The sequence below is a fragment of the Cydia strobilella genome, chromosome 24, assembly GCF_947568885.1.
Source record: "Cydia strobilella chromosome 24, ilCydStro3.1, whole genome shotgun sequence".
Lineage (NCBI taxonomy): Eukaryota > Metazoa > Arthropoda > Insecta > Lepidoptera > Tortricidae > Cydia > Cydia strobilella.
The window spans coordinates 9,005,197-9,291,348 of NC_086064.1; the positions used below are offsets into that span (position 1 = coordinate 9,005,197).

At 38.1% G+C, this 286,152-nt stretch overlaps 17 protein-coding genes and 1 non-coding gene across 27 annotated transcripts; 7 read left to right on the forward strand and 11 right to left on the reverse strand.

Annotated features, from left to right (window-relative positions):
• Positions 1-370: 370 nt before the first annotated feature.
• LOC134751995 (T-complex protein 1 subunit eta) lies at positions 371-27,729 on the reverse strand. 2 transcript variants are annotated; one of them, XM_063687542.1, is made up of 14 exons: positions 27,592-27,729; positions 26,110-26,208; positions 23,920-24,015; positions 21,453-21,518; positions 20,739-20,814; positions 12,755-12,866; positions 11,608-11,741; positions 10,319-10,494; positions 9,496-9,650; positions 7,966-8,135; positions 5,327-5,461; positions 4,511-4,699; positions 3,881-4,005; positions 371-1,936 (listed from the first exon to the last, which is right to left on the reverse strand). In XM_063687542.1, exons 1-14 carry the CDS (start codon positions 27,592-27,594, stop codon positions 1,823-1,825), a joined length of 1,650 nt encoding a protein of 549 aa, XP_063543612.1. In that variant the 5' UTR covers positions 27,595-27,729; the 3' UTR covers positions 371-1,822. The 2 variants fall into 2 exon arrangements, with proteins under 2 accessions (XP_063543612.1, XP_063543613.1); XM_063687543.1 differs by lacking the exon at positions 4,511-4,699.
• Positions 27,730-28,127: 398 nt separating this feature from the next.
• Positions 28,128-36,865, forward strand: LOC134752267 (zinc finger protein 616-like). Of its 4 annotated transcripts, XM_063687901.1 has the most exons (3): positions 28,128-28,456; positions 32,931-34,181; positions 35,486-35,625. In XM_063687901.1, the coding sequence occupies exons 1-2, from the start codon at positions 28,271-28,273 to the stop codon at positions 34,179-34,181; spliced, it is 1,437 nt and encodes a 478-aa protein (XP_063543971.1). In that variant the 5' UTR covers positions 28,128-28,270; the 3' UTR covers positions 35,486-35,625. The 4 variants fall into 4 exon arrangements, with proteins under 4 accessions (XP_063543971.1, XP_063543973.1, XP_063543969.1 ...); XM_063687903.1 differs by lacking the exons at positions 32,931-34,181; positions 35,486-35,625 and adding an exon at positions 31,089-32,386 and having other exon boundaries at positions 28,134-28,456; XM_063687899.1 differs by lacking the exons at positions 32,931-34,181; positions 35,486-35,625 and adding an exon at positions 28,984-30,422 and having other exon boundaries at positions 28,137-28,456.
• Positions 36,866-39,122: 2,257 nt separating this feature from the next.
• On the reverse strand, positions 39,123-45,454 carry LOC134752399 (transcriptional repressor CTCFL-like). Its single transcript, XM_063688108.1, has 4 exons — positions 45,033-45,454; positions 42,300-42,382; positions 41,337-41,514; positions 39,123-39,176 (listed from the first exon to the last, which is right to left on the reverse strand). The coding sequence occupies exons 1-4, from the start codon at positions 45,099-45,101 to the stop codon at positions 39,123-39,125; spliced, it is 384 nt and encodes a 127-aa protein (XP_063544178.1). The 5' UTR covers positions 45,102-45,454.
• A 596-nt stretch (positions 45,455-46,050) lies between these two features.
• Positions 46,051-55,236, reverse strand: LOC134752221 (zinc finger protein 551-like). Of its 2 annotated transcripts, none has more exons than XM_063687843.1 (6): positions 54,870-55,236; positions 53,685-54,017; positions 52,585-52,866; positions 51,997-52,122; positions 49,408-49,530; positions 46,051-46,853 (listed from the first exon to the last, which is right to left on the reverse strand). In XM_063687843.1, exons 1-6 carry the CDS (start codon positions 55,077-55,079, stop codon positions 46,656-46,658), a joined length of 1,272 nt encoding a protein of 423 aa, XP_063543913.1. In that variant the 5' UTR covers positions 55,080-55,236; the 3' UTR covers positions 46,051-46,655. The 2 variants fall into 2 exon arrangements, with proteins under 2 accessions (XP_063543913.1, XP_063543912.1); XM_063687842.1 differs by having other exon boundaries at positions 46,052-46,853; positions 52,447-52,866.
• A 956-nt stretch (positions 55,237-56,192) lies between these two features.
• LOC134752400 (uncharacterized) lies at positions 56,193-63,492 on the reverse strand. The gene is made up of 5 exons (XM_063688111.1): positions 63,423-63,492; positions 58,744-58,920; positions 58,028-58,243; positions 57,380-57,844; positions 56,193-56,697 (listed from the first exon to the last, which is right to left on the reverse strand). Exons 1-5 carry the CDS (start codon positions 63,490-63,492, stop codon positions 56,318-56,320), a joined length of 1,308 nt encoding a protein of 435 aa, XP_063544181.1. The 3' UTR covers positions 56,193-56,317.
• Positions 63,493-69,592: 6,100 nt separating this feature from the next.
• LOC134752219 (transmembrane emp24 domain-containing protein 5-like) lies at positions 69,593-80,105 on the reverse strand. The gene is made up of 6 exons (XM_063687840.1): positions 79,793-80,105; positions 77,596-77,772; positions 76,683-76,758; positions 74,905-75,058; positions 71,635-71,692; positions 69,593-70,325 (listed from the first exon to the last, which is right to left on the reverse strand). The coding sequence occupies exons 1-6, from the start codon at positions 79,931-79,933 to the stop codon at positions 70,248-70,250; spliced, it is 684 nt and encodes a 227-aa protein (XP_063543910.1). The 5' UTR covers positions 79,934-80,105; the 3' UTR covers positions 69,593-70,247.
• A 402-nt stretch (positions 80,106-80,507) lies between these two features.
• On the forward strand, positions 80,508-99,858 carry LOC134751997 (suppressor of fused homolog). The gene is made up of 12 exons (XM_063687546.1): positions 80,508-80,817; positions 81,162-81,264; positions 84,429-84,521; positions 85,121-85,302; positions 87,762-87,904; positions 88,892-88,977; positions 89,970-90,105; positions 91,191-91,293; positions 92,974-93,053; positions 94,522-94,616; positions 97,059-97,191; positions 97,828-99,858. The coding sequence occupies exons 1-12, from the start codon at positions 80,679-80,681 to the stop codon at positions 98,008-98,010; spliced, it is 1,476 nt and encodes a 491-aa protein (XP_063543616.1). The 5' UTR covers positions 80,508-80,678; the 3' UTR covers positions 98,011-99,858.
• A 1,567-nt stretch (positions 99,859-101,425) lies between these two features.
• On the forward strand, positions 101,426-111,034 carry LOC134752385 (uncharacterized). Its single transcript, XM_063688093.1, has 5 exons — positions 101,426-101,558; positions 102,427-102,548; positions 104,256-104,379; positions 107,099-107,280; positions 108,190-111,034. The coding sequence occupies exons 2-5, from the start codon at positions 102,488-102,490 to the stop codon at positions 111,018-111,020; spliced, it is 3,198 nt and encodes a 1,065-aa protein (XP_063544163.1). The 5' UTR covers positions 101,426-101,558; positions 102,427-102,487; the 3' UTR covers positions 111,021-111,034.
• Positions 111,035-111,711: 677 nt separating this feature from the next.
• On the forward strand, positions 111,712-174,243 carry LOC134752009 (uncharacterized). Its single transcript, XM_063687563.1, has 4 exons — positions 111,712-112,124; positions 113,475-113,649; positions 172,791-172,936; positions 173,628-174,243. Exons 1-4 carry the CDS (start codon positions 111,876-111,878, stop codon positions 174,147-174,149), a joined length of 1,092 nt encoding a protein of 363 aa, XP_063543633.1. The 5' UTR covers positions 111,712-111,875; the 3' UTR covers positions 174,150-174,243.
• On the reverse strand, positions 117,433-123,748 carry LOC134751974 (uncharacterized). Its single transcript, XM_063687498.1, has 5 exons — positions 123,608-123,748; positions 123,047-123,128; positions 121,763-121,874; positions 120,142-120,284; positions 117,433-120,021 (listed from the first exon to the last, which is right to left on the reverse strand). The coding sequence occupies exons 2-5, from the start codon at positions 123,117-123,119 to the stop codon at positions 117,455-117,457; spliced, it is 2,895 nt and encodes a 964-aa protein (XP_063543568.1). The 5' UTR covers positions 123,120-123,128; positions 123,608-123,748; the 3' UTR covers positions 117,433-117,454.
• LOC134751976 (uncharacterized) lies at positions 125,524-148,364 on the reverse strand. Of its 4 annotated transcripts, XM_063687503.1 has the most exons (5): positions 148,182-148,364; positions 144,841-144,984; positions 143,636-143,677; positions 143,264-143,440; positions 136,853-137,822 (listed from the first exon to the last, which is right to left on the reverse strand). In XM_063687503.1, the coding sequence occupies exons 1-5, from the start codon at positions 148,227-148,229 to the stop codon at positions 137,370-137,372; spliced, it is 864 nt and encodes a 287-aa protein (XP_063543573.1). In that variant the 5' UTR covers positions 148,230-148,364; the 3' UTR covers positions 136,853-137,369. The 4 variants fall into 4 exon arrangements, with proteins under 4 accessions (XP_063543570.1, XP_063543572.1, XP_063543571.1 ...); XM_063687500.1 differs by lacking the exons at positions 136,853-137,822; positions 143,264-143,440; positions 143,636-143,677 and adding exons at positions 125,524-126,837; positions 127,131-128,367 and having other exon boundaries at positions 148,182-148,349; XM_063687502.1 differs by lacking the exons at positions 136,853-137,822; positions 143,264-143,440; positions 143,636-143,677; positions 144,841-144,984 and adding exons at positions 125,524-126,837; positions 127,131-128,367 and having other exon boundaries at positions 148,182-148,348.
• Positions 159,102-162,628, forward strand: LOC134752010 (uncharacterized). The gene is made up of 5 exons (XM_063687564.1): positions 159,102-159,386; positions 160,410-160,613; positions 160,780-160,969; positions 161,556-161,657; positions 162,200-162,628. Exons 1-5 carry the CDS (start codon positions 159,253-159,255, stop codon positions 162,623-162,625), a joined length of 1,056 nt encoding a protein of 351 aa, XP_063543634.1. The 5' UTR covers positions 159,102-159,252; the 3' UTR covers positions 162,626-162,628.
• Positions 164,266-166,658, reverse strand: LOC134752017 (uncharacterized). The gene is made up of 2 exons (XM_063687574.1): positions 166,282-166,658; positions 164,266-164,906 (listed from the first exon to the last, which is right to left on the reverse strand). The coding sequence occupies exons 1-2, from the start codon at positions 166,502-166,504 to the stop codon at positions 164,464-164,466; spliced, it is 666 nt and encodes a 221-aa protein (XP_063543644.1). The 5' UTR covers positions 166,505-166,658; the 3' UTR covers positions 164,266-164,463.
• A 994-nt stretch (positions 174,244-175,237) lies between the features above and the next one.
• On the reverse strand, positions 175,238-178,636 carry LOC134752386 (uncharacterized). The gene is made up of 2 exons (XM_063688094.1): positions 178,194-178,636; positions 175,238-177,260 (listed from the first exon to the last, which is right to left on the reverse strand). The coding sequence occupies exons 1-2, from the start codon at positions 178,381-178,383 to the stop codon at positions 176,755-176,757; spliced, it is 696 nt and encodes a 231-aa protein (XP_063544164.1). The 5' UTR covers positions 178,384-178,636; the 3' UTR covers positions 175,238-176,754.
• Positions 178,637-210,356: 31,720 nt separating this feature from the next.
• On the forward strand, positions 210,357-214,602 carry LOC134752104 (UPF0669 protein C6orf120 homolog). The gene is made up of 4 exons (XM_063687667.1): positions 210,357-210,678; positions 211,177-211,268; positions 211,522-211,644; positions 212,888-214,602. Exons 1-4 carry the CDS (start codon positions 210,446-210,448, stop codon positions 212,992-212,994), a joined length of 555 nt encoding a protein of 184 aa, XP_063543737.1. The 5' UTR covers positions 210,357-210,445; the 3' UTR covers positions 212,995-214,602.
• A 4,103-nt stretch (positions 214,603-218,705) lies between these two features.
• On the reverse strand, positions 218,706-267,496 carry LOC134751987 (uncharacterized). The gene is made up of 15 exons (XM_063687528.1): positions 267,313-267,496; positions 257,765-257,901; positions 252,462-252,476; positions 251,737-251,890; positions 249,006-249,199; positions 247,668-247,862; positions 245,910-246,062; positions 245,130-245,349; positions 243,639-243,808; positions 242,430-242,682; positions 228,842-228,993; positions 227,453-227,612; positions 225,946-226,049; positions 221,815-223,993; positions 218,706-221,521 (listed from the first exon to the last, which is right to left on the reverse strand). The coding sequence occupies exons 2-14, from the start codon at positions 257,899-257,901 to the stop codon at positions 223,924-223,926; spliced, it is 1,977 nt and encodes a 658-aa protein (XP_063543598.1). The 5' UTR covers positions 267,313-267,496; the 3' UTR covers positions 218,706-221,521; positions 221,815-223,923.
• Positions 224,920-224,992, reverse strand: Trnas-cga (transfer RNA serine (anticodon CGA)). Its single transcript has one exon. It is a non-coding gene; the product is annotated as a tRNA-Ser (tRNA).
• A 539-nt stretch (positions 267,497-268,035) lies between the features above and the next one.
• LOC134752057 (ommochrome-binding protein-like) lies at positions 268,036-281,972 on the forward strand. Of its 2 annotated transcripts, none has more exons than XM_063687618.1 (2): positions 268,036-268,093; positions 280,759-281,972. In XM_063687618.1, exon 2 carries the CDS (start codon positions 280,767-280,769, stop codon positions 281,565-281,567), a length of 801 nt encoding a protein of 266 aa, XP_063543688.1. In that variant the 5' UTR covers positions 268,036-268,093; positions 280,759-280,766; the 3' UTR covers positions 281,568-281,972. The 2 variants fall into 2 exon arrangements, with proteins under 2 accessions (XP_063543688.1, XP_063543689.1); XM_063687619.1 differs by lacking the exon at positions 268,036-268,093 and adding an exon at positions 273,296-273,346.
• Positions 281,973-286,152: the final 4,180 nt, after the last annotated feature.

A 286,152-nucleotide genomic window follows, 5' to 3' on the forward strand; every position in this document is an offset into this window, starting at 1 on the left:
CTGCTGAGGTGAAAATAATATTTAAGAATAAATTAAGTTAGTGCCAACGGAACCAAGAAATTATTAAAATAGACATTATAGCTTCGGCGGGAAATTTCGCTCAATGAGGGCTAACGCGTATGAATTCGCCGCTAGGGGCGCTAGTGTAGATGGTGGTCTTTTCCATAGTTCGAAATGTCAAATGTCACTTGTCACTTCAATGACTGACAGCTGTTCTATAGTCTTTTGGACCACCATCAACAGAGGCGCCAACTGGTGGGCAAAAAACGATAGCCCTCATTCTGGAAAGATTTCGTCTTAGGTTCAAATATTAAGTAACGCAATTTTCTAAGATTTCCGAAATTGTGTTTTGTCAAATAAAACCATAAAATAGTAGTGTAATACATTTTATTAACTAACTTACATCCTAAACATTTGTGAAAGCTAAAGTTATTATCATTAATAAAATAATTCAAACAAAATTAAATGCTTCGAACAGAATAATATCTGTTTATAATGAGTCTGACATTGCTAATATAAATAAAACATTTTACATTTCAGTAAACATAAGCACATTGAAATAAACATAAGCAGATATTGAACCAGCAATCGTAATACTTTAAAAACATTGTGTAATTCTTAGTTAAGAAATTATAACTTTTTACGTATGTTTCCAGAAACTCACAAAAATTCCAGTGGATTTTTTTCGTTCTGGATTTAAAGTTACAAAAGTCTTTGCGGTGTATTAAAATAAGATTTTCGATACTGGAATTAACCCTTTACAAGGCTGACATTTCAAAAATGATAATCGAATCAATCAATCAATTGTAATCAATCGAATGTCTGTCTTACTCATCGAAAAATAGAACACATGTTTGAATTGAAGTGCCGTATGTGGGAAATATGTCATTCTCAACCAAAAGGGTACTTATTGTCGGTTGTCAATAAGGCGCTATTTCCATATAGCTTCAATTTGAAATCAACCTTGTCGACTAGCGACAATGTGGTACCTTTTGGTTGAAAACGTCACATATATATCCCTTAGGGTTAACTTGACAAATAGAAAATACTCTATTTATTAAAATCAGATTAATTAAGCACTTATCATTCCAGCGCCATAAGCCTTCGCCCGTGACAAAAAGCCGGGTCGATGTTAGGAAAATTATCATTACAGTACATATGGTGCTACTTTCTCGCACTAGTGCGTAAAAGAGCACTTTTCGTGCATATGTCGAAAGTTTAAAGGGCCATATATGTACTGTAAAACGTTGTACGATACACGTGCCGATTTAAAACACTCCCTGCGGTCGTGTTTTAATTTATCGCCACTCGTTTCGAATATCCTCTTTTCCGCACTTGTATCGTAAATAACTATTCCCGTACCAAAAACACCAAGTATCAGTAAGAAAATATGTGGTATTTTCTATAAAAAGGGACCTTATTGTCGATGGCGCTTACGCCATTATAAACGATGCTCCGATATAAATACAATGCAGGCGACGCTGTGCGGCGTAAGCGCCATCGACAATAAGGTCCCTATAAAACTCCCGTGAGACTCAAACATATTAGATTATTTTAAACCGGGTCACTCACGTATTATTAAGTCGAATAGCTCGACATGTATGTCGTAAGTGACCCGGTTTAAAATAATCTAATAAGGTCCCTTTTCATAGAAAATGCCCCATATGGTGTTTAGCTATCTATCGACCTAACTAGATTTGCTTTTTTATTATCTTAGATACTAAAATGACAGTTGAAGCTTCGTGCCGATAAACATGGTATTGAGCTGTCATCTCAGTATTATGTGATATAAAGTAGATAATGCCAACACATTATCTATAGTTTATCCCATGCGCGGGCGCCCCATGCCGCGCCCCATGCCGCCCGGCATGCCCCCGGCTTGGGGCATGGCGTCTCCGCCCTTCACGTTCTTGATCGTCTCGTCTACCGACAGGATCTGAAACAACAAATACAATTAGCATCATGCATGAATTTATTGTTATTTTTGGATTCATAATTTATATCGTTGGAACACCGGAAATGATAAAAATACTTTTGTAAACCTTAACATTATTTTATTAAAAAATATTTAAAATGTTGAAAATTTTTGAGCGGTTGAAACGCTCATAATTTTTGGCGCGAATTCGACAGAGCGTGATGACGTCACACGTTGGGCGGCCCAACTGACGTTTGCTACTAATGACACTAATCTGTCGAACGCGTGACGTCACGTGGCGTTTCGAGCGTTTCGCTCACTAGCTTTTCGCGGGCAAATTTTTGTACTTTTTATTTATAATTTTAAGTAATTAAATGGTAATTTAAAAACGGAAATGCATTTGTAACATGATATAACGGTAACAAACATCCGAATAAAACATTTCGTTCAAATATAAACTTCATGCATGAGGCTAATTTTTCTACTCGTCGACTATAATCTGTGTATTACAACTTCATATGCAACACTACAACGTTACTCTTTTCAACGTTCCGACTCAAGCATAATAGTATTTTATACAATCGTGATATAATAGAGAGCTTTTCAGTCCAGTACCGTGTAAGCAACGAAGCTTGCCGAGTTGCTTAAGTATAAGGTACGAAATTGAAAAGCTTGATTATATCACTATTCGAATCGATACGGTTTTCATTCATTCATAATTTAAGAGCATGGCTCTTGTCGGTGGAGTATGCGCCAGTTTTCTCGGTCCTCGGCCAGGTTCTTTAGGTCCCTGTAAGACACGACATTTGCTTTCGCTTTCAGTTGTTGTGTGTAGCTTGCTCGTGGTTTTCCGCGGCCTCTTCTCGCTTCTATCTTGCCTTCTAATATAGTGTTAAAGAAAGTGTCGTGTCTTATCAAGTGACCTATCATTCTGCCTCGTCTATTTTCTATAGTTCTCAGCAGGTTTCTCTTCTCTCCCACAATTCGAAGCACTTCCTCGTTCGTTTTTTTCTCCGTCCAACTTATTCTTTCCATTCTTCTCCACAACCACATCTCAAAAGCCTCTAATCGCTTCCTATCTTTCTGCCGCATTGTCCACGTCTCACACCCATACAAAGCGATACGGTTTAGTCAATTATAAAAATTTTGAAAATAGAACTATAAATTTCGATAAAATATTTCTTGTTTAAGGAGACTCGATTCAATGCAAATTAGCCTACTTAAACACGCTGCTGCGTCGCATCTGCTTTGTGATTGGTTGGGCAACAAAAACATTTTATTTTATGTTGGAGTAGAAACAATTGCTTCATAAGTCAGAAACGCGCACGTGACACCCTTCATATAGCAACATCCATACCCTACGAAAATTGCTTAGCGTTGCTTGTTAGTCTCCATAGGCTACGGTGGCCAAAACCGAGAAAAAAACTGTCTTAAAAGTGAATTTAGCTTGATCAGGTACCAGGGCCTCATGAGTTACGAGGAGGTGTCGTTGACCAACCCGCCGGAAGGTATCGCGGGCCGCGGCAGCTCGCGTATAACTGTTTACTTTTGGTTTGTTTACCTATATGATTCTACTGGTTGAAAGTATTATTTTTTTGTCTCGTAGAAAAAGTATTGTATACAATAGTGATATAATCAAGCTTTTCAATCTCTTACCTTAATTAAGCAACTCAGCAAGCTTCGTTGCTTAAACACGGTACTCGACTGAAAAGCTCTATTATATCACTATTGTATAAAATACCATTAGCCTCATTTAACTAGAATCCTCACAAACTTCAGTAATTGGATCCGTTGTTATAATCATCAGCTAGATCTGAAATTTCTAAATACCTAGTATCACAGTATAATAGTTTAGCCAATAGACGCTTGTTACTGTGCTCCAGGTAGTATTTTTACTTAGTATTCCAAAGTATTTATACTCAGTATGTATAAGTATTTTTACCTAGTATTAGCGAGTATTTTTACCTGCGCGGCGGCCTCGCAGGCAGCAGTAACAGCATTGATCTTCACAACAGCCGGCTCCCACACGCAGCTAGCGAAGTTATCCGCGATATCCTCCTTCTGAATGTCCACGCCGTACCATTTCTCGCCTGGAACAAGTATTTAGGTGCTACAAATACTGTAAGTGTGGAAGTGTTATTTTTTGTAATGTGTGCGGCCTCATTGTGGTTATATCCTCAAAAATATCAGTAATTGGATCCGTTGTTATAATCATTGGTGAAATACGCAAGTGGTAATACTAAGTATATTTACCTAACAAAGAATTTGAATATTTACTTTGTATTTTGACCAAGTAATTTAAGCTCAAAGGCGCGGGCGATTACGGCAAATAATACTTGTTCCTTGCCGACCACGCCTTTTGAGTACTCGCGATACTCTCGAAAGTACTTTGACATCAAGTCGGACTGCCATTTATTTATTTTATCCAATATCTTACCTAGTATTAAGACCTTACTTAGTAGTTTTACCAAGTATTACTTAGTATTTCGACCAAGTATTTTACCTAGTAGATTGACCAAGTATTTTACCTAGTATTTCGACCAAGTATTTTACCTAGTATTTCGACCAAGTATTTTCCCTAGTATTTTCACATACCCTGATGATGTTTCTGACGCAGCTTATTCAGCAAGTTAGTAGCGTCGAAGCCGGCGTTGTCGCACAGTTGTCTCGGGATAGCCTCGAAGGCGCGAGCGATGGCGGCCAATAATAGCTGTTCCTTGCCGGCCACCCCCTTAGAGTATTCGCGAAGGTGCTTGGAGATCTCCATGTCGATGGCGCCGCCACCTGTTAGAAATATTTTACTTAATAACGTTTTTAATGGCTAACTTAACGTACGAGCCAATCTCTTTGGCAATGTACATATTTTAGTTTCCGATTCAGGCCACAAGATGGCAAACCCTACAACCAGTGTTGGACGAACGTTAATTGCAATTAACCAGTACAAATTGAACCGTAAACCGTCACGGACGGTTACAGACGGTTCAATTTGTACTGGTTAATGGTTAATTGCATTCACGTTTCGGCCAACACTGCCTACAACACGCACGGTCCCTGTATTTAAGTTCAAATAAGATATGTGACATTTTCAACTAAAAGGTACCACATTGTCGCTTGTCAATAAGGTTGATTTCAAATTGAAGATGTATGGAAATAGCGCCTTATTGACAACCAACCGACAATAAGTACCCTTTTGATTGAAAATGGCACATCTGTTTTAGCCTCATTAACTAGAATCCTCACATACATCAGTAATTGGATCCGTTGTTATAATCATCGGCTATTCAATTTCAATAAATTATAACGACCATCTTAATTTTTTAACCTAGCATCTACACTACACTCAAGAAGTATTTTACTTGGTATCTCATAAGTGTTTCACCTAGTATTTTTACAAGTATTTCAAGTACGTACCAGCCACAAGCGCGTCGTTTTTGATGCTGCGGCGCACGATCATGATGGCGTCATGGAGCGAGCGCTCAGTCTCCTCAAGAAATTGTTCGGCGCCACCTCGCAATATCAACGTGCAGGTCTTCGCCGCCGGGCAACCTTGAGCAAAAAACAGTATTTGTTATTTATTTATCCATATCCATAAAACTTTACGGGCCTGATTTAGTTATATTTTATCCCTTTCTTACAAATAAGTCAAAATGACGGATAAAGACAAACGATGTATAGCTAATTCAGGCCAATAACGCGTTTCTGAATAACGCCATTAGGGAATGCAAACCGGTTTTACGTGTATGAAACTTCAGTTAATAACCGTTTACCGGTTTTTCCTTACAATTAAAATCCGGTTTGCATTCCCTCATCTGTACTAATATTGCGTAATGCAATGTAGTTATTTCAATTATGCAATAATTTCTTCATAACTACTAATGGCTTGCGAATAGGGAATATTACGCGAAACTCTGCGTAGGTGGCGCCACTACCACAATTCGAGGGTCTATCGCAAACCAGAAAATCGAAATTTCGTTATCTAACATCTCTGTCACTCTTGCATATCGAGCGATAAAGATAAAGCGATAAGAAATTTCGGATTCGCGTTTCCCGGTAGGTCCTCTGTAAACAAACCGCCTTAATTCACAATGTCATATTTTATTATGTCAGAAAACTTGTCAAAAACCTGTTAAAGGTACACTATGTATAAGTTACTCTATGGTTTACTAAAAAGGCTAGTGCTGCACTCTGGTGGCAGAACATTGCAGTAATATCCCCTATTCAGCGACAAAAAACGGTGTCTCCGGTGTTACACCATAAATCGTCTGCAATAGAGTTCATTAGACGCAAAGGCCAATGATGATGATTTTAGGTACAATGAAGTTTGAGCCTCATTCAACAAATATCCTCAGAAACGTCAGTAATTGGATCCGTTGTTATAATCATTGGCTCGACTTAAAATAATGATTTACTTGTAATATTACTGTACGTGTACATACACTATCGATTCTTAGATGGATTTATACTATATCAAGGTTCGGAAACCGGTAAAATTTCCAAACCGTTATCATGTACTTGGCGCAAAACCTTTTAATTTCGGTTTCGTTATTTTTAAACCGGTTTTCAAAAAGACATTTCCATAAAGTTCTCTGTTTAACCGGTTCGGTGCGGATGGCACGACAGGCGTGTCATCAATGTTTTTAACGTATGGCGTATGACACGAGAGGCGTGCCATCATATTCTATGGCGTAAGGCACTTTTGGCTGTGGCGGGCGAACAATTGGTTTACTAATGTATTGCCAAAAATCGTTTCCCAAAGTATTACTTCCCAAACTATTTTACGCAAATTATCATTTGGCAAAATTTCATTTCGCAAATTTTCATAATCCAACCTAACCTAACCCAACCCAGTACGTCATTTTCATTTCGCAAGTATGGGGTTGGGAAATGAAATGGATGCGAAGTAAAAAACTTGCTAAAATTTCATTTGGGAAATGAAACTGATGCCATAAGTTTGTTGGGAAGTGAAATTTGGCGAAAAATATTTTGGCTAAACGGCGGTATCCCCGAACAATTGTTTCATGAGTTTCATGGAACAATTGTTCGCCCGCCACAGCCAAGTTTTTGAAAATGGAACACGCAACGAACCGGTTAACCGGTTTAGAACACTACAACCGGTTTCTTCCTACGTCATCTTTGTTTACGCGGCACACAGCCGCGCCGGCCGGCCGTCTCGTCACTCGTATAATAAACCGGTTTATTTAGGTTACAATAATGATCTTAAAACCTGTGGCCCTAGTGAAAAAGCCCTTTCACAACTGCGCTGCCCGAGACTTGTACCCTTATTCACTAGGGCCACAGATTAACATTAGCGTTCTTATGAAAGTTCGCGGAGTACAACAGAAATAAACCGGTATCTACCCGCTATTTTTTAAACCGGTTCCGAGCCTTGTTTACTATTACTAGCTAATGTTAGAGATACCGTAGATATGGCTACCATACTAAAATACTGAAAGATATACATTAAAATACAGCATAGATAACTTTAATTTACCATCAGGGCGTCCGCGGTTTACGTAACCTAAGAAAAGAAAGTGTTTAGGATAGGAGAGGATTAAGGTATATCTATGGTTGGGGCACAGAATAAGTAATAGTACAAAACCTACAAAATAAACTACAAAACCGAAGTTTGACAGCGATTCAGGGACGAATCATGCTGTCCCTTTCTTATGTATGGTACTTTCCCTTTCGGTTATTTAGGGTTGTCAAAATTCAGGTCATTATCTTCGTACACGCAAACTCGCAAACGTTAGGTAAGTTGTGCCAACCCTAATAATTGCTCGAAGCAATGCTGAGCCGAATGGATCCGAGAATGCCCGAAGCCCTCCTTTCGCACCCTTGCTCTCGGTGAAACGTGAAGACGGAGCTTAATAAATATCGTTGTATTTATAATCGAGTATTTTACCTAGTATTTTGACCAAACATTTTACCTAGTATTTCTACCAAGTATTTCACCTAGTATTTCTACCAAGTATTTTACCTAGTATCTTAATCAAGTATTTTACCTAGTATTTTTACATCGAACCATTAAGCTTCTGTAGCTTTACACTTACCAGTGAAGATGTTATAACGCTCGCCGCCGATCTGCTTCTCGGTGAAGTGCGCGCAGTGGCCCAGGGCCTCTACGGGGATGGACCTGGTGGAGCTGAGCACGGCGCCGCCGCACGCGCGCTGCGTGCGGCGCAGGTCCTCGTCGGGCACGCGCCCGGCGCAGAACATGTCTCTGTAATACAAACAAATATGTGGTATTTTCTATAAAAAGGGACCTTCTTGTCGATAGGCGCTTACGCCATTATAAACGATGCTCCGATATAAATACAATGCCGCGCGACGCTGTGCGGCGTAAGCGCCATCGACAATAAGGTCCCTTTTCATAGAAAATGCCCCATATTAGTTTTGAATGATTCACGGTTAGTTTCACTAGACTTATATTGACCGGAATATAGACCGTGATTACCTTTTGTATTGTTTTTGTGCTCCCGATATTTCGACGCAGTTACATGCATCTTGTTCACGGGTGACCGTCACCCATGAGCTCAAAAACAATACAAAAGGTAATCCCGGTCAATATAAGTCTAGTGAAACAAATTTTTGTGTGTGTTTGTCATTGTGTGTGATGAATATCACACAAGAACATTTCAATAGTGTCGGTCCATTGAAACGAGAGCAATAGTAGATTTTACAACAAGGGCATAAAGCAGTCCATCTTTATCCGAGGCAATTTATTGGTCCGAGTGCAGCGAGCAGTGCATTTTATAAATACGAAAGTAACCGTCTGTCTGTCTGTTACTTCTTCACGCTTAACCCTTAAATGCATAATGATGTATATATGCATCGTATATTTGATGGTCCGTGGCTCAATATGCAGCTATCCAAAATCACATTTATTACTTTTATACAGCATGACACATCTATTTCAATTTATTAAAAAGTTATACAAAAAATCATGCATTTAAGGGTTAAAGATTACATATAAAATCTAGTATTTCCATATTCCCAAGTATTTTTACGCGACGCGAATATTTCACTTAAATATTTCCCTCCAAGTATTTTATCTAAGTATCCCCAAGAATGTGTTTTTTTTTTGTTTCCGAACCGTTATTTTTTTTTGTTTAGTATCACTCCAACATTTACTTTTTTGGGACCATTCTCCACGTGTTTTTGTTGTGTATATTTTAACCTGATATCCTATGTATTTAAACCTAGGTACCAAGTGTTTTGAGCTAGTATTTACAAGTATTTTAACCTAGTATTTGCGAGTATTTAAGCTAAACTTTTCCCTGTTATCGGCATATTCACGCAAATATTTCCTTACCGGTCAGCGAAGTACTGCGTAGCAACGTCTCCAATAGGCAGCTTGCTCAGCACCACGTTGGCTCTGCTCTTGTAAAGCGCTTCAAGCTTCTCGTAAAGGATCTACCATTCAGCGTCGACTACCTTTTGAGATCTAAGAAGCCCGAGAATTAGCTAGTATCCTCAAGTATTTTTAACCTAGTATGTCCAAGTATTTATACCTAGTATTTGCGAGTATTTTAGCTAAACTTTTCCCTGTTATCGGCATATTCACGCAAATATTTCCTTACCGGTCAGCGAAGTACTGCGTAGCAACGTCTCCAATAGGCAGCTTGCTCAGCACCACGTTGGCTCCGCTCTTGTGCAGGGCTTCAAGCTTCTCGTAAAGGATCTGCCATTCAGCGTCCACCACCTTCTGGTATTCCTTCACGTTGTCCACACGCACCTGTAATCAATGTTTGTGGTAAATAAAGATTTAAAAAAATGTTTTTAGTAATACACACGTTTGTTTCGTGAGAATGCCTCATTACACTTTGAATCCTCAAGAGTGAATTCAGAAATTGGATCCGTTGTTTTAATCATAGGCGAATAAGAACAATTGTTACGTTCTCAATAAAAAAGTACCACTTTGTCGCTTACCATACAGCCAAATTCAAATTCGAAAAATGTTGGACTCCCCTTTTCCAAAACTGTAAGCTTCTAAAGAAAGCCTTGTAAAGAAAGATTGGCCTCAATTATACTTCTTAAAGGCCGGCAACGGACTTACAACCCCTCTGGTGTCGCGGGTGTCCGTGGGCGGCGGTAATCGCTTATCATCAGGCGATCCGTCTGCTCGTTTACCTCATGTCATAAAAGAAGGCTAGATGTTTACCCATTGTCCCAAGTATTTTTACCTAATATCCCCAAGCATTTTTACCTAGTCTCCCCAAAGTACTTTACCTAGTATTCCTAACTCCTCGGCATTACCTAGTATCCCCAAGTATGTTTCCGGAGACTAAGGGAAGGAGGAAGAAGGAAGAGATCCCCAAGTATTTTACCTAGTATTCTCAAGTATTTTTACCTAGTATCCCCAAGTATTTTTACCTAGTATTCTCAAGTATTTTTGTAACTTACCTCAGCATTGTCCCTTTCAGCCTTCAGCTCGAGCTCGATGTTGAGCAGCGCAATCTTGCACGGGTCATAACTCTTGGGTTGCATCTCGAAGCCGGCGTACGAGAACGTCTTCTTGAAGGCAACTCCGGCTACCAGAAATGAGTCTTCTAAGGCACCGCCGGAGACTTTCTTGATGCCTTGAAAATAAAAACATTTTAAAAAATAACACCGATTTTTATATTTTCAGGAAAGTTAGTTGTAGTTTACTTCAATATGATTATTTGTGATATTTTCTATAAAAAGGGACCTTATTGTCGATGGCGCTTACGCCATTATAACCGATGCTCCGATATAAATACAATGCCGCGCGACGCTGTGCGGCGTAAGCGCCATCGACAATAAGGTCCCTTTTCATAGAAAATGCCCCATTTTTAGAAATTAGTTGACATGCCTCATTTCTACTATCAAGACCCACACAATACTGTTCAGGTACAATCCTCAGTTTAATCATTGGCTGTCAACTAAACTAATATACAATCTATTTAAAAAAAAACCGGAGAAGTGCGAGTCGGACTCGCCCACCGATGGTTCCGTACAAATTAAATTTTTAGTATTTGTTATAGCGGCAACAGAAATACATCATCTGTAAAAATTTCACGACCTAATGCTCATTTACTTCGGACACCTCTCACGTCGCTCCTCGGATAGCTTGGAGAATGTTATAATGATGGGTAAAGTTGAAGGCACCAGACCTCAGGGCCCTCCTCCTACTAGATGGTGTGCTCAAATCACTGCACTTATGCAATTAAAACTGCATGAGGCCATGCGCTTGGCGAAGAATAGAAGCCTATGGAGGAACCTGATCTACAACAGAAGGACATGATGTCACGATCCTCAGCATTGAGGGACCGACTGAAGAAGAAGCTATCACGGTTCATGAAATACAGCCTGGTGACAGACAGACAGTGGAGTCTTAGTAACAGGGTTCCGTTTCAACCATTTGGGTACGGAACCCTAAAAACAGACATAGGTCGCGTCAGTCGCGCGAAACGGTTCTTCAGCTGGTGGCTTCTAGTATTGTACGTCACCAACTTTTCATCATAGTATCCTTAAGCATTTTCACCTAGTATCCCCAAGTATTTTTTACCTAGTATCCCCAAGTATTTTTACCTAGTATCCCCAAGTATTATTACCTAGTCTCCCCAAGTATTTTTACCTAGTATCCCCAAGAATTTTCACACGAGTAGCAAGTATTTTACCTAGTATCCGAGTATTTTTATGTGTTATCCAAATATTTTTACGTATCTTACCTATCATGTCCAGAGGCAACAGAGGAGCGTCCAGAGACAAGACAGCGTCAACCACCATGGCAGAGAAATGGTCCTTCTGTCTGTGAATCAGCTTTGAGGCCATGGCGGTGGCGGCGCACTTGCGGAGCAGGTCGCTGCAACAATTGTATTTTAAACTGAGTAGGGTAGGCTAGGAAACAGTGGCTCCGCTCGAACAGTGGCTCGGTCGCCCCAATATGGCCTTTATCATGTTGGAATTTGGTTAAGTGAGCCACTGTACCCGGCAATTTTTTTCCGAGCCACTGTTTCCTACCTTACCCTACACATATAAGTTTCATCATTTTTGGTACAAGCTTTTATTGCTGACTGTACATACTTTTCTTTCCACAGCCAACTAATGCCCATCGACACAATGAGGGCTAACGCGTATGAATTCGCCGCTAGGGGCGCTAGTGTAGATGGTGGTCTTTTCCATAGTTCGAAATGTCAAATGTCACTTGTCACTTCAATAACTGACAGCTTTTCTATAGTCTTTTGGACCACCATCAACAGAGGCGCCAACTGGTGAGCAAAAAAACGATAGCCCTCATTCTAACAACCCCAAACACATTTAGCGTTGTTTTATCACAGAGTTCCTATGGCCACCTCCTGTCTCCGTCATCAGATCAGCTCTACGTCATCAAAATATTTATTGTCATCCGATTTACATATGTATGCAAAATTTCAGCTCAATCGGAAATCGGGTCAAATTTACCTTCCAAGATTTGACCCATACAGAATATTAGGTACATTTATTGAGTAAGATGTATTATTAATCTAAGACAATTTGGTGCTTCGAATTTGGCAGGTAAACGAGATTGCGCTGTACAGCTCCTTACATTTTGCGTATGGATAGTATAGAAAGGATGTCAATCTCTATATATGAAAAGTGTCCATCAAAAAACAGTAAATAGGTGGCGCCACTATACACTGAAGTACCTAGACCATACACCTAGTATTTTATATAGATGTGCACCCGTGCGACCGTGAGGGACAGAACATACGCAATGCGACAAAATTAAAAACACGTTTACGTAACTCTGATTGTCAAAAGTTGACGTTTAACAATTCAGTGACCGTAAAAACAGATGGCGCAGTGCAGCGCCATCTGTTTTGGATGTCAACTTACCGTTGTTCCTGTGGCGACTTGTTGTCCATCTTGACGGCGAGCTCGCGAATTCGGTCGACAGCGAGCTTGGCGGCCGAGCGCACAGCGCGTACTAAGATGCGAGGATGCACGCCTGAAAATTTATAAACAAAAATTAAAGTCAAAGTGTTTATTTGTAAAACATAGGTAAAGCACGTAAAACCACGCTGCGCTCTAAGACTCAAATAATAAACGTAGCTCGAAAAGCGGCCAAGTTGAAATGGGACTGGGCTGGTCATGTCTGCCGAATGCCGGACGACTTGTGGGCCAAGTTAACCACGGAGTGGGAGCCCCACGAGTCTAACCGGGGATCCGGCAGACCTCGTCGGCGATGGCGGGATAACTTGGACTCCTTCTTGTCAGGCTGGCCAGATATAGCATTAAACAGAGACGAGTGGAAAAAGAGGGGGGAGGCCTTTGCCCAGCAGTGGGACACAATGGGCTCTGAATAATAATAATAATAAGGTAAAACTGTTACAGTGGTGTACAAAATTATAAATTGGTCTCACTATGTTTTGCCTTTTGGCGTACAAAAACATGTTCTTGAAATAACTTATACTTAGCGAATATGTCAGGGTCAAAATCGTTGTAAGGCTACAGGGTTTGAAGTTTGAATGTTTGGCGCGTGGCCATTGTGTCTCAGCGCGTGGCACTCGCTCAGGCACAATATCACGTGCTCACACAAAAGAAACAATGGCTTTTGTTTAACAGATCAGGGTGTTTGCAGTAATATTCAGGTTTATTCCCTGATCCCTATAAGACAGGTTTACCTAGTTTAGGGCTCAGGACACTATTCCTAGGCTGTCTAACAATAGAATAGAATACTCCTAAAAATGTTATTCTACTTTGTAATAAGCTGCATTTTTGATACACAAATAAATCATTTTTCATTTTCATTTTCATTTTCAATAATCATTTGAGAAGATTCAAACTACATATATGCAACATCAAAAAGGACGTGCGCTAAAAAAACTTATAAACCATACTGATGGTTTATGGCAAGCTTTATTAATTAAACTAAACTAAATTCTCTGGAAAAAGGGCGTAAACACAATTAGACGTTACGACGACGTGCCGTGGCACGTTGCGGCGTCGTGTAACGTTGCGACGTCGTGACGTGTAAATCTACGGAGTGTAACGTAAAAAATCACGTCACGGCGTCGTACCGTCGCACGTTGCCGCAATGTGCGACGTCACGATGTCGTGATGTTAAAACTAACGTTATAATACTTATGGTTAATCGTATCGTATCGTAATTGTTTATTGCAGACAAATAATCCATATTATGTACCTACACACTATTGACAAGTAGAATTAAAAATAATTAAAAATAATCAATCACAAAATTCATAAACCAAGTCAAAAAATATAAATAAAAGAACAATTAAATCATAAAAAAAAATTACATTAAAAATTAAAATTGAAATAAAAATTTAAAGGATTAAAATTCAAAAATTCAAAATTACAAATCAAAATTTATAAGTATATACTAATTCTTCCGATAATTTTGAAATTTTGAAAATTAAAACAGTTTAATCCCAGCATCTCCAGAGGTTCAATAGGCATCCTGCCTACTGTTTTCGTATATATGGTGTTATCCGTGCCAGCAATTCTTCAAAACTTGGTATACTCATTCTAAAGAATTCATAAAACTTTTTGTCATCCCTTTTTAGGGCACTATAATTTCTCTTAAAGTGATTTCCATAATTCATGATAGAAAGAAATGGATGGACCCAGTATTTTCTGTGTTTCTGCCTCTTCTTTAGGAGACTTCTTAATAGCAGCAGGATGAAGACAAGTCTGGTGCGGTCCATGGCTCTTGATCAACTGCGGCATATTTTTCAAATTTCGACGGCAACGTATCGACGGCCTGCGACACGACGTCGTGACGTGATTTTATACGTTACACGCCGTAGATTTGCACGTCACGACGTCGCAACGTTACACGACGCCGCAACGTGCCACGGCACGTCGTCGTAACGTCAAAACTACATGCGCCGCGACGACTAATCGTTACTCAGTTTGCGCTAGGCATAGCGACATCTACCGGACGATTGGAATAACTTTCCACTACCGTTGTATTTGGGGTAAAGAGATTAGAGTGAGTAAATTTACTGTGAATACAAAATTTACTTTGACAATAAGCCTCTATACCATATACACTCAATCTTCTTTGGTATGAGAAAAGAGATTGTAATAGAGGAAAAGTCTAAGAAAAAAACGTGGCCCTTAGCTTGACATCCCAAACAGATGGCGCTCGTTTACCTATCAAATTCGAAGCACACAATTGTCTTATATTTTACGCATCTTACTCAATCAATGTATGTTTGGTATGAGCAAAGATAGATATAACTCCGTAATAGATGGATACAGTCTAAGGAAAAAACGTGCCTCGAACATCACGAAAATTTGATTTTCGATCAGATGGCGCCACTAGTTTTGGCCTACACTCGTATAGAGGGCGTTGACTATTTCGTTTGTTATTTATAATTTTAACGCATGTCAGTGAAAGAACATGGGTCAAAATCATATAAAAATAATTAATGCAAATAAAAAAAAAAACATTTATCCATATTTAAATACATTTTAACGTATTTTTATAAATCTTCATTTTTAGTTTTAAAGTATGTCGATTGATGGCAGTGAATTTACAGTCGTTACAAAATTTACTGTGACAGTACCGCTCTATCTTATCTTATCTTATTATATCCTCTTTGATTTTACGCATTTTTAGTTTTAAAGTATGTCGATTGATGACAGTGAATTTACAGTCGTTATAAAATTTACTATGACAGTAGTACCGCTCTATCTTATCGTATCTTATTATATCCTCTTTGATTTTACGCATTTTTAGTTTTAAAGTATGTCGATTGATGGCAGTGAATTTACAGTCGTTACAAAATTTACTATGACAGTAGTACCGCTCTATCTTATCTTATTATATCCTCTTTGATTTTACGCATTTTTAGTTTTAAAGTATGTCGATTGATGGCAGTGAATTTACAGTCGTTACAAAATTTACTATGACAGTAGTACCGCTCTATCTTATCTTATCTTATTATATCCTCTTTGATTTTACGCATTTTTAGTTTTAAAGTATGTCGATTGATGGCAGTGAATTTACAGTCGTTACAAAATTTACTATGACAGTAGTACCGCTCTATCTTATCGTATCTTATTATATCCTCTTTGATTTTACGCATTTTTAGTTTTAAAGTATGTCGATTGATGGCAGTGAATTTACAGTCGTTACAAAATTTACTATGACAGTAGTACCGCTCTATCTTATCTTATCTTATTATATCCTCTTTGATTTTACGCATTTTTAGTTTTAAAGTATGTCGATTGATGGCAGTGAATTTACAGTCATTATAAAATTTACTATGACAGTAGTACCGCTCTATCTTATCTTATTTTATTATATCCTCTTTGATTTTACGCATCTTACTTAATCAATGTATCTTTGGTATGGTATGAGCAAGTATGAGTCAACGTTATGATAATGATATAAAGTTGTCCCAATCTCCCGATAGATGTCGTTGTCACTAACGCGAACTGGCTAACGAAAGGTCCACTCGAATCGGTAGGGCGCAGACTAGTACTGCATAATAGTAGATTGTGTCACAAGGGAGCAAAATGACATATTTACGGCGAGGGCGTACAATTGAATCCTAAACGGAGCGAAGGATTCTATAATAGAATCCTGAGCGTAGCGAGGGATTCTAACATAGAATCCTGAGCGTAGTGAGGGATTCAAGTGTTAACGCCCAAGGTGAAAATAATTTTGCTACCATGTGACACATACTGCTTTTCACATCACCTATGAGGAAATTACATACTAACATATATTAGGTTTCAAAACATTATTATTTTAAGCAAAGATCGATACGGACAAAGTGCCAAAAATATGTGTACACGACCTTAGTATAGGTACATACTTCTGGCACTTTGTCCGTATCGATATTTTCAGACGTGACTGTAGTGACAAATTAAAAGTACCTACAGCTCATAATTATGTACCTAATATCTTTTCAAAAACAGCAGCAAACAACTAAAATGACACAATGAAAATCAAGTACATTATTTTTGTAGATTTTTCTGATAACAAATTAGCTCTTACCCCTTTGAACCAAATCTTCGAAAGAACACTATGAAGACTGATATCACTTATATTTATTATTATTAGTGTCGTTACCGGGATGCTGCTTAAAACATCTGACACAGATGAAAAGGCCTATTATTATTGATTTAAACTAAGTATTTACAAATTTATACAGAATACAGAACAGCATAATGCTTTGTGAAATATTTGTACAATTTTTTTTAAATATAAACTTTTTAAATTGCATAGACAAGTATGGCTGCGTTTAAGGAGACCTAAAATGTCAAAATAAAAATTAAATTATTAAACAAGTTTTTTTTACGTTTCTTTATAAATATTACGCTAATTAATTAATTTACTTAATTTAAATATGATATTAATTAATTTAAAATACGTTAATTACATTTATTGTTTACAATTACAACAAAATATTATTTAAGTTAGAAAAATTGTATGCACGTAATCGATTATAAAGAAATTGTAATCGATTATCTGCATACTAATTTCATATGTCTTTGTGTCAATATTTCATACTGGCAACAAAATGTCCTTGAACAGAAAAGTGCCACTTTGATCCCTCCTAGCAGGGAAGAAAAGTTCCCTTTTCGAATAGGTGATGTGAAAAGGTATTTTTATCAAGTTAAGGCTTAACCTATCTTTGTATTTTTGAAACGCACATCCGAATGGTGCCGCGTTAATCTCGATAAGTATGAGTATGTCACATTGAAGTTATTTTTATTCGGAATAAGTTTTTGGCAAACATTTTTTTTTGTACAAGCTTTTATTTTATTGACTGTACTTTTTTAGGGTTCCGTACCCAAAGGGTAAAAACGGGACCCTATTACTAAGACTCCGCTGTCCGTCTGTCACCAGGCTGTATCTCATGAACCGTGATAGCTAGACAGTTGAAATTTTCACAGATGATGTATTTCTGTTGTTTTTGGCAGAGGGGAAACGACGTGAAGGCATATACAAAAAAATACAAAATACAAAAATTTTATTTCGTTACCTGGCATAGATGAAATATAGGATAAAACAATTGGTTTCACTTACAAATATGACAATTTGGTTAGCAGTAGCCCTCACACTAGGTCAAGCCTGTGTCGTGAGAACTAACTATCCTTTACTAAATCCTCAAAGATATATATATGTATATATTTTTTTTTTTTTATACATTTTCATTTTTAGTATTAATAATACTGTCGAAGGATAAGAGTAAATTTACTGTGACTACAAAATTTCCACTGACAGTAACTCTCTACACAAATTAACTCTATGGTTTCATTTTCAATTTTCAATGATTTATAACGGTGTCCAACACGTAGATGCAGACAACCGTCAGCAAAAATAAGAAAATTTTGACTTTGACTTTGACTACGCAGCACAACATTCGACAACCAACGTTTCGAATCGACACGCCGTTAGCCAGTTCACGGTGGGCACAGCGCCATCTAACGGAGGATCGGGACAACTCTACAAAGTCCGTCTATGGCGTCTATACTTTACTTGAGTTCCTCCATAGAGTAACTTATACTAGAGCGGTACTGTCATAGTAAATTTTGTAACCCCAGTAAATTCACTGCCATCTGTCGACACACTTTAAAACTAAAAATGAAGATTTATAAAAATACGATAAAATATATTTAAATATGAATAAATTATTTTTTTTATTTGCATTAATTATTTTTATGATTTTGACCAAGTTCTTTCACTGATATGCGTTAAAATTGTTAAATAACAAACGAAACCGTCAACGCCATCTATACGACAGTAGGCCAAAGCTAGTAGCGCCCTCTGAACAAGAATCAAATTTTCTTGATTTTCGAGGCACGTTTTTTCCTTAGACTGTATCCATCTATTACGGAGTTATATCTATCTTTGGTTCCTCCAATAATTGTTGAAAGTCCTCAGCAAGCTCGGTCGAATTTCACCTTCCCATACAAACGGAGTTTCGTTCTCATTCTTCAACTACGTGTTGGATTGTTATGAAACTTTGCACATACAATGACATGAGGTATCTAGTCCTGTAATTAGTTTATATATCTCCAGTTTAAAAGCAAACGAAATAACGTTAAATTTGTTAAATGTCAAAAAGTGTCGCCATCTACACGAGCACGAGTCGGAAACCCTGCAACCTGAAACTGGTACCATAAAAAAATTAAAAAACATTTTTTTACCTACTAACTATTTTAAGTGTGATAAGGGAAAAGTGTGGACTGAGCGAAGATGTAGTGACAAAAATTGAGAAAGGTATGTTGAGATGGTTTGGACACGTGGAAAGAATGAGTGAAAGAAGGCTAACAAAGAGTGTATAAGGGAGAGGTAGAAACGGGAGTTAAAAGGGGGAGACCTCGGCGGACTTTCTCTGATCAGATCGGGGAAATCCTGAAGAAAGGCCAGGTCAAGAGCACCCTAAACCGGCGAGCGTGTATGAAGAATGTTATGAAAGTGAAGGAAGCGAAAGAGGTATGTCAGGATCGTAGCAAGTGGAAATCCGTGGTCTCTGCCTACCCCTCCGGGAAATAGGCGTGATTATATGTAACTTTTTTAAATCACATTTTCAAACTAACTTAATTTACAGTTTACAGTGGTAAAGGGTAGAATAAGTTTTCTGCCAACAAACTGCTATGCAGTTTGGCAGATCAGTAGCAACAATTAGTGTACCTCTTTTTAATAATAAATAAATTAAAAAAAATAGGTAATGTGAAAACTAAAAACTTAACTAAATCCAATCCTTTCCTTTCCAAATTTTCGTCTTATCCGTATTTCCTAATTCCTAGTTTCCCTAACTTTTAATTCCTCCACAACCTGACATTGGCTAACCTAACAAAAGCCATAACAAGAAAAAAAAAAAAATCTTCAGTGTTTGAGCACCCCCTCCCCCTTGTAGTTGAGATAAGTTTACAAACAAAACGGCGTAATATCATAATACCACGCGCCATCAAAGCATATGTACGCGCGTACAAAAATAATATATAAGATTTAAAAGGTATTTGTATAAGCTAATGCCATAACAGAGCAGTTTTCTCATCTTATAATGATTATGACAAGTCGTTAGTCAGTTTACGATAGTGCCAGCGACATCTAGCGGCAAATTGTGACAACTTTTCGACAACAGCCTAGAGTTGGCACGAACAAAGTGTAAACTAGCGACCAGCCCCTAATTCCGCTACTTGACGTTAGATGTAGACTACGAATATAATAGTCGTTTAGGTAACAAAACTGATGTATGGAGTGAGCACAAAGATAGATATAACTCCGTAATAGATGGATACAGTCTTAGGAAAAAACGTGCCTCGAAAATCACGAAAATTTAGTCGCCACTAGTTTTGGCCTACTCTCGTATAGAGGGCGTTGACGGCTTCGTTTGTTATTTGTAATTTTAACGCATATCAGTGAAAGAACATGGGTCAAAATCATATAAAAATAATTAATGCAAATAAAAAAATCATTTATCCATATTTAAATACATTTTAACGTATTTTTATAAATCTTCATTTTTAGTTTTAAAGTGTGTCGATAGATGGCAGTGAATTTATAGCGGTTACAAAATTTACTATGACAGTACCACTCTATCTTATTATATCCTCTTTGAGTGAGCACTATATGCTTACTTATTTCTCTACGATTTCACCATAAATTTAAAATGATTAAATTGATAATAGTGACATACCTTAAATAATTTCACGGTTTAGACTCACTTGTTTTAGTCACTCGCGCAACATGTTTCGGAGAGCCTAGGTCTCCTTTCTCAAGCACTAATAGTGCGAGCAGCGTTCACGACGACCGTGTATTGCGTACTGCCGCGCGCCGCGCGTTTAATGTTAGTATGTCTCAACAGTTTAAATTCGATTAGTGACATACCTTCTTCGACAAACGGCTTGAGCCGCTTCAGCAGCTCCCCGGCCAGGATCACTACAGACGTGGTCCCATCTCCCACCTGAAATACATCATTTGTCTGTCATAATATAATAATAATTTAGTTAATGTAATGTAAAGTATTCTGTGGGACATCAGTTAGTATTACCAAAGATAGATATAACTCCGTAATAGATGGATACAGTCTAAGGAAAAAACGTGCCTCGAAAATGACGAAAATTTGATTCTCGATCTCCCATACAACAAACGTGTTTTTTTTGCCGTTTTTATAGATAATGGTACGGAACCCTTCGTGCGCGAGTCCGACTCGCACTAGGCCGGTTTTTCTCCTTTCTTGAGGTATGGATCCCGTTTAGGTAAAGGCCTCCTCCCATTTCTTCCATAAATATCTGTGTTTGCCATTGTACATCCAGTCTTTTCCTGCAACCTCTACTATGTCATCGGTCCACCGTTTGACAGGTTTACCAGCTTTCCTCTTAGCCGGCTGGTTCAACAAATAATAAAAATTAAATTTGTACGGAACCCTCGGTGGGCGAGTCCGAATCGCACTTATCCGGTTTTTTTTAAATCCTTACTGTGATGTTTGAAAGAAACTCGATTAAAAATTTATTATTTATTAAAAGCTATATCAGACGCGAACCAGAGCGAGACGTCTAGGTGAGAGCGAGACCGCATATTAGGTTGCGTTCTCACACTTACCTCAGCATCTTGAGACTTGGCGATGTCGACGAGAGTCTTAGCGGCGGGGTGCACGATGTCCAAAAGCTGAAATACAATTAATTAATAAATTATTATTATTTCTAGGTCCATGGGGTCCCAGCCAGCGCGCACAAGTTGTTTGCAAAAATCGCGAAGCGTCTGGTTGACGTAACTGGTGACCAAAGAGCTGGCGGCTTCCTCGCAAAACGTATCAGCATTGCGATACAGCGAGGAAATGCCGCCAGCATCCTTGGTGCAATGCCTCAAGGGCCTATTTTAGATTTAAGCTAGTTATTAATTTTGTTTACGTAGTACCACTGTATATATCTTGTATGTGATTAATTAATTAATTAATACACAAAGCGCATTTAGGCCATTTAGCTTTCATCGCACAGAATTTTCGCACTTATACCACAGGGCGGACACGCTATACATCAAAAATCACTTGAGTTTCTATGTGTGAACGGCACGTCTGTACACGCGTCATGCGTCATAGCAAAGATAGATATAACTCCGTAATAGGATCTAAGGAAAAAACGTGCCTCGAAAATCACGAAAATTTGATTCTCGATCAGAGGGCGCCACTAGTTTTGGCCTACTCTCGTATAGAGGGCGTTGACGGTTTCGTTTGTTATTTATAATTTTAACGCATATCAGTTAAAGAACATGGGTCAAAAACATATATAAATAATTAATGCAAATAAAAAATCATTTATCCATATTTAAATACATTTTAACGTATTTTTATGAATCTTTATTTTTAGTTTTAAAGTATGTCGATAGATGGCAGTGAATTTACAGTGGTTACAAAATTTACTATGACAGTACCGCTCTATCTTATTATATAATCTTTGGTCATAGTAGCAAGTTGCTTAAAAATAGTACTGAGCGGCCGGCAAACGGCCGTCAATCTGGTGTCGCGGGGCGAGGTCACTCGAGTCGGGGCGGGGCGGTGCGTGGCCGTTCTGTATGATAATACTATTACTTATTCTGTGCTGATACATAATCATAAGCCTTTGAGTCTAACATTGTACAAGTCTGTTGTTGTGGAAACCAATAGGGTATTACTACTAGTCAAATCAGTTTCTTTTTTCGAGCTGTCAATAGTACATTATTGTCGAGGCTCGGAAGTAGCTACTTGCTGGCTGAGGATTCGTTTTAAACGGACGACCTTGGGAGTCCGTTTAATTGAATCCGAAGCCAGCAAGTAGCCTTCCAGCCGAGTCATATATAGTGCTTTTCTCAAAAATGGCGCAATAAATACAAATATAATAGAAATATTTTACAGAAGCAACGTTCTTATGTATATATTCTCTCCGCCGTTTTATTTTTTTAATAAAAATTGAAGTGTATTTTTCTGCTAAAAACACGCCAACCTATTTGAGACACCTAAATAGTCGCGGTACCAACATTATAATTATAAGTACTGATCATCTGTTTGGCTGTTTAATGGACCTATGCCTGCATTTGATATGGCCACTTCAACTTTTAAAAAGTTTGGAACTCGACAAATAATGGAATTTGTATGCAACATTGCAGTCCCGAAATCGAGACTGCAATGTTTTTAACTTTTTAATTTTTTGACTGACCATAAACAACGCACTTCGCGACCTACTTTTTAACCGGCAACGTCGACTTTGCCGTCCATTTTTGAGAAAAATGATTTTGCTACTATGGAATTTATATGAAACAATATTATAGGACATTCTTACACAGATTGACTAAGTCCCACGAGGCTTGTGTTATAGGTACTCAGACAACGATATATATAATATATAAATACTTAAATACATAGAAAACACCATGACTCCGGAACAAATATGTGTGTTCATCACACAAATAAATGCCCTTACCGGGAACCCGGGACCATCGGTTTCACAGGCAGGGTCACTACCCACTAGGCCAGACCGGTCGTAAAACCATTTGGTCATCATTTAGACAATACTAATACAAATAGTTTATTGCCAGAAACATAAGAGCATTTACAATTCATACTGACCCCCCACACTAGGCAAAGCCTGTCCCGTGAGGGAAATCATACGATTTACTTAAAGATATACATAAGCGGCTATTGCAACCATGTCACAGAATAAGTAATAGTATTATCATACAGAACGGCTACGCACCGCCCCGCCGCGACTCGAGTGACCTCGCCCCGCGACACCAGATTGACGGCCGTTTGCCGGCCGCTCAGTACTATTTTTAAGCAACTCACTCACACTATGACGCATGACGCGTGTACAGACGTGCCGTTCACACATAGAAACTCAAGTGATTTTTGATGTATAGCGTGTCCGCCCTGTGAGCTGTGACCATGTAGAACAGAAAAAGTAAAATAAGGTAATTCAAATTAGTAAAGCTTAGTAATAAATAATACAACTAGCTAACATAAAAGAGAAACATATACTTAAAGCCTAATTCTGATTGAGTGTCAATACGTTGTGTGTGTGTGTGATAGATTACATACTTTCATAATGGTGGCTCCGTCATTGGAGATGACCGCTTTGCCGCTGTGGTCGACGATAAGCTTGTCCATGCCGCGAGGACCCAATGTTGTGCGTACCTGAAGTGTTTATTCGATAATAAATGGAAATTATACACTAAGTAGAAGCTAACTTTTTCAGCGAATTACTTTTTAAACTATTTTACAGAGAATTAGTCTTTAAATTTGATTTTGTCTTAACATTAATGTCTCATGTCCGAGACCGGCAAACTTTTTAGTAAAAGAGTCAAACACAGCATAAATCAGCAATAATATATATCTCAAAGAGCCACATCGTGTTGTTTTAAGGGGTCTAAGAACTCAAGTGTTCATTTTTTGTGTGGCTTAAAGAGCCGCAACTGTACAGTCGCCATCAGATATATCGGAGCGGCCAAGGTGCTCACAAATATCTAAACACGCCTCTATTGTCAAGGCATTAGAGTGCGTGTTCAGATATTTTTGAGCACCTCGGCCGCTCCGATGTATCTGATGGCGACTGTACCTCCAGAGAGCCGTATGTGGCTCGCGAGCTGTGGTTTGCCGACCCATGTCCCAGACACTATAATTAGTCTTAAAAATCAACAGGGTGGCCAAAAAATATGCTGACAAATCATTTTGATCGGCGTGGGGCCCTTTGTTTGACATAATTATTGAAAGTCATAATGTAATGATGGTCATATTATCATTAGTCATAATTCTGAAACCGTTAACTTTTAAGGATTTTCCTCAGGTTATCCTATAGATAGGTTAGGTTAGGTTTGTTTTATGGCAATCCTGAAAAGTTACGCGTTTCTGTGAAAAACCAAATTATGACTAATGATAATATGGCAATCATTCAATATCAAATTGATTACCATACGCAATAAATAAATACAAAATCATTACATTATGACTTTCAATAATTATGTCAAACAATAGAGACCCGACCGGCGTATATTGCTGATAACTTTCACAAATATGTGTATTCGGAAAACATCGTGAGTCACCCGTTGACCACGAACGCTGTAAACAGTTCGAAACGTCGCGATGTATTATAAATTCAATATACGCGATTTGGAGAACAAGCTTTATCAAGGGGTGTTGGAATCTGGTACAGAACAATTCAAGATAGACCCTTGTGGATACCCTGGTTTGATTCTGCCAACCTCTCTAGAAAAGTGTTAGTCTCAGCTTTCCGAGTCCGGGTGTTAAATCGTCACCACTGTGTGCAAACTGTCAGAAGACTGATGACTTGTCTCACGTGTTGTTCGAATGCGTCCGGAATTCGGACTTGAGAAAAAGAATTTTTGGTAGTCTGGGCTCCATGCACAATGGACAGATCAATTGTTGGTTGGCAGAGCCTATATCGGACAAAGCAATCAGTGTTTACCACTTTATTGACCTCTCCCTTGAGTAGGGAACTATGATAGCACCCATGAGGCTGACATGTTCACCTAGAGTGTCCAAAGCCTCCATAAAAACCAGATTAAAAAAAAAAAAAAAAAAAAATACGCGATATAATCCGTTTTCATAGTTTTATTTCATGAGTAACTATCGCGGTAACCGAAGACAATATTACTGTTTTACAAGTCAAAGCTACTATTAATATGTTCATGATTCAATAAATGATATAGGTAATTTTTGTTGTCTATCTTAAAATTCATCCTTTTATTTTGGTTGCTAAAATAAAGGTTGGCAGTTACCTTAATTATATTTACGAGTTATTAAAGTTACGAGAATGATACTGTATTTCGATTTCCACCAGAAGTGTAAAGATGTATAAAGAGGTATGTGTTTGTTGAGAACCAATAGAATCTCTTCATTTACATATCCTCACTCAGTGCAGTTCTAATGGACAATATTCTCGAATTTAAACTGTTGTGAGACATACTAATATTAAATCATTTTACGGTTTAGACTCACTTGTTTTAGTCACTCGCGCGACATGTTTCGGAATATTCTAGTGCTTAAAGCCCGGTTCACATTTGTCTGATGTGTCGTGTTGTGTGACGCATATCGGTTTCATACATTTAATATGGTTGCATTCACATTTCTCTGATGCATCAGGCATCAGACAAATGTGAACACAACCATATTAAATGTATGAAACTGACAGACAAATGTGAACCGGGCTTAACAAACATCCCTGGCTATGCATCGTTGCATATCTCTGGTGGAAACACCCTGAAACCTTACCGCATCAACGACAAGCTGGCATGCGTTGATGTTGGATATGAGCTGCGGACGTCCTTGCGACTGGTCCGTTCCCTCCTTCAGAACTAGGATTTGCGGTTGCTGTGGATCAAACATTTAGATTTTTTAAATAAATTCATACAGAATTAATTTTGTATCAAGCAGAAACATCTGCGAACAATGCTATTAAGCTTAGAAACAAATTAAAAGTAGAAAAATGTACTGTTATGGCTCTGCCAATTGAGCTACCAAGACCTTACACAATACATCCGGTGGTTGTGGGTTCAAGCCCCACCCATGACAGTTTCTAAATTAATACAGAAATAAATAACACCCCAGCCGGAAAAGAAAGATGATGAAGATACAGAAATAGACAAAGAAAGACTTAAAAACCAATGAAACATGGGGTATCGAAACATTGTTGCCATAGTAATAGCAACTCCTTTATTGGTCCATGGTAATAGTAACTGTAGTCTGGCAAATAAATTGGGTCAGTAACAGTAAAATAAAAAGCTATACTGATCTCTCTTATTTGAGTTACAATACTAGCATAAGAAAAAGACAATAAATGCTCCACTAAAAATCTACTCGCTCTGAAAGTCCAGCTGAGGTAGTTTGTTTTTATTTTTATTTTTTTATAGCCTATATAATTATACTATGTCTCACTGCTGGGCAAAGGCCCCCCTGTCTTGCTATTAATATTATTACACTTTTTTGTTCTAAGTGAATAAACAATTGTTAATATTGTTTTTTTTTTATTCGATATCTTCATTCTGGGACACCTATCTACAACTTTCTGAAAATATGAGCAATGCAGAGGAATTTTATCAGAATGAATACTGAATAGTCGGAAATGTAAACAGTCCCTAAAACCTCTGGCGTCTACAATAATAATGCACCTTATCTTTTTTAAGACAAAATTATTTAACACAGTATATCTTACTAATTATTACCACTGTTCTGATGAATAAAACCTAAAATATCTATTATATATAGGTTATAATCAATAAATTTGTAAGAAATAAGATTAATTTAAGGTTCGAGTATTATTTAAATTATGTATTACGACTGATAGTAATCTGTTGTAGTAAAATATATGCAATTTTAGTTACATTTCTCTAAAAAACTATAAATCACATGAACACCTGTGAAGATGAATCATAGACAAACCTTTATTGTGCGGTATTTATAACCAAAAACTTTAAGTAATATAAATTTTATGTATGGAGATTACCGACCATGGTTTCGATTAAGTTGATATGCTTTATCACACGAAATTATCACTAATTACGCATAAAAAACACAGAAATACGAATTCTTCTGGAGTATCACTAAAATGGTTTTAAGACACTTTTCTAAGATAAATACACCAAGGGCACTTAAAATAATTGTTGAAATAAACAATTTACATATTAAATAATTCTTAGATAGCATTCAAGTCACGGAATAACTTAAGATTAAAGTAATAAAATCAAATTTAAATACCATTTTGGATTTCTAGCAATCAACAATCCAATTTCAAAACTGACAATGCAATGCCTTGACACTGACAGTCAGTTCGGCTGACTGATCATAGCCAAGATAGACTGTCTTTCCATATGACTCTCTACCTCTCTACTTGCTCTCTAAACATTGCAAAACCAAACTAATTTTTTTAGATTAGGTTGTTGTGAGAAATATAGTTTGTCAAAGGACCGTCTCATTTCAAACATAGACAGAGACCAGAGAGAATCATACTGTCTGTGTCTTACACTAGTACTAGCACTCAAAAGAAAAGGATGAGTATAGTTTTTTTGGCCTTATTTACTAACATTTTGGTTTGCACATTATGTCTAATTATTTTAAAAATACTTTTTTTTTTTTAATCTTCTTCCCATATGTAATGACTGGTGGAAAATTATATACTATTTAAAACGAGAAACAAAGAAAACACAAATGAATTAATTAATCGAATGAATTAACGTTATAACGAAACGTTATCCGTTAATAACTATGTACGTCACTATAACTCTATAGTCTATGATTCGGCGTTTGGTTGACGCCTTTCATTTCCTGACATTCTTGTCTGTGATTGCCTTGCTGTCTTTTGAAGACATGAAATTTGCGTTTTATAATTAGACAAAAAGAATTTTCTCGTTATCGTTAAAGTGAAAAACCTAAGAAGATGAACCGTCAAGTGGATGTAAAAGCGCTAGTGTCCCACATAGTAAGAGGTGATGGCTTGGACAAATGTCGAATTTGTATGGGAGACACCACCGAAGGCCAGGTTTACCTCGGCGACACGGTCATGATGGATGGAGAACGACCGGTCACGCTTGCTGAATTATTGGAAATAATCACAGGCATCGAGGTACGTTTGTTATTCTTTATTTTTTCGTAAACTTCCATTTCAATCGAGATCGCTTCTGCGACGAACGGAACGGCGTCATTCCCTCCATTTTGGAACAAAATGGCCGCCGGTTTCATCATCTTTCATATTTTATATATAAATCTAATTTCATACAAATCCCTTTATATTATGATTGAAATAGAAGCTTTACGAACTTAATTTAATTATATTCTTAACATAAATAGCATTTAACTGAATTACATGCCATTTATTACTCAGAATGTTTATACGCGTTGATTAGGATAGCCGGCGCCATGACGCAAGCTCACACTTAATTTTTATTATTATCAAATCAGACAAAGACCATCATAGCATGATAATGATAAAAATCACGATTCTACAACACTGTAGTTTAGTAAAATGAATACTTGCATACTTTACATTCGATATTAGGTCAGATTTTTTTTAAATACCAATATTAACAAGCAAAATCTAAAGGATGAACATGGGTGAACATTGTGGCCATTTGACTAGACCGGTGGTTGCAGGTTCCGCTGGAGGAGGACCTACCTGCAGGCCTGTGCACCGAATGTGCTCAGAGAGCTATGGATGCTGCCAGCTTCCGAACGCTGTGCAGGCAAGCCGCTAGCCAATGGGACTCCACTCTGCAGCTCCTCACTAACTGCTTACCGATCAAGTACAAAGATACAACCATGTACATAATTATGAAGAATGATGAAATCTCTATAGCTAACAATCCAAAAGGTAAACCAGATAAATATGAAAAAATTTCTTCACAAAAAGAGGTGCAGGTTAAAGATGTAAAGCACAAATGTCAATGTCCGGACTGTGGGAAGAAATTTGCGTATGCACAACATCTGTATTTACATTTAAAGGAGTCTATGGACTTTAAGCGGGCCTGCTATGTTTGTGCTAAGATCATGACTAGAGATGAACTGATTCTGCATTTAATAACTGCTCATCACCTTGATACTTATGATTGTAAGAAGTGTCCAGCTTTGTTTAAGTCCCGTAAGTTTCTAATTCGGCATACGGAGGAGGCGCACAGTCCTGGAGCGTGCACATGTGGTGATTGTGGACGTAGCTTTAAATCCAGGCCAGCTTTCAACGCTCACCTATCAGTCCATGCTGTCAAAACATGTCCAGGTTGTGATAAAGTATTCAGAAATCAAACATGCTACTTACATCATGTGAAGAAATGCTGCGATTTGGACATTAGTCGGAAGACTCATCAAACAAAGCATAAAGTTACTATAGAAGTTAAGAATAAGAAAAGTGAGAGGAGAACTAGAGTGGGCCTTCGGGGGGCAGCGGATAAAGAATGCATTTGTGATTATTGCGGGAAGAAACTAGCGGGGAAGAAGTTTATAACGGCACATATACAGATAGTACATCTTAAAAACACGCACAGACCTTGCTCATATTGCGGTAAATTCCTTGCCTCTGCCCATATGGGTGAACACATTAAGAAACATGAGGTTGAAACTATATTCACTTGTGAACACTGCGGTATAGTTTTAAAAACCAAGCTAGGTTATGTTCAGCACATACGTCTGCATACTGGCGAGAAGCCTTACGCTTGTAAATATTGTGGTGAAACTTTCTCAGCATCTTCAAGAAGATCAGAGCATATACGTAAAGCTCACAAAATGCCTAATACTGTACTGAAATATGCTTGCGAGTACTGCCCGGCGCGCTTCCAACTCCCATACAAACTTAGAAATCATGTGTCCACTGTTCATAATAAGGAGGACAAAGCGGCAGTCCCATTTTCTTGTAAGATTTGCATGGAAAAGTTCAGCAGTTGTAGAGGGCTGACGCACCATAGTAGAAAGCATCAGAAGGAGAGTATGGTTGATTTTAAAGTCTATAGCCAACCTAAAAGTCATAGCAAACCTAGAATACTAAAATAATATATCATGTTTACATAGGTTCTAAGTTATATATTAGTTTTAAATGGAGCTGTAAAATTGTTTTTTTTTTTTTAGTTTTCAATTAATCAATTATGTATCTAAGTGGACCTTACTGATATAAATTACTGTGTTAATTTTGAATATAAGAATGAATTTACTTTTGCATTATTATTTATTTTGACTATATTATTATTAAGATAAATCGACAGTTATAAAACTGACTTCGGTTCGGAAAACGATAACTCATAAAAATTTAAATATAAATCCGAATTTTCCACCAGATCTTCGTGGCCTTGCTCTATTAAAGGCTTATTTTGTATGGTATTCATAGAGAAATAAGCCCTTTTGAAAAGACACTCCTCATATTTAATACAATACAATACAATTTACGTGGTTAATTTTCGTAACACAATGGAATCAATTGACTTACAACTAATTACAGAACCTTAACTACGTACAATTTCTGTGCAATTCACCCACAAGTCTTCATAATCATTCCACCCTATACCCTAACTTATAATATCTCATTCTCTTTCGGCTCCGAAGATTAGAGTTTGCGCATCATACGCTTCACCCATCTATGTTAAGTATTACTAGTGCCAATCGCTACATCTCAAAACGGACACGCTCCGATCAAGACCCTGGTTTAATGTGGAAGACTAATCATTTGTGTGACAATGTGCAGAACAGTTAAGCGCTGACAGAGCCTATTGTTCTAGGTGGAGACTTCGCCCCTCCTGCCCAACAGGATCTGCGGAGCCTGCGCCAACACTGTCACCCCAACCATCGCGCTCATTGAATACCTCAGAGACTCTCACAGAAAGTGGACAGAAGCTTCCCACTACCTAGACCAGATAGAGTTTAAAGAAAATGTCCAAACTGCTTACATAGTGGTCGATGATGCTGTCAAAGATATAACTATTTATACAGAGACTGTAAAGAGAGGTCAGCCGGAGGACATTTTGAAGTATTTTAAGAAACGAAAGCAGCAACATAATGCTGTTAAAAGGAGAAATGAATTGGAGAGACGATTGAGGGATTCTGAAATTAATACTGGTCTTAAATGCCCTGAATGTGAAAAGAGCTTTCTTTGCGTATCCAAGTATAACATGCATATGCGTTATTATGATAAACGTGCGTGCGTACATTGCAAAAAACTTATTAAAATCGAAGATTTAAAAAATCATTATAAAGAACATGGTGTAGATACTATGCAATGTGATATCTGCTATGAAACTTTTATGAAACAGGATGCGTTCTTGAAACACAAAGTTACTTATCATAGTAAGGGGCCGAATTTCTGCTATATATGCAAGCTGTCGTATAGAGATCCACACCATTTGGCGTCTCACATGACAAGCAAACATGAACCTAGAATCTGTTTAGCGTGTGATAAGAAATTCTCAAATGTGTACTGTTTTAGAACACACTCGAGAAGATGTAAGAATTCACAAAGAAAAGGCGGCGTATTCATTTGCGATATCTGCGCTAAAGTGTACAGCTCGAAATACGCTCTTAAAGTCCATTTAGAGTATATCCACATGAATAAAGAGCATTCCCACCAATGTGAGCATTGTGGGAAAGTCTTCAACAGCGCGATTCATCTCTTAGAGCATAGCAATAAACATAACAAGGTCCCAGACAGATTCGTTTGTAATATTTGTGGAGTGCCGATGAGCACTCGACGCGGATACCAGAGGCATTATAAGCGTCATCTTAAAAACCCTAACTATGTACCTAGGGGTGTTAAAAACACGGTGAAAACTAAGGAGAAGTATAAATGCGAGTTTTGTGATGAGAAGTTTGTTTTGTTCACTCGTTTGAGAGAGCATGTGATGAACGACCATGCCATGTATACCGAGTCTAGCTGGGACTTGTAAATGTCGTATTTATTATCTTTATGTGAACAAGTTGGCATGTACCATGGCAGCCAAATAGATCGCCTAGGTTTTTGTTATTTTGTTTTTAGTCTATAAGTTTTAATTTGCAATAAACACTTTCATGGTCCTGAATATTTTTTGTAGATTTTTTTCGTAGTTTATTTACCCCCTAGGTAGCTAGCACAATCTTAACTGACCAATATTTTTAAACCGGATGAGTTATGCCATGTAGTGCAATAGAATATATAGATACGAGGGAGGGGAGGGATAGAACTAATTTCTAGAAACAAATTATTTGGATTTTTAACATGATTACTAAAAATCTATTCAGGTACAGGTACGTCTTTTTAGACCCCAAAAAACTAAAACTTGTATCTCTTGAAATTAGTCCTACCCTATAACTTATTTTGACTAAAGAATAGAAAAAAAACAATCACAATGGTTGATATGCTTAATAAAACAAGAATTGTAGTGGTTGCCTTACATAGAAAACTTATCACAAGTACATCTAGAAAACAAATTTTAAGAACGGTGAGGAATTCTAGAATCTATTTGCTCCGCAACCACAGCCTACCATACCACAATATGAAAGCGCTAGCGCCGAAAACTAGATACCTTTAACAGAGATAAGAATAGGAAGTTAATACCGAAGGAACGGACTGATTGAAGACGTTATTCCAGATCGCGGAGGACTCGGGCCTGCCTCCAGGCCTCTGCAGACCGTGCTCAGAGGACGCCATAGCAGCCGCACACTTCCGCCAACTCGCCACCTTCTCTCACCAGCACTGGACGAAAGCTGTCGACTCCCTCACCCAAATACACGACCCGGAAGACGATCACAGGACTTACTACGTCTTCTATAACAACGGAGAGATGCTGATCCGAGAGGAATTCAGAAAAATCTCTATAGAAGAAGCCGTGCTAAGACTTAACGAAAAACCGGCGAAGGCCGCGAAGAACATGAGATTGAAGAGATCTTACAAATACACGAGATCCGTAGGGAAATGTCAATGTCCGGATTGTGGAAAAGATTTCACTGTAGCTTATAACTTGAATGTACATTTGAAGAATACTATGAAACGCGCGTGTGTTAGATGCGGATTGGTTATGGAGAGGGAAAAACTGGCTGACCATTTGGCTAAAGTACACTTATGTTTATATGCTGATTGTGATATCTGCTTCAAACTGTTTAGCGATGAAAAACTACTCCAGCAGCATTATATGTCGCACCATAACAGATACTCCTTCAATTGTCAGATCTGCGGTCGAGGCTACACTAGCGACAGAGCTCTAAGAGCTCACATGTACGCTCATACTCTATTCCACTGCTTTCCCTGTAACGTAAGCTTCGAAAATCGTCGTTGCTACAAACACCATCAGAAGAAATGCAAATCTGCGCGACCAGTCGCATCCAGCTTCACTTGCGATGATTATGCGCGAACACCGGTCGCAACCAGCTTCATTTGCGATCATTGCGGACACGTTTACAACAAAAAACCTTCGTTACGCATTCATATAATACAGAAACACCTACACGTGCTACCTTACGTATGTGAAACGTGTGGTAAAAGGACATCTACATTAGCACACTTGAGGTCTCACGAGGCTGTACATACTACGGAAAGGAAGCTTTATAAATGTGCTTGCGGTGCTGAAATGCGAACAGAGCTAGGATACCTTTTACACCAGAGAATACACACAGGTGAAAAGCCATACGAGTGTGAAGAGTGCGGCGATCGATTTTTATCAGCTTCAAGACGCTTGGACCATATTAAAAGAAGGCATAGGAGCACTAAAGACATGCCGCACGGCTGCGACATATGCCAGGCTAGGTTCATAAGGCCGTTTGAGCTGAAGAAACACTATTCATCGGTCCACGACTCTGTGGTGCAGGTTATGCCGGCGAAGAAAAGGCTTCGACGCCAGGTTTAGGTAATACTTTTTGCAGTATTTCTATGACTAAGTTGGTATTTATACTTGTCCCGTTACCTAAGCTAGATTATATTTTGGCTTCCTTATTTATCATGTAGAAGTTAAGAATACCTAACGTCGTCTGAAAACAGCTTTAGTAGGTACAGTCAAGGGCATAAATATATATACATTCCCAGTTTCAAAAATATGTGTACGCTCTTAAACCTTAGACAATAAAGTCGTGTTTACATATTTTTGAGCCATTTGTCTGGATCGATATTTTTGCCTTCGACTGTACTTGCGTAATTAGTAGTCTAATAGTAGGCTACAAGGGGTACTCGAGTGAAATTGCATTGCATAATTTATATTTTTTAGGTCACTGCAAATCAGTGTAAGTATATTATATATTGTGAGTGTATTATTATTATCTTGCGTCTAGAGTAACAAAAATTTCAAAATTGTAGCCGGCCTGTTTTAGGGTTTCGTACCCAAAGGGTAAAAACGGGACCCTATTACTAAGACTCCGCTGTCTGTCTGTCCGTCTGTCACCAGGCTGTATCTCGTGAACCGTGATAGCTAATAGTAGCAGTTGAAATTTTCACAGATGTATTTCTGTTGCCGCTATAACAACAAATACTAAAAACAGGATAAAATAAATATTTAAGTGGGGCTCCCATACAACAGACATGATTTTTTTGCCGTTTTTTGAGTAATGGCACGGAACCCTTGGTGCGCAAGTCTGACTCACACTTGGCCGGTCTTTATGCTACACCTGAATTCACCTATCATAAACCCTATGTATAAGTTCTCTATAGTAACTTAACTTATACATACTGTGCCTTAAACTGGTTTTTGACAAATTTTCGAAGATAATAAAATATGACATCGATGCATCAAGACGGTTTGTTTACAAAGGGTATACCGGGAAACGCGAAATTCGAAATTTAGAGAGGTTAGATAACGAAATTTCGATTTTCTTGTTTCGCGGTAGCCCCTTAGACTGTGATGGATTGTGGCAGTGGCGTTCCCTACGCAAAGTTTCGCGTAATATTCCCTATAGGGTATTTAATATTTGACTGTATTTAAAATGAATTATTTTACACCATGCATGGAATAAAGCAGAAGATTAATAGAGAAACGTAGACAGCAGTTATGTTTAGACAGAATTTCTATTTTAAAACTCGTATAAAACTATAAAGAGTAGTTAATTTGATTGTGACGTCACATGCTAGTGTTTCATATAAATCGTTTTGACAGTTCGAAAAAAGAAACTGACTTGACTAGTAGTCAAATACCCTATTATACATGTTTTTCTCCTTTTCCAGATAACAGAGGAATCCCTGTGCCCCAGCGGCGTATGCGCCGCCTGCACCGCCCACGCCATCGCAGCGCAAGAGTTCCGCACCCTCGTCGCCGACTCCCTCAAAATATGGTCCATCGCCGTCAAGCAACTCGAAATCATCCCTCTCAACCACACCCCCACCGTAAAATCCCTCTGCGCCTTCATCAGATCAGACAATCTAAACATACAAATAGCCAGAGACTACTCCATAAATGAAAAAACTACTCCCCTAAACAGACTTAAAACTAGAATGAATAGAAAGAAAAGTGATGAGCGAAAACCAAGAGTTCACCGCTCAGGGCCGCCATGTAAATGCACAGATTGTGGGAAGGAATTCATAAGTCCTTATTATTTAAACGTGCACTTTAAAAATAGCGGTCAGAAAGACGCTTGCATAACCTGTGGGACCATTGTTCTTAGAGGTAAACAGATGAGAGATCATTTAGTGAAAGTACATAGAGAAACAGCGTTCGTGTGTAAGGAGTGTCCTGCGATATTCAACAATGAAATTGAAGCTAAGAAACACGAGAAAAAAGCGCATAAAAGTGGATTAACGTGTGGTGATTGCGGACGAACGTTCCAAAGGAATGCGTCTTTCGAAACTCACGCGCAAATGCACGCTGTACGTACTTGTAGGACGTGCGGTGTACAGTTTACGAATAGAGCTTGCTACAGGGAACATAGATCTAAATGCGAGCCGGATGCGAAACCTGACAGAGACACCGTACCGAGAAACAGGCGATCAAACATTCGCGATCCAGCTCAATTTACCTGTGACTATTGCAAGAAAACCTACACATCCCGTCCACAATTGAAGAACCATATACTATGGATACATATGGATGTGCGTCCACACCAATGTCAATGGTGTGGAAAGCGTTTTTACACTCCAGCAAGGTTAGCAGAGCATAGTGTTGTACACACTAGGGAGCGGAACTTCGCCTGTGACATCTGCGGAGCGAAATTAGTATCCAAAATGGCCGCCGTGTACCACAGACGCCGTCATACTGGTGAAAAACCTTATCGCTGCGAAGACTGCGGTGATTGTTTTATTTCTGCCTCAAGGCGTTCGGAACACGCTAAAAGAAAGCACGGGAAAGGTCCAAGATTGCATTGTACTAGATGTCCTTCTAGCTTCGTTCGGATTCATGAATTACGGAGGCATATTGAGAAAGCACATAGTCACGTTCCTGTATACGAGTTTCCGAAAAAAGAAGTTTTAGAGAGCTAATAGAAAAGTATCATGACTTGGTTTAGTACTGTGATATTTAAAAACTCAACTCTCACGCCTATAGGGACCGTGCGCGTTGGAGGGTCTGCCATCTTGTGGCCTGAATCGGAACCATAAACATGTACATTGACACTTCACGCCAAAGCAAAAGCTGCCATCTTGTGGGCTACTTTAGAAGCATAAACCACATTTACGCCTCGCGAAAAAAAACTGACGTCTCCTGTGCTGCCCCCTACAGTTTATGCACGCTCCCTATAAACGTAATGACATCTATAGTGTATATTGTTTTCTAGTAAGGCTAGAGTCGACAGCACCATTCCTATGGTATAAAAGGTTTATATTCACTCTTTAATTAATTTTTTACCTTGTAATATAGCTCCATCGCACTTCTATACAACTTAAAGGGTTATTTTATTAAGGACATCAGACTAAATTATATTTCGAGAACTGCCAAGTTTAGTGTAAAAGTCCTTTTATAAAGGACATTTGTTTTGCCATAATAAACTACGTTTTCATTAAATTATATTTTTATTTCAACCTTACCTACTAAATAGTCTTTTTAGGGTTCCGTACCCAAAGGGTAAAAACGGGACCCTATTACTAAGACTCCGCTGTCCGTCCGTCTGTCTGTCTGTCACCAGGCTGTATCTCATGAACCGTGATAGCTAGACAGTTGAAATTTTCACAGATGATGTATTTCTGTTGCCGCTATAACAACAAATACTAAAAACAGAATGATATAAATATAAATGGGGCTCCCATACAACAAACGTGACTTTTTTGCTGTTTTTTTCCGTAATGGTACGGAACCCTTCGTCACGAAGGCTTCGTGCGCGAGTCCGACTCGCACTTGGCCGGTTTTTTTATACTATGTCGGTGACAAACAAGCATACAGCCCGTCTAAATCGTTAAAGTCCCCGGCAAGCTCGGCCGCATTGCACCTTCCCATACAAACGTAGTTCCGCTCTCATTTTAAAACTACGTGTTGGATTATAATGAAACTTTGCACATACAATGACATGAGGTATATCTAGGTCTGAAATTAGTTTATATAGCTCCAGCTTATAAAGGAAAAGAAATAGAGCAAAAACAAGTTTTGTATGTAAAACTTAAATTCGTTTTTTTTAACTATGGTATCTGAAGCTCCATAAACTAATTACAGGTATAGATTATCCTATTGTAAGTACGAAGTTACAGATCAATCTAGCGTTTTAAAATGAGAGCGTAAGTTACGCGTGCGTAATTGTTTGTATAGAAAACCGAGCTTGCTGCGGTTAAGACTGTTCAGCAATAAAACAAACCAGGTAAGAATAAAAACAGCGTTTAGAATTAATCTTATATATTTTGTTACATGGCTTCTTGATGCGACTTTAATATGTATATTTAGAATACATATTTCAGCTTTCAGTACGTACATAAATACTCCAACTAATCATTTTGCTATTAATTAAACTTAAAATATCTTCCCCATCTTTGTCCATATATTGCAACTTTGCCCAAAAATTAAATACTGGTTACATGTTAACGAATTTTTGTTTGAATCGATGCAATTATTTTACATAAAACCTTAATGTGAAATAAAATAACCCTACGTATTTTTGAGATCTGGATATATCACGAACGTACACTTAATACTTTGAAGGACACAACGCCTATAGGCGTCCAATATTCCTATAGCCAAAGTATAATATGAAAAATCACTAAAATTTGATTCTCGAACAGATGGCGCCACTACCTTTGACCTACTCTCGTATAGATATATATGTATATCGTTATTAAACAATTTTAACGCATATCAGTGAGAGAACATGGGTCAAAATCATAAAAATAATTAATGCATATAAAAAAAATCATTTATCCATATTTATATACATTTTATCGTATTTTTATAAATCTCCATTTTTAGTTTGAAAGTGTGTCGATAGATGGCAGTGAATTTACTGTGGTTACAACATTTACTATGACAGTACCGCTCTATCCTATTATATCCTCTTTGATGTCTACTTAATTCTCTTTGATTGTCCCAAATCGTATCTAGTGTCTTGTGATCATCTGTCTGTCTGTCATGGATGAATTTTGATCGTCAAGAAAGTAACTCTTTCATTCATTCATTTATTCCTTTATAAAACATAGTTTTACATGTCAAATACAGTATTTCATATATACAATATACAACTATTTCATATATATAACTAACTAACTAAATTTCGGTGTACGTCCGTTAATTTGTATTATAAATTTAATATAGTGTCATTGCACATGAAAAAATACCCTATTGTTATTGCTCAAATTATCTTAACATTTCCATGAATCCAAAAGGTACCTTTCATATTTACATTTTTGACAAAATACGACACTTTTCTACATGAATTACAAAATTTTTGTATATCTATAAATAAGTGAGCACCCGCGTTGAGATATCTTCTGTTGCGCTGCTGTGTACCTGTTGAAATGAATAACATACAACGACCTACTTTCAAAGCATAAAAAATAAAAACAAATTAGTGTTATTAACTAAGTCCCCGGCAAGCTCGGCCGAATTGCACCTTCCCATACAAACGTAGTTCCGCTCTCATTTTAAAACTACGTGTTGGTTTGTAATGAAACTTTGCACATACAATGACATGAGGTATATCTAGGTCTGAATTTAGTTTATATAGCTCCAGTTTATAAAACAAACGAAATAGTACAAAAACAAGTTTTGTGTGAAAAACTTAAATTCGCTGTATTTTTTTAACTATGGTAGCTGAAGCTACATAAACTAATTACAGATATAGATATACCTTATCCTATTGTAAGTATAAAGTTTCAGAGCAATCTAGCTAGTCGTTTTAAAATGAGAGCGGAACTACGTTTGTATGGAGAACCGAGCTTGCCGGAGACCCTTAAACAAAGTTATATTTCTTATAACAATACTGATTGCCAGGTATGCCGGTTTATTACATTTATCCATTTTCGGGACACTTTCTGCTTAGAAGGGCAGATAAAGGTATGTATTATTTCCTTGTCCCTCGCAGCAGAAAAATGACACAGTGTTCGGCAAAATGGTAGATAATTAATGTCATTACCGGGTCTGACGTGATTAAATTTCATTATTTTACCTTGCTTGCATGCTTGTGCCGTGGACAATAAACATTAAACAGAAACGGGTAGATAAAATTTATTTGTCTACCCCGGAACATTTATATAAACTAACGGCGGGTAGTTTAGTCTTCTTCTTCTTTTAAAATTATGGCTTCAGCCCAGTGGGACTATTTCGCCAGTATCAAGGTTTTAAGAGGTTTAAAAACGACAAAAAATGTACGGTTGTACAAGACAGTGTACGGTGATTTGTTAGCTCTTGTAAATCGATAGCTAGACTTTACAAGAAGCACGTGGACTACCGGCCGTTGACTCCAAGATGGTGGTTAAACGCGCTTCAAAATTAATTCTCCATTCACTGCACACTACCACATTAGTTTACTGTATAATAAGCTATCGATATTACACTTTAAACAATATTAATGAGCAAAAAACAAAGTAATTAATCACGATGCTAACTATCAAAATGGCGCTCGAACCGGAAGTCCGGCTAGTTTAGTGTTGTTTACCAATATTTCAATTGACATTTGCTGGGACGTCAGTGTTCCGTGACCACAGCAAGTGCAACCTAGAAGTTGCTTGACGACCGCCATCTTGGCGACATCGAGTCGGGATAAATTTTTTGTTTTTGCTCATTAACGTTGTTTGAAGTGTAATACTGATAGCTTATTGTGCAGTAAACTAATGAAGACGTGTGCGGATAATGAAGAATTAATTTAGATACGAGTTTATCCACCGTTTTGGCGTCAACGCTAAGTAGCTCCACGTGGCCCTTGTATAGTCGCTATCGCTATACAAGAGCTCATAATATCACAACTACCGAACAACGTCGTGCTCTAAGAGCATTTGGTATTTCTACCTCTAACCGTATCTGGATAGAGCCCTAGAGGCCATAATTGTATTATTTATACTTTTACCGTACACTGGCTGATTTACATCAAGATTGAAGAAATATAACTCGATCCCACGTGGATCCCACTTTGACGTTGGCGAAATCATCGACAGTATCGATGGAGCCATTCTGCATAAAGATTGATTGAAGTGCAACCTAGTTGAAACGTCGGAAAAAAGGTAGAATAATGAAATTTAATCGCGCTAGACCCGGTAATGAGATTAATTATGTGTACAAAACGCGAGAGCTTAAAGTGTTAAAAAGGTAAATATAATGAGATCACTCCTCAATATGATTCGATATTCTCGTGGGACTTCCGGTTCGAACGCCATCTTGATAGTAGCCTCGTGATTAATTCCTTTGTTTTTTGCTCATTAATATTGTTTAAAGTGTAATATCGATAGCTTTATTATACAATAATCTAATGTGGTAGTGTGCAGTGAATGGAGAATTAATCTCAAAGCGTGTTTAACCACCATTTTGGAGTCAACGGCCGGTAGTCCACGTGCTTCTCGTAAAATCCAGCTATCGGTTTTACGAGACAACTACAACAACCACCGAACAGCGTCGTGCTCTAAGAGCATTTATTTTGTTCCTACCCTTTTACGTGACATTGACTACGGGCAACACCGCCCTCAAGTCCATTAAGAAAAGAAGATATTCTCGTGGAATGCAGGTGTAAGGTAAAGGTACCTGGAAGCGGTCGATGGGCGGCTGGTCGGCGCGCGACACGCCGTGCGAGCGCGCGAGGTGCTGGCGCACGTTGCCGGGCCGAGTGAACGTGTCTCTGCACACCGGGCAGATGTACCTAAACAAAAAAACTACTCAGTGGCGTAACTAGGGGGGGGCAGAGGGGGCAAGTGCCCCGGGCGCCATCCAAGGGGGGGCGCCAAAATGGACAAAAGGCAGCAGCAGGGAAACTTTTGTTAGTCGTCAGGGGGCGCAATATCCTCTAGCTACGCCCCTGAATCTACTTCAAATAAAAATCAAGACAAATTACGATTTATTGCGGGCGTGAGAGTGAAAACTGGTGGGGATCACATTGAGATACCGTAAAACGAATGAGTGGCTGAGACAACAGAGCAAGGTCACTGATGTTGGTAAAACGCGTAGCCAGTTTGAAGTGGAAATGGGCTGGTCATAGCACGAAACACCGATTCGTGGAGTAAACGAGTACTCGAGTGGCGACAATGGGGGGAAGAGCGTCCTCAAAGTAGACCCCAGATGCGTTGGGACGACGACATCAAAAGGACTGCGGGGAAGAAGTGGCTCCAGGTCGCACAGAACCGTGACGAATGGCGCAAAATTTTTACTTTTCACTTCTTGTCGCTGTCCGTCATAGGCTAAGTGCTCAAACAACGAATCACAAAAACGAAACGAGTTTCCTATTGGCTAATGACGAAATTACCTAGCACTTACGCCGCCGCTAAGACGTTCCTTCACCTACCTGTTCCACATCCGCATCCGCATTAAGATCCGCATCGATTTTATGCATATAGATTTATGTTGAAAATAATGCGGATGTTCCGCGTTTGCGGATGCGAATATTGGCAACATCCCTGGACTAGAAATCGTGAGTTTTAATCAATATACCTGTATCTCTTCTCCCGGTGTGCTTTAAACACGTGCACTTGCAGAAGTTTTTTCGATTTCTCGCGTTTCATGCACAGCGTACACTGAAACACGAAACACTTGTCAATAAGAAAATAGCTGGACATCTGATTATCTAGGGACAAAGAGAATTGATTGTAATAGAGAGGTAAAGTCTAAGAAAAAACCGGCCAAGTGCGAGACGGACTCGCGCACGAAGGGTTCCATACCATTACGCAAAAAAACGGCAAAATCACGTTTGTTGTATGGGACCCCCACATAAATATTTATTTTATTCTGTTTTTAGTATTTGTTGTTATAGCGGCAACATAAATACATCATCTGTGAAAATTTCAACTGTCTAGCTATCACGGTTCATGCGATACAGCCTGGTGACAGACAGACAGCAAAGTCTTAGTAATAGGGTCCCGTTTTTACCCTTTGGGTACGGAACCCTAAAAATGTGCCCCTCAGTTTAATATACAAGACACGCTGTACTGCGCCATATTTTTTGCGGTCACTGAATTGTCAAACGTCAACTTTTGACAATCGGCGCCATCTCGTTTACCTGTCAAATTCGAAACACGAAATTGTCTTAGATTTTACACATCTTAGTCAATCAATGTATCTTTGCTAGGGATATACACTGTGGCTAAAAGATAAGTGGATTCCCGTTGCTAGGGAGTTTTTGGGATTATACTGAGCAACTTTTATTATGGGACCAACACCGAAATCGCGAAAAAAAATTTGGCTGTTTCATACATTTTGGCTGGTCCATTTTCTATGGGAGGGTACATTTTTTTTTTCGCGACTTTGTGGTTGGTCCCATAGTAAAAGTTGCTCAGTATAATCCCAAAATAGGGTTGCCACCCATACTATAATATATAGTATCGTACTATATTTTAGTCACTTGTACATAAACAATATAGTACGAAAAATACAATATTTTCATCACTTAAGAATAGGGTATACAAATGTCACCGATATCGCATCGTATGCGACTTGGATTTTTAATTCGCCTCAAATCGGCGGCCCATTTTTTTTTCTTTTTTTCAAATTTCCCAGTAAATACTATATTTTTTCAATATTTTGACAAAAATACTATATATGTATAGAAAAAAGGTGGCAACCCTATCCCAAAACCTCCCTGGCAACGGGAATGCACTTATTTTTTAACCATCATGTATATGTATAATATTATCCCTTTGAATTTCCTCACTGGAGTAGAAATCACATGGTATTTTCATGCTTTAAATAAGACAAAAAAGATAAGGTAAAGGCACTAGTGTTTGTCATAGGACCAGTAGTTGACAATAAACTACAAATAACATGAAACTTATTTGCCATGGGTAATTATCATAAAAGTCTTATTGAGTATTTTTGCATCGGTTGAAAAGATAAATGCAAGTTGTAAATAGTCCTTAATGTCAACCACTAGTGCTCTATACACAAGATATATTTCATTTCAAAACAATAAAAGATGCAAATATTTTTTTTAACCTTCTTACCTAATATACAAACACTCTGGGGCAACAAAATACTGGAATAAAGCTATCAGATAATTATAATTCTGTTTTAGTTACATACAGGGTGATATTGTTATCTCTAAATGGGTCCACTGACTATCAGTCCGCCGGACGATATCGGCCTGTCAGTTGTTCGGAACTGACAAATTTTTGTTCTAACTGACAGGCCGATATCGTCCGGCGGACTGATAGTCAGTGGGCCCCTTAACCAAACTTTGAGGGGTGAATATGTAGGTAATACGTACGCGGTCATGCGCGAAAAAAAAATCTGGCGTCTCAAAATATTTATCAGTACGGTTTTTACTCACTATTATTTTTAGTCGCTTTTGGCGACATGTTTCGGATTCTTTGGGAATCCATCCTCAGGCACGAGTGTCCGCGGCGGTTGTTCGTCGTGCACTGATAAATATTTTGAAATATGTCTCACGATAGTTTAAGTGCGATCTGGCGTCTCATACATTTCGGTGAATGGTCAATGTTTTCTATAGAACAGCTGAATTTTATAAGCGATTTCGGGGTTGGCCCCATAGTAAAAGTGTTTCAGTATGAATATGACCTACAGTCGAAGGCAAAAATATCGATCCAGACAAATGGCTCAAAAATATGTGAACTTAATTTTATAAGGTGTAAGAGCGTACACCTATTTTTGAAACTGCGAATGTATATATATTTATGTCCTTGACTGTACATATTCACCCCTCAGAGTTTGGTCAGTGAAAATAAAATCATCCTATATAACATGAGACATTGTAGGGATGTAGGCCAACTTCATCCGTGTAAATATATTATTATTCATTAAAACACTAAAAATATGTATAAAATACACCATCTGATTATGGCTAGAACAGATGATTGCAGATTTAAGTAGAGAGAAAAAAAAAATTAAAACAACAATAGAGCAAAACAAACATTTGAGTACATATAGCATTTATAGCGGGCAGTGGTTTTTTTTATGTCTTATTACGAGCCGCCTGATGGGAAGCAGTCATCGCCAACACCAAGCAACTTCAGAGGAGCCACTTATGCGTTGCCAACCTTTGAGAACCCTAAATACCTGCTTGAAGAACCCCATGTCATAGCGCAAGGGAAACACCTCAGAAGCTCATTCCACATCTTGAACGTAAAAGCAAAGTGGGCAAAGTTAAGTATTAATGGCAAAGTTAGATAAATATTTGCATCTTTGTGATATGAACTAGTGCCGTTACCTTACCTTATAAATGCCGAGCGAGCGCAGCGCAACTCTAGCGAGTGTCATGTCAATGTTTATTTTAATTGTCATTTTGTATAATATGTGTCATTCCATGCCTAAAGGGTCCATGTGCTACCCTTCCCTGATAAAAAGCCTACACAACTAATTTAATAGTCATGTGGTTTGTCGATAGTCTTAAAAACGATAGGGTTTTTTTTTAATGAATTTTAAAAGGTCAATCATGCTCATGAGAATTGAATTGGTCATTTCTACCTACTATTTCCAGTAATATGTAAGTAATAAAATTTTACTGGTTGCAATAAATTATTAAATGACGGAGAGTAATGATTTGGAAATAAAAATTAAAGTTTAAATTTCATATTGAATAAATACGTAAAATAAAACCGTATAAAATACAAATTGTATGACTAATTTAATTAGAAATACTGATTATTTAGCGATTTAATATCATGTCAATTTATTATTAAAGATCATAAAAAATAAATACTAAGTACATATATACACTATACACATTTTTTTTTAAAAGTAAATATTTATCAAAAAACCAGTCATTTACCAGTCGCTTTTCGGTGAAGGAAAACATCGTGAGGAAACCGGACTAATCCCGACAAGGCCTAGTTTCCCCTCTGGGTTGGACGGTCAGATGGCAGTCGCTTTCGTAAAAACTAGTGCCTACGCCAATTCTTGGGATTAGTTGCCAAGCGGACCCCAGGCTCCCATGGAGCCGTGGCAAAATGCCGGGACAACGCGAGGAAGATGATGATATTTATCAAAAAAAAACATGGATCACCGGTGACTCGTGGGTGGATCGTCATAGCGATGCAAAGGCCACGCAGGTAACCTTATGGGTACTCTTCCGCAGGGATCGGACCTGGGTGATCTAGCCTAATATAAATTTTCTATGAAAAGGGACCTTATTGTCGATGGCGCTTACGCCGCACAGCGTCGCGCGGCATTGTATTTATATCGGAGCATCGTTTATAATGGCGTAAGCGCCATCAACAATAAGGTCCCTTTTTATAGAAAATACCACATATATGCATATTGGGCTAGGTCACCTACATTATGTTTTATTTATTTTTTAGGTATTAATTTTAGTTTTGTAGGTAATTTTAATTTTAGTTTACATTTTATTGTAAGTTTGTTATTGATTGAATAATAATTGTATATTTGTAAAAAATAAAAAGAGACAAATTTGAAGCATTTATCTTTGTAGGTAATTTAAATTTTAGGTTACATTTTTTTTATGCCACGTCGGTGGCAATCAAGCATACGGCCCGCCTGATGGTAAGCAGTTACCGTAGCCTACGGACGCCTGCAACACCGGAGATATTACAGATATTATTATTGTAAGTTTGTTATAAATTAAATAAATAATTGTATATTTGTAAAAAATAAAAAGGGACGAATTTAAAGCATTCATCGATTTCATAAAATCGTCGATTTCAAGACAGCTCTCTTTAGATAAATATAAGAGAAAACGAGGGGAGGCCTTTGCCCAGCAGTGGGACACCAAAATAGGCGAAAAAATTTTTTTTTCATAAAAAACAAATATTATAACTTGGTGACATCATATAACTAAAAAATTAGTTATCTAATCGTAAAGTCAGTCATTGGTCATAGCTAGAGCTGCACGCGCACGATGGGCGCGCGCGCATCGTGTCCGTGCACCCGGCGCGCGTGCGCGCGCACCTTGTTGGGTTTCTCGAAGCGATGCGCGCACACCGGGCACAGGTAGCCGTAGCGCTTGCCCGTGTGCGCGTTGTGCTTGTGGATCTGAAGGAACTTGCGCGATTTCAGCCGCTTCGGGCACATGTCGCACTGCGCACCAAAATGATACCTATACTTATATATTTTATTGCGTTTCATGTGTACAGAGGATCTTATGATTAAATACAGTCTCAACATTAACGCTGCAAGGGTGTGGCAACATAAACTAACTTAAACCCTTTATTCCGTAGCGGCAACATATAGACCGCGGGCCAGGAACAGATTTCCATGACCAATCGCCTCCCGGGCGAAAACACGGATAGTGGTTAACGGCTAAGTATGATGAACCCTCGTGAACGTCAGCTGCCGCTCCGTTGGTGGGTTGAGGAATGGCAGCAAATAAAGTCTATAAAAAAAGTTTAATCATCGCCTCCCGCTTGATACTTTGTCAGATGATAGTTTAGATGCTATTTGTGAATGAACAAAATCGTCAGCCGATTTTATCGCTGTGGAAAGACCGTCAGCTGGTCACATGAACATGTAAAAAAGAAAATTCTTTTCAGTCATCGGCGTCATCGCCTCCCGTTTGATACTTTGTCAGATGATAGTTTCGTCAGCCGGTTGTATCGCGGTGGAAAAACCGTGTTACGCGTTTCGGTGGCTACCATTCCTCAACCCACCAACGGAGCGGCAGCTGACGTTCACGAGGGTTCATCATACATAGCCGTTAACCGCTATACAAGTTTTCGCCCGAGGCGATGACTGACAAAATTTGCGCCTGGCTCGCGGTCTAATACTTGCCATCATACTTATAACAAAAACGAATCTCTAATAAGAATTACGGTTCAAAATCGAATGACTAGAAGGGAATGTCAAATCCAAAAATATCAGAAACAATGATAATTATCACGATTATTTTTAGATTGTGGTAGATTTAGAGGGCCAATAGAGAGTACTCTCTCCAGGCGGTGGTTATGAGAGTTAGACAGAAGGAGTATATATAGTTAGTGACATTTGAAACTTCGTAAGCGCGATGTAGGTTTCTAGCTAATTGCGTTCTAGCTCCCTAACGCCATCTGTTAGATGACGTCGACAGTGGCAGCTAGTGGGGACGCCACAAGATAATAATTGTGACAATTACTGATAATAAAGTTTGGCAATAATGCCAATTTCTGTAGAGAAATCCACCATTGATAAATTCATTATCATCAAACAAATATCTGGATAGTTATTGGGAAGGGTATTTTTTTTTTAAATTATAAACTGATCGGCGATTGGCCCTAGTCACACCTGATGGAAAGTGAAGACAGGGCCTAAGATGGAGCTCACCGGTTCAGTAACAGCCTATTCACTCTTGTTTTAAAAAGACCGAATTTGTGTTTTTGTTAAAACTACTCATGATTATTCTGTATAAAACGCCTATTTGAATGTGTTTAAATTTCCTGGTAGATGTCACTGTTTCGAATAGCAAAAATCCTACATCTCGCTAACGGTAGTTCTTCGTAGGTAGGATACGTAAACTTGCCTTCAGAATTTGGCGAACTAAATGAGGGCTACCGTTTTTGTGCTCACCAGTTGGCGCCACTGTAGACGTAGGTCCAGAAAAGCAGATCTCAAAATTCTTCTATGCTTATTTTTATAAAATCAATACGTTCTAATATACACAAAAGTATTTTAACGTCTAAATGTGCCATTTTTTCAATCTGTTTAATTTCGCATATTATTAGTTGTCAGTTTTTAAACCACTAACATTTATTGAGCTATATCTATTGTTTACCGTGATTATTCAAAGATGGACAATTATGAATAAGGGGTGAAAATTCCCGATAAAAAAGCTTGAAACCCCCCAAACTTCTATGCATTTGACATTTTGAAAGACCTCCATTTACACTAGCGCCCCTAGCGGCGAAATTAAACGCGGCAGCCCTCGTTGTCAAGAGATTGACAGATAAAATTATAGACCTCGTTTACAAAATCTCGCTTAACCCCCCTCGTTGCACAATCTAATGTTGAAATGTTCTTGTTGCGACTGTAAGTATGTACTACAGTCGAAGGCAAAAATATCGATCCAGACAAATGGTTCAAAAATATGTGAACACGACTATACTGTCTAAGTTGTAAGAGCGTACACATATTTTTGAAACTTTGGGAATGTATATTGAAATTGAAATATTTATTGCAGACCGTGGTCCAGTGTGTTAGTATATAAGGTGCTATTTCCATACAGATTGAATTTGAAACCAACCTTATCGACAGCCGACAATGTGGTACCTTTTAGTTGAAAACGTCACATTTATGCCCTTGACTGTACTATTTTTTTTTAATTATGAAATAGGAGGCAAACGAGCAGACGGATCACCTGATGGTAAGCGATTACCGCCGCCCATGGACACCCGCAACACCAGAGGGGTTGTAAGTGCGTTGCCGGCCTTTAAGATAGGAATACGCTCTTTTCTTGAAGGTTTGAAGGTCATATCGGTCCGGTACCGCAGGCGACAGTTCATTCCACAGTTTAGCTGTGCGAGGCAGGAAGTTTCTAGAGAAACGCACAGTTGAGGACTGCCAACCATCTAAGTGGTGAGGATGGTAATGTTGTCGCGTAGGGCGATGGCGAAAAGAAGCTGCAGGGATTAATCCGAACAATTCCTCGGAGCACTAAACGTACCTGGAAGTTTTTCTCGGGCAGATGTATGGCGATGTGCTGGACTAGATTGGACCGGCGGTGGAAGGAGGCGCCGCAGTGATCGCAGATGTATGGGCGCTCGCCTGTGTGCCGCCGCTCGTGAATCTGTCAATAACACACTGACACTATTGTATACCCTAAACCGGTTGATTGTGACACTTACTATTATAAGATACTATTGTAACATCTGTATACTGACATGCACAATCTGACAATAAATGATTACTTACTTACTTACTTACTATATAACCACTGTAAATTCACTGCCATCTATCGACATACTTTAAAACTAAAAATGAAGATTTATAAAAATAGGTTAAAATGTATTTAAATATGGATAAATATTTTTTTTTATTTGCATTAATTATTTTTATATGATTATGACCCATGTTCTTTCACTGATATGCGTTAAAATTGTTAAATAACAAACGAAACCGTCAACGCCATCTATACGACTGTAGGCCAAAACTAGTAGCGCCCTCTGAACGAGAATCAAATTTTCTTGATTTTCGAGGCACGTTTTTTCCTTAGACTGTATCCATCTATTACGGAGTTATATCTATCTTTAGTAACCACTGTAAATTCACTGCCATCTATCGACATACTTTAAAACTAAAATTGAAGATTTATAAAAATAGGTTAAAATGTATTTAAATATGGATAAATGATTTTTTTATTTGCATTAATTATTTTTATATGATTTTGACCCATGTCCTTTCACTGGTATGCGTTAAAGTTATAAATAACAAACGAAACAGTCAACGCCCTCTATACGAGAGTAGGCCAAAACTAGTGGCGCCATCTGATCGAGAATCAAATTTTCGTGATTTTCGAGGTACGTTTTTCCTTAGACTGTATCCATCTATTACGGAGTTATATTTATCTTTGCTGATATTGTTTAGGTATTTCAGGAGAAAAATGGAAACTAGCGTAGGTAATTTACATTTTAGATATACATTGTGGAAAAAATGTATGGGCCCTGGAGGGAAAGTACCTTAGAACCTTAAGTTAGCTCATTTTACTTAACCTCGTAAGGCCCAATGTGCATTAAAATGTACACTCTTCAATCTAATTTGAACCTTACACTAACTGAATTAAGTAGTATTTCTTTTGTTTCATTGTTTTCTAAAACAAACTAAATTCACCCTAATCTTCTATACAATAAGGTTCAAATTAAAAATAGGGAAACTTAATTTGTATGGTGGACCTTACGAGGTTAAAGGAAACATTATTTTATTTAAAAAAAGAAACAAAACTGCATTCGAAGATTTTTTTTAACTTTGCTAGCCTTGCCTTCGGAATCGAACCTACTACTAAAAATTTAAAAATACTAAATATTCGATTTTATGGATATTTTGTACGATAGGCGAGTGTAAGACGTAAGACCTACTAATGTTTCGTGAAGAAATTTCAAGATTAACATGAACTTTTATTTTTAGTCGGTTCGATTCTCGGACGAGACTAAGCAAATAAAAAATCTTTAAATGCAGTTTTGTTTCTTTAAAAAAATTAAAGAATGTTTCCTTCAAGTAAAGCGAGCTAACTTAAGGTTTAAAGGCACTTTCCCTCCAAGGCCCATTCATTTTTTCCACACTGTATAAGTATATACATAATAATACGTTATGAGCAAAGATAGATATAACTCCGTAATAGATGGATACAGTCTAAGGAAAAAACGTGCCTCGAAAATCACGAAAATTTGATTCTCGATCAGATGGCGCCACTAGTTTTGGCCTACTCTCGTATAGAGGGCGTTGATGGTTTCGTATGTTATTTATAATTTTAACGCATATCAGTGAAAGAACATGGGTCAAAATCATATAAAAATAATTAATGCAAATAAAAAAATCATTTATCCATATTTAAATACATTTTAACGTATTTTTATAAATCTTAATTTTTAGTTTTAAAGTATGTCGATAGATGGCAGTGAATTTTCAGTGGTTACAAAATTTACTATGACAGTACCGCTTTGGTTATGAGTAAGCTATTGATATGCTGTTCCCTTACAGGGTCCATGTGAGACATTTTATATTATAATTTACATCTATACTGTACCATGGTTGCAATAAAGAATTATGAATTGAAGGCATGTTTACAAAAACAACAACTACACTAGACATGAATTTACAGGAAACGAAAAAAACTAAATGTCTTCTTATATATTAGTTATTGGACATAAACATTGTATAGGTGATTTTAGTAAGTGGCCAATAGTTCCCAAATATACGATTACACATTTCTAAAACCAGTATTTTTGGAAAAAAATAAAAAAATAAGTCCGTCACTTATGCTGTTTTTGTAAAAAAAAATTAGTTATGTTCTTTTTGTAAGAAAATAAGTTTCTATAGAAATTATGTTTTGTATTATATCAGAAAGGTACAGATTTATCTTACTTAACTAGTGGATTGCGACTAATTTTGGACAATTAGGGTCATTTTTGGACACTATCTTTTGCTCTACGTGTAGATCCTGCTTAGACGAATGCTATGATACCAAAAACTCAAATCCGCAAAAAATGTTAGTTATGTTGTTTTTGTAAACATGCCTTCAATTATATGTGGCACTTACCGTGAGCGCCTCCTTGGTGGCGGAGCTGTACTCGCAGTAGGCACACTTGTGTATCCGTCCTAATCCATGACGCGCGCGTTTGTGCTCTTGCAGCTGGTTGTTGTTGCGGCAACGTTTGCCACACGCCTGCAACATTGGCAGAAACATAATAATTTTAATTAGTTATATGTTTTCAATTGTACACAACACTCTTATTATGAATTGTTTACTTTATTTCAACTCAGAATCCTAAATTCAATAATATTTTGCTTAAGAAAAAGTGTATAAATGAATTAATTAATATAAAACTATTAAGAAGTATATAATTATATTTAAGTAGTTGGTGACAGTTTATTAATTCGTGACTCGTACCTTATACGTGGCCTTCATACGGAACTCCTTGTTGCAAGTGGGACACTTGTAGGACGCCGCGTTCTGGATGGATACCCGTTTACATATGCTAGTGCTTACCTCACACACACAGTAGTTGGTGTGGAATCTCATGTGTGCCTTATACGTGGCCTTCATACGGAACTCCTTGCTGCAAGTAGGACACTTGTAGGACGCCGCGTTCCGGATGGATACCCGTTTACATATGCTAGTGCTTACCTCACACACACAGTAGTTGGTGTGGAACCTCATGTGTGCCTTATACGTGGCCTTCATACGGAACTCCTTGCTGCAAGTGGGACACTTGTAGGACGCCGCGTTCCGGATGGATACCCGTTTACATATGCTAGTGCTTACCTCACACACACAGTAGTTGGTGTGGAATCTCATGTGTGCCTTATACGTGGCCTTCATACGGAACTCCTTGCTGCAAGTGGGACACTTGTAGGACGCCGCATTCGGGATGGACACCCGCTTTCGGACGCCTGGCTTCTTTAGAAGCTGGGGAAAGATAAGTTAAAATTTAGAGATTGTTATTGAAATTAAATATCTTTATTTTCAGGCAACTATTGGGCACTATTGGCCCATAAATAAATACCTTAATCTAAATTACACTCTTACATATGATTATAAATATCCTAAAACAAAAAACACACAATTATAGGTATGGCTGCGTTGCAGTTCGCAACCACAGAACTTCGGCCAAAACTCCTCCTTGGTGAAGGTTGCTAGATGTTTAGTCGAAACTACAAAAGAATTTAAATTCACACTGTGTGTGTGTGTGTGTTTAAATTCCAGTATGAATCCGGACTTGATTTGTACATACTTTACGATAATATTAGGTGCGTGAGCTGTACACCTCGCAGACATACAGGCTGTGCCATTTTGGAAAATAATAATACGTAAAAACTGAATCATGGAAACTGCTAACACTAAACAATGAAAGCATTACAATAATAATATTGTATAAGGCAGGGGTAGGCAAACTATGGCTCGCGGCTCTTTAAAGGTACAATTGTGGCTCTTCAACAACTAAAAATTCGCAATTAGCCAAGTCCACACAGAGCGAGCACACACGCGAGGCAATTTCCTCACGCACAAAACGGCCAGTGTAGACATGCCTCGGCTGAGGCGGTGCGCGCGAGGCATGTCTACACTGGTTGTTGTGTGCGCGAGGAAATTGCCTCTATGTGGACCCGGCTATTACTGCTTTAACTTTAGAGAAAACCATTATTGGTAGCTATTTGAAATTCCTAAAAATGATGATTTCTATTCTGACTGGTTTAACTTTTCAAAAGGTTGCCAAATTTGTTAGTTACCTGCTTTATTTTAGGTTTCCCCTCCACATCCGGATACTCAAGCACCGGAACCTCCGGATAATCATCATCGTTCTGAAAATCATCATATGAACAATCATAGTCCAATTCCTCTTTTTCCACTTTTTGCTTTATCTTTTGCAGCTTTGGGCTTTTCAGTTTTACTGTTTTCCGTGTTGCTTTTGATATTGATTTTTTCTTTGGTTTGAGTCCAAGGGACATATTTAATAGGGATTTTTCAGCTTTCTTGCTCTGTTTTCTAAATTGTAAGGCGCTGTTCATTTTCTCTATGCAGCTGGTGCACATTTTTTGTGAGAGGCCGTCATTTTCCATTATCTGAAAGAGAAGTATTACGCAAGAGTTTAAAGGGACAAAAGAGCTTGGACGGTTATTGGCCTTCACATTAACCTTACAAGGAAGGGTAGTAATTACGGTAGTACTATTAATTATTGTGTGGTATTAGTAAAGATCTCACATCTCAAGGTATACAGATAACAGATGGACAACACTAACAACAAGATGGAAAGGACCATTACCAGCGAAGAGGAAAACTGGAAAACCTGTCAAACGGTGGACCAATGACATAGTAGAGGTTGCCGGGAAAGACTGGATGTACAATGCCAAACATAGATATTTATGGAAGAAATGGGAGGAGGCCTTTACCCAAACGGGATCCATACCCCAAGAAAGAAAAATCAACAGAAACAACAACACCTTAAAAACCTATTTTAAACAAATTTAAAAACTGAAATAGAAACCAAATAATTGAATAGAGTATGGAAACAAAGAGGCTATAATAATAATAATAATTAGAGACTCTCGCTAGGTGGTTGGATCAAGGGTCAGATGCAGAAGGCGGTGATCTTGGACACGGCGCGGATAGTCCGCCGGTTCCTCTCTCTGCGGCCCTGACCACCGGCAGCTTGGGCCCTGCCCTGCTGCTGGCGGCACCCTAGGTTAGGTTTTTTATAATTTGTTTATATGTATTTTGTATTGTTTTGTAAGTGTTTTTATATTTTACTTTTATATGCATATTATAAAAAACCTAACATAAGAAAAATAATAAATAAAGAGAATAATAATTAGTAAAGATAGAAGTATTTGATATTTGCAATTAATTAGAGGAATGATATGTCTTTTATATACACGGCAGACCACCTTTAAGCAATAATATCAGTAAAACAGTACCTCTAAACCGGTGACGAGTCTCAATTCCTCACTTCGTTTCTTTTCCATCCCAGGGCTGTAAAAGATAGCCACGAGCTCCTCGGCGCTGAGGCAGGTCCGGCAGTACATGGACTGCGTGTCCGGCTTCTTTTCGGCCTTAAATGCAGCCTCTTTAGCACGTAAACTACGTCGCTTCATGCTCATTCTGTTTAACATCAATAAGGCCAACATTTTTTAAGTTTCGCGACTTACAACGGAAGCCGCTTGCTAAACAGGACGATACATCGAATTTATTCATAGAGAAGCTTATGCGAAAGAAATTCCTGATATTTTATTTTATATTCAAGTTTTTAGTTCATAAGCCGCAATATAAACAACTGGCGGCCATTATTTTATTGACGTTTTGTTTTTATTTTAAATTATGGATGGTATAGAAAGGATCGCAATCTCTTATGGCAGAATTGTTACAAAAGTGACCGCTTTCAGCTTTAAATAATAGTTCCTAATCTCTCCGGTGGCGCTAGTTAGGCTCTGGGACATGAGTATAACATGAACCATATAAGGCAACAAATAACCCGACCAAATTACGTAGGTTGTTTTTGGTAGTATTTCGGTGTATGGTGGCGCCGCCTAATTACTGTTTTTTGATGGACACTTTTCATACATAGAGATTTGGCTCCTTTATACAGTCTCCATGTTTTAAATATTTTAATCAATGAAAACAGCGACCGCTGTTCGAGCTACGTTTAAAATCGTTAGCGTTTCGCTCGTTTCAGAGTAATAGCGCCATCTAGTGGTGAGTAGCAAGTTTCAAGCTTGAATGAGCTAAGGTTTTGTTCTCTTGGTAACTCAACAGACTTCACCTTAGCTTTGCACCTTTTGCATGCAAAATATGTCCAGGGTCCGTTTGGCAGCCTAATCACAGATGTGAGACAATATTGTCAAGCTTTTGTAAGGCAGAGGCAATTTAGAACTCTACTACTAAGTGATATGGTTCAATTTTGCGTTATTTTTGACACCTTTATGCGCGATAAAGGGAGCTTGGGTTGCACGCCCTGCCTGTCTGTCAATTCATGACCAAAAGTGACTTATTAAATGCTACAGAGTACTTGGGCAAACAAGAAAAAGAAAAAACATTTTACAAAACAATTTTATTTATCTACTTCGTATGCATGTTAAGGGTAAAGAAATATAACACTGCATAATTGGTAATACCTATATTTAATAAAAAAATAATTATAACGATTAATAACAAAAATAACAACTCATTTAAAAAAACAACAAAAATATTCAGTAAACTGATTTAAAAATAAAATAAAAATATTCAGTACCTATCTACGAGCTTCTGGGTACATAATTAAGACAAGAACTTAATATGAATAAATAAAATCAATCAAAATCTAAATCAGTGTTATTATGTGCTTTGTAGGCTGCATACATCACTATGCATAGGGTTAATAGAAAAAGAATCACGAACAAACATGTTCCGGAGTCCGACGACACCTACACAATTTGAAGACGAGCGGATTTATTAGATATAGCCCGTTTCTAACATTCTTGAAATGTTGTTTATCCTCTTTAGTCATGTGGGTGGCTGCATCTTTCATCTTTTTCTTTTTTCTCGACGGTGCCTCATCTGTTGAATCTGATCTTCTTTTATTCAAGTTCGAATTATCTTTTGGCAAATCTTCAATATTTACCTCACTCGGCGACACGGACCAAAACTCATCTAAAATTCTAGCACGACGTAGATTTTGAATGTTATGTTCTACGCTCGTTCCGTTTTCTCCTTCAATGGAAGCGTTGATTTCAGTGGAGTCAGAGGAAACATTTTCAAGTCTATCTGCACCTGGAAATATACAACTTAATATGAAGTCAGTTTAGAAGATAAGCCGAGCTCCACGTAGGGCCGAAGGCCAGAAGCGTCCAGAAGGTTAGTGCTCAGACACAGAACATTTTCTAGTACACTGTGTATTAGTATAGTGTGAAGGGCGCCATATATATGTATATGTATGACAGAGCGCGCAAAGCTTAGATTAGATTCATTTATTTCTCATTGAAAATGTACATTATATTAAGCCCGCTCAGACTACGCGGCGCGAAGCCGCGAACGCGAGTGTGGAGTCGATTTCGCTGATTAGCGCACGAGTGTGGAGGGCCCTATACATGTCAAAATAAAATGCATTTACAAAAAGATCGTCGCAACACAATATCAATAACAATAATTGAGGATCAAATTTAATAAAGAATAATAATCTAAAAAATAAAATAATGTCCGTTAATAAATAATCAAAAGAAAATAAAACAGTAAAAATTCATTGTGTATAAAACCACTTACTATAAATAGGAAGGTAAACAGTAAAAATCAGTCAAAATAATTAAGAATATAAACAATATAAATGTCCAAAATAATTGTAAAAATATACGACTCAGGCGCCCCCATATGTACGTCTGAATTACAATGTGTGTAATATGATTACTTTACTAAAACTAATTTTCTTAACTTAAGGATATATCATGATTTAACTTACTTTTCCTTGTTTCAAATGCTAGCACAGGACTTGTTTGCTCCGTTTCTCCATGCCCGGACACATTAACTCCAGACCCCCGAGCTTCTCTCATCTCCTCAACAGGCTCCAAATCTTCATTGATGGACTTCTCTGAACTATGAGCTAGAGGTTCGAACAACTCTTCATCGGGACTAAGGAAGAGAAATTTACGTTCTTTGCTTGCAACGCCCATACCCTCTTTATTACAATCACTAGATACTTTTTGTATGTCAGTTATTTTAGTTTCGCCTTCTTCAACAGCATCTTCTTGATGGCCAGTTCCGCTAGTGTTTACTAACTCTGTGTTAGATGTTTCATTGATTCTAATTACTGTAAGTTCACTGGCTGTTAGTAGTCTTTGCCCGTCTGTATCTGGTTCTACGATGGAGTTATCTTGGTTATTTGACTGTTCAGCTATGTGTGTCGGGACTTGATTTATACGTTCACCTGGAAAGTAAAATAAATGTTACAAAATAATAAATAAAAATAAAATAAATTGATTTTATTTCAGGCATTTCATACAGTTAAATTTAAAATGGAATTTTCCTATATACTGTTACAAGACCCAACGTACGTTAATTCCTGGTAACAGCCTAAATTCAGAATAAAAATGTGCTGTGTTCTATTTACCAGAAGTTTCTAAAACGTTCATGGCCCGACCAGATAACCGACCGAATCGTCGCACTGGCACACGTGGTATCAACACAGGGCTCCTATTATCAAACTGTACCGGACGTCTTCTTGGCGAGTCGTGTATTTCTGCAATTGTAATCGATTCTTCTTCAGCATCTTTCCTTGTGTCAATTCCTTCAAAGTCGGAGTTGTCATCTTCACTGTCATGCATATCTGAAACATGTAAAATACTAAGTTAAATAATCAACAAATAACACATCTTCTTTTCGTGTCTAGGTTCGTGTTTAGGGTTCCTTACCCAAAGGGTAAAAATGGGACCCTATTACTAAGACTCCGCTGTCTGTCTGTCTGTCACCAGGCTGTATCTCATGAACCGTGATAGCTAGATTAGGTAGACAATTGAAATTTTCACAAATGATGTATCCGGGTCGAGCGAGGGCCGGCCGGCAGTACGAGTATGACAGATGAAACACACAATACTAACTGTAAAAACTATTACATTTGATTAATATGAGTTTATTTTTTTATCTCGCAAGTGTGTTGAAAAACGTCGTATGAAACGCGTGTGCATTGGTCATTACACACATACATCGTGTGTAATGACCAACTTAGCGCACTTGTATCATATTGTACTATTATGTCGTGTAGCCAATTTACAGCTCACAGGAAAGTGTTACGTTAGTAATGTAATTACACTTTTTATCATGACTTACCTGGATGAAAGAGCTGGCGATAGTACCGCTTCATGCGTCGTTCTAGACCGACGTAGAAGGACGGCGGGTGGTCGTGCCGGTCCGGCTCCGGCTCCACGATCAGGTCCGGCAAGCTGCTGTCCGTGTCCGTGTCCGGCGACGCGGGGTCCGCTTCAGGTATAGGTGATAGTTCGAACCCTAGCGAAAACTAATTATCAGTAAAACATAAAAAAAACAGGCCAAGTGCGAGTCGGACTGGCGCACCGAGGGTTCCGTACTTTTTTAGTATTTGTTATAATACTATCACTTAAAAAAAATTAAATCATTAGGCCTACAATTTAACCTCGAAATGTTTAAATATTACAGGTCTCAAGTAAAGGAGCTAATTAACAAATATTATAAAAAATATCTTCACGATATTGAATGTAATATAAGTAAAAACCCTCAAGAATTTTGGAAATACGTCAAAAGTAAACAACAGAATAGAAATCAAATATCTGAATACATATATAAAGGTAAAACAGTCGTTGATCAAGAAGCAGTCGATGCTTTTGCGTCCTTCTTCAGCTCAGTATTCCAACCTGAAGCTCCACAACTAGATCCCAAAAAGGCGGAACGGGAGGCTGGTAATAACAATGAATCTATAATTGCTATCCCAACGATCAGTATTTCAGAAATTAGAGCCGCTATTCGGAAACTCAAACCTAAGTCGTCAGCTGGGCCTGATGGTATACCCCCGTTTCTAGTCAAGGACTGTGTATATGTGTTAGAACACTCGCTACTTCACATATACAACCTATCGCTTAAGCTGGGCGTATACCCATCCCAATGGAAGGTCTCAAGAGTGACCCCAATTCCTAAGATAAGCAAGTCTTCTGATATCACAAACTTCAGGCCCATTGCTGTATTGTCCGTGTTTGGTAAAGTGTTTGAGACCATTCTAAACCACTGTTTACTCAATCAGATAAATCGTAAATTAGTAGATTGTCAACATGGATTTCGCGCTTCCCGATCAACTACCACCAACCACATCTGCTTCTTCGATAGCGTTTTACGCGAAATGGATACTGCACGACAAGTTGATGTTGTTTATTTTGACTTTAAGAAAGCCTTCGACTTAGTTGACAATGATACTCTCCTATGCAAACTATCAGCTTTAGGTTTCACCCCTCAACTTCTTATTTTCTTCTCTGACTACCTCAGGAACCGCAAACAATATGTCCAATTAAACTGTTACCAATCTGAAAGGTATTACACACGTTCCGGGGTTAGTCAAGGTAGCACTCTGGGGCCTACTCTTTTCTTAATAATGGTTAATGATCTACCAAGTAATATATCAGGTGTGGAATCACTATTCTATGCGGATGATCTTAAAATAATTCAACCGGTCGTAAATGCATCCGACTGTACGGTACTACAGCAAACAATCAACGAGGTCGACAGCTGGAGTAAAACAAACCGCTTGTACCTAAATGAATCTAAGTGCAAAGTAATAAGTTTTAGCCGGTCTCTAGATCCTATCCTCCAGACATATACTCTTACAAACATTCCCCTTGACCGAGTAACAGAAATAAAAGATCTAGGGTTAACACTCGACACTAAGCTAAACATGCACTCTCACATTATAAATATCTGCAAAAGCAAAAGTGCCTACAAAATTTTAGGGTTCATTGTTCTTATAATGAACCCTAAAATTTTCAGAGTTTCGTGACCCAAAAATTGCAATAATTCTATATAATGCCTATGTCCGTAGCAAGCTTGAGTACAGTTCCATCGCATGGGACCCTCGGGAAGCAAAGTATAACATCATGGTCGAGCGCGTCCAACGTAAATTTACTAGACATCTTTACAAAAGGTATTATGGATACTACCCGTACTTATTTCCGTCATCCTTTGTACTGGGAATGGTAGGGTTGGAGTCTCTCGAGCTAAGGCGTAAGCAAACGCTTGCCTTACACTACTGTCTACTTCTAAGAAATCAAATTGACAACCCATCTGTTCTGGAGCGTATGCGTATTTTTACCCCAGACAACTACATAGCTGCAGTAGGGCGTAGCGCACGTAGAGCCAGAAACCTTTTCGCATATCCAAATGTCCGCACCTATCACGGTTCAAACGCACCCACGTACCGAGCAATAGAATTACTAAATAACTTCTTAGCTTCAATCCAAAACGCAGACATATTCGCAGACAAGTGGCCGTCCTTACAAAGTAGTGTCAGGATTTTTTTAAACTCTACCTATGTAACTTTGTAGTATGTATGTTTAATTTAAGTTCCTAGAGATACTCGTAGTTCGAAAAATGTATACATGTTTATGATACTGACTATGTATTAACAGTATAAGTGTCTTGGCGTAGATCGCTGTAAACTTATACTTGTGTTTGTTTGAATAAAGAATAAAGAATAGCGGCAACAGAAATACATCATCTGTAAAAAATTCAACTGTCTAGCTATCACGGTTCATGAGATACAGCCTGGTGACAGACAGACAGACGGACAGCGGAGTCTTAGTAATAGGGTCCCGTTTTTACCCTTTGAGTACGGAACCCTAAAAACCGGACAAGTGAGAGGTGCGAGTCGGCCTCGTTCCGTACAAATATAAGTTCTTTTTTTCCAAATTTATAGTTTTGAGATTTTTCCCTGTACCAAAGACTATATGTTACTCCGTATTATATGGATGACTCGGAAATCAAGAAAATTTGATTCTCGAACAGACGGCGCCACTACGTTTTACCACCACTGGCCTACTCTCGAATAGATGGCGTTGACGGTTTCGTTTGTTATTTAACAATTTTAACGCATATCATGATATCAGTGAAAGAGCATGCGTCAAAATCATATAAAAATAATTAATACAAATAAAAAGAATCATTTAAATAAAAATAAAATATTTTTTGTTTTAATCGTGTGTCGATAGATGGGAGTGAATTTACCGTATTATATCCTCTTTGCCTGTACTTTTGTGTCTTTTTTAAGTTAACTTAGAAGTTTGATTTTTTCACAGCTTCAATGGACTGTTGACCTAAGTACATATAATTATGGTTATAGCGTGATTAGCGTGACAGAGACGGAATGCCTAAGCGTGCGTTAGTACGAGATAGCACGCCTAGTGGGCATCTTCCCAATAGAGCTAATCTAAGTAGACCCCGGCTCGCGTATTAACAGACTAAGCCGCGGGTCAATTTATAGTAGTCGCGTGCGCGGCCATGTTTGAGTATCGCGCGGAAGGCAACAGCGCTGCGCGCGAGTTCAGTTCGGTAGCCGGTACCTTTGTGTATAGACGTGTGCGCGTATCCGACCCTACGACCGATCACGAGTATCATAACATTGAATTGTAATCGTTTTTTAGTAATTTTAAAGTATAGTGGACTGTGTTGTATCATAAACCGTGTTCTTTAAGTTTAATAAACTGTTTTAACTTCAGTGCCGGTTATTATTATACCTACACCCGCTATATTCTGGCGCCCAACGTGGGGCCCCAGAATATAGTGGACTGTGTTGTATCATAAACCGTGTTCTTTAAGTTTAATAAACTGTTTTAACTTCAGTGCCGGTTATTATTATACCTACACCCGCTATATTCTGGCGCCCAACGTGGGGCCCCAAAATATAGTGGACTGTGTTGTATCATAAACCGTGTTCTTTAAGTTTAATAAACTGTTTTAACTTCAGTGACGGTTATTATTATACCTACACCCGCTATATTCTGGCGCCCAACGTGGGGCCCCAGAATATAGTGGACTGTGTTGTATCACAAACCGTGTTCTTTAAGTTTAATAAACTGTTTTAACTTCAGTGCCGGTTATTATTATACCTACACCCGCTATATGGTTTTAATTTCAACTCGATACCTCCACGCGTTCCCTAGATAAAAGGTTTTGACAGACAGACGGACGGACAACAAAGTAAATATATCACTTTAAAGTAGGCATTCATCACATACATTTTTTTCGTAGAAGAATTTTTTTTATAGCGCGTGGCGGTGACGATTTCCATACAAATGGAACTATGGCCAAAGTCAAAGATTAAAAATGTTTACAAAAACACTGAATTGGCATTTTAAAAGTAAAAATATAATGTATTAATGATTCTCCCATGCGTTTTTACCCTTTAAAGGTACTGCAAATAGGGGGTAGGCACGGTACGATCTCGTGACTACCGGGCCAAATCAGCTTTGTTATCTAGATTAGTTCCTCATCATCCGCAAACTTCCACATTAATTTACTGCATAATAAGCTATCAGTATTACACTTTAAACAACGTTAATGATTTAGATTTATTTATTTCATAATAGCGTGGTTACGAAAAAGATGTCAATATGGCTACTTATACCTAGGTATCTCGTAATGGTCGTCAAATTAAAGTACAAGGCGTTACAATATAAGAATAAGTAAACAATATCATATCATGTAATTAATTAACTCTATTGATAATATTAGATGTCATTTCCATATATTCTTTTACAGAATATCTATTTATCCAATAAATAATGAGCAAAAACAAAGAGTTTTGAATGATTCACGGTTAGTTTCACTAGACTTATATTGACCGGGATATAGACGGTCTATATCCCGGTCAATATAAGTCTAGCAAAAACAAAGATTAATCACAACCCGAATCAACGTCGTCAAGCTAACCCCCAAAAGTGTAAGTTTTATAGAATTAAAATTAAAATAAAAAGTCGAGTGGGTTCACTCACGAGGGTTCTCCAGGAAGTCCCAGAATATGCGCCGCCGCGTCTTCTCCCATCCATTGTCAGGAGCCTGCATGTTTCCTTAAAATAATTGCAGCTGAAAATCACAAAGTTAAACTCGTCTCTTCTCGACCTTCGATGGTAATGGTATATATGAATATGATTGTAATTGTTTGTGGGTATGTGGGTATCAAGTTTTTTTTTTTATTCGTCCTTCTGGACAGGCTAAGGCCATATGCCATACTGCATGAATCTAGTATAATGGCCGTAACACATCATCGCACCGCACCAAGGTCATTGTGCGACGCACCCATAAGTAAGAGCGAGAAAGAGATATCGCTTTATGGGTGCGGTGCGACGGTGTGTTATGTTCTTAACTGGATCGTACGTGAGGGTTGGGGGAAAATGATCGAACGGGATAGTCTTATGTATTTTACAGTAGGAGTAGCAGAGAAAGCGCTGTTATTGTTTGTCCTTGTCACAGTCTCACATTTTTTTTAATTCCCCACCGTAAATTTAGTATGGTTTATGGTGGGCTACAAATCTACTCGACCAATCATATTGTCGCATTGCGTATGTTTTGTCCCTCACGAACGCACGTGTATAGCTGATCTATGTAATGCTAGGTCTATAGGGCCCTCCACATTCGCGCATGAGTGTGGAGGGACATGCCTCGTCTTCGGTGATTAAATTTCATATAGTTGGTCAAGCAAATCTTGTCAGTAGAAAAAGGCGCGAAATTCAAATTTTGTATGGGACGATAGTCCTGCGCGCCTACATTTTTTAAATTTGCCGCCTTTTCCTATTGACAAGATTTGCTTGACCAACTTTAAGTCAGTTACATAGTTGGTCAAGCAAATCTTTTCAGTAGAAAAAGGCGCGAAATTCAAATTTTCTATGGGCCGATAACTCTCCGCGCCTACATTTTTTAAATTTTCAAGCAAATCTTATGTCCCTCCTGACTATGTGCGTGAATCGCGGCGCGACTTCGCGGAGAGAACATGTCGCGACGTTGACGTAAGCGCGCTCCAGACTACGCGGCGCGAAGCCGTGAACGCGAGTGTGGAGTCGATTTCGCTGATTAGCGAACTAGACTACACACTTGCGTTCGCGGCCTCGCGCCGCGATTCGCGTACGAGTGTGGAGGGCCCTAGACTCCACACTCGCAAACTTCACGGCGATTTCTTTAATTATTCTGAGTTTCGCAGTTGGGTTCTCGCCAAGATGGCGGAAAAGCATCAGCTGATCGAGCTTAACTGGTCTGATAACTATCTATGGCATCATACGTGATTTAGCTATTTTTCCATTTTGTTTTGTTGTTATAGTCGCTTTATATAACATAATTATTATTTATCTTGCCACATCTGAGTCAAAATAGTGTGTGAGGTGGAGTCTTGCCAGTTCGCGCCTCCTTTGACGCGGGCTAGTAGACCGACAAAAAACGGGGAACTAGGCGCGAAGGCGTGAACAATCTGCGAAAATGATTCGCGCATGAGTGTGGAGGGGCCTTTAACCAACTAGTCTTCCTTTTGTTTATGGCGATATACACTACACTCCATACAGACTGGCAAAAAAAAGAGTAGAAACTAAAAAGTGGTAACACTAGTGTCGTCCCGTTTTTCTTAGATTGATTTGTAAGGGACGACACTACAGTGTTGCCACTTTTTAATTTCTACTCTTTTTGCCAGACCGTACTCCATAAGTCAAATCCAAAGGGCCTCCTACACACTCGGCCTCGCGTAATATCTATCTATCTATATATATATATTACACGACGCCGATTTTTGTACATCCCATCAGATCTACAGTTATGGTCCGATTTTGATAAATGATACGTCATTAGATTCGTCTCATGCTGGAGAGTTGCATAAAACTCCTGGATTTTTAATTTTTTTCTGAAAAAGTACTAAAAAATTAATTTGAAAAAGTTAAGTTAAGATGACCAAAAGTTCCGTCCACACTCATGCGCGAATCACGGCCCGAAGCCGCGAACGCGAGTGTGGAGCCTAGTTCGCATCTAATTCGCTAATCAGCGAACTAGGCTTCACACTCGCGTTCGCGGCTTCGCGCATGAGTGTGGAGGGACCTAAATAATAATAATAAACATGAATTGCACTCAAACCTGTGGTAAGTTGTTCAGCATGATGAAATATTATTTTTGAGGGCAACATAATATCCGCAACCCTCCACACTCATGCGCGAATCGCGGCGCGAAGCCGCGAACGCGAGTGTGGAGACTAGTTTGCTGGTTCGTGATTCGGTGGTCATCTATACCATCCATGTTCGTATGGATACATAGGCAAATCTTGTCAGAGTTGGAATAACCTTTCTTATTTCAACTTGGACATATTAAAGCTGACTTCACAAACCCTTCTGGCTTCAATAGACGTTGCAACTATTATTATATATCATGCGATTTTAGATAATTGCCGGCTAACAATAAGTAGGAGCAACAAATGCAATTTATCGATCAAATGCCGCAATCCCTATGCCCGCTCCAGACTACGCGGCGCGAAGGCGAGTGTGGAGTCGATTTCGCTGATTAGCGAACTAGACACCACACTCGCGTTCGCGCCTTCGCGTCGCGATTCGCGCACGAATGCGGAGGGCCCTTGTTTAATGGTATTTCATGTCCTGGATGCCAGCCCTTTAAGCCAAATCTGTGATGGCGCCCTCTATGCAAACCTTTGACAGTTGCCAACTTTGTATACATGGAGACTGTATAAAGGAGCCAAATCTCTATGTATGAAAAGTGTCCATCAAAAAACAGTAATTAGGCGGCGCCACCATACACCGAAATACTACCAAAAACAACCTACGTAATTTGGTCGGGTTATTTGTTGCCTTATATGGTTCATGTTATACTCATGTCCCAGAGCCTAACTAGCGCCACCGGAGAGATTAGGAACTATTATTTAAAGCTTAACGCGGTCACTTTTACAACAATTCTGCCATAAGAGATTGCGATCCTTTCTATACCATCCATACTTGTATAGGCCATTTCTGTCCTGTCTGTACATGTGACCAAAGTGGCCTCGGCCACTGATGGACTTGGTCACTTTTTTCTTTAGTGTATATATATATTTTTGCCAGGTTAAAAAATATCAAAAAATAGTGCTTATTTTAGATTTAATTTGGTATATTTTTGGCCAAGTTTTTAAATAATTTATTGTTAGTGTTGAGTAATCGATTAACGATTATTTGTGTTGATCGATTCTGATCGATTCGTACGTAATCGAACATCCATAATATGTAAGTATACATTTTTATCATATTGTTAGCGAAATATGATAATATGTAGAATCATCCTAATATTTTTACATGCCTCTTGATGATTTTATCATCTCATATAAACAATGAAATTGTGTAAATCATACAAATCATAATGATCAAGTTACTTCATACAATCTTGAAAGAAATACAAATTTAAATACATAGATACATTGGTTGATGCATCTGTGTGGCTACCACCAGTTTGGCACTAACATAAATGCTATCGAGAACGTAACTTACTTTCTATGCATCTCGCTCGTACTCGCATATTTGCATTTATTATTTTTATATGATTTTGACCCATGTTCTTTCACTAATATCCGTTAAAATTGTTAAATAACAAACGAAACCGTCAACGCCCTCTATACGAGAGTAGGCCAAAGGTAGTGGCGCCATCTGATCAAAAAACAAATTTTCGTGATTTTCGAGGCACGTTTTTTTCCTTAGGCTGTATCCATCTATTACGGAGTTATGATGGTAAGCGATTACCGCCGCCCATGGACACCCGCAACACCAGAGGGGTTGTAAGTGCGTTGCCGGCCTTTAAGCTGGGAGTACGCTCTTTCAATCATATCATCAATATGTAGCTATAGAAAGTAAATTACGTTGAAATTGCTATTGTTACAAAAAATTACATGATATGTTGTTGTGTATTGTTGTGGCTTCAACTCTGGTGTCGATACATAGGTACATACATGTTTGTTTGACATACAATATCATTATTTATGACAACATCTTACTTTACATATTAAAGGGTGTCCCAAAAAGGACGCAAGATTTGAAATTGAAGAAAAACACTTTTTTTTTCGTTATACATTTGTATATAAAATCTTGAAATACATAAAATAGGGTTATTTGTGGAATAATACGTCAGGCAAATGTCCTCCTAGGCTTTGCTGGCACATACGCACTCTTTTGTCAAAATTTTCTATGACCATTTTGCATAGATGCGGCTGAATTTCTCCGATGCAGCGTCGAATTTCCTCTTTTAAAGCATGAGTGGTTGTGGGCTTATTGGCATAGACTTTAGACTTTAAATAACCCTAAAAAGAAGTCTAAAGGCTTAAATCGCAAGAGGGGGCCAATTCTGATCACCGAATCGAGAGATCACAAGACTAGGAATTTTAAAACCGTACCCGCCAAACTTTCATTACTTTTGAAATATTGTTCAATAATAAAAACGTGTTGATCTTTCGTATAACCCGCCATTTTTACAAACCCTAAACATTCAGCTGTCAAATCGTTTTTTTTTTTAGGGTTGCCAGCACTAAAATACAAAAATGGCGGCAAATTGAAATCTTGCGTCCTTTTTGGGACATCCGTTATAATAGTTTGTGCATTTTTGGTTTTCTATCACCTCGTTTATTTAATTAATATGAAACTAACAAAGATGTAGAAACATATTTTACTAAAATAATATAAAAATTTACTATAAGTACTAAATACAATAAATCAACCTACTTATACTTACATTTGTGACAATTACTAGGTCATCTTGACAGATAACTTAAAAAACAGACCACAATTGAATCCTTCGGTACGCTCAAGATTTATGTTATTTGGTTAATTTCAACCAGAGACCAGTAGCGGAAGAGGTGCAATATATGTCTAACAAAAAATTGTGTCTCAAATTTGACCGCTGATGTAGATGTCGCTGTACGGCTTATCAAGAATTGACTATTCAGTTATCACAAAACATTTGCGTCGTATAACGCCATCTAGTTCACCTCTCAAACAACATTTAAAAAAAATATTGACAAAAGCAAGTACAAAATAGGTTTTGAAGTCCCTGACTTACAGTTGGGGTTCAATTTATTATTCGATTATATGTATATGTCGCAGGCAAATTGTAAGAATCCGCCGTCGGCGTCGTCATTTTACAAACGTTTTCAAGTTTGTAATAAAATGACGACGCCGTTTGTAAAATTGCCAAAGGCATGATGTAAAAAGTCGGCATTTTGTAAAATACCTTATGAAATTAACAGCGCGCGGCATTTTGGTCGAATTAGTTCTTTAATTTACCACGCGTCCGCGCTGTACATTAAAACTATAAAAAACGCCGGGGTGTCCATCAAATCTAGAGTTTGTCGGACCTATTAGGGTCACGTGGGACGGGGGAGGCTTTTGGATCTGGGTGGCTCCGGCGCTGAATAGACGAGATTTCGCAATTGCTCTCTAGAGGTAGGACAGACAAGACCACGTGGATAGTGGTTCTGATTCGGTTTTGGGTGACCTTGAGATTTTGGTGGCCGTAAAGGGGCCCAACTATCAGTCCGCCGGACGATATCGGCCTGTCAGCTTTGTTCGGAACTGTCAAATTATCGTCCGGCGGACTGATAGTCAGTGGGCCCCTTTAGGATGCTGGTGTGGTATAAAAGTTAATATAAATTGATAAAACAGCAAACCATGGTCACCCTCAGACAACATCACGTTTACGTTGACTCTATTGAGCGCACTAACAATTTGCCTTCGGCAATTTGCAAACGTGAAAACGTGCAAACGTGAAAACGTGCAAACGTGAAAACGTTTGTAAAATGACGACGCCGTTTGTAAAATGCCGAATCTTACAATTTGCCTGCGACATATAGGTGCATTCGGGTAATTCCGACTACTTCAAAATTTCGGCTTATTCCGAAAGTCACCTATTGCAATAGAATTATGGGTGATTTTCGGAATTAGCCGACATTTCGAAGTAGTCGGAATTACCCTAATACACTACACCTCTTCTAGAATAAATAACTTTGATTTCAAAAACGAAGTATATGTGTGCTAAATGGAATCCCGTTGCTTGACATAATTGTAGTATTTTCTAAAAAAAGGGACCTTATTGTCGATGGCGCTTACGCCATTATTAACGATGCTCCGATATAAATACAATGCCGCGCGACGCTGTGCGTCGTAAGCGCCATCGACAATAAGGTCCCTTTTCATAGAAAATGCCCCAATTATTGAAAGTCTTAATGTACTGATTGTCAGATTTTCATCAGTCATAATTCTGAAACCGTTAACATTTCAGGATTCTCGTAAGGTTATCCTGTAGACAGGTTAGGTTTGTTTTATGGCAATCCTGAAGTTACGCGTTACTGAGAAAAACCTAATTATGACTAACAAAAATTCGGACAAACAATACATTATGACTTAAAACTTTATGGGAAACAACAGACCCGTGCTAAATTTGTTAATTGTAAACCATTTTTGTGCGCATTCTTTAAAATTTGTTGTTTATCACAATGTTTGCTATGGCAACCAAAAAATCATAATGATTTTCACTGGAGTATACATATTACGACGAGTATGCATAGTATAATAGAACAAAACAAGGTTTTAAACTAAATTAATTCACTTGAAAAAAAAAATGTATTTTTCGGATGAATTTTCACTAATGTTGTTATTATGCCATGTGTTGTGACGCAGTGCACGGAGTATGTTGTGACGCACCGGGGCGAGTTATTACGTACGGGGCGAGTTGTGACGCACTGGGGCGAGTTGTGACGCACCGGGGCGAGTTGTGACGCACCGGGGCTAGTTGTGACGCACTGGGGCGAGTTGTGACTAGTGTCATTGCGAGCTGAAGCTGGGGATGAACTTCCTGAAGCTACTTTGTTTGTCTTCGAATAAACTCCGCACGAAAATTACCTGGAAAGTTATATTCACAAATAAAATATGCCAGAAAAAAACCGAACAAGTGCGAGTTCCGACTCGCCCACCGTGGGTTCCGTACTTTTTAGTATTTGTTGTTATAACAGAAATACATCATCTGAATAAATTTCAATTGTCTAGATTTAGGATATCACGATTCATGAGATACAGCCTGGTGACAGACAGACGGACAGTGGAGTCTTAGTAATAGGGTCCCGTTTTTACACTTCGGTACGGAACCCTAAAAAGAGTTTATTTAATTCGTATTTGTAACCAGATTACAAACAATGATTAGTGGCGCCCTAAATAAATTTCTTCAATTTCTTGCCTCACTAGTACCTATTAGGAGCATACAAAGAACAAACATTGAAAAGTGAAAACCTAGGGGAATATTACGCAAAACTCTGGGTAGGGGGCGCCACTAGCACATCCTGAGGGCCTATCGCGAAATACGATAATCGAAATCTCGTTATCTGCCTCTCTATCACTTGCATATTCGAGCGATAGAGAGGCAGATAACGAAATTTGAATTTTTGCGTTTCGCGTTAGGCCACCTGTTAACAAACCGCCTTGATGCATCAATGTCATAGTGAAAACTTGTCAAAAAACTGTTAAGTGCATAGGGCATAGTATGTATAAGTTACTTTATGGGTTACAATATGTGCTAGTGCTGCACTCTGGCGGCAGAACATCGCAGTAATACCCCCTAAAGGGATGATGACACATGTTGAATATTATAACAAAATCTAGTAAAATAGATAGCAAATGAGCAATTTATCACAATAATGTGGATATTAAACAATATATGGAAATAATACAAAATTACAGGACCTTAAAGTTTTTTATTTTATTTCCAAAAAGTAAAAAAGTAAGGGGTAATATATATACATTGCCAAAGTTTCAAAAATATGCGTACGCTCTTACACCTTAGACAATAAAGTCGTGTTCACATATTTTTGAGCCATTTGTCTGGATCGATATTTTTGCCTTCGACTGTACCATTCGATTTCGACATTTTATCCAAAAAAAGTATGTGTAGCAACAATATACATAAACGCAATATTTCACCGACAAAAACGCAATTTTCTTATTTTGTCCATACTTCAAGATGGGCTCTCAGTGACAGTGATTTGTTAGGAGCGTTTCGCGAGTGAAGTACGACTGTCGGAGTTCATTTCTGACTTTTGTATTGCTTTAATGCAATGGGTCCCGTATACACATTTGATCCTAAAAACAAGCCTGATCGATTGATACCATTAAAGAAAATTTGTCTTCTAGCCTATTGTATGTAAAACTTGTAACTCACTTGCGTGATGCCCACTCCGATCATGAGCACGATTTGCCACATTGACCACGCCATTACTCTGCAATAAAACAAAATAAGTAGGTAAATAATGTTAAAATATGTATCATAATAATCTAAGTTTATTTAGTAACTACTAGCGCCATCTGTTATATATTTAGTGTAAACTATTATATGTCATTGTCTGTGACACATTAGACAAATAAACCAGTCTCATTGCAACCATGGAGGCTATATAAAGGAGCCAAATCTCTATGTATGAAAAGTGTCCATCAAAAAACAGTAATTAGGCGGCGCCACCATACACCGAAATACTACCTACGTAATTTGGTCGGGTTATTTGTTGCCTTATATGGTTCATGTTATACTCATGTCCCAGAGCCTAACTAGCGCCACCGGAGAGATTAGGAACTATTATTTAAAGCTGAAAGCGGTCACTTTTGCAACAATTCTACCATAAGAGATTGGCATCCTTTCTATACCATCCATAATTGCAACGGCTATCCTACTTGTTTCATTTTAGGTTATGGTTTATTAATTTCCGCTAAAAGGTTAAAAGGGGATAGCTATTTAACGATAAGACCTGCTGTTCATCTCTACTTGAATTGTTGTTTTCTGTATTGAGGTGTGCAAGTAATATTGTATTGCAAGTTATTTATTGTTTTCAAAAATTCCAAAAAAATAAACACTTGGTTTTTAGGGTTCCGTACCCAAAGGGTAAAATAAAAACGGGACCCTATTACTAAGACTCCACTGTCGGTCTGTCTGTCTGTCCGTCTGTCACCAGGCTGTATCTCATGAACCGTGATAGCTAGACAATTGAAATTAACAATAAACAGAATAAAATAAATATTTATGTGGGGCTCCCATACAAAAAACGTCATTTTTTGCCGTTTTTTTTGCGTAATGGTACGGAACCCTTCGTGCGCGAGTCCGACACGCACTTGGCCGGTTTTTTATTCTACTAGTCGATACAGTTAATGTTAATGATAACATTTCTCCAAGAAACATAAGGTCTTACACTCATATTGAGTTGATTTCTTTATTGTTCAATATTAAAATTAGGGCACGAAATTAATGACATATTTTGCACTTACATTTTGGTGTGATGATAAAATAGTGAATCCGAATTCGCTGTGGATTTTGTAAATGGTCGAACAGTGCTGACATTTGGCATGCGACTGACTTGTGACTAGATTTTATCTAGATTATTCTATCCTCGTAAGACCCACCATAGAAAGTTTTTCAATTTTTAATTTGAACCTTCGAATAAGTAAATTCGAACGAATTTCGTTTGTTTTATAACACAGTGAAACAAAAGAAATGCTACTTTATTCGTTTCATGAAAGGTTCAAATTAGATTGCAATGAATATGTTAAATATGTACATTTTAATGCACATTTAGACTCACGAGGCCTAAGCGGTGATGGCCGAGTGGATCTGACGTCCGACTTTCAATCCGGAGGTCGCTGGTTCAAATCCCGGCTCCCACCAATGAGTTTTCGGAACTTATGTACGAAATATCATTTGATATTTACCACTAGCTTTTCGGTGAAGGAAAACATCGTGAGGAAACCTTCATACATTCGCGAAGGAGTACAAAGGTGTACGTGAAGTCCCCAACCCGCATTGGGCTAGCGTGGGGACTATAGCCCAATCCCTCTCGTGCATGAGAGGAGGCCTGTGCCCAGCAGTGGGGCGTATATAGGCTGAAATAATATTATTATTTCGTTTTAGACAGGCAGCTGATGCTGGTACGACTAAATCATAGGTCACTCTTAGCACGATTTCACAGTTTAGATAGTTTGTCTAGTCTATTTTTAAATGAGGGCTAACGCGTATTAATTCGCCGCTAGGGGCGCTAGTGTAGATGGTGGTCTTTTCCATAGTTCGAAATGTCAAATGTCACTTGTCACTTCAATGACTGACAGCTGTTCTTTAGTCTTTTGTATGGATGGTATAGAAAGGATGCCAATCTTTTATGGCAGAATTGTTGCAAAAGTGACCGCTTTCAGCTTTAAATAATAGTTTCTAATCTCTCCGGTGGAGCTAGTTAGGCTCTGGGACATGAGTACAACATGAACCATATAAGGCAACAAATAACCCGACCAAATTACGTAGGTTGTTTTTGGTAGTATTTCGGTGTATGGTGGCGCCGCCTAATTACTGTTTTTTGATGGACATTTTCATACATAGAGATTTGGCTCCTTTATATAGTCTCCATGGTCTTTTCCATAGTTCGAAATGTCAAATGTCACTTGTCACTTCAATGACTGACAGCTGTTCTTTAGTCTTTTGTATGGATGGTATAGAAAGGATGCCAATCTCTTATGGTAGGATTGTTGCAAAAGTGACCGCTTTCAGCTTTAAATAATAGTTCCTAATCTCTCCGGTGGCGCTAGTTAGGCTCTGGGACATGAGTATAACATGAATCATATAAGGCAACAAAGAATCCGACCAAATTACGTAGGTTGTTTTTGGTAGTATTTCGGTGTATGGTGGCGCCGCCTAATTACTGTTTTTTGATGGACACTTTTCATACATAGAGATTTGACTCCTTTATATAGTCTCCATGTTTTCCATAGTTCGAAATGTCAAATGTCACTTGTCACTTCAATGACTGACAGCTGTTCTTTAGTCTTTTGTATGGATGGTATAGAAAGGATGCCAATCTCTTATGGTAGGATTGTTGCAAAAGTGACCGCTTTCAGCTTTAAATAATAGTTCCTAATCTCTCCGGTGGCGCTAGTTAGGCTCTGGGACATGAGTATAACATGAACCATATAAGGCAACAAATAACCCGACCAAATTACGTAGGTTGTTTTTGATAGTATTTCGGTGTATGGTGGCGCCGCCTAATTACTGTTTTTTGATGGACACTTTTCATACACAGAGATTTGGCTCCTTTATAAAGTCTCCATGGTCTTTTGGACCACCATCAACAGAGGCGCCAACTGGTGAGCAAAAAAACGATTGCCCTCATTGATTCACACTTGTAGAGTTCACAAGTTGAGAGGGTAATTTGTTCCAAGCCTTTACTATTCGGTTTGCAATAAAGTTTTTGCCGATATTTGTTTTGTGCTTTGTTTAATGTTTGTTTGTTGTTTGTTTGTTGTTTGTATGTATGTATAAACTCTTTATTGTACAAAGACATAGAACACAAATATGGCACAGAAATAGGCAGTACAAAGGCGAACTTATCCCTTTAAGGGATTTCTTCCAGTTAATCTTTGAGTAGATGAGATCCAGTTTGTTTTGTGTAATTGTATATACCTGGCGTTCATTTCTTCAGCTAGATTTCTATCCCTCGCTTCCCGCGCCGAATGTGCTTCCTGTAACCTCCGCGCCGCGCCCACGTTGTCTTTGACGCGCGTTATGGACTCAGAGATGTCGCGAACTTTCATTATGTACGACTCCAGAGAGTTTCCTGAAAGCGGGATTAGATTATAATAGAATATAATAGAATACTTTATTCGTAAACACACACAGACAATAGACATACATTAAAAGAACATGAAAATAAAGTGTCACGAAATGGCCCCATCTCAGCATGCTGCTGGCGACTTCCAGCGCTGATCTTCCGATGAGACCATCAGGTGAGATATAAATACCATTGACTAATTTAATTTTGTATCAAGCAGAAATAATGTTATTAAGCTTAGTAATAAATTAAAAGTGGAAAAATTCACTGTCTTGGGTGGTACTTGAACCCACGACCACTGGATTACTAGTGCAGTGCTCTGCCATCTGAGCTACCAAGACCGTTTCCAATACAGCGAATATTTACGACCGGTCTGGCCTAGTGGGTAGCGACCCTGCCTTTGAAACCGATGGTCCTGGGTTCGAATCCCGATAAGGGCATTTATATGTGTGATGAGCAAAGACATTTTATCCTGAGTTATGGGTGTTTTCTCGAAAGTCCAAGACATTGCCACAAAAATTAAAAGACTCAAATGGAAGTGGGCTGGCCATATCATCCGAGGCACAGACAAATGGAGCAAGCGAGTCACCCAATGGTACCCAAGAGAAGGTAAAAGAAAGGCGAAGAAACCTATAATGAGATGGGGCGACGGACTGGAGAGAGTGGAGAAGGTTGGAGGAGGCCTTTGCCGAAGGGCAAGCAGGCAGGGAATTCAAAAGATGGGAGATAATAGAGAGATAATGTGCAACTATTCCTTGTTTATTTATTTACCTTACTTATAAATTAATAATAGTTTTTTCTTATTCTTGTTTTATGTAATTTTATTTTATTTTCTTTTGTACTTTTATTTCATTTTCTTTTGTACTTGATAATGTGGCAATAAACAATTCTTATTCTTATTCTTCAGCAAATAAAGGCTATTTTATTTTATTTTTATTATTATGGGTGTTTTCTATGTATTTAAGTATTTATATATTATATATATCGTTGTCTGAATACCCATAACACAAGCCTCCTTGGGCTTACCGTGGGACTTAGTCAATCTGTGTAAGAATGTCCTATAATAACATATGGAATGCAATAAATAAATGAAATGAAATAATATTTATTTCCACCATATTTAAGTCCAAGACAGTGAATTTTTCAATTTTTAGGGTTCCGTACCCAAAGGGTAAAAACGGGACCCTATTACTAAGACTCCACTGTCTGTCTGTCCGTCTGTCTGTCAGCAGGCTGTATCTCATGAACCGTGAGAGCTAGACAGTTGAAATTGATGATGTATTTCTGTTGCCGCTATAACAACAAATACTATAAGTACGGAACCCTCGGTGGGCGAGTCTGACTCGCACTTGGCCGGTTTTTTCTTTATTTCCAAATTGACTAAGCCCAACAGTAAGTTCAAAAAGGCTTCTCTTGTGGGTATTCGGACAACGATATATATAATATAATATACAAATATTTAAATACATAGAAAACGCCCATGACCGAGGAACAAATATCTGTGTTCATTACACCAATAAATGCCCTTCCGCACCTTGCTTACCGGGATTCGAACCCAGGACCGTCGGCTTCACAGGCAGGGTCACTACCCACTAGGCGAGACAGGACGTCAAACGTTGGTATAACTCACCGAGTTCCATCTCCTTATCCTCGTCATAGTCAGGCTCGGGCGCATCGTCGCTCGTCGTCATCAGATCGAAAAACACCTGGGAAGAATCACTTCTATTATTTATTATTATTATATAGTTATCATCATCATCATCAGGCGAGCAGATATTTAGCTGATGAGCCTATGTCAGTGTCCAGTGTAGTATAATATAGCTCAAAGTTTGTATAGTCATATATCACATCACTAAGTAACATATGTTACTAAGCACTAAGTTAGACTGATATCAGCTGAAAAGCCACTTGTCCAATCTGTTTTTAAACACATTGACCGAAGGAGCAGTCACAACACTATCCGGGAAACGGTTCCAAGCCGCCACGACACGGTTGGACAAGGAATGATATGCAGCTTTTGTAGTAGTGAGAGTGCGAACAATTCTTAGGCTGTGACCTCGGGTCTCGCGGCTGATAGTTCCATATTAATTATTTTGTGAATGTCAGGGAGGTTGTAAAAGTAGGTAACAATCTCCTTCTTCTCAGTCGGATACTCTTGTCAGAGCAGTCGCAGTCATTGAGGTTGTGGTACGGCCTTTCTTCGTTGTTTCCCGCTATGCTTATCTATTTATTACATTTATCGATTTAAAGGTGACCCGGTGAGAGCTTTGACTTGGTCGGTCCACCGCATTGAGGGCCGCAATCTGGGTCTTGTGCCATCCACTCTGCCCTGGACAACAAGCCTGTCCATAGCGTCGTCTTCCCTGTGCGTAACGTGACCGAAGTATGTAAGGATACGAGTGTGAAGCCGAAGGTCTTTGTGTAACCTTTAGTTCCTGGAGAATAGTTATACTAGTGCGAAGCTGAGCATATTACAATGCGCTTATGAACGTCAAATAAAACTACGTCGCTCTAACCCTAATAAGGGCTGTAAGTATACTCACAGTCTTTGTACTAAACGTGCTGAAACTGTTATCGAAGCAGAATCTATAGTCTCCCTCCATAGTGGCGGTGTGTCGGTGACTATTCTCGGGTTTCTTATAGTCCGCCACCAGCACCCGACCGACCGCGTCGGCCAGTTGGAACGAGATGTCCAGCTCGCCATGTGTCGCATCTATCACCTGATAAAACAAGGAAAATTACATGTATGTTAGCGGCTTTCCAAAACTAGAGTGATAAAACATCGCATTTTTATTTACTTGTGTTTATTCATAAAAAGTAATGTGATTGAACTTGCGGATTTAACTTTAGTTAAAATGATTAAATAATTGTGACGTCACTACCGGTACTACTACCTCACCTGACAACAGGTAGAAGTAGTCAGGCTTGGAGGGGTGATGATTTAATAAAAGGCCTTGCACCTCATTGAAGCGACAATGGGGTTGGGTCGAAATAATTAGCAGATGGCGCCAGCATAGCTTGCCCTGTCAATCCCTAGAATTGTGTCAAATTTTTGTTTTTTTTTAATTCCCTGGATGCCAGCCCTTTAAGCCAAATCTCATAGAAAAACTGGCCAAGTGCGAGTCGGACTCGCGCACTGAGGGTTCCGCTTTTTAGTATTTGTTGTTATAGCGGCAACAGAAATACATCATCTGTGAAAATTTCAACTGTCTAGCTATCACGGTTCATGAGATACAGCCCGGTGACAGACGGACAGACGGACAGCGGAGTCTTGGTAATAGGGTCCCGTTTTTACCCTTTGGGTACGGAACCCTGAAAAGGGGCAACCTATGATGGCGCCATCTCAGCAAACCTTTGACAGTTGCCAACCCCATTGCTATCTGAGTAGCCTTAGAAGTAAGAAGTCTGTGCTAACAAAAGTGTTTTAAAAAGTGTATTATTCTTATTTGTTGTGCGATTTAAATGTGGCTATATAGGCGTATGTTAAAAATCTCCTGGACCGATAGAGTTACGAATGTGGAAGTACTTAATAGAATGGATAAAAAGTTAGAAGTCTCGATCACGGTAAAAAGAAGGAAAATATCATATTTTGGACACATATACAGAAATGACAAATATAATATACTACAACTAATATTAGAAGGAAAAATTGATGGCAAGAGGGGAAGGGGAAGAAGGAGGGTCACCTGGCTTGACAACATAAAAAAATGGACGAACGTCGATAACGCAGCCATGCTGGCAGAAATGGCTAAGAACAGGATAGAGATGGCAAAGGTGGTCGCCGACGTCCGTTAGGGCATGGCAAACAAAGAAGAACAAGTTGTGCGATGGTGGTACTAATATTACCAAAATAACTAGTGTTGATGGATTAAAAAGTGTGTTGTATAAAGTTGCAAATAAACGATAAATATTAGTGTCTTACAACGAAGTTTCTTTTTTACACCGAAGACCTCAGCCCTCCTGTTACAAATTACTATGAATAGCACTCTTAAGGAAGCTAAGCGCTAACATGTATGTACAGTTTACGCAGTGTGCCGTGAGCCTTACTGAACTCTTAATAATCAGTCACACAGGTCATTACAGCTAAGCCAGTTGACAATCTAACCAATCCCTATCATACGCATTTAATTATCTATAACTTACTGATAAGAGTAATTACAAACACGTGGCTACGGCAGCTGATAAGGGCAACGTAGGCCATTTTAATGGGGGCTATAAAAAATATTGCTAATTTTATATTTAGACTTCAAAAATACCAAAAATTTTGGAACGAATTCTTTTCGTAATTAAAGAAATCCAATGTAGCGGCATTGGGTCTACAATCCGACACCACTTTCAACATGTTTAAAATTCAGCCTAATATAAGTAAATATACAAACATACAGTCAGGCAAAATGACATTACAATGATTACTGATGATATGTGGTATTTTCTATAAAAAGGGACCTTATTGTCGATGTCGCTTACGCCATTATTAACGATGCTCCGATATAAATACAATGCCGCGCGACGCTGTGCGGCGTAAGCGCCATCGACAATAAGGTCCCCTTTTCATAGAAAATGCCCCATATTATATTTCAATCACAAAAATAATTACAGCGCAAATGTAAACAGTTTAATTAATAATCAAGTTACACTTCCCTGAAGCCCATTCTTTCCCTTCTAAAGGTTATTTTTTGGGAAACCAAAACGAAAGGTTTAGGTTAGGTTTTGTAAGATTTTTTCACAATCATAGTTTACCTGATATTCGATGTCGATAACTTCATTGGGCATAACTTTCTGAAAGAAACAGTCCGTGTGGCCAGGCTGAACTGTGAATGTAACATCTTTTTCAAACGCAAGCACAGAACTGAAGACTATCGTTAATAAAAAATATCGCATTTCGCCGGTTACTACACGAAGTTGAGTTATATACTGATACTAGGCTGAACGCACAATTACTCGAGTTATTTATAGGACTATTCGAAGTGTTTAATGTTTATTTATAGAGTAAAAAACAGAAAGAAAACGAGCAAAATATGTAGCAAATAATATAGGGGTGAGATGCGTTCCGAACACTGTGATATTTTTAAACATCATTTAAACATTGATTTGACAGCTGACATTTCAATTAAAACTGAATTAAAGCGTTACTACACGTTTTCACTCGTTACTTAACTACGTTAACGCGTTATAACGTTATATTTTCGGTATTTATTATATAGTTTGTCAAAGGACTGTCTCATTTCAAACATAGACAGAGATAATGGTACTATCTTTGTCTTATACTAGTACCCAAAAAAAAGGATGAATATAGTTTTTTTGGTTCTTATTTACTGCCAATTTGGTTTGACCAACTATAGTTTTTTGCCCATTATTTTAAATTAAGTAATATATTTTTCTAGTCTTAATTATAACTCCTATTTAAATATTTTTCCAAATTAAAACTTCGATTTTATTTTTATTCTAATAACTACTAAAATTGCAAACATCATCATTTCCGAACGGACACAGGCGATTTGACGTGACATTTCATGGCTTTTGTTTCTTTACTTTCTTTTGTCAACGACAAACTTGCGTTTATCAATTATTACGTTCCCTACGCGTTAATATTAGTTAGTAATTAAGTAATTCGGTATATTGTGCGATGGCAGCGAGCGGGCCCGGCCCGCCGGGGGACGGGGTGGTGCGGAGCAGCGCGCTGAGCTTCCTTGCGCAGGCGCAGGGCCTGGGCACGGGCGAGTCCTCCAACAGCCAGGAGGCTGAACAGGCTGCTGCTCAAGCTGGTAGGTTTCCATTGCAGAATTACTATTAATCTATAGTGTGATAAATGAATCGTTCTTTTGTTATGACTAACACCTTAACTTATAGGAGAGGGTGTAATTCTAAATCACCATGAAGGTGTAATTCTAAATCACTTGTTGGTAAACAGTATCTGCATATAAGTTATATTTTTATACTTGACAGGCAGGGCTATTCAAAATACTTAAAACCTGGATTTTACTTAGCAGTATGTCTGAACCTATAATGGTCAATTATGAAATGGGGTCAATTTAGTCTTCAGAAATATCTCCGTACGTTTTGAGCTAAACAATGCTTTAAGTAATATTAAGTGGATTTACTGTTACAGATAGACTGGTCCCAGCCGGACTTAAAGCGCTGTGTGATGCATGCTCGGAGCTATACCCTGACCAGCCTAATCCACTACAGGTCACCACACGCTTAAAATATTGGTGAGTTATGTGTAACTTAAAAAGTGATTTGTATCTCTTGGTACCTGATACGACACAACAAATTTATCAAAAACATCACAGAAGGGAAAGTTGAAGCAAAGAGGAAGGAGGGAAGACCGAGGAGAGCATACATGCATCAAATAAAATAATAATAAAATAAAATAAAATTCATTTATTTCGGACAATTCGGAATCCATATACAATTTAACATATCAAATATTAAAATTAAAATTAGAATTAAAATTAAAATACAATTACACATCATTAAATTAAATTAAATTCAATTATATTAAATTAAATTTATTAATGAGGCTAACGTGCATGGCGGACCAGTGCTTCAGAAGGCCACTGTCCCACCTGCTAGCCACGACGGCCAGGAGGCTGTGGCGGCTGTCACGCACCCTACCGAGCATCGCGGCGCAACGCTTGCGGAGCGTGGCGTGGAAACCGTCAACGCTCGCGTCCGCAAAAATCCCGGACGCGCTGCAGTATCGCGGCAGCCGCAACAGCACCCTGAAAGCGTCGTTGTACTGGACCCGCAGAGCATTAAGCGATCGTTGTGTATATCTGGTCCATAGGCTGCAGGTATACAGCGATGTACAGTACGCTCTGAACAGAGTTATTTTTACTTGGGCTGTACAACGGTGAAACCTGCGCGCTATCATATTAGCTCTCATCGCTAATGCTCTGCGTTCCCTTTCTATGTCTGCGTCGTCGCGCAGATCTTCGGTTACCAAATGCCCTAGGTATTTGAAGGTCGTCACCCTCTTCAGTACCTGACCATTCAAGTGAATGGGAGGTACATACTCTGGGCACTTGTTTCCCGCTTTAAACACCATGTACTCACTTTTGAGTGCGTTATATTTTAAATTGTGATGGCGAGCGTACGATTCGCAAATGTCCAAAAGGATCCTCAATCCGCCCACCGATGGGCTCAGCAACACCATATCATCAGCGTAACTTATATTATTAAAACAGACCCTGTCAATATGGCATCCGACATGCGTGTTGCTGAGCTCACCGATTAAGTCGTTTACATAAAGATTAAATAATTTTGGAGAGGTAAGCCCCCCCTGCCTCACACCGCACTGCAGTCCATATTCGTCCGAGAATACATCGCCCCAGCGGACGCTATTTCTCTGGCCCCCATACCAGTACCTAAATATGCGTGAAAGTTCCTTTGGAAACTCTATCCTGTCCAGCTTTTTCCATAATAAGTCATAATTTACGAGGTCAAAAGCCGTTCGAGAGATCCAAAAAGCACGCATAAATAGGAGTTTTTCTGCGGGTATAGTACTCGACAGCCTGCTTTAGACAAGTTATTGCGCTCTCGGTTGACAGACCAGCACGGAAGCCGAACTGCGCGTCATGTATTTGCAAGCACTTGTCCAGTTGCAAATTGAGCATGCTGTCAAGCACCCTAGCCACAATGGTTGCCAGAGAAATAGGTCTGTAGTTCGTCTTGTCAGATATATCACCTGTTTTATTTTTAACGATCGGAACCACTAGTGTTTTGATCATACTCTCGGGCAAATACGAATGACTAATGCAGAGGTTAAAGAGCATTGCCAATAATCTAGGCAAGTGAGGACCAGCAAACTGCAAATGCTCGACGCTTAAGCGGTCATGACCGGGAGATTTACCTCTCTTCATACTCCTTAGTACTTTAGCAACATCTTTGGCACTAAAACGAACTTGAAGATCACTTCCGCTTTGATAAAGGAAATAAAGGAAAAACTCAACATTGTGTCGTATCAGGCTGTCAAAGAGAAGGCAGAGGACCGCGAAACATGGAAATTGCTCCACCGACAAGATACTTACTCTTAAATATATGATGATGATCTCTTGGTAAACAAAGTAAACTAATAGGTTCAAAAAATCTATACCTATTAGTTACATACGCTTTGTGCACGTACATTTTCTGTTTACTTTATTATGTGCAACATTTATATAAATTCATGAAGATAAGCTTCCTATGCAATTTGTGCTGAGTCAGTGATACAGCATGTTATACACGGCCAACCCCAAGCAAGTTCTATCTTCGTGACGACTCTAGGCCGCCCCAGGTATAGTCATTTTCACATGTGCTAGCTAGACCATCTGTTCTTATTTAGTTTATATAAATAATGTTTTTAGCATAGTTTCATCTAGGTGGCTGGAGTTAGAGATTTTGCTTTACATTTGTTGTTTTACAGCTTTCTTAGTATGCTTAAGGCATAAGTATGCTTATACCTCATTTTTTTAGGGTTCCGTAGCCAAATGGCAAAAAACGGAACCCTTATGGATTCGTCATGTCTGTCTGTGTGTCTGTCCATCTGTATGTCACAGCCACTTTTTTCCGAAACTATAAGAACTATACTCTTGAAACTTAGTACGTAGATGTATTCTGTGAACCGCATTAAGATTTTCACACAAAAATAGAAAAAAAAATTTTTGGGGGTTCCCCATACTTAAAACTGAAACTCAAATAATTTTTTTATCAAACCCATACCATACGTGTGGGATCTATGGATAGGTCTTCAAAAATGATATTGAGGTTTCTAATATCATTTTTTTCTAAACTGAATAGTTTGCGCGAGAGACACTTCCAAAGTGGTAAAATGTGTGTAACTTCTCCCCCCCTTACTTACATCTTACACAAATCCATCTAGCCCCAAACTAAGCAAAGCTTGTACCTATGGATGCTAGGCGACGATATAAATACTTATATAGATAAATACATACTTATATACATAGAAAACACCCATGACTCAGGAACAAATATTTGTGTGATGAACACCCTTACCGGGATTCGAACCTAGGACCATCGGCTTCACAGGCAGGGTCACTACCCACTAGGCCAGACCGGTCGTCTTAGTCGCTGCAACTATCATCTGTAAAGATGTTGTGGCCAATGATGATGATGTGTCTCACAACAATGAAAATGTTTATATTTATAAATAAAAAAAATAAAAATAGTTTATTTACCAAAATAAAATAAAATTATACATTGATTTATTAACCTATGATCTCCACACTAGGCTAGGCCTGTCTTGTGGAGTCAGTTGAGACAATTCCAATTTTTAATTAACATTTTCCTACGCTGAAGTTTTGACATTGTGCTAATACTAGGTTATATATAACTTAACTATATTATATATAAATATGACTAAACATGGTTGCAGGCTGGGTGGTGAGGACCCATTGGACTACATCAGCATGTACTGGCACCCTGGAGTACCTGAGGAGCAAGTGCCTCCGCACTGGCACTATGTCAGGTATTCAAGTATTCAAGATTAGTCAAGCTGGGCCTGACAACACTGCAAAAAAGGCGTGAACGCGGCGACTTGATCGAAACGTTCAAAATAATTAACGGATATTACGACTGTCCAGAACTAAGCGATCTGTTCGCTCGAAACTCAAACACGCGCACAAGAGGACACAACCTTAAACTAATAACAACAAAGCACAAAACAAATATCGGCAAACACTTTATTGCAAACCGAGTAGTAAAGGCTTGGAACAAATTACCCTCAGAAGTTGTGAACTCTGCAAGTGTTAATCAATTTAAAAATAGACTAGACAAACTATGCTAACTGTGCTAAGTGAACTATGATTTAGACGTACCAGCATCAGCTGCCTGTCTAAAATGAAATAATAATAATAATAATAGTTTATTTGCTTTCATGTTGTACATAAGTTCTTATGAAATAAAAGTATCAAACATGAGCCCCGTTACGGCATGGCAATTCTTAAAAAGTAACTATTATATAATCTGTGCTAATGGTAAGGAAACTTTCGTGCGCGAGTCCGACTCGCACATGGCCGGTTTTTAATATTGATTAATGATTAGTAACACAGTTAACCCTATTTCTAGCTTTGGCCTCTCAGACCTGCACGGAGACGGACGCGTCCACCCGGTCCCCGGGACAGATCGCTCGCAGCCGTCAGGGTACGGACTAGAGCTGACCTTCCGTCTGGCCTTGCCAGCCGCTGGTGCTCCACCGCTGTGGCCTGCTGCACTGTTGCAGGCGCTGGCTAGATACATCTTCAGCACAGGTTAGTTGTCTTCAGCCTTCAGTCTACTAAAACTAACCTTCCGTCTGGCCTTGCTGGCTGGTGGTCCACCGCTGTGGCCTGCTGCATTGCTGCAGGCGCTGGCTAGATTTTGTAATTTATTTATTGGAAACAATGTAAGTTTAAAGTTTAAAACCAATTCACATGCTAGGAATACAGAATAGATACATCTTCAGCACAGGTTAGTTGTCTTCAGCCTTCAGTCTACTAGTGCTGACCTTCCGTCTGGCCTTGCCGGCTGGTGGTCCTTCTTCTTCTTCTTTTTCTAGGGGCTATGTAAGGCTCCAGAGCCTATGTATCACTGCGACCATCTCTGATCTATTGTGATCGCCACCTACTACAACTCTCGATCCAAACCTGCAACGTCAAACAGCTGCAGGATCTTTTTGGTTTCGAGAGACTTTAACTCCTCCGGGCGCAATATATGTCCACCCAGGATCAAGTCACGGCTGGTGGTCCACCGCTGTGGCCAGCGGCGCTGCTGCAGGCGTTGGCTAGATGCATCTTCAGCACAGGTTAGTTGTCTTCAGCCTTCGGTCTACTAGTGCTGACCTTCCGTCTGGCCTTGCCGGCTGCTGGTGGTACACCACTGTGACCAGCGGCGCTGCTGCAGGCGCTGACTAGATACATCTTCAGCACAGTTTAGTTGTCTTCAGCCTTCAGTCTACTAGAGCTGACCTTCTGTCTGGCCTTGCGCGCTGGTGGTCACCCGCTGTGGCCAGCGGCGCTGCTGCAGGCGCTCGCTAGTTACATCTACACACTGCACTCACGCTGCTCAACTCTGCTTAATGTGGCACCGCACATTGACGTGTTCGCATCCAAGTAGGGTTGCCATACGTCCGGATTTGTCCGGACATGTCAGGATTTTTGAACCTGTGTCCGGATTGCGGCCGGACTAGGCAAGTGTCCGGATTTTTAGGAAAGCCCTCACGATACATTACACCGCAGAGCGCAGCGCGTCGCCGGGGCGTCGTTCAAGCTACGCCAAATCTCTGTTACAAGAAATGTCCGGATTGTTAGGGTGATGTCAGGATTTTTATCAGGACTTTTAATTCTTCCATATGGCAACCCTACATCCAAGTGGATGTGTGGTGAATGTAAACTAATATTTGAATCGCTGTATTAATTTACGCATTAGGTTGGTTAGTGTTAAGATTGTAATGTATTGGCGAACGCTGTAATTACAATGTTTTTGAATAATATACAATAATAAACAATCAGCACAAGTAAATTCACTTAGCGCCACTTGCACCATCCCACTTACCTGGGTCATAGAGTAACTTATACTAGAGCGGTACTGTCATAGTAAATTTTGTAACCCCAGTAAATTCACTGCCATCTCTTGACACACTTTAAAACTAAAAATGAAGATTTATAAAAATACGATAGAATGTATTTAAATATAGATAAATGATTTTTTTTATTTGCATTAATTATTTTTATGATTTTGACCCATGTTCTTTCACTATATGCGTTAAAATTGTTAAATAACAAACGAAACCGTCAACGCCATCTATACGACTGTAGGCCCAAACTAGTAGCGCCCTCTGAACGAGAATCAAATTTTCTTGATTTTCTAGGCACGTTTTTTCCTTAGACTGTATCCATCTATTACGTAGTTATATCTATCTTTGTCTGGGTTTAACCGATTAAACCTGGAGTTAACATGGTTACCAGTACAATTTAACACTTTGTTAATGGTTTTACCGGTTAACCCCGGATTAGTGGGAAGGTGCTTAGAGTATTTTTATACATGGATGGATCAACTTTTTGTGCTGTTAAGCTGTTATTCTATCCCGTTGTCAAATTGATAATAGTCGTAGTTTGTATCATGTTGTTAGTAACATGCTTATAAAATAAGTTGTGATTTGTAAATAAAAGTTTTGATTGTATGAAATCGAACGAAACCTCTTGCGCGACATTACAATTTTTTATGTTGTCAGACTGCGCGCAGTATACTTGATCGCTGGCGGCGCCATGGTCATGTTTAGGGTTCCGTACCCAAAGGGTAAAAACGGGACCCTATTACTAAGACTCCGCTGTCTGTCTGTCCGTCTGTCACCAGGATAGCTAGACAGTTGAAATGTTCACAGATGATGTATTTTTGTTGCCGCTGTTATACAAATACTAAAAAGTACGGAACCCTCGGTGGGCGAGTCCGACTCGCTCTTTTCCGGTTTTTGAGCTCTAAGTTAGACTTCTATAATTATGTTAGTTCGTTGGCTGATTCCTGTTATAGAATCAACATAATCTTAAAGGCTTGGCCAAACACACGACGCGACGCAGCGCCGCGGTCGCGCGGCGCGACCGCCGCCCATGCTTGTATAGCAGGTTAGCGACGTCAAACAGACTGCGTCCCGCCGGCCCCTTGAGTCCACGCGCGGACGCGGCGATGCGTCTCGCCGTGTGTTTGGCCAAGCCTTTAAAGATGACTTTTGCAGGCAACAAATTCGTATCAGGCGACCACGTGTCATGGCACGCGCCGCTGGACGCGAGCGCGTCGCGCGTGCGCCATCTACTGGTGGCCGACGACGCTCGCCTGCGCCCCACCGACACGCCTTACGGACGGGTCTCATTCTTACAGGTGAGTACAGTACATACGCTAGAGAGAGACAGATGCGTTCTGCTTCGGTATGACCATAGACATAGTATATACAAGTAATTATAGACGCGCCACCGACCGACCGGGGGTAAGACAAAGAATATTCATATAAAACTTGGGCAGCATAGGATTTTTTTCTTTCACTCTTATAAATTTCGGTATTTCGCCATCGCCTCCTACATATAATGCCACCCGGTCGGTGATAAGGACAAAGCATGGCACTATTTCCTCTTTCCTCTTATACGAATCGCAATAAGACTATCATTCTTTATCAAAGAAGTGTCAGGCCCTTGTACTGTGCCTTAAACTGTTTTTTGACAATTTTCACAGATAATAAAATATGACATTGATGCATCTAGGCGGTTTGTTTACAAAGGGCCTACCGGGAAACGCGAAAATCCAAATTTAGTTATCTGCCTCTTTATCGCTTGAATATGCAAGAGTGATAGAGAGGTTAGATAACGAAATTTCGATTTTCTTGTTTCGCGGTAGACCTTCAGAATGTGATGGATTTCTGTGGAAAGAAAAGTACAGTCAGCGATAGATTAGTAGCAGAGCGCCACAGACTAGCGTAGTCGGCGAAATCGGTCTATTGTCTCGGATCATCAGTATTTAACCGCCTCCCGGAATGCGTCAGAAATGCATCTTCCACCGCCGGTTTTAAATCTAGGCTAAACAAGTGGCTCCTTACTAATATGTTCTATGACTACAATGAATTTTTTGACATGCCACTTACCTTATAATAATTTCTAAATATAATATAGTTAGATGAATGTAGCAAATAAACATATATGTAATGAATTGTAAATATAATTGTCATTAAGACTGTCTGCCTAAAAAACCTCAACTTTACCACGTGTATGTAGATTGTAGATTTAATATGTATAAAACATAAACAGACCTGTAACGATTGTTATTAATAAACATTCATTTTCATTTTAAAAGCTTGTAAACTTATTTATTTTTCAGTTGGTAGGATGCACGGGGCGCGAGCTCCGCGCGGCGCAGCGGAGCTCCGGCTTCGAGGTGCTCAAGCTGCTACAAGAGGATCCCAGGTCCGTTTCATTTTAGTACAGTCAAGTGTAAAAATATGGGATGGGTGCAATCATCATACTCAAAAATATGTCAGCAAATTAAGAACTTAGGGACATATTTTAAGTTTTTTTTTTTTTTTATCTGGTTTTTATGGAGGCTTTGGACACTCTAGGTGAACATGTCAGCCTCATGGGTGCTATCATAGTTCCCTACTCAAGGGAGAGGTCAATAAAGTGGTAAACACTGATTGCTTTGTCCGATATAGGCTCTGCCAACCAACAATTGATCTGTCCATTGTGCATGGAGCCCAGACTACCAAAAATTCTTTTTCTCAAGTTCGAATTCCGGACGCATTCCAACAACACGTGAGACAAGTCATCAGTCTTCTGACAGTTTGCACACAGTGGTGACGATTTAACACCCATCATGCACAGAAATTTGTTGCACCCATATTTTTCCACTTGACTGTACATTTAAGTTCAAAGATAAGATTTCAAATTTGCCGCCTTTTTCTACTGATAAAATTGTTCTGCCAGACTATATATAGAAATTCTCCCCTGATACGGCAAAACCGGGTATCTATATAGGAAATATGTAAAGATTTGCAGTAACAGGATAGAATTGCTTACTTTATTGTTTTTACCTAAATTAAGTCATCAACAAATTAAGTTTGAGTCATCTACTCAAAGGTTAACTTGAAGAAATCCCTTAAAGGGATAAGTTCGTCTTTGTACTGCCTATTTCTGTGCCATATTTGTGTTCTGTGTTTTGTACAATAAAGAGTTTATACATACATACGTACATAAGTACTTATTGAGGATCCTGAGCGGTATTAAGAGTCCTGAGCGGCAAACATGTGGTATTTTCTATAAAAAGGGACCTTATTGTCGATGGCGCTTACGCCGCACAGCGTCGCGCGGCATTGTATTTATATCGGAGCATCGTTTATAATGGAGTCATCGACAATAAAGTCCCTTTTTATAGAAAATACCACAAATGTGTTTGATTTCAGTTGCGGCGGCAGTTGGCTAGTGACGCAAGTATCTCGCCGCACGTCCGCGCGGAAAGTGCGCGTCGCGCGGCAAATAAGGAGTCCGGCGCACCTGGCCGGTGTGTCGGCGAGGGTCACAGCGCTGCCGTGGACTCCGGTATGTTTATTCCTTACTAGCTTTTGCCCGCGACTTCGTCTGCGTGGACTTAGTAACCCCAGCTAGAGTAATAATAGCGCCTGGAGAAAGTCTAATAGCAATCATTCACACAAATTATTAGGCAACTCTTTAATTCTCTCAATTCCACCATGATTCCACCCCGCTTTTCATCCTCTTAAGGGATGATTTTCGGGATAAAAACTATCCTATGTCCTTCCCCGGGACTCAAACTATCTCTACGCTAAATTTAAACTAAATCGGTTCAGCGGTTTAAGCGTGAAGAGAAACACACAGACAGACAGAGACAGACTTTCGCATTTATGATATTAATATGGATAATTTCTTTATTTTAGTCACATGCACAAACTTACTGCTAAGATACTAAAACGGTTATGCGGTACAGATAATAGATGCAATACAATCAGAATTAAACTTATTCTATAAAATAAAACATTAAAATAAAAAACAAAATAAATAGCATGACAAATACGAACGTTTCCGAGAAAATACGATGGAAAACAATTATTCACTACATCTGTACTCATGTGTTTAATACTTTTCATCACACTCGCTCAGTAAATGTGGAATAGCACGCAGGCTTAGCAGGAACTATAGAAAAAGCGTTATCCCTAGGGAGTTATGAAATTTCTTGTATTATAATTAACAGTTTTTTAGGGTTCCGTACCCAAAGGGTAAAAACGGGACCCTATTACTAAGACTCCGCTGTCCGTCTGTCTGTCACCAGGCTGTATCTCATGAACCGTGATAGCTAGACGGCTGAAATTTTCACAGATGATGTATTTCTGTTGCCGCTATAACAACAAATACTTAAAACAGTATAATATAAATATTTAAATGGGGCTCCCATACAACAAACGTGATTTTTTTGCTGTTTTTTTCCGTAATGGTACGGAACCCTTCGTGCGCGAGTCCGACTCGCACTTGGCCGGTTTTTGTCTTTATATTTTTTTGTATCGCAAGTGTGATGAAAAACATTGTGTGTAACTCGGGGCGTAATAATATTGCAATATTTAACTTACGCCCCGTGTTGCACAATGTAACTATTGACATATTTGTTTTTTCAGAGCAAAGAGCAAGATACGGGGTCCCTGTCGCCGCGGGTGGAGCAACAAATCAAAGACACCCTCAAGAGAGGGCTCAGCTCCATGTCCGACCGACCCACTGAAGGTATACTTATGTCTTGTAGTCAAATTAATTTATCACTAATAGTACATTACTACAGAGGCCGGGAAGGAAGGGGTTGCCGGCCGAATAGAATATACGGCCGAACGTAGTGAGGCCGGATAGTTATGAGGCCGACAACCCGTTTTCACGCCGATGTATGTATAGTGCTTTTCTCAAACGTTTAATATAGGTATATAGTTTGTCAAAGGACTGTCTTATTTCAAACATAGACAGAGAGAATCATACTATCTTTGTCTTACACTAGTACTAACACCCAAAAAAAAAGGATGAGTATAGTTTTTTTTGTTCTTATTTACTAACAAGTTTTGCTTGACCAACTATATATATCAATCAAATATCGTTTTTTTTTAAACTAGGAGTATTTCAGCTTCCAGCGTAGCAAAACCGTCTCGTGTGATGCGGAAGGGTCCTGGATTTTCCCCCCAGGCTACCATCCCCCCACACAGTCCTACCGCTCGAATGGCCATAGTGCCATAGAGCCCGTCAGGTTCAATAAAAAACGGATGAATGCCATGATGCTGTGCCACAATTATATGTGAAATAGAAATTTAAAAAAAGCCACTTCCCGGCCTAGGCCTTCAACTTTGTAAGAAATTTCATTACAGACCTCTCGTCTAGCCGCGCCTGAAATGTGATACTTCCCAGCCTAATATAAAGAACGTAATATCAATATTACATAGCATGTTTGAGAAAAAACTCTTATTAGGTTCCCAGTATCCCTCCACAAAATCCAAAATTTAACCGAACATTCTCGTCTCACAAGTCAAAAGTTACACAACTAGTCATTATTGAAACACTAGCTTTTGCCCGCGACTTCGTCTGCGTGGACTTAGTAACAGCAGCTAAAGTAAGTATAGCGCCTGGAAAAATTCTCATAGCAATCATTCAATTTGAGCATATTATGCACACAAATTAGCAGGCACTCCATTAATAATCTCAATTCCACCCCGCTTTTTACTTTCTTAAGGGATAATTTTCGAGATAAAAACTATCCTATGTCCTTCTCAGGGACTCAGCCTATCTCTATGCCAAATTTCATCTAAATCGATTCAGCGGTTTAAGCTTGAAGAGGGAACACACAGACAGACAGGCAGACAGACTTTCGCATTTATAATATTAGTATGGATTTATTTCTGTGCTAGCGTAAATAGTTGTTGGTGAACCAAATGAATAAAATAAAACATTAACTCAAAATTTGTATGGAAGATCAATCCTTATTATTGTATTGTATCATTTATTTCAGACAACTAGTCCATATTATATACATAACTTAATTATAAACATCATTAAAAATAGATAAATTAATCACAAATTAATTAGAACAACACACAGTAGACACGCAGTTAATAGTGCTTACAGTATTCAAATTTGCTGTCATTTTTCTACTGGCAGAATTTGGTTTGACAGCAAGGGCCTGACACTCTTTGATAGAGATAGTCTTATTGCGATTCCTATAAGAGGAAAGAGAAAATAGTGCCATGCTTTGTCCTTATCACCGACCGGGTTTTTTTTCATGGTCGGGTTATGGCAGCATAGGTAGTAGGCGATGGCGAAATACCGATGAATATGTCTTTCTCTTACCCCTGGTCGCTCAGTTTCATGTCTATAACTATTATGCTATGTCTATGATATAAAACCAGTGATTTTAAAACCTTTTTGCAGTATCGGGACACATGTCGACGGATAGTTTTGAGATGTCGAGCATCGAGAAGGCGCTACCGGAGATACCCGAACTTATGCAGGTAAACTAAAATCGACAAATAGCAAATTAGCATCAAGTCCGCCTTTTTTGCGTAATCGTTTTTAGTAATAACAAAGAAGATATAATAAGATAGAGCGTTACTGTCATAGTAAATTTTGTAACTACTGTAAATTCACTGCCATCTATCGATATACTTTAAAACTAAAAATGAAGATAAAAATACGTTAAAATGTATTTAAATATGGATAAATGATTTTTTCATTTGCATTAATTATTTTTGTATGATTTTGACCCATGTTCTTTCACTGATATGCGTTAAAATTATAAATAACAAACGAAACCGTTAACGCCCTCTATACGAGAGTAGGCCAAAGCTACTGGCACCATCTGATCGAGAATCAAATTTTCGTGATTTTCGAGGCACGTTTTTTCCTTAGACTGTATCCATCTATTACGGAGTTATATCTATCTTTGGTAATAATGAATAAATAAATACAGAAAAATACATATGTCTTACATTTTACTTCCATCCGACATCCGATATCGGATTGGGCAGTGTGAAAATCTCTTACAGTGTGCTACCTATTGGTGAAACAAAATTGTCATTAAATAAGAACAAAAAACTGCCTGTAACTCCTCTGAAGTTGCAGGCGTACATAGGCTACGGAGACTGCTTAACATCAGGCGGGCCGTATGCTTGTTTGCCACCGACGTAGTGTTTAAAAAAAACTATACTCATCCTTTTCTTTTGGGTGCTAGTACTAGTGTAAGACAGAGGTAGTATGATTCTCTCTGTCTATGTTTTGAAATGAGACAGTCCTTTGACAAACTATATTTTACAAGCTTTTTATTAACTTGCAATGTACCTATGTAAGTATGTATGTAATATGTATGTAACATGTTTGTAAGGGTCAAATCTTGCAAGTTAAATTTGACCCACTTCCCGGTTTCCGTTGAAGCTGAAAATTTGCATACATATGTAAATTGGGTGACCATCGAGCTGATGGAGCCAGGAGGTGGTCATAGGAACTCTGTGATAAAACAACGCAACCTAATTGTGTTTGGGGTTTTTAGTATTGTCTCGCTGAGTATTAGTTGCCTGTGGAAAGAAAAGTACAGTCAGCGATAAAAGCTTGTACCAAAAATGTAATTTTTGCCAAAAACTAATTCGTGTTTAGTTTATTGTCATAATTATTAAAGTTTTATGGATGGTATAGAAAGGGTGCCAATCTCTTATGGCAGAATTGTTACAAAAGTGACCGCTTTCAGCTTTAAATAATAGTTCCTAATCTCTCCGGTGGCGCTAGTTAGGCTCTGGGACATGAGTATAATATGAACCATATAAGGCAACAAATATCCCGACCAAATTACGTAGGTTGTTTTTGGTAGTATTTCGGTGTATGGTGGCGCCGCCTAATTACTGTTTTTTGATGGACACTTTTCATATATAGAGATTTGGCTCCTTTATACAGTCTCCATGTAAAGTTTGGTGTCTAATTTTTTTTCAGGGTTCGTGGCGCGGCGAGGAGCGCGTGGAGTACCTGGAGGGAGTACATCTCATTATGAACCCTGAAGCAGCTAGCTTGCTACCTCTCGCCATAGAGTAAGTTTTCGACAATTTAATGTGCCATTTTCATTTTATTTAATTTTTTGTGATCGCTTAATGCTCTGCGGGTCCAGTACAACGACGCTTTCAGGGTGCTGTTGCGGCTGCCGCGATACTGCAGCGCGTCCGGGATGTTTGCGGACGCGAGCGTTGACGGTTTCCACGCCACGCTCCGCAAGCGTTGCGCCGCGATGCTCGGTAGGGTGCGTGACAGCCGCCACAGCCTCCTGGCCGTCGTGGCTAGCAGGTGGGACAGTGGCCTTCTGAAGCACTGGTCCGCCATGCACGTTAGCCTCATTAATAAATTTAATTTAATTGGTTCATTTTATCCAATCAATTAAAAAAAAAAAATTAATTATTGATTTTAATTCTATTTTAATTGTAATTTTATAATTTAGAATAGAATAGAATAGAATAGAATAGAATTCTATTCTATTCTATTCTATTCTAATTGTAATTTTATAATTTAAACAATGCTATATTTTTAATTCTAATTTAAAGTTGATTGTATTTTAATTTTAATTTTTAATTTTAATATTTTATATTGGATATGTAAATTGTGATATATGGATTCCGAATTGTCCGAAATATTTTTTTTTTTTTCCACCAAAAGGGTACTTATTGTCGCTTGTCAGTAAGGCGCTATTTCCAGCGTCAATTAGAAATCAACCTTATCAACAAGCGACAATGTGGTACCTTTTGGTTGAATACGTCACTAATATTGTACTTATACCACAGAATATATAATAGTACTACCGTACAGAAAGGATACTTCCTACAAACCCGAAGTTTGACAGAGATTCAGGGAAAAATCACGCTGTCCTTTTTTAATGTATGGCACTATCCCTTTCGGCTATTTAGGATTGTCAAAATTTAAGTCATTATCTTATCTGTGGTCGTGCACGCGAAGGGACGTCAAGTTGTGCCAACCCTAATAATTGCTCGGAGCAATGCTGAGCCGAACGGAGCCGAGTTTGACCGAAAAGATGAGTGTGGGACACTGCTTATACTCTGGCAAACCTACTGTGTCAGTAGTAAAGGGCGCGAAATTCAATTTCGTATGGATTTTTTCAAATTTGCTGCCAGTGTATACGTCGGTTCGAATTTGGGTTTACCTTTCAACCATCTTAAATTTTAAATGAGTAAGGAAAAAACTGTTGCTAGTTTAACGAAAATGAATGTACAATAGATAAAATTATTGCTAAGGGTGGTATTCCACCTGTCAAACTTCGGGTCTCCTTCTGAATCCCTAACAACGTTTGTCCTAATGGGCACTAGCCCTAATGATCAATTGTCATGAATATTAGGGCAAAAAAAATCATCTATACAATGTTAGGGAAACCAAAATTAGGGCATATTATGAATGTCAGGACAAATGATCATTATGACAAACAATATTGGGGAATGCAAAATAGGATTAAAATAAAGCGGCCAAGTGCGAGTCGGACTCGCGCACCGAGGGTTCCGTACTTTTTAGTATTTGTTGTTATAGCGGCAACAGAAATACATCATCTGTGAAAATTTCAACTGTCTAGCTATCACGGTTCACGAGATACAGCCTGGTGACAGACGGACAGCGGAGTCTTAGTAATAGGGTCCCGTTTTTACCCTTTGGGTACGGAACCCTAAAAATTAGGGATTCCGATATAGATCCTCAAACTTCTTGGTCCAATGTGTATTTGCGTCTCACATTTTGCTTAATGCTGGCTTATAACGAAGTGGGTCGTATGCTTATTTGCCTCCATCCTTATATAAAAAAATAACTTACTACGACGCACTTTTTACAAGCTTTTTATTAACTTGCAATGTACCTATGTAAGTTATAATTATGTTTACCTCCAATGAAGCTGAAAATTTGCATACACATGGAAGTCGGGTGACAATGCAATATTATGATACCATCGATCTGATCTGATGATGGAGACAGGAGGTGGCCATAGCAACTCTGTGATAAAACAACGCAACCTAATGAGGGCTATCGTTTTTTTGCTCACCAGTTGGCGCCTCTGTTGATGGTGGTCCAAAAGACTATAGAACAGCTGTCAGTCATTGAAGTGACAAGTGACATTTGACATCTCGAACTATGGAAAAGACCACCATCTACACTAGCGCCCCTAGCGGCGAATTCGTATGCGTTAGCCCTCATTGTGTTTGGGGTTTTTATAATTGTCTCGATGAGTATTAGTTGCCTGTGGAAAGAAAAGTACAGTCAGCGATAAAAGCTTGCACCAGAAATGAAATTTTTGCCAAAAATTGATCTATTAAATAATTTCACGGTTTAGACTCACTTGTTTTAGTCACTCGCGCGACATGTTTCGGAGAGCCTAGGTCTCCTTTCTCAAGCACTAATAGTGCGAGCAGCGTTCACGACGACGACGGTATAATGTTAGTATGTCTCACAACAGTTTAAATTCGATAATAGATTGATTATTGTTACAGCGGCCGCGTGCTCCACGACCGGCACTTCACGTGGCGCGACGGCGCGCGCGCGGTCACCGTGCTGTCGCCGCGCGTCGCCGGCGCCTTCGCCAACGACAGGAAGCCCTACGGCTCCAAGGGGGACTGGCTACAGGTATACTTATAGAACCAATAGATCAAAGAGGATATAATAAGATATAGCGGTACTGGCATAGTAAATTTTGTAACCACAGTAAATTCACTGCCATCTATCGACACACTTTAAAACTAAAAATTAAGATTTATAAAAATAGGTTAAAATTTATTTAAATATGGATAAATGATTTTTTTATTTGCATTAATTATTTTTGTATGATTTTGACCCATGTTCTTTCACTATGCGTTAAAATTATAAATAAGAAACGAAACCGTCAACGCCCTCTATACGAGAGTAGGCTAAAACTAGTGGCGCCATCTGATCGAGAATCAAATTTTCGTGATATTTGAGGCACGTTTTTTCCTTAGACTGTAATATCCATCTATTACGGAGTTTATCTTTGGTTAGATCAAGCTCACTGCAGCGATCGATAAAAAATAGTTTTTGAAAATCAGTATGTGACAACTCCACAGACAAAAGTATTAAACAGACAAAAGTATTAACCTTTGGGACGCCAAAGACGGATTAATCCGTCACAGACCACAGAGCAACATAGACCTACGTGCATGTGCATAAAGTTCAATTTCAGTTTTGACACTTCGGTGACGTGGCGTCCGTGAAATGAACTCTAAAGCCACTTTTTTCCATTTACAGATTCTGCTCTCGCCCGAGCTCGCCAAACTCGTATCTTCCTCAGTCGCCCCGCTGTCCCGATTGGCTGATGACTCGGAGTCAGACGAGGACGACACAGCACCAGCGCCATCGTTGCCTCTCACTCTCGCCTGGCCCGAACACGGACTAAAGATATCAGTGTTGTATGATCAGCAGTTATTATAGCATCTTAACTACTGACACGGTTTATATTATGGATGGTATAGAAAGGATGCCAATCTCTTATGGCAAAAATGTTGCAAAAGTGACCGCTTTCAGCTTTAAATAATAGTTTCTAATCTCTCCGGTGGCGCTAGTTAGGTTCTGGAACATGAGTATAACATGAACCATATAAGGCAACAAATAACCCGACCAAATTACGTACGTTGTTTTTGGTAGTATTTCGGTGTATGGTGGCGCCGCCTAATTACTGTTTTTTGATGGACACTTTTCATACATAGAGATTTGGCTCCTTTATACAGTCTCCATGCATATAAGGCAACAAATAACTCGACCAAATTACGTAGGTTGTTTTTGGTAGTATTTCGGTGTATGGTGGCGCCGTCTAATTACTGTTTTTTGATGGACATTTTTCATACATAGAGATTTGGCTCCTTTATATAGTCTCCATGGTCTATATGATAATTTTAATAATTAGGAGATTATTGCAAAAACGAATACATACAATTTTCATTTTTAACTCTGAACGCTTTACGTCATAAACTTAACTCACACGTCAAGGTCACGGGCGCAAGTGAGCTAATGTAAAGGCCCGGCGGCCATAGGTTGGAGCGAGACACAGCGATCGGACCTTTCGTACCCACCTATTGCTGCCGCTCGCCGCTGCCGTCGCCGCGCGATGTGGCCGGGCCGTAAACCACAGAATAAATATAGTTGGTCGTGCAAATCTTGTCAGTAGAAAAAGGCGCGAAATTCAAATTTTCTATGGGACGATATCCCTTCCCGCCTACATTTTTTTAAATATGCCGCCTTTTTCTACGACAAGATTTGCTTGAACAACTATAACATTTGCCGCTATAACAACAAATACTAAAAAGTACGGAACCCTCGGTGTGCAAGTCCGACTCGCAGTTGGCCGGTTTTTTTATTCTTGGCGTTCAAAAGGTTAAATCTCGGAAATAAACTATTATTTTAAACCATTACAATTAATAGCCATGTTAGCTCAAGATTTATAGTTGGTCAAACCAAATTGTCAGTAAATAAGAACAAAAAAAACTCCTTATATTCTTTTGAGTGCTAGTACTAGTGTAAGACAAAGATTCTATGATTCTCTCTGTCTATGTTTGAAATGACAGTCCTTTGACAAACTATGAACTTGTTACTTTGTTTAAGTTAGATATTTTTACTTTCTTTCATTGTAAATTTTTTTATACATAATTTACAAAACGTAGCTAGAGTTAAACCAAGAAAAGTCTGCAGCGATTTTGATAGGATACGCAGTGCAAGTGTTATTTTAAACGTCAAAAAAATAATTTGATTTGTTCCCAAACTTGTTCATAGATGGCAGCACCAGTCTCTCTCGCTACAACGTAAATCCGTAAGGAGTTCGTGTAGGAGGTGCAAGCGTGCACTACTTGCCCTTAGAGCTGGTCAAAGACGCCTAGTCTTACTAAGATGGCATATAGTCGAGAAAATCGGACGGGCACCGCCGTGGCGGGGTGGCCTAGGGGTTCATGGCGTTAGCCGCGATAGCTAAAGACGCCGGTTCGAATCCGGCCTTCACCACTGGAGGGCTTCGTCACTTTTTCTTTAATATATGACATCTATTACAGTTTTTAATTTATATAGGTATATAGTAGTGTGACTACTTAAAAAACACAAATCAAAATATTTAATAAAATAATTTGATTTGTTCCCAAACTTGTTAAACGTCAAACTTCTATGAAATTATGACGTATAAATAACACTTGCACTGTGTGTGCTGTCAAAATCGCTGCAGACTTTTCTTGGTCTAACTCTATTTTAAAATGTGTATGTAATGTACTGTACTCTAGGTAAATGATACTAACAATTATGAATTTATAAATAAAGACTGTAATTTTTGTAAACAGTGTTTTAATGTGATGCACTGATGCATAATACCATTATACCACTCCCAAGTATTTTATTTCAGCCCTAATACATAGCAAGGTAAATATTTACATCAACACCTCTTTTGGATTAACCTTTATGCCACATTTTACATTGTATTGTTACAATAGGGTCAAGGAGGGGACAGTGGCTCGGTAGAAAAAGTGAAGCGAAAAATTTCAACATGAGAGGCGATATTTGGGCAACTGAGCCATGTTCAAGCTGAGCCACTGTTTCCGCCTTGACCCTACATACACAGTATGACTTGAATTGTGCTGGAAAATTCTTTGTGTCTCAAAATGTTTCATGCAGGGAAATTGTATGGGGGGGGGGGGGATCTTGATTCCCTTAGCCCCTTAAAGACCAAACCAAACTTAACATATCCATCCAAAATTAACATAATTTTAATTGAGTTTATCAATATCAAGAGAAAACCTTCTGTATTCTAGTGCTATTTATTACTAATTCTGTGCTATGACCCTGATACAGTTCATGGCATTTGCATGACTCTGAATTAGATGTAGCTTTCCGACACCTTTCCGGGCTTTTATTTATCCTTCCCAATTCCTTTGTTATTGCATTATCAACATTATACTGTGTTTCGTCACATTGTGAATGTAACGTACCATGGTCACTTGACTGGATCCTCTCATCGGTGATTAAGTTTGATGTCCGACCATTGTGTGCAAAATCTTCCAGAGTTTTGTGACTATCTGTATCTACTCTCTGAACTTTCATAGAATGAAGATGCCTTCTGATCGTTCTAGGATTGACATCAAATCGTTCCGCGTATCGCCGAGTAGGTACAGATCCATTAGCTACGAAATCGACAAGTATTTCTTTTCGCTGAATTTCGTTTAAAGCGGAAGGCCGATGATTGTTTTTCCGATGATCACAAATATTTCCTTCTTTCGCATATCGCTTTACCCATAGCGTAACTGTGTTTCGCTGAAAAAAATACTTTCATAATGGTCCTGTTTACTTTTTTATTTATTTTGGAAACGAAGGCTTACCGTCAAGACGAGAGCCCTAGAAATTGCACGGATACTATGACCCTGTTGATGCATTGTCACTATTCTTTGACGAATATCTTCTGCGATTGCGGGGGGCATTTTCAACTAAATAATAGTTATAAATTATAAACACTAATCTTGGGAAATAAATGGGATAGGGATTATCAAAATAAACACCATCGAATAAATTGACAGCTCGTGGAAGTATTCGGATATCTCATCAAAATTTGAACAAATTAGATAGAGTGAGATAGAGATCTTTATTTACATACCAGTATGTTTACATAATTATCATGCTTTTACAAATGTTATCGCGTGGAAATGCAAATAACTGATATTGTAGTATAATAAACACAGTGCAATCAGCAGTAAAATAATGCAGGAATCATAGTTATATATCAACAGTTGTGATTCTTAGGGAAATATCTGAACGCTCCGACGTCAATTTGCTTGACATTGACATGTAAGTTGTGCGTACTATTGCATTCTGTGGTTTTGCCGATTGTTGTAGACGAGTACAGTACGCATTTATTTTGTTTCGGTGTAAATAAAATCAGTGATTTAGTTTAAACACAATTAGATAATCAACTCAAAATACACGTTAGAAGTAGGGTTGTTCTTGTTTCAAAGGTAAGTTCAGTTGAGTTTTTTGATTAATTTTAACTATAGGTATTTGCATAATTTCTATAAACGGTTCCAATTTATGCGCGGTGTTCGAACGCGGTTTACGCGGTAAATCTATGAACTTAACAGACTTTTGAAAATGTATTGTAATACAGGCAGGTTTCTGTATCTTGAAAACTAGCTCCTATTTTGCACAAAAACGGTAGCCCTCATTTGATCTCTCATTTGATGAAGTTGTGGGTAGCCAATGCAACTGATTTTTTGTAGGTAAACATAGCTAGAATACTTTTTTAATTCACACATTAATAAACACCACCACGCAACTATCTCTTAATGACTTAAGGGGCCATAATTATTGGTAACTTAATTCTTAAATAGTTATTATGGAGTACTATCAACTATACTGAAATCAACCATATTATTATCATAGTATAAACAGGGCAAAGTATGTTATCTTCATACAAATGCACTGCGCGCGACTTGTATCTACGATCGCCGCACACTCAAACAAAATCGTGACCTGCGCACTGAGAAACGCGGGTCGAGATTTTGTTTGAGTTTGACCGTAGATACAAGTCGCGCGCGGTGCGTTGTATAAAGATAACACTTTGCTTGCTTTTGACGACCGGTCTGGCCTAGTGGGTAGTGACCCTGCCTGTGAAGCCGATGGTCTTGGGTTTGAATCCCGGTAAGGGCATTTATTTGTGTGATGAGCACACATTTATTCCTTTATTCCCTCTGTGTAAGAATGTCCTATAATATTTATTTATTTATTTATTTATATTTATTTGCCCTGTTTATACTATGTTATTATCTTCTAATAAACCTTATTTTAAGTGGTTTACTTATTAAACTTTTTTTTTCTTTTTTCCAGCACCCCAGTTACTTGTGTTATAATCTCACGAAACTGAAATAAGGCATGAGTGGATCAGTGTATGCGCTCAGCTGTAACTATCATGGATAAAAAAAAGATAAATAGAAGAGGAAAGCGACTAGGTAATTTATTCATTTTATTTTTTAGGGTTCCGTACCCAAAGGGTAAAAACGGGACCCTTTTACTAAGACTTCGCTGTCAGTCTGTCACCAGGCTGTATCTCATGAACCGTGATAGCTAGACGTTTGAAATTTTCGCAGATGATGTATTTCTGTTGCCGCTATAACAAATACTAAACAGAATAAAATGAATATTTAAGGGTTTATCCCATACAACAAACGTGATTTTTTTGCCGTTTTTTGCGTAATGGTACGGAACCCTTCGTGCTCGAGTCCGACTTGCACTTGGCCGGTTTTTTTTATATAGTTAACTCCTCCCTGGTATAGGCATAGACATACATATAGGACTCTCTTTATTTTTAAAAACTAATGACAAAGTTGCATTTTATCCACAAGAGTGGTAAAGTGACTTGACTGTAGTTTTGAGGTACCTCATGTGAAATGGGGTCATCCATTAATTACATCATGTTGTGACAAGGGGGAGGGGGAGTTATTCAAATTAATCAGTTTTGGGTTATAAAATTACTAATATTTCTTTTGTCAAATATATTTTGCCGATTTCATTGAAAAAGTGTGACGTCACACCAGGGGGGAGGGGTTTGCCAAATGTGACCAAGTGTGACAAGGAGGGGGGGAGAGGACAAAAAACCTCGAAATTCATGTGACGTAATTAATGGATGCACCCAATGTAGTGGTTCAATATTAGAATGTTTTGCTTGCTCGGCTATAGGTGTTAAACTATAGCTTTGCCCCCGTGTAAAACAATAATTATTTTTGCAACAAGAGAGGAAAGTTGGTTTTTCTTGCGAGTGTTTATTTTGAGTCCCGAGAAAGCGAAAGATTCTGTAATTGAATGACGAGCGAAGCAAGTGATTCTAAGTTAGAATCATGAGCGTAGCGAGGGACTCAAAAACACGAGATGTAAAATAACTTTGCTCTCGTGTTGCACACATAATTTTTCACCTCAGTAGTGAGAACATATTAAAGGTTAAAATGTATTTCAAATTACACAGAATTATACAGAAACAAAAAAAAATGTAATAAAAGTATGAAGTGGCAGTTCATGGCCTTCACTAAATTAAAAAGCTACTTTGTTTCACTCCCTGGAGTGAGGAAAGTCGCACTTTCCTCACAGGGAGTGACGACAGTAGGTTTGTTCGAGCTGCTGAGGTGATAATAACTATTTTTTTTTTTTTTTTATTTATCCAAAAACAATCTTAAAATACTATGTATAAATATTGGAAACAGCGAACGAAAACCGCGTACGGTTTATCTGCCGCCATTGTCGCTCGTTTACATTCCGGTTAGGTATCTATCTAAAATCTAAATTTAATATTAAGGAAATACTGGTAAGTTAAGCAATCAGCATTTACGAGTAGTTTGCCCGAGATGTTGATAAACAACTCGGGCGCGCACCTGTACTTGATAACAACATGTTTTTTAAAATTATTTTAGTCTTATGTGTGTTATTAAGTATATTTTGGTTAACATCATTAGGCCATGAATTTAGAGTATCGGGTAACAGAAATTGCCAGGTTCTTTTCCCATAGGTATTCTTGTAAGGCGGTAATACATACTTTGGTATATTGATATTTCTTAATTTTTGTGACCTAGATCTATTTTTAAGGTTAGGTAAGTTAGCGATTTCATCACATACTAGCATCATTTTAAACTTGTTTGTTTTCTATATTTCACAAACCATCTTTCCAGAATGCCCCATCCTGACAGCAGCGGCGACGCCCCTAGCCCCTCGCGTGGAGTGCTCCGCCTTCGGCTGCCGCAACTCTGAACGCGACCATCTCAGCTTCCATCCGCTGCCACAAGATCCTGACACGTAAGCTGTCAAAACTGTGTATTTAGTTATACTAATCACTTTATTGAAAACTAGTGCCTACGCCAATTCTTGGGATTAGTTGCCAAGCGGACCCCAGGCTCCCATGATATATATTCCTCGACCGTTATTCCCATTTACTTGGGGTCGGCCCTCCTTGTCCATCTTCTCCATTGCACGCGATTTTGTGCGGTGTCTTTATTGACGTTTGTTTCTTTGAGGTCTTTCTCGACCGTCGTCAACCAGGTGGAAGGGCGTCTTCCCCGTCCTCTTTGTATCGTCGGCAAGTTTAAAGCCAGCTTGACTATGTGGTCTTCAGGGCGTCTCTGTACGTGCCCATACCATCGGAGGCGTTTTTCTACCACTTTGTCAGCTATAGGTGCGACCTTAAAGCTTCCCCTTATGTAGCCATTGCGGACCCTATCCATTAGTGTGACACCTCCCGACCAACGCAACATACGCATCCCCAGGCCCAGGCTCCCATGAGCCGTGGCAAAATGCCGGGACAACGCGAGGAAGATGATGAATCACTTTATTGATGAGCTGGCTTACATAAAGTTTACAGTAATTGAAAGTACAAAGGCAAACTTGTTCTATAATTCTCTATCATTTTTGGAACATAAAAAAAAATCCGGCCAAGTGCGAGTCGGACTCGCGCACAAAGGGTTTCGAACCATTACGCTAAAAACGGCAAAAAGCGTTTGTAGTATTTGTTGTAGCGTCAACAGAAATACATCATCTGTAAAAATTTCAACTGTCTACGGACGGACGGACAGCGGAGTCTTAGTAATAGGGTCCCGTTTTTACCCTTTGGGTACAGAACCCTAAAAACATCTTTACAACAATAAAGTTAACTGACCGAAGCGTTAGCAAAGGTCTCTGTTTTGACTCGGTCAAATTGCTTTTGTTTGTCCGGATGTTCTCCTCTGCAGGTCGCAGTTCAACCGATTCTCGTAATATTTTTGTGAGAACAGGTTCAGTAGTATATTTACATTATTTAAGCTTGTTAAATTAAATCTTCTCAAGGCAAAGGTGGATTAGAGCCACAGAAATAAATATACAAGACGCAAATGCATCTACTTCGCGTGTCCGAAGTTCGGACCCCGACCAAGCGTCGAGGTTGACCGTCGCTCTTTACAGTCCACGCGCGTCAGTTGTTGAAGTTAATGTATTCCTTGCATTTTAATAAATTGATGATACAGAATATCATCACGAGGGAAGCCAGTGCTGTCAAGTTAAACCAGTTTGACAGCACTGGCTTCCCTCGAATGCGGCTGACCCTGTTGCAGCCGGACGCAGGGACCGGACAACCCTTTCCGCGATAAAACCCTTTCAATGGGTGACACTTAAACACGGCTAACACATTGAAAGACTTTCCCTTTTGAACTGCAAGCCCATTCATACCCTTACCTTTGACTAACCCTTACCGAAAAGCTAACCAAAAATAAGGCTAGCTCTTAATAAGGGTTACCCTTATCTTTAAGCGCTTTTTATAAAGGTTTCCCTTTGCGTGAAAGAGACAGGATTAGTATATATCTAAGGTAGTGTATGAAAAGGAAAGAAAATACGTGCCTAGTCAAAGAACGTCGCCGTCGCCGCCGACGATCGCTCGGATTCGAAGTAATGTGTGCTTTATGAACAAGGTAGACGACTTAAATTAGCACGCTTATATGCTAAAAGGGAAGCCCTTTATAAGGCTAACCCTTATAAGCAATATGCAAGGTGTTGGTGAGCGGATGATAAGGGTTTTGTAAGGGTATTTGGGCTACCGATTACTCAAATGTGGTAGCTTTATATAAGGGTTTTTAAAACCAAAACAAAGGGTTTTGTCTGGCAAAGGGTATGGTGAGTTAAGCCTTATGCAATACCCTTATAAAACCCCGGTAAGGGATAGCGGGCAGGTCCCTGGCCGGACGTCCGTGAAAACTTAAAAAATGCTTCGTTGCATGATAATTCACTGCAACGGCCCAAAAATTGCGAGCACCCAAAGGCAAGAACATATTTCCTATAACATCCAGCGTATATATTAAATCTGTGGTTAGAGTAGGCGTAGCTTTATTTGACGTTTATAAGCGCATTGTAATGTGCGTACTTGAATAATAAACTGTCTTTTATCTTGTGAAGCTTATTGCGATTTCTACAGCTCAGAAATCGTAAATCGTGGCGAGAAATCGTAAGGCAAGCAACTTCTTTGCCTGATGTCAGCAGTTGACCACGACAATCTGCAAATAGTACAACGACAAAGAAGAAGACAGCTCACAGAGCCACTATTAGTAATTTTTGTCTTCTTCTTCGTTGTTCCCTCATGACTGAGGATCGTGACCAACAACTATATCCCTCCATTTAACGCGATCAAGGGCTATGTGGGTTGCCCTCTGCATGCTTGTCTAATGGAATCCGACCATCTCGCAGGGGCTCTTCCTCTAGCGCGCTTGCCTTCAACTTGCCCCAGTAAGATGTTACGTTCGAGGCTGTGGTGTGGCGATCGCATTATGTGCCCAAAGAATCTGAGAGCCCTCTCCTGGCAGATTGTTGATAGTCGTTTGGTGATTTTTAGTTCTCTCAGAATGGACTCACTTGTTCTCATTGCGGTCCATGGGATTCTTAGCATCTTTCTCCAACGCCACATCTCGAAAGCATCGATTTTGCTCTTGTCTAAGCTTTGTAAGTAATTTTTGTAGCCACATTTAAATTTTTTCATCGTTTACTCCTTTAATTTAAGGTGCAGTCAATGGCTCAAGCTTATCAACAGACAAGACCTCACCGACAAGCCTGGCTCCGGACAAGATGCCATGGTGTGCTCCATACATTTCCTACCTGAACAAATTGTCAACGGAGTATTGGTTCCTAACGCTCTACCGTCGTTGCAACTGCCTAAAACGAAACATCAGTTTGTACTAGACGGTATGTATTAACAACAAAATTACATACAATACATTACTCTTTATTGCACACCTCACATAGTTTACAATAAACGCACAGAAACATAAACAAACATAATTGGATAGAGGTAACAACAGGCGGTCTTATTAAAAGCCGATCTCGTCCAGACAACCTTTGGGTGTCGGAGACAATAGAATATAATATACGGTAGTTGGCAAAGAAACAAAAAATAATAATATGAAAAGTCGACCTAAATATAACCAAACAACACAAAACTTTAATATAGATAAGAATACTTAGATACGTATAACCACAAACATACATAGACATACATACATAAAAAATAAAAATTATATATTAAATAAAGAAACAACAGTGTCAATAATAAAAACTAAGGAAGGGAAAGATAGTATTCCTTAAGGGAAGGGTGTTTTCATACTTATACGCTGGAACCTAAATAAATAAAAAATAAAATAAATAAATATTATAGGACATTCTTACACAGATTGACTAAGACCCACGGTAAGCCCAAGGAGGCTTGTGTTATGGGTACTCAGACAACGATATATATAATATATAAATACTTAAATACATAGAAAACACCCATGACTCATGAAATGGTTGCTCGGATCGTCTAAAACACTGAGCAGATTCAGAGCAATTTTAACTCCAGCTGTGGAATGAGCTCCCTGCTCTTGGAGCACAAAAAATACAAAAATACAAAACAAAAACCGTACAGGTTTACAAAGAGTATTTTTAATATTCCTGGATTTACTAGCGTCCATGGCTCCTTTTTAGGTTCTTTCGGTACTTCGGAGTATTGATCTATTTTCTCTAAGTACCTAAGTTTCTTCTCCAGTATTTTTATATTGTCACCATTTTTTTTTTTACTTTGATTTATTTATTGACGACATTTTATTCGCATTACAGGTTCTGCAGACTTGTCGTCAGTACCACTGAAAACTGAAGATGATATCGAGATCGAAATCAAATTTGAACCAGAGGCTCCTCCAGTCTGCACCTTTGTCGAGAAAACACAACCATCACCGGACCAGGCTGAAATTAAAAGTAAACCAAACATACAAGTGTTTCATCATACAACACAAACAGGAAACAGTACAGGCCAAATGTCAGTTCAACCACAAGTCAACACAGCACCAATTCTATTTTCAAAATTAACTAATCAGACTCCAGGATTTATCATACTACCTCAACATACTCCAATACTTGTACCAATTAACGTAACACAAGTACCATTTAACGTAAAACAAGCATTATTAAACGCAACACAAACATCAGTTAACGCAACACAAAAATCATTGAACGCAACACAAACATCAGTGAACGCAACACAAACATCAGGGAACGCAACACAAACATCAGGGAACGCAACACAAACATCAGTGAACGCAACACAAATACTATTCAACGCAGCACAGATACCATCCAACCCATTACAAATATTAAACCCAACGCAAATATCATTTAATCCAACACAAATATCACTGAATGCAAAAAAAGTACCAATCAAAACACAAGTGCCATATCAAGAAAATAGACTAAAAATTATTAAAATACACAACAAACCAGAGTTGCCAGAACCAACTTATTTAGACCACCAAGTCAATATTGGAACTCAGACTGATATCAGAGAAGCATTCTACAGAAAAGCAACGTATTCCGCTGTAGAACATATTGATATGCCACCTACTAAAGATAATCAACTAGCAGATATAAATAACAGATCAATCGCTTCTCAAACTACTCCAGAATTAGTAGAAGTATTTATTGAAGATGTTAAACAGAAGCTTGGAAAAGAATTAGATGAAGCCAATAAGAAGTTACATGGAGCTGAAAACCCAACTATGGAGAAGACACAGTTTCTAAAAGGATGCGATAAGTACTTAGATGAGAAGATAGCTAATTTCGTTAAATCTCATGCTTATCTGTCAAATAAGTTTGTTGGAAATAAGTACCCAATGGATTTTAAGATGTTTGCACTCAAATTGTATTTATGGAATCCTAAATCTTATAAATTCGTTGAGAATTTCTTCGATTTGCCGTCTAAAGATGTTATAAAACGGTTCAGAATGCCGGTGAGAAGTGGAGTCAACCACAGCCTAATGGAGGCTCTGAAAGTTAAAATAGATCAAATGCCGATATTGGGTAGACAGTGTGTTGTGTGTTTTGATGTTGTCCAGCTAAAAAAGAATCTATATTATGATGTGGGACTTGATTATTTGTGTGGACTGGAAGAAATAGATGGCGTTGTTGGAGAGAAGCAAGCGGAGCATGCTGTTTTAATTGCAGTTCGAGGACTTTACACTAGATGGAAACAACCTGTTTCCTTCGCTTTGGTGGCTGAGAAACGAAGTCATCCAGAGATACAAGCATGGCTGCATAAAACCATAGAGTATCTATTCGATATGGGTTTAAATGTAAAGGCACTAATAACGAGCTTAGATGAGGAATTTCTAGAATTTCCCAAAGAGCCTTATTTTAAACTAAAAGAAAGAAAAATTTATAACATAATTGACTTTCCAGATCTTTTAAAAACTGCTAGAGATGAATTAATAGAAAATGATTTCCATAAAGATAGCTCTGTCGTTAAATGGGAGCATGTTCTAAATGTCTACGATTCTGATAAGACACAGGAATTGAAAGTACTGTCAAATTTGACAGAAAAACACGTGAGACATGACGAAGCGTCAAAAGATGATGTTAAATTGGCGACGCAACTTTTTAGTAGCGATTTAGCTGCTGCTATGCATTTTTATGTAGTCGCTCGCTTGCAAAATAAAGAAACTAAAGCTACAGTTCAATTTATGAACAATATGAAGGAATTATACGAAATCTTGTATTCAAAAAGTTTATCAAACGCTTATAGAGCAACGACTGCACAAAATAAATTCTTAAAGGAAATTGTAGAGTATTTCAACACAATACAAATAGTAGACAAGCATGGAAATGTTATTGAAAGTAAATTTGTCACTGGACTGAAATTTACAGTCAAATCTATCAAGTCTTTGGCAGCAGATTTAAAGAAATCTAATGTAAATTATTTACTAACAAAAAATCTTAGTAAGGATTTTATGCAAGACTATTTCAAAGATGTCAAACGTGTATCTGAGCTACCAACTCCTATTGCATTTACTAGAGGATTCAGGAAACTATTTTTGAGTAATATTTTGAATAACACAAAAAAAACTGCGACTGGAGATGATATGATGGGAACTTTAGTAAAAATATCTGAATATGTAAAATCAGATATGGATAAAAAAGAGGAAACAGATGAAGCTACATGTTTAAGTATAGGTATCAATGACTATAAGATTCGCTGGCCTTCAAATGAGTACATAGCTGGATATATTCTACGCAAATGTCTTGAAAATCATACATGTGAGAAAGCTGTTAAAAATATATGTGATTATTACAATTTTGAGAAACAAAGCTATGATGTATTGTTAAAAACATTTCAGTTTTATAATAATAAAAATGTTGATAAATTATGTAATATTCGGCCTCCGGTACAATTGCTTGAATTCGTTAATTTAATGGAAAAGAGATTTAACGAATATTACTATAGTGTGGATAAAAATAATATGAATTTTGGTTGGAATTTGTATTCTATTATAGAGAAAGATTCCTTTAAAATGCCATGTGAATGTTTTCCTAATAAGTTTTTGAGAATATTGTATATTCGACTTAAGATATTCAGTAGTGTTAAGGAGTATAAAAGGATTAACAAAACTAAATTATGAATGCTTTGTTTAAATAAAATGATTTTGTATCATACATAGTTTTATTTAACTTGGAAGTTCTGATAGAAATCGAATAAAGTAGGTAGGTCCCCACTCGGACTAAATTCGTTTGGGTAGTTCAATGATTCAAAATTACCCGAATACAGGTTACTGTATTTATCTAGGTAAATGAAAATATGATGATGATTGATAAAAACTGCCCTATGTCCTTCCTCAGACCTCAAACTATCTCCATACCTCAAACTCACCTAAATTGGTTGAACAGACACAGACAGACAAAATACATTCGCATTTATATAAGTAGTAGTAAGGATTATGAAACGAAGTGATTAATAACTAATAAGTGAAAATAAGTAATAACTATAATTATTAATTCATTATTATCACTAAGGCCCTATTAACACGAGAGCTTAAAAAGCGTCGCGTGTGTGACGCACACATAAGTAAGAACGAGAAAGAGATATCGCTTTCTCGCTCTTACTAATGAGTGCGTCGCACACGCAACGCTTTTTAAGCTCTCGTGCGAATGGGGCCTAAATACTTATTGCATTCAAACTTTATTAACCCTATCACGGAACTTTTTACAACGTTGCCGTGCAAAACAAAATCCTGCAAAATCCGTTTATTAAATAACTTTGATCACAAAACGTCCTATAACTTAAAAAAATTGCATCAATTCTAAACCTTATTATGTATGATTTAAAGTAGTTTTGTCCTCATTCTCAATCAGTACTTAAGCCTTTTTAGAATCATGCGTTACGAATCCCAGCCGCGCGCCGTCAGTGCCCGGCCCGCCATCTTGGCGTCAACGCGTTTCTCGTTATTCTCGTTAATATAACCAGTTATTTAACGAAAATGAGTGACTCCGGTAGACGCGGGAAGAATATGATTTGGGAATACTTTGATAAAGTGGACGATGAAAATAAGGATGCAGAGTGTAAACTGTGCCATAACATATTTAATTATAAGTCAACTTCGCATAACCTCAAAAATCATTTGAGGCATAAGCATAACGATATATATATGAGTATTCCGGTGCCTGAGACACCGGGGAAGATTATAAAAATGAGGAAGAACAGGTCCTCTGTATGGGAATATTTTGAGGTAAGGTATTTTCCATATTAAGTACATTTTCTAACAAGTTCACGTTTTAAAGTTAATTGAGGAAATAAAGAAACTATATGAAGCCGGTTGTCGTTGGTCGTTGCGTTCCGTTTTCAAACACACGCATACTGATAAGGACGCAACCGCAACAGGTTTTCGCCCGAGTTGTTTTCAATTATCTCGTCTTGACACGATGGAGGTAAACAACACATAATATGCGCTTCTGTTGGAAAGTACCTAAACCGGAAACTACCGCGTAAAACGAAAATCGTAATTACTTTATCTGCCGCTTCTGTATGATCTATGTCGCTCGAATAGGCAAGAGCGATAGAGAGGTATATAACGAAATGTATATTTTTGTTTCTCGCAAATCGCGATAGGTCCTCAGGTGATTTAGGTATACTTCTTGTGGCTCCTCTATACGATGGGCCATCATACTGGCCCACTAAGATGGGCCAGCGTGTAGAGAGAGTAGTGGTGTTGGGTGGCTTATGGCGCGGCGGGATGGCCGCAGTGTCGGTGGTGCGAACGCATCTACACGCTGCCCATTCCATAGTGCGTGCTCTCAACCATCGCATGTCTATCTCACTCGTCCAGCGTATCCATAACTTCGCATGGCCATCTCGCTGGTCCAGCGCTGGGCCATCGTGTAGAGGACGTGTAGAGGAGCCATTGGGATATGATATGACATAGGTAATATTGCAGAATGTAGTAAGTATTCCTATTTTATGTATTGTTTAATTAATTTTTATTTTGCCTGATTATACATCACTATTAATATCAAAGAGATAGATAATCTTGAAACGTTGATCAGTTTCTCATTGTATTTTCATCATGTATTTTTTATTCATGGTCACATTTTTTATTTTTTCTACGAAATGACCATAATAATGTAGTCTACCTAATGGTGAGCTGCTACCGTAGCCTATTGAGGACTGCTGCAATGCCCTCATTGGTACAGGGGTACCCTTCTCTAATAGGTATACTGTACGTACTGGCTTTCCGTCACAGAATGGTCAAACTTCAAGTGCAATAAGGCCCTTTTTCTGAAATTCCAACTGAAATTCTGATAGAAAGGTTCTTATTGTCCATGAAGCGTGGACCCTTTTCTCTGTGGAAATCCGCATATATTCCGTTCCGTCACTGGTCTGTTTACGTTATATTATACTATAATCGGACTACGATAACTCTGCATAGCATTTGCAATGAAAAGTGTGGCTGTGTCACCATATTTCAAATGTCTATGAAAATATTACGTTTATAGTGCCACTGCCTCACTTTGTTAATTGTTCTGTTCAAGTTGGTGCAAAGTAAGCTTAGTTAGAGACTACTACTAGATGAAATCCACAGGTGTTTGACAGTGAGAAGAAAGTCGCGAGCTGCAACGAGTGCCAGAGGACCATCTCGTACAAGACCACCACGGCCAACCTCAAGACGCATCTCCGGCGGGTCCATGAGCAGCTGTACGCTGAGATGGAGGGATTGGAGGGGGAGGAGAAAGAAGTGTTCCTTGACGAAGATGGGGGTGAGTAGCTAGCCTATACCAGCACATCTCGTACAAGACCACCACGGCGAAACTCAAGACGCATCTCCGACGGGTGCACGAGCAGCTGTACGCTGAAATGGAGGGGGAGGAGAAAGTAGAGTTCCTTGACGAAGATGGGGGTGAGTAGCTAGCCTATACCAGCACATCTCGTACAAGACCACCACGGCCAACCTCAAGACGCACCTCCGTCGCGTACACGAGCAGCTCCATGCTGAGATGGAGGGGGAGGAGAAAGAAGTGTTTCTTGAGAAAGATGGGGTAAGAAGTTCATACATGGACGTTTCATAAACCTATAAGTTTGCAGGTGTAAAACGTTTTTTATCTACACAGTACCTATTGGCGGAATTGGCGGCCCTACATAAAATAGCTAACCTTATAAGTTACATTTTGTCAACATAAACAAGAGAAAAGTAGGGTTTTTAAAAAGCTGAAGAGTGACTTACGTTACCACTTACCTTCAACAACTGAAAAACGCACGGAAAATATACGTTGAAATGTAACACAACACCACTATTTTGATTTTTAACAAGCAGAAACGTGTGCGAACGATGCTATTAAGCTTAGAATAAATTTAAAAGTGGCTAAATTACTGCCTTGGGTGAGACTTGAACTCACCCCCTAGACCCATGGGTCAGCCGCATTCGAGGGAAGCCAGTGCTGTCAAACTGGTTTAACTTGGCAGATATAATTAATACAAATTTATTTGTTATAAACTCTTAAAATGCAAGCGAAGCAATACCCATATAGCGGGAAGATTAGATTTGCTGACTATATTCTGTGCTATGGATGAGGTTTTGGTGGCTCAGTTGGCAGAGCGCTGGAGTATCGATCCAGAGGCCGTGAGTTCAAGTCTCACCCAAGGCAGTCATTTATCCACTTATAAATTTACCACTATTTTGATTAAGTAATAATAGCTGTCATTTTAAATCTATTATGTAAATGTAAATACAAAAATATAACAAAACTTAGTAACGCATCTAAACATTCACTTGATCTATGCTACATGTATTGAAATCAGTGCCCTCTATACAAATCTTGCGGAACTGTTAAGCAAAATTACTAAATTACTGCTAAGCTGCTAGTAATTAGAAAATTTTATATTATTGTTTACTTGTCTTTATTTATACCCTTAAATGATATCGAAATCATAAAACATAGTAATTTAACGTAACGTGCATGCATTCGGTTTATAACCTTAAAAATGGGGTTTCAAAACGTTTTACTTGAATAACGGTAAAAACGGTGGTTATATTATTAACTTTATTATAGTTGATATTCGTTGATTAATAATAACGACAAAACTTATATAGTTTGTCAAAGGACTGTCTCAGTTCAAACATAGACAGATATAATGATTCTATCTTTGTCTTACACTAGTACTATCACCCAAAAAAAGGATGAGTATATATAGTTTTTTTGGTTCTTATTTACTGCCAATTTGGTTTGACCATGAAAAAAGGAAAAAACTAGGTCCCGTACCTCAAAAGGAAAAAGCGGAACCCTTATAGGATGACTTTGTTGTCCGTCCGTCTGCCTTTCTGTCAAGACTCTTTATCTCGGGAACGCGTGGACGTACAGAGTTGAAATTAAAACAATATCAACTCACCGACACGGAACCCTCGGTGGGCGAGTCCGAATCGCATTTGTCCGGTTTTTTTTCTACAAATTTATGTTTACGTTCTACAGGATGGGTAACCTGTAGGTACAATCACTTATTACAGTTATTACAAAATGTTCATTCACTGTAATGCATTGGATAACTGCATCGGAAGATTTGGAAGACAAACATTGCTACGTGAGTGTTTTCACGATTCCCACTTACGATCAGTCACGCCATATTTAAAATTCGAATCTAAACCACTCTTATTTCATATCTTATTTCTTGAACAATAAAGTTACAAATCGAATGGCTAATTAACTTGTTTACATCGTACCAATATTCTAGAAAAGATTATGCAATGCCAGCGAGCATTCGAATTTGAACTTTATTAGTTTGTAATACGGTTATGTTTTAATATTTTCCTTTTATGTAAATACGTTGTGTCGTGTAAATAGTTGTAAGTAGAGAGCTGTTTTGAAAGGCGAGCTGGCAACGTCGCTGTTTATATTGATCATTCTAAATTTGGACTGAACTGAACCAGTCGCTGTCGCTTAGATAAATTCACTACCAAAAGGTTTCATGTGTTTTATATTCTGTAGCGCTTATAGGTCTTTATTCTTAATAAAAAACCGGCCAAGTGCGAGTCGGACTCACGCACGAAGGGTTCCGTACCATTACGGAAAAAAACAGCAAAAAAATCACGTTTGTTGTATGGGAGCCCCATTTAAATATTTATATTATTCTGTTTTTAGTATTTGATGTTAAGTATAGCGGCAACAGAAATACATCATCTGTGAAATTTTCAACTGTCTAGCTGTCACGGTTCATGGGATACAGCCATTTACCTACATCTATGGATACCTACAGCCTGGTGACAGACAGACGGACAGCGGAGTCTTAGTAATAGGGTCCCGTTTTTACCCTTTGGGTACGGAACCCTAAAAACGAGTTTCAGGTCTTGAAACTAATAACCTTAGGCAATTTAGCGCCATTTTATATCTAGTGACCACAACTACCACAAGTGTACCTACTATCTACTAAATGTGAATTATTTAATGGTTGACCTAAGTCAATTTTATTGTGCGTACGATTTGACTCATCAGCAAGATACAAAATGGCTACTTTGGCCAGCATGCTCTCCTCTGACCATGATATGGAAGAACTGAAGGCACTTTTTTTCTTTCTGAGAACTCAAAATCTCGAGTTTTTCGATCTCTCTACGAATATGGCCCTAGTCTGGCGTCAGGCCAAGCTAACTCTGCAGCGATTTTGATAGCACATACTGTGCAAGTGTTGTTTTAAACGTCAAACTTATGAAATTATGACGTAGTATTTGACTATAAGTGGTTGGGTAGTTTAATGGTTTATTTACTGTAGAAAAACTCGTGATTCTGAGTAGAAAAAAAAAACAATCAGCAAAATAGGTATGTACCTACTTAAACTTGCGACTTCTCGAGAAGAAAAGTCGGAACAATTGCTATCCGAGCTGAAACGAAGGCTTTCGCTCGGTCAATTTGACATAATTTAGGGAAAAGGATCAAACTCACAAAAACTTGTCATTAATTCTTTTAAAGTTATGGCTTCAGTCCACTGGAACCATTTCGCCAGTATAAAAAAATGAGTGGACGGTGATTTCATTAGCTCTTGTAAAGCGAATAGCTGGACTTTAATACAATTAGCACGTGGACTACCGGCCGTTGACTCCAAAATGGTTGTTAAACACGTTTCAAGATTAATTATCCATTCACTGCACACTACCACATTAGTTTACTGTATAATAAGCTATCGATATTACACTTAACAATATTAATGAGCAAAAAACAAAGGAATTAATCACGAGGCGCAACTCGAATCCAATCCAAAAACTTGTCAACGAAGTTCTATCTGTCAAAAAAATACGTCATTTCATTTATTTCAATGCCAGATATTTATAGTTGGTCAAGCAAAGCTTGTCAGTAAATAAGAACAAAAAAACTACACTCGTCCCCTTCTTCTGGGCGCTAGCACCAGTGCAAGACAAGGACAGTATGACTCTGCGTCTACGCCCGAAATGAGACAAGACAAGACAAACTATAGTTAATGGATCCTTTTTGCTAAACTGGTATTGTGTCCAATCAATTAGGATCCTTAGGAAGTTAGGAATATAAAAAAAAAACAGTAAATAAGTGCATTACGTAGTTTAATTTATTTACTCTTCTTAGTAATTTGTTTCCTCTGCAAATGTCTTGGTTTGCGGGGATTCTTACTATACTTATTATGTTCTCGAATAGAATGTTCAATCTTTATCCTTATGAACAAAATCTTCATAAACTTCAAAGGAAAACATTCACACGGAAATTCGAAAGTATCTTCTTCCATAAATTGATATGTATTCCAAGCGAAGTTCATCGGATCTTTGTCCTCTTTGGTGAAATATTCGCAGTATTTCTGATCCATTAAGTCTACAAAATCTACCAGATAACCAGGAGGTTTGAGAAGATGGATACTATTTACGTTTTCTGCATTATACTTTCGAAAATTTTCAAGTAGCGTCTCTGCATTTTCTTCAACAGGGATATCATAATGTGTGCTCAGTTTTTCTATAAATTTCTCACAAGGATGCTTCTCTAGACACTTCCAAATTAAAAATCCTGTTATATATTCAGTTGACGGCCATTGTATTTTAATATCACTGACTCCAGCACCTAATATTCGTTTCAATCGATCACCTTCGAGTTCATTATCTTTCTTTTCAGTGTCTGTTTTCATGTATTCGCTTATTTTGTATAACGTTGATTTCAAGTCTTCGCTGTCACCATCTTTGTGTACTAAATTTACTAGAAATAGGCGACGGAAGGAACGAGCAAACATAATGGCTGTTGGTTTCTCACAACAGTTCCCTCCTAGGCGGCGACATTCATCGAAATACAATTCCAAGCAGTCCTTGCTTAAAACCTTCGTGTGAAGGTACTGAAGGTTTTCCTTCTTTAACTCTTCTAATAGAGAAAATGCTGATTTTATATTTACTTTAAGTCCATTAACGAATTGAGCTTCAATTGCATTCCCACGCTTATCTTTCACATTTAAGTCTTGAAGATATTCTAAAGCATCAGACAATATTTTATTCTGATGATCCGTTCCTTTATAAGCATTTGCCAGAGACTTTGAAGCTAATATGTCGAAAATACTGCTCATTTTGGCTATAAATTCCACTGTATCTTTTATGTTCTGGTTAGCCATGTTAGAAATAACATGCAAATTCATCGCAGCGGCGACACTATTGCTAAATATTTGAATTGCCAAATTGATATCATTTATTGCATCTCCAGAGGGTCTTACATGTTCATCCGTGATTTTAGGCATTAGACTTAAGTCATGATCGCTGTCTTTGTCATAAACCTTTAGTATATGACTCCATTTAGCAACTTTTGAACCTATGTGGAAGTTATTTTTCATGAGCGCGTCTCTAGCACTCTTAAAGAGGTACCTCACGTCATAAAAGTGGTAGATTTTTCTCTCATCCATTTCGAAGTAGTGTTTACCGCCTGGTAAAGAAACATCCATGAAGTCATTCTCGTAATCGACTACTAGAACTTTGATGTCCAGTCCTATATCAAACATTATTCCCATGACTTTGTGCATCCATTCCTTCAGCTCCGGATACCGACGCTTCTCCGTCATGAATGAGAATGAAACAGGCTGCGTCCACTTCGAATATAAACCTCTAATCATCAGCACAGCGGCATATTCAGCCGGCTCAGGCCCTAAAACTTGATCGATCTCTTGCATCCCACATAAATAGTCATTGTTCACTTCGTACCAAAGATTCTTGCTAACTCTCATCACATCAAAGCATAAAGCACACAACTTCTCTTTCTCTGACATCTTGCTCACTTTTACTTTCAAGTATTCTATCAGATTTGGATTAGTTCCAGTTCTGGCCGGCATTTGTAATCGTTTCAGCGTGGTCTTGGATGGTAAATTGAAGATCTTCTCAACAAATTTGTAAGATTCTGTATTGCTTAGACACAAATTCAGAGCAAACACTTTAAAATCATTTGCGTATCGGTTCCCTTTACATTTTTCTTGTATATGTGAGTGAGTCTTTACAATATGAGCGATCTTCTCGTTTAGATAGCTGTCGCAACATTGCATGAATCTACTCTTGTCCATTGCAGCGTTGGTCAACAGTTTAGTCTTTCTGTTCGCTTCTCTGATTTCTGCCTTCATCTTCTTCTTTATTGGGTCTGTGAAGTACGCTAGAAGAGGTGTCGTGGTTTGCGTTTGAGCTACTTTGGTTGTCTTTTGTTCATTGATTCCTTGCGCTAGATTTATCCGTTCGGCACCAGTAATACAAGCAACGCTTAGGTACATTTTTTTACGAGAAAGTGTTTGAGTTGCTGTAGTGCATACGCCGGGCTCCGATTTTATAGCTTTTACATCGATAGGATCTTTGTTTCTACATTGGGTTTCTATGTGTAAAGGTTCTATGATTAGCTCTTCTTTTATCTTGATTAAGTTTTCGTTTTTTGGTTCCGCGCAAGCTAGAGGATCATTGTCTCGCCATTGGGTTTCTATGTCTAAAGGTCCTTCTATATATGGTTCATCTTTGATTATTACGTCTGTAGTTGGTTCTTCTGGTTCTATTTTGATGTGTATTGTTGTTTCAATTGTTTGTTCTGTGTTGGGTTGTGTGTCTAAGCGGGGTTGTTTGCTGGTTTGTATGTTTGTATCTTCTTGTTTCCTTTTTAGTTGAGACGTTGCCGTTGGGTCTGTGAGTACGGATTGTGATTAATATGAATGGAAAATATTAAAAACAGTAAAATAAGAACTACATCTTTTCTTCTCTGTCGGTTTATCTAAGTCAGACAGAGATATGGAGATATACTTACGCTTGTCGATCGTGGGCAGTGCGTCCCTCCTCAACGCTCTCTTGGCGGTGTACTGATTAGGGGAGAAGTGGTCTGAACAGACCCGGTCGACAGATGTCGGTTCCATGTCGGGACGGTTGATCAGACGTAGCCATTTGGAGCGCCTGCGACAGTCACCAATTTTAAAATATGTTATCACTACATAAAACAAAGTCGCTTCCTGCGGTCTGTCTGTCCCTATGTATGCTTAGATCTTTAAAACTACGCAACGGATTTTGATGCGGTCTTCACCTATCAATAGAGTAATTCTTGAGGAAGGTATTAGTATAATTTGTAAATGTTTTGTGTAACCCGTGCGAAGCCGGGGCGGGTCGCTAGTGGTCTATAATAAAAGGTAATTCAAGGATTTACTGTTTAGATAGAGTGATTTAAGAGGAAGGTTTATATGTATAATACATCAGCATTCCTGAAGAAAGGCCAGGTCAAGAGCACCCTAAACCGGCGAGCGTATATGAGGAATGTTATGAAGGTGAAGGAAGCGAAAGAGGTATGTCAGGATCATAGCAAGTGGAAATCCGTGGTCTCTGCCTAACCCCTCCGGGAAATAGGCGTGATTATATGTATGTACAGCATTGCACCCGTTCGAAGCCGGGGCGGGTCGTAAAGAACTGAAATAAAGTGACAAAGGCAGCTTGTGCTAGCCAGTAACTTAGATTACATTACCAAAAGCCTCCCAAACTCCTTTAGACTGACCAGAGGAGCAATTATAGGTATAAATAAATAAAAAATCCAAAAAAAAAAGAAGGAAAGAAAACGAAGGAAGGAAAGGAGGAAAGGAAAGGAAAAGGAAGGAAAGGGAGGATATACAGGGTGGCTAAGAAATAAGTGCATTCCCGTTGCCAGGGAGGTTTTTGAATTATACTGAGCAACTTTTACTATGGGACCAACCACGAAATCTCAAAATAAAATTTACCCTCCCATAGAAAATGGACCAGCCAAAATGTATGAAACAACTAAATCTTTTTTCGCGATTTCGGGGTTGGTCCCATAGTAAAATTTGCTCAGTATAATTCCCAAAACCTCCCTGGCAACGGGAATGCACTTATTTTTTAGCAACCATGTATAATTGATATAAGTCGGCAAAACATTGAGAGCGACTCCCGTAACTCCCGTTATCCGTATCCCGCAGGGCGCGTCAAGGTCAGGCTCCGGCTCAAGGTCATCATGTACCTTCAGCCTCCGTCGATATTTGCGAACTGCGCAATATGTATGACAATGACACACATGAGCCAATTCCAGTTTTAGCTATTCGATCTGAAACTGATATCATATCGGAAACAGATCGAATAACTAAAACTCTTTTGGGCTAGGCACAACACAAACTATTCTATAGATACATTAAGGTAGTATACATATTTCGGGCACCTTGTCCGTGTCGATATTTAATACCTTGACTGTACCTACTTGTGATAGTTGTGATTGTGATATCTAGATATAAAACCAACTCAATTCCTACCGCGAACATCCGATTCCGAAATTGTGAGATTGACATTTGACGCCAATTTTTTTTCTGATCAACTTGTCAATTTGATCATCCCGTCTGGGCTGGCCTTTATTTTGTAGATGAAAGTCAATTACCCACCATAATGGCGCCTTGGGGAACTCGTAATACACCTTCCCGGGCTGCCCTTGTTCGGTGTTGCCACATTCAGGCACACAGCATTGGATTTTTGGCGGCCCGCTCCAGTACGCATCTGTTAGGGACAAATGGACAATACAATAGTCATATTTACGTTTTGAATTTTAACACTTATTGCGAGCAAAGGAAAAACCTACTATAATCCTTTGTTTTTTATATCCTGGTTACTACAGTCTGGCAAAAAAGAGTAGAAATTAAAAAGTGGCAACACTGTAGTGTCGGCCCGTTTTTTTAGATTGATTTGAAAGGGACGACAGTACAGTGTTGCCACTTTTTAATTTCTACTTTTTTTGCCAGACTAAATTGACAATGTAATTGCCAGGATTGCCCCAATTTATTGACCGATCTATCATTTGAGTACGAAATTGGCACAAAAGCAGAATGTTTGAGTAGTAAATTACCCAATCGAACCGGGAGGGTTCCGCAACTCGACGACTGCGGCGTCTATTCTGCGGGACAGGGGTGGGGGGTAAGGCTAGACTAGACCTGCCAGCCCAATGGGGTTGGCCGGTCGAAATAATTAGCAGATGGCGCCAGCATAGCTTGCCCTGTCAATCCCTAGAATTGTGTCAAATTTTTGTTTTTTTAACGCCCTGGATGCCAGCCCTTTAAGCCAAATCTCATAGAAAAAGGGGCAAGCTATGATGGCATCATCTCTGCAAACCTTTGACAGTTGCTAACCCCATTCCCAAAGAAATCCTATCAGACATTTCATGTTGATGTCAGAAATTTTGGTTGGCCATTTGTCAGGAATGCAGCCACGTCAGAAAATCTTAGGAATTTCAGAAAACCAGAAAATGTCAGAAATTTTAATGAATCACTAGATTTTTTTATAATGTACTTTTTTATTCGCCTTCGCGCCGCTTGCCGCGACGTCGCTCTAGGGGAAATTTTACAATTAACCAATTTTTAAATTAAAAAAAAAATCCCTGCTGTAACCCTAGTTTTGTAGGACCTCGGATAGATCTCCCGGAGGACCACCAGTTGAAATTTGAAGTTTACAATTACATTAGAAACTGCGTGAACTCGATATAACGTAAGTAAATATCCAAAGGGCCCTCCACACTCGTGCGCGAATCGCGGCGCAAAGCCGCGTAGTCTGGAGCGGGCTCAATGTAACCCGTGGAGGCTACTGAGATGTTTTGCCCAATTTGCCCTGTATGTAATCGAACCTTTAAAAACACAAACAGTATAATAAAGCTTAATACATATATAACTATAACTCACCGGCTGTAGAAGTGTTTCTATTGGTCTTTTTTACAGAGCTGGAACCGCTGGTACCGGCTTCAGGTTGAAACATCTTCTAATCCTGTTTACAATAATACCTAATAAGTTTTTTGTTACGCCTAGAAAATGTCAACAAAATGAACAAAATGAGAAATTATTACAAGATGGTCAGAAGATAAGATAATTTAGCTGTGTGGCCTGTGCGTTTTGTTTGACATAAATACCCATGTCAACTGCCCAACTTTGCCTTCAGACTTATAAAAAGCGTATAAAATTTGGCCTCGGATCAGATGTAGTCCATAATTGTTTGCCATCGTATTTTCACGGAAACGCACGAACACGAACATGTTATGCTATTTCAGTCTGTCTCAGTACAAAAAGCAAATACGAGCGTTTTCGAGATAATACATGCCAAACAATTATGTACTACATCGGTAATTCTGTACCTATAAGTAAGCTATAAGTAGATTTTCTCAGTGACAACCCTCACTTTTGAAAATGGTACAAAAACTAGCACAATTTAATAAAACACTTAAATGCATTAAACACAACTATACATACCTTTCCGAATATCTCTTTAATTAAACCAAACTACTATAAATTGACTAAAATATCCTTTAAAATCTTTTAAAAACATAATGACGCCACAGAACGCTCACTTTTTACCACGCGGAGGGTAAAACTGAACGAAGAACGACCTTCGTCTATGTGTGAGAACGACAGACATCACAACACTGAAACAAAATGTCACTTTATTTATAAAACTAGTATTGAAATACGCCGTTTTATCATTAAACAACTGGCTACCGAGCTAAGGGTGAAGTAACACAATTAAAAGAAGACCTTATGACGCAGGCACAAGGTTTATATTTGATTGCTGTACGGTCCACACACATGGAAGGAATTCAAAATGGCTGCCGCTCCCGGCGCAGAGCAACGTCACTTCATAGCAGTGGCGATGCCGCGTCGCGTTTTCAATACGTTCAGCCACGCCTTTACCCACGGTCATAAACATGTAAACAGCTTTGTGTCTTATGTCAATGGGATAAGGTGGAAGTATGTATACATTTTTATGATTATTATGATTGAGAAAGAAGGCGCGATAGAGATCCGTGTAGATTTTTCGCGTTATTGCGATGTAGTGTAAAATAAAATGTACTCGCTGCTGGCGGTAATGGTAAAAAACCGGCCAAGTGTTTTAGAAAATATATGGACGGATCCGTTAAAAATACCGGTATATTCTATTAGATTAGATAATAAAGTATAGTTTTTAAATTATAGTAAATGGCTATAAAATATTCAACAATAGCATTTTTTATTCGAAAGGTTATAAGTCGTAAATACGAAGAAATGAATTTAGACCTAAACACAGTTCTATTAAAGCTTAAAATGATATTTAGCGTTCCGTCCGCACCCAAAGGGTAAAAACGGGACCCTATTACTAAGACTTCTCTGTCCGTCTGTCTGTCTGTCTGTCACCAGGTTGTATTTCATGAACCGTGATAGCTAGAGAGCTGAAATTTTTACAGATGATGTATTTCTGTGTTGTTGCAACTACCCTTCAATATTTTTGATTTTATTTGCAATTTTAAGTGATGTCATTTGACATTGAACCTTACTACGTATTATTGAGTTAGCTTTTTATATATGTATAAGCAATTAAGCACATGTATAAGAAACCACTTACGCTCTTTTTACAATAGATAACTAATTAGCAGGGGGGTGTCACTGCGCAGTTTAGGTATATTTGGCCGGCGCACCGCCCGGGAAGATGTATGGCAGTGGGCTGCTGCTCGGCTCGCTCGCAAATCTGGCTTTTGTGAAGGAGTGAATTTTCTGTACGGTAGTACTATTAGTTATTCAGTGTAATTAGCTCGTCTTTACGGCTCTATTATTAAACCGCCGGACAAACTATACCTACCTAGTTAAAATTAATTCCAATTATTTTTTTGTTTGTGTTTTGCATGTATTTGCGTTCTTGGTACTATTATACTATTATTTGCACGAGCACGGTACGGGAAGATTTAAAAAAAAACCGGCCAAGTGCGAGTCGGACTCGCGCACCGAGGGTTCCGTACTTTTTAGTATTTGTTGTTATAGCGGCAACAGAAATACATCATTTGTGAAATTTTCAACTGTCTAGCTATCACGGTTCATGAGATACAGCCTGGTGATGGTGACAGACGGACAGCGGAGTCTTAGTAATAGGGTCCCGTTTTTACCCTTTGGGTACGGAACCCTAATATGTATAGGTAGGTACTTTTATTTTTCAGAATTGAGAAATTAGGTTTGTCTTTGTGCAAAATAACGAATAACCAAGTTAACCTATGTTACTTACTTTGACTTACAAAAATAGTCTCTTATTTTTTTTTTCGCTCTGACTTCTTACATTTTGTACCTACTCATACATTAAATATGACAAAGGGAATTAAAAAAAAATAGGTAATGTGCTGTTGGATAAAAAAAAATACACCAAGAATAGTACAAAAAAAACTGATTATTTATTTTTAAATCAACATATTCGAAACATTGCAACCCGGAGCACTATCGTTCACGTCTTCTAAACAGACCTCCACAAACACTTTTCCCGTGCCTTCTGCCTCTCTTCTATCTTCTTTGTTTTCATCGCGGACATTCTTCCAGAACAAAAAAAGACTGACATGTCGAGGATCTCCTTGCCATACATCTCCAGTTTTTTTGAATTCTTCTAAGAGTTCGCTTGAAATTCTTTTTTCTACTTCTCCTAGAAGATTAACTTGGTATTCGTTTACTTTTTTTCCCTCTTTATGATTTTCTTTAACGGATGTTTCGGTTTGAATATCATTCGTATTGTATTTAACATTTGTATTGAAAGGATATATGCCACATGCTTTAAAACTCTTCGTAATTTCCTTGCTCAAGTCCTGTTTAACATAATTTTCCAACACCTTTGCTAGTTCTTCTTTTTTGAACGTTTTAATATCATTATTCTCATTCCAATATTCTCTTAATGGCAGAAAAACTTCTTTCAGAGGTTGTATTTCGACATGTGGTAAAGCTAAAAGTACAATTTGCTTTTCTTTGCAGAATTCAAACAAAGCCAGGTTGATGTGAGTCATTTGGTGTACAAATAAGACAACAGGGAGTTGAATATCGTGTTCAGTCAACCAGTCATAAAATACATCAGTTATTTGATCGGTAAGGATTTCTGCTTTCGACCAGGGACAGCTTATTGATTGCTTAATTGGGAATAAAACAGAAGGAGCTTGTACATCGCCATCTGCTGATGCTGTTACGAAAACTGTTATATCATCATTCGTAATATCGGTTTCATGATCTTGGTCTTTAGCTTTAGTATTGAGATTTAGAGCTATCTCTCCGAAGTTGAAAATTCGTCTTGGCTGACGTAGGACTTCTTCTAGATTGTGTTTTTTGAGATACACCCGTACACGATAAAGCCAGACGTTAATAGATTCTTGTGTAATTTTGTCTGATACATCTCGTGATAATTTCTCTTTCAGTCTAGGGTGGCTTTTTAAGAAACACTCGTACGTGTAACGATGTTGGTCCCTAGTCTTAAACGGGTTTCCTTGTATATTGTCCACGGCTTCAATTAATTGGTCTTCAGTTATTATAAATCCAGCGTTAGTTAAATCCGTGACATATTGAACTAGATGGTCCTCCTCAGCTTTGGTTAATTCCCTATCATTGTTACGGATCTGTTCATGTTGCATTAGTTCCTTTTTGACAGAAATCAAGGCTCTTCTTAATATCTCGCCGCTGGATTTGTTTGGTGTTTGTACTTCTTCAGTCTGTAACAATAGAAAGTGAAGTAGTAGTATTTGCAATAAGCTTGGCCGATAATTAATTACAGTAATAATATTATGTACTTAAGTAAAAAAATGAGATACTAAAATCCTAATGCCTGATCAAAAACTCAGATTAGCTGTTCAGATATTTATTTTATAACTTACTCTCTCTACTTTATACTAAAACAACACGAATAAGTGAAGTGAGACGTAAATAATTATAAATATAAACGAACCAATTTTATTCCTTGCGGTACACCTATTTTATAAGAAAATACAAATAGGTAGATACAAACCATCGACATCGATGTCGAACTGTCAAATTCCGCCTCAAAATTCATTTGAAATTCCATATCTTCATTCACCATCACTTGTTCTGTATCCTTGTTCATCTGCATGCTATTCTGATGCCTATCCTTAAACCATACAAATTCTTCGTAGATTTTCAAACGATCGCTTCCCAATTTACTGTCACAAATCGTGGCAAATGGATGGACGCCGGCGTTTTTGAAGTCCTCGCTTATTTCAATCTCTAGTAGATCGTCGAAACGCTGAGATGCGGCTGTTGCAAACTCTTTAGTAGATTCCCCGAATATTTGGTCCCACTTAAGCTTCAAAGTTCTAGCGATCGATATATTTATGTTTTCCAAATAAGTAGGGGCATGAATTAATGTCACTTGACCTTTTCTTGCCGCCTCAATGATATCGAGATCAATTAGAGAGCTCTGTCCTTGGAATATTACCAAATTTGGTTTACTATCGTCAATATAATTCAGGAATGCCGTCGTAAAATAGCTTTTAAATACTTCTCTACACATACCACTGTTATGGCTGACATTTACATGCTTTCCTAGCATCCACTCGTGGCTTTCCTTGCCTTTGAAGACAGTTAAAAGTGGAGCTTTCCTGCCTTCAGCACTACAAATTGTCACAATAGTTAGATCCTTTTCTTTATCATAACTATTCACTCTCTTCCCTCTATAAAAGCTATGCTCTTCAATATGCCAAATCTGTCCCGGTTTATCCGCTAATTCTAGCTTATCTATCCTCATTTCTAGTATACAATAATATTCCTTAACCATAATTACTCCTTTGTCTTGATTCCCAAATTCTTTATACAGCGGTTTGCAAGTTACATTCGTTCTTTTACAGAACGAGGTTAGCCAGCATTCTCCAGGTTTCCCAGACTTAAACGGATGTCTTATCTTGTTCTCTTTCAAATATAGTCCCACAAGATCTAATGTGTCTTTTCTTCCGAAATAGAATCCGTTCTCCTGTAGCGCTAGGAGATTATCAGCTATAACTTTTTCGAGTTCTGATGAAAGGGCTGGTGGTTTCCCGAGGGTTAGTGACCTGAAAGTCTTGCCTTTGGCGTAGTCGTACAAGGTTGTCCGAGGTATGTTGTATCTGTTGGCGGCTTCGTACCCGTTCAGCTCTCCTGATCGGATCTTCGCGACCGCCTCCTTTAGTTTCTCTTTGCTGTACGTCATGCCTCTGTCAGTTTTGCGGATGTAGTTTCGAACCATTGTGTGTCTGAAGCAAAACGTTTTATTAGGTTACGTACTTTTATTCATAACTACTAGCATTAGCTTTAGCTACTAACTATGTATGCATTTGGATAGACAAAGTATGGCGATGCTATCATTCTTGTCAAATTTATATGAAATGACACCGCCTCACATTGTTCGGTACAAGTTGGGGCAACACGCGAACGCGAAGCGAAGCGATGCGGCGCGGGGTGAATTAATCCTTTGATGTATAAAGTGTCCTACGCGGGCGATCTCGTTGCGAACGCGAACGCCGTGGGCCCGCCGCGCCGCGCCGCTTCGCTTTGCGTTCGCGAGTTGTCGCTTACGTAAGACCGGACCCTGCTAAACAAGTAATGAAGGAAAGATTGAGATTTTTTTTTTCTTTCAGTTCACGCTGAACCGAAACCGCAAAACCGAATTCTTGGTGAAAATTAAGAATGTCCGAAACATTTATTATATGATTTATATGCTTAACATTTTACAACACCCTGAATGGCTTCAAGAAAAGTAAGGGTACGTACAGCTGGGTCTTTTTTTTTTTTTAATCTTTATTAGAAAAAGGGTTTTTTCACGAATGAAAATGTCACCCTTATTGTGACATAGCAAGACAAATCAACTCTTATTATCTACGCTTAATACCTAAGTTAACAATTTCATATATTTTCATCGCCTTTTTTGATTGCGGGTTGGCCAAAATGAAGTTAACTTCACCTATGTTATATAAATTACTTTACTTTATTTTTTGACCCGACTTGGCGGAGGCACTTCCGGCCAAATCAAAACATTTTTAGGGTTCCGTAGTCCGTACCCAAGGGTAAAAAAAATCATGGTATGTACTTAATGTACTCTACTTAACCCTAGCAAAGAAACAAAGGAAATTCTACTTTATTTGGTTTGTGAAAGGTTCTAATCTAATTGTAACGGTGTCTACAGTCGAAGGCAAAAATATCGATCCAGACTAATGGCTCAAAAATATGTGAACACGATTTTATTGTCTAAGGTTAAGTATAGTATAGCGTATACATACATATTTTTTAAACTATGTATATATATATATATATACATTGACCCCTTGACTGTACTTACATTGTAATTGTACAGTCAAGGGGTCTTTCTTTGAAATCACTTACTATAATACCTACGACGGTAACATGGCAAAACACGACCCTCATTTTTGAAAGTTGTTTAAAATAAAAAGCATAACACCTACCTAAAAAGCAGTTTGGAACCAGTTTTTTTGCAAAAACTTCGAAATAGCCATATTCCGTACCCAAAGTGTAAAAACGGGACCCTATTACTAAGACTCTGCAGTCCGTCTGTATGTCACCAGGCTGTATCTCATGAACCGTGATAGCTAGACAGTAGAAATTTTCACAGATGATGTATTTCTGTTGCCGCTATAACAACAAATACTAAAAAGTACGGAACCCTCAGTGGGCGAGTCCGACTCGCACTTGTCCGGTTTTTTAAACTATTTTATACTCCAAATGTAGGACTGATGAGATGTGTTTTTAGGTAACGACTTCGATTATTAGATTGCCCAATTAGAAATGAAATAATTAACAAAGAACGAAAAAATACCGTTTTCCCCTCACTAGCTCGGAAAGCAGTCTTTTATCCTTTAAAACAAGCGGGGAAAAACGCATTTTATCCACTAGTGGGGAAAGTAATTTGACCTTGGATGGAGCGTGTTTAAGTAGCTTTTGACAGATAACAAAACGTAAAACGCTCATAATAATGGTTCGTTCGATATTAATTATCATTAAATAAATGGTTTGAAAATTTAATAAAAAATACCAAATTTGGCTTTATTTAATGATTTTAAGTCATAAACCTTAAATTCCATAAGAAACATTTGTTTTTTTAAATGATGTTGAATGTAATTCTGAACGCACAAGTTGAGTCGATGCAATTTCAAAACGCATCGTCAGAAATGTCAACATTGTCAACAAAAACGTGTGAAACATAAATAAGTAAATGTATAAATGTAACTTTCCGGCTTTCCGGTAGGACAACCGTAGGCTCATGTTTTTCTTTTATCTCCTTTTTATCTTTGCTGTTTAGTGTGTATGTTAACATTATGTACTTACTAATGAACCTCCAGGTCTGTTTTCTTAAGTATGTTAAGTACATTTGTACTTCAAACCCATTTGTATATGTGACTGTTTGTGTTCTAAATAAAGTAAAAAAAAAAAAAAAAATTCTCACCGGCTCCGACACGTAAAAATGCACAACTTCCAAAGTTTCTGTTATAATATCGTATTATCGTAAAAAAATTAGTGATTCCAGTGATGAAGATGATCTAACGCCTGTGGATGTTGCACTTTCCTCGCTATAGTGAGGGGAAAAGTTTTGTGTTACACACGGGTGCAAATGTATTTTACTTCTCGTGTGTTGAAACACTCGCTACGCTCAGGATTCTATTTTAGAACCACTCGCTACGCTCGTGGTTCAACTATAGAATCCTTTCGCTTGCTCGTGTATCAATTCCACACTCGCGGGTAAAATACAACTTTGCACCCTTGTATAACAAATAACTATTTCGTTCCCATACAAAAAATAACGGTATCCGATCCCTGCTAAAAAGTATAGGTAGAAAGTTTTATTCCACTAAAATGTATTCGGATAAAAGGATCAAAAACTTTTAGTGCGACCTTTCTGTAACACTTTTAGCCGAACGTTTTTGATCCAAAACCTTATTTCTTCGTGAAAAAAAAATTCAAACAAATACACGAGGTAAATATCGTCACAGTATTCTCTAAACAAGAACAAATAACAAAATCTTACCTTTAATCTCCTTTGTTTTGATATAATTTATACGAAATAGCCCCAACGCGACCTTACCCAAGCCGCTCGCTTGACAACTGACGGGTGAAATCTAAAATGGCCGCCAGCCCAGCCGGCGGCGTTCGAAAATCGAAATACGAAACCACACAGTGTAACAGAAAATATGAAAAAAATACGTGGAATAATGAATAAACATTGGGAATAAAAAAATTCTTCTTTATTCTATTTAAAACCAAATCATTTCAATATGTACCTATCTTTATTTTACTTATTTTTATACGAATTTATGAAAGAGACGTCAGTTGTAGTGCAAAGATCGATAGTGACTGTTTGATTTTAGTCCATTTTGAACTCTACATCCATTACTTAAAGTACCTTGTGACATGTTTAAAACGAGCTACTATTCAAAGTAAAAACGTAACCACATTATACTATCTATCAATGTATTTTGTACTTTATTTTAACGCGTTTTAGTCGTTATTCGTATGGCAATGCCGTGTGAGTTTCAATGCAATCCATTATCGAACTCGGATAATATACCAATTTTATTTTGGACCTTAACACGACGAAGTAAGGTTCCTATTGGTTTAGCGTAATAGTAGGACGGCCGTTGAGCTGAATTGAACGTTGGCTATATTCCGAACACTCAGTGCACGAGTGAATTGAGGGCGTAGAAATGCCAGTATAACTGTGCGATGTAATTGTTCGTATCTCGAGGTCTCGTTACGTTAGTGTTTTTGAGACCTTGACTCGCGTCCGCAGCGGTCAATGGGAATAGACAGTTAGTTCTACCACACACGGGTAGTTTTAGCTTTGTGTGTGTGAGGCTAAACTGTAAATACTAGGTGGAAATGGTGGAATTAATTGGGAAAGAAGGTTGAGCTTTTTTCGTCACATTAGCGGTCACTACGATACAGGCCTAGCCTAGTGCGGGACCACTGAGCCTGTTGTGTAATTTTAAATTCTTTCTTTTAATAAACAACTTTTTATTTTATTATTTGATTTTATTTTTTTACATTACGATAAAATTTGGTGGATAGGTAGAGTTCCATGTACATACATAATACATATAAGCGCAATTTCACAGTATGTACTCAAAAATCCTTCACAAAGTTTTGAAAACTTGTCATATTATCGTAATTCAATGGAAAATTATATTCATTTTTTAACTAACTTCGAAAAACGAGATTGAGATTTCGTATTTAATTCCATCTGACAAAATGTGGAGCTCTTTCAAACTAGCCAAATTGTATTCAAAAACCAAATCTAACGTAAATTAAATCGTCAACAAAATAAAAATCGCCTCAAGTAAGGATTTTATGAAATTCAACATAAACGACGTCAATATGCGGTTGTAAGTTGTTTATCTACTTATATGCGGTTGAAGTTGCGGGCGGGAGGCTTATTCTTTGATTTTATAGAAACTTTATTTAAAAATAATTGGTCAAACATGATGAAAAATCCATAATCCTCCTTTCCTCCGTGTAGGGAGAAACTAGTTGTCTGACTCTAGCCACCCGGTTTATTTATGGTTATTAGGCTGCCCGACATCGAGCGGCCGGCACGCTTTTTTAGGGTTCCGTACTTCCGTACCCAAAGGTTAAAAACGGGACCCTATTACTAAGACTCCGCTGTCCGTCTGTCCGTCTGTCTGTCACCAGGCTGTATCTCATGAACCGTGACAGCTAGACAGTTGAAATTTTCACAGATGATGTATTTCTGTTGCCGCTATAACAACAAAGACTAAAAAGTAGAACCCTCGGTGCGCGAATCCGACTCGCACTTGGCCGGTTTTTTTTACTTTTTCACCGGTGTTCTTTAATTATTTTTCATATATTTTCAAAACACAATCCAGAACACTGACTAGCCGGGACCCCAGAAATCAGAAATTATTTATTTGCATTGATACAGGATGTTACAATCTTACAATACATTAGGTTTACAGTACATGTATCTAGCTTGCATGCAAGCGGGCAAATTTATTGAGCGTCATAGGTACCGTCAACATCTCCAGCGTCTTCTAATGATGCCTCGCAGAGAGGCGAAATACGTGTTGAGTTTTGTACTATTGATGGTACACATTCACCAATTGGTATCATCAATTGGTATTGGTCGTTGATGGTGGTTTGTTATATGTATTAATTTTCGCGGTAGAAGGGTGGTAACATTAATTGCATGAAAAAAACGGGTTATCATTGATCCACTAGCATGTTATTATTTCACAAAGCAATGTTTTTGTTTTAATTTATTTACACATCGGTCTTTGAGTCACCGACTTACCTGCATAGGCTGCATAAATTATGCGTTACACTAAATTTCAACTCAATGACTCCAGTAGTTTCGGTTGTGTTACTTGTGTTAGACAAGCAACCCTATGAGTGAAAACTGACATAATCGAAATTTAAGAAGGGTACATATATTTTCGTATATTCTCATTTAAAATTATAATTCAAAAAAATCGTCGGCTTAAAAACCGCGCGGCTCAACCGGCTAGTATGTCACCTGCCTAAGCAAATGCGACGTTGCCAGTTCGCCAGTAAACAAGTGACGCAAGCGAGTTGACGGCTGGTCACACAAACACTTCCACACTTTCACCAATAACCTTATACCATTTTTTAAACTGTAATAGACTCTATTCTGATGTGATAAGAGTGATAAAAGCAGTAAAATATATCTTTGCCGTTATACAAGTAGCTGCCATTCAAGATTACGAACAACTCAAGCCATACTAGACTCTATGTTCCTATAAATAAGTTTGTAATCAAATGCAGTTTCAATGATAGGCCTATAAGTAGCAACAAATTTATGTTTTATTTGGTTTTAACAATAATGGACTGTATTGTAACGAGATAGGGTGTTATTAGTCGCAGATAGTACGTAGGTGGCCATGTTTTGACGGTTGGCCTGTATCGCTAGGATTGTGAAGAAATTCGAAGCTAGAAATTATTATATCGTATGGCTTTATTCCTGATAAAGATTTACAATTTTAGTCATACAAAAAAAGAAAAAAAATATATATATATGTACATGATTATAATTTTATATCTAAATTGAGTAGCCAGTCCCTTGCTTCCGGTGTGAGTGCTAACAGGTCCTGCATGCCTCCGGCAAATCGCCTCATGGGACATTTTTCTACAATGTGAGTGATCGTTTGAATAGGCTCCCCACAGTCACAGGCTGCTGTCGGTGAAATTCCCCATCTGTGAAGGTTGTGATTACAGCGTCCTACTCCCGTTCGGATACGGTTCAGAGTGACCCAGATCTTCCGTTGGTCTTTAAACCCAGTCGGCAGTTTAGTGGGGTCTGTGTTGGAGTCACCATTTTGTTCATGCCACTGCTTTCTCCACTCCGCGGAGACATTAAATGGCTCTTGGCCCTGTAGCTGGTAGTCGGACCAGATAGGTTTGCGAGATGGAAGGCGCGCTCGAGGAAGGTGGTCCAGCGTCTCTCTTATCGGTAGTGTCTGTGTGGATGCTTTATCCCATTCTCGTGCAGCAGCCCTAGTTCTTCTGATGTCCGGAGGAGCAATGTGCGATAACACGGGGAGCCAGCTGGTGGGGGTAGGCAGCAAGCTGCCAGATATCGTTCGCATCACTCGGTTCAGTTGAACGTCTACCTTACTGGTATGAGCGCTTTTGTACCACACTGGTGCACAGTATTCCGCCGGGGAGTATACAAGGGCCATAGAAGATGTTCGCAGCACGTCAGTTCGAGCACCCCACGAAGTCCCGGCCAGCTTGTTTATGAGGTTCACCCGTGTCTTTACCTTCTGGCTTAGGTTTTCCATATGCGCCTTGTATGTAAGTGACCGATCCAACGTGATCCCTAGATATTTCGGGTTAGGGTTGTGGCGGATTTTTTGACCGCAGAAAGTAACATCCACCTCTCTGTTTGCCAGGCTGTTTGTTAGATGGAAAGCGGTAACCTCTGTTTTTGAAGGATTTGGGTGGAGTCCCCATTTGGTGTAGTACTGATGTAAGGTATCCAGGTCTCGCGCGAGCACGGCTTCGCCGGCCTCAAAACTCTTAGTCTGAATTGTGAGCGCAATGTCATCGGCGTACAGAAATTTGTGACTTTGAGTGGGGGGCATGTCGCTGGTGTATATGTTAAACAGGAGCGGGGCCAGGACTGAACCTTGCGGAAGTCCGTTCTTCAGCATCTTGTATTTACTGGCTGTGTCGCCTAAGAGCACGGTAATCTTTCGTGGTCCCATCATGTTCCCTAGGAGACGGAGGATTTTCGGAGACGGAATGATCTTGCCTACCTTGTGGATCAGCCCGCTGACCCATACAGTGTCGTACGCTGCACTTAGAAGCTAGAAATGTATTATGGTTTATGGTATTATTTGGTATTATCAATGGTTTAGGCTTATAGCAGGTATATTGTGCACAAAAAGGTACCTGTATTTGTATCAAGCAGGTATCAAGTGATAGATAGATAGACATCATGGGATGGCAAGTAATTCAATAAAAAAACGGAACAATTTTTTTGAAAAAGTTTGTAAACCACGTTCTCGTAGGGACTTGGTTTCCACATGGAACTGATGGAACTGAATGTATTAGGAATTAGGATATTTAGGACATTACTATTACACTGTTTTGCTCCCTCGATCTCAATGCCAGGGGTTCGCAACCTTTGTTTTTAATCGAGCCTACCTTGATTTGAAAAAAGTTTTTAGCAGGTGACTGTACCCACCGGATGTGGAGGCCCCGGAGCAACAAAGGAGTGGAGGCCCTTGGCCACAAATTATTTTTCCTATCCTTTCCTAACTCTCTATTGCGGGGGCCCCTCTTTTGTGGAGGCCTGGGCTATAGCCCCGGTTGCTCTCCCCTAAATCCGGCCCCGACTGTACCTATAAGACCAACAATGCCAACATGAAAGCAATAAAGGTTGTATTTCTAGCTATTTCTACTTTACTTTATGGCTGGTATTTCAGTCGTGCTTATTGACTTTCAATTCTATTCAGAAATCGATTTTATATCTCCTTTTGCTCTAAAATTTCATATTGCTCTATGTTTTTGTCCAACAATGCATGTTATGTAGCCCGAGTCCGGGAATAGAACCCGGAACGCCCGGCCACCAATTGGGTCGGCGCGGCAATGTAAAACATGAAGCCACACATGAATTTTAAACTGAAATTTAATAAAACCGGCCAAGTGCCAGTCGGACTCGCGCACGAAGGATTCCGTACCATTACGTAAAAAAACTGCAAAAAAATCACGTGTGTTGTATGGGAGCCCCACGGAAATATTTATTTTATTATGTTTTTAGTATTTGTTGTTATAGCGGCAACAGAAATATACTATCTGTGAGAATTTCAACTCTCTAACTATCACGGTTCATGAGATACAGCCTGGTGACAGACATCAGACAGCGGAGTCTTAAGTAATAGGGTTCCGTTTTTACCCTTTGGGTACGGAACCCTAAAAAGTGACCAAGGCCTCCAGTGCCCAAGGATGGAATCGAACCAGCGTAATTAGAAGTTATTTACGGTCTCAATTTAAATAAAACGACAAGCTATATACTTATTGGCGACTGAGTGGAAAGTATTTGTCGAATTTTGTATTAAAAAAACATGTGGGCTTCTCAACATATTTAATTTTAATATTAATTAACATCAATTCACTTCAATTACCTATTAATCATAATCTTAATACTCATCACATTTAAAGCTTGAGCTTTGTACTTTATGCTCAAGATTTAAAGATTGGATTTGAACTTTTAAGAGCTAGAAAAATTAAGGCTTGACGGCCTTAACCAGAAAGGATATTGAGCCTTTGAGCCTTAAACTTTTTGCATTGCCAATTCCGCTAGCAGTCCTGCAGTAGGAAGTAGGAGGTATTGGAAGCTTGTAAAGCTTTTGTTATCTCACTCTAACCTTCATTATTTGCAGAAGTACACGCGAGACCTTGAATTAGTCTTAGTTTTTAGTACTTTTTAGCCTTCAAATCAAACCTTTGATCTCATTTAAGACTTGTTACAATCTTAATCAGTCTTTATTTTAAAATATTTAGATCATTACGTTTTCACTTATATTTTTAGTCGCTTTCGGTCGCTTTATATTTTTAGGCGACATGTTTCGGATTCGTCGGGAATCCTTCCTCAGGCACGAGTGTCCGCGGCGGTTGTACTCCGTGCACTATTACTGCTACGTGCATACTGCGTGCGTACTGATCTAAATATTTTGAGATATGTCTCACGATAGTTTAATTTCAGTCTTTATTTCCTATTTCTTCCTTCAGTTAGCAATTCCTTTAACAGAGTCGACTCGCAGGGGTCCTTCTCCTCCTCCTCCTCCTCCACCATTGGAGGAGACGAGATCATGATATACTCCGGTTCCAGACCGTCAGATGAGTCCCTCTTCGAAGGTGTTTCTATCTTCGAGTCGTAGCTCAGATTCTTCGTTTTCGCCAGAAATAGGACTTCGGATATCAATTTTTCCGCTACCGTCCTTTGGAATGAAGATACTTGTTCTAATTGCTCACCTACGTATACCCCAAAGTAATTTGGCTGCTTTGCTTTTTGTTCTACGTTTTCTACTTGTTCTTGGTACTTTGGTTCGCAATACTTTAAAGGTTCTACTAGAGTCTGTGTTTTAGTTATTGCTCTTCTTTTTTTCCGAGAGCTGCCTTGAGAGCTGGGTTTTCTTCTTGGTGGAGTTTCTATTAATTCCTGGAAAATATTTAGGGATTAAAGGATTTGCCACACTGGATGCGTTCTGCGGGCAGCGGTCAGGTCAAACCCGCATTATGTATGAACAAGCAACCTTTAAAGTTAAAGTTAAAGTTAAAGTTGAAGTTTGACCTGATCGCTGCCCGCAGAAGTCGCAGAACGCATCCAGTGTGGCAAATCCTTTAGACAAATTCGATAAAAATGAAAACCAAATTAGCTTGAGTCTATCCCCACCGGTAAAAACTACCTTAGGTCCGAAAGGCCCCTACGGAAGACCAGGGGCCCGCTTCTCAAAAGCTTGTTAGCTTGTAATAAAAGTGGAAGTCCCTTTCGTTCTGTCAATAAGTGACATCCGCTTGTATTACAAGTTACAAGCTTTTGAGAAACGGGCCCAGCGCTAGTTTCATACCTAACATGATGTTGATCTTACTATTATGCTGTAACTATGCCCTGAATTATAGTTTCGATTACATATTATTGTATCGCAGTATTATAGGAACCCTAGCATTTCGGAAGAAGAAGTTAATGCACTACTTTTGAGGTTAGAAAAATTCTAATCTTTTAAAACACAGGGTATAAAAGAGGAGGAGAGGAGGAAGGAAGAGGAGGAGGAACTTCAATAAGAAAGTAAAGTGAAAAAACTGATATAATACATGATCAAACGAACTTCAAAGTGAAGTTCGATCAGTATTATATGAGTAAGCTTCATTCGAAGATATAAAAACCAGGTAGTCCTTTAACCTACTAGGCAACTCATCGCATGTTTAAAGTAGGTAGCAAAAACTTTAACTCAAACAGGTCTATCCCTACTTTTCCTTGATGGGGCGCGCGGCTTGCCGCCATTGCTCATTATTTTTAGAGACTTTACTTTCTAAAGCAAAACTTTCTTTCCGGGTATAGGGGAGGGAGGGTAGTTATATCTTCGAATGAAGCTTACTCATATAATACTGATCGAACTTCACTTTGAAGTTCGTTTGATCATGTATTATATTTCTCAAGCTTCATTCTTCAGATATAAAAACCAGGTAGATGTTAAGAGTTGAAAGTTTTGCTGCATTCTTTCCCATTATCAATATTATCATAGCATATTTATTTCTGAAAACATATTTGTAGGAATAATTATCTACCATGTACATATGTGTATGTTATACACAAGTTTACTGTTCCAATTGAGTTATAAGGTATTGTTAAGAAGCACGGGAAAGTTTAGCAATGCAGGTTCAAAAAGGTATACATATATTAGGTATAGCCAGGTTGTATATATATATATATATACTTTTACGTATTAGGATATTTAAACAAAATCTAATTTGTTCTTCATAAAACCTAATTGTCTAAGATTCCATACAATTTGTGGTCAACTTTGCATTAGTTTTATACGAGTAAACTCATAAGACATATGTCCTTTTGTGAAATGTATTAAAATTCACTAGCAGTTCTTGTCCGCGATACGGAATTTTTGAAGGCTCAGAACAGTACACTATTGATGACAAGATTCAGGCTCGTCTAAGTGTAATTATCTACGAAGATAAGACGTAATTTAGGCTAACGATACAACCCAGCGTTACCTCCATACAGGGTGGGATACGCTGTGGCTGTGATGTCTTTTCCCGCGTCTTGACGCTTATGACGCGTAGGCCGTGTGATGTCTGTCTCACGACGACTCATCCTGTTTACGATGATCTCTGAGCAGACGACGACAATGACAAAATTCAGTTATTAGGCGCGTGCACGCGCAAATCGGCTTACAGCAGCTCCTGATCAACGAATAGTGACACGACGTGCAATGGACAAAGACTCACGCGGCCTAGCGCGTTTTCGAGAGCTTTAACTTAACAAAAAACATGTATTTGCTCGAAACATGTCTAACGTCGTTTTTAAGTCCTTTGATTTACCCAAGAAGAATTATATTTTGATTTTTATCAAATTAAAAAATCCACCACGTTCCTGAAATCTAAAAAATATATGAACGTGCATAAATTATGCTTTCTGTTCAGTTATTAAGCATAAAGCATGTCATATGTGTGGCATCACCAAAGGTATTCTAAACAAAAATAATTTATAAGACTAGCAGTCTACTCAGCTTTCGAAGTAATCTTTCAAATAAGATTGTAATTTACTCACACTCAAATGTTTATTATTGCGCTCATATTACATATAATGAATGGGCCAAGGTCCATTAATAGTAACAGAATATTTATTTATCATTTAATTATATATACGTACCTAATGTACATATATTCGAGCTATTAAAATGCATAATAATATCCAGTTAAACCTGAGTAGGTAAAATCAGCGTTTAACAAACATCATTAGGAATTAATTTAGTATACATTTATAAATGGCTGCATGTGACGAGTACCTTTAAATAGAATATGTAAATGATATGAAACTTTTTTATTTTATTTAATTTACTATTATTGACCGCAAGGCGCGATTGACCATATTTTCACAAATATTGGTGTAGCGGCTTCTATTCTCGCAGCGCGAACGGGACAGCACAGCAATCAACCACGCAATCAATGAAATGAAATGAATATCAATCAACAGAAATTCAGATATTAAGCATCAAATCTAAAAACTTATGCCCTCCATTCAAGTATTCGCTCTGCAAGGAACGAAAGACTGTGCGACGTAATGTTGTATATGTATTTATAAAATGTAAACATTAAAGCCGGAATAATAATAAAAAATTGCCTTTGCTGTATTGCTACTATGGTTGTATTGAGAGTTCAGAAAACAAATATTATATTAAGTGGATTCATCTTAATATTTTAATCCATGACTTATGTCATGACTGTGCTATATTAATGACATAAGGGTATTGCAAGTGGTGGGTCCCCACCAACTACAGTTACTAAACTTATAATATCAAGGTACATATATTTTAAACTTTGCAAAAACGTATTGCATGGTATCATCGTATTGATGATGGCTGAAAGAGTATCGCGACCGACACATGAGAGTTGAACCATAGGTGCATTCGTCATTTATTAATTTTTTACGGTTTCTATTAGCTTCTTAATTATGTATTTATATTTTTATGTGCATAATCTGAGGGTGATCCTTTAAAAGATAATCGGAAGGTAATCGTTTTGATACAGGTTAATAGGTATTTACCTAGTTACCCATTATTTACGACCATAAAAATAAATATTAAATATCTGTGAGAGATGCGAACAAATATATTCGTGTGTGTATTTAGCCAAATTGTACCGAAACCGCTTTATCATTAACTCAGTTAGATGGTACTCTAATGGTCACTTTGTCAGGCTTCGGCATGAACTTGTATTTATGAAGAAATAAGCGTAAAACGTGTTTGCGTTTGTTTCTTAGCTTCAGTTGTAAGTTTAGTTTTTGCATGCCAGATGCTGGTGAAATATGTGTTACTTATGTATAATATTGTCTGACCACCTTTTGTACCATATTTCATGCAAAATAAAGTTATTTTCTTTCTTTCTTTCTTTCATATTCAGTACTCACAAATTGTTTCATTGGGTTTATTAGATAGATAATGATGAATAAACCCATTTTCCTGTAATTCAATTCAGTTAGGTGTCTTTGTTACAATTGGATGATTCAAATTATTGAATTATTCAATATCACTTAAAAAAGTAAAATCATATTTTTAAACAGACACAAGGTACTTAGATACTGAAATCGCCTATGCCTTTAAGCGATCACGGTATTATAAATATATTTATATTTTCATGTATCCCATAACAATATTGGCGTACGTATCCCGATAATTTGTATGGTTATATGCATATATAAACATTCAAAAATGGTCACCAAAATATATACATTGTGCAGGGTATTACCACTTAGTTTATTACATTTCATTTGTGGTAAAAGAGATTTTATCCAGCTTAAGTTTAGGAATTTCGATCAGATTCACATCACGTGACGTGATGTAGGTACACCTATTTAACAATTCCCACTTTTAGAGACAAGTTATACTTATGTGGGTAATATAAAAACAATATAGGTACTATTGTATTGTTTCAATTATAAATTTACGAGGTAGTCTCGTGTTTATTCAAATTCAACCTCTGGGCGGATAAAAGTACCGTACTATGGGTTAGGTGTGAGTAAAATTTATTCTGTCACATATAATTGGATATTAAAAATCCAAATATATTTTATATGTAAGGATTTATTTTAAAAGGCAATGTAGTCTTGTACCGAACATTTCGGCAGCTAGACCGACGTGTCTCTGACACGCACAAATCAAAACTGAACCGCGGAGCGCTGCCCGCCTGGTGAAAAAATTTAAAAGAAATATTTTTAATTCGAGGGTAGACTTCGAATGTTTTTCAAAATAAAACCCGTAAGGTTTTAGATTACATAAATAGGCCTACATGAATAAAGTATATTTGAACTTGAACTTAAAAGATAATTCTTTATTGCACATAGAAAAACTTGAACTTGGTGTTTTAAAATGTGCGTGGTTTTGATCGAGAACCGCTATAGATTTATTAAATTGTGTTATGCATTGCTATCGTGTTGACTCACGGCCAACCCAAGCAAGTTCTATCTTCGTGACGACTCTAGGCCGCCCCCCAGGTTTATAGTTACCAGTCGTGGACTTACGGCCCGCGCGGTACAAAGTAAATGCAAGGTATTTGATCACAAAGTGTAAGTTTTTTACAAAAATAGTTAAAATAGTTACACTTAAGTAAGTATCTGATTTTTCTTCAGGATCTGAAGAATCTATTATCACTCGGCAATTTTGCTTGAGTTTCTTCTGTTGGGCCATCTAAAAACAAATAAAAAGAAAGCCTCCCTCGTCTCTTTAACACAACACAATATGATTATTTAGGGCCCTTTGTTTCGTTGCGCGCTGTCCGATCTTAATTAAACCTTTGGTTGGTTCACGACCAACCCCCGGGCGCAATCGGTGTTCGAAGTACGAACAAACTTTCCATCGTGTTGGTTCACGACCAACCCCCAAGATAATTTTTTCCTTCGTGTTGATTCACGACCAACCCCCAGGATGATTTATTCCTTCGTGTTGATTCACGACCAACCCCCAGGATGATTTATTCCTTCGTGTTAGTTCTCGACTAACCTCCAGGATGATGAACAATTTTAATAACAAATATATTTTATATTGCACAACGAATACGAAACGAATAATCCCACAGCTTACATCTCGTATTCTCGTATAAATCGTATAATGTCTGCACTAAGTGCACTACGTATAGGCATTTTAAACGACTTTGAAACAAAATTATGATTTTACGTGCGTTCGTTGCCTCGCAAGAATAAAGAATGAGCAATGGCGGCAAGCCGCGCGCCCCATCAAGGAAAAGTAGGGATAGACCTGTTTGAGTTAAAGTTTTTGCTACCTACTTTAAACATGCGATGAGTTGCCTAGTAGGTTAAAGGACTACCTGGTTTTTATATCTGAAGAATGAAGCTTGAGAAATATAATCTACCTCATCGCTACTTGAATCTTGCTTGTTATCACATTCGAGTGGGTATGAAGAGTTCGACATAGACTGCTGTGAGTGTGTCGACCGACTCTGACCCAAGAAGCACATCAGCTTGTAGTACCACAGGTTCGGGTGGAATATCTCCTTGTCGTCTCGCGCCTTCAGCTTGGACGCTCGCACCTAAAAAATATAGTACTTGATATACTCTTTTTCTTTAGTACCACCCCACTAGGGCTTCCAAAATTACGGATATGTCAATTACGTAATTGGATTACGAAATTCAAATTCAGTAATTCCGTAATTGACTGAATGTTTTAAAATAAAACCTAAGTTTCAAATAATTGTCTAGTTAAACGTTTTGCAGTTAGTACCAACCTTCCTCACTTCCCTGAAGTATGCCGATCTCAAATTATCCACCTTTAACAAATATAAAGAACATATTGTAGTGTATATTTAATTTTTTTTTATGTGATATTCAGCAAACGAGCAGACGGCTTTTTTTTTTTTTTTTTTTTTTCATGACTATTAATTGTTATTATGAAATATAAAGTATACTTTGTATTTATTTATAATATTATATGTCTTGGGCAAGTCTTGGGTATGGATTTATCAGGGTCCATAAGATATACTAGCTGTAAACCCTACTTATAAGTCTTATAAGAACTGTAGGAATACTATATGCTTGCAATAAACTAATCACAGACAGATACCTTATCCTATTGTAAGATTTGTAAGTACAAGTTTGTGACAACGAACGGATGCCACCCTTTACGTTATTATTATAAATATGGGCCAATCGCCGATCAGTTTATAATAAAAAAAAAAAAAAAAAAAAAAAATTCGCAGAATGGCCTGGATCATTAGATTATTGTCTATTTGTGGGCATCATAATGACTAATTAGTCCTAGAGTTCCTCGAGATAATAAAACAGTCTAATAGATTCAACTGAGACACAATATAATTGCACGAAATCCAATAAACAACATACAATGTCCTTGTATTGCCAAATCTCTAATCAAAATCACTAATTAGGTAATTAAAACTAATATTTGGAAATCAATGCGTCTACACGTGTCAAAAGGGTCGATAGACTCGATAGGAACTGTCGCACCGGTCGCACGGCAGCGGTGCCGTGCGACCGGCGCTGGCGCAGCACTCGAAGTTAGGTGACGTCACCAGGCTTGACCCGTTGGCCATTACGGGGTCAAGGGAATCCTGGCCAAGATGGGGCACGCTGACAACACCGATTGTCGTATGTGTGGCGAAGAGGAAGAGACAATAGAACACCTTATGTGTGAATGTCACGCCCTCGCCAGACAAAGAATGAAGGACTTTGGAACAGGCTACCTGGTACCAAAGGAATTCAAAAAGCTACCCATAAGGTCCATCATCCGGCATATGGAGATGGTGGGGAAGGCTCTTGAGTAGCGGACGGATCTTTCCTAGGGGGTAACTGCACAAAAGATCCCTATGGGTCGAAGTGTATCCGTAAGGGCCCCCGAAACTATAAGATAAGATAAGATAAGTTAAGGCTTGACCCGTGGTTTCTGCACTGGGTTCCCGACAAATATTATAAATACCTTCTTCTTGGCGGAGCTGACGTTGGCATCTTCGTCCAGCTTCTTTAGGATCTTGGTGAGCTCGCCCCACGCCGTCTGCTTCATCTCCTTGTTCTTGTATAAGTCGGAGGTGATGTCCCATAGGCACGGGCTGTCATGGTATGCCTGATGGAAACGTTTCCAGTTAAATCTATCACTCAAAAGCACTGAGAATACAATACAGTTCTCTTTATTTTTTAATTTAATTTAAATTTAATTTCATTTATTTACGACCAAATGATCATTTTTAGGGTTCCGTACCCAAAGGGTAAAAACGGGACCCTATTATTAAGACTCGAGCTGTCCGTCTGTCTGTCTGTCACCAGGCTGTATCTCATGAACTGTGATAGCTAGACAGTTGAAATTCTCACAGATGATGTATTTCTGTTGCCGCTACAACAACAAATACTAAAAAGTACGGAACCCTCGGTGCGCGAGTCCGACTTGCACTTGGCCGGTTTTTTTTCTTTGTTAGTACAAATATGACTTATAAAATATGGTTAGTATTATAATACGCACCACACACAATGTTATAAAAGTAATAATCAAGAATAAATTAATTGAAATTAAAAAGGAATTAAATTAAATCTAAAATAAAATGAAATTTTATTTATTGCACACCTCACATAGTTTACAATAAATGCACAGAAACATAAATAAACACTATTGGATAGAGGTGACAACAGGCGGTCTTATCGCTTGAAAGCGATCTCGTCCAGACAACCTTTGGGTATCGGAGACAATAGAATAGAATATACGGTAGGTGGCAAAGAAAAATAAAATTAAAAGTCGACTTGAATACATAACCAAACAACACAAAACTCAATATAGATAAACATACTTAAATACGTATACCTAACCACAAAAATACATAGACATGCATACATAAAAAATAAATAGTATATATTAAATAAAGAAACAACAGTGTCAATAATAAATGAAGTTAAACCGGACAAGTGCGAGTCGGAGTCGCCCACCGAGGGTTCCGTACTTTTTAGTATTTGTTGTTATAGCGGCAACAGAAATACATCATCTGTGAAAATTTCAACTGTCTAGCTATCACGGTTGATGAGATACAACCTGGTGACAGCGGTGACAGACAGACGGACAGAGGAGTCTTAGTAATAGGGTCCCGTTTAGGGTCCCCTTTGGGTACGGAACCCTAAAAACTAAGTAAGGGAAAGATAGTATTCCTTAACGTTTGAGATTGTGACATTAAATTTGTGACTTCAATAAGGCAAAATCGGTTTATTTGTGTCAAAATTCTTTTCGTTGTCTTGTTTTTCTCAAAAAAATGTGACAGAGCGGAGCTTTTCGTATGGGGTGAAATTTAGTTTTTAATTTTGCTCGTGTAAATGTAGTCTACAGCTAGAAAGACATGCAATAGCACTCGACTTTTTTTATTTATTTGATAAAAGACAAAAATACAAGCGTGACAGAGTGGTCAGAAACAAGACAACGAAAATAATTTTGACCCATTTTATACTCTGTTTTTATTGAAATCTGAGCTACATTATACAATACAACATATCTTTATTTCGGAGTAGGACACCATAAAGGTGTTAGTTACTTAAATTTAAGTTTTAAACAATGTAAAAACGAATATTTATCTTAAGTACCTACTAAAAGTAAACTTAATAATATAAATCCGATCGACCGAATAAACCGTCGTGGTCAAAAACACAGAAAACTCAAAATAATTACCTATAAATAAACGCTAAACTGTATGCTATCCTATATCCTATCAATAATAAATATGTGACGTTTTCAAGCAAAAGGTACCACTTTGTCGCTTACCTTGAGGATGATATTTGATATCTTTATACGAGAATAACCTGTCAAAGCGTCCTTATAGCAAGCGACAATGTGGTACGTTTTACTTGAATATGACACATATAATAATCTTCTTTAATACGTAATACTGGCAATAATTGTTATTACAAAATAAAGCCCAAAACAAAACAGTGCAACGGTAAAAAAACATTGCAATAAAAACAATCTATTGAGATAGCAACAGTATAAAAACATGTAATTAACCGTTGCTGATAAGACTGATATTAAACTTCCCTATCTGTTGATATGTTAAGAAAATTAAGGAAACATCTAGATTTCCGATTAAAATAGAGATCATAAGTTGAGAGGTCAAATTACTTGACCTTTCGCTATCTGAGAATGTGCAAAATAATTTGTTAAAAGTAAACCTTATACCATTGTAATAAAGTGGGTAATATCTATTAGGCAATTTCTATTTATCAAAGAGAAGTTGTCGTAATAGCACTTTCCTTGCATTGAATCATATTATATGTTTTGGTACTTATCGTACCAAGTTATCCTTCACCACTGAAATAATCGCGAACAAACATACATACGGGTCAAACTGAGGTCCTTTTTTTTCGAAGGCGGTTAAAAATAGAGATTAACCAAACAAGATAAAGAAAAAAAAAATCCGGGTTAAACTCAAAAAAGGTTGCCAATCTCTGCTTCAATTAATTTAAAAATTTGTACATAAAGGACCTCTTGCAACTAATTATTAGATAAAGAGTATCGTTATTATACAGGAAATAAAATAGGTAAGCCCTATGTTGTTATTGAATATAAAATAAGCTAATAGTTTATTTTGAGGGTTCACCGCGAACATCGAAAATTCACATTTTTGTTACCTGCCTCTCTATCGCTCAAATATGCTAGACTTGCTAGAGCGATAGAGAAGCACATAGTCTACCTAACGACGTTTCCATTTGTCCGCTATTTTTAGTTGCGGTCACATAAAGGTCAAATGAAGGACAACCCAAAAAAACCGCTACCTATAAGTACTATAGTAATTTAAAAATTAACTTAAAATCATTCCTTTGAAATCATTGATTTATATACCGAGCTGGTCAAGCAAATCTTGTCAGTAGAAAAAGGCGGCAAATTTAAAAAATGTAGGCGCGAAGGGATATAGTGCCATAGAAAATTGGCGCCTAGTAATTTTGCGCCTTTTTCTATTGACAAGATTTGCTTGACCAACTATATGTATTACTATTACTACCTACGTAAAGACGGGGCCGTTATGCCTGTTTTAATGCGTGGCACTGGCAAGCCTCAAGGCTCAAGGGACGCAGCTATGCGATGGAATGAGATAGCATATTGCTAACGGTAGGTATGGCAACCCTATTCTACTGCTGCATTGTCAAACCGAAACCGATCTGTCATTTTCGTACAAAATTGATACAAAAACAGTATGATCTTGTAGTAAATAGGCCAATCGGATTGTCATTTTAGTATTTTTATATAAAAAAACACAGTAAACAATAAAGGAAAGTAAAAACTTCAATATTCACCTGAATAAACGCCTTCAAAACGTCTCGCTCGACCGTCGCCGTCGTCATGTCGTGTGCGCGCCGCCGACCGATTCAAAATGGCGTCCGGGCGTGTCGCAAACGGCCTCGATCCGACGGAGTTGCCAGCCGAGCCGACCAAGGTCGTTGGACGATCGACCCGTGCGGTGCGATTCCAATTCGAACATGATTTTAAACGCGTTCGAAATTACTCAAATGTAATAGGGGATATTACTGCAATGTTCTGCCACCGGAGTGCAGGACTAGCCTTTTTAGTAAACCATAGAGTAACTTTTATACATACTGTACCTTTAACAGGTTTTTGACAAGTTTTCAGAGATTAATATGACATTGATGTATTAAGGCGGTTTGCTTACAGAGGATCTACTGGGAAACGCGAAACCGAAAATTCGCTATCTGCCTCTTTATCGCTCGAATATGGAAGAGTGACAAAAATATTAGATAAAGAAATTTTCGTTTCACGATAGACCCTCAGATTGTGGTAGTGGCGCCCTGGCGCCCCCTACGCAGAGTTTCGCATAATATTCCCTCCTCGAATGATGACTATAATATTGACCGGGATATAGACCGTGATTACCTTTTGTATTGTTTATGAGCTCCCGATATTTCGACGTGGTCCACACATACTTTGACACCCACCCGCTATCTTCAGTCACCCGTGAACAAGATGCTTGTAACTGCGTCGAAATACTCGAAATATCGGGAGCTCATAAACAATACAAAAGGTAATCACGGTCTATATCCCGGTCAATATAAGTCTAGTGAAACTAACCGTGAACCATTCAAAACTCTTATAGTAAATGCCATTTTCAACCAAAAGGGTACTTATTGTCGCTTGTCAGTAAGGCGCTATTTCTATATAGCTTCAATTAGAAATCAACCTTATCGACAAGCGACAATGTGGTACCTTTTGATTGAAAATTTCACAAGACTGCCCTGCCGAATGGTTTATATTGTTTCTTTGTCTTATTTCTGCAAGTATTTATAACTTACGGAAGTTTCACGCTTCCTCGTCCGTCATAATATCTGGGTTTGCATTTCCTACTTATAATTAATGTTGTGTATTCTTGACAATCCATTGAAGCTGTAAGATAATTTGTAATACAATAGTTCTGGTTATGTCGTGTCTGAGGCGTGAAACTCGTGAATAAGGGCGCGCCCGGTCAACTTTTATACGATATAAAATTAATAAACACAATTTGAGCCGTGAGGCCGTGAGCGACAGAGAAGCATATGTTTTTTTCGGTACTTAATGGTTCTTATCTTCCTCGCGTTGTCCCGGCATTTTGCCACGGCTCATGGGAGCCTGGGGTCCGCTTGGCAACTAATCCCAAGAATTGGCGTAGGCACTAAGTTTTTACGAAAGCGACTGCCAAGTGCCATCTGACCTTCCAACCCAGAGGGGAAATTAGGCCTTGTTGGGATTAGTCCGGTTTCCTCACGATGTTTTTTTTTTTCACCGAAAAGCGACTGGTAAATATCAAATGATATATATATTTCGTACATAAGTTCGAAACACTCATTGGTACGAGTCATTGGTGGATTGGTTGGTAAAATACCTAAACAGTATAAATAGCAAGCGTAGTCTGCCGCGATCTGACTAACATCAACATCTAATTACGTTATCTCCCACTCAGACTATTCATGTCGCTCTATTTCAGACTTATGGCTTGTTTACGCAGCCCGAAGCTAAAACCGTAAGAAATGTATAAACGATTATGTGGATTTTTGGCAAAAACAACAGTCACGTTATCGGCGGTAAACTTAGCGCCAAAAAAATTTTTTTTAATTTCGCGTAATTTAATTTCGGAACGCAATATTTTTGGTTTAATTTTGAACGCATCTTATAACCGAAATTTTGACGTTTTTGCTATTTTGACAACAGGGAGGTGGGGTTAGGGTATAGTTCAACCGGTTCAATAAATGAGTATTTTTAAAATACTTGTTAAAATACTCGCTTTCATAAAGTGAATGTATGAAAATTTTGTGTTTGTCAAAAGCATACGAATAATGTATAAATGTAACTAAATTCATAATGGTTTGTTTATTTTAAGAAGTAACATATATAATGTAATAAATTTAAAATTAAATAAACTAACTAATCTCTAAAACTAAACTAAACTTATAAAACTTAAAATAAACTTATAAATAAAAAATGCTCCCCAGGTCGCTATCATGTGTAATGGTGCCCAGAAGACTGGCAGCGTTACCTCTTTGGATGGCCAGACTTAGTCTCTGGCCGAAGTAGCTGCCAGCCCTCTGTTCACCAGAGGCGTCTACAAGGCGCTCGGAAATATCCTTAAATAATAACTTTACTTTGTGTAATGTTACTTTGTTGACTAGTTACATTACATGAATATTGAATAGCTACTTTATGTAATAAGACGACAATAAGACAAGTAACTAGGTGTCTAGGTGTGATATCTAACTTTATTTCAATTTCATTCATTTATTCCATGTAATAATACTCAAGGCCATGAACTCAACAAGATACCTTTACCAACTTATAAATGCAGTTAACATAGTATGATTAATAGTATGATTACATCTAGTTCAAAATTTTGCCACTAGCACTTTTAATCTTGCAGTATTACATCGACATGTGCCTTGAAAGTATTAAATTTAAAGAATTAGCACTTTTAGTCCTCGGAATTAAAGTTGATATTCGTATGTTTTGTAATTTGTTGCTTGCGTATTTGAACGTGTGTAGAAGGTTAATTTGAAACGTGATGGGCCTTGCAGTTTATTTGGCTTTTATGTCGGCAGCGTTATGATATGCAGCTTGAATTTAGGGTTTATCTCACGGATTAATCTCTTTTATGATTATGTTGTACATATTGTGCGTTCAGTGATCCTTTCCGACGAGGGAATGTTTTGACGGCGGGGGACCTGTGGACCTTGTCTATTTGTCGTTATTACCTAATACATATTGGTTTTTAGATGGCTAAATATTTCCTAAAGAGTAAATAAAACTGAAAAAGAGGAAATATTAAACTATATTTATATCTTTTAACTTTGTGGTCAATACAATATATCTATCAGAAGAATCGATAATTTAAACTTTTGTTTAAACTCTATGTAGGTAGGTATTATATTATTAAATTCTTATTTTATTAAAATTATAATTAACAAAATTGGCAAAACAAATACAAATATGAAACCTAGCGATTTACTAGTAACAAACATAATTATTAATTAATATTACACCTGAAACTTAATTGAACAATATATGTCACGTCGCAATCGACTTAAATAGCAGTAGATTTATACTTTTAAATAATTTAAAAGTTTAAATATTTAAATTAAACCGATTAAATTTTGGTAAACTATGTTGTTTTCCTCAAGTTAACGGCAGTCGCAGATATTTCATGCTACGTATTACATATTTATTTATTGAAATAAGTATGTATTTAACCAGGTGCCTAGAGGACGAGTATAGGTCGCTGCCGTCGCTGGCGAGTATCGTTTCAGTCGTTTGTTTGTTTAATCGAACAGGCGACGGTGTGCAAATATTCTTAACTGATTTCAGGATCAAGACGGCTGTAGGTAAGATTTTTATATCGGATATAAAAGCAGGGAGGCTTTTAGCAGGCCATGTAAAGTTAGAGTACCTAGGGCAAAAATGAGGGCAAGTTTTGTGGTCAAACCCTAAGGGCCGATACAGACGGACTGCAATTTGTGTGGGAACTGGGCTATAACTGCGAAAATCGACGTTCGCAAATCGCGGGCATTTTTCTCTGTCACTCTAATTACGCCTTCATTAGAGTAAAAGAGAAAGATCCCCGCAATTTTTGAATTTATTTTCGCGGTAGCCCCTCTGCACGCCGACTGCAAGTCTCATACAGTCTCATACAATTTGCAGTCGAGATGCAGTCCGTCCCTAATCTTTTAAACTACTTTCGATAGTTGACTACCGAAAGCATACTGAATGAAAAAACCGGACAAGTGCGAGTCGGACTCGCCCACTGATGGTTCCGTACAAGTTTAACTTAATTTTTATTTTTTACAAATTTATAGTTGAGATTTCTCAATGTACCTACTCGTTGACCGAATTGTAGAAAAAAGGCGGGGACGAATTGAGAGATTAGAGAAATAGTCCAGAAAACTGGATATAATGTATGCCTTTTTGAAGCACAACTGATATAGGTTTAGGTATAGAGGTATAGCACACTTATTTTATGATTAATTGATAAATCTGGAGATCAATTCGATTAGTTTTCTTAACAGTTTACGATTCAAAACTACCTCAGCGAAACGTCACGTCCTCACGTCCCGTCTCCACGTCCCAATTGTGGTCAAACACAACGCAACAAAACGTCTTGTAAATTCATACTACGTCACCGCACTATTATTTAAAAACAAAACTTTATATTGCCCTTTCATTGACAATCTAAATTTAACCTTACTGCTTTAGATTTCAGTGTTATATTGGAAAACCGATCTGTATTTATTGAATTTTAAATTTCGAACGTTTGAATTCAAATCTTAAAGAGTTGGGACGTAAATACCAGTTTCGTGCAACGGTTTTTACCTGTTATTCCTTTCCGCGTATGAAGTATATAATTATTCAACGCTCGCTGACGCATGCGTTGCGTCACAATTAGGAAACTACGCTATGAACAGAAGAATGCGCGGATCGAGCGAAAACAGACTGTTTCCTCATGCAGTAACCGCTTTTGCGAATTGCTAATAAGTTTGTATTTACACTAGACGCTACTACAGCTTTACGCAAAGGTGGCAAAGCCAGTGGTACGGTTGGGAAAGTACACGAGTTGTAAAGAGAATCAATAACTTCAATTCGTCATCGTTCATACCTAATTATACATATACGAGCTGCAAAAACATTGAACTATAGTTTGTCAAAGGACTCTCATTTCAAACTTAGACAGAGAGAATCATACTATCTTTGTCTTACAGTAGTACTAGTAACACCCAAAAGAAAAGGATGAGTATAGTTTTTTTTGTTCTATTTCCTGACAATTTGGTTTGACCAACTATCAATCAATTAAAAAAAAAAATTAAAAATTAAAATTATTTATTTTCGTAAAATATACAGGTGTCTATAAGTAGGGGATAGTGCTGCCCGGTAAGCAAAATTTGCCTGTGTTGGGCAACACCGCTCTTCCTTAATTAACAGATTGTTACACGAAACATTTTTTAAGTACTAGTTTAAGTAATATAAACATGTATACAATTAAAATTTTATATATAACATTTGTTTAAAGAACTAAGTGAATAACTGGGTTGTTAGACATGCAGTAATAAAAAAGGAATTAGAGGAATTAAAATTAAAAAAGGAGTAAAGGAGCCAGTAATTTGTGTGTGTGTGTGTGTGTGTGTGTGTGTGTGTGTGTGTGTGTGTGTGTGTGTGTGTGTGTGTGTGTGTGTGTGTGTGTGTGTGTGTGTGTGTGTGTGTGTGTGTGTGTGTGTGTGTGTGTGTGTGTGTGTGCGTATGTATGTATGTATTTAGTAAGTTGATGTGTGAATCTCTAGTAGCATATAGTATTTTGTATTTTATTTTTGTAAGTCTTCTATTTCCTCGTAGCTTTTTGATTTTAACCATTTTGTAATTGTTGATTTGCAATCGTAGTAAAGTTTTGGGTAAATGTTTAGGCACCTATTGACTTTGTTGTACATGTGACTAGACTTCACATTGTATTGTGAGCGCGCAAACTTGGTTTTAGTTTTAGTTATATTAGCAACGTTTTTTATTGTCCTTCTGGAGTCATAGTCAATCAATCAATCAATCGTTTATTTGCAGATAAAAACATAGTACAATGCATGCTAATACATTTATACGAAACATTACACCATCGGTAATGTCAATAGTTATTTGTGCAACAAGAGAGGAAAGTTGTTTTTTTTTTTTTGCGAGTGTTTATTTTGAGTCCCGAGAAAGCGAAAGATTTTATAATTTAATCACGAGCGAAGCGAGTGATTCTAAGTTAGTATTTTGAGCGTAGCGAGGGACTCAAAAACACGAGCTGTAAAATAACTTTGCTCTCGTGTTGCACACATAATTTTTCACCTCAGTAGTGAGAACATATTAAAGGTTAAAATGTAATTCGAATTACACAGAATAAAAAAAAATGTAATAAAAGTATGAAGTGGCAGTTCATGGCTTTCACTGAATTAAAAAGCTACTTTGTTTCACTCCCTGGAGTGAGGAACTTCGCACTTTCTTCACTTCCTGGAGTGAGGAAAGTCGCACTATAGTAATAATATTTTTATTTAAGTTGTGTAAATAATTTTTACGTATAGAACCAACACAGAGAACCAGTATTTTGCGCCATGAGTTGTTGTTATTGTTTTGGCAACAAACCATAGTAGCGGAGCAGTGGCGTAACTATTAGGGGGGGGGGCAGAGGGGGAAAGTGCCCCGGGCGCCATCCAAGGGGGACGCCAAAATGGGCAAAAGGCAGCAGCTTGGAAACGTTTGTCAGTTGTCAGGGGGCGCACATTTGGTGACTGCCCCGGGCACCATATCCTCTAGCTACGCCCTTGGGCGCTTCCGATGTTTTAGTCGCGTCACGCGTGGTACAAGTTTCGATTGCGACAATTTCATTGTTTAGTATATAAATAAATTATATAATATGTAGCTATAATAAATAACTCAATGTGTAAAAATGATATTTCACAATAAAGCCACGGTTGTGGCAACAAGCTAAACGGAATTATAATAATATTGACTTCGTTTTTATAGCAAGAGGCAGTTTCTGATTTAACAATTTCATATGGTTATCATCTTATTTTGATACCTAGGTTTTTCATTAAGAATCTCATACATCTCAATATTTGGCGTTTTTAATTTATAAATTGTATGGAGATGACATCAGCGTATCCTTCCTGTTTGAAAAATTTAAAGATTTCGCAATGACGGATTCTACAAAAGTCACGTGACGCATACATTATTTAAGTTATGATTGGTGTTTTCTTTCTACGATTGTTATCTTGGTTAAGCTAAGCATGCTATTCCACCTGGCCAATATTTTTGTCTAATGTCATTGCGTCTCACTCTCTCATTAAGCAATATGTGAGACGCAAATACACATTGGAATAAGAAATTGTACAGGTGGAATACCACCCTAATTGGTGCTCACGGTTAAGGTCGTATCTAAATAATATGAAAAACAGTCATATCATTTCATAGACATAGTATATACAAGTATGTAATTGAAATTGAAATTGAAATCATTTATTGCATATCACATAGCAGGTACAGGTGTTCTTAAATATAAGCTGTTCATGTGACGCCCTGTTAGGGCACGGCAACATAGTTCCACATAGGGAAACATACTTATTTAATCTAAAATTATACATCTTATTATTTACATATGTGCCAAATAATTAATTAATTATTTTACATTTAAATAAAATCTGCCATGCACAATATCAAATACAATTACAATCAATTTACGATCACAAGTATCACAAAAGAGATATTATATATCTTCAAAAAATTCTCTGATATTATAGTAACATTTATCTAACAGAAATGTTTTTAGTTTCTTGCTAAACAGGCTTAATTTACTCTCGTTTTTTATGTTATTTGGGAGGTGATTATATATTTTTATTGACATATAGTGTGGGCTAGATGTGAACAGTTTCAGTTTAGAAAAGGGAAGTTTCAGTTTATTTAAATTTCGGTCGTTTCTTTTGGGTAGTGTTTCAGGAGAATATAGTTCGCTATGTTTTCTTACAAATTTACTGGTCTCTAGGATATATATAGAGGTAAGAGTGAGTATTTTATACTTTACAAAAAATGGCTTACAGGTTTCCATTTCGTCAATGTTGGCCATTATTCTGATGCATCTTTTTGAAGAATAAATATTTTATCTATGTCGGTACTATTACCCCATAATACGATTCCGTAGGATAATGTAGTTCTAGTTATAGACATGAAACCGAGTGACTAGGGGTAAGAGAAAGACATAGTCATGTATTGACAGTTTTATGTATGGCAGCATAATCCTTTTTCTCTTTTACTCTTATAAATTTCGGTATTTCGCCATCGCCTTCTTGCTATGATGCCATAACCCGACCATGAATAAATACCCGGTCGGTGATAAAGACAAAGCATGGCACTATTTTTTCTTTCCTCTTATAGGAATCGCAATAAGACTATCTTTCTCTATCAAAGAGTGTCAGGTTCTTGTATCATAAATACAGATACAGAATCGGCCAGTGTATGTAACACTATACTTACGCTAAATGCCAACTATCTCCGGATTGTACGAATGAGGCCGAGAATTGAAGCGACTGCAAAAAACTGGGTTACAATTTACAGTCGTAATGTGCGTTGGTCTTGATTTGCGATCTCGTGATGTTGAGTCTTGGAAATTAATTAGATTTATAGACTGTTCGTATTTTAACTGTATATCATGGCTAGGGAGGTATGTACAAATGTATCCGTCAGATTGACAGGTTCTGGCGAACAAATCTGGCGGGTATTAGACACAGATTAAAAAAATTCATATCAGTCATTGACGCAAATAGAAGAAAATTATTGATTGTCGAATAAGGCCCTTAAAAATTTAAGGCCTTGAAAGGATTTATCAGTTTACAAGAAACAATTAGAGCATAATTATGTGTGCCTGCTGGCTGTGACGTAGTAGCTCCCATAAACGATTGAACTGATTCAGTTGCATCTAGTCTTGTCTGTCGATATGGTGTTTGGTGAAAACTCCTTTTTATGGTCTCTATTACTTTATTATTGAATATTAAGTCCAAGATTACTCCCTCTACAAGATAGTCTTGTAAATCTACGGTATCGGCTGCTTACATTGTATGGGAAATTAAATATCTCCGAATATAGCTCCGTGAAACCGCTTGATTATTCCACGAACGCAGATCCTTGCCAAAAATAAAGATTTGCCACTTTCTCCCGCCTGCCAACTTTATAAATAGCTACTTACTTGTATAAATAAGTTATTATTCAGCTTAGGTAAGATTTATAAATGGAATTGCCAAGAGATAAATGCCTTTTTCGTAATTTTATACGCTGGATAACAAGTTTTGCATGTTATGATTATTATAGCATATAACTATGAGTCTCTTATATCTGGTTCCTTTCTCTGTCTATACAATGTTTATCTATATACATATATGACCGCACGTGTCTTTTTAGTTATGTACCTATGTGTATCTATGTTTTTTGATATGTAGGTAGGTATAACTAAATCTACTAAATAAAAGTAAATAAAAAATTATATCAGATCAATGACAACGTATTATCTCTGGGTGTTGCAGGCGTCCATAGGCTACGGTGACTGCTTACTATCAGGCGGGCCGTATGCTTGTTTGCCATCGACGTGGTATAAAAATGTCATCAAGATGTTGGATGGCTGCACTCGTACTTGACCGATTTCGCATTTAATTATCGATCGCGAATTCGCGACCTTCTTCTTTAGCGCGTTATCTTTAGCCGACATTGAAATTAAAATAGCAGAAATATTTCGCGTAAGCGTAACGCGTAACGTAACGTAACGCGTAACAGTGGGTTAAGATAGATGGGCGAGTAAATTTAATTTAAATTTATTTATTTTCCACAATTACAACTATTTTTACAGGTAAAAGACAATAGTGTAACTATTAATAAAATGTGTCCTTTACCTGTGGATTTTTTTATTCTAAACTAGATTCTGTCCGTGACTTTGTCTGTGTGGAATGATGATGATGATCATTGATAAAAACTACCCTATACCTATGTATACTTTTCCGGGCCTCAAACTTTTTATAATACGTGTACCTAACTACCTAGTTTATGAATTTTTCTATTACTTCACTTCCAAATCGGTTGCAAAGTTTAAGACTCATCAACTTTCGTATAAGAACAGTGTTTAGTTTAGATGTCTAGAATCTAGATTGACCTTGAGTCCTGTGATCCTGTTCTATTATTGATCAACGCCAAGAAGTACACGTATATAAAGCATGACCGTGAAACAAGGTCGAAGGGATGAGGCAGAGGGAAGGTTACCTTTGTAATCCCCTTGCGCCAAATAAGGAATAGGTACATATAGTAACATGAGATATATTAGGTACTGAAAAGTGAAGACAAAGATCATTCAACAACTTATAAGCTTAAATTAAAAGCTTTAGAACCGCTGGAAAGTCACACGAACCTAGTCGCCGCTATACAAGAAAACTTACGCTCTCATTTTAAAACGACATTCTAACGTAACATGAAAATTCAAGTATAATCTATAGTTGATCAAGCAAATCTTGTCAGTAGAAAAAGGCGGCAAATTTAAAAAATGTAGGCGCGAAGGGTTATCGTCCCATACAAAATTTGAATTTCGCGCCTTTTTCTACTGACAAGATTTGCTTGACCAACTATATGTCCCTATGTCTATATCTGGTACTATTAATATTCGTTGGAAGAAATTGTAATATGTACATACAAAGAAATTAAAGCACGTAGAAGTTTTACATAGTACAAAACTTCTACTCGCTCTATTTTCTTTGTAAGTATAACAATTCATTAAGTTAATTGTTATAATTAACTAATAAACTTAATTTTATTATTTATTACGTTCTGCTTCATATGCAAGAGGCCAAGTGTATTTTATAAAAATATATAGCATGTTTTTTACCAATATCCGTTCCAAGTGTGTTCCAATACGTACTTACAACACTGAGAGTTATACCTGTCTCAATTTTGCAACGCTCCCAGCCGCCTTACGAGCGAAATGGCTATATTCTCTCAAACACGAACGCTCAATCCGGACCAAAGCGTACAAGTATTGACGTTTCGCCGAGTAAACGTATGCGTAGTATCGTTATAGTCTTGTACCAAAATGGCGTGTCGGTAAGTATTTACTAGGAAAAAAGTACAACTAATACCTGTTACAAATACCATAACTGAATACTTTAGTGTTTTGATACTTTCTGAAGATTTCAATAGTTTTCGTGTGTTTTGTGTTGAAGTTATTACTGTTTTTAACTTTTTAGTGATGGTGACGCGAGGCTACGTAAAACAAGTGTCGCTTGGAACTATTTTACCCTTGTGGACGATGAGAAGCGAATCGCAGCTTGCAATACTTGCGACTCTCATATGTCGTTTCGATCTTCGATTTCCAATTTGATGAAACATTTGAAAAGAAAACATGGGGATATCGAAACTGTGGAAACGAAGATGTTTGAGGATGACAAGGATTCGGACTCGGAAGGAGATGAGGGAAATAAAGTGTAAGTTTTGCATTGTTTACATAGTTATAACCTCAAAATATATTGACAACAAACAACTTTATAAGGTATGTCCTCAGGTTATGTACAGTCGCCATCAGATATATCGGAGCGGCCAAGGCGCTCACAAATATCTGAGCACGCCTCTATTGTCAAGGCGTTAGTGCGTGTTCAGATATTTGTTGCCGCTCCGATATATCTGATGGCGACTGTACTAAAAGAAGTTGGCAAAGTGCCCCTTAATGTATGAAGGTGCTTTATTTCATGCATGGTGTAAAATAATTCATTTTAAATACAGTCAGATACCCTATTCTTATGGGTTAGAAAGAAAAGTTACTCATCATCATTCGCTTGCCCTTGTCCCATTCACTTGGGGTCGGCGCAGCATGTCTTTTTCTTCCATACCTCTCTGTCACCCGTCATCTCATCATTCACTTGCGTTCGCTTGATATCATCTCGCACACAGTCCATCCACCTTTTTCTCGGCAAAAGAACTGTCAGCAATAAAAGCTTGTAAAAGGAACTTTTAACAAAAACTTATTTACTATGTGTAATTTAATTTAACCACCACACAAAAATATTATCCTTACAAGTATCCTTACCCAGCCTAGCGTGGTACGGTCATGTGATGCGGAGGGATGAAAGTCATGTGACGAGAAAGGTATTAAGAATGAATGTGGAGGAAGGTATGAGGAGAGGAAAACCGAGGAAAAGGTGGATGGACTGTGTGAGAGATGATATGAAATGAACGCAAGTGAATGATGAGATGACGGGCGAGAGAGAGGTATGGAAGGAAAAGACATGCTGCGCTGACCCCAAGTGAATGGGACAAGGGCAAGCGAATGATGACCAGTATCCTTACCCACAGTCATGAAGCAAATTTGACCCCCCATCATATTTTAGCTTAGTTTATAGGTTATTATAAGTTAGTATAGGTTTAACTAACATAGGCTTAAGGGAATGTACACTAACACTATGGACATTAGTCTGAAATAAAATATATTGATTGATTGATTGATATTTTAGCAACCCCGAAGATGACAAGCTCCAATGCGGCCCCGTTCAAGAGCACTTCGAGATCACAAATGCCGACAAGAAAATAGCCACATGCTCCGTGTGCCAAGTCCCACTGTCATATAAGAGCTCCATGACAGTTCTGCTGAAGCATCTACGGAGGAAGCATAATATTGATGTCGGGGATGTAGAGCTTTCCGAGGATGAGGAGAAGAAGTAAGTTTTTGTACCATATAGGTAGACATTTTTATTCTGGCCCATTATACAAGAAAATTTGTCAGTCAAATTTGAATCCATGGTACTGGGAAATAGAATTGAATTCGCTTTGTTTAAAAGTCAGACAAAACGTCACTGACCAAAAAAAAATGTTTTCTTGTCACAGGCCAGACTCTCCCCCACCCAACCTCCGCTCTGCCATCTGGCCTTACTTCCGTATAACGGATCCTGCCTGCAAAGCAGCTCGCTGCCTGGTGTGCCGCAAGCTTCTCTCATACAGCACGGGCACTTCCAACTTGAGGAAACATCTGATGAGGAAGCACCCATTGATAAATCTACCCGGACCTGGAGAAGAGGTGGGATATATAATTTTAAGCTTATTACCACAGATTTAATATATACCCTAAAAATATCTGAACCAGAAGTGCTTTTTAATCGTAAATTAAATTACTTATATGTTGAAATGAATCAAGTGAATAAAATTAGAATTCTATTTAAAAACACAGCCACACTCAGCGGACCCTAAAAACTCAGAACCACTGAAAATTATTTCCTGTTTTTTTTTTTTTAGTTTATTTAGAACACAAACATTCACATATACAAATGTGCTTAACATACTTAAGAAACAGACCTGGAGGTTCATTATTAAGTACAGAATGTTAACATACACACTAACCAGCAGAGATAAAAAGAAGATCAAAGAAAAACCTAGGTATGGCTAGGTATGGTAGGCGGCTAGGTGTGGTGTATGGTATGGTGGTGATTTTGTCTTGAAATATGAATTCCTGCACTGCTGAGAAATATTCCCAATAATTCTCAGTTGTTCCCAGTGGTAATGTATAAAAAGTCCAGCTGTTACCAGTGGTAACAGTTGGTGGTAACATATGGGAATAACCCAGGCAACCCAGCTATGTATTTGTTCACAAAAACTTTTTGTTTTAGAGAAAAACCATAATTCTGTCATCCGGCGACCAACTGTACGAGTACGAGGTGGAAGCGGGCGAGGGTGACAACAAAGGGGATGAAAATGATGACAACGATCAGGTGAGTTTCATCCCTACACATCTCAGCTCTTCCTTTCTTATAAAAAAGCTCATATTAATATTTACTTAACAAATTTAAAAAATATTTGTTTGAAAGTTGTTGTCATTAGAGTTGAATATCATATCTGCCATATATGGCTTCGTATGCGGTAAATGGTTAAGTAGGTATCTGTTTTTTCTTTTCATCTTGAGCATCCGTTATAGATAGATAGATAAAAACTTTATGGTAAACTATTATCGTGACAAAAAATAATGAACTTATAATAAAAATAAAACTAAAACTGAGCTCTAAGTACTATACTAATCTAATTACTAACTACTAGGTTTTTTTTTGTCACGACTGTGTAGCCGCGAAAAGGCGTCTAGTCAGCATGTGCTGCAGCCGTTATATGTGCCATTTTCAACCAAAACGGTACTTATTGTCGGTTGTTAATAAGGCGCTATTTCCATAAAGCTTAAATAAGAAATTAACCTTATCAACAAGCGACAATGTGGTACCTTTTTGGTTGAAAACGTCACATACATATGATGATTTCCTTTCAGAGCGAACCAGTAGCAATCGACGAAGTATTTCTCGACGAGTTCAACGGAAGCATTAACCGAATAGAATCCGACAAAAAGTACAAATCAAAGAAGAGAAAACATAAAGATAAAAAATCAATTATTCTAGATCACTCCGACAGCGACGACGAAGTAATATTAAAAAAGCCTAAAAAAGAAGATAGTATAGATATATTCGGGAAATATATAGCGTCGTTACTGAAGGAATTACCGAAGCAGACATCGAATCGTTTGCAGAAAGAGTTTGTGAAGCAAATAATGAATGCTCAGCTTGAGTCTCAGAACGGATACTCAGAGCCACAGAGTCAATACTCGATCACGATAGCGGACGCGGGAGCGTCTGTGCCTGAAGATGTGAGGTTTGAGGTTATCACGACCAAACCTGAGGCTGATAAAATAAATGATTAAATTTATATGCGTTTCTTTTATTCACCACATATCACAAAGTGATAATCCATCTATGGGTGGTATTCCATGTCCAATTTCTTTGTCCAATGTGCATTGCGTCAGGCGTGGGCGTGGCTCACTCCGCGCTTTCGTCGCGTCGCTACAAGTACATGCGGCCCACACCAATTTTGGTGTCTAGCCATAGTAGTTGCCTACGGAACGGACGCCTGCTCGCGCTTGCGCCACCTAGCGGTCATATTTGTCGTAATAAACGCTTTTTGTTAGAAAGTGAACCTTCTGTACCTAGTACTATTATTTATTCTGTGATTGCGTCTCACTCTCTCATTAAGCAAAATGTAAGACGCAAATACACATTGGACAGATCTGGGACAGATGGAATACAATCCTAAGCTAATTGTGTAAAGATTTTGACAGAACAAAGTAACATTTATACGCCATAATTTCATAGAAGTTTGACGTTTAAAATAACACTTTCACTGCGTGTGCTATTAAAATCGTTGCGGACTTTTCGTGGTCTAACTCTAAGATGTTTTTTTATTCCGTAGACTAAAATGACGTTTCATGTGTATGAGATGACATTGTCATGTCTAACGTCCATGTTGTGCCAACTCCCGTATTAATCGGAGGCTCTGCGCTCGAAGTTGTTGACGATTATGTATACCTAGGACAAACAGTCCAGTTAGGTAGGTCCAACTTCGAGAAAGAGGTCACTCGTCGAATCCGACTCGGTTGGGCAGCGTTCGGGAAGCTCTACAGTATCTTTTCGTCCAAATTGCCGCAGTGTCTTAAGTCAAAAGTCTTTGACCAGTGTGTGTTGCCAGTGATGACTTACGGATCTGAGACGTGGGCGCTAACGATGGGCCTCATAAGAAGGCTCAAGGTCACGCAAAGGGCAATGGAGAGAGCTATGCTCGGGGTTTCTCTGCGTGATAGAGTCAGAAATGATGATATCCGCAGTAGAACTAGGGTCACCGACATAGCTCGCAGAATTGCAAACCTTAAGTGGCAGTGGGCGGGGCACATTGTTCGCAGAACTGATGGCCGGTGGGGCCGGAAGGTTCTGGAGTGGCGTCCGCGTACCGGAAGACGAACTGCCGGTAGGCCTCCAACGCGAGATGGAGCGACGACCTGGTGAAGGTCGCGGGAATTCGGTGGTTGCGAGCGGCACAGGATCGGTCGGAGTGGCGAGCCTTGGGGGAGGCCTATGTTCAGCAGTGGACGTCTATCGGCTGACATGATGATGATGATGAGATGACATTTCTTAGTACCACATAAAATGTCATTTTAGTCTACGGAATAAAAAACAGAATATAAGTGCATCTCGTTCGGTCATCTGGCCCCTCCCCCATTTCATCTATACCTCTATGGATGTTTATTACGACACCACCTCACTTTGTCATATTCAAATCGGTTGTAAAGTTAGCCCAGACAGACTAATCCTTTAAATGCAGAATAAGCAATGCAAAATATGTATTGAGATAACAGCTGTCACCGTACCCAAGCTATATGAAAAATACTAAACCAACCCAAGCAACGCATCGGTCTGATCGTTTAGGAAGAAATGAGACAGATAGATACCAAAACAATGTTTTTTATTACAAAACTTTACACTTAAATTTAAACATGCCCAAGTCAGATTGTCAGAGTTAGACTAAGATAAGTCTGCAAAGATTTGGATAGCACACGCAGTGAAAGTGTTATTTTAAACGTCAAACTTCTATGAAATTATGACGTATAAATAACCCTTGCACTGCGTGTGCTGGCGTGTGCTATCGAAATCGTTGCAGGCTTTTCTTGGTCTCACTCTAAATAATGTTGTATTTGTTTACTGTATTTATTTAATCTGAATACTGCGCATCTTTTATCACTTGCAAAAGATCTATTTTCGCTTGTATCCGCGAATATTCCGGTATTTTACTAAACTCTTTGACCAACGACAAGAAAAACAATCTGTCTTCTTCTTCTTCCGCCATATTTCTTTCCCGCTCTTGAGTTTTTTCTTTTTTATTGGAGGCTCCAGATTCTAAAGGGTCAGTATTTCTTTTTCTTTTTAATAACCTAACAACTGACAGAGGGTCATCTTCATTGTCATGTGTAACTTCGTTTTTAAAGTCGGCAACGTTAAAAACGGTATTGCCAGATACCGTTTCTGCTAAGAATAACAGGTTGTCGTAGTGCGCGTAGTGAATTTTTTTCTTATCGTCGCAGCCTTTAGTTTTTGCTTTGTGCACTTTGACGAAGCAGTCGCGTACGTTTCTCCATTTTTTCCGAAGATGCACGCCTGTAGGAAAACGAATAATTATTAAGATTAACATGTTCTGTTGTTTTTCTTTGATTTTCTTTTTCTTTTTTTTTTAAGTAAGTAAGTAATATTTTATTGGTGAAACACAGGTTATCTACAGATGACAGTGTTATTTGCCGCCCCCTTTTTTTTAAATTTATACATTAAAAAATGTTACAAAATAAAGTTAAATGAAATATGGGATAAAATGTCTTATGGTCTGGCTACGGGATAATTTAAATAGAAATGTAGTAATTACAAAGTAGGAAATCAAACTACATACATAGTTTTAAGGGCAATGGAAGACCATTGAAACAAGAGTGAATAGGCTGTTACTGAACCGGTGAGCTCCATCTTAGGCCCTGTCTTCACTTTCCATCAGGTGTGACTAGGGCCAATCGCCGATCAGTTTATAATAAAATAAAATCTATAAGGGAAGACAGTCTACGAACTTGCGTACAAAGTTACAAACACGTACTTCGCTTACAGAAGATAGGAAAAGCAGAAGGAGTGAAGTTCTTCTTTTCTGACTGTTTCGGAGCGACGTACGTATACAAGACGCTAGTTCAGCCCCTATGAGGAGGTTCATTCATACTGCGTAAATTTTTCCCGTATACGAGATTTTCGAAAATCGTTCACACGACATCTATGCGGGAAAGCTGTCTAGCCGCGTGAACGATTTTGGAACTTGCCATACAAATTTTGCTGTCACTACGGTATTCACAAATACGGCATAAACAAATTGTTATTCATATTCGATAAAATCCCGTATATACTAGGTATATGGGAAAAATTAACGTGTGAATCTAGCCTGACAGTCTTTCCTGAAATTCTATGTCTTCTCCACGTTGAACTTAATCCAAAAACAGCTAACTTCTACTAGAAAATTATCGTGTAACTTCTTTACCAACCGTCTGAGATAATTGAATGACCTGACCTATACTAGAATAATGGGTTTATTAAACTATAGCACACCCAGTTTGTCTGTAGAAAAAGAAGCGAAATTAAAATTTCCTTTTGGCGGACAACCCTACCCGCCTACATTGTTTTTTTGCCGCCTTTTTCTGCTGACAAACTAGGTGTGCCTACCTACTTGCAACAAATGGCATGAGATTTTAGATAATTACTGGCTAAGTAGGAGCAATTAATTCAATCAATCGATCAAATGTGGCTTTCCATTAGAGGAGGGTCCTTAATCCTTATGCTTCATCTGGAATAAGGACGTTTCTATCAGAATTTCTGTTGGAATTTCAGATGAAAATGTTCTTATTGCACTTAAAACTTGAAGCATAGGAAACCCTTCTGTAATGGAAAGCCGCAATGTATCGCGAATCGCATGAGACGGTTACGTTTGGAGTCCATAACCATAACATACCTAGTTGTTTCCTCTCCGCTCTTGACAGTTCTTGGTCCCCTCCATACATGTCCACTAGCTCATTCCACGCCTGCAACCTCAACTCCCTATCGTTGTATTCCACGCATTTCGTGTTCCAAATTGCCGGTCGATTCTGCACTTCCATTATAAAACCTTCTGTGTCAAAATCCATTTCGCCGAAAGTATAAAAGTTCTTGCGCTTGGATTTTAATTTAAAATTCATGTAAACCTTATGTTAGTTTCAAATTGAAAAATGTTGACACACCATTTAATAACGTTATGGTAACGTAACACATATATACGTTATCAACGCGTTATGATACAGACGTCACGGACTGGCTAACTGATGGAATATACAATAATTTTACGATTTATCACTAGACGAGCAATTAAATAACGTCAAGGGTAACGTTACGTTACTAATATGTAACTGTTATTATCTTTTAGTTTCCCTGTCCGCCGTTCTAGACGGAGAGCTGGTGGAAATTTGGAGTAGGTCCTTGAGGCAAGCTGAAAATTTGCCTGATGCTTCTCCTATCTTACCCTACCTCAGCACTACAAGTCTGGCTGCAGGGTAGCGGGTCTAAACCAACCTATAAATTTTTAAAGAATTTTTTTTTTGGTGCCCAAAAAAGGTTCTTGAGGCAATCTGTAATTTCTACAAGTGAAAATTGAATATCTAAATAGTCATAAAAAAATTATGCCAGACGATATGGCCGGGTCTTTAACCTTGCCAGACGCGTGCAAAATATTTTTTCAAAAAATTCAAAAAAGGTTCTTGAGGCAATCTGTAATTTTTACAGGTTAAAGTTAAGTATCTAAATAGTCATAAAAAAAATAAGCCAGACGATTTGGTCGGGGCCTTCTACCTGCCAGACGATCTAGAAAGTTACGTATGGCACTTACTCGCACGCAAAATTAAGTTTGTTATCCTTTATAAATGTATGCTAATACAAAGTTAATTTTGTAGTGCAGAAAATTAAAGATAGAAAAGTACAAATTTGGATGTACGATGTGATTGTGAGTATATATTTATGATAATTATGGGTATGAATAGGGTGTGGGCATAGTACATATGAAATTAGCGACAATATGTCCAGCTGTATCTCTATTGTAGATACATGGGTAGTTCATTAGTTATGACGAAGGCCTAGGCCGGGAAATATTTTTATTTTATTTTAATGTAAACATGGCGTGCATGGCTGTGTTCATGATTTTTTTTTCATCTTTCATATATCATATAATATAATTAAATAATAAATAATTTATTAAATAATTAATTAATTATTTTAGGGGTTTAATATAATTTTAGTCTAATTTAATTTTAATTTTAATCTTAACTGTAATATAATAATTTTATGTAATGTTATAATGTAATGTATTATGATCCTAAGTTGATTGAAATAAATGAATAAATGAAATAAAATTAATTACATCACACGTTTAGGGGGGGAGGGGGTCAAGAAAATGTGACATGTTGTGAGGGAGTCACAAACTTTGTGACGTCACTATAAGTTATTTAAATTATTTTATTCGCTGTACTGTACAGTTAAATAACAAGTTTTTGGAACGATAATCGTTTTTAATCGTTTAATTTTCTTGACATGCAATGAAATATCGTCCTCATGTGCGTCAAAACAGCCTTTAAAGTATCACGTTTCGGGCGGAGCAACTCGAGAGAACTGTAAAGCGAGGTTTAGACTAGCAAGAACTTGCATGCAATTTACGTTACATTACCGACTACTAAGGTAAAGGTATGTTTATCAGATACCGCAATGTAATGAAAATTGCATGCAAGTTATTGCTAGTCTAAACCTCGCTTAAAGGAATTTCATACGAAATTGAGTATTTTATTTTATTTTAATGTAAACATGGCATCTGTGTTCATGCGAACGGGCTAAACAGCTGAAATTTGTTTTAGTCGGAGCGCAAAAATAATCAAATTTTCTTTCCCGCGTAAGCAACCCTTAATTTATATTTAAAATAAACGCAAAAAAAAAACAAAATCTTTATAGGGCTGTATCTGCTAAAGCATGCGTCGTAGCGCAAAAATAATAAAATTTTCGTTCCCCTCTAGGTAACCCTTAATTTATATTTGAAAAAAAAAACCAAAAAGACAAAAAAATCTTTATAGGGCTGTATCTACTAAACCATGCGTCGTAGCGTAAAATAAATCAAATTTTCGTTCCCCTTTAAAAAACCCCAAAGAAATATAATAAAGAACACAATGAAAATCAAAAAAGAAAAAAAAAATTATAGGGCTGTATCTCCTAAACCATGCGTCGTAGCGAAAAATAATAAAATTTTCGTTTCCCTCTAGGTAACCCTTAATTTATATTTAAAAAAAAAAAACAAAAAAAAATCTTCATAGGGCTGTATCTCCTAAACCATGCGTCGCCAAAAATAATAAAATTTTCGTTCCCCTCTAGATATGATCCTTAATTTATATTTGAAAAAAAAAAAAAAACAAAAGAAATATCTTTATAGGGCTGTATCTCCTAAGCCGTGCGTCGTAGCGTAAAATAAATAAAATTTTCGTTCCCCTTTAAAAAACCCATGTGATAAATAAAAAACACAATAATAATAAAAAACAACAAAAAAACGTTATAGGGCTGTATCTGCTAAACCGTGCGTCGTAGCGCAAAAATAATCAAAATTTTCCTCCCCTTTAGGAAAGCTTTAGGAGTTAATATAAAAAATTACCAAAAAGAAAAAAAAAACAACTTTATAGGGCTGTATCTCCAAAACCGTGCGTCGTAGCACAAAAACAATCAAATTTTCGTTCCCTTTCAAGGAACCCATAAGTGATATAAAAAACACAATGATAAAATAAAAATAAAAAACGTTATAGGGCTGTAACTGCTAAACCGTGCGTCGTAGCGCAAAAATTATGAAATTTAAAAACAACGAAAAATAAATATATATATATGGCTCTAGCTTCTAAACCGTGCGTAGTAGCGCAAAAATAATAAAATTCTCGCCCCCTTTTACCCCACACACTGAATAACCTATGAGTACATGAAACAATCACCATCATCATCATATTTGTATTATTATTTGTATTATTCAAGCATTAATAATAAAATAACAAATTCACACATTATAATAATTACAACACATTACTATTCTGTATTTAAATTGTACATGTATTTATTAAAATTACAATACATTCTTATAAATTCGGTCATATTACATTTACTATATCCCTACTAATACTCAGTGTACATAATTATCATAAATATACAAATATTCATAATCACAATCACATCGTACATCCTAATTTGTACCTTTTACCTTTAATTTACTGCACTACAAAAATAACTTTGTATTAGCATACATTTATACAGGATAACAAACTTAATTTTGCGTGCGAGTAAGTGCCATACGTAACTTTCTAGATCGTCTGGCAGGTAGAAGGCCCCGACCAAATCGTCTGGCTTATTTTTTTTATGACTATTTAGATACTTAACTTTAACCTGTAAAAATTACAGATTGCCTCAAGAACCTTTTTTGAATTAAAAAAAAAAATATTTTGCACGCGTTTGGCAAGGTTAAAGACCCGGCCAAATCGTCTGGCATAATTTTTTATGACTATTTAGATATTCAATTTTCACTTGTAGAAATTACAGATTGCCTCAAGAACCTTTTTTGGGCACCAAAAAAAAAATTCTTTAAAAATTTATAGGTTGGTTTAGACCCGCTACCCTGCAGCCAGACTTGTAGTGCTGAGGTAGGGTAAGATAGGAGAAGCATCAAGTAAATTTTCAGCTTGCCTCAAGGACCTACTCCAAATTTCCACCAGCTCTCGGACCATTCCGCTGCGAGCGGCGGTGACACTCGCGTCCGCGACCGGTAACGTCCCAATGTTCCAATTTTGAGAGTACACACACACTGTTAAGGCTTGCTGGCTAAGTAGGAGCAACGAATTCAGTCGATCGATCAAATGCCGCAATGTATCGCAAATTGACTGCGATTATCGGTGATGCGTTTGTAGCACAGTAGTAGGCGAAGGTCACGCACTGCAAGCGTCGGTTAGTACTTTTCTAGAATAGTAGAGATAGCGGAGTCTAGATAGATTTTTGATTACTGTCCGGATTTTACCACGCGGCGCTTAGTTGATATTCTCTAGAATAGTTACGGGATATATTTTTGATCGCTGCCCGGATGACGAAGCGCATATCCGGCATATCCGTCGTCGGCGGCGGGCAGCGGGGTACTAAAGAGCGGGGGACAGCGAGAGGGGCGGGCGGCCGCGCGTTTCACCGCAGCAGGCGGGCGTAACGTAACCGCAAGCTATACAGGGTGAAATACGCACGGATATGGATACGCATATAATGGGATTAGCCGGTCAAAGTATTTTACAAATGGCGCCAGCATAGGTTTTACCTGTCCGGCCTACGAAGTGTAATTTTAATTTTATAGCCTGGATGGCATGGCGGATTTTTATGGCCCTTTAAGCCAAATTTCATTGAACAAAACTGGAGACAGATAAAATTTTGACAGCAGTTGCCAAATAGGTAATTAATTTAATGTTGATCCATAAATTATGGATCTTTAGTACGTGTGGTAGTGGTAGGTATTTACACTTACCGTAATAAGATCTAAGATTTCAAAGATATACATAACATAAGTCTAAGGAGAGACTTCGCCTCCTTGTGTGTGTTCTACCGCTTGTACAATGGGCTGTGCTCTGAAGAATTGTTTGACATGATGCCAACGGCCGCTTTCTATCACCGCACCGCTCGCCATCGGCAGGGTGTTCATCCTCACACCCTAGCACCTAAATGGTCGCGTACTGTGCGGTTTAAGAGGAATTTCCTCCCGCGTACGCTTCGGCTGTGGAATGAGCTCCCTGCCGGGGTTTTCCCGAGGGGCTACAGTATGGGGTTCTTCAAAAAAGGAGTGTACAGGTTTTTAAAGGGTCGGCAACGCGCGTGTAATATCTCCGGTGTTGCAGGCGTTCATAGGCTACGGTAACTGCTTACCATCAGGCGGGCCGTATGCTTGATTGCCACCGACGTGGTATAAAAAAAAAAAAAAACATACTTACTTGTATAACAAACTTACAAGTTAGTTTAGTGTGTCCGTTACCATGTCTTTTTAATTACTAGTGACCCGCCCCGGCTTCGCACGGGTAGCTCAACTAATTTACACAAAACCTTTACAAATTATACATATAAACCTTCCTCTTGAATCACTATATTCTATTTAAAAAAACCGCATCAAAATTCCATTGCGTAGTTTTCAAGATCTAAGCATACATAGGGACAGACAGACAGACATACAAAGAGCGGAAAATGACTTTGTTTTATACTATGTAGTGATAATACTGATTTACTGATAATCTCCCCAGACCGTGCATTTTCCGAAATATCTAAGTGTCACCTAGTTTTTTTACTTAACCTTTGGCAAAGATAGATATAACTCCGTAATAGATGGATACAGTCTAAGGAAAAAACGTGCCTCGAAAATCACGAAAATTTGATTCTCGATCAGATGGCGCCACTAGTTTTGGCCTACTCTCGTATAGAGGGCGTTGACGGTTTCGTTTGTTATTTATAATTTTAACGCATATCAGTGAAAGAACGTGAGTCAAAATCATATAAAAATAATTAATGCAAATAAAAAAATCATTTATCCATATTTAAATACATGTTACGTATTTTTATAAATCTTCATTTTTAGTTTTTAAGTGTGTCGACAGATGGCAGTGAATTTACTGGGGTTACAAAATTTACTATGACAGTACCGCTCTAGTATAAGTTACTCTATGCCTTTGGTTAGAAAAAAATGATATTAGAAACCTCAATATCATTTTTGAAGACCTATCCATAAGTACCCCACACGTATGGGATTAATAAATTTTTTATTTTATTTTTAGTTCTATGTATGGGGGAACCCCCAAAATTTATTGTTTTTTTTTTCTATTTTTGTGTGAAAATCTTAATGCGATTCACAACCAAGTTTAAACAGTATAGTTCTTATAGTTTCGGAAAAAAGTGGCTGTGACATACGGACGGACAGACAGACAGACATGACGAATCCATAAGGGTTCCGTTTTTTACCATTTGGCTACGGAAACCTAAAAAGTGCCAACTAACATGTATGCAAAAATAAACAGGTTGAAAAAATTGCACATTTATACGTTATACCTTTGTGTATATTAGAACGTATTGATGTTATAAAAATAAGCATAGAAGAATTTAGAGATCTGTTTTTCTGGACTTACATCTACAGTGGCGCCAACTGGTGACCACAAAAACGGTAGCCCCCATTCTCTGGCTAGTGACCCGGACACCGTTTGGTGACTCAATACTTTTTTATGTATCTTCGAGATATTAAACATATAATTACTCACGTATTTTAAGTCGAAAACGCTCCTCGGTACGGACGGAGTGAAACATGTCGAGCGTTTTCATTCAGTATCATTAATATGTTTAATATGTCTGTGTCTCACGGAAGTTTTGTTATCTTCGAGATATTAACTAAACTATTTTTTCTTTACACAGACGAATCAGACTCGCACGATGACGTGTGGAGCTTCTTCGAGCGCGCGGGCGGTGAGGCGCGCTGCGCTGTATGCCGCGCCATGGTCCCCATATCCGCGCTGCGCACTCACCTGAAGAACAATCACCCTAAACTAGTTGATATTGTGGTGAGTTTGAATAACCATCCTGTATACGGGAGTTGGAGACAGTTGGGGACAGAAGATCTGTAGAGTGTGGTGAGGCGGTGTGCCGCGCTTTGGTACCCACTACCCATATCTGCGCTGCGCAGATACCTGAGGAATAATTATCCTAAGCTAGTTGCCAATGTTGCCATTGACAACCGTCCCAAAACCTGAGTGCGGCGAGGCGAGACAAATAGGAGGTTGTTTCCCAAAAAAAGGGGTTCATCCATTAATTACGTCACACAAATTTCGAGGTTTTTTGACCCCTTCACCCCTCCTTGTCACACTTGGTCACATTTGACAAACCCCTCCCCCCCTTGTGTGACGTCACATTTTTTTTAATGAAATCCGCAAATCGAATTAATTATATATTATTAACATTTTATCAAAATATTTCTGACAAAAAAAAAAGTAATTTTATAACACAAAACAGATTAGGAAATAAAATTAAACGATTAAAAACTATTATCGTTACAAAAACTTGTTATTTAACTGTGCAGCGAATAAAATAATTTAAATAAGTTAGTGACGTCACAAAGTTTGTGACTCCCCCTCCCCCTTGTCACAACATGTCATATTTTCTTGACCCCCCCCCCCCCCAAACGTGTGATGTAATTAACGGATGACTCCAAAGTAGGCTGATTAAAATTTTACTAAAATATTGTTTGTTTTACAGGAATCGGAGGAGGAGACAGCAACAGTGACGAATAACGCTCAAGAAGACGTTTACACCGAAGTTGTATACCTTGAACACGAAGAGAGCCCTAAAAGAGCTCCAAAACCTATCGAAAAACCAATAAAACCAAAACAATACATAGAAAGACGCACCAAAAAGCGAAGAATAAGCTCCTCTTCCGACGACGAGCCATTAAAATACAAGAAAAAAAGAAACGACGATGAAATCGAGCAATTTGGAAAATACATAACATGCTTACTGAAAAAAATGCCTCAAGATACTAGTATGGAATTGCAAATGGAAATTGTGAATTTGATAATGAAAAAACAGTTGGAGCAAAGGAAAAACGAAACGTTAGTTTTGGCGGCAAGGGAAAGCAAGATGGCCGTCGAAACTGCCGATGGCGGGTGTCAAACTGCGTTTGAGATTAAAATTAGTGATGAGAAGAGTTTAAGCAATGGATATTCGTATAGTATTGAGAAAATTGTGAATGATGAAACGGTGTTGCAGAGTAACGTATAAAACTAATGAATATAGGTTAATACAAAGTATTAACGAGCCAAGTTTTTTTACATATCTTTGTATGTATTTTTTTTATTAAAATTAAATGTTCTGCCATAAACCAACTAAGGTTTTTTTTTTAATTTTGTTGACCGTTGAATGAATGGCTAGAGGAAAAACCGGCCAAGTGCGAGTCGGACTCGCGCACGAAGGGTTCCGTACCCAAAAAACGCACTTTAATATTTATATTATTCTGTTTTTAGTATTTGGTGTTATAGCGGCAACAGAAATACATCATCTGTGAAAATTTTAACTGACTAGCTATCGGGGTTAATGAGATACAGCCTGATGGTGACAGACGGACAGCGGAGTCTTAGTAATAGGGTCCCGTTTTTTCGTACCCAAAGGGTAAAAACGGGACCCTATTACTAAGACTCCACTGTCCGTCTGTCTGTCACCAGGCTGAATCTCATGAACCGTGATAGCTAGACAGTTGTAATTTTCACAGATGATGTATTTCTGTTGCCGCTATACCAACATATACTAAAACGCATCGATCGAAGCTTAATAGCATCGATCGCAGACGTTTCTGCTTGTTAAAAATTAATATACTAAAAAGTACAGAACCCTCGGTGGGCGAGTCCGACTCGCACTTGTCCAGTTTTTATTACCCTTCGTGCGCGAGTCCGACTCGCACTTGGCCGGTTTTTTCTACCGAGCCACTGTTCATGTTCATGTTCCCTTCTTGACCCTACCTACTTTAAATACACCGCTTGCGTTGCATACTCGTAAAGAATTCGTCACGTAACGCAAGCGCAGCCGATGGCTACGTAGAGATTAGAGACGTGCTGCTGCGTACGCATCCGGTGTGTCCTGGGCTTTAATATGATAGGATGATAAGGTCGAATATGATAGTAGCAGCTAGGGAACAAATTAAATTATTTTTATGAAATATTTTGATTTGAAAGACGGACATGTAACGTAAGCAAACGAATTTTAAACATGGTGGGGGCCTCTTTTGGGGGGTAAATGAGAAAATTAAATTTTTAAACTATATCGTGCAAATCGTGTTTACATCAAATGTGTTAGGTATCAAATAATAGAGCTCGTTGTGAGAATCGCAAATATATAATTTTTGTAATTTTAAAATAAATAGTTTAAGTTATTCAAGAAAATAGTCAAAAAATAAAAACCGGCCAAGTGCGAGTCGGACTCGCGCACGAAGGGTTCAGTACCATTACGGAAAAAACAGCAAAAAAATCACGTTTGTTGTATGGAAGCCCCATTTAAATATTTATATCATTCTGTTTTTAATAGTATTTGTTGTTATAGCGGCAAGTCGGCAACAGAATACTTCATCTGTGAAAATTTCAACTGTCTAACTATCACGGTTCATGAGATACAGCCTGGTGACAGTGGTGACAGACAGACAGATGGACAGACGGACGGACAGACGGAAAGCGGAGTCTTAGTAATAGGGTCCTTACCCTTTGGGTACGGAACCCTAATTACCATTCCCCCCTTTATCTCCGAAACTACTAAAATTTTGAAAAAAAAATACCCAAAATAGTTATTTACCTATAGATCACAGGAAAACCTATTAGAAATGTACAGACAAGCGTGAGTCTTAATTATTTAGTTTTTGATCCGACCCCAACGGATTTTTCGAAGAAATTTCACTCACGTTTTACATAAAAAATACATTGTTAAAAATTGTGTAATGTACCGAACGGGTCTATTGTTTCCCATATAGTTTAAAGTCATAATGTATTGTTTGTCCACATTTTGGTTAGTCATAATTTGTTTTTTCTCAGAAACCTAATCCCCCATCTCCATTCTGCCACCGTGGGCCTAGTCGCGGACTTGCGTTTCACCCTTACGTCGTTAGGTTACTCTGCCACTGATTCGTACTAAGCGCTATGCATCCAGCTTTATCATGCGAACGGCTAAGGAGTGGAATTCACTTTCTGCAAATCTATTCCCAGTCTACTAATAACGTCTATAACTTATGGATCTTTTTAAATCGAGAGTGAATAGACATCTTTTAGGTAAGCATGATCCACCCTAGACTGCATCGGCAGTAATTCGGCACTTACCATCAGGTGAGATTGCGGTCAAATGCTTGCCTTTTTGTAATAAAAAAAAAACTTTTCAGGATTGCCATAAAACAAACCTAACCTAACCTATCTATAGGATAACCTGAGGAAAATTATGAAAGTTAACGGTTTTCAGAAGTATGACTTATGTAATGACAATCATTACATTATGACTCAATAATTATGTCAAACAAAGGGACCCCGCACGGAACCCTTGGAACGCGAGTCCGACTCGCACTTATCCGGTTTTTGAGCTCTAGTTGCACTTCTAGTTATTCCAGTTCATAGACATAGTACATACAAGTAGTTATAGACGCGCCACCGAGCGACCGGGGGTAAGAGAAAGAATATTTTTTCTTTCACTTATAAATTTCGGTATTTCACCATCGCCTCCTACCTATGATGCCACCCGGTCGATGATAAGGACAAAGCATGGCACTATTTTCTCTTTCCTCTTATAGGAATCGCAATAAGACTATCTTTCTCTATCAAAGAGTGTCAGGCCCTTGTATCAATAGAGGTTTTTTACTTCAATAGTATTGAGGATCGTTCGTCCCATGCCCTGTCCAATCCGCAAACTGTGCGTCTTTAATAACTTTCAAAATATCTATTTTCGCTTGTATCCGCAAATGTTCCGGTATTTTACGAAACTCTTTCACCAAAGACAAGCAAAACAATTGGTCTTCATCTTCCGTATTACTATCGCTTTCTCTTTCTCTCTCTTTCTTATTAGACGTCCCAGAATCACCGTCCGAGAAAGGATCGACAAGTATTTCTATTTTCTTCTTTTTAAATACCCGATTAACAACGGCCAGCGGGTCGTCGTCATCGTTATGTATAACTTCGTTTTTAATTTCGGTAACGTTAATAACGTTATTTGAGTCTTTGCTAGATGCGACGTCGGCTAAAAACATGAGGTGGTCGTAGAAAGCGTATTGTGTTACTTTTTTCTTGTCGCTGCCAGGTTTGGTTCTTGCTTTGTGGGTTTTGACGAAGCAGTCGCGTATGTTCCTCCATTTTTTCTGAAGATGCACGCCTGTAAGAAAAGAAAATTATTTAGGGAAGCTTGTACGTTACAGTCTGGCAAAAAAGAGTAGAAATTAAAAAGTGGCCACACAACAACAGTGGTTCCGTACCCAAAGGGTAAAAACGGGACCCTATTACTAAGACTCTGTCACCAGGCTGTATCTCATGAACCGTGATAGCTAGATAGTTGAAATTTTCACAGACGATGCATTTCTGTTGCCGCTATAACAACAAATACTAATAACATAATAAAATAAATATTTAAGTGTGGCTCCCATACAACAAACGTGATTTTTTTTGCAATTTTTTTTTCGTAATAATGGAAATAATAACGTGCTAGTCAGTGTTATCTGTTGGCTAACCCATTATACTTATTTGCATATTTTTACATGCAATTAATGTAAAACCACCATCTACCATCCAATCATCATCATCGTTAGCCATATGCTTGATTGCCAGCAGCGTGGTATAAAAATATGCCCGTATCGGGAATCGAACCCACGTCTTCGTAAACATCAAACATTTATTCAGCAAATAGGCCACAGGGGCACTTTTACATGTCAATTTTTACAATAAAATTAACAAAAACAATTACAAATATGGAATCAATGAAATATTAGATACTTTGCTAGAAATGTACCCAATCTCTAAATGTCGAATTACACAAAAAAAAACTAAAATAATATATACAAACAACAGACAAGTACTAAAATTGTTTATATTACAATAATATAATAGGTATTATAATATTATCGGACATTGTTTAGTGATGTAAAAGTCTAGGTGTCAGAGATAAAATATATATAACTAAAAAAAACGATCATCAAATTATCCTTAGAGGTGTAAAGGGTCTCCAAGACTTGAATTGTTATATAAATAATTAGAGTTAGTTTAAGGAGAGTCGTAAGGAGAGTTAGTGTTAAAAAACGTATTTTTTACTTACATACTCGTTTCCTCTCCTCCCTCGTCAGAGCCTCATCCCCGGCGTATTGCTCCACCAACTCGTTCCACGCTTGCAACTTCAGCTCCCTGTCCACGTAATCGGGGCATTTAGAGTTCCAAATCGTAGGCCGGTTCCTAATCTCGTTTATAAACTTTTCTGTATCGAAATCCATCTCTTTAATCAACAGCATGCCCTAAATATTAAGTCCATAAGACCTACCTTATGACTTCAAGGCCTTTTGAAATGTTACAAAATAAAAAAGTTACAAATTAGTATTAAATTACTGCGTGCGATGCAAGACAATTTGTTAACGTTATCAGCTATGTTACGAAAATATGTTATCTATCAGCCGGTATTCAATCAATAATTCAATACGCTCTTGTCAACATATTTTAGAGCACTGTCCAGGTAGATATTTTTGACACAAACATGACATGAATCACTTCACGACTTGAGAGGAATAACGTTATTGTTATTCAACGCGGTATGGCTATAAAGTCGGTATTCGTCTGAATTCTTCATTTGGTTTCACTAGTATTTAAAAAATCTTGATGTAGGTATCTTTGAAAGGCGAAATAGTGAAGCGTGAGGCTGTTATTAAACAACATTAGTTATTATTATTCCCAGCAATTCAAACCGCGATTATTTTGAAAATTGATCCAACATTGTCATTATCTTGCAAATAATGTTCAAGTTACTTCACCCGGCGTTTCAATGTTATTAAATTTCGTCTTCATTAAGGATACGCAGTACAAACAGCAACACTTAACAGTCTCCCTTATGCCATTTGTAATACGGTTTACATTTATTAAACGTTGTGTACGACGTTACAACGGGCGAACATACAATGCGTGCAAAACTAGATTTCTAGTTTTTTCGAGCGATATATGAATTTTTGACCACTTTCCTCGTATATTTTGACTAATTTACACACACCCGGAATCGGCGACGGGTAGCCGTTCACTAACGCGACGTTGCGAGCTCCGGGCTCCGGGCGGCGGTTGGCCCGCAAGCGGCGTCGGCAGGCGGGTCGGTCGGTATCGCGCGGTTTCCGCAGAGCGGGACGGCGATGTACACCGTCTCGCTTGGACTAGACTGGGCGTGCCGCCGTGCGGGAACCGTCGCGTATCGTGAGAAACGCAGTGTAATGGTCTCTACAGACAATCGCACGCGATTTGTAAATGCGAAATTTGGTCGTACGATTGAATACATTGCTCCTACTAGCCAGCAATTACTTAAAATCACATGCAATTAGACTTTTTATACGTCGAATTGACCACTTGTAAAGTTTCGCTGGATAGGGCCCAGGTCCCTATTTCACCACGGTGACAGGTGCGGTTACAGGCCTTCATAGGCTACCGTTACCGCTTACCATAGGGCGGGCCGTATTCCTGTTTTGCCGCCATCATTTTACTATAATTTAAAACAACTTCATTATATCGGCAAAAAACAGGTATTTCTCTTGCGAAGTTTATTATGATGATGATGACAATGGGGAAGGCGGCTGAAAGCTAATTGTAGATGGCGCCACTAGAGTATGAGACAACTCGACCAACTCGTTGTATGAAAATTAAAACTGAAAAAAATATTTGTATTTAATAAACCAATGTTTAATAAAACTTCATAATTAAATTCTCTGTATAAGTATTAAACTTTGTATCTGAGGCCAAGAAACTGTCGGATAAAGTTTCAATTTCAAAGCTATTCAAATAAAAAAGTTTTGTTTTGACAGGAGCATGTAGGTTATTTTCATGTACGTAACATTTTTATTTAAAAGAGTTTTCGGTAATTCTTGACAGGAAATGAGTTCTGTGTCGGAATTTCGTACAATTGTCATGTTTCTTGTGACAATTGTCATTAGCTTGGCACAATAAGTATTTACTTATTTATTGGCGATATAATGGAGTTTTTTTATTATTAAAATGTTGGTGGCAACCAAGCACACCGCCTGTTCGATGGTAAGCGGTTACCGTAGCATATGGAGGCCTGTGACGTCGGTAACAGTGATGTCGACAATTGTCGCATCTGTCATCGTGGTGAAATAGGGGCCAGGGGCCCGTTTCTCTAAAGCTTGTAACTTGTAATACAAGCGGATGTCACTTTTTGACAGCTTTTGTTAGAAAGGGACTTCCACTTGTATTACAAGTTACAAGCTTTTGAGAAACGGGCCCTAGGTCTTACACTAGCTAGGTAAGATTACAACAATACAACTTAATACCCTACAACCTACAAGGGTGTTGCAATTGTACATTTAAAAAAAAACCGGCCAAGTGCGACTCGGACTCGCGCACGAAGGGTTCCGTATCATTAGTATGGGAAGGTGCAATTCGGACAAGCTTGCCGGGGATGTTTGGTGTTTTTTACCCACTCGTTTTTATGGCTTTTTATTAGGGTTCCGTACCCAAAGGGTAAAAACGGGACCCTATTACTAATACTCCACTGTCCGTCTGCCACCAGGCTGTATCTCATGAACCGTGATGATGATGAAAAACAGAATAAAATAAACATTTAAGTGGGGCACTGGGGCATACAACAATAGTTATTTGTGCAACAAGAGGAAAGTTGGTTTTTCTTGCGAGTGTTTATTTTGTGTCCCGAGAAAGCGAAAGATTCTATAATTGAATCACGAGCGAAGCGAGTGATTTTATGTTAGAATCTTGAGCGTAGCGAGGGACTTAAAAACACGAGATGTAAAATAACTTTGCTCTCCTTTTGCACACATAATTTTTCACCTCAGTATAGTGAGAACATATTAATTTCGAATTACACAGAATAATACAGAAAAAAAAGTATGAAGTGGCAGTTCATGGCCTTCACTAAATTAAAAAGCTACTTTGTTTCACTCCCTGGAGTAAGGAAAGTCGCACTTTCTTCACTCCCTGGAGTGAGAAAAGTCGCACTTTCCTCACTCCAAGGAGTGACGAAAGTGGGCTTGTTCGAGCTGCTGAGGTGAAAACGTGATTTTTTGCCGTTTTTTGCGTAATGGTAATGACTTCGTGCGCGAATCCGACTCGCACTTGGCCGGTTTTTATGTAGCAGTATAATTGAATAAAATTACACGAAAACCATACGCAATAACAAGGTGAATAACTGAATATAGGCCACACGATAGGCGCAGATAAGTCGGTTGTTTTTCTCCATATCCAACCGTTATTGAGACCGGTTACGGCCGGTTCTGATAGAGTAGGTATTCAAGTAGTCAGCAGCGGAAGTTGCTAAGCGGGCGAAGTGTTCAAAATTACCTTGACACGCTCTTATTTTGAACACCTCGCCCGCTTAGCAACTTCTGCTGCTGACCGTACTAGCTGTAGGTACGGTACGGGCTTATTCGTATACATCGCACGTTTTGAAATAACTTGAAGAGTTACATGAACCTAGGCGCCGCCATACAATCTAAACATGAACATTAAGTATGTCTGGTAAGTACTAATTACCTAGTTAAATGTGACGTTTTCAACCGAAAGGTACCACATTGTCGGTTGTCGATAAGGTTGGTTTCCAATTGAAGCTATATGGAAATAGCGCCTTACTGACAAGCGACAATAAGTACCCTTTTGATTGAAAATGGCACGAATATACGAACCGGCCAAGTGCGAGTCGGACTCGCGCACGAATGGTTCCGTATCATTACTACCATTACGCAAAAAACGCCAAAAAAATCACGTTTGTTGTGTGGGAGCCCCACTTAAATATTTATTTTATTCTATTTTTAGTATTTGTTGTTATAGCGGCAACAGAAATACACAATCCGTGACAATTTCAACTGTCTAACTATCACGGTTCATGAGATACAGCCTGGCGACACGACAGACGGACAGACAGTCAGACACACAGGCTGTGTGACACAGAGAAGTCTTAGTAATAGGGTCCCGGCCGTTTTTAACCTTTGGATACGGAACCCTAAAAAAAAACACTATAATGCCATTTTACCACCAAAAAGCGTGCTGCCCCCCGCAGGGCCGCAGCCTATGGGCGCTTGCAACTATATTATTTGTGGTATTTTCTATAAAAGGGACCTTATTGTCGATGGCGCTTACGCCATTATTAACGATGCTCCGATATAAATACAATGCCGCGCGACGCTGTGCGGAGTAAGCGCCATCGACAATAAGGTCCCTTTTTATAGAAAATTTCTTTTTATAGGAACGGTACACTGACAGATATCATCTCAGTGCATTTTCGCGAGATTAGGCGTTTTAACACGTTCACTGTGGTAGGGGTTCTAAAGACCTTACAAAGTATGATTAATTACGAGTCAAGCTAATTATTATTTCACATATTATATGGAGATGACACCTGTCATCGTACCCTTTGTGTACTTTGTGTTTGAAATATACTATAGGATAGGACTTCCGGTTCGAGCGCCATCTTGATAGTTAGCATCGTGATTAATTACTTTGTTTTTTTGCTTATTAATATTGTTTAAAGTGTAATATCGATAGCTTATTATACAGTAAACTAATGTGGTAGTGTGCAGTGAATGGAGAATTAATTTTGAAGCGCGTTTAACCACCATCTTGGAGTCAACGGCCGGTAGTCCACGTGCTTCTTGTAAAGACTAGCTATCGATTTACAAGAGCTAACAAATCACCGTACACTGTCTTGTACAACCGTACAATTTTTGTCGTTTGTAAACCTCTCAATACCTTGATACTGGCGAAATAGTCCCACTGGGCTGAAGCCATAATTTTAAAAGAAGAAGAAGAAGAAGACTATAGGATAGGTCTATACTCTATAGGTATATTGGACCAACTCTAATGAGATTGAAGTTTACCGCTATTTATCAAAAGTGTCCTCAATTTTTTTTTTCAACACGGAATTATACAAATTCACGACTAGCCGATTCAAGCCCTTTTTTTTGTCAATGACGCATTATCGTTAGGCACAACGGTTTTTGTTCGACTATGACTATGACTCAGGCGTTCGGCGGTTCCGGAATCGTCTGTGAAACAAACCACGTGGTGAGTGAGGTTATATTACCTAGTCTAGCAATAAATTGTTCCATTTTCAATCAAAAGGGTACGTATTGTCGGTTGTCAATAAGGCGCTATTTCCATACAGCTTCAATTTGAAATCAACCTTATTGACAAGCGACACTGTGGTACCTTTTGGTTGAAAATGTAACAATTATATAGTCTGTGCGGAAAAAAAACAGTCGTATTTATGGATTCTCTCACTCCACGACTCTTCTTATTTTTCCGCACAGACTAAAACCCACTCCTCAATCTCGACAAAACTACACGAGACTTGCCGAATACGAGTGTACGCCTAGCTACGCTCGAGATTCTAACTTAGAATCACTCGTTTCGCTCGTGTTTCAATTATAGAATCTTTCGCTTTCTCGGGACTCAAAAACACGAGATGTAAAATAGCTTTGCTCTCGTTGCACATATAATTTTTCACCTCATACAGAACATATTACAGGTTAAAATGTATTTCGAATTACACGGAATAATACAGAAAAAAAAAAGAATATGTAATAGTGGCAGTTCATGGCCTTCACTAAATAGGAAAGTCGCACTTTCCTCACTCCAGGGAGTGACGAAAGTAGGCTTGTTCGAGCTGCTGAGGTGACAAAATAAGTGCATTCCCGTTGACAGGGAGGTTTTGGGATTATACCACAGAATAACTAATAGTACTACCGTACAGAAAATTCACTCCTTCACAAAAGCCTGATTTAGGTATAAAATTATACCTACACTCGCCGCCTGCAAGCAAAATTTAAACTTATAACCGCGCACGAACCGTGGATCTTCTGTGCGCGCCGCAGTTTTAAGACCGAGCTGCGAGTATCGGCACGGGGTTGTCACTTAACAAGTTTTTGTACCTATACCTACTGATTTATTATTTTTAAGATAAATATGTAGGAATTACAAACGTTGATTCTGTAAACATAAAATTTTTAGCCGGAGATAGTATGTCTGATTCTCACGGAAGTAGGTATGCTTATTCCTTTGAAAATATGTCGGTCAATATAGTCCGGAATTTAAGAGCCCGTAGTCGATTTGAAAACGCGCGAAGATACGACTTTTACACAGTAACCGAACGCCGGCCGCTGCTTGAAATAACGCGACCGCCTAAACAATATTGATACTTTCGCAACATTATGCGTCACTTTATAACTTTAATTAGGTTAAAATAAAACTTTCGGTAAATTTGATATAATCGTTTATTACTCTTAACAATTTACCTATGTATTCATATAATACATACAAATTATATAGCATGATGATAATGATTTGCACTAAGGCAATATCTTATATATATATATAATCATCTTACTCGCGTTATCCCAGCCTTTTTGCCACGGCTCATGGAAGTCTGCTGGGGTCCGCTTGGCAACTAATCCCAAGAATTGGCGTAGGCACTAGTTTTTACGAAAGCGACTGCGATCTGACTTTCCAACGTTCCAACCCAGAGGGGAAACTAGCCTTTTGTTGAAATTTGGTATACAGATAGTTTGAATCCCGGGGAAAGACATAGAATACTTTTTATTCAAGAACTCACCCTTTAAGGGGGTGGAAATTTGTATGGGGAATCAATAAACGCTGAACCGATTAAGATGAAATGAGGTATGGTCATAGTTTGAGTCCTGGGGAAGGACATAGGATAGGTTTTACCCCAGAAACGGGGGGGGGGGGGGGGGGGGTAATGGAAATTTGTATGGGATCCAATAAAACCGATTTGGATGGAATTTGATATTATGGAGATAGTCTTAATCGTTGGGAAGGGTGATAATAATTTTTATTTCCAAAGTCATCCTCTTCTCTTCTCCACTCTTCTAACACTCGCTCAACGTGTGGTTGGTTGTACGATGAATACTGCTCAAGACCTGGAACACCTGGAGTGCTTCTGGGTGCAAAGGGTCAGGGGTAACACTCGCTCAACGTGCCGCTGGTAGAGTATGATGGGGAAAACTCAAGACCTGGAACACCTGAAGTGCTGCTGGGTGCAAAGGGTCAGGGGTAACACTCGCTCCACATGCCGCTGGTAGTGTGTAGTGTACGATGGATACAGCTCAAGACCTGGAACACCTGGAATGCTTCTGGGTGCAAAGAGTCAGGGGTAACACTCGCTCAACGTGCTGCTGGTAGTGTATGATAGGGAAAGCTACAGACCTGGAACACCTGGAGTGCTGCTGGGTACAAAGGGTCAGGGGTAACGGGTAACACTCGCTCAACGTGCCGCTGGTAGTGTATGATGGGGAAAGCTCCAGATCTGAAACACCTGGAGTGCTGCTGAGTGCAAAGGGTCAAGGGCAAAGGGTGGGTAACACTCGCTCAACGTGTTGTGGGTAGTGTATGACGGAGACAGCTCAAAACCTGGAACACCTGGAGTGCTGCTGGACGCATCGGATCAGGGGTAAAGCTCTTTTAATCTGAAGTTGGTAGAGTATGCTGTAGGCAGGTTAAGTTCTTCAAGACCTGGAACACCTGGAGGGCTGCCAGATGAAGCAGGCACCTGACCAGAGCTACCACACGTTTAACATGCAGTAGGTACTGGGGGTTAAAAGGGGGTGGAAGTTCTGATAACAATAAATGAACCTGAGTTCCACTAAGTACAGCCAGGGTTCATCATCAGCTCTATCTTGGGTACTGCTCTCCCATTTGCTCATCAAGACGTGTCAGAAGACCAAAACAGCGTGTGCCTATATTGCACCAAACCTGAGTTCCACTAGGTACAGCCAGGGTTCAGCATCAGCTCTATCTTGGGTACTGCTCTCCTAAGTGTTCATCAAGACGTGTCGGAGGACCAAAACAGCGTGTGCCTATGTTACACGAAACCTGAGTTCCACTAGGTACAGCCAGGGTTCAGCATCAGCTCCATCTTGGGTACTGCTCTCCTAATTGCTCATCAAGACGTGTCGAATAACCAAAACAGCGTGTGCCTATGTTGCACGAAACCTGATTTCCACTAGGTACAGCCAGGGTTCAGCATCAGCTCCATCTTGGGTACTGCTCTCCTAATTGCTCATCAAGACGTGTCGGAAGACCAAAACAGCGTGTGCCTATGTTGCACGAAACCTGATTTCCACTAGGTACAGCCAGGGTTCAGCATCAGCTCCATCTTGGGTACTGCTCTCCTAATTGCTTATCAAGACGTGTCGAATAACCAAAACAGCGTGTGCCTATGTTGCACGAAACCTGATTTCCACTAGGTACAGCCAGGGTTCAGCATCAGCTCCAACTTGGGTACTGCTCTCCTAATTGCTCATCAAGACGTGTCGAATAACCAAAACAGCGTGTGCCTATGTTGCACGAAACCTGATTTCCACTAGGTACAGCCAGGGTTCAGCATCAGCTCCATCTTGGGTACTGCTCTCCTAATTGCTTATCAAGACGTGTCGAATAACCAAAACAGCGTGTGACTATGTTGCACGAAACCTGATTTCCACTAGGTACAGCCAGGGTTCAGCATCAGCTCCATCTTGGGTACTGCTCTCCTAATTGCTCATCAAGACGTGTCGGAAGACCAAAACAGCGTGTGCCTATGTTGCACCAAACCTGCGTTCCATTAGGTACAGCCAGGGTTCAGCATCAGCTCCAACTTGGGTACTGCTCTCCTAATTGCTCATCAAGACGTGTCGAATAACCAAAACAGCGTGTGCCTATGTTGCACGAAACCTGATTTCCACTAGGTACAGCCAGGGTTCAGCATCAGCTCCATCTTGGGTACTGCTCTCCTAATTGCTTATCAAGACGTGTCGAATAACCAAAACAGCGTGTGACTATGTTGCACGAAACCTGATTTCCACTAGGTACAGCCAGGGTTCAGCATCAGCTCCATCTTGGGTACTGCTCTCCTAATTGCTCATCAAGACGTGTCGGAAGACCAAAACAGCGTGTGCCTATGTTGCACGAAACCTGATTTCCACTAGGTACAGCCAGGGTTCAGCATCAGCTCCATCTTGGGTACTGCTCTCCTAATTGCTTATCAAGACGTGTCGAATAACCAAAACAGCGTGTGCCTATGTTGCACGAAACCTGATTTCCACTAGGTACAGCCAGGGTTCAGCATCAGCTCCAACTTGGGTACTGCTCTCCTAATTGCTCATCAAGACGTGTCGAATAACCAAAACAGCGTGTGCCTATGTTGCACGAAACCTGATTTCCACTAGGTACAGCCAGGGTTCAGCATCAGCTCCATCTTGGGTACTGCTCTCCTAATTGCTTATCAAGACGTGTCGAATAACCAAAACAGCGTGTGACTATGTTGCACGAAACCTGATTTCCACTAGGTACAGCCAGGGTTCAGCATCAGCTCCATCTTGGGTACTGCTCTCCTAATTGCTCATCAAGACGTGTCGGAAGACCAAAACAGCGTGTGCCTATGTTGCACCAAACCTGCGTTCCATTAGGTACAGCCAGGGTTCAGCATCAGCTCCATCTTGGGTACTGCTCTCCTAATTGCTCATCAAGACAGACCAAAACAGCGTGTGCCTATGTTGCACTAAACCTGCGTTCCACTAGGTACAGCCAGGGTTCAGCATCAGCTCAGCTCTATGTATACTAAAACCTTCTCCAGAATGTAACAAACACTTTTCTAAAAACCGCATCAAAATCGGTTCAGCCAAATGCGAGATAATCGCGAACAAACATACACACATACTATATGTATACAAACATACGGGTCAAACTGAGAACCTCCTTTTTTTTGAAGGCGGTTAATAAACAAGTACTTACAACCCAAGGATTAAAGTTTCTGGTCGCAGTTTACACGCACACAGTACAGCCAAACACGCAAACAAATATAACTTTTTACACGGCGAGCGACGCACACAATGATAAATAACTTCGTCGTCGTCGATGCAACGTACGGAGCCGATCAACAAACGTCCTGCCTCTACCAGCTCCCGCGCGGGACTGAGGCCGCGAGCACGTGTCACCGATGTTATACCAGAAAAAGGGGAAGTTTTAAAAAAATCGTCAGAAAATAAAAGTTGCAATTTAAATAAAATGAAGTACAGCAACAGTTTAAGTAAACATTGCAGATTATTTGAGCATGCAATCTACGTCGAAAATAAGTAGATTTTCGGAGAAATTGTCACTTGTTTTGAGGTCATTTCTGGAGAAAATTGAATTCGTTTAACTTTCATTTCCTCGAACTCTAAGTCATATAACAACAATGTAATCTGATAAACCTAGAGTACAGAATATGTGTACTACAAATTTACCATTTTTAGCAGTCCAAACTTTGCGAAATTTACAAATAAGAGCATCAAAGTCAGTGCTTTACACGCGTTTACCTAAACGTCCATCAGAAAAAAATTCATTACTAATTTAGTAAGCCTTTTTTCAAAAAAATGATCTGATAAACCTAGAGATAGGAAGTCGTGCTAATAGAAACCAGTACTTGTTATTTCAATTAGGTAATAAAAGGTGTACAATTTCACAGAAGAAATCTATCAACTTTACATTTTTGCGACTAAAATCGTAACCGGGCTCTTAAAAAAAAAATATTTTTTCTGCTTCCTTGTTCTTCCGTTTATTCAGACATCCGTAAACAGAACATTATCTTTTATACAGATAAGATCGCGATTTAGGTTTCGAAGCCATTGCGTATTTACAATTTTGCGCGAGCGCCACGTGACACGACTATCGTGCGAGCCGAGCGGCAGCCCACTGCCATACACCTTCCCGGGCGGTGCGCCGGCCAAATATACCTAAACTGCGCAGTGACACCCCCCTGATTATACTGAGCAACTTTTACTTTGGGACCAACCACTAAATTATGTAACCTATACTCGCCACCATTTTTTTGGAATATTAGATTTATGTGGTCTACTCTAGGTGTACTTGTCTAGTATAAACTGAAGTAGGAGGTGCATTAAGTAACTTTTCAGATGTGAAACCAATGTAATGGACTGGTACAGACAGACTGAAACCCAACTGCAATTTGTATGAACCGCACGGCAACTGCAACGTCGGAAAGCAGTTCCCATACAAATTGCAGTCTGTATTGGCCCTTTGAGCATGGACACCCTTAATAAATAAATATAGGACATCCTTACACAGATTGACTAAGTCCCACAATAAGTTCAAGAAGGCTTGTGTTGCTGCGGGCGTAACAACGATATATGTATATTATTATTATATACGAATGCACAGGCAGCTTAAAATAGCTGATACGTGCATATCAATGTCCTAGCTGCACGTGTTCCAATATATAATATACTAACTAATACATAGAAAACACCCATGACTCTGGAACAAATATCTGTGCTCGTCACATAAATAAATGCCGTATTCGTAGACGTTAATATTGTAGTTTTCCTTTTTAAATATTATTGTACGTTCTGTAAGTTTGTCTATCTATCTAATTCGAATTTTCCACTCATTTACTCTAAGGTTAGCTGGAAGAAATCCCTTATAGGGATAAGCTTGCCTTTGTACCTAAATTTATATGAATTTCATGTTAACAATTTTTGTTTTGTACAATAAAGTGATTGACTACTACTACTACTAAATGCCCTTACCGGGATTCGAACCCAGGATCATCGGCTTCACAAGCAGGGTCACTACCCACTAGGCCAGACCAGTCAAAACCCCAAAGATGTTGGAAATAAAGCAAGACAACTTACAACAAATTTTTTCCCAGCTGCCCGCTTCTGCGTCCAGTGATCTTCTAGAATCTTCTTTCTTGTGCTAAGGAAGAAAATGCTCTTTCGAGCAATTGATCGATCGATTGACAGTCTGTGAGAAACTCAGAAATATTTGGCGGGCTCCGAAGAGCCCTGGGACAGGGAAAAGGATGGGGAATTTGGATGGGGACAGGGTCAGTCCGGGGACTGTAGATATGTAGTCCGGGTTTACAAAATTTCAGTTCTCAAGGTCTTGAATAATTTTTTCTTATTTCTTTGTTCGGTCTTGATTGTTGTTTCTTTTCTCTTCTTCGGGTTGAACAGCTTGCTTCGGTCTTCTTTAGCGCAGGAAGAATAAAGCTTTGGTATTAGACCTGTAGAACTACGGGCTACAGAAGGAAGGGAAAGTTCGCTGCGGCTGGCTCGGGCGACGTAGGCCGCTCTACCATCTTCACTTACACAATTATACTACAACTAATTATAAAAAACTTGTAAAATTCCAAATATACTCGTTTTTGTACATCACAGAGACTCCAACGGCGCGAGCCGCAGCTGAGATCAGGTCTACTCTGCACTCCACAATATATATCTCCAATAATAACAGACGTAGCATCCTTCAATTTTAAACTACTACTAGAATTACGACTTTACGACGCCGGGCCGCAGTTTATGTTAAAGCTCAGTGTGTGCGGGGTGCGCGCCGGAATTTTTTGCGCTGCATAGTATCTTTTTAGCCCGCGCGGCCCGGCGTTTACAAATACAAACAAACTTGGTCTCGAGATAAATAAACAGGAGCCTCGCGCCCGACACTCGTCAAAATATAAAAATAACGCCTCATTTATAAAAGAAATGCAACGTTGCAGTGCTCCGCGCGGGGCCGGCGGCGCGCCTTGTAATAGGGTGGCGCGTCGCGCGGCCGCGGGGGTCCGCAGCGGAGCCCCCGGCGGCCGAGCGGGCCCGGCTGGCCGCGCGGGGCGCGAGACTCGGCCGCGGGCGCTCCACCGCCCGCCCGACGTCACCGCCGCCTCTATTTTTTTGTGTTTTTCTCTGTTTTTATAGAAGAGGCCCGCGGCGAGGACGGGCAGGCGGCGAGGGCGCGCGCGGCCGCCCTTACCTACTAAAAATTTTTTCACAAAATAATACCTAACGCCGGAATTTAGTGGACGCCGCCGCCGCGCCTCCGGGTGCCGAACGGGGAGGCGCCGCGGCGCACGCCGGCGGTCGCGTCGCTTCACGAAATAAAAAACTTAGCACGAACGGCGGGTCCCGCCCCTAACACTAGCGATAGAGTCCCTAGGCCTACGCCACGTTGAGGAGCAGCTTGAGGGGCAGCGCGCGGTCGGGCTCGACGCGGCAGCGCTCTCCGGCGCGGCGCCAGTGCGTGGGCGGGGGCGGCAGGGCTGCCGCGGCGGGTGCGGAGCCCCATTTGCCGGCGGCGTAGCGCTCCTCGCGTGTCTCGCGCTCGCGCACCTCGCGCCGCTCCCGTCGCGCGCCCAGCGCCAGCGCGCCGCTGGGCAGCGGCGTGCGGCTCGCCCGCCTGCGACCCTTCTGAGCCTGGCAGTTCATCTCGGCCCGCGGTTCTCTTCGGTTGACTCTTACTCACGGAATACTAACTGGACAGTTCACTTATCACTTTAGCGGTAGCGACGTGTCGGAGCAGAGCGTCGTTCACAAAATGGTCGCCTCGCGCGGACGGTGGTCGCTCGACGCACTCTTTAACGGCCTCGGACTTGTCGATCTACGCGGATGACACGTCGAAACACTGTACTGGTTCACTTTCACGACTGCGCGTCGGCGGTCTCGCTGCTAGCTCCGGTGATAATCGATTTTTACTTTTACAACTAGACATTGACGCCACCTCTCCATTATTTACACCTTCACCTCTCGATTTCGACTACGTCACGGCGGCGGCGCCCGAAGTATTTATACCGTAATGGCGGCTGCGCGAGCGAGCTGCGCAGTGGGGAGGTAAAGCGCGCTAGACATGGGACTACAATAGAAATGGTTGATCACAATTATCAATGATCATTAAAAATGAACACACTTTTATTTCTTTTTCTTTATTGGATTTTTTTTTATGGATTTAATATAGTTTAATGTTTTAAGGTTTCTTTCGAATATTTTTTTAAAGCAATCTAAAAAAAAACAACAAACATAAATACAAAAAGAGATGTAAATCGAATTTAAACTGTTGTGAGACGTTACCTTTATTGTCTAACTCTAAATAAAGCAATACACGCGATATTATCCGTTTTCATAGTTTTATTTCATGAGTAACTATCGCGGTAACCGAACCAATATTAAATAAAGCAAATTAAGTGATAAAACCAAAACTTAAATAGCTGACGTAGCTGAAACAGCCGCCAAGCTGAAGTGGGACTGGGTGGGACACGTTTGCCGTATGCCGGATGATTTGTGGGCTAAAATAACAACCCACATCAAACCCGGGGTCGCAACAAACCTCGACGGCGTTGGCGAAATGACCTTGGCGTCTTTGACAGGAACTGGTGGGAGACGGGTCAAGACCGGGATACGTGGAAAGGGGGGAGATAGGCCTTTGCCGAGCAGTGGGACACTCTAAGCTCATATAAATAAGCGTTTGGGCCCTCTTGCCAAATTGAATGTATACATGTAATATATATAGAAAATTAATCGTTATAATTGCTAGATTATGATGGTGAAAACAGAATCACGAAATGTAACAGGAATTTTTTGCATATATTTTTCTGTAAACCACTCAATAAAATCTAGCATAATTTATTTTATGCATGTATATGCTTTCTTCTAAAGTCATCTTAAAAGAAAATAATTTGACTATTTTATTAAATGTGTGTAATTAAACCTCAACCATGAATAGCTAAGTAACATAACTTTCTTAAATTCATTATCATTACGATATTTTATATTCATTTAGATTTAGCTAGTTAAGCTAATGATAAATTGATAATGATTATGATTTAATGTTAATTCACCTTGACTTCGACAAGCAGATCATACACTGTTTTGCATTTCTAAATAAACATGTACTCGTATTCCAAACTTAAAAATATATAAAAAATTGCAAGATTTACTTTCAAAATGTAGGTTCATCATTTTACATATAACCTACACCCATTTCTAGAGAAACTTGTAGAGCATGGTCATTAAATTGAAAGTACTTTGTTATTGGTAGTGAATAGAATTGGTAATCACTCACCCTGATAATGAACAGAAAGGGTTTGTCTACTTTTTAATAATAGTATGTTGTCTCTAATCACTGTATTAAAATTTCACCAATTAGCTAGGGTTTATTATTGTAGGTATTGAATACAATGTTCGTAAAATTTTACACGAGTATACAATAAAAGATTATTACTGGCTTATATTTCTAAAAGTAACGGTGAACGTGTACTTTTAAAATTAAACGTGTTATTTGTGTGGTACTAACATATAAATACATTATACTTAACAAGTTTTTAACATTTTAATGGTAATTAAATTAAAAGAACATAAAATTTTATGATCACAACACAATGATCAAATGATCAGTCAAACGTCCCATGCATGAAGCGCTTTACATTAAGCCCCCGTGACTCCATTCGTCCAGCTCCAACTGCAACATTACAGAACACAGCAGTAGTGAAATTATTATCAAATAAAACACAATTTTTCGGTTAAAATTAACTTATGTCAACTAACTGATAACACATAGTACGTATATAAACCTTGATCCATTGTTTTGATAATGGTTAAAATGCATTTAAGGCGATATTCAGTTAGAAAAACAAGATTTCTTTGTATGGGATACCTCTACTGCTTGTTTCTATGCTGTGTTGGGTTAGCAACGCCCGAAAAAAAAAGTTTTATTCAACAATCGAGGAGGTTACGTGCGGCTGAATTCAATATAATCCTACCAAATAAGAAAGTGTATTTGACAAAGGAATCGGGTACTTTCGGAGTACTTTTAAATTCGGACGAATTATTCAAAAAAAACAAAAATGGACGCTTGTTTTGAAACTACTTATCAATTTACGGTAATCCCATTGTTTTGTTTACGCCGTTTTATCGTAGTTATATCTATCTTTGATCGTAGGTATGTTATTTATCTCTGTATCATGTTACTATAATTCATTGTTATTTTGACACCGATACCTACGTTTCGTAATACGACCTAAATATGCTAATTTAAGTCATAATATTACCTACTCATTATAAATGGAAAATAACAGTCCCAATGTTTTGATAAGAGCTTTAAATACCTACTTTCTGTTAGATATTTGACTGGATTTCTTTACCTTACCTGCTTAATCTTTCTAGGACCTTCTGAGGTAGTTTCATTGTTTCTTATTATAATTTATACTAAAATACTTCTACCTATACTGGCTATACTTAAGGGCTATAAGCAGCTATAAGTAAGGCTAAGGATGTTCACAAAAACATAATAACCATTATAATAGGTTCCTACACTTGCTGGAAAGGATGCGTTGGTCTACCTGACTGCGTCTTGAATGTTAATGCTCTGTGATGTCTCGACGGATGTTTTATTATAAAATTTATAAACATCCCTTCAATTATCTACTTACTATGTAGTATAGCCCATACGGGGCGCATAGGCAAGTGCAATGGGGTGTCTTAGACAACGGGGTAATTTAAAACATCGCTAATATCTACTAAACTATGAAACACTTCATACTTACATGATATACGCAACTCTAACGCTATTTCACCCGTTAGCCAGATGGCTAAGCAAGATTGCTTACTGTTTTTACAGTAGAAACTTAGAAAGTGCTTTTAGTTTAGGTACAGATGTTATTAGTAATCTGAATCAGGGATGTAGCGAATATTCGCATCCGCAACCGCGGAACTTTCGCATTGTTTTCAACATCCGCATCCGCATCCGCATAGAATCGATGCGGAGCTTAATGCGGATGCGATTGTGGAACAGGTAGGTATTAGGTATGGGAACGCCTTAGCGGCGGCGTAAGTGCTAGATAATGTCGTCATTAGCCAATAGGAATCTCGTTTCGTTTTTCTGACTCGTCGATCGAGCACTTTAGCCTATGACGGACAGCGACAAGAAGTGAAAAGTTAAATTTATTTGGACTTTAATATATTAATGCGATTGTGGGGCAACTATGCCACCTATATTCTTGTTCAAAGACTAAGTTTCGTTTTTTTTAAATAAAAATTACTAAAGTGTAATATTTGACGTGCCTAATTTCGACATCCTTTAAAAATCCGCATCCGCATCCGCGGATATCAAAAAATCGGCATCCGCAACATCCCTGATCTGAATCTCCATACCAAATTTCATCTAGTTTAAGCGTGAAGAGGTAAGTAACAGACAGACAGACAGAGTTATTTTGTCATTTGTAATATAATAATATTATAGTAGGAATTGCGGTTGTAAAGTCACGTACACATTTGAATTAATCTACTATTCGTGAACCTTATTTCAAACACACAATGTCTATTATTGATGAGTTAGTTGTTAGTTGTTATTAAGAAACTGCGTAGTACTAGTGTAATTTTGTGCCTATTCTAATATTCATAGACGGGTTGTTATGACCCTTAAGTATCGCGAAGACATACATAGACATAATATGTGACGTTTTCAATCAAAAGGTACCACATTGTCGCTTACGGCTTACCATAAGGACGAAAATTGCTTGTATCTTTATACGAAAAACCTGTCAGAGCATCCTTATGTATTTTCTTTCTTTCTTTCTTTCTTTCTTATGGAAATGTGGTACTTTTTGCTTGAAAACGACACATATGTAGGTACTTAGGTAGTAGTAGTAGTAGTAAAACTCTTTATTGTACAAAAAGAAACATAAAACAAGAGAAAAACGCATCATTTGTACAAAGGCGAACTTATCCCTTTCAGGGATCTCTTCCAGTTAACCTTTGAGCAATTGAGGGAGAATTGGAGAACAGTAGACATCAAAGCTGTACTAAACTTAGGTATATTCTATAGTAGGTATATGTATAGGCATAGGCATTAGGCAGTAGGCACCCATGTGTTGGATAAAAGTCATTTGAGACTCAAAAGCTCAAAACACTGGACCGATATGAGGAAAAGAAATTTTGTTTTTGAATAGCTCTGTTGTTAGGCTGCCTGTCCATGTCCAATGAGGAGAGCGTAGCAGATGTGACAGGCAGCCTTATAATACTAAAATAGCAGATCGGTTAGATAAATTGAGGCAACGGAACTGTGATTTTAATAGAGTATGTGCGGAAAAAGAAACGTCGTAGAATTTTAGGGTATCAATATATTAAAATAATACTCTATTAAATTATTCCGGGACATAAAACAACAGGTAGGTACTGAAAGCTAGAGAAACCATCTCAGAACATCCCTAAGATCCATTTATAAATTCGAAACCCTACACAAAAAATCTTATTGGATTCCAATCCCACCCCACCTTTTCAACAAAAACAGTACATATTTCCTTGTTTTGTGGCCAAAATCCGAACTATAAATGTCTATACAATTTTCTATATTACCCAACGACAGTGGCGCCACTTTCACCCGTAAACATAAATTTGTAAAGTAACAAACATGGCTTCCATCCCACGCAAATTCCCTTTGCCTCAAAAGTCCCTCTGACCTCTCTTTCACACGCATACGTCATGCTACCCAAGCGAGAAAGGGACGCCTATAGAAAAAAAAGTTTATGGAACGCATCAGCTGTTTCCCGCAGTAGGTGTTTTTACCAACCCACTTTTAAAAACAGGTTCTTTATTGGAGGCAGATGTTTAACAGCTGAGTTTTGTTGTGCACGTATTTTTGAAATGCCTGCAAGATGGTTGGAATAAGGCAAAGCTTTTTAAAGCCAAAACAGTTACCTTTCAAATTATAGTGACTAGTTATACGTAAATAATTAGTGATTTTCTACTATTTGATCACTTTCACCTTGTAACAATTAAATACTTCGCAACCCCAGTTTTAAAACTCGTTCTCCCTTCGTTCTTTTGTCAATGAAAAGTTAATAGTGTTGACGGCTGCTTTCTTGTTAATAATAATAACTAATAATAGCCGATAATAATGCCCGCATGACGCGTCACGCATTAAACTTAGGGGAGAGGTGACCTCATCGATTTAACCCCTGTGCTACTATTATTAAATCTACAAGTAGGTACACAAGTACCTTCTTTTGAAAGGGAACAATAATTCTTTTGTCTATAATAGAAACTTAAATATTACCTAGTTCAACTAAATTACACATTATGAACTGAAATAGATGACATAATACTACCAGCATACCAGTCTTTCTACACGTGCAGCCTGTGGGGTGGCTAGCTATACGCAGCGGGCGTACAGCGGCCTACGAGTGCAATGAATTACAAACGTTGATTCTGCAAACATATTTTTTTTTATCCGGAGATAGTATGTCTGATTCTCACGGAAGTAGGTATGCCACAGAAGTACTTATTCCTTTGATAATATGTCGGTCAATATAGTCCGGAATTTAAAAAAAATGTTATTTCTTCTTCCTTGTTCTTCCGTTTATTCAGACATCCGTAAACAGAACAATATCTATAGATTTAGGTTTCGAAGGCATTATGTATTTTTAATTTTGCGCGAGTCGAGCGGCAGCCCATTGCCATACACCTGCCCGGGAGGCGCGCCGGCCAAATGTACCTAAACTGCGAAGTGACACCCCCACAACAACGCTTTCAGGGTGCTGATGGGGCTGCCTCGTCACTGTAGCGCCTCCGGGATGTTTGCGGAGGCCAAGTCGACGGCTTTGCGGCCATCATGCGGAAGCGGTGCGCCTCTTTACTTAGCCGCTGGCGGGGCAGCGCTAACAGTATCATGATGGCGTTGTTGGATAGGTGGGACTCCCCTCTGCTGCAGCAGTGGACAAAACTCCACACTGCAGTAAAATAGGTTAATTTATACTTAGGTATTGTAAGCATCACAATAGTTAATATCCTATATGTGGCCTAATACTACTGATAATTACATGTAGTATGTACCTGGCTCTATACTTTTGATTGTTGTATCTATGGTCATTTTTAGTTTGAGAGAGAGAGCTGTCAGATTTGGCGGCAGGCCTGTGCGCGAGGTTATGTTACTTATGTTCGATTTGATCTTTATGTAATCTTATAATTAATCCTGTATATCAATGTAATAAAAGAAATGTCAAAGCAAGCAGTGGTTTGTGTGCTAAACCCCTTTTACTGAGCATTAAATCTATGGATGATTTCAACTCAGAAAGCGGGATTGTGAATTCAAATGCCCACATAGAAATTGGATGATTATTTTCACCTATATAGAGATGAAGCACACATCTCGAAGAATGTGAAAAAAAAAAACCGCTTAGTTAAGGCGTATATCTGGAGCATTGCTTTAAATGTTTGTGAGACGTGGACAGTGACACAACGGGACAGAGAGCGATTGGAGGCCTTTGAAATCCGGTGTTGGCGGAGGATGCTAAGGATTAGCTGGACAGAAAGGAAGACGAACGTTGAGGAACTGAGCATGGCAGGAGAGAAGAGATGCGTGTTAGGCACAACAGCTAACAGAAGGTGCAAGATGATTAGTCATCTAATACGGCACGACCCGCACGACAGATTCTTTTTAAACATCCTGAAGGGCAAGATTGAGCGAGAAAGACGCAGAGGAACACATATCTCAGCCAAATGAAAGATAGAGTTTCTGTCATGTTGTATGAGGGAGTTAAAAGGCTGGCCCAGCAAAGAATGGTAATTACTCCATCAACAAGAGCATAGCTCTTAAAATTGATGATGATGATGAAAGAGGTACATAGTAATGTAAGTTGCTTGGTCTTTTGAATGTTAATTTCATAATCAAGACAATAGTGTATATATATATAAATATATATGATACACGATTTCATTAGTTTGTTTTGTACGGTAAACAAAATGATTGACAATTGGTTTCATTTGTTTAAAATAAAAGTTGTTTTAAATTTGCAATGCACTGGACATTTGCTATGTATTGATCTAGTTATTAACCTGTGTTTTTTGTTATTGTTTGTTTTTGGACTGACACGTTGAGACACGTTGGAATACAATGAGAATAGATCTCGACGAAAATGCAAGCAAACGACCATCACGGTGAGATTGGTGAGACGCAGAGAACTATCATTAAGAGCCAACATGGTTATAAGAAGTCAAAATGGTAAGGATGGTATTGTGCACTGTTCAGGTACAATTCAGGTGCTCAGTGAAGTTAATTATTAACAATGAGTTGTAAAATGACAATAATTGAATATTTACTAGGTATTATTACTATTATTTTTTTGGATAGTCTAATGACACTAAAAGGTTTTTTTTGTTCTAATGATGCATGAGTATATAATGCCTATATATAGTAAGAGATAACAAAAAAATGTGATTGATTAGTATTGCAGAAGTTATTGCCATGATGAAATGATGAGATAGCAAAGATGAGAGGTAGCGACTGACAGCGGGCTAGAATTGTAGGAGATTGGCCCATGACGGTTGTCAATGGGAAGATTTAGAAAAGGCCTTTACCAAGCATCACACTTATTGAGATAAATACCCCGGTCTCTAATTCAGAATAAAAGAATCTTAATAGATAAATGTGCATATCGGTTATTTAGGTGAAAAGACAAAGAAACTAGTTTTTGTTTTGATGCAAACAAATTATTTATAAACATTTGTGTATAGGCAAATGTAAAAAAAAAAAAAAATGTTAATTAAAGATGGTATATTCTACATAGTAGTACTGTAGGTACATGCATTTAGTTGCCAATCATTGTTGTACTGAAAATTATTAGTCTGGATACTCCGAGAGATGCAAATAGAAACAATAATGAATTAATGGAATTACACACAGTATGAATTCTAAATTTGAAATGAATGACATTGATAGTTTTACATCTATTTCATACTACTGTTTTAAATGTCATGCAATTGAAAATCAAAGTAACAATTTTAAAACATCATTATTATCATTCAGGGAGCATGATTTACATGATGACTGGTTGCGTTGTGGATATTGACATAGCATAAGAAAATGAAAAAAATGAAATATAAATGTTTATTTTCTGATAACAATAAGTACAGTTCACTTTCAGTGGTTAAGATCTCCTAGTAGGTATTTAAAAGAAGTTATATTTCACTCTATTTAGAAATCTTGAATACCTACTTCATACCTTTGAATTGGTGACAAGCGGTATTTATATTTAAACCTTATTGCACAAAATATACACCAATGTACACATTTGTTTCTCTAAATTTATAAGTTTAGTGCAAGTTCTGTCTAGTAAAAGCAGATTGGCTAAACAAGAACAGATTACTTTTTCCATGCTGTTGACACAATATTCAATATTTGTATTAAGCATATTGCATAGTATTCAGTTATATTTTGCAGTTGTACAATATAATAACAAACCACAAATGAAACTATGAATTGTTGCTATGAAATACAATTAATTTGTGACTTTATGGTTTCATTTGCATAAAGGGTGAATCTGAAATAATTATTGTATGACAGATTCAGGTTAAGAAATTTTACAGTTAGTGATGCCTAACTAAGTTAATCAAACTCTTAGGTCACAAATTATAAAATTCAGGTTACTAATAGGTAAGGACCATAAAGTGTCAAGAAAAGGCAAAAGCAGCATACTTGTGTATACATTATCAAGTTAAGAAAGTCTATTTGTAAAATTAAAAAGTTTACAAAAACAGTCCCTGTTTGAAAAAAAACAAGACTTAAAGAATTCTCATTGAAAATTGACTTGAAATGCAAAATCGATGAATAAGTACAACCACTGTCACAAGTGTTAGTACAAAATTTTAGTATGGTCCTGAGCAGAAGTCTGTGACTGACCTTAACAAAAGAATCAACACCAGAGTAGGTAAGTTAAATAAACGAAGCTAAAAGTAGATAACATTCAAACTTAAAGAAGCCTTATAAAGTAGGCTCAAGAAGCCTTATAAGGAGCTTGGAACTAATTTTTATTTTTCATTTCAATTCATGAAACTTTGTATTCTTAAAATTTGCTTGATCAGTAGGTTTAACAGAAGGTACCATGGAAGGTAACATGTATGATTTTATGACAGACACAGTGATGACAAGAAATAAGTTGGTAATATTAATTAAAGTATAGTAAGGCAAAAGAACCATGATTCATAAAGACAAAATGTATGGTTGCATTTTTGTCATTAAGTGCGTTGTCGCCACGATTAGCATAGCCAGGAAATATTGGCTGTATCAATTAACAAAAAGTGAATAAATGTATATTGGAATAACTTTTAATCACTTCCAATACTTCCAATAATATAGTAGGTGGGGTAATGACACTAATGACGCTAGTATATGTTACGGTGTACTCGGTGTAGTACCTATACGCTATTATTTAGAGCTACTTTTTTTGGGTGCATGTCATCCCGAGATATAGTTGCTGCGTTCTTGCCGATTCCTGGGGCTGAATATTACCATTGTGAAATACTGAACGAAGTTTAGGACGAAACATCAGGATCATATGGTCATTGAATAAATAATTATCTGTTTATATAAATAAATTAATAACAACCTGTTTTAAATGTAATCTTCTTAAAGTTGATGAATCGATGGAATATTTGTCATTTTATTTAATTAATGTTGAGGATTTTTCGATGAAGATAATGACTGATATCCATGACGTCATTGACGTCTGATTGCGATTTCAGTAACGATGAGTAGGTATCTAAGGAAGATCTTAGGTAACAGAGGTCCGAGAACGATGATTATGTATATGACCGAACATATCGATTACAGTGTCGATGTCAACGAATGTTTGCCTCGATGTCCACGACAGGGTCAATAACTGACCATATCGATGATGAAAACGGAGCTGAACGACTTCGATAACAATGTCGGCGATAATGCTTGACTGACCATATTGATGATGATATCGATGATGATTACCGAACAGATCGATTTTGATGACGATATAGATGATGATAGATGATGATTAGGTATATAGTAAGATTAATTGATGATGATAATGATTGACTGAGTCGATGTTTATATTTCAATTATTAAATTGTTGAGGATGACTGTGACTAAAATTATCTTTGCTACTGCTAATGATTATAACTATTTTTATTTTTGTATGTTTCAACGCTGGTAACCTGGCTGAACGGATGAAGTTGATGATAAGCGAGGGCATCGCAGCAAGAGCTGACTGAAGCAAAGGAGGTGAAACTGTTAAGACAGAGCTGCCAGCAGTGGGCAGGGCCCAAGCTGCCGATGGTCAGGGCCGCAGAGTGAGGAACCTACGTACTATGCGCCGTGTCCACGATTACCGTCTTATGCATCTGATCAAGCGACTCGGCGAGAGTCTCTCTCGGTGTTGGTCGAGACTCTTCGCTGATACGACTGCTAGTTATTATATTAATATTATGAATCTAGAATATAACCGTTGAGTTTTGGCAGACTGTCTAGTGCAGGCCGTAATAAGACTGTTTATTATGTTAGTTTATATTTTGGCAAAGATAGGTACTTGTCATATGGACCTTGTAGTTAGATTCAAAAATAAATAAATAATTAGTAATACTTTGGCAAACTGTCCAGCGCAGGCCTTGAGGGCAGACTGTCTGGGGCAGGCCGTGATGGCAGACAGGCCATAACAAATTAAATGATTAGGTTGGCTATAGGTATGAATGTTGGCAGACTGTCTAGAACAGGCTTTGATAGCAGCCTGTCTTCTAGAGCAGGCCGTGATGGCAGACTGTCTAGACTGGTCTAGTCTAGAGCAGGCCATAACAACAGTCTAAATAAATAATTAGATTGACTAGGTTGAATGTTGGCAGACTGTCTAGAACAGGCTTTGATAGCAGCCTGTCTTCTAGAGCAGGCCGTGATGGCAGACTGTCTAGACTGGTCCAGTCTAGAGCAGGCCATAACAACAGTCTAATTAAATAATTAGATTGACTAGGTTGAATGTTGGCAGACTGTCTAGAACAGGCTTTGATAGCAGCCTGTCTTCTAGAGCAGGCCGTGATGGCAGACTGTCTAGACTAGTCTAGTCTAGAGCAGGCCATAACAATTTTTATACTTTGGAATGATGTCTAGAGCAGGCCTTAAGGGCAGACTGTGATTGTTTATGATGAATTATACTTTGCCAAACTATTTAGAGCAGGCCTTAAAGGCAGACTGTGATTGTTTATGATGTGTTATACTTTGCCAAATTGTTTAGAGCAGGCCTTAAGGGCAGACTGTGGTTGTTTATCATGAATTATACTTTGCCAAACTATTTAGAGCAGGCCTTAAGGGCAGACTGTGATTGTTTATGATGTGTTATACTTTATACTTTGCCAAATTGTTTAGAGCAAGCCTTAAGGGCAGACTGTGATTGTTTATGATGTGTTATACTTTGCCAAATTGTTTAGAGCAGGCCTTAAGGGCAGACTGTGATTGTTTATCATGAATTATACTTTGTCAAACTATTTAGAGCAGGCCTTAAGGGCAGACTGTGATTGTGTATGATGTGTTATACTTTATACTTTGCCAAATTGTTTAGAGCAGGCCTTAAGGGCAGACTGTGATTGTTTATGATGTGTTATACTTTGCCAAGCTATTTAGAGCAGGCCTTAAGGGCAGACTGATTGTTTATGATGTGTCACACTATGTCAAACAGCTTAGAGCAGGCCTTAAGGGCAGATTGTGATTGTATATGATGTATTATGCTTTGCCATAGAGCAGGCCTTAAGGGCAGACTATGATTGTTTATAACGTGTTATACTTTACCAAACTGTTTAGAGCAGGCCTTGAGGGCAGACTGTAAATGTTGATGTTGGTTTATACTTTAACAGACTGTCTAGAGCAGACCATGACTGTAAGTTAGTTCATATAGTGAAAGACTAGAAGAAGGCTGTAAATGCTACTATAGGTGCTGGTTGTATGAAATGACTGTTTACATGATCTCAGGTTAAAGCATCAGGTTAATATACATATTGTCACTGGCTGCGATTGATTAATGAGGAACTGAATAACCAGAAGGTTAAAATAATGTTGTTATGTATGTTTATCTTTCGTTAGTGTTAAGGTGGATGACATGTTATGATATATGGTTGTTGATATAAATGTTTAATTACTTTAGTGAGAGGACTCACTAAAATAAAAAGGATGGCCGAGCTGTAAGCATCACAATAGTTAATATCCTATATGTGGCCTAATACTACTGATAATTACATGTAGTATGTACCTGGCTCTATACTTTTGATTGTTGTATCTATGGTCATTTTTAGTTTGAGAGAGAGAGCTGTCAGATTTGGCGGCAGGCCTGTGCGCGAGGTTATGTTACTTATGTTCGATTTGATCTTTATGTAATCTTATAATTAATCCTGTATATCAATGTAATAAAAGAAATGTCAAAGCAAGCAGTGGTTTGTGTGCTAAACCCCTTTTACTGAGCATTAAATCTATGGATGATTTCAGTATGTAGGTTAAGATTAGTTTTGTAATTCTTCTAACACTATTTTATAAGTTAATGTAATAATGTAACTAACAACTATGGATTTATGTCCGAAATAAAATTCTTTTATTTATTTATTTATTTAAATAATAGCATACCAAAGAGAATATATAGCATAGAGGGCAAAGAGGGGTACTGCCATAGCATGTCATAGTAAATTTTGTAGTCACAGTCTGTGTCACAGTAAATTTACTGCCATCTATCGACACACGATTAAAACTAAAAATATCCAGAAATTTATATATAAATGGATAAATGATTTTTTTACTGATATGTGTTAAAATTATTAAATAACCAACAAAACCCTCAACGCCATCTAAACGAGAATAGGCCAAAGGTTGGTAGCGCCATCTGCGAGAATCAAATTTTCTTGATTTTTGAGGCACGTGTTTTCCTTAGACTTTATTCATCTTCGGAGTTATATAGGTCTTTGATAATACTAAAGAAAGAGTGACCAGCAAGCCTTCAATGGGGTTGGCCGGTGGAAGTGTTTAGCAGATGGCGCCAGTATAGCTTGCCCTGTCAATCCCTAGAATTGTGTCAAATTTTTGTTTTTTTAATGGATTTTTATGCCCCGGATGCCAGACTTTTAAGCCAAATCTCATAGAAAAAGGGGCAATCTATGATGGCACCATCTATGCAAACCCCATTGACGGGGTCGGGGACAGGTCCTGATTCGAAACTAGCCTCCGCCACAGTTAATAATTTTTCATCACACTCGCTCAGTAAATGTGGAATTGCACGCAGGCTTAGCGGGAACTAAAGAAAAAAGTGTTTTCCCTAGGGAGTTTTATGAAGTTTCTAGTATTATAATTAACAGTTTTTTGTCTTTATACTTAATTTTTTTATCGCAAGTGTGATGAAAAACATTGTGTGTAACTCGGGGCGTAATAATATTGCAAACTCGAGTCTATAAATCGCGACGGCTTTTTGCAATAGGTATATTTAACTTACGCCCCACGTTGCACAATGTACTTTACTTAAACTTAAAACACAAGTGCAACAAATATTAAAAAAAAAAATTTCACCATGCACACTAGCTCGTAAAGGTTCTCTTCATACATTCAAGAACAGATAAGAAAGTTGCATTTTATCCACACGTGTCGCAAAGTAATTGCAATTTCGAGTTGTTTGCTCATGTTGGCTGACAGAAAAGACTATCCTCGCGTTAGTGTGGCGCAAACATTTTGTGTTTCACGCGGGAGCAAAATTTGTTTAACCTCGTGCCTTGAAACAGTTGAAAACCTCGCGACGCTCAATATTTCACTTTTCCAACCACGCCACGAGTGTAGCGAGTACTAGTGACTCAATGGAGTCTTCCGCTTGCTCGGATACCAATAAATATTAGCACGGGGGGTAAAACAACAACTATTCTCCCTTAAATCCTCCTTAATCCTTATTGTGGCTGCGATAGTGCGCAACCTTAGTATAGTACCTATTATTATTTTTTTTTTTTATGTGATGTTCAGCAAACGAGCAGACGAGCCGCCTGATGGGAAGCGGTCATCGTCGCCCATGGACGTAAGCAACATCACAGGAGCCACTTAAGCATTGCCGACCCTTGAGAACCCTAAATACCCGCTTCTTGAAGAATCCCATGTCGTAGCACAAAGGAAATACCTCAGGAGGCAACTCATTCCACATTCTGCACGTTCTGGGAAGAAACGAGCGGGATGCCCGCTTATTCATGGTGTGCCATGTGTCTAAGAAGTGAGGATGAGCTTTGCTCCTTTGGCGGGAGGTGCGGTGATAGAAACGAGACGATGGCACCAGATCAAAAAGTTCTTCGGAACATTCCCCATTGTACAGACGGTAGAACATGCAAAGAGAGCCAACGTCTCTCCGAAGACTAAGAGGTTCTAAGCCGTCAGTAAGTTCGGAATTGCCGACAATACGAACATACTAGTTTGTACGTACGTACATGCATACGACAATATTAGTTTGTATCATGTCACTAGGTACCTGTGAGTTCCTATAATTGGCTTCCTGTATTGTATCAACTATAATTTTTATGTTAATGTCACAGCTGTTGGATCTCCAAATAAATAAAATAAATAAATAAATAAATAAAACAAATAACTATTGATTTGTGTCCTACCTAGTTGTACAAATGTTTTGTCCAAAATTAGAACTTCCCAAGGTCCATTGCTGTATCTGTTATAAATTATAAATCATTGAAGAAATTAAGTAAACAAAATATATGTGAATAAACCGTAATACCTAAGCAATAACAGGAAACTTTATCGCCAATTTGATTCACATTTCTTCGCTATACCCACTCAACCCCATCCCCACATCTGCAAGTTTTGCAACAATCATTTGATGGAAATGTCGCGTTTCTTTCATTCGAAATACGGGTGTTTTTGTCATCAAATGACTTTCTATGCATCTCGCTCGTACTCGCATATTGGTGCGAGCGAGATCCATAGAAAGTAAATTACGTTTTCGATGGCGTTTATGTCAGTGCCAAACTGATGGTAGCCGTACAGCAACAATCATTTGATGGAATTGTCGCGTTTCTTTCATTCGAAATACGAGTGTTTTTGTCATCAGATACGAGGTTGAGCAAGTATAGCGGCGATTTGTAAACACACAAATCTTATCAAATTGTGTAAAGTAAGATACGGTATCAAGTTATTCAAGAATCGCGTCATCGTGATATTGATATAGTAGAGAGAATAACAAATGACGACACTGAAGGAAACACATGTAGGTACTTATACCAAAGATAGATATAACTCCGTAATAGATGGATACAGTCTAAGAAAAAAACGTGCCTCGAAAATCACGAAAATTTGATTCTCGATCAGATGGCGCCACTAGTTTTGGCCTACACTCGTATAGAGGGCGTTGACTGTTTCGTTTGTTATTTATAATTTTAACGCATACCAGTGAAAGAACATGGGTCAAAATCATATAAAAATAATTAATGCAAATAAAAAAAACATTTATCCATATTTAAATACATTTTATCGTATTATTATAAATATTTATTTTTAGTTTAAAAGTGTGTAGACAGATGGCAGTGAATTTACTGGGGTTACAAAATTGACTATGACAGTACCGCTCTAGTATAAGTTACTCTATGACTTATACTTACAAATAAAATTCGCATGTAGCCTAATTGAGTGCCAGATAAAGATAGTTTATTAATTATTGTAATTACAATGCGATTATGAACGTCAAATAAAGCTACGCCGGCTCTAACCCTACACCTCTGCCCCGAGATGATTTAAATCCCCCCTCAATTGGAGGAGGGTATCCCAATATAGAAGCGGCAACAAACTCGGCGGGACACATCTTTTCAAAACATTGCATTTTACGAGTAAATAAGAAACAATAGTAGATTGTGTCACAAGGGAGCAAAATGACATATTTACGGCGAGGGCGTACAATTGAATCCTAAACGAAGCGAAGGATTCTAAAGTAGAATCCTGAGCGTAGTGAGGGATTCAAGCGTGTTACGCCCAAGATGGAAATAATTTTTCTACCACGTGACACATATTACTTTTCACATCACCTGTGAGGTAATTATAATGTTTAAAAATATTATTTAAACAAAAAAAATAATGCGCAAAAAATGTAAAAATAGTGTCCTAGAACAGAAAAGTGTTACTTTGATCCCTCCTAGCAGGGAAGAAAAGTGCCACTTTGATCCCTCCTAGCAGGGAAGAAAAAGCCCGTTTTCGAATTGGTGATGTGAAAATACAATTTAAATTCAGAGTATGGGAAAGCCCTGCACTTGGTCGGCAATATTCGCGAGGATGCTGTTAAATATTAGTGTGTAAGATATTTGCTATGTTATGCCACTTACTTAGCAAATGCCATCTGTGTAATGTACATGAATTGCAAATAAATAAATACAAATACAACAAAGTCCCGTCTGTCTGTGCGTATGTATGTTCGGGATAAACTAAAAAACGAAAGGATTTTTATGCGGTTTTCACTTATCAAGCAATAGAAATAGTGATTCTTGAGGAAGGTTTAGGTGTATAAGTTTTGTGTAACCCGTGCGAATCCGGGGCGGGTCGCTAGTATCAAAGATAGATATAACTCCGTAATAGATGGATACAGTCTAGGGAAAAAACGTGCCTCGAAAATCAAGAAAATTTGATTCTCGATCAAATGGCGCCACTAGTTTTGGCCTACACTCGTATAGAGGGCGTTGACTGTTTCGTTTGTTATTTATAATTTTAACGCATACCAGTGAAAGAACATGGGTCAAAATCATATAAAAATAATTAATGCAAATAAAAAAATCATTTATCCATATTTAAATACATTTTATCGTATTTTTATGAATATTTATTTTTAGTTTTAAAGTGTGTCGACAGATGGCAGTGAATTTACTGGGGTTACAAAATTTACTATGACAGTACCGCTCTAGTATAAGTTACTCTATGCTAGTACTTATACTTACTATCGGTTCAGCGGTTTAAAAGCGTGCACAATCATTTCTGATTTCTGCCTCGCGTTTTCTCGGCGTTTCCATACTGCTGCGTGCATTAGTATTAGCATAGAGTAACTTATACTAGAGCGGTACTGTCATAGTAAATTTTGTAACCCCAGTAAATTCACTGCCATCTGTCGACACACTTTAAAACTAAAAATGAAGATTTATAAAAATACGATAGAATGTATTTAAATATGGATAAATGATTTTTTTTATTTGCATTAATTATTTTTATGATTTTGACCCATGTTCTTTCACTGATATGCGTTGAAATTGTTAAATAACAAACGAAACCGTCAACGCCATCTATACGACACTAGGCCAAAGCTAGTAGCGCCCTCTGAACGAGAATCAAATTTTCTTGATTTTCGAGGCACGTTTTTTCCTTAGACTGTATCCATCTGTTACGGAGTTATATCTATCTTTGGTATTAGTATATACTAGGTATAGGATAGGTATCCTTGCGAATTTGCAGTGTTGGCTTCCCTGCCTGAGTAGGCCCCAGGCGCAGTAGTCGTTATTAGCCGCCCCTTTCTCAGCACCGATACACACAGACAGCCTTGTCGTGTATAGGTATATCTGGGCGACCTAGGTCCGGGCTAATCCGCCACTATATCCTGCTATTGCATTTTATATAATCTACCCAACAGTGTTCGTTAGCAACAGTACGTAAGTCCGTCTATTGTTTACGAGTACGACGAAAACAATAGTGTGCTTTTACACCTGGCGATGGGTAAACACTATCGAACAACGTAAGAACACACTGCGTCACAAGTCACAAACATACTTACCTAATACTACGTATACTGTAACAATTGTTGTTGTTTTTTTCTTATTCAACTGGGAAAGAAACGGTTTATATAGGCTTCTGTTAGGATGAGACCCTGGAAAACGGATCATCAAAAACCTAACCCACTTCCAGATGACCTAGCAAGTTGAAATTTGGCATCCAGCTGGGCTACTGTGTGGTTACGAACCTAAGGTAAAGAAACAGTGCTTTTTTCACGATTTGTAATATTTTCCATAAAACAGTTTTAATTAATTAATTGGGGTTTGCCAGACTATATTTGGCCACTTTGCCCGTCAGTTAAGTACCGACACCTACATTTCTGAGATTCCCCAACTTCAATTTAGAATTCTCAATTAAAGATTAAACAATGATAAGATAGCAAACTGGAAAACAGGGTTTCACCCAAGCGAATATTTTATCATCTTTGTTAGCATCAATCGATTGTCCTAGATTGTGGTCGGAAGCCGTTCTGTCTGCCTGAGACGCGACCCTGAACCATCTGAACCCTGAGAAGTATTACTAGCACTAAGTAATTGTATGATTGACCTTCTTTAAGTTTTCCGTTGTTTATTATCACAAATTAACCTACAAAATCAAAAATCACAAATCAAAACAGATTAAAATTTTAACATAAACATTCTTTTAATGGAAAAGTCAATGAGTAACACATGGTTTTATTAAAATAATTTGGTTTAATATATTTGACGGTTTCTGAACGATGTAATATGAAAGATTGTACGCTTTCCGAACGAAACATTACTGTCAACTCGTAAGTGGGTTTAGCTTGATGCTAATAACGCTATTAATTTTTATTAATGTTGTATATTTTGTTGTAAATATACGTCCTAGTTAGGTACATTAAAGTCTAATTTCAAGTGATTTTTTATTTTTAACCAGGCTACAAAGGTGTAATTTTCTTCTACCAGATCAAATTTGCTCGTAAAGTCTTCTCGCATCGTTATTATACAATTTTCTTCATTTCCTGTAGAAATGCGTCGTGAATTTATATTAGTGTTGTTAGGAATTATATGTATATCAACTATATCCTCTCTTTTATCAGGATATGTTCAAATAGAGTCTGATAAAGTGCTATTAGATACGGTAGTAGGTTCGGTGGGTGCTGGCAATTTTTCATATTGGCAGTTGGGGCACATTGGGCCGCTGCTGGTGGAACTGACGTCTCTGACAGGCGACGCGGACCTTTATGTTGCTGATACAATCAGGTTTGTAGCGCAAATTTGCAGTTAAGGATGAAAAAACATTTAATAAATCGTAGCTGTTTTTACGATGTAAATTTCTGGATATGAGTAGAATTTTCTACATAGTAAGGGTTTACATGCCATTATCTTAACCATTTTGTAGTTTCTATGAACCTCTCACAACAGTAGAATGAAATGTGCCATTCTCAACCAAAAGGGTACTAAGGGTATCTCAACAATAAAGGTATTAATTGTATTGAGCCAAGTGTCATAATTCGTGTATCGGAAGCTTATTAATTAAAGATAATATAATTAAGAACTACAAATAAAAAGGTACTTATTGTCGGTTGTCAATAAGGCGATTTTTCCATATAGCTTAAATTTGAAATCAACCTTATCGACAAGCGACAATGTGGTACCTTTTGGTTGAAAACGTTACAAAGTCTTTGCAGTGGCCTTTGTCCAGCAGTGGAAGTCTTTCGGCTGAAATGATGATGATATTTACTTTTTACTTCATTTCAGGCCAAGTTATGAGGTGGATCGGAACAACTTCAGCTCTGTGACCTGTGGCCCCGATCTCGTCAACATCCCCACTGACTTCCCGCGCCCTGTGGGTTGGTATCTTGATTTTGATGACCTGGCTGCCCTAGCCTACTACAGGCTGGAGTTACCACTTTCTTTTCTTATTTTTCTATGGTTTGTATGTATGTATGTATGTATGTAAACACTTTATTGTACATAAGACAGATTACAAACACAATAAAAGAACATAAATATATACAATGTACAAAGGCGGACTTATCCCTATAAGGGATCTCTTCCAGTCAACCTTTGAGCAATTGTTTTGAGCAATTTGTTTGTTTGTAGGTATCGGCGTGTTCGGGCACTGGTCACACGCGCAGTCCGACTACAGCATCCAAGTGTTCTTAACGGCACCAGCACCACGCACTCACGCTTATCTTGAAGACACAAGGCAGCATGAGAGAACAGGTGAGATATTTTATTACTCACTAGCTCTGTTATTATAGTATGAATTTTCTCAAATGATTCTTACGTCTAATCTGTTAAACAAAAGCTATTGTTTTTTTTTTGTGTGAGCGGTGGGTTACCGTGTCTGAGCGCGTGCCAAAGCAACAATTTAGTTTAAAAAGTGGCTGCATCATGGTGGTTTTAAGGTTCAAATCTATGTAATAATATGAGCGCTCGCCTACATGTAATGTCATGTAGCCACCACTGGCGCTAGTTATGCACGCTTAATGTCGCGCCACGATATGGTCCGACCGGACCGGCACATGTTCGGTCGGTTGATCCGTGTAACTTAATGTTATGTACTTATGTTATGTTCTTATGTCGTCATATTTTATCTCTTTTTGTATTAGTTTGTGTAAACGATGTGTAATTTTATTTTTCGCCATATTTTATGTCTCTTTCTTTTATGTTGCTTTATTTTTGTCTGTTACCTTCCGTGATTCTCACCTGATGGTCTCATCGGAAGATCAGCGCTGGAAGTCGCCAGCAGCATGCTGAGATGGGACCATTTCGTGACACTTTATTTTCATGTTCTTTTAATGTATGTCTATTGTCTGTGTGTGTTTACGAATAAAGTATTCTATTCTATTCTAGTCTATACATTGAGGTGGTCAATGGTCCTAAATTACCAAAACATGTTTAAAGTACATGACAGAGTTAAATAAATATTTAAGTGGCTCCCATACAACAAACGTGATTTTTTTGCCGTTTTTTGCGTAATGGTACGGAACCCTTCGTGCGCGAGTCCGACTCGCACTTGGTCGGTTTTCTTCAGTGTATGTTATCTATTTCAGTTTATAAAAACAAACATAGATATAACTCCGTAATAGATGGATACAGTCTAAGGAAAAAACGTGCCTCGAAAATCAAGAAAATTTGACTCTCGATCAGAGGGCGCTATTAGCTTTGGCCTACTGTCGTATAGATGGCGTTGACGGTTTCGTTTGTTATTTAACAATTTTTACGCATATCAGTGAAAGAACATGGGTCAAAATCATAAAAATAATTAATGCAAATAAAAAAAAAATGATTTATCCATATTTAAATACATTTTATCGTATTTTTATAAATCTTCATTTTTAGTTTTAAAGTTTGTCGATAGATGGCAGTGAATTTACTGCGGTTACAAAATTTACTATGACAGTACCGCGCTAGTATAAGTTACTCTATGATAAAAATTAACCTTTGTTTATGTTTGTTATAGAAGTGGAAAAGCGACGCGAGAAACGGAAAGGCGAGGAGGAGGGCAAACCACGCTTCCTGAAGCTGCTCAGCATACTTGACATGATTTTTGACATGTTCGTGTTGTAGGAGTTAGACCGACTGTTATATTATAACTATAATTAGACTCCGAAAGGGTTCATCCATTACGTCACACGAATTTCGAGGTTTTTATGACCCCTCCCCCCCTCCTTGTCACACTTGGTCACATTTGACCCTCACCCCTGGTGTGGCGTCTCATTTTTTTCAATGAAATCGGCAAATCGAATTAATTATTATTAATATTTTATCAAAATATTTTTTTACAAAAGAAATATTAGTAATTTTATAACTCAAAACAGATTAAGAAAGAAAATTAAACGATTAAAAAAGTATCGATCAACATGTCACATTTTCTTGACCCCCCCCCCCCCCTAAACGTGTGATGTAATTAATGGATGACCCCAAATGGCTTCATTATGCGTGGTCCAACACGCACTCGACCGAAAGCGCTGGTGGCCTAGCGGTAAGAGTGTGCGACTTGCAATCCGGAGGTCGCGGGTTCAAACCCCGGCTCGTACCAATGAGTTTTTCTGAACTTATGTACGAATATCATTTGATATTTACCAGTCGCTTTTCGGTGAAGGAAAACGTGAGGAAACCGGACTAATCTCCATAAGGGCTTAGTTTACCCTCTGGGTTGGAAGGTCGGCAGTCGCTTTCGTAAAAACTAGTGCCTACGCCAATCCTTGGGATTAGTTGCCAAGCGGACCCTGAGCTGTGGCAAAAAGCCGGGACAACGCAAGGAAAATGATGAGTTATCTATTTTACAAGTAATTTAACTTGCCCTGTTAGTATGTACTATATTTAAGTCAATCATAAGTCATTTTACACTACAAAGGGTAAAAACGGGACCCTATTACTAAGACTCCACTGTCCGTCTGTCTGCCTGTCACCAGGCTGTATCTCATCTCATGACGTTTTAGCTAGATAGTTGAAATTTTCACAGATGATGTATTTCTGTTGCCGCTATAACAACAAATACAAAAAAGTACGGAACCCTCGGTGGGCGAGTCCGAGCTCACTCCATACATCGGTTTTGTTACCAAAAAGTTTTCGGTTACTCTGGTTATAATATTAGCTGAAAATCGTTGAGCATTAGACTTTTCAAAGAGGATATAATAAGATAGAGCGGTACTGTCATAGTAAATTTTGTAACCATTGTAAGTTCACTGACATACTTAAAACTAAAAATGAAGATTTATAAAAATACGTTAAGATGTATTTAAATATAGATAAATGATTTTTTTATTTGCATTTATTATTTTTATATGATTTTGACCCATGTTCTTTCACTGATATGCGTTAAATAAATAACAAACGAAACCGTCAACGCCCTCTATACGAGAGTAGGCCAAAACTAGTGGCGCCATCTGATCGAGAATCAAATTTTCGTGATTTTCGAGGCACGTTTTTTGGACTTTTTGTTTCGTCGAGTAGCAGTACTGATAATTCCGCTACTTCACGCTAGATATCACGAAAATAATAGTCTTTTTGGTAACAAAACCGATGTATGGAGTGAGCACTCTATGTTTTCTTAATTCTCTTTTATAGTAGATAGGCTATGTGATACAATGCAATCTCATTGAGTTTGGGTTTGTTAGAATCGTCCCTAATAGTACCTAGACGTTTAGATTTTGTTACTTCAGAGGGCCTACCGCGAACCACGTTCGACGTGTTGCCTCTCTGTCGCACTTGTAAATTCGTATGTAAGTCTGACAGGGAGGCAACACGTTTAACGTGGTTCGCGGTAGCCCTTTAGTTTATAAGATTTCTCTGTTCACGCACTTCGTTATTCTAGTCATTAAATTATTTTACAAAATAATGTGTTTTATTTTATTTATTCGCAAAATTGTATTTAGAATATTTCCTGTCTTCTTTTTAACACGTTCACTGTCCAAGGGTGTTGGGTTCGAATCCCGGTAAGGGTATTTATTTGTGCGTTTATCAAGATTATTAGGACTGCGTCGACTCGACAGTCCAGTGGCGCCCTCATTAGAGGAATTGTGTTTTCTAATAAACCAAGTAATTTATTTATTCGTTTACAATATACATTGTGTTTGAATAACAGATTAACAAAATTAAAAATAACATGCAATAAAATAATAGTTATTTGTTATACAAGGGTGCAAAGTTGTATTTTACCCGCGAGTGTGGAATTGATACACGAGCAAGCGAAAGGATTCCATAGTTGAACCACGAGCGTAGCGAGTGGTTCTAAAATAGAATCCTGAGCGTAGCGAATGTTTCAACACACGAGAAGTAAAATACATTTGCACCCGTGTGTAACACAAAACTTTTCCCCTCACTATAGCGAGGAAAGTGCAACATCCACAGGCGTTAGATCATCTTCATCACTGGAATCACTAATTTTTTTACGATAATACGATATTATAACAGAAAACTCTGGAAGTTGTGCATTTTTACGTGTCGGAGCCGGTGAGAAAAAAATTGTTGAAAATGTTGACATTTCTGACGATGCGTTTTGAAATTGCATCGACTCAACTTGTGCGTTCAGAATTACATTCAACATCATTTAAAAAAACAAATGTTTCTTATTGAATTTACGGTTTATGACTTAAAATCATTAAATAAAGCCAAATTTGGTATTTTTTATTAAATTTTCAAACCATTTATTTAATGATAATTAATATCGAACGTTTTACGTTTTGTTATCTGTCAAAAGCTACTTAAACACGCTCCATCCAAGGTTAAAATTACTTTCCCCACTAGTGGATAAAATGCGTTTTTCCCCGCTTGTTTTAAAGGATAAAAGACGGCTTTCCGAGCTAGTGAGGGGAAAAATTCTAAAACTAACAGTATATATTTACAAGCCAGTCTGTTCACCTATATAATCATATAAATAAAATTAATAATACAGTTGCAAGAAAGCTATAGTTGAATGGATAAAAAAATTAGACTACGAGGAAACAGAAGCACTTTTACAAAGACAATAAATAAAATAAATATATATGTATTTATACCCCACACAACTACACACACACACACATCTTAGTTTAGTTTGTAAGATATTCATTTAAGTATATCAAAGATAGATATAACTCCGTAATAGATGGATACAGTCTAAGGAAAAAACGTGCCTCGAAAATCAAGAAAATTTGATTCTCGTTCAGAGGGCGCTACTAGTTTTGGCCTACTGTCGTATAGATGGCGTTGACGGTTTCGTTTGTTATTTAACAATTTTAACGCATATCAGTGAAAGAACATGGGTCAAAATCATAAAAATAATTAATGCGAATAAAAAAAATCATTTATCTATATTTAAATACATTTTTATTATTATTTACAACGACGGGACTTAATCGCGTAAAATAAGTATTAAATTTACCTCCGACGTTTCGAGGACGGCGTTGTCCCCGTGGTCTCGGAGAAGACTGGCTAAAGTTGACATCAACATCTTCTAGGCGCGCGAGTTTTTCGAACTACCCGCACTTGGTCTTGTTCAACGCCGTCCTCGAAACGTTGGAGGTAAATTTAATACTTATTTTACGCGATTAAGTCCCGTCGTTGTAAATAATAATGAGTAAAAATCGTGAAAGTTTAAATCAGTGTTTTTAAATACATTTTATCGAATTTTTATAAATCTTCATTTTTAGTTTTAAAGTGTGTCGACAGATGGCAGTGAATTTACTGGGGTTACAAAATTTACTATGACAGTACCGCTCTAGTATAAGTTACTCTATGAGTATATGTTCGGTTACTATGTATGTAACTTCCAGGAAGAATGGGACAGTCTGACGGGTCTAAAGCACTCAAAGCTCTTTATACAAGGGGTAGACTCTGGTTGGAGCAAAAAGCTTTGGAAACTTAGCAAACGGCAACTCCAAATAATAACGGGGGTGATTACTGGCCATTACGGGGTCAAGGGAATCCTGGCCAAGATGGGGCACGCTGACAACACCGATTGTCGTATGTGTGGCGAAGAGGAAGAGACAATTGAACACCTTATGTGTGAATGTCACGCCCTCGCCAGACAAAGAATGAAGGACTTTGGAACAGGCTACCTGGTACCAAAGGAATTCAAAAAGCTACCCATAAGGTCCATCATCCGGCATATGGAGATGGTGGGGAAGGCTCTTGAGTAACGGACGGATCTTTCCTAGGGGGTAACTGCACAAAAGATCCCTATGGGTCGAAGTGTATCGGCAAGGGCCCCCGAACTTATAAGATAAGATGTATGTAACTGGTAGGAAGAGCGGGATCTCCTGCCACAAGTATAATTTTACTTACTTGGTGATTCCAACCATAATTTGCTGTACACAATATTGTAACCAATGAAGGTTTTTTTTTATGTAATAGGAAGTAGACGAGCCGCCTGATGGGAAGCAGTCATCGCCGCCCATGGACATAAGCAACACCAGAGGAGCCACTTATGCGTTGCCCACCTTTGAGAACCAAATACCTGCTTCTTGAAGAACCCCATGTCATATATAGCGCAAGGGAAACACCTCAGAAGGTAGCTTTTTAGGGTTCCGTACCCAAAGGGTAAAAACGGGACCCTATTACTAAGACTCCGCTGTCCGTCTGTCTGTCTGTCACCAGGCTGTATCTCATGAACCGTGATAGCTAGACAGTTGAAATTTTCACAGATGATGTATTTCTGTTGCCGCTATAACAACAAATACTAAAAAGTACGGAACCCTCGGTGCGCGAGCCCGACTCGCACTTGGCCGGTTTTTCATTTTCATATGAAAGGAAAATAAAAACAATACGATCCAATAGGGGATATTACTGCAATGTTCTGCCACAAGAGTGCAGCACTAGCCTTTTTAGTAAATCATAGAGTAACTTATACATACTGTGCTTTTAACAGGTTTTTGACAAGTTTTCAGAAATAATAAAATATAACATTGATGCATCAAGGCGGTTTGCTTACAGAGGATCTACCGGGAAACGCGAAACCGAAATTTCGCTATCTGCCTCTGTCGCTCGAATATGCAAGTGACAGAGATGTTAGATAACGAAATTTCGATTTTCTTGTTTCGCGATAGACACTCAGATTGTGGTCGTGGCGCCACCTACGCAGAGTTTCGCACAATATATCTTTTAATAAAATGTCAATCATTCCTAATAATAAACATGTTCGAATTTAAACTGTTGTGATACATACTAACATTAAATAATTTCACGGTTTAGACACTTGTTTTGGGCAGTGACTAAAACAAGTGGCTAAACCGTGAAATTATTTAAGGCCGTTCCATCGGTTTGCCGCTGTCTCTGTCACATTTCGCAAGAAAGAACGGGCAAGATCATGCGCGCCAAGTGTCAATTTTGATCGAATTTTGACGATGTTTATTTATTTTAAAAACGTTACCTTACAATATCGAAATTCGAAAGCAATGAAATTACTATTTAAGTTAAGATTGTTTTTTCTTCTTTTTTTGTTTATAGTATCACATAATAAATAACCGAGTAAAGTTGGATTAAAAGTCCGAGTTAAAGGTTACTTTGGGAATTAATTGTATCGAGCGAAGTGTCATAATTCGTGTATCGGTCAAGAACTACATATTTTTTTTCCACGTCTACGAATATCAACACCTGTTAGAAAAACAGGATCATATAAGGAGATTTTTCGCCTTCTGGCTCAGGGAACCGCCTTAATAAACACGTCAAACGCCCGGGTGGCCTAGGGGTTATGGCGTTAGCCGCGAAAGCTGAAGATGCTGGTTCGAATACGGTTCAAACTTTTTTTAGTATATCACATCAATTTCAGTTTATAATAAAACACATATTTTCCTTACTATATTTATTCATTATTTACACACAAAGACAGATTCATATTACGAGTTATTATCATGACAAAATACAAAACCTTAGGTTATATTATTATCTTTCCCATTCATGTACTCTTTAGAGCAAGCACGAACGATACACGCCTCTCACATTTTAAGTAATTCCTATGAATACCTACTAATTTTTTTAATAGTCTGTAGAGTCTGTGCGAAATGAAAAGAGTCGCGGAATGTAAGGAAATAACTCTTATATTTCCGCACAGACTTTAATAAAATAGTACATTACTACATTTACTACAAAGGCAGGGAAATAGGAATTTGCCGGCCGGGTGTAATATAAGGCTGCGTTTCCACCAAAGCGGCGCGCGAGGATGTGATAGATAATAGATAGATAAAACGTTTATTTGGATGCTGCAAAACACACAATTTTATAAGTAGGTACATTGCAGTCAGAACAAAACTTATGTACTAAATTAAATTAACAAAAAAAAATTTAAACACGAAAAATTAGTTTTTAGTGGTTAGCTGTACGCTGTGTGCATTGCAGCAACAACAAAAGGGTTCCGACTCAGCTATACGCTCCACTCTATTGAGCGAAGCACCGATATTCTGCCGGAACCCAGATCACGTTACAGTTAGGTAAATATGACGGTGATAAGTATACGGTACTGTAAAAAGTGTGTAGTTTAGTGGTGTTAGGAAGTTCTGAAATAAAATACATAAATAAAACAGAAAATAAGCATAAACGTGTAGCGGGCTCTTTTCAAAAAAGCGACCAAGCTGGTGGTTGGTGCGGGCCAAGCTTTTTATGAACACAAGGCCGGTAAATCCTAATCCTAGAATTGGAAATACAACTTAGAATCCAATAGTAACCTAAAAGGTGTATGACGCGGTGCCTGTAGGGCGCTCACGCAGCGTACTAGGTAGGCGAACAAGAAGCGAACGCGAAGCGAAGCAATGCGGCGTGGGGTGAATCAATCCTGTCGTTGGGAACGCGAACGCCGCGCCGCTTCGCGCTCGCGAATGAGGGCTAGCGTTTTTGTGGTCACTAGTTGGCGCCACTGTAGATGTAGGTCCAGAAAAACAGATCTCAAATTCTTTTATGCTTATTTTTATAAGATCAATACGTTCTAATATACACAAAGGTATTTTAACGTGTGAATGTGCCATTTTTTCAACATGTTTAATTTGGCATATATTTTAGTTGGCACTTTTTTTAAACCACTAAACAAATGAAATGAAAATTAATCAAAGATGGACAAAGATTTACCACAATTATGAATAAGGAGTGAAAATTCCCGATAAAAAAGCTTGAAACCCCCAAAACTTCTATGCATTTGACATTTTGAAAGACCTCCATCTACACTAGCCCCCTAGCGGCGAAATTAAACGCGGTAGCCCTCATTGTTCGCTTACGTAAGACGCAGCGTTAAGATCACATTGCCGATCTAGGCCGTAAATGTACCTACGTAATTTCATTACCGGCGCGATTTGCTTATGCGTAATTTAAATGCAATATAATACATATAATATATCTTGTATGTAAAGAAAATTTAATCATTTATTTACATACAAGATATATACAGTGGTACTACGTAAACAGAAATTAATAACTAGCTTAAATCTAAAATAGGCCCTTGAGGCATTGTACCAAGGATGCTGGCGGCATTTCCCCGCTGTATCGCAATGCTGATACGTTGTGCGAGAAAGCCGCCAGCTCTTCGGTCACCAGTTACGTCAACCAGACGCTTCGCGATTTCCGCAAACAACTTATGCGCGCTGGGACCCCATGGACCTAGAGTTTCAACTTCAAGTATATATGTATATATCAAAGAAGTACCTACAGGAGATTCAGGAAATACTTGATGTTCGTTATCTTATCTTTTATGACTAGATTTCTTTTAAGAAATTCCATTTGGTATTTTTCTATATTTAGGTAATTATGTCTGATTAACAGAAATGTCAGTAATACTACAGAGCAAATATTTATTAATTGTATAAGCGTCACTTGCAATATCACATCTCGGGGTAAAGTCTAAGAAAATAGTGCAAGTAGTGCAACCGAGACAGACAGATGGCACTGTACGATGTTAACATTTGACAATCAGAAATGCCGCATAATGTATGGACAGGGGGGTGTCACTGCGCAGTTTAAGTATATTTGGCCGGCGCACCGCCCGGGCAGGTGTATGGCAGTGGGCTGGCGCTCGCGCAAAATTGAAAATACGCAATGGCTTCGAAACCTAAATCGCGATCTAATCTGTATAAAAGATAATGTTCTGTTTACGGATGTCTGAATAAACGGAAGAACAAGGAAGCAGAAAAAAACATTTTTTTAAATTCCGGACTATATTGATATTGACCGACATATTTTCAAAGGAATAAGTACTTCTGTGGCATACCTACTTCCGTGAGAATCAGAGAGAATTATCTTAAAAATAATAAATCAGTAGGTATAGGTACAAAAACTTGTGGCGTGACTACCCCGTGCCGACACTCGCAGCTCGGTCATAAAACTGCGGCGCGCAAAGAAGGCAGGCGGCGAGTGTAGGTATAATTTTGTACCTAAATCTGGCTTTTGTGAAGGAGTGAATTTTCTGTACGGTAGTACTATTATAGTACTATTCGTTATTCTGTGGTATGGAGCCGTGACGTACGGCGCCACCTACTGTCAATTGGAAGCACGAATGTGTCTTAGTTTTAACTCATCTCATACAATCAATGAATATTTGCTAACGGTTAAACCACTCCGCCTTTTAACCCTATTATAAACAAAAAAGTCACTCACACGCCAACGTCCCGGGCGCAAGCGAGCTAATGTAAACCTTACTCATGGGCCTGATACTCTTTGATAGAGAAAGATAGTCTTATTGCGATTCCTATAAGAGGAAAGAGAAAATAGTGCCATGCTTTCTCCTTATCACCGACCGGGCATTTATTCATGGTCGGGTTATGGCATCATAGCTAGGAGGCGATGGCGAAATACCGAAATTTATAAGAGTGAAAGAGAAAAAGGAGTATGCTGCCATACATGAAACTGTCAATACATGAATATGTCTTTCTCTTACCCCTGGTCGCTCGGTTTCATGTATAACTACTTATATATACTGTCTATGACCTTACTTGAAAATGTGAAGGTTACTTTGACAGCGTCCGCCATAACACCTACTATAGTTGTCCATGGCGCTGTGGGCACGACTAGTAACGACGACTTTAGATGTTTTTGACGTTCAAAAGATTAAAATTAATAACAAAGCTAAAAATTATGAGCAAATTACAGGAAAAATCAATAAATTTTGAGTCTGGAAATTGCATTTCGGAAACTTCATTTTCGAGAAAAAGTCAATGTTTCGAGATATCTTTGAATCTTTCCGCCTGCACGGGTCTCTATTGTTTCTCCATAAAGTTTTAAGTCATAATGTGTTTTTCCGCATTTTCGTTAGTCATAATTTGTTTGGTTCAGAAACGCGTAACTTTTCAGGATTGCCATAAAACAAACCTAACTTATCTACAGGATAACCTTCCGAAAATCCTGAAAAGTTAACGATTTCAGTTTTAGGACTAATGATAATATGACCAACAATACATTATGATTATTGGTCATATTCCTAGGTCCTTTTGAACACCATAGTTCATATTTAACATACCTATTACCAGATAAATTAAGCTACATATATATCACCAAAGATAGATATAACTCCGTAATAGATGGATACAGTCTAAGGAAAAAAACGTGCCTCGAAAATCAAGAAAATTTGATTCTCGATCAGAGGGCTACTGTCGTATAGATGGCGTTGACGGTTTCGTTTGTTATTTAACAATTTTAACGCATATCAGTGAAAGAACATGGGTCAAAATCATAAAAATAATTAATGCAAATAAAAAAATTAATTTATCCATATTTAAATAAATTTTATCGTATTTTTATAAATCTTCATTTTTAGTTTTAAAGTGTGTCGATAGATGGCAGTGAATTTACTGTGGTTACAAAATCTACTATGACAATACCGCTCTATCTTATTATATCCTCTTTGATATAAATATAAATTAAAAAAGCCACAAAGGTTTTAGATCTAGTACTAGCTTTGTCTATGTATCTAGACAATTATTTTATTTATTTTTTATTTATTGATAATGGGAAACAAACAGCGAAAATTAATAAGTATTTGTAACGCTTGTGTTTCTCATTTCAAAATTTCACTGCCTATACAGGGTGTTTGGTAACAGGATGTTAAAGGCAAAAAATAAAAAAATAAATTAGGTGTTTTCTTAGGACGATAAAAAAAAAACTAAAATAGCCTTGGTTATTCAAACCATTCTAGAAACATGCTTGGCTGGCTATTGCTCTTTTGCCATTTCATTTAAGCTATCAAGCACGGCTGTAGCTATCGTATCAGCAAATGCTAAAACTTAAATAAAAAATAAAATAAAAAAAATGTCTAATACATATATGCCTTAAAATGTTCTGAATGGCCTAAACTATCACCTACTTTCAGCTTTGCATCCTGTTACCAAACACCCTGTATACATGTTGTTGTGTGCGTGAACTCTGATCCCGATACCAACACCAAATGATACGAAATGGGATTAAAGTATCTTCTGTCCTATTCGTCGATGTCAATAGTTACGAAATGGGTTCGATCCCAATTAGTAAATAGTTACCAAAGGTTACAAAATGGGACTAAAGTATTTCTCGTTCGATTGGCTGATGACGATAGTTACGAAATGGGTCCAATCCCAATTAGTAACTAGTTACCAAAAGTTGCGAAACTGGGATTAAAGTATTTCCCGTCCGACTGGCTGCTGACGATAGATACGAAATGGGTCCGATCCCAATTAGTAACTAGTTACCAAAGGTTACAAAATGGGACTAAAGTATTTCCCGTTCGATTGGCTGATGACGATAGTTACGAAATGGGTCCGATCCCAATTCGTAACTAGTTACCAAATAAACACACTGATTATTAAAAATGTTACAAAATGGGACTAAAGTATTTCCCCTTCGATTGGCTGATGACGATAGTTACGAAATGGGTCCGATCCCAATTCGTAACTAGTTACCAAATAAACACACTGATTATTGAAAAGGTTACAAAATGGGACTAAAGTATTTCCCGTTCGATTGACTGATGACGATAGTTACGAAATGGGTCCGATCCCAATTCGTAACTAGTTATCAAAAGTTACGAAACTGGGACTAAAGTATTTCCCGCCCTATTGGCGGATGTCAGCGGCAGTAGCAGTATGGATTCAGGTGCGGATGCGTTTTGCTGATGCAGTCTGGCTCGCTTCTGTAACTGTTAGACAAGGACAACTTTACACTCGCTGGTAAATTACATAACAATGTGCAAATTAGTACAGAACAGTGACATGAGATTTATACTAATTTTATTTCAAAGTATATATGCATAAAATTAAGTTGGAATTAAAGTGGGGCTCCCATACAACAAACGTGATTTTTTTTGCTGTTTTTTGCGTAATGGTTCGGAACTCTTCGTGTGCGAGTCCGACTCGCACTTATTATTATTATTATTATTATTTATTCTATATTAAAATCTTACATTACATCAGCCAGAAAAGTGCCGTGAAACCCTATCGGGTTTGTATCGACACTGCATTCGTGGATACATTTTACATTTAAACATTGTTGTGGTACATAGGAAAAACAAAAATTATATAAAGTTAAAAATGAGATTACCTAATTACAATAAGAGTTATCGGCGGGTAAAACAAAATATCTCCCACTCAAGTACACAACCGGCCGTGCCGTGAATTCCTTATCGCTGGGCGATTTACTTGTCCAGAAAGCTTGGCTGGTTTTCTTCGCAAGAGTGATGAAAAACATTGTGTGTAACTCTGGGGGTAAGCATATTCTAAACCCCGAGTCCTTAATTCGTCCTAATTGTGACGTTTTCAACCAAAAGGTACCACATTGTCGCTTGTCGATAAGGTTGATTTCTAATTGAAGCTATATGGAAATAGCGCCTTACTGACAAGCGACAATAAGTACCCTTTGACAAAGTCTCGCTTACCCCCCTCGTTGCATAATGTACTACATCGTAGTGTGACTTAGAATAAAATAGAATAGAAGAAATTTATTCAAAAACGCTTAATTTTAACAGGTTTGGGAACAAATCAAATTTAAGTAGTTACACTACTATTATATAAATTAAAAACTGTAATAGATGTCATATATTAAAGACAAAGTGACGAAGCCCTCTAGTGGTGAAGGCCGGATTCGAACCGGCGTCTTTAGCTATCGCGGCTAACGCCATGAACCCCTAGGCCACCTCGCCACGGCGGTGCCCGTCATAATATCTCGACTATATGCCATTTAAGTAAGACTAGGCGTCTTTGACCAGCTCTAAGGGCAAGCAGTGCGCGCTTGCACCTCCTATACGAATTCCTTACGGAATTACGTTATAGCGAGAGAGACTGGTGCTGCCATCTATGCTTTTTCTTTAATATATGACATCTATTACAGTTTTTAATTTCGCTTAAATTTAACTTAAGTATTACTTGAGACATAAACAACTTATTATTAAGCGTCACTGAAAAGGTCTCCACTCAGCTTAATGTCAAAATACCACTGTCCGTGCGCTAATGGGGTTGGCCGGTCGAAATAATTAGCAGATGGCGCCAGCATAGCTTGCCCTGTCAATCCCTAGAATTGTGTCAAATTTTTGTTTTTTTAATTGGGTGCCAGCCCTTTAAGCCAAATCTCATAGAAGAAGGGGCAAGCTATGATGGCGCCATTTCTGCAAACCTTTGACAGTTGTCAACCCCATTCCGTGCATTTGGAGGGCGAGGACACCACTCTGTCATGACGCCCAACACTCCTAACTAGGGTTGCCACCTTTTTTCTATACACATATAGTATATTTGACAAAATATTGAAAAAATTTAGTATTTACTGGGAAATTTGAAAAAAATAAATAAGACGCCGAATTGAGGCGAATTAAAAATTCAAGTCGCATACGATGCGATATCGGTGACATTTCTATACCCCATTATTGAGTGATGAAAATATAGTATTTTACGTACTGTATTGTTTTTGTATAATACTATATGTATATTATACAAGTAATAATTAGAGTAACCCATAGAAGCTGAATCTTCACACTATATATTATATTATGGGTGGCAACCCTTCTCCTAACATTTCTCAGCCGTGCACGGAATTCGCACGCGGAAAGTAAGGATCTCGATGCTGGTCTTCCGTGGAGACCCTTCCTCCGTGGGGACTTACGCGTTGGTCCTCGATATGTCCCTCGTGTGTATCATGAACTTGTCCTCGTTGACTAGATACGTCATGGACGCCTCGTATATACCGTGTCCGGGGCCCACTGCTATCTGTAAACACATACCAATTTGTACCATTTTCAACCAAAAGGGTACATATTGTCGCTTGTCAGTAAGGCGCTATTTCTATATAGCTTCAAATACAAATCCATTTGTATATGTGACTGTTTGTGTTCTAAATAAAGTAAAAAAAAAAAAAAACCTATTCCTATAAGAGGAAAGAGAAAATAGTGCCATGCTTTGTCCTTATCACCGACCGGATTTTTTTTCATGGTCGGGTTACGGCAGCATAGGTAGGAGGCGATGGCGAAATACCGAAATTTATAAGAGTGAAAGGGAAAAAGGATTATGCTGCCATACATTAGCCTGTCAATACATGAATATGTCTTTCTCTTACCCCTGGTCGCTCGGTTTCATGTCTATAACTACTATACTATGTCTATGTTCAATTAGAAATCAACCTTATCGACAAGCGACAATGTGATACCTTTTGGTTGAAAACGTCACATTTATTAAATCACATTTACAACCGGATCTATCGCGAATTTATTTTGTTACCTTTGTCAACAGTGTTGGCCGAAATTTAATGCAATTAACCATAACATTTAGTACAATTTGTACTGGTTAATGGTTAATTGCAATTAACGTTCGTCCAACACTGATCACTACCGACTAGGCCAGACCAGTAGTAAAAAAAAAACCGGACAAGTGCGAGTCGGAATCGCCCACCGAAGGTTTCGTACTTTTTAGTATTTGTTGTTATAGCGGCAACAGAAATACATCATATTTGAAAATCTCAACTGTCTAGCTATCACGGTTCATAAGATACAGCCTGGTGACAGACAGACGGACAGTGGAGTCTTAGTAATAGGGTCCAGTACCCTTTGGGCACGGAACCCTAAAAACACCGCGTATGTTGGTGCCGTAGCGTTTTTTATTTTATTTTTTATTTATTGGAAAAAAAACAGACATAGGCAGATAATATAAAAAGAAGAGAATGGTTTTTACATTAATTGACTCCATATTATATTTATTCGTATAAAAGATCATATAATGCAAATGCATATACATATATAATCATTTTAAATTTGTAATTTTTGAATTTTAATCTTTTGAATTTTTATTTCAATTTTAATTTTTTTTTTTATAATTTAATTGTTCGTTTATTTATATTTATTTGACTTGGTTTATGAATTTTGTGATTGATTATTTTTAATTTTTTTTAATTCTACTTGTAAATAGTGTGTAGGTACATAATATGGACTATTTGTCTGCAATAAAAAAAAAAATTAATAGGTGCAACCTACATCCTGAGACAATTCTCACTAAGATTTATAAATCAAGTGTGTATAAGTGGCATTGTGATCGGATTGAGGTACTTATAACATGTGTGGTAGGTATAGTAGATACGTACTAAACTAATATTGATACTGACGTTAGCACGAGAAACCTACCTTAACTTGATAGTTTTCATTGGCCACTTTAGTTTTGGCGTCAAAGTGGCCAACATAACCGTCGGCATCACGCGCGTTTTTAAACGCCAGGAGTCTACTGTTGGCGCGCTGGCGGAGCACCCACGACGTTGAGGTCAGGGTTCGGGGTACACAGAGGTTCCTGGAACCAATTTCATTTAAGATAAGATAAGATAAAATTTATTTCATTGAAAAATATCCAAAAATAAAAACAATCGTAATAAGCGTAAATAATTACTTAAATACAATAAATGTAAAATCATGGTTTAAAAAAGTAAACATAAAATTGAAGATCTTGTAAGCAAAAATTTGTAACTGGCTCTAACATATTTTCCATTCGTTTTTAAGCAAGCTACGAGGGCCAATGCCAATGAATAGGGAATATTACGCGAAACTCTGCGTAGGGGGCGCCACTACCACAATCTGAGGGTCTATCGGGAAACAAGAAAATCGAAATTTCGTTATCTATATCTCTAATATTCAAGCGATAAAGAGGAAGATAGCGAAATTTCGGATTCGCGTTTCCCGGTAGGTCCTCTGTAAGCAAACCGCCTTGATGCATCAATGTCATATTTTATTATCTCTGAAAACTTGTCAAAAACCTGTTAAAGGTACGGTATGTAAAAGTTACTCTATGGTTTACTAAAGAGGCTAGTGCTGCACTCTGGTGGCAGAACATTGCAGTAATATCCCCTATTAAGATGAAGAAATGTATATTTATTTATGAATTCGTGTACTCGTAGTTCTACGAAAGCAAGGGTGTGATTCGATGCCTACCAGCGAGTTGACCAAATCAAGGGGCGCTTGTGTGGAGACGTTTTGCCACGCGAGGCAAACGCACCAGCGCTGAATGCCTCGCACTTACCCCACTGTGGCTATGAGAGAGTTGATGTAGTCGAGGAGCGCGTGCGCAGACTTTTCGTACAAAGAATCGTCGGTAGAGACGTTTTGCCGCGCGAGGCAAGCGCACCAGTCTCAATGTCTCGCACTTACCCGACAGTGGCGACTAGCAGGTTAATGTAGTCAAGGAGCGCTTGTGCAGTCTTCTGGTAGAACGGGTCATCGGTGGAGACGTTTTGCCACGTGAGGCAAGCGCACTAGTGCTGAATGCCTTGCACTTACTCAACTGTGGCTATGAGAGAGTTTACGTAGTTAAGGAGCGCTTGAGCAGTCTACTGATAGAACGGGTGGTGACGTTTTGCCGCGCGAGGCAAGTGCTCCAGTGCTAAATGCCTCGTACTTACCCAACTGTGGCTATGAGAGAGTTGATATAGTCAAGGAGCGCTTGAGCAGTCTTCTGGTAGAACGGGTCGTCGGTGGAGACGTTTTGCCACGCGAGCAAACATACCAGTCTCAATGCCTCGCACTTACCCGACAGTAGCGACTAGCGAGTTGATGTAGTCAAGGAGCGCGTGCGCAGTCTTCTCGAAAAACGGATCGTCGGTGGAGACGTTTTGCCACGCGAGGCAAGCGCACCAGTGCGGTTCGATGCCTGCCTCGCTGCACGAGCGGTTGCGAGGGATCTAAAAAAAAATTTAAGCCTTTATAACCTTTTAGTCTTTTTAGCCTTTCTTTTTTTAGCTTTTTAGCCTTTATTTATGATAGTGCCTTGTGGCATTAAGTCCGCCTTTTGTAACTGTATATTTTTTAACTGTACAATAAAGTTTAAATAAACAAATAAGTAATAATAATAGCAGAAGGAATATATTTCCTACATGACTATTCCAAAGTGATTAATATAAAATAAGTAATGAGGGATACAAGTGATAACGCCCAAGGTGGAAATAATTTTGCTACCATGTGACACATACTGTTTTTCACATCACCTATGAGGTAATGATTATGTTCCAAAATATTAATTACCTAAAAAAAAATGCAAAAAAAATCGCGTCCTAAAACAGAAAAATGCCACTGATCCCTTCTAGACGAATAAGCCCTTTTTCGAATAGGTGATATGAAAATATAGTTTAGTCCGCTACCGCCTTATATGCTCCTGGTACTTATATGTAAATTTCAGTCATACTTAAGTCCATTCATTCTTTCATTCATTCATTACATTCATTCATGTGGCTTAGTCAGCGCGTGTCAGCTCCGAGCGACGCTGAATAGTGTTTGTCTCCTTCTGTCTTATATGATCCTGGTACTTTCTTTCATATAACTTGCAGCCATTTTATCGAAAATTAATTCGTATTAATGTTTATGACAGTCAGTCAGTTTAGTCGGAGGTAAATTTAAAACTTATTTTACGCGATTAAGTCCCGTCCTTGTAAATAATAATGAGTCAGTTAATTTTTGTATAACGTACGAAACTACGAATGTTTATGTTTAATAAACTTTCCGGTATTTACTGTAACTGTATTTTAGGTTTTTACTGTTGACTTTGCGTAATTAGGTATTTATGTGATATTTTTATTGTATTTGCATGGTTTTTGTCTGTATTATTAGCAAATAAAGAACAATACTGAATATTACTTACCGGTTCCAACATAGTCAATCCTCTAGTATAATCCGCCCCCCGCACTTTATACGGATTCCAATGCTGCCTCATATCTAGCACGTCTAGTTGGCATGCAGGTCGTGCGCGGTGGTGAGCGTGCGTTGACGCCGAGCAGCGTTTGTCTCCTACTGTCTTATATGCTCCTGGTACTTTTACATTTCAGTCATACTTGAGCCCATTCGTTTTTTCATTCATGTGGCGTAGTCAGCGTGTGTCAGCTCCGAGCGACGCTGAATAATGTTTGTCGCCTTCTGTCTTATATGATCCTGGTACTTTCTTTCATACAACTTGCAGCCAGTAAGTTAATTTTTGTATAATGTATGAAACTACGAATGTTTATGTTTAATAAACTTTCCCTATACACACTTACCGGTTCCAACATAGTCAATCCTCTAGTATAATCCGCCCCCCGCACTTTATACGGATTCCAATGCTGCCTCATATCTAGCACGTCTAGTTGGCATGCAGGTCGTGCGCGGTGGTGAGCGTGCGTTGACGCCGAGCAGCGTTTGTCTCCTACTGTCTTATATGCTCCTGGTACTTTTACATTTCAGTCATATGGTCCGCGAGCCAGGCGAAAATTTCGTCAATCATCGCCTTCCTCGCGAAAACTCGTATAGTGGTTAACGGCTATTTAAGATGCACCCTAGTGGAAGTCAGCTGCCGCTCCGTTGGTGGGTTGAGGAATGGCAGCCACCGAAACACGTAAAAAAAAAAAATGTTTTTAGTCATCGCCTTCCTCTTGATACTTTGTCAGATGGTAGTTTAGGTGCTATTGATAGTAAAACCAATCGTCAGCCGGTTGTATCGCGGTGGAAACATCGTCAGCTGGTCACATGAACTTGTAAAAAAAAAAATGTTTTTAGTCATCGCCTTCCTCTTGATACTTTGTCAGATGGTAGTTTAGGTGCTATTGATAGTAAAACCAATCGTCAGCCGGTTGTATCGCGGTGGAAACACCGTCAGCTGGTCACATGAACTTGTAAAAAAAAAAAATGTTTTCAGTCATCGCCTTCCTCTTGATACTTTGTCAGATGGTAGTTTAGGTGCTATTGATAGTAAAACCAATCGTCAGCCGGTTGTATCGCGGTGGAAACACCGTCAGCTGGTCACATGAACTTGTAAAAAAAAAAAATGTTTTCAGTCATCGCCTTCCTCTTGATACTTTGTCAGATGGTAGTTTAGGTGCTATTGATAGTAAAACCAATCGTCAGCCGGTTGTATCGCGGTGGAAACACCGTCAGCTGGTCACATGAACTTGTAAAAAAAAAAAATGTTTTCAGTCATCGCCTTCCTCTTGATACTTTGTCAGATGGTAGTTTTGGTGCTATTGTTAGTAAAAACAATCGTCAGCCGGTTGTATCGCGGTGGAAACATCGTCAGCTGGTCACATGAACTTGTAAAAAAAAAAACTGTTTTCAGTCATCGCCTTCCTCTTGATACTTTGTCAGATGGTAGTTTTGGTGCTATTGTTAGTAAAAACAATCGTCAGCCGGTTGTATCGCGGTGGAAACATCGTCAGCTGGTCACATGAACTTGTAAAAAAAAAAACTGTTTTCAGTCATCGCCTTCCTCTTGATACTTTGTCAGATGGTAGTTTAGGTGCTATTGTTAGTAAAAACAATCGTCAGCCGGTTGTATCGCGGTGGAAACACCGTCAGCTGGTCACATGAACATATAAAAAAAATTGTTTTCAGTCATGGCCTCCCGTCCCGTTGTTTGATACTTTGTCAGATGCTGCTGTGTTGCTGCTGCACAAAAAACTGTTTTAGGTGCAGAGCAGGCATGAGTTTCAATAAAATTTTAGTTAATTTACTTTCATATATTTAGTGATAGCATATCAGTAGTGTGTTAGTGCCGGTTCTAGACCAAAACTTTTCCGCTAGGGGACGACACTAAATCTAATAAAAAATACTGCAAAAATGGAAAATATATCCACCTGGTGCATCAAAACATTCAAAGTATTTAAGATGCACCCTAGTGGAAGTCAGCTGCCGCTCCGTTGGTGGGTTGAGGACTCCCGGTTGATACTTTGTCAGGTGGTAGTTTAGGTGTTTAGGTGGTCAGTGAACTTGTAAACTTGTGAACTTGTTGGTTGATGTTAAAATAAATGTATTTTCTTTGTTTCTTTCTTTCTTTCTTTAAAAAAAAATTGTTTTCAGTCATTGCCTCCCGTTTGATACTTTGTCAGATGATAGTTTAGGTGCTGTTGTGAATAAAAATAATCGTTAGCTGGCTGTATCGCGGTGGAAACACCGTCAGCTGGTCACATGAATTTGTAAAATGCTAATTTACTCATTGTTATCCTTATACATAGTAATTTATTAATCTCATGAAAAAGATCGTTAACTATTTATAAGCATTTGGGTATACATATTTTCATTCCTTTTGCTTGATACCCTCTAGCCACAAAGACGATAAAGAAATTAAAAGTAAAAAACGTTAAAACTTCATTCCCCTCCAATTCATTTCTATCCATTCCTTCCAATATTTTCGGAGAAAGAAATGAATCAAAGGACCACGGTGGGTACGTATTTTACCGGTCAACTAATTAATCTAATTCTGGTTGTTTAAATAAATTTAAATGAGTACTAAAATAAATAGATTAGCAACTAAAACGGAGCTAAGTTATACATATAAATATGAGTAGTGTTTTAATGCTGTTACAGCTTTTGTTTGTTTTCAGAAAGGTATCAAGTATTTATTTGGCAACTGAATTATTATAGGTACTCGTATTGGAGACCATTTATGAAGCACATTTTAAAAATAAATCGTCTATCTATTAATTCAAAAATGAAGTTGTTTTAAGTCATGGGTAAATGTTGTTGTTGTTGTTGTTGTTTGTTGTTGTTGTCCTATGGTACCCCATCGGTACAAAGGGCCTTCGTGAGACGTCGCCATCCGCTCCTGTCCTGCGCCTCGCGCTTCGCGTCCCTCCAACTCAGTCCTGCTGCCCGCAGCTCAGCGTCGATTGTGCGCTTCCACGTGCAGGGGTCGGAAACCGGTATTTGCTCCATACAAAAATACCGGTATTATTACGTTCTTTTTCGTTCTTTTGTTTATAATTTCATTTTTAATGGGACATTTTAATAATGCAAAATTGTTTCCTAAATACATGATTCAGTCCTACGTAATGAGCATAAAACAATTCAAAATATTGGGCTATTTCGGGGTTTAAAAAAAATACCGGTTCCGAGCCCTGGCCACGTGTGCGCCGGCCGGCCCTGTCGCTTGCTCCCGTGCGGCTTCCACTTGTAAGCAATCCTGGCCGTGTTGTCATCTGGTCTTCGGAGGGTGTGCCCTATCCACTTCCACTTCCGTTTCGCGATTTCTTGTTTGACCGGGACTTGTTTGACTTGGTGGCATCGATTCCATAGATCCTTGTTGCTGGAAATGGGAATCCTTGTCGAAGGAATGGATCTTAAGCACTTGGTAAATGAGAAAATTAAAAAATAAAGTTTTTCAAACTATATCGTGTTATATATCAAATGAAAGAACTCATTGTGAGAATCTCAAATATTTTTTGAAGTGAAACTTCTTATGGCACTTCCAACTGACAGCGTTAAACGTTTAACGCTACCATACATAATAATTTAATTTATACCATACATAATATACATACATATACCAGGCGAACATAACTATGAATATACAAATACAAGAGTGTGACCAGTAAGTTGAATAGGGTAATTTCCCGAAAGTAGGGTAATTGATGCTCTTCTTAATGAATCAAGAATAAATCGCTACCATAGATAATTTAATTTTATACTCTATTATTAACTCACTAAAGTTAACTTTCGCTCGACCAGCACGGTGTCTTATCTCCCTCTCTCTCTGTGTATACTTGTTTGATACATACATGTACCAGGCTAACATAACTATAAAGGAGGTTTAAGAATTATATAACTGGAGAGGTGACAGATAAAAATGCCAATAGATAATTTATACCAACGAGTAAAGTAAGTATAATAGGTAAAGAGAGCACTTGAAGCATTTTATGGAAACTGATTTGAAAGCGCCATCTTTGATTTTATTCTGAAACTAAGTATATATGTGTGCGTGCACAACTACATATGCATACATACGTGTACTTTCGTCCCACATAATATTAGGTCTACTTGGCCAGTTTACAAGTACCATTTTTTGTTTGTAACAAAAAACTTTTATTGATTGCAAGATATCAAACAAAAAAAATTACTTGTAAACCGCCCAAGTAGTCCTAATATTATGTAAAAAAGATTTAAAAGAGTTGAATGAATATAACAAAACCATAATAGTAAAGGAAGTATTTTTATTGCTTTTCAATTTGGTATACAAAGATAGTACCTAATAAGAGCAGGTGTACCAGGTTGTCCCATAATGACCTGGACTGACCCATTTCTGCGCGACATGTCATGACATGTTATGCACTATTGGATAGCAATGTCCAAAATTGAGTACCGAAGTGTCATAAAATTCCTGTTTAAAGAAGGATTATCTCCCGCTCAAATCAAAGATCGTTTAGATGGCGTATTCGGCGAGTCTTCTCCTTCTTATAGCACCGTAAAAAACTGGGTAAACGAGTTTCGATTTGGTCGGGAAGCTGTCGAAGATCTGGGACATGATGGAAGACCAGTGGAGGTCCTCACTTCTGAAAATATCAACAGCGTCCAAGAGGAAGTTTTAAGTGATCGCCGCCTAAAGATCAGAGAAATAGCAGCAAGACTAGGGCTTTCTAAGAGCACCGTCCACCGCATAATTCACGATCATCTTCACATGAGTAAGGTCAGTGCAAGGTGGGTACCTAAACTTCTATCAGCTGTTCAGAAAGAAGAACGCGTGAAATGTGCCTCTAAATTTTTGGAGCTCTGTGGCGAAAACCCTAAAAGCATAATTAAACGGCTGGTAACTGGAGACGAAACAATGGTGCTTTATTATGATCCCGAGAGCAAACGCGAGTCGATTGAGTGGCGTTTTAAAAACGAAAAGCCCCCTATTAAAGCGAAGGTGCACCAGTCCACCAAAAAGCTGATGTGCACAATCTTTTGGGATGGCCATGGTATCCTGATTGTCGATTTTAAAGAACGTAATACCGTTATAAATGGCTCTTATAAATTTTTCAATATATTTGTACATTCTTATACGATGGCCCAGCGTAGGCCAGTCCAAGGGACGCAGCTATGCGGTGGAATGAGATATCAATATCACTTGCTCGCTCTCGCTCTAACGCATAAATGCGTCCCTTGGACTCCCTCGTGACCTTATAGATACTACTACTTTCCGAATCAGAAAATAAATATTTTGTCAGCGCATAAGGTGGTAAAGATTGACAACTAACTGAACTAACGGATTAGCGTCTTTAACATTTCATACAAGTTATATGGGTCGAAATGGAAGTTTAATTTACGATTACTCCTGAGATATTAATTTAAATTGTATGGTGTAAGGGACCTTTGTAATCTGTATGAAATGCTTAATATAACTGACGTATTTAATTTGGTAATTATTATTAATACTGTATCCGTGTAAATAGCTTTGCAAATACCACATACTATGAAATCTTTTTGTAGTAAAGATAAGAATGGGTATAGTAAGTTATCCTTAAAAGATAGACATACACCATCGCGGACTTTTTTGTAGAGCAATGAAAGAGAGATCTTTCCACCATACATTGTTTTGTTATATCTCAAACGGGTTGGGCAGCGTTTTCGATTAAATGTGTTAGCCAGCGTGATTTTTTTCTGATTTGATTACCAAATATCGTCATATTACAACCAATTTACACAAAACCTTAACAAATTATACGACTTAACCTTCCTCAAGAATCACTCTATTCATAGGTGAAAACCGCATAAAAATCCGTTCAGTAGTTTTCACTGAAATTATTACGATATACTTACTGCTCGCTTAATACTTTGATAAAATACAAGCCTATAGTTGCAACCGCTGTGTGGCGCTGTCTTCGTGCACGGTCCCAATAACCATTATTCGATAAATTGTCCTTGAAATGAATAATGTGCTGATTTTATAACGTTTTCAAGGCAAAATCATATTTTTCTGCCTTAATTTTGATTTGAATTCTTTTTGCATACCTACCTACATCAAGCCTTTTAAGGCCATCCCGCCGATTCGTCGCCGCCGCCGACTAATTTTGACCGGCGGCGCTCATATCTAATCAGTAGGCCGAGCACATGATTGACGCGACAGTATCTCGCCGCGAAATAGACTACCCGTCTTTTACTAACTGTATGAATTAAAGAGGGACGAGTAGTCTATGTCGCGGCGAGATACTCTCGCGCCAATCATGTGCTAGCCCGGCTGATCACGTCTATTTTTGCATTAGCATATTATTACACTGTCATCGGACATAAAGAAGTAATTTAAATTTCAACTGAATCAGATCACGGTTGTTCCTAAAGGTAGGTATTTTAGTTTTTCGTAAATAACTCGTAACATCATATAGCAAATTTATATACAATTTTCCATAAAAAGTTTCTGAACACTCACTTGGATCAAATATCTGGACCCAAAGAGGGAACAGTGGCTTGGTAGAAAATAGGTGGCTGACCGAGCCAATTTTGATTCACAACAGCACCTAAGCTATAATCTGACAAAGTATCAAACGGGAGGCGATGACTGAAAAATTTTTTTTTTTTGACAAGTTCATGTGACCAGCTGACGGTGTTTCCACCGCGATACAACCGGCTGACGATTGTTTTTATTCACAACAGCACCTAAACTATCATCTGACAAAGTATCGAACGGGAGGCGATGACTAAAAACAATTTTTTTTTACAAGTTCATGTGACCAGCTGACGGTGTTTCCACCGCGATACAACCGGCTGACGATTATTTTTAATCACAACAGAAGCTAAACTATCTAGCTATAATGAATTAATGCCTCAACTTAATAGTTAATAACCACCAGGTGGGGTTCGTTCACCAGACTTAGTTAATTCGGTCGTTAATTATATTAAATAGTCAGTTTAAATTTAAGGAACGTAAGGACATTGTATCCATGTCTGTTGAACGGACTATAGAACTAAGTGCAGTAGAATGGGAGCAATTTTAAGATAAAGCGGATGATACCTGTATTATTGTACAAGCGGATAATTTCAACAATTTAAAGTACAAACTCTGTCACGTGACAAGTTTAATCGAAAAATGGTTCTCTGCAAATGGCATGTTAATTAATCTTGACAAGACAAATATTGTTCATTTTCGACTATAAAATACAAATACAAATAAACTGAATATTGTAGTAAATGACACCTAAATCCCACAAGTAGACACTGTGAAATACCTAGGATACCAAATCGACTCAGGACTAACGTGGGCCCCGCACATACAATCCACCTGCGACAGACTTGCCTCAGCCTGTTTTGCGCTGTCCCGAATAGCACCCAGTTTATCTATTGAGAACTTAAAGACCGCCTACTATGGATATTTCCGCGCAATACTTTCTCAAGGTGTCGATCTTTGGGGTACAGCTGCTGATCGAGATAGACTGCTTAGAATGCAGAAACGCGCCCTTCGTATTATTGATGGCAAACCCGTTGACTATCCTGCACAATCTCTGTTTAAAAAACACAAGATATTAACGCTACCGTGTATATATATACTGACCGCATGTACGTATGTCAGAACAAATATGCACTTGTATAAATCCAGTGGATCTACCCGCAGTGGCCCAGCCCGCAGGTTGCCTATTCTTCTCGCCCCTAAATGCAGGCTCGCGAAGTCACGAAAGTCACTAAATATTATGGGACCAAAGCTTTATAACTCAGTACCGACCGATATAAAAGAATCGAAAAGTGACACAATATTTAACAAAAAGCTAAAATCGTTACTTGTAGAAAAGGCTTACTACTCGATCGACGAATTCATGATGTCTATGCGAAATGATCATTGATTCCATATCGTAACTTCCTCTAAACATTTATATTAACCTATTATTGTGTATAATAATTTTATCTTTATTTTATTCTTAAGAATTTGTGACTTGTAAAATGTACTTTATTTTACCAATAAAGATCTGTATATCTGTAAAGATGTAACACTTTAAACTCTCACGTTTTGTACACATAATTAATGTCATTACCGGGTCTAACGCGATTAAATTTCATTATTTTCCCTTTTATTTCGACGTTTCAACTAGGTTTACAGTTAAAGATAAAGATGTGTTTATTTGTACAAATGTAGTGATGAACATAGGTGGACGGTAATTTTGGATGCGTACATTTCACTTAAAGAAGCATGCAAATTTTTCTTACTAGCTACGTACTATAACTAATAAGTTATACAATAATAACATCATCGGGATACAGATCATACATGATTTCATTTCTACCTACGGTTTTACAATATTACTATTACATAAAATTATTTATTCAATTACAGATGTGAAATATTCATTAATTTTATAATAGCATTTATATAAGTAATTTCTTACTAGAAGGTGATATTTTAAGTAGGACAGATTCCATTATGCTTTCAAATATTTCAAAATTGCTCCAATTCTACTGCATCGTTCAACAGGCATGGATACAATGTCCTTACGTTCCTTAAATTTTAAATGACTATTTAATATCAGTTTAATGTCAGCGATGCGCACAGGGCCGCAAGAGAGAAATTTCACGAGTGGACACTCTGTGGTAGACCGGAAGTGGGCAGGTTATTTAATGAGATGTGTGAAACGCGAAGAATATTCAAATCTCGCTTAAAATGGTGCCAGGACCATCAAACCCAAATAAAAATGAATATTCTAGCTTCACAGCACTCCAAAAAGGACTTCCGGTCATTTTGGAACGCCACAAACAACATGAAGTTTCGACCTTCGTGCCCTGTGAGTGTTAATGGCAAAACTGACACCAAAGACATAGCTAACACTTTTAAAGATCATTTCGTTGTCAAATCACCTCTTGTGCGGTCGCAGGATGAGATGAACGGTGCTGAGGTCAACGTGAAACCTGGACCGGGATACTCTGCTAAGGATGTAGCAGAGGCTATTAAATCTATCACCCGAGGCAAATCCCCAGGACACGATGGCCTCAGCATCGAACACCTTCAAAATGCGGGTCCCCATATCTCGAGAGTGTTAGCTTTGTTTTATACGCTGTGTGTAAGGCACTGTTATCTGCCCGAGGATATGATGAAAACTGTAGTTATTCCTGTACCCAAAAATAAAACTGGAGATTTGTCCGACACCAATAACTATAGGCCTATATCCCTTGCGACTATTATTGCTAAGGTATTTGATAGTGTGCTTAATGTACAATTAAATAAGTACGTGAGCCTTAACCCCAACCAGTTTGGTTTTCGACCAGGGTTATCAACGGAAAGTGCAATACTGTGCCTTAAGCACACTGTCAATTACTATTTAAACAGAAAGACGCCAGTTTATGCGTGCTTCTTAGACCTGTCTAAGGCTTTTGACCTGGTTTCCTACAATATCCTATGGAAAAAACTAGAAGCCATTAAATTACCTAATGAGACCATACAAATCCTGAGGTACTGGTATGGAAATCAGGTCAATAGCGTTAGATGGTCAAGTACCTTATCGGACCCGTATCGGTTGGAGTGTGGGGTGAGACAGGGGGGGTTTGACCTCGCCCACACTTTTTAACCTTTACGTAAATGAGCTTCTCGAGGCGCTCGGCAAAACTCATGTCGGCTGCCATATCGACACAGTTTGTCTGAATAATTTGAGTTATGCAGACGATATGGTTTTGTTGAGCGCGTCGGCTTGTGGTTTGCGAAAACTTTTATGTATTTGCGAGACCTACGCCATCCATCATGGGCTAAAATATAATGTGGGTAAAACGCAATACATGGTGTTTGAACCTACTGGGTATCGGATACCCAAGGTACCTCCCATCAACCTGAGTGGTACTCCACTGGAAAGGGTGAGGGCTTTTAAATATTTAGGCCATGTTGTCACCTCAGACCTAAAAGACAACATGGATATCGAGCGTGAACGGAGGGCCCTGTCGGTGAGGGCAAACATGATTGCGCGTAAGTTTGCGCGATGTACTAGGGAGGTGAAATTAACTCTCTTTAGAGCATATTGCACTTCCCTCTATACGTGCAGCTTATGGACATACTACACGCAGCGGGCCTATGGGGCTCTCCGGGTCCAATATAACAACGCGTTCCGGGTCCTGGTGGGGCTGCCTCGCTTCTGCAGCGCGTCAGGGATGTTTGCTGAAGCACGCATAGATTGCTTTTATACGACTATGCGCAAACGATGCACATCCCTGGTGCGCCGGGTGCGGGCCAGCCCCAACCCCATCCTGCGGTTGATAGCCGAGAGGTTTGACTGCCCATATATGAGGCACTGTGAGGACATGCATGTTTCTAGAAGTACTTATTATGTATAAGCTACTTGGGTATGTACTTCTAGAAACATAAGTCAGTTCATGTCAATATTGTTTATTTTTTATTATTTATTGTAATGTTAATTTTTGTGATAATAATTATTCTGTATATATAGTGATAGATGTAAGCATTAACATAGCTATAAGTACTTACTAACACAAGCTATATGAGTCTGTAAAGTTACTCGAAATAAAAATGATTTATTATTTATTATTTAATATAATTAACGACCGAATTAACTAGGTCTGGTGAACGAACTTCCCACCTGGTGGTTATTAAGTTGAGGCATTAATTCATTATTAGTTCCGTAATACATAAAATATCAATATCAAAATCATTCAATAAAGTTCTATCTGTAAATATTTTCCTCTAATACATTGAATGTTTTAATGCACCAGGTGGATATACTTTCCATTTTTGCAGTATTTTTCATTAGATTAGTGTTGTCCCCTAGCAGAAAAGTTTTGGTCTAGAACCGGCACAAACACACTACTGATATGCTATCACTTTTTACAAGTTCATGTGACCAGCTGACGGTGTTTCCACCGCGATACAACCGGCTGACGATTGTTTTTACTAACAATAGCACCAAAACTACCATCTGACAAAGTATCAAGAGGAAGGCGATGACTGAAAACAGTTTTTTTTTTTACAAGTTCATGTGACCAGCTGACGATGTTTCCACCGCGATACAACCGGCTGACGATTGTTTTTACTAACAATAGCACCAAAACTACCATCTGACAAAGTATCAAGAGGAAGGCGATGACTGAAAACATTTTTTTTTTTTACAAGTTCATGTCACCAGCTGACGGTGTTTCCACCGCGATACAACCGGCTGACGATTGGTTTTACTATCAATAGCACCTAAACTACCATCTGACAAAGTATCAAGAGGAAGGCGATGACTGAAAACATTTTTTTTTTTTACAAGTTCATGTGACCAGCTGACGGTGTTTCCACCGCGATACAACCGGCTGACGATTGGTTTTACTATCAATAGCACCTAAACTACCATCTGACAAAGTATCAAGAGGAAGGCGATGACTAAAAACATTTTTTTTTTTTACAAGTTCATGTGACCAGCTGACGATGTTTCCACCGCGATACAACCGGCTGACGATTGGTTTTACTATCAATAGCACCTAAACTACCATCTGACAAAGTATCAAGAGGAAGGCGATGACTAAAAACATTTTTTTTTTTACGTGTTTCGGTGGCTGCCATTCCTCAACCCACCAACGGAGCGGCAGCTGACTTCCACTAGGGTGCATCTTAAATAGCCGTTAACCACTATACGAGTTTTCGCGAGGAAGGCGATGATTGACGAAATTTTCGCCTGGCTCGCGGTCTAATACTTGAGCCCATTCGTTTTTTCATTCATGTGGCGTAGTCAGCGTGTGTCAGCTCCGAGCGACGCTGAATAATGTTTGTCGCCTTCTGTCTTATATGATCCTGGTACTTTCTTTCATACAACTTGCAGCCAGTAAGTTAATTTTTGTATAATGTATGAAACTACGAATGTTTATGTTTAATAAACTTTCCCTATACACACTTACCGGTTCCAACATAGTCAATCCTCTAGTATAATCCGCCCCCCGCACTTTATACGGATTCCAATGCTGTCTCATATCTAGCACGTCCAGTATGTAGGCATGCAGGTCGTGCGCGGTGGTGAGTGCGCGTTGACGCCGAGCAGCGTTTGTCTCCTACTGTCTTATATGCTCCTGGTACTTTTACAATTCAGTCATACTTGAGTCCATTCATTCTTGACTACATTCATTCTTTCATTCATTCATTACATTCATTCATGTGGTGTAGTCAGCGCGGGTCAGTTCCGAGCGACGCTGAATAGTGTTTGTCTCCTTCTGTCTTATATGCTCCTGGTACCTACTGTCATACAACTTCCAGTCATTTTGTCGAAAATTAAAAGAAAGTAGTAATGTGTCACGTATGTCACGTTCAATAAAGTTGCACCAAACTGTTTGTCATCGTTAAAGTTCGCATTTTTTTGTATGGAAAGTTTAATAGTAAACCGCCGCGGCGCGCCGGGTGACGTTGATCAGTCTGTCAAGTGCGGATGGTGCAACTGGCATTTGGACTCACCGGTTCTAACATAGTTAATCCTCTAGTATAATCCGCCCCCCGCACTTTATACGGGTTCCAGTGCTGCCTCATGTCCAGCACGTCCAGTATGGTGGCGTGCAGGTCGTGCGCGGTGGTGAGCGCGTGCGCGTTGGCCTCGAGCGCGCGGCGCGTGCGCGGGCGCGCGCGCGCGAGGCGGTCGGGGAGGCGCAGCGCGAGGAGGGGGAGACGCTCCTCCAGTTTGCCTTGGAGGGTGTCGCGGACGGTCGCGTATCTGAAAAAGGTAAAAGGTAACGTTTTCAAGTAAAAGGTACCACATTGTCGCTTACCATGAGGACGAAATTTGCTAATATCTTTATACGAATAACCTGTCAGAGCGTGCTTATGGCGAGCGACAATGTGGTACCTTTTGCTTGAAGACGACACATATCATAACTGACTAACTTAGTTGTATAGTAAATGTTGTAATTAGACTAACGCTTAGTTCCCTAGTTCAAGTATAACTATATGGATATTAAAAAAATATGGATTCTTTAAAGTCTGAATAAAATATATTTTTTTATTTTTTATTATTGAGTTGTTGTTTATATGTGAGAAATTCGTGTAATGTAAGGCTTAGAATAGAACGCCCTGCGCTTAATTTCTTACGGTTTCAGAACCGCAAGAAGTATAACGTACGGCATAAGCGCACACTTGCAAAACTGAAACCGCAAGAAATTACACTAAAACCGCAAGAAATTAATCGAATCTAAGCCTAAAAGGCACGAAAAACAAAATAGATTTTACTTAAACGCTACAACAGCATACCTAATTAGCTAATTCTAACTTCTAACTAGCGAGACAACTTCTGTGTTATTAATTACTAGCTTTCGCCCGCGACTTCGTCTGCGTGGACTTAGTAACCCCAGCTAGAGTAAGAATAGCGCCTCGAGAAAGTCTTATAGCAATTATTCAATTTGAGCATATTATGCACACAAATTAGCAGACACTTCATTAATTATCTCAATTCCACCCCGCTTTTTACTTTCTTAAGGGATGATTTTCGGGATAAAAACTATCATATGTCCTTCTCAGGGACTCAACCTATCTCTATGCCAAATTTCATCTTTCATCGATTCAGCGGTTTAAGCGTGAAGAGGGAACACACAGACAGACAGACAGACTTTCGCAGTTATAATATTAGTATGGATTCTGTGCTGGAAGTTTAAAAAAAAAAATGTTAAAGAGTACCTAGGTCCATGGTCTCCCATGACGACTATAAGCGTATCTTCGGCCCTGGACATGAGGCTCTGCAACAACGCAGCGGTGTCGTCGTCGGCGTTTTCAATAAGATTGAAGTCGTCGTGAGTTATATCCGCGATGAACGTGAAGATGAAACGCTTGCCGCCCAACTCCAGGAACTAGAAGGGAAAAATTTTAACCCAATTTTAGGAAAAACTATAAAATACTCAAGTTACTTAATAGCCTAACTTACATAATAAAGTTAAAAAAAACCGGCCAAGTGCGAGTCGGACTCGCGCACCGATGGTTCCGTACTTTTTAGTATTTGTTGTTATAGCGACAACAGAATTACATCATATGTGAAAATTTCAACTGTCTAAGATTCATCTATCACTGTTCATGAGATACAGCCTGGTGACAGACAGACAGACGGACAGCGGAGTTCGCCGTACGTTCTCAATCAAAAGGCACCACTTTGTCGCTTACAATAAAGACGAAATTTTCTTGTAAATATATATACGAATAACCTAGAGCGTCTTTCTAAGCGACAAAGTGGTACCTTTTGATTGAGAACGTCAAAAATAAACACTGGGTTAGCCATCTTAAAGGGACGCCTATTGAAAGGCTTTTTTTGAGGAAAGGGTTTTCCGGTCCCTGCAAGAAACCTCTGCTTCAAGGCCACCGTTATATTTATTATACGTAGTATTTTCACGCAAATTATTAATACTTAGGTAGCTTATAACATACACACACATACCTACTCTCGCATACACACACACCACTCTTTAAATATAAATTTCACATACGAATGTCTCTCCTGTATGTTTTATTTTGATTATATTTTTTTTATTTGTATATATTTTCCTGCATGCACTATTTGTAGTTAAATTAATTTTAATATTTGATATTTCTCATTCAAAAAACGGCCATCATATTCAGTTTCGTTAAAATTTCTCAGTAAACTCTATTTTCCCGGTTCCCGATATACAGGCTGCGCCTAGTTTGGGGCCGATGGATATTAGCTTAATTGTAAAATCTAATTTTATGTTTATGTGTAATAAATATAAGAGCCTAGAGAGAGAGAGAGAGAGAGAGAGAGAGAGAGAGAAAGTATCATTTCGTTCCATTTGGAGTTGAAACTCTAGGTCCATGGGGTCCCCGCGCACAAGTTTGCAGAAATCGCGAAGCGAAGTAACTGGTGACCGAAGAGCTGGCGGCTCCCTCGCACAACGTATCAGCATTGCGATACAGCGAGGAAATGCCGCCAGCATCCTTGGTACAATGCCTCAAGGGCCTATTTTAGATTTAAGCTAGTTATTAATTTCGTTTACGTAGTACCACTGTATATATCTTGTATGTAAATAAAGAGTTTAAAAATATATTAAAAAAATATGTTGTTCAATCTGTGATGTCAATTTGTAAAATATTTGGTAAATAAACGATTGTATTGTATTGTATTGTATTGTATTGTAAACGCTTCTCTTATGTGGGATATTTTACCTGCTCAGTGATATTCATCATGACTTTAAACTGCGGCGTGTCGCCCAGACAGTAGTATGACTTCTTCGCCTTCCACCAATGGGAGGGGGAGGGCCTGGTGGTCAAATCTTCTAAGTAGAAGGAGCGGAGGTAGTGGTCGGCGGGCTGGCGGCGGAACCCATTAAACCGGTATTGGAAGGTACCAATGTTAGGCATGTCTTCGAAGTAGGCTGTTCGGTACCTGTAAAAAATACTTTTTTCACTTCTCATGCTCGTAAAGTTCGACTTTAAGTCGTGCGTAGACGACATAAAGTTGCTTATTATGTTCTAGGGCAGAAAGTAAAATCATTGAATCAGTAATTCATATTGTAATTTTATATTATGAGAATAAATATCTAAATCTAAAATCTAAATCATCCATTACGACCCTTATTGACAGCAATAGTCCTGCATCTGCCATACAAACTGCCAGCCCTGCCGGCTCCCGGCCGGCGTGCCCCGCGCCCCCGACACAACTGAGTATAATTTACTTTAGTCTTGAATAAATACGGTAAAATAACCTAAAATATTGGATAATTTTGTATATTTTACTCACACTCGAAGTGAAAAGCAGAGCGTATAACTCAGGCATAAATGTCCTTTTTTATCCGCGACTATATTGGTCCTCGCTGCGCTCGAACTAATAAATTGCTTCGGATAATAATGGATCGCTTTATGCCCATGTTGTACAATCCACTATTTTCCCGTTTCGAAGCTGGTTACCAATGTTTAGTTATTAAAGGGGTTTGACCATGCACTCACCCGTCCTGCTTCAACTTGTAGAATATGAAAGGGAAGGAGTCCAGGCTGCCGTTGTTGTGCTTGCTCTTTCTAACATCGGGTAGTTCTAACTCGTTCTTGCCCGTGAGGATTGGGAACAGGGCCGCGGGCGTGCCGTCTCCTAAGATGTTGTATCTAGAATGTAACGCGTAGGTTTAATTAATCAGTAACTAATTATTAATTAGAGTTCGGACAAATTATCGCAAAAATAAATATGGTATGGATCAGGATAAAAAAAATTGAACAATTTTGAACTGCAGTTTTGAGTATAATCGGGAAATTTTATTTAAAAATACTGTACATGATACGAGTTTAATAAATCTTGTCCTATTTTGAGATATAAATGATTTTTGATGGTTTTGCGATGATTTGTCCGATCCGACCTATGCTAATTAATAAATGTTCCAGGCCTGGCCAATTTGGGTTCATCCATTAATTACGTCACACGAATTTCTTGGTTTTTTGATCCCTCCCCCCCCCTCCTTGTCACACTTGGTCACGTTTGGCAAACGGAAGGGGTGCGACATCACATTTTTTACGAAATCGGCAAATCGAATATAGGTACGATTAATATTTTATCAAGATATTTTTGACAAAAGAAATATTAGTAATTTTATGACCCAAAACTGATTAGGAAAGAAAATTAAACGAATAAAAACGATTTTCGTTTCAAAAACTTGTTATTTAACTGTACAGCGAATCAAATAATTTAAATAAGTTAAAGTGACGTCACAAAGATTGTGACTCCCCCTCCCCCTTGTCACAACATGTCACATTTTCTTGTGTCATCATCATCATCATCATCATATACTTAAGAGTAAGTCTCTTGTCGGTGGAGCAATTTCCATGTTTCGCGGTCCTCTGCCTTCTCTTTGACAGCCTGATCTGATACGACACGACGTTGAGTTTTTCCTTTATTTGATGCATGTACGCTCTCCTTGGTCTTCCCTCCTTCCTCTTTGCTTCAACTTTCACTTCTATGATGTTTTTGATAAATTCGTCGTGTCGTATCAGGTGCCCAAGCATCTTTCCTCTTCTATTATCTATAGTTCTTAACAAAGTCCTCTTTTCTCCTACTATACGTAAAACCTCTTCGTTGGTTTTTTTTTCAGTCCAACTGATCTTAGCCATTCGACGCCAGCACCACATCTCAAAAGCCTCCAGCCTCTTCCTATCACGTTGCCTCATTGTCCACGTTTCGCTTCCGTACAGTGCAATGCTCTTGTGACCCCCCAATTTTCTTGTGATTCCCCCTAAACGTGTGATGTAATTAATGGACGACCCCTTTAAGTCAAAGAACTGTTCATAGCAAATTTTGTAAGATGAGATGAGTAGTCAAAGATGAATAAGGTTTTTGAAAAATTTAATTTTTGGTACAAGCAAAGCTTTCAATTGTATATACAGATGTCAATCGCAATGAAAAAATCAACGATAATAAAATAAAAAAACAAAAAATTAATTAAAAAAAGGAAAAAATATTTTAACATTAAAGCAAAGCTTTAGTTCAGAGAAAGCCGTATTTGGTATTTTTATGTCGTCTGCAAACGCAACGATTATAAAGAATGCATTTAAACATATGTGGTATTTTCTATAAAAAGGGGCCTTATTGTCGATGGCGCTTACGCCATTATAAACGATGCTCCGATATAAATACAATGCCGCACGACGCTGTGCGGCGTAAGCGCCATGGACAATAAGGATCCTTTTCATAGAAAATGCCCCATACATAGAAGTACTGACCCCTCCATAACAGTATATCCTAGATCCTTCAACAACTGCCAGCTTTTCTTCATCCGCCTGATGAAGCCATTTCTGGCGGTCGTGTCGAAGCCAAATATGACCACGTTGAATGAATCCTCTCGCCCCGGGGGGGAGGGGAGCGGCGGGACGGGCCGGAAACCAAGAGTATTGCCAGACCATTCCGCTTTCTTGTTACTGAAAAAAAAAGGAAATGATTCTTAAGCAAAATGATTCTTAATTTTTATGCGCCTGTTTTTATAAGTATTTATGTTGAGGTTAGTTTTAATTAGTTTGCATGTTCCTACTCATATCTGTACTCCTAGCATGTAAGTGAATTGGTTATAAACTGTAAACTTACATTTTTTCAAATAAATAAATTAAATAAAATTAAGCCCATTGACACAGACGCAATATCTGGTCGGCAATGACGACAAAAATAAAATTTAAACTGTCGTGGGACAAACTAAAATTAAACCAATTTTACGGTTTCCTAATAGGGGATATTACTGCAATGTTCTGCCACCAGAGTGCAGCACTAGCCTTTTTAGTAAACCATAGAGTAAATTATACATACTGTACCTTTAACAGGTTTTTGACAAGTTTTCAGAGATAATAAAATATGACATTGATGCATCAAGGCGGTTTGTTTACGGAGGACCTACTGGGAAACGCGAATCCGAAATTTCGCTATCTGCCTCTTTATTGCTCGAATATGCAAGTGACAGAGATGTTAGATAACGAAATTTCGATTTTCTCGTTTCGCGATAGACCCTCAGGTTGTGGTAGTGGCGCCCCCTACGCAGAGTTTCGTGTAATATTCCCTATTTCAATCTGGATAGCGGATATGATTTATTTATCTCACATGGTAAATTCTTAGGAATTTATATTGTGATTATCAGTTTTTTACATTATGAATAATTGCTTGTTTGAGCTCGAGGGAGAGGAGTGTTAGTGTCGGCAACGCGCATGTAACTCCTCCTAGCATAGGCTACGGAGACTGCTTAACATCAGGCGGGCCGTATGCTTGTTTGCCACCGACGTAGTATAAAAAAAAATTGAATATGAAAAATAACAGTGACAATCAAAACTATTAAATTACAATCGTATGTCAGCAGTTTCGTAATAAATTAAAAACAATTATTTAGAAAATAAATTCGCCACGAATGGGTCGTTATTAAGCTATAAAATAAATAAACAAAATTAAGCACTTTTGTTTTGCGGCGAAAATTCCGGGCTCTGGTTACGACTCATCATCAATTCTCTTGTCGGTGGAGTATCTATATCTATCTTGCGCCAGCACTTTGACTTTTTGTGACGACTATAGAAAAAAAAACTCACTCATCTTTTCTCCTCCCAACACAAGACACTTTAACATGGTCACTGTCCTCCAACTCGTATATCTCGTCTCCCCCCACTTGAGTAGGGGGGCCGATGGTATATTTCACATCGGAATGGTACAATATGTCCCTGTATGTACACGTTATGTCCTTATGGTGGTCTTTTACGGCGTCTATCACTCGGCATTTTGAGTGCTGAAACAAAAAAAAATACATTAATATTGAGCGGATTTCCGAAAAGGGTGTGGATATTTCGGCGGATATACTTACTTAACTTCGTATCTGCAACACTCGTTTGATGACAAAAACACCCGTATTCCGAATGAAAGAAAAGCGACATTTCCATCAAATGATTGTTGCAGGTATGAGGTTGAGTAAGTATAGAGACGATATGTCGACGCGGAATCGGCAAAAGCCGATAGAAATAGTAGGTTGTATGATTAGGGAATAAAACGATCCATTTAAGAGCTCGTTCCCACTATGTCGGATGTCGGGACGACTTTTAATCGGGTGTCGGCGCCTCTGTTCACACTAGTCGGCTGTCGGGACGATTTTTAATCGGGTGTCGGTGCCTCTGTTCGCACTAGTCGGCTGTCGGCCACGACGCAGCTGGTGCCATTTGAGGTTCTCATTTGACGCGCGGGAGGCACAGGGGGTGCGGCGCGGCCGGGGTCGGTCCGACATCCGACATCATGTGAACAGCGCCGCCGACACGATTTTTTTCCGGACGGAGGGCTGACAAAACACACGATATTTTATGTCGGATCCGACACAAAATAGTTGTCGTTCGTGTGTGAATACCTTTATATAAAATGTTCTGCCGGTACGACACCCGATTAAAAATCGTTCCGACATCCGACATAGTGGGAACGGCGAGGGTCGATAGGCACAGCGAGGTTAAAATGGGTTTTATTACCAAGTTATACACTCTTTTCACTTTTAATAAAAAAACAACAGGTACTATACTTATTTTACATTTTATAAAATACTAGCTTTTGCCCGCGACTTGGTCTGCGTGGACTTAGTAACAGCAGCTAAAGTAAGTATAGCGCCTGGAAAAAATCTCATAGCAATTCAATTTGAGCATATTATGCACACAAATTAGCAGGCACTTTATTAATTATCTCAATTCCACCCCGCTTTTAACTTTGTTAAGGGATGATTTTCGGGATAAAAACTATCCTATGTCCTTCTCAGGGACTCAACCTATCTCTACGCCAAATTTCATCTATATCGATTCAGCGGTTTAAGCGTGAAGGGGGAACACACAGACAGAAAGACAGACAGACAGACTTTCGCATTTATAATATTAGTATGGATTAAAAGTACAATTGGTACAATTTTTAATATGTAGAGCTATGTTTTTCCCGGGTAGATTAATTGTATTCTGAGTCAATTGGGGAGGCGAAAGAGGTATTCCGGGCAGATTTATATAATTCTGATTCGATTCGGGAGTAAATGTAGGCATCAAAAATATGTGTACATATTTTCCCTAGGTACTAAAATACGATTTTTGCCCCGCTTTGCAGGTCTAATATGAAGCACTTTTAGAGCATGAGAAGTGAAAAAACCGGCCAAGTGCGAGTCAGACTCGAGCACGAAGGGTTCCGTACCATTACGGAAAAAAGCAAAAAAATCACGTTTGTTGTATGGGAGCCCCATTTAAATATTTATATTATTCTGTTTTTAGTATTTGTTGTTATAGCGGCAACAGAAATACATCATCTGTGAAAATTTCAACTGTCTAGCTATCACGGTTCATGAGATACAGCCTGGTGACAGACGGACAGCGGAGTCTTAGTAATAGGGTCCCGTTTTTACCCTTTGGGTACGGAACCCTAAAAACCTTTGCCTGCGCATTAAGAGCGAAAAAGTCGTTATTCGGATCGGCTCGCATCGGCCGACGCCTGCCGACGCGTCGACGCTTCTTTCGCTCTTATTGCGCAGACATAAAGGTTTTGTCTATCGGCTTTTGTCGATTCCGCGTCGACATATCGTCGCTGTACTTACTCAACCTCATATCTGCAACAATAATTTGATAGAAATGTCGCTTTTCTTTCATTCGGAATACGGGTGTTTTTGTCATCAAATGAGTGTTGCAGATACGAGGTTGAGTAAGTATGGCGGCGATATGTAGGGAGACGCTAGGAATCTGCCGAATCATACACTCGGAACCGGTGACGTGGCAGAAAACTGTGTCACCAAAATGCAAAATGCCATAATCATTCGATATAATGAGTCACTCATGTGCTGCGACTACTCACTGCGTCGGTCAGATAAAGCGCGCTCAAATTGAAGCTCCTCGTTATGAAGTGAAACATTTTAAATATAATAGACTAAAACATTAAATTATTTTAAAACGGGTCACTCACGTATTATTAAGTCGAATAGCTCGACATGTTTCGATCCAATTTACGAGGACCGTCGACAACATGTCGAACTATTCCACTTAATAATACGTGAGTGACCCGTTTTAAAATAATTTAATATGAAGTGAAACATGTAGAAAAAAACCAGACAACTGCGGGTCAGACTGGTCGGAGGGTTCCGTAATTTTTAGTATTTGTTGTTATAGCGGCAACAGAAACACATCATCTGTGAAAATTGCAACTGTCTAGCTATCACGGTTCATGAGATACAGCCTGCTGACGGACAGACGGACAGCGAAGTCTTAGTAATAGGGTCCCGTTTTTACTCTTTGAGTACGGAACCCTAAAAATGAATAAACTTACATAGCATTTGACCCAATCCTGCCCTTGGCATTTGATCTCCGGTAACTCCTTGTCAAACTGTGTGACCTCCTTAGAGAAAGGGTCCAGTTTCGGTATCTCGCAGCCCATGCCCCTGTCCAGTTTCAAGGCCTCCTGCAACTTGTTCTCTATATATCTGAAAATATACAAAAATATACATAATAAGTACATGCGTTTCCGGTTTACGCAATGGTTGATTAGTAGAAAATGCGTTACGGCATTAAGTCGGAAATTTAAAGTACAATAAAATAAATTCATTTTTCACCACACCAGCTGGTAAAGGCTCTCTTGATTATTCAAAAACTGATGAGAAAGTTGAATTTTATCCACATGCGAGGCAAAGTAATCTGATGCAAATTTTGCACATATAATGACTTGAGGTATATCTATGTCTGTAATTAGTTTATATAGCTCCAGTTACGTATACCGCATGTCATTGTAAGTGCAAAGTTTCATTACATTCCTACACGTAGTTTTAAAATAAGAACAAAACTCCGTTTGTATGGGAATGGGAAGGTGAAATTCGGTCGAGGTTGCTGCGGACTCTTAATGTCTCGGCTAGCACCTTTTACGCCAAGACAGGTAAAACCTATGCTGGCGCCATCTATAAAAATCTTTGACAGCCAATTAATAGTTTCTACCATACTTAGTAGTTAATTAATTATAGTTCAAGAAAAGCTGTAAGCATCTAAAAAAATTATACTTACTCTATTATGGCGGCTCTGTAAACGAAATAGAAAAAAACTATTAATTACTTCAAAATCACAAAACACAACAAATTGGTCATAACAAAATTACTGATAATTTGAGTCGTATGACAACAAGAAAATAGTTAATTTTTACCGAAAAAAAAAAAATACTCATGAACAAATTTAGAGGAATGCAAAAAAAAACGGACAAGTGCGAGTCGGATTCGCGCATGAAGGGTTCCATACCATTACGCAAAAACGGCAAAAAAATCACTTTTGTTGTACGGGAGCCCCACTTAAATATTTATTTTTACTGTTTTTAGTATTTGTTGTTATAGCGGCAACAGAAATACATCATCTGTGAAAATTTCAACTGTCTAGCTATCACGGTTCATGAGATACAGCCTGGTGACAGACAGACAGCGGAATCTTAGTAATAGGGTCCCGTTTTTACCCTTCGGGTACGGAACAATAGAAAAGTTTAATTACTGGATTACAGCACCTAATGTAATTTCAAAATTAGTAATAAAACATTTCTTTTGGCGTTCCTCCAAATTTGTCCACGAGTGTGAGTAAATCTAAATATTCGAATGATGCATGCGAAAACATTTTTTCTCAAAAACGAGTCATCAGCATTTTTGTTAGATCCTGCATCAACATAAATATCTGAACACGCCTCTATTGTCAAGGCATTAGAGTGCGTGTTCAGATATTTTTGAGCACCTCGGCCGCTCCGATATAACTGATGGCGACTTAATATTTACTCTTCGAAGGCCGCAAAAATGGGGCATTTTCTATGAAAAGGGACCTTATTGTCGATGTCGCTTATGCCGCACAGCGTCGCGTTGTATTTATAAGGTCCCTTTTTGTAGAAAATACCACAAATATGTGACACGCTCTTATGGCTCTAAAAATAAGATATTTTTGCGGCCTTCGTTGTGTAACATATTATCGCAGGTGGCTTCTGACATATTATTGCAAGTATCTGTTGCAAAAATAATTCTATTTCAATGCAATTTTCACTATTTAAACATGCAAAATATTTGCCGTGCTAGCGAGCATGCTGTTATCAAAGTAAACACCAAATAAGTATCTAGATAATTATGGAACAAATAACATATTATTACTATCATCCGTATGTACTTAATATTATGCTAGTTACAGTAGATAAATTAAATTATTTAACATTTGGCCCTTAGACCACGACAACGCGATCTATTGGCCGTGCCGCCGGGGCGCACCGTATCGCGCAGGAACTCGCCGCTGCCTCGCGCCCTTTCACTGCTCAATGCGCTCCTGGCATCGACGCCTGAGTGCGACCTATTTGCGTGGCGATGGACGGCAGTGTATAATGAATGCCTGAGATTCTGTGAGGCGATGGATGCTAGGTGCTCAACTGTTCCAACATAATTTGTCTGTCTGTCTATTTTAATGTTATGTGATATTATTGTTGTTATAATTGTTGCTGTTTTATGTATTATTATTGCTGTTAGTTTTAAGTTTCGTGACGCATTGGTTCAACTGTAATGTCATGTAAACATTCTTATCAATAAAATAAAATAAAAATAAAATTTTACAAAGGTCGCGAAATAGTTATTACATTACGAAAATACACGAAATAAGTTTATGGTAAAAATTTCATTTTTGGTCGCTGACTGTACTTTTCTTTCCACTGAAGCAACTAATACTCATAGAGACAATTCTAAAATGTATAACAACATGATTTTATTAATGATTTTAAAACAGCAATATCCTATATTCCTATATCTCATACCAGCACCGCATCACATCTTCTAACTCCATCTCCATAGTAAAAAATCGTCTTAACGTTTCATAAAAAGTAGCTGATCTGACTATAGTTAGAATAGCGTTAGTATCTAAAAAAAACTTATAAAATAAAATAAAATATCTTTATTTCAGAAGATTCAAGATTCCATACAATATTGTTAGTACCATCGTTATAGCTATGTGTTAGTAAATACATTAAAAATAAAAACAAACCTTTAAACAATAAAATCAAAATCCAATAAGTTTAAATAATGAATACAAATAATAATAATTAATATGTCAGATTCAGAATAATATAGACTAGAATAATAATTAGAATGTCAAAAATTTACCATTTTTTTTCTTAATTTAAATTCATATAAATAATGATTTCATGTCAAAAGAGCAACAGATACACGCGTAACAAATGTCGATATATGTATTTTACTTATTAAGTAATTATGTTAAGAAGTGAGTGACCCCACATTAAAAAAAAATTCTACAAATTTCATCATTTATTAGTTACTTAGATTGTGTGTGCATCAGTTATCATACACACACAATCTATTAAAATAACCTCTTCTCCTACTCGGGTAAAAACAGACAAAAGTAAACAGTTTAGTATTCCGGCCTTGCCACAATGATTCAGTCAACATCATCAAAGCTAAATAAACCTTATGTATTCGCAATATGATCGAATTGTCAGTGAAACATGTGATGAAACAGCGTTGAAGACCGTATCATCCGTGAAACAAGATGATACGCTGATAAGGCCGCTCCGTGTCGACAATTTTAACAATATCGCATTTGTACGGTCCAACCTAACTTGAGTTACTTGCAACAGTACGAACGTTTTAACAAGTATAACATTAATCTTAAAATTGGGGAGAAGTTGGAAAAGATCACGGAAATTTCGAGAACATTTCTCAAGAAATAACCGAGGTTCATAAACAATTAGCCAAGGCTTCGCACGGGTTACAGAAAACCTTAACAAATTACAAACCTTCCTCAAGAATCACAATTGGTGAAAACCATATGAAAATCCGTTCAGTAGTTTTTAAGTTTATCGCGAACGTACATACACACAAACAGACGCGAGGGGGGACTTTGTTTTATAAGGTGTAGTGATAACGGAAATTTCCATGTCGAAAATGAAACATTTCGATCTCCATACAAAAATATGAAATGTTCTCGTAAAAAACCGGCCAAGTGCGAGCGGGACTCGCGCACTAAGGCTTCCGTACCATTACGCAAGAACGGAAAAAAAAAATCACGTTTGTTGTATGAGGGCCTCACTTAAATATTTATATTATTCTGTTTTTTGTATTTGTTGTTATAGCGGCAACAGAAATACATCATCTGTGAAAATTTCAACTGTCTAGCTATCAGGGTTCATGAGATACAGCCTGGTGACAGACAGACAGACAGACAGCGAAGTCTTAGTAATAGGGTCCCGTTTTTACCCTTTAGGTACGGAACCTTAAAAAACCGACTATTAAAAACAAACCTCTCTAAAATTTAAATATATTAAACCCGGGTCACTCATGCTTAAAAAAGTCGAAAAAATTTCGGCTATAGCGTGAGTGACCCGGGTTTTTATATATTTAAGTATTGGAATATGCCATGCTCATGACCGGACATGCAGAGAAGCAAGCATGTAAGCAACAATTACCTGCTTTTCACATCTTTTGGTTCTTTGACAGCGCTGGGCTGATCTCCTGTTAAAACGATCTTACGAGGCAGTGTACGAAGAGTTGTTACAGTAGAAGTACTAAAATCTACACTACGGAAGGAACACAAAAATCATGCTAAAACACACAAAACTACAAAAGCTAGTGTTAAATAGAAGTGGCGAAAAAAGGACGTAGGTATTTAATACAAAATAAAATAGTTTTTTTTAACGGGTAACTCACGTATTATTAAGTCGAATCGACATGTTTCGATCCATTTTCGACTGAATAATAACGTGAGTGACCAGTTTAAAATATAATATGTTTCGAGTCTCACGGGAGTTTTATAGTTAAAATGGTATTTTGCGTGCGATTTTAACGACTTTAATAATCAGAGCGGGAGATAGACCAAAACAATTATACCCTCCTAAGTCCTAGCTTTTTTTAAACGTCATACTCCTAGAGGCCTCTTTTTAATTTTTTTGCACATAATAAATATTTGCTGTCAGTCCTGAACAGACTTTTTACAACCCTATGGTCTGTCAGAATATTCCGCGCGAGCATTCAAATTTGAAAGCGGGGGGCATCTAAAAATTTTGTACCGAAATATGTACTATCGGTGTTTATTACTATAGTAACTTACTTAATGCTGGGACTGAAGGGTGAATTTTATTATGTACAATATTTGGTACCGCAGGACTTAGGAGGTTAATATGATTGATCTTCGCGGGAGTTTCACAGAAATTTATCAGTCAGTAAGTTAGAAGGTTACTTGGTGTACGTTTGTCTGTCACACGCGTGTTTCTTATTGAAGTTTATATGTGAAATTAGCTGCAATATGAAATATTGAAAGTGTAGTTTTGGAGAGTAGAAAAAGATTAAGATTTTTAGCCACTTCTATAAAAGTATTAAAAACAAAAGTGCTACCCAAAACCAGTAGCGAAAATTGTGCAGATAGTTATTCGTGCAACAAGAGAGCAAAGTTATATTTTGCTGCGAGTGCTGACTGAGTCCTGGCAAGAAAAATACTATATCAAGAGTAGCGACACCAAAACTATAAATGTAAAAAAAAAAACTTTGGTCTCGTGTGGCACAGGCAACTTTTAACCGCAGCAGCAAGAACAAATTAAAAAAAAATCACACGAAACAAAATTTAAATATGTCAATAACGGGTTACTCACGTATTTTAAGTCGAAAAACATGTCGAGCGTTTTTCGACTTAAAATACGTGAGTGACCCGTTATTAATATATTTAATATGTCTGTGTCTCACGGAAATTTTGTTATCGAAACAAAATTTGTTTAACAAATATCAAATTTAAAAAAAACCTTTATAGGCATTTTATATTTAATTCGACTCCCACCAGTTTAGCAGTAAAATAAACGCTAACGAGAACGTAAGTTATTTTCTATGCATCTCGCTCGTACTCGCATATTAGTGCGAGCGAGATGTATAGAAAGTTAATAATTACGTAGACGTTAGCGTGTTTATGTCAATTTTGACATTTTCAGTGACTCATAGTAAATATAGATACTAACCGTATTGGTGGTATACGAGGGCCTGACACTCTTTGATAGAGAAAGATAGTCTTCGCGATTCCTATAAGAGGAAAGAGAAGATAGTGCCATGCTTTGTCCTTATCACCGACCGGGTGGCATCATAGGTAGGCGATGGCGAAATGCCGAAATTTATAAGAGTGAAAGAGAAAAAATCCTATGCTGCCCAAATTTTATATGAATATTCTTTTACCCCCGGTCGCTTGGTGGCGCGTCTATAACTATGGTAGTATAAGTGTTGGAAATCTACTCAGGTTCTACCGCTACTTTACCAATTTACTAGCCATCTAGACTACCTTTACCTACATTTACTACATTAGTTAGTTACCTTCTAGTAATATCCAAGTCTTGTTCAGTGATCACAGTGGGCGAGTATATGTAGTATAGCGCGCACAGGCCCGCGATGATCATGGCGATAACCGCATTGCGTCGCGAGCGGTACCACCGTTTCGGGAGCAGCGCCATCTGGAACCAAAACAATCAATTAATTTATTTAAACATAGTACCTATAGTATACAATACATCATTATTGTTTATCGTTGGCTCCTACACTAGGCATTGACGGAGAACACAAATCACATGAAACTAACTTTTTTTCTTTGGACCCGGGTATGTCCTTAAACTACGACCAAAAGAGAGGTATAGGTGTAGGCACTGTGTGAGACTCAAACATATTAAATTATGAAATAAAACTATGAAAACGGATTATATCGCGTATATTGAATTTATAATACATCCCGACGTTTCGAACTCTTTACAGCGTTCGTGGTCAACGGGTGACTGAGGAAAAATTACAAAATGCAAAAATACCCACATACTAAAATAATTTTATTTATTTATTTTTTTTTTATTTTAAACTTTATTGCACAATATAACAAATAAAGTACAAATGGCGGACTTAATGCCTAAAGGCATTCTCTACCAGTCAACCACCAGGCTAAACAGAAACAGTGATAGGTGCAGGCATTGAACAAAAAAAAAGCAGAATAGGTAACTTAAAACAAAAAATATAGCGATAAATAATACACACTACCGAAAATAAACTTACATATACCTATACATACTATACATACTATAATTAAATAAACTTACATATATATTACTTCATTTTGTGTACCCAGTGCAAATAATACTATGCCTACGATGGACAACTAACCAGTGAGCTTGTCGAAAAAATGCTTGCGTAACATGCGCTTAAACGAGAGCTTGGTTGGAGCCTGTCTGATGTTGAGTGGGAGATCATTCCAAAGCCGGATCGCGTGAAGGGTGAAGGAGTTAGAGACAAAACCGGTGCGATGAGAAGGAACAGTAAGCTTGAGACTACGGGACTCACGGAGGGTGCAACCTGATCGGGCGGTTATAAAATTAAATTTCGAACTAAGATAGCCGGGCGCTTTCCGATCAAATAAAATAGAATATAGTGTGCACAGAATACGCAAGGACCTCCGTTCTCGAATAGGGAGCCAGTTAAGTCGGCGGCGATATGCAGATATGTGGTCATATTTACGGAGTCCGAAAATAAATCTGATGCTGTTATTAAGAAGCCGATCTAGTTTGCTCAGAGAGACTTCTGTGATATTCGTGTAACACACATCAGCATAGTCTACAATAGGTAATACAAGAGCTTGAACAAGGAGAACTTTAGTGCCAGTCGGAAGGAAATGTTTAAGCCGGTATAGGGCTCTTAGTGTGTTAGTGACCCGGCGACATACGTCAGATACCTGCGGTTCCCAAGTCAGGCCATTGTCAAGAATCAACCCCAGGTTTCTCACTTGCGATGCCAGCGGCACAGGTATATCTTCGTACACGATAGGAGACAAGTGAGTAAGGTCAGCTACGGAGAGTAAACGGGGGCTTCCCAGTACAATAGCCTGGCATTTGGACGGATTAACAGAAATGCCGAAGCAACGCGACCAAACAGAGATGCGATTCAAGTCCTCGTTAATCTTCGCTATGGCACAATCCAGATCACTAATGCTACTGTGGGTGTACAATTGCAGGTCATCGGCGTAAAGATGGAAAGAGCATGCTAAGTGAGAAGCAATTAAGTTAATAAAAACGGAAAAAAGAAGTGGAGAGAGTATGCCGCCCTGCGGAACACCGGAAGTGAGGTCACACCAGTCGGAAAAAGAGGAACTGTCCACACGAACCATCTGACGTCGATCTTGAAGATATGAGGCGAACCATTTAGCCGTTGATGACGTTATATTTAAGTGGTTCAATGCAGCTAACAAGAGTTCATGATTGACTGCATTGAATGCGTTTGAAAAGTCAATCAACACCAAAACCGTCAGCTGCGTTGATTCCATAGCTAGTCTCACATCCTCAACGATCTTAAGCAATGCCGTGGTAGTGCTGTGGCCTGGACGAAAACCTGATTGAAATGGAGTGAGAACAAGGTTGGAGTAGATATGAGCAGATAATTGTTTGTGTACAATAGCTTCCAAGACTTTTGACAAAAAAGGGAGAATAGAGATGGGACGGAAATCTTTTAATGTACTGGGGTTAGAAACTTTTGGTAAAGGAATGACATGTGCTTTACGCCACAACGACGGAAAAATCCCAGTTGAAAGTGAGAAGTTTATAACATGGGTTATAATTGGGAGTATGCATTCCAAGATGCATATTAACATAAGTCTACTAACCTCGTCGTGGCCAACAGCATTAGACTTAATAGACCTAATAACCTTAGCAACCTCATCATCAGTGGGCAACGTAAATGAGAAAGTTGTACTAGAGGGGCAGGGCAGGGCGGAAATGAGAGAGAGACTATGAGATTTAGTGACAGTATCTAAAATGGTCGATTTAGAAAAGTGAGAGTTCAGGTCATTTAAAGAGAAAGTGGAGAAGGACATGCTCGGACTCTGTTTTTTACCAATACCGATTGAATTCAAAAATTTCCAAGTTTCCTTAGGCGATGATGGAACGATGTTATTGAAAATATGTTTGCGTTTAGCTGCTCTCACCATCTGATTACACCGATTCCTTGCAATCTTAAACAGGTGCCAATTTTCTTCAGAACGATCCCGCTTATATTTTCGGAATGCCCTATCCCGCTTAGTCATGGCCATGCGAACCCCATTCGTAATCCAAGGTGCGGGTGGGCGCTTCAGTCTTACTGAACGAACGGGCGCATGAGCATCGTATAATTTAAGGATACTATTATTTAAAGACAGTACCGCCTCGTCCACTGACTGTGCCGACAGCACCGCCGACCAATCTTCTCCACGCGCACTTTCCCGTAAAGCTTCCATGTCAAGCCTCGCAAAGCTGCGAAGTTTTAAAAAAGTGCAAGGTGGTTTCTGAGGCTTGATCTGGTAGCCCAAAAAGATTAGATCGTGACGTGAAAAACCCGGAGCCAGTAATTGACCGCATTGTTTGACATGTTCAACAGATGAGGTACAGATAAGATCCAGCCAGGAGTCTGACGCGTCAACATTGTGATGAGTTGGTTTGAGAGGAAGCACTTTTAGATCAGCCGCCTCCAAAACCAAGTTTAATCTACGTGTCCTACGGTTGTCCTTCAAAAGGTCGGTGTTAAAGTCGCCCATAATTATTTGATGTGTATACTCAGTGCTGAGTGAAGAGAAAACAGTATCTAGGGCATCAAAGTAATCAATGGTAGGGGGACAATAGACAACTCCGAGAGCTGCCTTAGTACCCCCGACATTTACTTCCAAGAACAGATGTTCTAAGGAACCTGAATAATGAGACGGGGATGACGAAATAATTTTACAGGGAATGTCACTGCGGAGGTAGATGGCAACACCACCGCCACCTTTGCCTGTACGGTCATTCCGCAGTAACACGTAGCCGGGAAGGCCGTAAGAAGTGGAGGGAAGACTAGGTTTGAGCCAGGATTCTGAAATGAGGATGGCATGAACATTGCAAGAAGTGAAAGTGTCTAGTAGGTCGCTATAATGACTGGGTATACTCTGCGCATTTATGTGACAAATGTTAAGCAATTTATGTTGGCTAGGAAAAGTTCGTTTAATGCAGTCGCCTAATGTGTCCGGTTCCGATAAAGTACTATCGATAGAATGGAAAGATAAAGACATGTCGCAAGCTGAATGGTAAGATTCATCGTCATCGTCATCGTCGGTCATAATAATAATTTACACTAGTGGGTACATAAATAAAATAAATACAAATAAATATAACGTACGATGTGCAAAATAGCACTGATAAAAATTGCAAAGCAATTCCAAACCTAGTTGGTTCTGTTTACCCCGCCAGTCGACCTTTTACACACACATACTTAAAACGAAATAATTCAGTACAAATGCACATAGTTAACCGATATTTAAGAACAGAAAGTAACTAAAATATAAGGGATGTATAAAGCATGTACAGAAAGATTAATAGAAAACAAAAACTTAATATGAGCAGTTACAAAACGCAACCGTTGACATTGACACTTGACAGTTGTGAAACTTGTGAAAGATCTATCAAAACAAAACAATCGATCAAATTAAAATTAAAAATATAAATGTTAAAGACGGTAGATCGTTTAAATTATATAAAATCTATACGAAAGAAAAAAAAAAAAACAAGTGACGGTAATCTTAAGTAGTTCATATAAATTTCATGACTAAGTTTTCGTCACGTCCACTAGAGAATTAATGCAGTATCGGAAAAAAAAACCAGAACAAAATATAACCAAGAGCTACGTTGTACACATTTCACGTTACTTATCTTCTCCTCTTGCTTGAAACGGTGGTCGAATCTGAATCTGTTTCCTTTGCCTGCGACGCAGGCGCAGGTCCCTCGGACGGCGCCTCAGCATCGGCAGAACCCGCAGAGGCTGCGGCAGTTGATGCGTCCTTCGAAGCTTTGGACCGCGCAGGCCTTGGCAAGACTACGGGGTCGTGCTGGGACTTCAATACCTCAAGTTGATTCTCACTAGACAGCCGCAGCTTCTTTCCATCAGGCAATTTTATAAAGATGTTGCCATCTGTTGTCCACACCATGCGAGTGCCAAAATGCTTCCTTGCATCTATGAATAATGACTGACGCTGCTTAGTGAGGAACTCAGTGAGAACAATTGATGTGCCCTTCAGAGCTTTTTTGTTTGTCCAGACAGAGTTACGCAATCTGTGGTCATTAAATCGGACAAGAACTGGCCTTGAGTGGCTACTGCTTGCCGAGGCTAATTGTATACCAAGCCTATAACAGACCAAGATAGATTCTTGAGACACAGAGTGCAGGGAGAGGTTATTTTGGCATACATTGGTTACCTTGCTAACAATGTCCTCGCCGGCCACCTCCGGGATGCCATTAAAAAGTAAAAATTTCTTCCGATGCCGCATTTCAATAGAGTCAACTGTACTGCTGATTTCTTCAATTTGCTTCTTCAGAAGATGCAGCATGGATGACATCTGTGTCTTAAAAGTGCTCACTTCTTTGGACAGACTAGCGATAGTGGGATGTGTAAGCGGAGACGCTGTCTTCAGTGCTGCCTCCAGCTCCATAAACCGCTTTGAAAATGTAGACTCCAGCTCCTTCTGAGCCTCTCTGATGCCATTTAGCCCATCCATGATCAGCTGATTCTGGTGTTTGTTTGTAAAAAGTGACAAGTGACAGTGCAGTTCCAAGGTGCAAAGGTCGACAGGCAGGTCAGTGCTGATATTTTACCTTATTGTCATGGAAAATATTTCCCCATACAATATGCAATGTTAATCCTAATATTGTATATAATTTCAACAAAAAATAACTTTTTAACTATTTAAATAACATAAATTCTATTTTATAAACAGAAGTGTCATGTATTACTTTGTATGCCTACCCGCCGAAAATAATGAACAATCATAGACTACAAACTTTAAGGCTGGTTGTACATGCAAAATCGGTTCATAAGGCTAGTTATACACTATAATTATTTTTCAAGTAAAGATATATATATATATATATATACACGCGATTTTTTTTTTTTTTTTTTTTTTTTTTTTTTTTTTTTTTTTTTTTTTTTTTATCGCGTATATATATATATCTTTACTTGAAAAATAATTATAGTGTATAACTAGCCTTATGAACCGATTTTGCATGTACAACCAGCCTTAAAGTTTGTAGTCTATGATTGTTCATTATTTTAGTATGTGGGTATTTTTGCATTTTGTAATTTTTCCTCAGTCACCCGTTGACCACGAACGCTGTAAAGAGTTCGAAACGTCGGGATGTATTACAAATTCAATAAACGCGATATAATCCGTTTTCATAGTTTTATTTCATGAGTAACTATCGCGGTAACCGAAGACCATATTAAATTATTTTAAAACGGGTCACTCACGTATTATTAAGTCGAATAGCTCGACATGTTTCGATCGAATTTACGATTTTCTCGTAAATTCGATCGAAACATGTCGAGCTATTCGACTTAATACGTGAGTGACCCGTTTTAAAATAATTTAATAGGCACTGTGAATGTCACCTCGCTTTGTGTGGTAGGGCACAGCACAAGCAGTTGTCATTCCAGATTTATTAGACAAGAGCAGAGGCCAACTGGGGAAGTACCTCCACCTTATAGAAAACCGAAGCCAAATAAAACTAGTCACATAGTGTTGTATTCCTGCCGGTTGCCAGAGCTCAGAGATATATATACAATATATATATACGCGATAAAGTACTACGCCGGCTCCAACCCTACACCTAGGACCCGAGAAGATTTAATTCCCTCCTAAATTTTAGGAGGGTATCCCAATACGGGACCGGCAACAAACTCGGCGGGAAACGTCGGGATGTATTATAAATTCAATATACGCGATATAATCCGTTTTCATAGTTTTATTTCAATAGATTAATGGTCATGAAAAGCAGAATGACCCACTTGTCATATTAGCAGTTGAATCTTACACAACGGTAACGACACTAACAACGCGCTAATATGTATGTATGACACGGCCATGAGGCCCTACAAAAGGTTGTGTCACGTATTTTTCGTACTCTTTACCTTTATTTAATAATGTTTGTGTTTTTATGTCAATGTAAATTTATTTGTGTGTCGTTGGCGTACGTGTCGCCATTAATTTTTAGATTAAGTCAGGTCCCCACAGAAAACCAGCGCCACGGTTTGCCGCGGCATTATGCTGAGTGGGGATCCTGTTTAGCGTCCAAATGTTTTTTTGTCTGCATGCCTTTCTTTATTATGTACTATGTTGTGGCGTCTAATAAATGTATTTTCTTTCTTCTTTCTATTTCTCGCTTTGTGGAGTATGGCGGTATTTATGACAAAATGTTTTTTTTTTCTGAAGTCAAACTACATTCGCAGAATTTGCCATGGTATACGGAATGGTTAGAAGCCGCAAAGATAGATATAACTCCGTAATAGATGGATACAGTCTAAGGAAAAAACGTGCCTCGAAAATCAAGAAAATTTTATTCTCGAACAGATGGCGCCACTACCTTTGGCCTACTCTCGAATAGATGGCGTTGACGGTTTCGTTTGTTATTTAACAATTTTAACGCATATCAGTGAAAGAACATGGGTCAAATTTAAATCATATAAAAATAATTAAGTAATGCAAATTAAAAAAATCATTTATCCATATATAAATTTTATGGTATTTTTATACATATTTAGATCAGTACGGTTTTTACTCACTATTATTTTTAGTCTCTTTTGGCGACATGTTTCGGATTCTTTGCCGGAACCATACTGATCTAAATATTTTGAAATATGTCTCACGATAGTTAAAGTGCGATTTTTATACATCTTCATTTTTAGTTTTAATCGTGTGTCGATAGATGGCAGTGAATTTACTGTGGCTACAAAATATTATATCCTCTTTTTGGAAGACCTATCAAGAAAATAAGCTATTGAAAAATAAATAAGTATAAGGAAAATTTGCAAATGATTTTAAATGCTTTCGGCAGTAATAGCAACTTGGCAAAAACGATTTAGTACAGAGGGTCAACCGCGAAAATCGAAATTCGCAAATTTCGGGCATCTTTTTCTTTAACTCTTAAGGCGTAATTAGAGTGACAGAGATAGCTGCTCGAAATTTACGAATTTTTTTCGCTGTTATAGTTTTACCTGATAGGCGGTGTTCTCCACATTTACCCTAAAAAAAAAATTAAACTAGCTTAGGTATGACACGATTCGTTGCCACTCCATGAAATACTAATATTTAATCTGTGTATTACCTTGCGCGCAATTATTGCCAATTAATTGTACTGTAATTACATTATTCGCTTTTAGAAACGACATTATACAGGGTGTCCCTACCTAAACCAACCAACCAACTACCAACCAACCAAACCAACCAACCAACTAACCAACGCCAAGACTTAAAGGGCTTATAGAACAGCTGATGGGCTACAAGATTAAAACTTTAGCTGTTGTTTGTAAACTTGCTTAGTTTGTATTTTTAGGGTTCCGTACTCAAAGGGTAAAAACGGGACCCTATTACTAAGACTTCGCTGTCTGTCTGTCTGTCCGTCTGTCACCAGGCTGTATCCCATGAACAGTGATAGCTAGAGAGTTGAAATTTTCACAGATAATGTATTTCTGTTGCCGCTATAACAACAAATACTAAAAACAGAATAAAATAAATATTTAAGGGGGGCTCCCATACAACAAACGTGATTTTTTTGCCGTTTTTATAGATAATGGTGAGGAACCCTTCGTGCGCGAGTCCGACTCGCACTTGGCCGGTTTTTTTCTAAAAGATGTCTTTTTCTTTTACAAGGGTTAAAAGATAAAAAAATACCTAATTATAGCTTATCTAATATTGCAATCGTAAATGTTTGCAATAAAACTCTAATCAAAACCAATTATAGGAAAATTACTTTTTAATGACTTGATGAGTTAGTAGTAGTATTTATAGTACTTAGTTGTATCTCCATTAAGGATTTCACGGGCCTATGAATCCCGGTCTTTTGATAGCCTTGTGTGGGGATATAGATCCAACACGTAGAGGCCCTTTGGAGAGCTTTAATGTCATAGTACTTAGTTATTATTATCTAAGTGCTTCCTGACCAGTAAAACAACGATTTTACCAACAAATAAATCAATCAATCTATGGCAAATAAGTTTTATCAGTAGAATAAAAAAACTGGCCAAGTGCGAGTCGGACCCGCGCACGAAGGGTTCCGTACCATTACGCAAAAAACGGCAAAAAAACACACGTTTGTTGTATGGGAGCCTCACTTAAATATTTATTTTATTCTGTTTTTACTATTTGTTGTTATAGCGGCAACAGAAATACATCATCTGTGAAAATTTCAACTGTCTTACTATCACGGTTCGTGAGAAAATATAGAGTAAGTGAGCACCAGTAGAGGGGTACAGGCCCGGACGGAGATGGCAACAATATGTACGGCTCGCACTAATATCCGAGTACGAGCACTGGGGTCGGCAACGCACATGTAACACCTGTGGAGTTACAGGCGTATGGGCGTAATTATGGCCTGTCTCCATAACCTATGGAGGTTATGGAGACAGGCCATAATTATGCTTATTTGATCCTGACATATGGATTTTGTAGGCACTGATAGGGTATAGTTAAAAATTCACAGAATCAAATTGCTTGTATAATTTGTATAAAATATAGATTTTTATATGTTTCATGGAAAAACGGTAAAACAAACAGCCCATTTTGAACTAGAACAATACGTTGAGGAAATACCCCAAAGAGTGCCAAAGATAAGGACATATTTTTTTGTGCTTTTCCTTATCTAAATAGCGTGACACATCGAAACATTATTTTCAATTGCTTACACAATACCAAAGTACAATAATTATGTTGTTTCTACTAAATAGCATTCGTTTAGTGAAGAATTTCACAAATATGACACGAAAACTAAGGGGCGGTAATAATTATAGACAATCCAAAAAATACTACAATATTTAACGATTTTACACACAAATAGTGTACTTACATTAACAATTCAGGTGATTCACTCCACGTCAGTAATTTTCCTCTAATTTATTGATTTAAGTATAACATAAACACAAATAGGTAATTTTGCATAGTAAGAATTTACGTTTAACAACCTATTTAAAGCTTATTTGTGCCTTAATCTGCTTACATTAGCAATTTCGTACATTCATCATTTATTAATTGTATTTAATATAAAGCGGTGTGAGATTCACAGCATGAGATTCGGCCGCTAAACCAAATCAAATCGATGATTTGAGACTGACTCAACTGAAAACTGAAAGTGAAATTATGACATGAGTGACAGTTCACTTTGACAGTTGATCTTTGACAGCACTTGTGTTTTGAAAGCTAGTTATAGGTATGGGTCTTGATTCATTTTTTAATATACTACAATACATTATAGTTGGTCAAACAAATCTTTTCAGTAAATAAGAACCAAAAAAACTATACTTATCCTTTTCTTTTAGGTGCTAGTACTAGTGTAAGACAAAGATAGTGTCATTCTCTCTGTCTATGTTTGAAATGAGACAGTCCCTTGACGAACTATATACTTCTTCCTTATTATATTAATAAATTAGAAAATAAATTTTAAATAAGAGTATTAAATTTCACAGCGTTGTAAAATATTGTAAAAATAAGTTTTAGCCATATACTTTGTGTCTAGCAAACTTTATAGTCTGTCATTAAAAAAAAATACCTACATAAAAATCACATGGGAAGTAAAAAGGAAGACCTTGAAACGTCTAGACAGCATAAACAGTCGCATTAGTTTCACGAAGGTAATTTGCATGTTTTTGTGTTATTTTACTAACTTTAAGGAACTAATAAAGATTATTTATGGCGAAAGGAAATAGTATTCGCCGAACTTTTTGTACTAATATCTTCAAATATCATTATAATACGGCAGAAACGTAATAAAGTTCTTACCTAGGTCCTAGTTATTAGTTTAACCAAGTCTAACAAGTTTATTAGCAAGCATAAAACGCAAAACAGGACAAAAATAGGTATCTACCAAAGATGTCTACTCTCATTCAGAGAATACCTACATTTTATTAAATCATATTAATAGTGGGTTAATGGGTACCTACGATTGTAGCACCAATCTAGACCTAGAGAAAAGGGTTTTTCCGGATTTGAACCCAGATCAGACTGTTCGCACAATGGAGTTGGCAACTGTCAAAGCATAGATGCATAGATGGCGCCATCATAGCTTGCCCCTTTTTCTATGAGATTTTGCTTAAAGGGCTGGCATCCAGGGCATTCCAATAAAAAAACAAAAAAATTACATAATTCTAGAGGGCCCTCCACACTCGTGCGCGAATCGCGGCGCGAAGCCGCGAATGTGAGTGTGGAGTCTAGTTCGCTAATCAGCGAAATCGACTCCACACTCGCGTTCGCGGCTTCGCGCCGCGTAGTCTGGAGCGTGCTTTGGGATTGACAGGGCATAATCTATTGAAGTTATGCTGGCGCCATCGTCCGGCCACCCCGTCTGGATCCGAGGGCCTATACCGCGAAGTTCGCAAGGGCATCTTTCTCTTTTACTCTAATTAAGGCGTGATTAGAGAGTGACAGAGGAAGATGCCCTCAATTTTGTGAACTTCGCGGTGTTCGAAGTTATAGCTCCGGACAGAATAAACTTATACGTGAAGGCGAATTGCATCTATTAAACTTTATCTGAGGGCACGGAAGTGCTTGCCAAGTTGAGTATTAATTATAGTATGAGAGCCGATACACGATTCGGGACGATGTCGTATATTCGGCATATTTAGAGACGTGACACATGAACCCTTAAGATTTTTAAGACAACGAGACTATTACTTTTTTAAATATATGTAACACTATTTTATTTATGAGATTGGAGAACTAAAAGCAAAGATAGATGTAACTCCGTAATAGATGGATACAGTCTAAGGAAAAAACAGAAAAAACGTTTATCGAAAAATCAAGAAAATTTGATTCTCGATCAGATGGCGCGACTACCTTTGGCCTACTCTCGTATAGATGGCGTTGACGGTTTCGTTTGTTATTTAACAATTTTAACGCATATCAGTAAAAGAACATGGGTCAAAATAATATAAAAATAATTAATGCAAATATTGAAAATAAAAAAAATATTTATCCATACATAAATACATTTTTTGATATTTTTATTTTTAGTTTTAATCGTGTGTCAATAGATGGCAGTGAATTTACTGTGGCTACAAAATTTACTATGACAGTACCGCTCGATCCTATTATATTCTCTTTGACTAAAAGTATATGCTCGAGAACACGCAAAAATAAAAAAATCTGAGTCTAAAAGTCTAAAAGTACAATTGTACGTAACATGAGTCTTTTGGACCTACGATTCTACCCGTGGAAACTTGTAATTGGCTCACTGTTTCTATGTTATTACCTAACATTGTTACTCTAGCTGTAAGTTTTCCAAACAAATAAAATAAACACTTTAAACTCGCGTTTTGTACACATAATTAATGTCATTAACGGGTCTGACGCGATAAAATTTCATTACCCAACTTTACCTTTTTTCCGACGTTTCAGCTAGGTTGCATTAGCTTAGTGACCACAGCTAGTGCAAATAAGGTAAAATAATGAAATTTAATCGCGTCAGACCCGTTAATGACATTAATAAAAAAACCGGCCAAGTGCGAGTCGGACTCGCGCACGAAGGGTTCCGTACCATTACGGAAAAAAAACAGCAAAAAAATCACGTTTGTTGTATGGGGGCCCCATTTAAATATTTATATTATTGTGTTTTTAGTATTTGTTGTTATAGCGGCAACAGAAATACATCATCTGTGAATTTTCAACTGTCTAGCTATCACGGTTCATGAGATACAGCCTGGTGACAGACAGACAGACGGACGGACAGACGCACCCTAAAAAGATACATTTCTCGCCTTGACACATTCTAACGCAGAGGGCATCTGCTTGTTTGCCACAAAGTTTAAAAAAATGTCTATTGTATAATGTTTACGTCACAGGCGTCACAGCCGTTATATCTATAAACTCCTCATAACAGAAATAACAGCTACTGGAAAACCAGTTTAAAATTAAACTTTATAGCTCAATAATACGACATATAATTGAATGAGTTTTCCATTAGCCTTACGGCTATCTGCCCCTTCTAAAGTGGGTCATCAATAAACACTTTCACTAATTTATTTGGCAGTTGAATTAAAACAATACATGAAGCCGGTTGTGTGTGTGCGTTTACTAACATTTACTAACGTATACGTGTTTATAAAACTTATTTATTTACGTAAGTTGTATTGATTATACGATTGTGATCAAATTCAATTGAATGCTGTTATAAGAATGCTAATATGATATAGTCACGCGTTAGTTTTTTGTGTAACTTCTTACATCACATGTGAAATGCGCTAGAGCAATTTGTAAGTATTCTTAACACCGTATGTTTTTTTGCTTTTTCCATTCCATTCCTAGTCCATTAAAATATCATTTTTTGTTATTTGAAAGACTGTAGTGGTCTACACTTCCGAGGGTACACGGTTTTCGCGAAGTATTTCTTTTAAAGATGTAAACGCAATTGAAATCAATTTCGTTATTGAACTCCAAGTAACTCATTGGTATTAAGCCAGCCGGGGTTCGGCACTGCCTTTGAAATAGTTCTTATTTATAGTATCGGGTTTTTTTAATAGATAAACTCTTTATTTACATACAAGATATATACAGTGGTACTACGTAAACGAAATGAATAACAAGCTTAAATCTAAAATAAGCCCTTGAGGCATTGTACCAAGTATCGGGTTTAGTATGATATCTTTCAGTCATCGTAGTAGTTAACTAAAAACAAGCCATTATAAAAATCATTAGCTAAAATGACGCTAGTTAACTAGGTAAATTCCTATGACATCGTCACATAAAAGCCTGTTCACACTAAAGCTGATTTTGGGACAGTTCAGCTCAATGGGCTACTTTTCTACTCAATCATCCTAATTTTGTGTCAGCTTTGGAATAAAATAGCAGATCGGTGGGACAAATTGGGGCAATGGAACTCAAAATACTATTAGATGACCTATGTGCTAGAGTCAGATCAAACTCTGAGGCGATTTTTATGGCACAGACGTGACAGACGTAATAAGGGTTATTTTAACTGTCACACTTGTAATACTTGTATGAAATTATGAGGTTTAAATAACTCTTGCACTTCTGTGCCATAAAAATCGCTGCAGTTATCTTGGTCTGACTCTAGTTTCCCTACCACTTCCTGTTCCTAGCATAAACTAGGTCTTCCGCATGTCTATAAAAAAATTAGTGACAATAACAAGCCAGTATCTGGGTAAACATTACATTATACAATACTTAATCTTAAAAATAAATGAATTACCTAGAAAATAATTATAGTTATTATTTATCGTATGGCATATGTACATGTCACTGGATTACAATTTAAAAAAAAAACAAAACTTATGGTTAGTTAGAATTTCGCCCTTCCCAGGTACGCGACTGCTTCATCTGACAGGATCTTAAAATCGTCTACATGGCCATAATATCCATGGGTCTATATGGCCATGGAATAATTATAGTACATCACACAAACTGTATAATCCGTAGCTACGATTGGTCAGTAACAGTATAAATACGCCATGACACACTTGTAAATTCACCTTTATGTTATGACTGGGCTCGGCTGAATGGGAACCATACAATACGGCAAATCGATTCAGATCAATGGTAGAGTAGGTATAATGTGGTACTGACGATTGTTCACAGTTAAAGTATAGCAGTATACAGTCTTGATTGTTCACCTAAACTACGTGAACGAAAATAGATAAGATAATATTTGATATATAGATAAACCGTTTACTTGTTTGCCACAATACACACATATAAAAAAGAAACAAAAGAACAAAGAGCAACATTAATATATAGTTTGTCAAGGGACTGTCTCATTTCAAACATAGACAGAGATATCATACTATCTTTGTCTTCACTAGTACTAGCACCCAAAAGAGAAGGATGAGTATAGTTTTTTTTGTTCCTATTTACTGACAAGATTTGCTTGACCAACTATAAAAACAAAACTTAAAAAATAAACCGTAGAATTGCTGTGTGCGTTGCTGGGTTCTGGCTTATTATTTATTTATTTATTCAAACTAAATTGCACAAAATACAAAAATAATGTACAAAAAGCGGACCTAATGCCTAATGCCATTCTCTACCAGTCAATCATCATAAAATGTCATGAAAAAATTAATACGATAACTTAGACTACATATTTAAAGAAAACAAGAAAAAATGACTAATTTTCGTTTATTTTCAAATTGTAGTTATATTATATCATATCTGCACTCCATAGCAGTAAAATTTTAGTATGAAATAGCTAGTTATACTTAAATATCCGAAGGATCAGTAGCCTTACCACGAGTTTCATACTGACATGTGTACCTACTTATTCGCTAGCGTGTGCGGAACTTATGCATCTCGCTCGTACTGGCATATTAGTGCGAGCGAGATGTATAAAATGTCGGTGTCAAACTCGTGGTGGATGAGCAAAATTTTAACTGAAGTAGGTATTTCAGAGTAACCCGTAAGACTGCCAGTTTCGGCCGGAGCGCCATATGCCATAGCTGTTTGGAGTACGGTTGAAGACAGGATAGTTTTAAAGCAAACAATAGCGATGCCATATTCGATAGGTAATTTACCGTTTACTCATACGTTTGATATTTAGTTCTTTAGGTGACACCTAGAGGCGCTGTACAATACTCCGATATAATTCTTGCTTTGTTTTTTAGTATACTTAGAAAGGGTCAGCATCGTTTGCAGTGGAGTGAAGTTGGGCACATAATACGTAAACCGACGTAAATATGTGACGTACGGCGCGTTTATTCACTTAGAGTAAGTGAAATTTACTCTGGCAACTGATGGTAGAGGTACTGGTGACAATACTTAGGCTGCGTCTCGCAACCTCGCTCTGTTAATGGTTAGTCAGTTCGTCCGTTCACCGCTACCATAACAGGCGGTCTTCATTATCCCATACTGTGCTAGAAAATAACTGGAAAACTAAGGTAAAATACTTTATTAAACCTTATTAACATTATAAAGAAGTTACGCTGTGATTTTATAGTAGCTAGAAGGTAGGTAGCTGAATTCAGTAGTTTATATACTTACCTAGTTAGACCAAGAAAAATCTGCAACGATTTTGATAGCACACGCAGTGCAAGTGTTATTTTAAACGTCAAACTTCTATGAAATTATGACGTATAAATAACGCACTGAATGCACTGTGTATGCTATCAAAATCGTTGCAGCCTTATCTTGGTCTAACTCTATTGAAATGTTGCTTACTTACTTACCGTTATACAAATTAGTTTCATCTCTCAACCAGTCCGTAATATTAAAATCTAACTTTTTACTAACCGCCTCAAAAACCCGTCTTAAACGGTAGACCTATAAACTGAAACCCTATTTTTTATATCTTAGATACTAATTTAAATTGAAATTGAAATTGAAAATCTTTATTTCAGGTCTGTCGGCCCATATTTTGTTAGTTTACAGTTCTTAAAAATATATTAGTAAACACACATAAATTGTAAAATAAATAAATTAAAATTAAAATTATAAATAAATTAGCTTCAATTCAATAACATTTGATTAAAAATTACACATCCATTAAATTCCATTACTTTACATTTAAAATTTATAAGTCAATTAAATTAGATCTAATTACATTAAAAATATAAATACATTAAATTAAATTACATTAACATCAGTAACCGTAGATCAAGTTAATAATGTAGTATACGCTGGCGGGAAAGAAGGTCTATACATTGTTAAGTCTATAGATGATAGAAAGGAGCTGGAAAAAATGCCTGTCTTTCACGATATTTTTGATATTTTCTTTAAAGGGGTTTTAATCAAAATTTATAAGTCAATTAAATTAGATCTAATTACATTAAAAATATAAATACATTAAATTAAATTACATTAACATCAGTAACCGTAGATCAAGTTAATAATGTAGTATACGCTGGCGGGAAAGAAGGTCTATACATTGTTAAGTCTATAGATGATAGAAAGGAGCTGGAAAAAATGCCTGTCTTTCACGATATTTTTGATATTTTCTTTAAAGGGGTTTTAATCAAAATTTATAAGTCAATTAAATTAGATCTAATTACATTAAAAATATAAATACATTAAATTAAATTACATTAACATCAGTAACCGTAGATCAAGTTAATAATGTAGTATACGCTGGCGGGAAAGAAGGTCTATACATTGTTAAGTCTATAGATGATAGAAAGGAGCTGGAAAAAATGCCTGTCTTTCACGATATTTTTGATATTTTCTTTAAAGGGGTTTTAATCAAAATTTATAAGTCAATTAAATTAGATCTAATTACATTAAAAATATAAATACATTAAATTAAATTACATTAACATTATAAATTTTAAAAACACAATTACTTGACATATTGCCAAACCGATTCGACTTGCCCAACCCAGTGTTTTTGAATAGGACAGTCGAATCTGCCTGCAATCAATTTCAGAATGCTGTTGTGGCTATTTCTTACACGACTCCACATGGATGCAATTTTTGATGATTGCATGGAAGTCGTCCGTCGAAAAGATCGATTACATTTTTAATACAAAAGCAGGATGGTAAAAATATAGCCAATCAAACTGTATTAGTATGGTTTTAGTACTTAACTGGGATAAAAAACTAACATTAAGATGGCGTGCTATTTTACCGAGGGTGTCTGCGGATTTATTTACGTTTTCCTCATTTTAGTCATACTTGTTATAAACAAAATGCTGCACTTCATGATAAAAGCAAGCTGCTCTGCACAGTGATAGCAGGGACCAAACTGAGCGATTTGACCCGCAGCAGCGGCAGTTTCACCCCTTAGGAACAGAGATGGCGCCACTTCTTTAAAAAATATTTCAAAAAATTCTACAAGCTAAACCAATGAACCGATTTAAATGTTTAATATCTCAAATGAAAGCGCATTATATACATTACTTTAAAAAAAATACTCAGAAAATATATACTCAATACTTTTGATAAAAACGGGAATTTTAAGTTTGTTTTTTTACTCGAGTGATAGTTTTTACTTGATTTCTCAAAAAAATTGTATGGAATATGAAAAGTTTAATGCATGTATATATTACTGAATAAATAACAAGTATTATAAAAAAACCCGACACCGATATCACTCATACTTCTCGAAATATGAAAGTTTGAATGTGAGTGTAAATTTCTTCAAGATATATTCCAAATAATTCTACAAGCTAAACTATTCGACCGATTTTAATGTTTAATATCTCAAATAAAAGCTCATTATATATACTACTTATAAAAAAATATTTAAAAAACATATACTGAATACTTTTGGCAAAAAACGGCATCTTAAGTTTTTTTTTCTTACTCGATTGATAGTTTTTACTTGATTTCATAAAAAAAATATGGAACATGAATAGTTTAATAAATATATATATAGTACTGAGTATATAAAAGTATTACAAAAAAACCCGACACCGATACCTTTCATTCTTCGCGAAATATTTAAGTTCAATTATGCACGTTCTTACAAATAAATTCTTTAAAAGAAATCTTCAACCGCAGTAAGTGCACTGATTTTAATATGAAATGTGTCATATGAAAAGAAATCACCCAATTTATTTTAATAAATAAAAAAAATAATAAATAAAAACTGAATAAAGTTTTTTCCTGGTGCTGAATTACAAAAAAATATAACAAATCTAAAATTAGGAATTATTTTTATTTAAAGTGACTACATTTGTAAACAAAAAACTTAAATGTCCTCTTCGGGTTCACCGGTAGATGTAGAACTGAAAAAAAAGTCGTTTTGAGAAGTACTCGTACCATTTCAATACTACAAAATCACCGATCATACATGAACTGGTTGCTGTAGATTACTGTTGGATAATTTTTGTGCCTGTAGATTTACTGTTGAATTATTTTTGTGCCTAGTTACCATTAAACCTATAATTTTGTGCCAGACCTATAATCAGTGGTCAGCATGCAAAATAACTCTGGATTGAAAATTACATTAACTTACTTTTGATTTGTACAGCCACCTTTGCATGATTTACACTGGGCTGTGCATGGTAAGCTGACGCGACGACACTCACAAGTCACAACGCATAGTTTCGCAGCCAGATTTGCAGCCACAATGGTCCAAGAGGCTTAATTGCGACCAAATCGCTGTAACTGCCGACCATTCCGGAGTCCAAATCTCGTTTTCCTCAGTCCATCCCCAAGAAGATGGACATGGTATGGAAACTTCTGGTTTCATAGCGTTTCCCCATATATGGCCCGCTTGGTAAGCCGCTCGAAGTGCATGTTTATAGAGAGCAGCTGATGTAGATGGCAGGCTTGTCACAAGCTTGTTTTTTGAAGCAAACAAATATTTGTGAACTTCATTTACGTTTATGTGTTCCGTTTGGCCAAACAATATCACAAATCTAGGGTAACTATATACTAAAATTAAAATATGTAGTTACACACCTGACAACTGACAAAATCAAAAACTTAAAAGTTGACATACTCCTATTTTCCCGTCTTTTTATAGTGGCCAGAGAAAGGCAGCTTGATCTGAACGAATTCTTCCAGTACGAAAACCAAATTTGTCCACCTTCGTTGTCAGTCAATGGAAGGCGTCGTTCAGGGAACAAATCTGATTTGGCCGAGAAATTAGAACCTGCCAACTCTGCCACCTACATCAGCATGCACTTCGAGCAGCTTACCAAGAGAGCCATATATGGGGAAACGCTCTGGAAACCAGAAGTTTCCATACCATGTACATCTTTTCGGGGATGGACTGAGGAAAAAGAGAGTTGGACTCCGGAATGGTCGGCAGTTACAGCGATTTGGTCTCAATTAAGCCTCTTGGACCATTGTGGATGCAAATCTGGCTGCGAAACTATGCATTGTGGGTGTCGTCGCGTCAGCTGGCCATGCACAGCCCAGTGTAAATCATGCAAATGTGGCTGTACAAATCAAAAGTAAGTTAATGTAATTTTCAATCCAGGGTTATTTTGCATGCTGACCACTAATTATAGGTCTGGCACAAAATTATAGGTTTAATGGTTATCAACTAGGCACAAAAATAATTCAACAGTAATCTACAGCAACCAGTTCATGTATGATCAGTGATTTTGTAGTATTGGAATGGTACGAGTACTTCAAAACGACTTTTCTTTTTCAGTTTTACATCTACCGGTGAACCATATGATTTGACATCACCTAATAATAATTAGTTGCCCGTTTATTTTTGTATTTAATACACTGACAATTATCTGACAATTATCTGATTCAATTCGGCTTATATGTATAAAAACTACTAAATTGACCTACTTTTATATTATACACAAAGATTTAAGATTAGATCCTAAGTATGCATGTAATATTGTTATGCCCCCACGGGGTCCATGTGGAACTACCAAGAATTTGTAATACCTATAAAACCATGGTTGCAATAAATAAATATGAAATATGAAATATGAACCCGAAGAGGACATTTAAGTTTTTTGTTTACAAATGTAATCACTTTAAATAAAAATAATTCCTAATTTTAGATTTGTTATATTTTTTTTGTAATTCAGCACCAGGAAAAAACTTTATTCAGTTTTTATTTATAATTTTTTTATTTATTAAAATAAATTGGGTGATTTCTTTTCATATGACACATTTCATATTAAAATCAGTGCACTTACTGCGGTTGAAGATTTCTTTTAAAGGATTTATTTGTAAGAACGTGCATAATTGAACAAATATTTCGTGAAGAATGAAAGGTATCGGTGTCGGGTTTTTTTGTAATACTTTTATATACTCAGTACTATATATATATTTATTAAACTATTCATGTTCCATAATATTTTTTTTAAGAAATCAAGTAAAAACTATCAATCGAGTAAGAAAAAAAACTTAAGATGCCGTTTTTTGCCAAAAGGGTTCAGTATATGTTTTATGAGTATTTTTTTATAAGTAATGTATATAATGAGCTTTTATTTGAGATATTAAACATTGAAATCGGTCAAATAGTTAAGCTTGTAAAAATTTTTGAAATATATTTTGAAGAAATTTACACTCACATTCAAACTTTTATATTTCGTGAAGTATGCGAGGTATCGGTGTCGGGTTTTTTTTATAATACTTGTTATTTATTCAGTAATATATACATGCATTAATCTATTCATGTTTCATACATTTTTTTTGAGAAACCAAGTAAAAACTATCAATCGAGTAAAAAAAAAAACTTAAGATGACGTTTTTTGTCGAAAGTAATCAGTATATATTTTTTGAGTATTTTTTTTAAAAATAATGTATATAATGAGCTTTCATTTGAGATATTAAACATTTAAATCGGTTCATTGGTTTAGCTTGTAGAATTTTTTGAAATATTTTTTAAAGAAGTGGCGCCATCTATGTTCCTAAGGGGTGAAACTTGCGCTGCTGCGGGTCAAATCACTCAGTTTAGTCCCTACTAGCACTGTGCAAAGCGGCTTGCTTTTATCATGAAGTGCAGCATTCGGGCAAAAAATGGCCATAACAAGTATGACTATTTAGACATGAAGCGAGCTCAAAATACCAACGATTTTTGAAGTGCCAATCCATTAAAAAAAAGTTCAATTAGTAGTTATGAGTAAGGTCATTGTGTTTCCGCGAATTGTATCTGACCTTCAAAAACAAATGGTGTGTGTTGCCACTTATTGCCATACATATTCTTTTGATAATGATTTTCAGTTTGGCTGATTTTTGCATATGATAGCTGTTAGCTGCGTATGATATGATGCGCGTATGATAGGTACGGGATATTTTAAAATGGATAACCTGCGAAGGTAATGATTATAAAATAACTTAGTTCTAACCGTGCCGCACCCTTAGTTTGAAATTTTTCTATGCATTTTCCATTTATCTTTATATAATTATGTAGTTTTAGGTGTATATTGCAGTGGCGTAACTAGGGGAGGGGGGGCAGAGGGGGCAAGTGCCCTGGGTGCCACCCAAGAGCGGGCGCCAAAATGGGCAAAAGGCAGCAGCAGGGAAACTTTTGTCAGTCGTCAGGGGGCGCAAATTTGGTAACTGCCCCGGCCGCCATATCCTCTAGCTACGCCTCTGGTATATCGTACTTTAATACCCAAAACACAAGCCTTGTTGACTCGCTGTGGGAATAGTATGGTCGATTTGTCCCATGATATTTATGTATTTAATAGTCTCACTGCAAGAACTATCGTTCAGTTCTCTAATAACTAATAAAAATGTAACAATTTCATTTAAACTGCAATTATTATTTTATAGATATTCAAGATTCTCTATCTCTCCTCCACAGGACAGGCATTGCCTAGTAGCCTTATATGATGTTATATGTAAATCAGCAAAAACTGTATCCATGGAATTAATTACTTATATTTTTTAAAGGTTTGGTGAGGTGGTCGTATATAAGGCGGGATCTTAGTCTAAATAGTCCTGGTATCGGTCAAGTTTAAGTATGTATACCTATTAATAATAATTATCCCTGGTATCGGTCAAGTGTTTGATAATGATAAGAGACAATATAAAAGCATTACATGTCTATTACCTATGGACGGTATAGAAAGGACGACAATCTCTTATGGCAGAACTATTGCAAAAGTGACCAGCTTTCAGCTGTAAATAATAGTTCCTAATCTCTCCGGTGGCGCTAGTTAGGCTCTGGGACATGAGTATAACATGAACCATATAAGGCAACAAATAACCCGACCAAATTACGTGGGTTGTTTTTGGTAGTATTTCGGTGTATGGTGGCGCCGCCTAATTACTGTTTTTGATGGACACTTTTCGTACATAGAGATTTATCTCCTTTATATAGTCTCCATGCTATTACCGCTGATATCGACACTAGATGTCACAGTTGCAGTGCAGTTGAAAATAGAGTTCCGGTTATGTGGAGACTATATAAAGGAGCCAAATCTCTATGTACGAAAAGGGTCCATCAAAAAACAGTAATTAGGCGGCGCCACCATACACCGAAATACTACCAAAAACAACCTACGTAATTTGGTCGGGTTATTTGTTGCTTTTTATATGGTTCATGTAATACTCATGTCCCAGAGCCTAACTAGCGCCACCGGAGAGATTAGGAACTATTATTTAAAGCTGAAAGCCGTCACTTGCAACAATTCTGCCATAAGAGATTGGCATCCTTTCTATACCATTCATAGTTATGATATTAGCTGAAAATCGTTGAGCATTAGACTTTCCGCTCGTTGCGACATCTATTGTCGAGTAGCAGTACTGATAATTCCGCTACTTGACGCTAGATGTCGACAACGAAAATAATAGTCGTTTTGGTAACAAAACTGATGTATGGAGTGTTCTCTTACTAATGTTTGGACGATCACGACTTTCGACATTAATGAAAACTTATAGAAAATATATCTATATCGATGCTAATTTGATGTATCTATTGTTCCAGATCAAACAATGCTCCTTCTCATCCTCATCATCAGTTCAGCATCAGCGCAGACCTTCCAGCAGTTCTGTCTTCCCTTCCACAACAACTACTACCAGCCCATCATCGTCAAAGAGGGCGTCAAAGATGTCCAAAAACTCGTACTTAACCGAAATGATAACACCCTATACTTCATTTTTAACAAAGTCGGAGATTTAGGATATAGTTTAGGTTATGTCAATTTAAATACTAACCTTGCAGGAGTAGTAGATGGTATTAGAAATGCCTCATCAGTAACCGTAGATCAAGTTAATAATGTAGTATACGCTGGCGGGAAAGAAGGTCTATACATTGTTAAGTCTATAGATGATAGAAAGGAGCTGGAAAAAATGCCTGTCTTTCACGATATTTTTGATATTTTCTTTAAAGGTGTTCTCTATTTCAGCACAAAAAGGAGAGAAGCATTCAGGGTTAGAAATAATGTTGTATATAGATTACCAGCTTTAGCGGGTGTGTCTGTTGAAAAAATAGTGTTAGATGATGATAATAACATACTTTTTACTGCCAATAGGAAGTTATTTAGACTTAAATTAGGTACTAGAGATATAGCTATGCATGAAGATTTACTTGTAGACGGTATAGCAGTGGATGAGGACTTTATACCTTTTGTGACGACAACCCAAGGTATATACGTGTATAATAAGTATAAGTATGCCCTAGATCCAGTGTCTAATGAAAGACTTAGAAGTCTAAATGCACTAACGTTTAGTAAAGAAGATGAATTGATATATGAAGCGGCGGGGAATATTTATAAACTAGCTAGGTGTCAGTGATATTTATTAAAAAAGATTTACATTAAAATGTGTTTAATTTTTCACCATTCCGTTTAGGTATAGTCTGTCAAACAACTTGATCAGTAGAATAAGGCGCGAAATTAAACTTTTCTATAGGCCGATGGACGATAACCCTTCGCGCCCATTTTTTTTAAATTTACCGCTTTTTCTACTGACGAAAATGGCTTGACAGACTATATGATTTACCTATTCGTTATAGTTGGTCAAGCAAATCTTGTCAGTAGAAGGCGGCAAATTTAAAAAAAACCGGCCAAGTGCGAGTCGGACTCGCCCACCGAGGGTTCCGTACTTTTTAGTATTTGTTATAGCGGCAACAGAAATACATCATCTGTGAAAATTTCAACTGTCTAGCTATCACGGATCATGAGATACAGCCTGGTGACAGACAGACAGACGGACAGCGGAGTCTTAGTAATAGGGTCCCGTTTTTACCCTTTGGGTACGGAACCCTAAAAATGTAGGCGCGAAGGGATATCGTCCCATAGAACATTGGAATTTCGCGCCTTTTTCAACTGACAAGATTTGCTTGACCAACTATATTTTTATTACCGATGCGGACGCTTCAACGTGACCACGACCGCTCTGTCAAGAGCGATACGACAGAGAAGAAGATATTTTTATAGTAGGTTTTTTGAAATATACTCGTAATTAAAATAATTATTTCATTGGCAATCTAGATTTATTTACAAAAAAAAACTAAAATAAACAACACAGTAAATATTACACAAATATAGAAAAATGCATGTTTAGTGAGTACATTAAGAGTTGAATGATTCACGGTTAGTTTCACTAGACTTATATTGACCGGGATATAGACCGTGATTACCTTTTGTATTGTTTTTGAGCTCCCGATATTGCGACGCAATTACATGCATCTTGTTCACGGGTGACTGAAGATAGCGGGTGGGTGTCAAAGTTGTGTAGACCGCGCTCGGTTTACCCTCATTCTTGCGCGTCGGCTGCGTTCGCTTACAAAATACAAAAGGTAATCAACTAATCACGGTCTATATCCCGGTCAATATAAGTCTAATGATTACATTGTTTTACTTCTACACCTTACTTCTAATACTAACAATCCATTGAAAATACGCCACTACACAACGAGAGAATGTGAAAGATCAGATCAATTTCTTATTGTTAAAAAGCGTAGTGCATTTGTTTTCCATCGTATTTTATCGGAAACGTTCGTATTTGTCATGCTACTTCAGTCAACCTCGGTACTTTTTGTACCGAAACCATAGACACAGGGCGGACACGCTATACATCAAAAATCACTCGCGTTTCTATGTGTGAACGGCACATCTGTACACGCGGCATGCGTCATAGTGTAAGTTGCTTAAAAATAGTACTAGCACGCCAGAAGTCCGCCAGATTTCTGTCGCGGGGCGAGGTAATTCGAGTCGGGGCGGGGCGGTGCGTGGCCGTTCTGTATGATAATACTATTACTTATTTTGTGCCATAGACCTAGCATTACATAGATCAGCTATACGCAATGCGACAATATGATTGGTGGAGTAGATTTGTAGCCCACCATAAACCATACTAAATTTACAGTGGGGAATAAAAAAAAATGTGAGACTGTGACAAGGACAAACAATAACAGCGCTTTCTCTGCTACTCCTACTGAAAGATACATAAGACTATCCCGTTCGGTCATTCCCCCCCTCACGACCACTCCAGTTATACTAGATTCATGACAAAGACTGACTGAAATAGCAAGTCACGTTCGTACGTTTCCGTGAAAATACGATGGATAATAATTATGCGCTACATCTGAGCGAGTAACGATATAGGTCGAGGATAACATGGGACATTTATGCCCTAGTCCTAGTTGTAGGTATATTCTACTTCTCACTTTGATTATGAGTAAAATTTGAAAAAATATCCAATATTTTAGGTTATTTCACCGTATTTTCTCGTACTCGGACATTGAGATATTATTAAGGCGGTTCCCTGAGCCAGAAGGCGAAAAATCTCCTCATATGATCATGTTTTTCTAAGAGGCGTTGATATTCGTAGACGTGGAAAAAATATATGTAGTTCTTGACTATATTATCTTTAACAACATAGCTTCCGATACACGAATTATGACACTTTGCTCGATACAATTAATTCCCTAAGTAACCTCTAACTCGGACTTTTAATCCTACTTTACTCGGTTATTTATTATGTGATACTATAAACAAAAAAAGAATAAAAAACAATCTTAACATAAATAGTTATTTCATAGCTTTAGAATTTCGATATTGTAAGGTAACGTTTTTAAAATAAATAAAAACCGACAAAATTCGATCAAAATTGACACTTGGCGCGTATGTTCTTTCCCGTTCTTTCTTGCGAAATGTGACAAAGACAGCGGCAAACCGATGGAACGGGCTTAATATAGAGAAGCCATATCAAACAATGAAATTGTTGCAATCGCAACCACGCGGACAAAACGTCGTAAGCGCCGTGAAATTCATGGCGCTTAAGCGTTTAGGTCGCTTCTATGTTTTTCATCACACTCGCTTAGTAAATGTGGAATTGCACGCAGGCTTACCGGGAACTATAGAAACAGCGTTTTCCCTAGGGAGTTATCAAGTTTCTAGTATTATAATTAACAGTTTTTTTTGTCTTTATACTTCATTTTTGTATCGCAAGTGTGATGAAATAGTTATTTGTTATACAAGGGTGCAAAGTTGTATTTTACCCGCGAGTGTTTCAACACACGAGAAGTAAAATACATTTGCGCCCGTGTGTAACACAAAACTTTTCACCTCACTATAGCGAGGAAAGTGCAACATCCACAGGCGTTAGATCATCTTCATCACTGGAATCACTCATTTCTTTACGATATTATAACAGAAAACTCTGGAAGTTGTGTATTTTTACGCGAGTCGGTGAGAAAAGGTTTTAAGTAAAATAATTGTTGACAATGTTGACATTTCTGATGTATGAAATGTCAACGATGCGTTTTGAAATTGCATGGACTCAACTTGTGCGTTCAGAATTATATTTAACATCATTATAAAAAAACAAACGTTTCTTATGGAATTTTAAGGTTTATGACTTAAAATCATTAAACATACATACATACATACATATAATCACGCCTATTTCCCGGAGGGGTAGGCAGAGACCACGGATTTCCACTTGCTACGATCCTGACATACCTCTTTCGCTTCCTTCACTTTCATAACATTCCTCATACACGCTCGCCGGTTTAGGGTGCTCTTGACCTGGCCTTTCTTCAGGATTTCCCCGATCTGATCAGAGAAAGTCCGCCGAGGTCTGCCCCTTCCAACTCCCGTTTCTACCTCTCCCTTATACACTCTCTTTGTTAGCCTTCTTTCACTCATTCTTTCCACGTGTCCAAACCATCTCAACATACCTTTCTCAATTTTTGTCACTACATCTTCGCTCAGTCCACACTTTTCCCTTATCACACTGTTCCTAATTCTATCTTGTAATCTCACACCACACACACTTCTCAACGCTCTCATTTCCACTGCATTCACTTGGCTCTGATGCCTCTTCTGCCATACCCAACTTTCGCTACCATACATAAGTGTAGGCACCAGCACCCCTCTATGCACAGCCAACCGTGCCTTTTGCGACACCTTCTGGCTGCTCATAAAAGCGTTAAGTGCCCCATTCACGCGATTTCCAGCACTCACTCTCCTTTCAATATCTTTATCATGCTTACCGTTCCTAGTTCGTTCGTAATCATTAAATAAAGCTAAATTTGGTATTTTTTATTAGATTCTCAAACCATTTATTTAATGATAATTAATATCGAACGAACCATTATCATGAGCGTTTTACGTTTTGTTATCTGTCAAGCTACTTAAACACGCTCCATCCAAGGTCAAATTACTTTCCCCACTAGTGGATAAAACGCGTTTTTCCCAGCTTGTATTGAAGGATAAACGACAACTTTCCGAGCTAGTGAGGGGAAAACATTGTGTGTAACTCGGGGCGTAATAATATTGCAAACTCGAGTCTATAAATCGCTCCAGCAAGCCGTCGCGATTTAACTATACTCTCTTTTGCAATATTTAACTTACGCCCCATGTTGCACATGCGTATTGTTGTCAAAACAACATCAACTGCTCGTGCTCGTGGAATATTTACTAAATGTTACTGTTAAATTCAACTTTTAAATTCAAAATTTTAATAATTGTACTTTTTTTTCGGAGCAAAGGAATTTTTTTTTTTTATGAAATAGGAGGCAAACGAGCAGACGGATCACCTGATGGTAAGCGATTACCGCCGCCCATGGACACCCGCAACACCAGAGGGGTTGTAAGTGCGTTGCCGGCCTTTAAGATGGGAGTACGCTCTTTTCTTGTATTACCTATAAGTGGAAACTGTTTTGGTTTATGTTATAACTATATCTTTTACCTTATTGTATTATTGTACAGTGTATTGTATATTGTATGTTTCCCAAATAAATAAATTAAAATTAAATTAAACTCATGGCGCACAAAATACTGGTTGTGTGTACAATACGTGCGTTATAATAGTTCAATGTACTCGGGCTGGTCGGGGGCGCCGGCAGGGCTGGCAGTTTGTATGGTAGATT

What these genes read in the sequence shown, in the direction of transcription:
- LOC134752219 (XM_063687840.1), bottom strand. Translation starts at nt 79,933, where the DNA reads ATGCGATATTTTTTATTAACGATAGTCTTCAGTTCTGTGCTTGCGTTT. An exon ending in TTATCGACATCGAATATCAG is followed by an intron (nt 77,773 to 79,792) that starts GTAAACTATGAT and finishes TTGTTTTATCAG; the next exon opens with GTGATAGATGCGACACATGG. An exon ending in GGATAAGGAGATGGAACTCG is followed by an intron (nt 75,059 to 76,682) that starts GTGAGTTATACC and finishes TCCCGCTTTCAG; the next exon opens with GAAACTCTCTGGAGTCGTAC.
- LOC134751995 (XM_063687542.1), bottom strand. An exon ending in GCCAGCTTGTCGTTGATGCG is followed by an intron (nt 24,016 to 26,109) that starts GTAAGGTTTCAG and finishes TAAACACTTCAG; the next exon opens with GTACGCACAACATTGGGTCC. An exon ending in AAACGACGCGCTTGTGGCTG is followed by an intron (nt 4,700 to 5,326) that starts GTACGTACTTGA and finishes TATTTCTAACAG; the next exon opens with GTGGCGGCGCCATCGACATG.
- LOC134752399 (XM_063688108.1), bottom strand. Translation starts at nt 45,101, where the DNA reads ATGACAATTAAAATAAACATTGACATGACACTCGCTAGAGTTGCGCTG. An exon ending in CACCGGGAGAAGAGATACAG is followed by an intron (nt 41,515 to 42,299) that starts GTATATTGATTA and finishes TTTTTTGTTTAG; the next exon opens with GTACATCTGCCCGGTGTGCA. An exon ending in TCTTAATGGACTTGAGGGCG is followed by an intron (nt 39,177 to 41,336) that starts GTGTTGCCCGTA and finishes TCATTTCAACAG; the next exon opens with GTACACAGCAGCGCAACAGA.
- LOC134752009 (XM_063687563.1), top strand. Translation starts at nt 111,876, where the DNA reads ATGAGTGACTCCGGTAGACGCGGGAAGAATATGATTTGGGAATACTTT. An exon ending in CTGTATGGGAATATTTTGAG is followed by an intron (nt 112,125 to 113,474) that starts GTAAGGTATTTT and finishes TGAAATCCACAG; the next exon opens with GTGTTTGACAGTGAGAAGAA. An exon ending in GTTCCTTGACGAAGATGGGG is followed by an intron (nt 113,650 to 172,790) that starts GTGAGTAGCTAG and finishes TTCTTTACACAG; the next exon opens with ACGAATCAGACTCGCACGAT.
- LOC134752104 (XM_063687667.1), top strand. Translation starts at nt 210,446, where the DNA reads ATGCGTCGTGAATTTATATTAGTGTTGTTAGGAATTATATGTATATCA. An exon ending in TATGTTGCTGATACAATCAG is followed by an intron (nt 210,679 to 211,176) that starts GTTTGTAGCGCA and finishes ACTTCATTTCAG; the next exon opens with GCCAAGTTATGAGGTGGATC. An exon ending in TGACTTCCCGCGCCCTGTGG is followed by an intron (nt 211,269 to 211,521) that starts GTTGGTATCTTG and finishes GTTTGTTTGTAG; the next exon opens with GTATCGGCGTGTTCGGGCAC.
- LOC134751997 (XM_063687546.1), top strand. Translation starts at nt 80,679, where the DNA reads ATGGCAGCGAGCGGGCCCGGCCCGCCGGGGGACGGGGTGGTGCGGAGC. An exon ending in ACCACACGCTTAAAATATTG is followed by an intron (nt 81,265 to 84,428) that starts GTGAGTTATGTG and finishes ACATGGTTGCAG; the next exon opens with GCTGGGTGGTGAGGACCCAT. An exon ending in GTCCGACCGACCCACTGAAG is followed by an intron (nt 91,294 to 92,973) that starts GTATACTTATGT and finishes ACCTTTTTGCAG; the next exon opens with TATCGGGACACATGTCGACG.
- LOC134752221 (XM_063687842.1), bottom strand. Translation starts at nt 55,079, where the DNA reads ATGTTGGCCTTATTGATGTTAAACAGAATGAGCATGAAGCGACGTAGT. An exon ending in GGAAACCTAAAATAAAGCAG is followed by an intron (nt 52,867 to 53,684) that starts GTAACTAACAAA and finishes ATCTTTCCCCAG; the next exon opens with CTTCTAAAGAAGCCAGGCGT. An exon ending in TGCCCGAGAAAAACTTCCAG is followed by an intron (nt 46,854 to 49,407) that starts GTACGTTTAGTG and finishes TTTGGTGCGCAG; the next exon opens with TGCGACATGTGCCCGAAGCG.
- LOC134752010 (XM_063687564.1), top strand. Translation starts at nt 159,253, where the DNA reads ATGTCGTTTCGATCTTCGATTTCCAATTTGATGAAACATTTGAAAAGA. An exon ending in TCCGAGGATGAGGAGAAGAA is followed by an intron (nt 160,614 to 160,779) that starts GTAAGTTTTTGT and finishes TTCTTGTCACAG; the next exon opens with GCCAGACTCTCCCCCACCCA. An exon ending in AAAATGATGACAACGATCAG is followed by an intron (nt 161,658 to 162,199) that starts GTGAGTTTCATC and finishes ATTTCCTTTCAG; the next exon opens with AGCGAACCAGTAGCAATCGA.
- LOC134752386 (XM_063688094.1), bottom strand. Translation starts at nt 178,383, where the DNA reads ATGCTGTTGATTAAAGAGATGGATTTCGATACAGAAAAGTTTATAAAC. An exon ending in GGAGGAGAGGAAACGAGTAT is followed by an intron (nt 177,261 to 178,193) that starts GTAAGTAAAAAA and finishes CTTTTCTTACAG; the next exon opens with GCGTGCATCTTCAGAAAAAA.
- LOC134752267 (XM_063687899.1), top strand. Translation starts at nt 28,271, where the DNA reads ATGAACCGTCAAGTGGATGTAAAAGCGCTAGTGTCCCACATAGTAAGA. An exon ending in AAATAATCACAGGCATCGAG is followed by an intron (nt 28,457 to 28,983) that starts GTACGTTTGTTA and finishes CGGTGGTTGCAG; the next exon opens with GTTCCGCTGGAGGAGGACCT.
- LOC134752017 (XM_063687574.1), bottom strand. Translation starts at nt 166,504, where the DNA reads ATGAATTTTAAATTAAAATCCAAGCGCAAGAACTTTTATACTTTCGGC. An exon ending in AGCGGAGAGGAAACAACTAG is followed by an intron (nt 164,907 to 166,281) that starts GTATGTTATGGT and finishes GTTTTCCTACAG; the next exon opens with GCGTGCATCTTCGGAAAAAA.
- LOC134752385 (XM_063688093.1), top strand. Translation starts at nt 102,488, where the DNA reads ATGCGCTCAGCTGTAACTATCATGGATAAAAAAAAGATAAATAGAAGA. An exon ending in TAGAAGAGGAAAGCGACTAG is followed by an intron (nt 102,549 to 104,255) that starts GTAATTTATTCA and finishes CCATCTTTCCAG; the next exon opens with AATGCCCCATCCTGACAGCA. An exon ending in ACATCAGTTTGTACTAGACG is followed by an intron (nt 107,281 to 108,189) that starts GTATGTATTAAC and finishes TTCGCATTACAG; the next exon opens with GTTCTGCAGACTTGTCGTCA.
- LOC134751976 (XM_063687500.1), bottom strand. Translation starts at nt 144,869, where the DNA reads ATGCCAACGTCAGCTCCGCCAAGAAGAAG. An exon ending in TCAGCTCCGCCAAGAAGAAG is followed by an intron (nt 128,368 to 144,840) that starts GTATTTATAATA and finishes GTTTTGCTTCAG; the next exon opens with ACACACAATGGTTCGAAACT. An exon ending in GTTCGACATCGATGTCGATG is followed by an intron (nt 126,838 to 127,130) that starts GTTTGTATCTAC and finishes CTATTGTTACAG; the next exon opens with ACTGAAGAAGTACAAACACC.
- LOC134751974 (XM_063687498.1), bottom strand. Translation starts at nt 123,119, where the DNA reads ATGTTTCAACCTGAAGCCGGTACCAGCGGTTCCAGCTCTGTAAAAAAG. An exon ending in TAGAAACACTTCTACAGCCG is followed by an intron (nt 121,875 to 123,046) that starts GTGAGTTATAGT and finishes TGTCCCTAACAG; the next exon opens with ATGCGTACTGGAGCGGGCCG. An exon ending in TTCCCCAAGGCGCCATTATG is followed by an intron (nt 120,285 to 121,762) that starts GTGGGTAATTGA and finishes TGACTGTCGCAG; the next exon opens with GCGCTCCAAATGGCTACGTC.
- LOC134751987 (XM_063687528.1), bottom strand. Translation starts at nt 257,901, where the DNA reads ATGGCGCTGCTCCCGAAACGGTGGTACCGCTCGCGACGCAATGCGGTT. An exon ending in TACAAGTTGAAGCAGGACGG is followed by an intron (nt 245,350 to 245,909) that starts GTGAGTGCATGG and finishes TATTTTTTACAG; the next exon opens with GTACCGAACAGCCTACTTCG. An exon ending in TGATGAATATCACTGAGCAG is followed by an intron (nt 243,809 to 245,129) that starts GTAAAATATCCC and finishes TTTCCCTTCTAG; the next exon opens with TTCCTGGAGTTGGGCGGCAA.
- LOC134752057 (XM_063687618.1), top strand. Translation starts at nt 280,767, where the DNA reads ATGCTCCTTCTCATCCTCATCATCAGTTCAGCATCAGCGCAGACCTTC.
- LOC134752400 (XM_063688111.1), bottom strand. Translation starts at nt 63,492, where the DNA reads ATGCAGGCTCCTGACAATGGATGGGAGAAGACGCGGCGGCGCATATTC. An exon ending in GAACGTTTTAGAAACTTCTG is followed by an intron (nt 57,845 to 58,027) that starts GTAAATAGAACA and finishes TTTACTTTCCAG; the next exon opens with GTGAACGTATAAATCAAGTC. An exon ending in AGCATTTGAAACAAGGAAAA is followed by an intron (nt 56,698 to 57,379) that starts GTAAGTTAAATC and finishes GTATATTTCCAG; the next exon opens with GTGCAGATAGACTTGAAAAT.